At 41.5% G+C, this 276,858-nt stretch overlaps 11 protein-coding genes and 1 long non-coding RNA gene across 19 annotated transcripts; 1 reads left to right on the top strand and 11 right to left on the bottom strand.

Annotated features, from left to right (window-relative positions):
- Window positions 1-11,396: 11,396 nt before the first annotated feature.
- Window positions 11,397-15,157, bottom strand: ambp (alpha-1-microglobulin/bikunin precursor). Its single transcript, XM_085793737.1, has 10 exons — window positions 14,988-15,157; window positions 14,142-14,284; window positions 13,801-13,874; window positions 13,580-13,696; window positions 13,255-13,356; window positions 13,055-13,113; window positions 12,855-12,945; window positions 12,585-12,752; window positions 11,778-11,951; window positions 11,397-11,579 (listed from the first exon to the last, which is right to left on the bottom strand). The coding sequence occupies exons 1-10, from the start codon at window positions 15,102-15,104 to the stop codon at window positions 11,554-11,556; spliced, it is 1,071 nt and encodes a 356-aa protein (XP_085649863.1). The 5' UTR covers window positions 15,105-15,157; the 3' UTR covers window positions 11,397-11,553.
- A 1,320-nt stretch (window positions 15,158-16,477) lies between these two features.
- On the bottom strand, window positions 16,478-18,610 carry LOC146977475 (protein AMBP-like). 2 transcript variants are annotated; one of them, XM_085793738.1, is made up of 7 exons: window positions 18,339-18,610; window positions 17,793-17,938; window positions 17,599-17,675; window positions 17,313-17,432; window positions 17,114-17,215; window positions 16,801-16,850; window positions 16,478-16,679 (listed from the first exon to the last, which is right to left on the bottom strand). In XM_085793738.1, the coding sequence occupies exons 1-7, from the start codon at window positions 18,459-18,461 to the stop codon at window positions 16,635-16,637; spliced, it is 663 nt and encodes a 220-aa protein (XP_085649864.1). In that variant the 5' UTR covers window positions 18,462-18,610; the 3' UTR covers window positions 16,478-16,634. The 2 variants fall into 2 exon arrangements, with proteins under 2 accessions (XP_085649864.1, XP_085649865.1); XM_085793739.1 differs by having other exon boundaries at window positions 16,478-16,697; window positions 18,339-18,608.
- An 843-nt stretch (window positions 18,611-19,453) lies between these two features.
- ptgdsa (prostaglandin D2 synthase a) lies at window positions 19,454-22,593 on the bottom strand. 2 transcript variants are annotated; one of them, XM_085793741.1, is made up of 7 exons: window positions 22,428-22,593; window positions 20,996-21,135; window positions 20,821-20,897; window positions 20,160-20,270; window positions 19,956-20,057; window positions 19,802-19,859; window positions 19,454-19,725 (listed from the first exon to the last, which is right to left on the bottom strand). In XM_085793741.1, the coding sequence occupies exons 1-6, from the start codon at window positions 22,518-22,520 to the stop codon at window positions 19,837-19,839; spliced, it is 546 nt and encodes a 181-aa protein (XP_085649867.1). In that variant the 5' UTR covers window positions 22,521-22,593; the 3' UTR covers window positions 19,454-19,725; window positions 19,802-19,836. The 2 variants fall into 2 exon arrangements, with proteins under 2 accessions (XP_085649867.1, XP_085649866.1); XM_085793740.1 differs by having other exon boundaries at window positions 19,454-19,859.
- Window positions 22,594-25,420: 2,827 nt separating this feature from the next.
- On the bottom strand, window positions 25,421-40,345 carry slc27a4 (solute carrier family 27 member 4). Its single transcript, XM_085793746.1, has 13 exons — window positions 40,185-40,345; window positions 37,262-37,472; window positions 36,734-36,917; window positions 35,120-35,278; window positions 33,384-33,453; window positions 33,095-33,186; window positions 32,343-32,452; window positions 31,873-32,082; window positions 31,447-31,573; window positions 30,606-30,743; window positions 30,348-30,512; window positions 29,524-29,670; window positions 25,421-28,725 (listed from the first exon to the last, which is right to left on the bottom strand). Exons 1-13 carry the CDS (start codon window positions 40,343-40,345, stop codon window positions 28,568-28,570), a joined length of 1,932 nt encoding a protein of 643 aa, XP_085649872.1. The 3' UTR covers window positions 25,421-28,567.
- On the bottom strand, window positions 40,194-50,665 carry swi5 (SWI5 homologous recombination repair protein). Its single transcript, XM_085793747.1, has 6 exons — window positions 50,479-50,665; window positions 49,726-49,774; window positions 49,523-49,626; window positions 49,142-49,236; window positions 44,922-45,013; window positions 40,194-40,346 (listed from the first exon to the last, which is right to left on the bottom strand). Exons 1-5 carry the CDS (start codon window positions 50,574-50,576, stop codon window positions 44,949-44,951), a joined length of 411 nt encoding a protein of 136 aa, XP_085649873.1. The 5' UTR covers window positions 50,577-50,665; the 3' UTR covers window positions 40,194-40,346; window positions 44,922-44,948.
- A 6,256-nt stretch (window positions 50,666-56,921) lies between these two features.
- Window positions 56,922-85,268, bottom strand: LOC146977471 (protein FAM163B-like). The gene is made up of 4 exons (XM_085793736.1): window positions 84,722-85,268; window positions 84,094-84,688; window positions 63,172-63,287; window positions 56,922-59,601 (listed from the first exon to the last, which is right to left on the bottom strand). Exons 3-4 carry the CDS (start codon window positions 63,262-63,264, stop codon window positions 59,164-59,166), a joined length of 531 nt encoding a protein of 176 aa, XP_085649862.1. The 5' UTR covers window positions 63,265-63,287; window positions 84,094-84,688; window positions 84,722-85,268; the 3' UTR covers window positions 56,922-59,163.
- Window positions 85,269-88,585: 3,317 nt separating this feature from the next.
- On the bottom strand, window positions 88,586-96,736 carry LOC146977470 (uncharacterized). The gene is made up of 4 exons (XR_015037286.1): window positions 96,656-96,736; window positions 89,557-89,643; window positions 89,103-89,225; window positions 88,586-88,706 (listed from the first exon to the last, which is right to left on the bottom strand). It is a non-coding gene; the product is annotated as an uncharacterized LOC146977470 (long non-coding RNA).
- On the top strand, window positions 92,235-109,781 carry dbh (dopamine beta-hydroxylase (dopamine beta-monooxygenase)). Its single transcript, XM_085793756.1, has 12 exons — window positions 92,235-93,016; window positions 96,920-97,066; window positions 98,752-99,009; window positions 99,455-99,631; window positions 102,143-102,245; window positions 103,328-103,494; window positions 103,657-103,800; window positions 105,311-105,349; window positions 105,787-105,846; window positions 106,072-106,199; window positions 106,593-106,752; window positions 108,941-109,781. The coding sequence occupies exons 1-12, from the start codon at window positions 92,648-92,650 to the stop codon at window positions 109,052-109,054; spliced, it is 1,866 nt and encodes a 621-aa protein (XP_085649882.1). The 5' UTR covers window positions 92,235-92,647; the 3' UTR covers window positions 109,055-109,781.
- A 594-nt stretch (window positions 109,782-110,375) lies between these two features.
- On the bottom strand, window positions 110,376-150,999 carry sardh (sarcosine dehydrogenase). 2 transcript variants are annotated; one of them, XM_085793754.1, is made up of 22 exons: window positions 150,831-150,999; window positions 147,620-147,810; window positions 147,286-147,422; window positions 146,461-146,639; window positions 144,887-145,066; window positions 143,650-143,773; window positions 143,455-143,555; window positions 140,379-140,483; window positions 137,090-137,219; window positions 135,570-135,656; window positions 130,444-130,534; window positions 130,086-130,227; window positions 126,075-126,158; window positions 125,684-125,797; window positions 125,126-125,264; window positions 123,131-123,244; window positions 122,203-122,350; window positions 118,704-118,797; window positions 116,028-116,190; window positions 115,635-115,803; window positions 114,695-114,830; window positions 110,376-112,275 (listed from the first exon to the last, which is right to left on the bottom strand). In XM_085793754.1, the coding sequence occupies exons 2-22, from the start codon at window positions 147,802-147,804 to the stop codon at window positions 112,147-112,149; spliced, it is 2,751 nt and encodes a 916-aa protein (XP_085649880.1). In that variant the 5' UTR covers window positions 147,805-147,810; window positions 150,831-150,999; the 3' UTR covers window positions 110,376-112,146. The 2 variants fall into 2 exon arrangements, with proteins under 2 accessions (XP_085649880.1, XP_085649881.1); XM_085793755.1 differs by lacking the exon at window positions 150,831-150,999 and adding an exon at window positions 150,169-150,306.
- Window positions 151,000-153,294: 2,295 nt separating this feature from the next.
- On the bottom strand, window positions 153,295-162,986 carry cercam (cerebral endothelial cell adhesion molecule). Its single transcript, XM_085793735.1, has 12 exons — window positions 162,425-162,986; window positions 161,191-161,301; window positions 160,101-160,218; window positions 159,792-159,926; window positions 159,494-159,698; window positions 159,062-159,181; window positions 158,835-158,911; window positions 158,425-158,531; window positions 157,873-158,005; window positions 157,298-157,425; window positions 156,513-156,716; window positions 153,295-154,157 (listed from the first exon to the last, which is right to left on the bottom strand). Exons 1-12 carry the CDS (start codon window positions 162,625-162,627, stop codon window positions 153,926-153,928), a joined length of 1,773 nt encoding a protein of 590 aa, XP_085649861.1. The 5' UTR covers window positions 162,628-162,986; the 3' UTR covers window positions 153,295-153,925.
- Window positions 162,987-177,034: 14,048 nt separating this feature from the next.
- urm1 (ubiquitin related modifier 1) lies at window positions 177,035-187,413 on the bottom strand. Its single transcript, XM_085793734.1, has 5 exons — window positions 187,330-187,413; window positions 185,296-185,366; window positions 180,005-180,086; window positions 177,995-178,043; window positions 177,035-177,391 (listed from the first exon to the last, which is right to left on the bottom strand). Exons 1-5 carry the CDS (start codon window positions 187,362-187,364, stop codon window positions 177,323-177,325), a joined length of 306 nt encoding a protein of 101 aa, XP_085649860.1. The 5' UTR covers window positions 187,365-187,413; the 3' UTR covers window positions 177,035-177,322.
- Window positions 187,414-191,614: 4,201 nt separating this feature from the next.
- On the bottom strand, window positions 191,615-253,097 carry sh2d3ca (SH2 domain containing 3Ca). Of its 5 annotated transcripts, XM_085793730.1 has the most exons (17): window positions 253,080-253,097; window positions 246,614-246,730; window positions 245,310-245,567; window positions 244,101-244,575; window positions 239,834-239,873; window positions 205,733-205,861; window positions 203,295-203,444; window positions 202,215-202,492; window positions 201,973-202,050; window positions 200,613-200,740; window positions 200,110-200,482; window positions 197,408-197,537; window positions 197,161-197,276; window positions 196,451-196,622; window positions 196,246-196,357; window positions 195,069-195,275; window positions 191,615-194,038 (listed from the first exon to the last, which is right to left on the bottom strand). In XM_085793730.1, exons 2-17 carry the CDS (start codon window positions 246,630-246,632, stop codon window positions 193,863-193,865), a joined length of 2,841 nt encoding a protein of 946 aa, XP_085649856.1. In that variant the 5' UTR covers window positions 246,633-246,730; window positions 253,080-253,097; the 3' UTR covers window positions 191,615-193,862. The 5 variants fall into 5 exon arrangements, with proteins under 5 accessions (XP_085649856.1, XP_085649855.1, XP_085649857.1 ...); XM_085793729.1 differs by lacking the exon at window positions 253,080-253,097 and having other exon boundaries at window positions 246,614-246,787; XM_085793731.1 differs by lacking the exons at window positions 201,973-202,050; window positions 253,080-253,097 and having other exon boundaries at window positions 246,614-246,787.
- Between the last annotated feature and the right edge of the window lie 23,761 nt (window positions 253,098-276,858).

Below are 276,858 nucleotides of genomic sequence, written 5' to 3'. Positions count from 1 at the left end.
TATAGCTAAACAGTGTTTACAATAGTTATTATGATGTGTCACCAGCGAACAGCGGCCCTGACATGTACTCCGAGCTCTCACCTGTTCGATGAATTTTCCACGATGTTCATACCCTGCCTCAGGCCTTGCTCAATAATCTCATAATTTCGCTTAGCTCTGTTGTATGATGTTATGTGTTTTTAAATTTGTGTGTTATGTGTTTTAAATTTGCGTTTCTTTCTCAGCCTCACAGAAGCCTAACAAACTTTGAAGACACTCATATTGTCCTCTTTAAATTTGATATGGCGAACTTGTCAGTCCAAAATTCACTCAGTTTTTAGCTTTGTTTTTGCTCTCCTTCACCTCCAGAAAATGACTCTTTATGTTTGAAATGCTCTGTTGTATTCAGCCGCTATAGTCTGGGCTATTGTCAACAGCTATAACTGTGTCTGTTTGCTGCTTGGTGAAGGGCATGTAGTGTTCAGGGTCCAGTTGGGTCTTTATGAGCCTTTGTGCTGAAAACTGCGTCCCTGCTGTAGGTGCAAATGACAGTAAAGTAAAGAGCTAAAAACACTTATTTGATCTAATTTTAAAATATCATTGCATTAAATGTGGAATTACTCAGTTATGGTGATTTGCTTTCTATATGATTAGCCTCTCAGCTGATCATAGTCAACATCCACTGCTTCTTTTCACTTTGTCATGAAATGCTGCATGAACACGAACTGCAAAAAGTTCAAACTGTTTGAGCGTGAAATGAGGTAAACCTGCTGAACTAACACTGAATTCCCCTACGTTTCCCACAGTTCCCTTTAGGCCTTCGCTTTGATGACATCATCTTTAGGTGACCTGACTGAGCGAAACGAAAGGGGACAAAAACAGCAACAACAACAACAACAGTGTCCTCTAGAGAAGCACTCTGCACTTCTTCCTGTTTCACTCATGTGATTAAAAATGATTGAATCTTTATTGTGACATATAACCGGTTCAGTCAGTAACTAGTAATACCAAAAGTAACAAGCGAGAGTGAAATTGAAACGAAACAACCTGATATAATGTTTTATTTCTTCGTTCAGTAGCGAATCAGACATGTTTTTTTTGTAAATTCAAGTTGCCTGTAGCACTTAGGTTTGTTGCAGCACGTTTTCCTCTGTCTGCCAGGAGTCACTATTGATTAGTGTCCATGGCCACATCCCTAAAGTCTCATTTCCTACTTTATCAGCACATTTTCTGTGCACTCATCCTCCTTGACTGACTCAGATTCTGTCTTCTGCTTCTTCAGGTTGCAGTCACTTCACAGACCGAAGCACAAAATCATTTAAAGCACAAATGTAGTGAGAGTCAGTGATGCTGGTGGATGACAAGGAGCGATGAAATCCTGCTGATACTGCACTTTCCCCTCTGAAAACAAAAACATGTCTGTCGCTAAACACGACCAGTGAACACCCCCCCACCCCACCTCCCCCAAAGTCTGCCTCTGAGTAAGAAGGGGAGTAAAAGAAATAAAGTGAGAGAGGGACAGAGAGAGAGAGAGAGAGACAGGTGGTCGGGCCGTCTTTTCCTTGCCCTCCGCTCCTTTTTGAACTTTTCTTCCATTCTTCCAGTTCATTCTGTGCTTCTTTCCATAGCGCTAGTGACAAGGCGCTCCATTCACTGCCTCATTCTTCCACCCCTCCCTCCCTCCTCCCTCCATCTCCCTCACACACCCCGACCCCATCCCCTCCCTCCCTCCCTCCCTCCCTCCCGGCTCCTTTGTCTAGCTTGCGGGGGCCTGCTTTAGCTGCTATTCACCAGCCAGACGGACCGCCATTGACTGGGACCCCCCCCTACCACCCCACCCCACCCCACCCCACACACACACACACACACACACACACTACAGGCTCCCTACTCTATCCCACCTCCCCCTCCCTAACATCCCTCCCTCCACAAAACACCCTCACACACACATATGCACACAGCAACCTGGCCATTCCCCACCCTATGCCCTGTATCAGGCAGCTGCTATGCTAATAGGGAGGAAGGGATGGATGGAGGGAGGGAGGGATGAGGAGGAAAGACAGAGCAGCCAGCCTATAGTGAAGGAACAGAGGGAGGGGAGAGCAGGGAGAGTGACCCCGCTCCTCCATCTCCATAGCCATGCCAGAGCAGCAGTAGACCTCCTGTTACACAAAGGGAGTTCCCCCCCCGACCCCCTCCTCCTCCTCCCCTTTCTCACCCCTCTCCCTCCTCCCTCCACCCCTCTGTTCCCCTCTTTCTCATTCAAATCCATTTTATACCCCAGTGGTAAAGGGAGCTGTAAGTGCAGTATGTAAAGTAACCTTACTCCTGCCCCGCGGGCGTAACCATTCAGGGCTCAATACACAGAGAACAGCCTGTGTGAGTGTGTGTGTGTGTGTGTGTTTCCATTCGCCTGCTTTGTTTAGGACTGCAGCCCATACCTCCACACACACACACACACACACACACACACACACACACACACACACACACACACACATGCACACACAACTGACACCTGTCCTTGAGCGGAGTTGCATCTCACGTCATCGACAACCAGTATTAGACATAGATGCTTCACACACACCAACCAAAGCAATTAATAATCAAGTATAACCAGTTGCCAGTTTATTAGCTTCACTTAGCTGCAGAGCGTTTTTAATGCAACAGCCCTGCAATAAATGCAACATCATAAAAGTTACGACATTTAATGAGAGTGTTTTAGAGAAGTGTTGGTTCAACTTCATGGTCATAGATGGACACTTCAGTTGTGAGGAGGTGGATGAGACTTTTTATGGCCAAGAAGACTCAACTTCTTCTCAGCTTGCAAACAACATAACCCATGCAGTCCAACAAAAACATGTAAGACATGATGTAAAGGACAACCATAAAATCAAATGATCATAACCACACCATTGAACTTGATAATCATCATTATCATCATCAATCATTATTGATCATTAACTTAAGAGAGCCCATACACAGGTGTTGTGTCTTTGTAGTTTTGCATAACAGTGACGGCTGTAATTGGCTGTTTCTACATCTTATTTACTGACATTATATTGATTCAGATTTTTCTCCTTTTTAGTTTATTTTTTATGTTCATCTTCTTGAAAACCAAATTGTATGTTGGTTTTATAAAAGATTTGGTTTAGAACATATGGTACTTAGCTGTTGACTGTAATGTGATGCACCATGCGCATGGTTGAGTGTTGGTATGTTTATGTCAGCAGCTTTTTTCCTGGTAGCATGTGTGGACATCTTTTTTGGTGTGTTTTTTGGGGGTTGGGAGTATGTTGGTAGGAAGGCATTTCTTTCTCTCTCTCTCTCTGTCCCTCCTGTTCTGTTATTTACCCCTGTGCAGTGTGACCTTGTGCCCCCTCGGGGAGGCACGTCCCATTTGACATCTGCCTGTTTGCAGGGGGTGGGGGTGGGGGTGGGGGCACAAGGGGTGGGGTGCCCATATGGAGATTCAACACCCCGACCTCACCCACCCCAGACCCAGCTACCCCTGGCCCTGAGACACACACACACACACACACACACTACTCTAACACCACAGCCTGCAGCCTTTGTTCCGCCATGTGTGTGTATGTGTGAGTGTGATGCCATGCCATTCCAACACACAGACCTGCTGTAAGCCAGGTGGTGAGAGGGCGAATTGAGGGTTGTGTTTGGATGGATGGATGGATGGATGGATGGATGGATGGATGGATGGATGGATGGATGGATGGATGGATGGATGGATGGATGGATAGATAGATAGATAGATAGATAGATAGATAGATAGATAGATAGATAGATAGATAGATAGATAGATAGATAGATAGATAGATAGATAGATAGATAGATAGATAGATAGATAGATAGATAGATAGATAGATAGATAGAGACAACACAGACGCACAGACACACACACAGACACACATACTCATGGGTCTTATGGGGCCACTGTGTCATGACCTGGCCCAGCTGGACCCTCTGGACGACTCAGGGAATTGGGCTGTGTGTGTGTGTGTGTGTGTGTGTGTGTGTGTGTGTGTGAGAGAGATAGAGGCCATATTTGGGACAAATGCTGCTCACGTTTCTGATAACATGATAATAATTTTCCCTAAATCTAAATGGCATGGTAACAATCCTAATCACTCACGTTTGACGGATCATCCCACCCATCCATCCATACCTAAACCCTGCTGTCCTTATGTGTTGCATGATAGGCTGTACCAATTACCCAGTATGGATTATCCTCCCACACAATGATTCAGTGTTGCTGGACGCACAATGCGCAGGCTGGCCACAGGGCTGGATCTAGGCTAACAAGCTCGGTGGAGTTTAAATTGCTCAGTGTAACACTGACAAAAACTGTCGGTGATACTGCACTCTCTGACAGCACTTTCTTTGTCAAGGCCCGCTGCCTTTGTCTGACACGCTGCTCACGATAATACCTCTTGTTAACACACTCACACACAGACACTCACACACACACACACACTCACACATACATACACACTGCTGCAGGGACCCAGTGGAATAGGAGTGGAGGCCTGGAGGAGAAAGAGGGATGGAGCATTGGGGGATGAGGAGCTCCTGCTGAATCGGGGAGCGGTTAGGGGAGGAGGAGGAGGAGAGGTGATCTGGTGGAAGGAAACATCGCTCAAACACAAGGAAGAGTCCGAGTCCTATAGATTTCTCTTTAAACCTTTCTTACTGTAATAGAGTTTTTCTTGCAGGAGTTTGATTGCAATGTCAATGCAAATACCGATTCTGTTTGATTTGTCCTTTACTCCCAGTGTTTTATAAAAAGAGCTACTCCTCAGCTGTAGTCAGATGGAAGTGCTCTGTGATTGATAAAATGTCATTAGTCTCAGAGTCCTCGTAACTTTTTTTTCTCTTCAAGACAAAGTTAAAGCCTTTCTGTTTATCCCCCCCTCCCCTCCTTTTTTTTTTGCACATGTTAATGATGTCCATTTTGTCCATCAATGTCCATAGTTTACAGAGGTCAAGAGAGCACATGTTTCGGCTCACCGTCTCACTCAGACCTCTGCTCCAGCAGTTAACCAGCTCCACACAACAGGGGAAAAAAAGCCTCCTCACACTAAAGTCTGTGTACGAACACAAAGTGGTCACACAATAGTCTGGCTGAGGGTTTGAGGAATTCACACTCGTCGGGGGTTAATGATCGTCGGCCATTGGTTTGGAGCCCATTAAGCCATTGATCTGGCTGTGTCTTTTATACCACCTGGGGAAAGGAATGTGCTGGGTCTCCTATTGTGTCTGTCTGTCTGCGAGTGTCACTGAGTGGTCATATATACCCTCTGTGTGTGTGTGTGTGTGTGTGTATGTGTGTGTGAGTCAAAGAGAGGTCAGTTAAAGAAGAATGAGCCGGAGCATCGCACACTGTGCAGAGAGACAGTGGAGGGTTGAATATTTCTTGAGGTCACTTGGTCAAGGGTCATGTGGTCTGGATTGGCAAAGTTTAAGACATACACAGGAAAACATTTATGACCACACACACTCGCTGCATATAAACACATTCTGATAAACCCTGCACACTCTGACATCACTGAAAACACACACACACACACACACACACACACACATAGGGAGGTAGATAAATGATAATGCAGAGCTCAGCACCTTTAGCGGCTACGTGAGGCGCATACATACACACCACACACACAAAGGGAAGAAAGGGGCTTCATTCATAGCTGCTTCTATTAGGTGGCTGGATTTATTGCCTCCTCCTCTCCTATCCTCCATCCTTCTTTAAAAACAATAAAACTTCTCCACAGGTGGAAAACAACTAATTACTAACAGCTTTTTTTCACATACTTGAACCAAGCATTCTCCATTCATTACAGTCATTCTTGTGTTATATAAAAGTACCACTTGTAAACTTTATAACAGCTTTTTACGAGTTCACATTCATAGTGTGAGAAAGCTATTGATAATCAACCATCCAGTGAAATAATGAGTTATCAAATGGTCGTGTGTCATAGTTTGTGGTTTTTAATCAGGGCCGGCCCTAGGATTTTGGTGGCCCTAAACAAGATTTTTGTTTGTGGCCCACTCTAAGTGCAAACACCAAATCACTGGTTAAAACTGAATACAGACGTGTTTATGCCCTCTGAGGTTTGAGGCCATTTTCTCGACTTTTACATATTTTCTTAAATTTATCTTTTTAAGATACTTGCAGATGTAACAATACTATACAACAGTAACAATACTCAAGTGTTTTATGTCTAAATATTAGAACCTCCGCTGTAAGCACACTGAGGCCAATTTGTCCTAGAACACTGTATAAAGAAATAATTTAGGCCAAATGCTGGAAATTTGAGGTCTGCTTTTTGAAAAATTTCAAATCCCTTGTGAAAACACACCTTCAGTCATGAGAATGAACTGTTTTGGTGCTTGAAATAGGATATGAATACAGTAATAGAAAAGTGTAGCAAATGTGAGATAAAAGAAGCTGAATATTGACTTCACATTACATATGAAGCTCATAGCGTGCACGTGCAGACCTCAGGATGTTTAAATGACTTGATGAACCCCGCTACCTTTCTGATCATGTGGCCCCCCACCTAACGGCTGTGGCCCTAAACAACCGCATAGAGTGTTTATGCCAGGGGCCGGCCCTGTTTTTAATGTTACCAAGCTGCTAATCGGTGGATGTGGAAATGCTGGGGCCTTCCTCACGATGAGTTAAAGATAAAGGAACATTAAGTTTTTCCACAGGAGTATGAACAGCTGCCAAATTCACTTTCTTTTATAACGTATTTATCAACCTCATATACATAAGAAAACTGTTTTTGTTCTGTTTGTTTTGTTGTCTGGATTTTTCATAGTAAATATCTCCTTATAGTCCAAGTGTCTATGTTTAGTCCATACATGCCTGTATTTATTTATTTATTTGCCTCTGAAAAAGTGCTATCATTACTGTAAATGGACAGTTGTTTTACAACAAAAATTACAACAGTAAATGTGTAGAAACTGATTCCATGAAAATAAATACTATAATACTATAAATTCTGTACTCCTCATTATTGATTCGATAAGTTTATAAGTCTATAAGGAAGTCCATGTAGCTTGGTAGCGAAGGAGCATAATTTAGTGAGATAGACTGATGCTGAAAATGACAAATAAATCACAGAGGTAAACAATTAATAACTTCATAATGAAATAAGTGTTGAGTAATTAGAAGCTGTCAACATTATGCTGTCCCATTTACATTTTAGGTTTACCTTGTACTTTCACACAGCGAAACAACATTTTTTGTATAATACCCCAGACTTCTTTCCAAGCCTGAAGTTCTTTGCAGATTTTCTCTGTTTTTGCAGCAAACGTCAGTTTGTCCAGATTTCAGACTTGCTGAAAAGACCCAGATGACACAGCTGGGGTTTAAGGGGAGGGGGCTCGTGAGGTTTTTAAATGTTGGGGGCCTGCCAGTTGGTCAGCCATGTAATCAGAGTTGAACTTGAAGAAGGAAAGAAAGTGATGTCCAGCACAAGATGAGAGAGAGAGTAATGTGTGTCTTTGTGTGTGTGTGTGTGTGTGTGTGTGTGTGAGGAGGGGGTCCTGTGTTGGCAGGACAATAGTCAGTGGCAGCAGTAGCAGCAGCAGCTGACCAGAGAATCCCGTCTTCTTTTGTCATCCTGCATAATGACGTCTCCACCACACACACTGTCTCTCCCTTACACCCTTACACCCTTCCTCCCTCCCTCCCTTCCTCCCTCCTACCTCACCCCATCTCTGTTCATCACCCCTTACTGATTTTGATGAAGGGACTTCTGCATTTCTCAGCTTACCTCTCTCATCCCTCTCTCTGCCTCTTTCCTTTCCTCTCTTTCATTTTGTAAATCACACCACTGTGGCTTCCGTGCATTTTTCTGTCCGCCCTGCTCTTCGGACTCACATATTCTCTCTGTAAATCATTTGTTGTATACATGTGTCTTTGTGCGTCTGTGTTTGAACAAGCATGTGGGTTTGTATATATGTTTTCCAGCACTTTGCTCCTAAAGAATGTAACCTCTACCACACTCTCCAAACTCAGTAAATATCTCACTACAGGCCATATGTTCATTGTGTGTACGTCCAGCTCCCATCTGTGTGCAACCTGTGTGTATTGACATCTGCTTCTTTTTGTTCAGTGAAAGAGATGTCAGTTTACTCATGAGGCTCTCTGGGCAGACACAATATCATTTACTAAAAGTATTAAAGGTAAAAGTACTACATGAAAATATCCTGTATGTATGAGATGTATGTCAGTGCATTCATAGTAGGCTAGTAGTAGTTTTGTTGGTCAAGATCAAGCAGGTTTGAACTACTAATCCAGTGGTCAGCACCTGGAGGGTCCAGCTCCTCTGAGGGATCATGGGATATATCTGAGTGGTTGTGAGATGATTAAAAGAGAAATTATAACATTATGAACAAGTATTGAAATGATCCATCGAAGAGGTTAATAAGGGAAATCAGTTTTTATTTAAGAGCGCAACTTACTATTGTGTTGGTTTAATTATTGCACACTACATAATAGAAAAATAAAATGTCCTTCTATATCACCCCTCTAGCAGGTAACCTGGGCCAGACTACCAGTCAGGAGCCTGGGTATAAGCTGGAGGAGGCGGCTTGCTCAGGGCCAGTCGGCAGGGCACGAGAGTCGGCCGTGTGGATTTTGACATTGTGGCCAGAGTAACTCTCTGTCTTTTGGGTTGTTTGCTGGATGTTGTTTTTTTTATGGTAACATTGTCATGTGGTTTTTCTAGCTTGTGGCTGACAGTCATGAGTTGATTTTCCTGTGTCCTATTATAATAAAAACAACAGTCTTCTCATATTTGCTACTGCTGATTCAAACAATCCAAATGTATGGGCTGAGCTGACCCCGAGCAAGTATTACTGTAAAATAGTTGGTGAAGCTCCGGCCTCGGTTGGATCCTGCTTACTTCAGCTTTGTACGGACAGTAGAGGGAGTGTTGTGAGACAGGGAGGAGTGGGACCTCATTTCATGCTAATTGTCTTGAATCATAAAATAAAACCCTCTCTTCTGTTCCCTCTTCCCCTTTCCTTTAAACTTGTTAGTCAAGTTACACAGAAGGAAAAAAAAAAAAAAAAAATGCTTTCAATGCACCATACGCTGTCATCGATCTCACTGCATTTAGTGCAATGAAAATGAGTAATACTGACCAACACAGATGATCAGTCAGCAAGAAAAACACACATGCTGGCAAACATCTACTCAGAGAGACAATGTTTGTTGTCAAGTCGAGGTGATGAACCCACTGAAGTGTGGTGGGAATTTTCCTGTCAAATGTGCGGTTAACTCAGCCTCTCTATGCAAAGGTACTGGAAAGTTTTGTGCATGACCAATTGAAGTTATCGCTTCCTCTCTCTCTTCGTGGGAACCTTTGCTAAAACTTTTTTTCCTCCTCTCTCACTCTCTTTTTTCTCCTGAGGGCAAACGGAGGGGTCCCACTATGTCAATAAGCTGCTCAAAGTGAATGTGAGTGCTAAAAACACCTCTGATGTCTCCGATTATCCGTGTATGCATGAGTGTGTATGTGTATGAGTGTGTATGAGTGTGTGTGTGTGTGTGTGTGTGTGTGTGTGTGTTTGCACTTGTTTGGTAGCTCTCCTCCCTGCAGCACCAGGTGATATGGCCTGGTACGGAAGGTCACCGCTGTGATGTCACTTCCCTTTCCTCTCCGGATATTCCCAGCATTCTACTGCCAGCAGCCGGGAACTCTGGGAACTAAGAGCAGGAAGCCTGGCTCCTTCGCAGGAGAGAGAGAGTAAGAGTGTGTGTGTGTGTGTGTGTGTGTGTGTGAGAGAGAGAGAGAGAAAAAAGTGTGGAGGTTATGTGGTGATTTTTCAGCACTGAATGACTCATTTGCTGTAGAAAAACAAACAGCGAGGAGACAGTTACAATAGATGGTGAAGCCGTAATGACACAGGAATGAGGGACCTTCTGTTGTGTACTGTTTGTGTCTTTACTGTAGAAATATGTGTGAAATTGTGTCAAATACGTGACATGAAATCCCCTTATATGGAGAAATATCGCCCCCAACTGGTTATGCCTACACATAGGAAATCAATAGAATACAGAGAAAGCAGGGAACTGTTCACAATGTGGAAAAATAATAACTGCACACTGACTGAATATATGTAAATGAAAAGTTGTATTTCAGCTGAGTTTCTTCTAAAAAAAAGTTTTTAAATGGGAAACTATACAGCTGTGGCCCTAAGAGCTCAGTGCACAGCAACATAAAAAACACACACGAAGAGACAAACACAAAAAAGATTAACCTGCAAATGCATAAATGCACTGTAACTTCTGGGTCCAACACTTTTTTGTGTCCTCAAAAAAAACATATGTTACATTGTGAGGGTTTCCCACCCAGATTTGTTTGCATTTTTGTCTTTGCATGGTGTTTTCTTTTGTTGCCCTGTGTCGAGCTCTCAGGGCCACCATAAGAAAAAATGTTCCTTTGCCATGCAAACACCTTAATTAACACAATACACATTGCTTTTAGACCTTTACTTTAGGACAATTGTAAAACCAGTGCAATGTAGCATCTTCAGCAACAAACACAACTGAGTACAGTTACAGTTTAGGTCTGTATTCATTCTGTATAAACTTGGCCACGAGATCTGGCTCCACAAATAGTCCTAAAAAGAACAAAAAGCAACACTTGGTGTCCTTCTAATATCTTTAATGCCTCACTGTTACAGGCAACTCACACAAACCAGTTTCGACGGTCAGTCTTCGGTTTGTGTGAGTTGCCTGTACCAGTGAGGCATTAAAGATATTAGAAGGACACCGAGTGTTGCTGGCTTTTTGTTCTTTTTAAATTGTTTGTTAGCCAAGCACCTCCAGACTTTTTTTTTCTTCTTTTGAGTGTGCGTGCTCTTCCCTCTTCTTTGATCCACAAATAGTCCTGTCATATTCTTTCTATGTTTGAATGTATAAACACATTTCAACTGCTTTACGTGACCGCATTTTCTGGCAAACAAAACATTAGTGTAACCCATGAACCCATATGAAATATAAGGGTAATAAACCCTTATATGTTGCTTAAACATGCAGGTGTTCTTTTCCAATAAAGACAATTTGACTGATCCAAACAGGTTAGCCCTGCTGGAAAATCCAACTGGTAGCTCACCAGCTTGAGCCGGAGAGGCGGGTCAACTCTTATCGGTTTTCTTTTACATTCAGACAGCCCTCAGTGATTCACTTTAATAAAGATTGAGTGTCAGTCTATAACAAGATCATAGGGACAGTGTATAGCTGGTATTTTTTAATGTGAACATGACTTCTTCTTTTTTTAATCCTCTGAGCCTATCAATAGAATTACGATTTCCTGAACAACCACGTCAGCAGTAGCACATTAACAAACCAGCAATGAATAATAAAAAACACAGGCCAGAGTTATGACTTGTTTTATTGCTGAACTGTTGTGATGTAACATCTCATGTTCTGAGATGAAATCATGTTTTTTTTTTTTTTATTGTGCTCCTTCTGTCATGTTGGTTCATGCTGCACTGGTGTAAAATGAGTTTAGACGAGCAGCCCAGTGTCACTCAGTTTGCGTGCAGGAGATCTCCGTCTGTGAAAGAGCAAAGGGAAAGTAAATCATTTGTGGGTGGAGGCAGTTTAACCAAGTTTTCTCTGTGGTGTCAGGAGTTATGTCAGTGTGTTGGTCTCTCTTGCTCAAACCGATGCTGTGGGTTTTTTTCATGGGCCGGGCTGTCGAGACGTGTCTGTGTTTGCGTTCTGCTTGTGCTGCTGTTCTCTGTCGTCTCACCATCTTTAACCACGCCGCAGTACTCCTCACACTCAGCCTTGGTGTAGAACTTGTTGGAGTTGGTCTGGCAGAAGCCCTGTTTGTAGGGGACGCACCGGCCGATGGTGGAGTCGAAGGCCCAGATAGAGGGCTGACCTGTGCAGGGCTCGGCCGCCATTGGGAGACGGCACACAGCTGGAGAGACACAGACAGAGACACAGACACAGACAGAGACACAGACACAGACACAGACACAGACACAGACACAGACAGAGCAGCGCTGATGTTTTGCATGTTTAATAAACACATATTTTTCTTCCACCCCACACATGAGTATCATGACATGCAGTGTTTTTTGATGTATGTATATATAGATGGGTAATGTATGTCTGCATATAAATGTGGCTAGGGTATGTATATAGTTGCAAAAATAGAAGTTCACAGATAATATAAAAAATGTTGCAGGCCGTAGCCATTATTTTCATTTATGCTATGCTATTCTGTTCTCTTCTTTTTCGTTTTTGCTTTGATACATGTTATCTAATTTGTGAAACGATTTCTTGGAAAAAGGGGTAAAGAACATTAGTTCCCTTCTTTCTGCCCCCTTTCATTTAGGAGTTATTATTAATATTAATATTATTATTTTGTATTGAACGGTTTTATTTTCTTTGTTTCAATGAATGAAACAACTAAACTAAACTAAACTAAACTAAACTAAACTAAACTAAACTAAACTAAACTAAACTAAACTAAACCAAACATGTCATATTGATGTTCGACCAATTTCCCAATTATCCTAGGAATTGTATTTTGTGTTTCAGTCCTCACCCTCTGTGCGACATTTCTGCAGACAGTCTCTCTCAGTCTCATAGTTGTTCTGGTTGCCCATGCAGCCTCCGTACTTAAACTGCTGACAGCTCATTGAGGAGGCGTTGTAGTAGTAACGCTGGTGCAACCCGAAGCATGGTCCGGAGTCTGGAGCTGCTTCACAGGCCTCTGCAGAGGGGAGGTGGGGTATAAAACAAAGTTTCATTTACAACATCAGAATCAACCCATGAATATGAAACACATACATGTGTCGTTAGTGGGTCTTCCTACCGGTATCATTGAATTCAGTAGGGAAATTTAGCATCCCAGATCCCGCTTCCTCTGCATCCATCAGGGCAGGCACCACGTCTCTCCTCACCCGCTGCATCGCACAGACTCAGTCAGAGATATGAAGCCACACGTTCTCCTTGATATTGTCATTTCAAATTTTAAAACTATTTTATTTAAGATGAGTTAAGCATTTTCAGTACCTGAGGCTCAGGCTGAGCTGCTGGTGGTTGCTCCACCTCCTCTCCGGGAACACACTCACCTGCACAGAAATCCAGAGAAAACAGTGTGACTCTTTTGACTTCCTCAGTCGTCTTAATGAGTCATCCAGTGTTTCACCTCTTTCAAACATCACCTTAATGTTTTATACAGAGAGGGGCGTACTGGTGTATGCGTATTGTACCTTTATCCTGCTTGATGAAAATAGTGTCATTGCCCATTCCTTCTTGTGCGACCAGTGTTTTGAAGTCCTCCAGCAGAGAGGCTCTCACAGACATAGTGCGACCTGAGGAGGACATTGTTTTAAAATATCATCAGTCAGAAATAAAGTTTCTTATTTATTTTCATATTGTCCCTCTTACAATAAATCAGGGCAGTTAAAAAGTTATAATGACAACTGAAAAATGCTGGTTGGATTTTGTTTTGTATTTTATTCAGCAGATCATCAGTCAATATTGTTCTTCAGAATAAAACAACAGAAAAAAAATCTATGCAAAGTGTCTACTCACTGTAAAGCTTCATTGAGGTGCTCTTCTCCCCTGATGACTTCTGTTTGCTCATTATCATTATTGCATACTCGTCGTAGTTTGTGTGAACCACGTAGGAGTCCACTTCTGACCCGTACTCTGTGGGAAGGAGAGCACAGGGACAGTGAAGGAGTCGCAGCAGCAGCAGCAGCAGCAGGAAGACGAGCTGCATCATCAGTACCAGCACACAGAGGGATACGTACTCGAAAGGTAGAGGAACCGTCCTGGGATGTCAGTCATTTCATATTCCCCAGAGTACTCCTTACAGGTTCCACGTCTGCACACACACACACACTTTTAGGTTTTGTATAATGTATCAGGCTAAAGCTCAACTAAATCAGTGTAAAATATGAGATGTGATCATGCTCAACTTGTATTTTACAGATTGTTTGATTGATGAGAGGTTGTGATGTAATCTACTGATAGTATTTTAGATCGGTCTGTGCACACAAAATTCTATTTAGCAATAATTGCATGGATGTTTTTTATGTCTACAGCCTTGAAAAAACTCTGTGTCTTCATCGTACTCCGACTTCTTACAAACCTGAGTCCAGTTTTGGTCGCTGTCAGTTTATCTTCGCTGGTGCTTTTCTCCAGAACCAGTTTACCAATGGCCATCTCGCCTTTGTGACGCTGCATATAGGGACATGTACTCGCCAAGGCAACATCATACCAAGTTCCCAAAAACTGGAAGAGAAACCAGTGGTGTCCAGTCACCTAACATGACTCACATAAGACCTACTCAAATATGTGTTGCTTGTTCAGTATAACACACTCTCTCTCTCTCTCTCTCTCTCTCTCTCTCTCTCTCTCTCTCTCTCACACACACACACACACACACACACACACACACACACACACACACACACACACACACACACACACACACACACACACACACACACACAATATTGTGAAATGTTAAGAAATGTTTTGCACGGCTGAGAACAAAGCATATTCAGTTGAAATTGAATAATTGTGAATTATGAGCATAAATAACATTAATAAAAAAAATATATTAAAAAAATCTAGAGATGCTGAAATATTTTTGCAATATTTTTTTTCCCTTTTTCTTTTATTTCCTTTCGTTTACTGCACTGCTAACAGCACTGTTCAATTTACATTAGATATAGGGGAAAAATGTAATAGTGACACACAAGACAAAATCTTACATGTATTAATTAACTTAGTGTATTATGAATTGCTTAGGCTACTTACTTTACTTATTTTTGACTTTTACTTACACTATGACTGAAACTGATTTGTTCTGACTTATTCCAAACAAACACCAGTTGTATCTTATTCCTGCACAACTGTCAGTCTAACGACATAAGTGTCAGATTACTACACATGAAAACAAAGTGTATGAGTGCAGGACTGCATGACTCACCCGGTCCAGCTCAAAGTTCTCCTGTGTGGGGTAGAGAGGTTCTGGGAGCACAGGGAGCCCCTCGATGGTCCAGGTCCATCCCAGGACCAGCAGTGGAACCAGAATCACTTTCTGCATCCTATCAACCTGTCTGCTCACGCGTCTCTGAGGGGACCTGAGTCTGAGACACTGAACCCCCGGGAGAGGGTTTCACCCCACTCAGCTCTTCAAAGGTGGAGCAGGACATTGACCTGCCGCCCCTGCATGTACACACTCCCACAGAGGAAAAAACAAACAAGTAAAAGAGCAAAGTTCTGCTTGTCTGTGTCTCTCTCTCTGTGCTCTGGCTTGTCTGGGCAGCTGACCACTGACACATTGGACTTCAGAGGTTCGGAAACATCAATAAATCAATACCTGGCTCAATCTGACATACAAATGAGTAACAAATGGCTGGCCTTGATATTTTCATCCTGTGTGAACTGAAGTTTACATTGCAAATGTCTTCTGCAAGATGGGACCTTTGATAAGAAAATATCCTGTCAGAGTTTTATCTCCACAGCAGGTCCCCATCTCAACCCAGTTCTACTCTTAGGAACTCCAGCCCCCATAATGCTTTAGGAAATGTAAACAAGAGGTGAAATGGGTAAAGCGTGGGTTACAATTTGAGCCCTGTTTTATTGAACATGCTGTTTTATGTCTGTGATTCCTGTTTGTAATACACCCACAGATGTAAACACTCTTACTGAAAGTCTTTGATACTTAAGAAAATCTAAATGTAATGACCACTGAGCAAGTTCTGAAGGTAGGAGACACAGCTTATTTTAGAGCTTCTGCTAGTCAGTTTGTATTTAGTATAACATTGTTAACTTTCTAACTAGTGGACCAAAAATGATAAATACTATCATTTATTTTAGTATTATGACTTACGTTTAGAGATAATCAGTAATCACTAAACAGTCACTGACACAAGGTCAGAAAATATCAACACATCATCCAGCAGACAAACTGGTTCCTAAAAAGCAAAAATTATGAAAGGACATCTGATTGTACCTTGCATACCTTTTCTATTTTTTTTTTAAATGAATTTATAAATTACAAAATTAAATGACATTCCATGATCGGAAAATGTGAAACATGTCTCAGTACTATTTTCAAATATTGCAGTATACGTGTTTTACAATAGCCTACTCTGGAACTGAAAGGTCAAATGCACTCAAACAATCACTTCAATACAGATTCATTTGGACTTACGAAGCATTTCATGAATATGAAAAAAAAACACATTACACACAATCAACACTGAGTAAACAATTATTTTCTCCAATGAATGTATGACAACACGACTGTTTAATGATCGCTCACCTTGTACAGTGTCACAGTAAGTTAACATTTTCCAAACATTTCGCATTTTATCATTATATATATGGTAAAACAGGAGAAAAAATATATATGTATCATATGTTTTTGTTTACATTTTGCATCTGTGTGTACATCTAATAATCGTGTCCACACCTTGTATAAGTTTACAGATGTGCACCACTACCATATATGATCTGTTGGAGTCTGAGTCAGTATTAAGCAAAAATATATTTCAAATAAAAGTAAATGTATATTAGAATTTATGTAACGTTGGTCTTCTAATAAAGGGCCATTTGTACTCTCATGGGGTCAGATGTTTCCAGAGTCCACAGCTGGGTCCACATTTCTCCTCAGCTACATAGGAACAGCAATCTGAATCATAGAAATACAAGACGCAGACAGCTGGTGAATGCTCATTCTTGTTACAGACACAGATCTGTGGCTTCAGTATGCAATAGTCATTTCAGGTATGTACCTGAGGCTGATCAGTGGGCTCTTTCTCTGGAACTCCTGGAACACACTCGCCTGGGAGGATGGTGAGATGGAAAGGGGGGGAGGAGTTGTGTTTTTCATGATGAACATTTCTGAGAAACAATCCCTGTTTCAAACTAAATACATTCTTTAATGCAATCTCACCCTCACACCACAACTGAATGCAGCTTTTGTTATATAATTGCTTCATCTATGCTTTTCCTGCTATGACAAGTTCGAATATGTGGGTTGGGAAAAAAAAACAGCCTGCTGGGAAAAAACTAAATAAGAGCAAGAGAGAATAACATTGATTGTACCTTTGTTCTGATTCATGATGATTTCACCTTCACTCAGTCCAAGCTGAGTCACCAGGTTTTTGTATTTGTCCAGCACCGCAGGAGTCACATCCACTGTTCGACCTGAAGAGGACAGAATTTATAATCACACAGAAAATACAACATTTCATCTCTTATCAATTATTACTTCATCATCATAGATTCGAGGAGTGTCACCCACTGTAAAGCTTGGCTGTGGTCGATTCTGTTCCCGCTGGTTTCTCTACGCCCAGGAGAAGCATCATAGCATACTCATCGTAGTTGGTCTGAACCACATAGGAATCAACGTCTGCTCCAAACCCTGCAGAAAGGAAAGTGTTGGCCATGTGTTGCATGACAAATCTGTAATTACACATCAGTGGTAGATATAAAGGCTGAGAGGAAAATAAGAAATACTTGAACATTACTAAAACCTTGTTAGTGAGGTGTTAAGTGTATGAACAGAATATACAATCAGAGTAACATACTGGCAAGATGATGGAAGAATCGTCCTGGAGTGAAGGTCAAAGCGTGATCTGTGGACTTCTGCTCACAGGAGTCATTTCTACATCCACACACACACAGACACACACACACACAGATACACACATGTATGGCACAAGTTACAGTGGTTTTAACATGTCAGAAGGTGTGTGTGTGCTGACATGGGTGCGAGTCTGACCTGTAACGGGTGGACGTCATGGTGAAGTTGGTCTGAGCAGCAACATGTTGCAGGTCCAGTGAACTAATGACGGGGTTACCACTCTTACGCTTCATGTAGTGAGGACAGTTAGAAACCACGGCGATTTCATACCACCGTCCCATGAACTGCAAAGATGCATTCAGATTATTACAGCATGTTAGAAATAAGAAGAATGCATCAGCATATGATAGGCCAGTCTGTTAAGAACAGTGCTATTGTCTAGAAGTCTAATCCAATTTATTACAACAAAATAATGAAATTTGAGAGGAAATATGTTTGAAGAAGATTAAAGGGGCCCAAACAGAAGAATGTTTTGACTTGTTAAATAATGCATAATATAATTTTTAGTTCAAATTTTGAAATATGAAGAGAGAAAAGTGGCAAAAAGTGGTTAGGAAAGAAATAACAGTTAGTTTAAATAAAATAAGTTACAATTTACAGTAAGTCAACAAGGAAGGAAGGAAGGAAGACCAAAAAAGAGTGTTTTTTGTCTCACAAATGGATGAAATAATGTGAGCCACTCACCCGGTCCAGATCAAAGTTCTCCTGCGTGAGTTTGAGAGTTTCTGGGAGCACGTGGACCCCGTGGAGGGTCCAGGCCGAGCCCAGGACCAGCAGAGAAACCAGACTCACTGCTCGCTGCATCATGCTCTGTCTGCTGCTTCCGGGTCAAATTTGCACAACAACAAAGTTCCGTTCACTTAAAACACGTTTGTTTTTTCATCTGCTTGTGTGTGTGTGCGGCACAACAGCATGTGCAGGGGTTGTGTGTTTGTTGGTTCAAATGATCAACAGTGAGCCGCTGGACTTCAGAATCTGTGGCTAAAGCAAACAAACGATCAATACAGAATTCAGCAGCTGATAGTCAGCAGGCAAAAGGCTGAACGGCCTCATCAGCTGAGTCAGTTCTTCTAGAAAGGTTTGCTCTCAATCAGTGAGACAAGGGAGAAAATCTGTCAAAAACAGATTTACAGAGTATTGTTGTTGTCTCACAGGTTGTATGATATTTGGTTACACAGTCGGCTACCTAGTACTGTGTGTGTGCATGTGTGTGTGTGCAAACACTGTTCTGAACTCTTCAACTGCAGAAACACACAGATGTGTGGTGAACTCTGCCACCTGGTGTTCATTAGTGAACAGGTCTCACTCTCACTTACATAATAACAAGAACGACATGATGATAATAATAATTTATTCTTTTTTTTCCTAGTAACCTCTAAGTAGTCATGATGCCATTTTCAGAGTTGTGACTATCATGTTATTGGACTATAATAATTGATGTGTTAATATTTACCTTTTGAAAATGTACAATAGCCTACTTGATTAAATGTAGCTACCCGTGATTACATTTCACCAAAATGTGATTCACATTTAGACTCTGAAAAAGTCAAATAATCTCCAATAATAAATATAAAGTCAGCTAATGGTGGATGAAGTATAACTATCTAAATTCACTCAATATAAAAAATTTAAAAAAATCTGCCTGAAAATATAAAATATTTTATTTAAAAAAAATAGTCCAAAAAGGCAAAAAGAAATAAATAGATAAATAAAAAACAAAACAAAACAGCTGCAACTATGAAACATCTTTTGTTTGATAAATATGTGGTGAGTGAGTAAAACACAAAGGAAAAGCAGTGTAATCATGGCAAGGCTGATTTTATTTATATGTAAATTTTATTTATCTAACCATGTTAACACAGCAGGACAATGAAAATGAAGTGAAAAGTTACATAAAAGTGGATGGTTTCTCATTCAAAATTTACCTCATAACAGTATTTGGTATTTTTCATATTTATGTAGCTTGAATAGAAATATATGTTTTGCAGAGAGAAAGTCCTTTGCAGTAAATGCGGGGAAACACACAGAGCTAGAGCAGCACATCAGAACACACTGACATCCATCTGGGAACCTACAAGGACAAAACAGACACACATTCAAACTACAGATGAGTCACACACCCCTGAATCTGTCACTAATAAATCTGCCTTGGTTTTCATTCCTGTAGAAATTGACCCACCTATTATCCAGATGAAGGGCAGTTCTCTGTTGGACAGGAGAAATATGTAAATTAAAATTAGGAAACGTCTTGTTCATTATATTATCTCTACTACATAATAGTGTATTTGTGTCCCAGTTTACCTGCTGGAGGCGGAGTCAGAATAGACTCTCTGGAGAAGCCCCGGGACAAGGCGAAGGCCTTAAACTTCTGAATGACCTCATTCCTGACTCTTTGAGAGCGACCTGCAAATAAGAGGCACATGAACAGGACTGATATGAGTGTGTGTGCAGCTAAAATACAAGTCTGCGTACATATAGGTGTATGTGTGTGTGTCTGTATCTCACCATAAAGTGCCACCTGTGTGTACTCTCTGTGAAACACCTTGTGTTTGAGAACCAGAGCGTAGTCAGTGTAGTTTGTCTCCACCACTGTGATGTCCTTCACCATGTTGTGGCCTGATAGAAAAAACAACACAGACATACTGAGGAAATACCGTCTGTGAATGAAAATGAAAAAATCCCCAAATTTGCAATACCTAAATATTTATAATTTGCAAAAAATGCTGCACAAAATGAAGTAACAGAAAAAAAACATAAAGAGAAACATATTAAATACATTTATAGGAAAATAACATGTTTGTATGAATTTTGTGTAAAAAGAGAGACAACTCAGAGAAAACTAACTTTGTTTTAGCTTTACCTCTGCTTTTACACCCCACACACAGCATGTAACAAAATGTATCATTACTTTCAGTCACATGACTTCATCAGGCATTATGACACGATTCACATCTCTGGCTGTTTCCTCGAATTGACCACAGAGTCATTCAGAATTTCAGCCGCTGCCAGTCAAATATTTACAATGTAAACACTGTGAGTGGAGTCACAAAACATACTGAATATGGGTCTGTCTGTCTCTCATCCTCACCGTTTCTGTGGGTGAAATCAGGAAAAAAAAATTCACCTCTTGGGAAATCTGCTGAGTCAGGTCAGAGGTGGGACTTACGTGAGCTGAAGTAGGTGAACTGTCCCGGGACGTTGGTCTTCTCATACTGGTACAGTTTGCTCAGACAGCCCAGAGGTCTGAGGCACACAGAGGAAACATATAGTTGTAGTGTGTGTGTACAAATGGACTATTCTGCCTGGACTGTGCTCACACACACACAGTCACACACACTCACGTGGCGTCGAACATTGTCAGGTTGACATTGCCGTTAGTCAGTGGGGTGATGATGCCCATGGAGGCCTTCACTTTGTCTCTGTAGGGGACGAAGCTCGGAGATTCATAGGCCAGGCCCACACGGTACCACCGCCCTGCAAACTAAACACACACACAAACACACATTTACAGATTGAAAGTCTTTCAGTGTTTCACCCCATATTTGACTCTTACCAGCAGCTATCAGCCACTGGTTACACCACTCAAACCCACTGACTATTGAAAACCTAAATCTTTCAAAAATATACAGTTTCACTTCCAAAAACAGCTAAGGTTTCTCTGGAACAGTGATTAATGTGCAGGGACTATTTCCAGCTGTGGATTTGTTGTTCTGCTGAATATTTAAGGAAGCATGACCATGTATGTCGGATCTATTTGAAATAAACTTCTCCTCCCATGTTCGTCATAATGAAGGAAAATGTTACTCACTGCATTGGTGTTCAGTTTCTGAATGAAAACTAAAAATCTATGACTCAGACACATAAGTAAGGATCAATTCATTATTGTTTGTACTTTTTTTTAAGTGAGATTGGTTGATGGTAAAAATGTCGTACTTAATGGAACAGCTGTTTCATGCATTTTTAGAGCTCCAGTGGGAAAATAACAGAGCTGTGCTGGTACCATGTTGCAAATACAGGCTGTAAACCACAGAATTTCCTCATATCTATACATAGATCCCATGAAACACAGACAAGAGGGACTGGAGATGTTGGTCGGACATCCCTGAATTTCATGAACACTTTTCATGGGCACTTCTTGTTGGCTGCTGCATGTCCTAACAGCTCATAGCCAGAATTTCAGGTTAGGTCTCGTCCTCACACCTGATTGGATGGTTGTTAAATCTGGACCAAAACCTCATCATAAGAATTTATGAAAAAGTCTCTGGGATGAATCCAGTCGCCTATCAAATCACCCACAGGAAGCAAGTGAGGATGTTCCTTATCAAGACATTTCTCATGGCACATCCGCCATGGGAAATGTCCGACTGACCTCTCTCAACCTCTGCTGTGTGACCAAAGCAGAAAAACAAGGACTCACAAATTTATTAATCATAACAGTTTGTGACTTGACTGTCAGCGCTGAGGCAGGACTTAAAGCCATACTTGTTTGTTTTGGGTCACCGACTGAGAAGCTGTTCTCAAACTGTGACTACACACACACACACACACACACACACACACACACACACACACACACACACACACACACACACACACACACACACACACACACACACACACACACACACACACACCAGTACACAGTGTTCCCTCACATATGGGATAAACCTAAACAACAAACAATGATACCCGAGCCCCTTCAAGGACATAACATACAATAATGTTTAAAAGCAAACATCATAAAGAGTGTGTGTGTGTGTGTGTCCATCTTACCCTCTGCAGGTTGAAATCCCTCTGCGGCTTCACGTCCGCCTGCGCCATCACCGCGCACAACATCACCATGACAACAGAGACCACCGTCCTCATGGCTGCGGATGGAGAAAAGGAAGACGGACTGAAAAGTTGAGAGAGGTTGTCTGGTCGGAGCCTGAAGTGAACTGTGGGTAGTCAACAGATTCTACAGGTACAGAGTGGCAAAGCCTGTGGCAATGTTTGTTTTTCTCCCCGATCCACCCACCTGCCTGTCGGCCAATCATGGCCGAGCATCAGGGAACAGTGGCCAAGTGTTGAAGATGTGTTGCTCCAAAACAAGCCAAACTTAGACTTCACTTCCCATAGGTAGAGGAAATATATCATGCATGTGGTTTATTAGCATCAGCTGAGGCTCATATGGTGCTCATATGGTGCTGACACCGGTTTCACAAGAACTCATCCCACAATGACACGTATACACAGAAAGAAGAAGCTTCAGACATCTGATATGACTCCTAATGCTTTTAAAGACCGTACCAGATAATGGCTGATGAATTATTCACATCATTTACTATGAAAATGTGAAGTATAAAGGCAACAAGGTCATAGAAAAAAGTACAAGTCCCTCAGGTGTGTACTAAAATAGTTTTTTTCCACCTGTGCTAACAGATACAGACATGTATGAGACACAGCAGCTTTCAGTTTCAGTCTTGGCTAAAGAACAAAACGCTGTTTATGATTATAATCATGTCTCAACATGAGATACCTCTGACTCATTTTCACAGTAAGTTCATTTTGAAACTTTTTGGGGGGGTTGGAATTTCAATATTACTGCATTGGTGAGAATCATGTTCTCATACAGAAAGTGATTTCTTTCCAAGAAACAACAACAAAAAAATATTACTCAAAACACAAGTTAACCATTAAAGCTCAACAATAATAAGAGATTAATTGTTTTTGTATTTCTGAGTGTTGCTGGGGAGATTGCTCAAATTGGGACCGTGACCTGTGATGGATGTTGTGGGCTGTGCAAATGTTAAAAATAGGCCAACAGTGAGGAGAGTGAATGAACATACAGTACGTACGATCGATGTTTAAAGTGGGTTTGGAAGGAGGTGTGTTTGCAGGATACAAGAACTCACAGTCGAGCCTCTCAGAGGTCGTTGTGGGATTAAATTTAACTTTGCTTTCCTGTAAATGCCAAGGTGTGAATGAATGATCTCAGATCTGAAAGTGAAACAGAACGAATTGAATAGCCTTAATTCATCTTGACATCACAAATACGTTTTGACCAGTCATATATACAGTTTCACCTAGAAATGATCTTACAGGAAGCTTAATATGAACCGCTTAAAACCAGATTTGGAGCAACAATCAATCAGAGCCCAAGTGAACAATTTAAATAGTTTTTTATTAATAATGATTTTTCCATTTGCAGCGCTGCTTTTATCTCATTTTCTTGAAATGCATGATGTATACAGCTAACCTTCAGTGGACAAAGAGGACATCAGTGTGTGTGTGTCTCACACACACACAGCACACCTCACAGACCTCCCCTACACACTCTGCACAAGCTAAGAGCCGCCGCCTGTGCAATGAGACAATAAAATAATAATTTTAACAAAAAAAACTTTCACACACACACTTGCACACACACATAGGCAGACACGCACAAACTTGTTTCCTTCTCTAGCACAGTTTGATGTTCCTGAGGACCACGACCGGGAGAAAAAGACAAACAAAAAGTGCCATTAAAGAAAAAAGAAAGAAGCAAAAGCAAAAGCAAAAACAAAAAAAACAGAGCGAGAAACATCAATCTGAAACATGAAGGACAGACCACAGGCATATACACACACAAGTCTTCAGTCAGGGTTTGTGATCTGCAGCTTGCCTGGTGGGTAATGATCCTCATACAGTTGGACCATCTTTGATCATAAGTTTACATTTACACTCAGAGACTGTAGTTACCTTGACTGATCTCTGGATGAGCTGCTGACGGTCCGATGCCCATGAGGCTTTCTCACTAAATTGTTCACTTTGGAGCTTTAACTGAATAAACGTATACATCAATCAATTTTCCATTTCAGTGTATTAGGTGAAGGCATTACACTGATTTCATATTTTGAATCAAGAACGTAATGGTGAATTGATTTGATCAGGTTATTATAAAACTTTAAAATCTGTTATTAATTTGGTGATAATTGGAAAACAATCCACATTTTTAAATGCATGATACAGTTTCATTAAAACCACTACATCTCTAGCTACAGTACCTTAGGTCAACAGTAATACAAGGACTGCGTGATACAACAAATGCATGGACCATTTGACTCCCTTTGAATCCCCACTATTGGCGAGGGCACAGCGCCCCCCTCTGGTCAAACAGCTGACAGAAAACCTCTCAGGCCTTAAACAGGGAAATGGTTCCTAGTCAATATCTGAAACCAATTTCATCCAGAGAAGGTAGATACCTGGCTGGTTCCTTGTGCAAAGATTTTTTTAAAAATTTAAATAAAATTAAAAAGAAAAAAAAAAAACATTAAGAAAAAATCTTTCATTTGATTGTCTTCCACTCATGCATGAATCCCCTTTTTATACCAAAAATCACAAAGCTAGAATTTCACACAAAGAAAAACAAGAGCAAACACATAAAGCTGAGAAACAATCAAAGTATAATTAACAGTTCTCCAAAAATAATAATTTAAACTCATTAAAAAAAAAATAGTGAGAACGGAAACATCTTATTCAGAGTGCTCTTTGTGGGACTGTTCAGTCACGCGCCCCCTGGTGGTCGGGTCAACAAGTGTTTAACCCTCAGTCAGAAGCATCATCAACAGCCAATTTGTGTTCCCTTAGATACGTAAATCACACTTTACAAAATCATCATCATTGGTCACTCTTTTCAGACATTCATGAGAACATTTCACACTCATCATTAAAGAACAAAAAAACATGTGAGGAGAGACAGAGACTCTCTGAAGACCTAAGAGGAATCTCAATTTCTGTCAAACGGCTTTCTTTTTTGGTCTTATTCCCAAAACAGGGGAACGACAAGTGAGAGCGACGTTGATGAACACTGTCGGCAGACCGCAGTCATCAAGGTCGACTGTGTCAGTGAGTGCAAAGTGTTGGAAAGCCGTTGAAACATATTGAGAACCAGTCTGCTGAAATCAAAGCTAAAGCATTGCCACAAAAAAAAAACAACCCAAACAAACAGGAAGTCATGTACATTACAGCCAGTCTGCAGTTATTGGCATCAACTTGCCGACTGGCTGTACTGTAGGTGATTTAAGATGTGGTCAGTTACAAAGGTCAGGAAGCAAAAAAAAAAAAAAAAACACAGGGTAATGGCAGACTACACACAACACACATTGACAAAAGATACTTGAAAACAGTTTTGAGTGTGTAGGTGGAGCTCGATGTTACCAAACCTCCTGAACAATCTCAAGAATTGACAGAAATAAAAATCCCTCCAATATGTAAAATCAAAACATTGAATGAACTCCAATTAGGAAATATTTGAATGGTATTCAACTGTTGTTTTTTTTTCTTCATTTTTCTTTTCTTTTCTTTTTTTTTTTTTTACCATTGTCTGAATCAACATGACCACAGACACGGTAGAGAATGAGGCTCGGAGCCTGACAGACAGAGGCAGGATCAAACAGAAGTGCCTGCTTGAGGGGGGAAGGAGGGCCACAGTCAGACAGAGTGAAGACAGAGGAAAGAGGGAGGAGATGGATGAATGCAAAAAAAGGATTGGAGTGGTTGGCAGACAGACGATAAAGGCTTTAAAATAAAGGTGCCGAGCAAATGGAAACTTGGGCCAGTGATATCTTAAAGACGGCCCAAGGAACGAATGCAGAACAAATAAAGACGGCTAGAAGACAAGTTAAGGTTACAGTCAGGGCTGAGACATCCGAGGGGGAAAGGGGAGGTGAGGAGGAGGAGGAGGATGAAGTCCTCAAAAGATTCTGTGACAGCAGCCTCGCAGTCTCAGCGAGACGTCAACACAAACTCATCCTGCGCCGGGCGGGATGAAGACGTCAGTCGCTTAGGCTGCCTCCGTCTCATAGGAGATGATTTTCAGAGTGAGATCTGAGCTCCTGGGATTTGAGTCGGCGTTGCGCGGCTGCTCTGACAGCAAACTTGGGACACAGGAAAAGAAAAGATATATTGTGGTAGAGAGAAGCTGAATGAGAAGAGCGAAGGTAGAGGTCCGACACAGGGAACCATACGAGACAATACGTGTGGGCCAGGGCCTGTGAATCTGGGAGGTGAACTCACAGTAAGGCACAGTGCTCTGCTTGTGGTTGACGATGCTCATTCATGCTGCTACAACCTCTGATGACAGCTACTGCACACGACGGACAAGACATCGATGACAAAGCGCATTTTCTCTTCTTCTTCTGCTCCGTTTCGATGCATCCTCTCCGTTACAGTGTCCTTTACTACCCTGCCTTTGAATCTTTGGATCGTTCGGCTCTCCTGAATCTGGCAGAACATCCCTCTTTTAGCACCAGAGTATTGTTTTTAAAAACACAGGTCCTCGCTGATGAGGCGATTGGGTGCTCCTCTCTCTTCAGTCAAGTTCCTCCTCATATGTTTCAGAAGAATACACACACACACACACACACACACACACCTTACAAAAACAAATCTACCTCGTAGGACAAAACCTGCACAATAGAGCCACGTGACCTCACCGCACGTCAGCTCCGTACATGAACAGTGCTGTGTATGGAAATAGCCCCATGTATTAAGCCCAGGGTTGAATCATTCGGAGCACTTTACTTATGTTCCAGCAGCTGATGTAAAATGCATTCGGCAGCTTAACTCATGAGGACTCCAAGAGCTACTGAAGCACAGATTTGGATTTGTATAAAGCAGAGAAAAAAAACCCCTGATACATTTGTACTACAACAAAAGAGAAAGCTTTTACAACAATATAAATTACTAAAACTTTCATATCTTCTTAAATATGTAAACAAACACTACAACTTAAATATATCTGGTGTAATACAGACATATTTAAATACAAAGCTTTGTTTTGTATCAGCTCACTTGTTGTGTGGCTGATTATTGCACTGCGAACTCTGGAGCCCTATTGCACTTAAGTAAAACTTTCAGCTTCAACCACTGGTCTAATTTAACTTCTGTAACCACTGGTTACATGTCAAAGACTCTCCAAGATGCTTCACAGCTTTAAATCTCTCCGCATCCTTCCTTCATTTTCATTGCGAGCTCTGTAGAGCAAGGATGGGAATGAAGACAAGGAGACCAGAGAGGTCGAGGAAAGACTTTGATGAAGTTAACTTGGAACGAGAGGAGAGTTGTAGGTGTCTAGCGGGTTTGTCACTCCTGGCTAACTGTGCAGGTGAGGTCGACGACAGAGGCTCCAAGTCTTTCACAGAACAAATTTGCTCACATAACAATCACGACAGTTTAGGTCCTCACAGGTCCTTCCTCTGTGCCACACGTTGTATGCACTGAATCCATGTTCCTCTTTATCATCCATCCAGTTCGTGGTTATCTGTAGTTTCAAGTTTGTGCATTCTGGATGCCAGGCAGCCTGTTGTCCTCATGCCCCCCCCCTCCCCTTCCCGAAGCGGTGTCCCCCCAGCAAAAAAAACAAAGAAACATCAGATTTGATGGACCGTGATGGACAGGCGGGGGGTGTGTCTGAGGGCTTTGTGCACTGGGATTGTGTGGCTATGAAGAGTGGATTCAAGTTACCGAATAGACCTGGTTACTGGGTTTGTGCCTCTCTCTGTGTTTGCTGAGGTAGCGAGAGGAGTTGCTGTGGAGATTTCAGGAGGGATGGATGGAGTGGTGCTGTATGTGTGTGTGTGTGTGTGTGTGTGTGTGTGTGTGCCGTGCATAAGTCTGTTTTTAGAGATCAAGGAGCAAAGTCGGTTTGGGAATATAACATGTATGTGTGTGTATGTGTTGGCATTTGACTGCACGGAATGTGTATGGCTATTACTTTATACTGTTTGTATTGTATTGTATTGTATTGTGTTGAGTTGTATTCTTGTGTACATGGGGACAAGGTTCTGCGCTCTGCTATCCTGCTCACAAAATATTGTCTTCTGTTCTGTATTTGTACATGTGTGTGTGTATGCGTGTGCGTACATATGTAAATGTAGTGGTCAGCCTTGTCATCACAATTTGTGTTTCCCTGACAGTATGGAGCGGTACGTCTCCTCGTCCAGCTGAACAAAGCGCGCTCTGCTGGAATCCAGGAAGTAGAGTCTGTCTGAGACTGCGCTGGGGTCAAAGCCATCCCTACGCAAATCCGTCTTCTGAAACTTAAATGTTCCTGTGAAAGAGACAAGCATAGAAATCATGTAAATATTTCAATTGGTCTGTCAATGCCTCTTAGTTTTTTTTTTAGTCCTACTGCTTTTAGAAAAAATACCAAAACACAGCTACTAAATTACATTTCTCCTGCAGAGAAGTTCTAATGATGATTTTGAAGTTGTGACCATTCAAATGTTAACTGAATTGAAGGTAAACATTTGATTTCTCCAATTTTGTTTCAAAAATGCAAGTTTTGTAAATTTGCTACTTCTTGTGCTTTAAGTCAAAGTGATAAGAAGCTTTTGCTGGATTGGAGAGTCAAGCAGAACGCAACGAAATGTTTGATAAGAAGAATTTCAAAAAGTAATACAACTCTCACTTTCTGCTTATTTAAGCTTTAACCAAAATCGTGGAGAAAATAAAACAGTGACAGGAAGTTGATATAAGACTGTGTATGTTGTCTGAATTACCACTCTTAGATCTTTGTATTAGAAATTTGCCTTGGGGAAAACAAAGGGTATCATTGATTCTCCATGGGCACAGAATAGTATTAAATAATTTCGCACAACACTTTAATTGTTAACAGGAGGCGAATGTTGAAAATACTCCACTTGGAAGTGTTTTTCGATGTTTTTACAATTGATTGTTAATCCAGAATCAGTGATGCATGCTTCAGCTTGCTTCTTCACAGACTCAGGTGAGTGTTTTGAGATTTAAGGCCTGGCTGGAAAGACCAAATGTCTCAAACTGCATTGTAATAAGAACTATAATTAGTCTTGCTTTATTTATCATGTTTTACATAAAAAGCACATTGTACCTGTCTTGTTGACCTCTGGAAGGAAGCGAAGGAACACAGGTCTGGCGTACGGAGGCAGAGCCTTCTCCATGTCCTTCACAAACTTCTCCAGGTCAGTGGAGTGAGATGGATCAGCGATGGCTGCCATTCCAGCTTTACCCTCTGCTCCTGTGCACACACAAACAGGAAAATCTGGTTTAATTCTGCAGACCACTGAGGATTCAGGTCAGACAAAGGCTATAAACGCTGATAAGTACTGTGCAAGTGGCTAGATGGGTAATGTGGCAGTATGTATGACTTGTGTTGTCTTTGTTATTTGTCACTGGGCATGGGTGACCAAACTACTTCCTTTCATTAGGGATTAATAAAGTCATCTAATCTAATCACAGTGGCTAGAAAGTGGCATCTGTGTCTTGTCATTTGTGTCACACAGTCTGCAGAGCCTCAGCTACAGCTCTGCTTTATATGTAGTGACATTCACATTGGTAGAAATCATTAAATGTCACAATAGGTCAAGAGCATGCTAAGATACTGCAGCTGTACAAACTATAAAGCATGGTTCTTGTCTTGTCCATCCATTCATCTCTTGTACATACTGCAGTAAAAACTGTTTGTGAACTTATTTGTGTCCCCTCCTGTATGCTTTTTTTTTTTTTTTAATCTGTGATTTATCTTTGATTTTCAAGACGGCTTTTGATATATATTATACAAATATTAAGACTCAGTTGATAAACTGCCATACATAAAAGAAAGGGAGTAGCAGGGATCCAATTGAAGTGCATTTCAAGTGTGAGTGTGAAGTGGGAAAAAAGAACACAAATGGAGAAATGACTTGAAGATGTTACCTGGTACTTCCACCCCATACACGACTACATCTTTCATGTCTAGCAGCCTGCTGAGTGTCCCCTCCACCTCGGTCGTGGAGACGTTCTCTCCTTTCCAGCGGAAAGTGTCTCCTGTTCGGTCCTTGAAGTACATGTGGCCGTTCTCATCCATGATCAACACATCGCCTGTGAAGGAGGCAAAGATCATATTCGTTTGCTACAGCACTTCAGCAGAGAATGTGAATACCTGTGTGTGTGCGTGAAGAGTGTGTGTCTAACCAGAGAGATAGGCAGTGTCTCCCTTCTTGAAGACACTCTGAGCAATCTTCTTGCTGGTTGCTGATTGGTTGACATAGCCATCAAACCTCCTAAGAGGGTCATTCTGAATGATCCTGCCGACTAGCTGGCCAGGCTCGCCTAGAACAAGTGAGAAAGTGAAACAAAGACAGAGACACAAGGAGTGAGAGAGAGGTGTGAAAGACCAAAGGGATTATGAATGTATAAATAGCATTCAAATTGCCATTTCCACTCTACAAAGTGCATTATTTGAGCTCCACCAGAGGTTTCTGAGAGGAATGTCAATAGGCTCTTTTACACAGCCTATTCAAGGAGGGAATGTTGCACCATTATTCTGCCTTGCTGTTTTGTATGAAAAGGTACAAACACAGAACAGTGGGCATTGTTCCTCCACCTTTATGATGGCGGCGGTGGAGGTAGTCCCACAGCCAAATTAACGTCTGCTTTGAGTGGGCATGGCCAGACAGGATGACATCATACATCACACCTGAAGTTGGAATGCTTGCATGCATGCCATCTAAAACCGTACAGCGAGGCAGCATTACGTCGGCTTTGTGTGGTGCAGCATATACAAGTCAAGAAACAAGGGTTCTTCTTAACAGCAATACAGTGGAATTTGTTTATAATAGGAGCTAAAGAATTGCAACCATTACACAGACAAAGTTGTGCGATATATTTTGGAGTGGATGGTTTGGGCAGAATGCGTCGCTTTTCATGTTCAACAATCATAGGATGTGGATGGGAATATATGAAGAGGTGTGCTCTCCTTGTGTTTTGTTTCAACTTATCTGTAGTTTAGTATGTGTGTGTACAGTAAACATACCAGGTTTACAGGGAATGCAGACGCCATCAGGTCCTCTAATGAGCTCCATGGTCTCCTCATCAACCCTCACCAGTCTGATGGGGTAGATGAAGGGTAGAATCTGACTGTTGAAGCCACATGCTCCAACCTGAAGGACAGACAAAAATGTCAGTGTGTGTAGAGAGGAAGACAGAAGGCAGACCCGTATTAAGCGGCCAAAAAAACAGCAGGGGCTTTGTGCTGTGTTGTATCAATGAGAAACTCGAAATACTGATAAAAACAACACATTTCAAGAAAATCAGAGTGCTTAACTTAAGGAGGATTGTCCTCCTTAAGTCTTCGATAACACTGTGAAGTTCTCTCAGGTGAGAAGACTTGAGTGAGTGCTGATAGACTAAGGATTTATATGAAGTCTGGTCAGACGTGTTTGCAGGGACACATTCCCACCTTGTTATCGAAGTTGCCCAGGCTGCAGTTGCACTCTGTTGCTCCGTAGAACTCTGCGATCTGTGGGATATTGAAGCGGTTCATGAACTCCTCCCATATGGACTGACGAAGGCCATTACCGAGTGCCATGCGCACCCGGTGTTGCTTCTCTGTGTCCCGGACCGGCTGGTTCAGTAGGTATCTGCAGATCTCACCAATGTACTGCACAATCTGGAGGACAGTGGTAAGAAAAAACAAAAGGTCTAGTAATGAGACATAACAGGGACGAAAAATGACTTAATACCGATTTAATACCACGCTCAAAAGAATGAAAAAGGGATTCCAAGAATTTGGCTGGGAAGCCACATAAAATCTTGTGATTCGTTTTATAAGCAGTGACAGGGAAAAAAGTTCAGCAACACTGAGAGTCTGTGGTGTGCTACCCGATAACTAAGTCTGAGGCAGGGGATGGTAATTTACACTATGCTTACCGTGCAGTTGTATTTGAAACAGTCGTCCCAGAAACGCGAGGCAGAGAACTTCTTTCTGATGACTACAGTCATGCCATGTATTATACACTGGCCCACTCCCACAATGTTTCCTGTGGACAGAGAAATATGAGCTGTCAAGGTCAGAGTAACAGTCACAACATGGTAATGTACAAAGACTTATCATTTAAAAACAACATGCAACTTCTCTTTTTCATTAAAACAATAAACAAATATTTCGCATTGTCAGTCTGTGTAACTTTATCCCCTAATCATGTGATGACACGCCAAGTGAAAATGCATCAATGAAATACAAAAACATAACAAAAACTAAATGAAAATGTGCATATTATAGCTGTAAAGGTGCGGTCAAACTGTTGTATGAACTGTACTCCTAATTTTTCCACTTGTACAAATTGTTTGTACAGATCTGTGCAACAAAAAAACATCTGTACTGACACCCTGCAAAGGAAGTGGTCTAGTGTAGTTTGCAATGACTACTCTGCTAGGTGGAGCTAAACGGCTCTCATAGCCAAGTGCACTCTACGTACAAAATCAACAGTTGCTTGAATTTAGTTAGAGAACGAGTGTGACTAAGACAACAAACAATACAGGGTTTTAGAGCTTCATTTTTAATGTGCAACAAGAAACTAAACCGAGCAAAAAAAACAAGTTAACCACAGAACACACACACACACCTACAGGTTTGGGAAACACCGTCAATATTAACTTTAAACACACAGCTATTGCTTTACCTGCAGAGTGGTAGAGTGGAAGGCAATCGTACAGCACATCATCTGGTGTCATCCTAAAGCCATAATATACCAAAGCTGCCATACGGTAGTACCTGAAAACCAGGGTTGGGTCGGACAGGGAGGGAAGAGAAAGTCAAGTAATTCAGAAGAAAGCCAGAGCATTTTATGTCATTTCTTTCCCATTCTCTTCTAACAGTATTTGTACTCCACATGAAAGCTGTATGGATCAACAAAGAGAGCAGCTGCAATTCCTGTGTATCTGTTAGTGAGCTGCACGGCTCCTTCCTACCTGCTGTGCACCACAATAGCAGCTTTAGGCATCCCAGTGGTTCCTGACGTGTAGATGTAGAATAGGCGATCTGAAACACAGCAAAGTAAGAGTGAGATAACATACATGTAAGAAACAATATGAGCTATGGCTGGTTTTAGTACATGAAAACGAATACTCAATCATGTTTCAATCTGTAGTTTCAATTCATGCTTTTCAAATAAACATCTTGCTGAACGCTTACTACTGATTAACTGCAGGAGCTTGGCTGTGATCTGTAATTAGAGGCCTATTTACACTTTTAGTGCTCATTTGGACAGAGTTTCAGCACTGAACGATGAAGAACAATCCCCTTTTTAAGACTCAAAATTAGACCACCTGGTCCCCCTCTTTTCTACAGTAAGCAAAGTGTTCTAGTGTTAGAAGAGAGATGTGCTGCTTTTAGCTGTATTCAAATTGCCCTCACTGCAATGGATGATTCCTGGTATCACCGCAGACAACTTTATGTTCGGATTTTGTGGATTTTATCTGTACAACCACTGTTATGCAGCTCCACTGTTATGCAGCTCCTCAGTGCAGCAGCACTTGACATTCACTCTACACAGCATGCTCTATAGTCATCTCTGAATGTGACTTGACTGGTCTAGTCCCAATGCCTTTGTTGTCAATCTGTCAGAGACACAGTGTCAAGTGTGAACATGGTCAAAGGTCATAAAGCTTTTATTGTTGCACCTGTCTGTGCTGCGGTTATGTGGTGATTAAGTGACATTAGCAGCAGTGAATGAGCCGGTAGGACTGGCTGAACTGTTCTGAACCAGACTTAAGTCTGTGGCTGTGTGGACACAATCAAAACATGAAATTCTGAGAAATGTAGCTAACAACAACAAAAACATACAAAGTATTCTGTCTGCCCACATTTTCCTCCTCTGAACTGGGGTGTAAAGATAGAGGATGTCCACTGTGTGGTTTCTTTTTCACATGATCAAATTAACTATAAGAGATGGTTCTGTGTTTTGTGGTCATGAATATCATTAAAAGCAGTGGAGCAATTTGGTGATTATATTCTGGACATTTCAGCTTATTTTTTGGTTCAGTTTTGTGATTTCATTGTGAGTCACTGCTGGGGCCAAAAACTATTACTCACCACTTGTCAGCTGTTGTCACTATCAGCAAATGGAAAGATTACTTTTTGAAATTGCTTTGTGGCTTTGCTTACAGTAGGTGTTGAATTTTTTGCCATAAAAATAAGCTGTTGGTTATTTTCTCAGTTGGTTTGGCTCATTTCTCTAAACAGAAATTTCATTCTCAAAACTCTAAGATAATTTGGCAAAACAATGATACAGTTCAGCACAACACCATAGATCACTTACAAAAGCACATCTCTCTGAAATGAGGCTGACATGTTTTAGAGAGAACAACCATTAGACTGAGAATCAACAATCAGTTTAGATCAACAAGATCTATTCTCTTGGAAATTGTGCTAACTGCAGGCTACCTGTACTAAATCATTTACAAAGAAATACGAAGACATTTGCAATGTGATGAAATGAGTGAGAAATATATTTCTGTTGTGAACATTTGCCATGTGGTTTGGAGGTTTGTCCATGTTGTTTTGAGAATGTAATTTCTGTTTCGAAAAATGAGCCAAACCAACGGAGAAAAACTGTAACTCACGGAAAAATATAAGTATAAAATGGTATAATAATTCCCTGGAAACTCCCGATCTTTGGTTATGAAAGCTGGACACAGCTTCTTACCTGTGAAGCAGCGTTGCGGCCGGCTGGGCAGGTGAGATGGGGCACCTTCCAGCAGGGGCTCTAGGCACTCGGTTCCCTGTGGGACCCGTTTGGGGTCCCAGTCTCCAGAACAGAACATCTTCACTGTCTTGCCCATTGAACTGTGCACCTCAGAAACAGCTACAAGAGGGAGACAAACACATAAATGCTAATTAGATTTATTTCAGCATCCCCAACTGCAGGAAACACCTTTGTACAAAGAAGGTGACAAAACAGAAGCAAGTATCAACATGTATCAGAGAATGACACGGAAAGACGGGAAGTAGCAAATTAAAGCAGTTCTCATATTTTTCCCCTGGAAAAAAACCTGACTCTGTATCTTAATTTAAAAGCCTTCTGTCCTGCCGGCTCAGTAATAATGCTACCGGCTTGACTTTGGCCTGCTCAGTAGCCAGGAGGCTGCGTTTCCAATTACTTAAAGGCATAAAGCACATGACAGGTCCGGGATCCAATACAAAGACTGCTCCATCAATCCCAGGATGACCAGCTCAAAACTCATTCACTCTTTATAGCTGTTGAGATCAGGGCTTTTCAGATTGGGCAGGGACTCAAAGAGTGTCATGGGGAGATTGAAACAGAGCCATCATTTATGTTTGACTATTCTACTGAGTTGCTGAATTTTCATACCATTAGTGCCTCCAAAGTCTAAGCAACAGAGCGAATATTCAATAATACACCGCAGGTTAGTAAGAAATCAATTCTACTTGCTTCTCTACAACTACTTCAAAGATTACGGTATGTTACCACTTATTACAAGGAGAACACCCATCATAGCAATTTTCCACCACACTCCTGTGCAAAAATATCAAACAAATGAGATCATTAAACAATTTTTTGATCTTAGAAGATTAAAATTATAGTTCATGTCAACCAATTGTTTACATATGGTAACCTGACTTTGAGCTGATCCTGTTTTTGATTTTCTTTGTGATATGACGTTTACTTGGAACATGAACAACCTGGTTCGACAACCTGGTTGTGACTCAGCAGGGTTTCGCAGCAGTTTTACATTAGCTTTGTTGTTTTAGTTTTTGTTCTAAGCTTCAAACTAAAAAGGGATTTATAATGTTTTGAAAATCTCCATCAGTATCTGGAAGAATATTACACGGTACGTATCTGTCTCAACACTGTAGGTCAACCTATCCGTCCTTACGTGCCTCTTATCTGTTTCAGTCTATCATTTATCAGTCAATCTTCTCTCTTCAGACCTTGAACACCATAGATTGATGATCTAGACATTTCTCCACTTTCCCTCTTCAATACCTCTTCCGCTCTTCCTACTCTCATCTATCAGCCATTTAAAGCTCCACTGACCGATATTAGAAGACATGTTCTTCAAAACCCATCTATCTTTTATGACCTCTGTTGCTTTCGCCGGCGCCACGCTATTCTCTCATCACAGAAGCAGAACAACACTCGTCAGCATGAGGCAATGTCCTACAGACTGTAACGCCCTCTGAGACAGACTTCAGACTATGTTGCCACCATAACAAACAAAATATGTCACATATCCTTTGGATAATTCTCTAATCTCTAACTCCACCATCCCCCTTCTCCGATCTCTCTTGCTCTCACCGTCAGTCAGCTCTGAGCCAAACACCACAGCCTTGGCATTGGAGATGGTGACACAGTGGACCAAGGCCTCCAGCCTCAGATTGAAGTTGATGAGAGCGGCCTCTACTCCGATTTTGGCCATGCCCAGCCAGAGGCCCACGTACTGGGACCTGTTCTCCATGAAAAGAGCCACCACATCACCATCCTGAAGACAGAAACAACAGACAGAGGGGCTCATCAGACTGACTGCCATTAACACACATTTCATTTTATTAATTTCAATTCCAAGACATGTAATGCCTCCCTCTGGGTGGAAAAAAATGCTTCACTGAGTTTTTAACAGTAAAAGAAACCAATTCTGCTTTAGCATAGTTTGTTAACTTAAGTTCTACTTGAACAGACCATTAAAAAAAATTCAGTAATCTCTGAAACAAATTTCAACCACTGAAATAGTGGTTACATTTGATTTTTAGAATTTAATCAAAAGCAGATATGCAATAAAGACATTCTTCAAAAAGCATTTTGAGGAAAATGTAAAAAGAGGCGTACCTGGAACCCCCGTTCCAGCAGCAGGTTAGCCACTCTGTTGGAGTACTCGTCCAACTGTCGGAAGGTCCACCTTTCCCCAGTCCCCTCGAAGATCAGTGCTGTTTTGTCCCCATGACGGCTCACTGTTTCAGCAAAGATCTTTGGGATTGTGTTCTTCTCTCTGAGGTGGCGTCTGACATTCATCTTCACCCGCAGTAACACAACTGCCGCACTGAGGAAGCAAGAAAAAAAAAAAAAAACATTATACAGAGAAATCAGCAGGTTAAAGCAACATTTCCTGGAAGTATTCCAAAAGATAATTTTCCCATTCATTGTTCAAGCAAATACACCTCACCTAAATGGCCATCACACTGGAGTTTATTTCAATGTGTCGTAAGTGTCTTCAGTATTAATTTGATGCATTTACAAGTTATCTTTTTTGACAACTCTCCCTTTGGTAATTTAAAAGATAGGATGAGATTTGAGACTCAGCTGCCAGAAAGTATTATAGTCATGTGTCCATGACTCTTGCACTTGGCAACAAAACAAAGCCGATGAACATTATTGTGACATTTCCAATACTAATTCTTTAAGAATCTCAATTATGATTTTAAGTCTGTGGTATAAAATGATGGAAAACAATAACTTTCTCTGCACAAAGGAGGGTGAGAAATGAATCATAAAACATGAAATGTCCTTCAGATGATGGTCAGTTGTATCATGAGGTGTACATAACATGAAGCATTGTACTTTGAGGCTCATACAGCTGACCGACTGTCTTATACACTACTACTCCAAATAAATCTGTGAAAAATGTAGCAACCTAAACATAAAACATTATGAACAGACATGACTAGTTGAGTGCAAGGGACAAAGTCTGCATCTCATTGACTACTTTTCTTTCATGGTTCAAAGGTACAGGTACTGAACAATTACAGCAATGCCATAAAAATCTATTGAGCCAAGTTACTTCGTGGCAACACTGTAACAGTGATTATCTTTTATCATTATAAAATGTCATGTTGGTCCAGATAACCATGATTTATTGTTGTGCTATTGTTCCTTTTATTTCATTTTACGCTTGACCATAAAAAAAGCTGTTTGCTGATCTACCTAATGCACCATAGGGTCGACTCTACATGAAGCGAAATCAATTTATTTTATAAATCACATTTTAAATCATGCCGATCTATTGTTAGCAATGTGTAAATAAACCCATAACTAAACAAACATAATTAAATGCTGCAGTTTATACAGAAAACTGCACTGCACAAACAAAAAATCAGTTTTCAACCAATTCCAACCACCATAGATGCTTTACACCTTATTACACTAGCGGCCAGTTACTATCAATGGCAAGTGTGTACACTAGAGGTTACTTTAAGCTTTAACAGTGTAAATACTTGAACCTTGTCACAGATCACTACACAATAAGAATTTATGAGTCATTGAGGAAACAAGTTCTATACAGTAAATCTTTAACCTTAGGCAACAACAGACACTGCCAGTACCTTGGCAAACAAGTACTACTACTACTATTGTTAACTACTATAATTGTATAGTGTAAGGTATTCAAATCTTGGCAGGTAGCTGTCAGTTTCGTCCTTCAAACAACTGAGAAAGCAGGGACACTTTTGCATATAATGGGTTGGAGAAAAGCACAAATCATAGCTGGTTAAGTAACTTTGGCTCGTTTCTCATTGAGAGGTCATAAAAGGCTGTCTTTTACAATTTCCTGTTTTACCATGAGTGGAGCCATTGAGGTAAAAGGGAAGTTAACCACAAACCAATTACCATGGCAACCTCCAACTGTAAATATTGGTTTTAGGTAGGACAGTTAAAAGAACTGTTCCTTCCTATACCCTCTCTGCTGTCTTTGTTTAAAATATTTAACGATACCTGCTATGTCACAGAGTTGTGAAACATGCACGACAGGAATTTGCAGCAGGTAGATAAGGCTGGTTATAAGACTAAACCTGAAAAGACTCAGGTCGTAGATGGTCGGCTCATGAAAGCAGCGATCCAAGATGTTGACCTACATTTCTGCAAGGTTAGAGGTGTGAAAACACTTCTGATGCACAAGGTGCAAGTGAACTGACTACAGACAAAATTATTATTACCGGAACAATCAAACGTCAGATGATGCATCATTGCAACTAACTTCATGATTATGTAATGAGACACACACTTTGAAGTTATGTTATCAGTTTGTAGTTTGTAAGGGAGTTTGATCTGTGCTGTTTTTTTTTTTTTAATTATTAACTAAGAAAGCATTTTTGTCTTTACGCCTGTATCATTGTTTCATCATATGATTTCACTGAGTGGTGATGAATTATCTTTCTGATTTGTAGCCTTGTTGTTATACTCTAATGTGTTTGTAGGCGGTTTAACCAAAGACCTACAAAGACTTTCTAACTATATATGGCAGAATTACTGGATTGTAAATCAAATTATTTTAACAGATGTCCCATCATACTGAATTAACATTGTAGGAATCATAGCCTGTGGTTTTTACTTAAGCTACATTATGACACAGTACATTTTTATATCGTGCTATGAAACTATGACTATGAGTTATCTCTTTTACTGCTCACAAAATCTGGATGTTAATATCTGCAAAGCGAAAGCCGAAAATCAGCACTTTACTCTCGTAGTAATTGTGTCACTTGAGATTCATAGTTCTAGGGTGCAGAGCCAAAGCAACTGAAAATTTGTCTTTGTCAAAATACCTACAGACTGCACTTTATCTCAGCTGACACTTCCTGTGACAGCAGACAGTTTAAACAAGACATCAGTGGTTGAAATGCAGAATAAAATAAAAGAGCATTAATCACTGACAGTAATTCTGCATGTTTTAAAGAGCATGAGGATGAAAATGATTCAAATTCCACGACTCTTCTGGGTTTGATTGTTCATCATCAACACGCAAAATCTCCATGCTTACTGTAAGTCTCTGCCAACTGTCCTGGCGAAAATCTGCAGGAAGCTCCATCCTCCACTTCCCAGGTAGAAGATCGAGATGGCCGGGAGGACCTGGTACCACGGCAAGCCCACCAGCAGCCTCAACACGAACAGCAGGACTGTGCAACACGCTAGACGCATCATCCTGAAAGAATGCACACACATATAAATAGACAGAGATAGTGGGCCACAAGCTGCAGACCATTGCCAGTATTCACAAACATTTCATGCCGAGCATCAGTTCAGTGGGAGAAAGGTTACACGTGGTTTAAACAAGCACAAGTGTTCTTGAATCTGCATCTCCACAGCGGTATTCCACCCCAACCACTTAACAATGTTATCTACTTTGATTTTGTTTACACATCCTGTGCCCATTTCTGTCCAGTGACTCAGCTCTAGCAGACTGAATTTGTAGTCAATGACAAAAGGGTCTTTACGAAATACCTTATTAGAATTACATAGATTTACAGTATGTAATGCTGCACATAGCATAGGATTGCAGTTCATCTTTTTTTCCCTCACATGTGCAGAGCTCATAAAACCAAGAAAACTCCCTTCCTACTTCCTTGCAGATGAATTAAGATCAAGGCTAAAGAGACCCTGGGGGGACCCTAACTCAAAGCAAAACGGTCTTTTCGTGACAGCTGAGAGCAACGGAGGGCAGCATGTGTTGACATTGGTGTCCAGTGCCACCTGATATCTAGGAAGATGATCCCAAAGCAGTAAAAGATAGCTTTACTCTGCTTATTATCAATTCATTAGTCTACTTGGAATAACACTGGGGGATTATATACGGAACAACAACTGGGCCTTCTTTTTTTGACGCCTTAAGAGTGAAGATGCCGACAAGATATTTGTCGCTGTGCTTCCCTGCGTATGGCTGTAATGATGATGGCTGATGGCTTTATCGTGCCAATTCAATCACTGTGCTGCTATTTAAAACGGAGAACGACGCACGGTGTGGATGATTAAATTACTCTTAATGTCCAAAAGGATCGACATGACGGGATTTGCCGCATGTCAGAGGAAAGAAATGCAGTGGGGAGGCACTAACCACTTCACAGTTGGAGGAAGAAGAAAAAAAGCCTCATCATTCGCTGTTGCTACACCCGGAAATTTAAAAGGCGCGTAGCATCATATTGCGGTAGCGGATGGGGGGAGAGCAGAGAGAGGCTCAACCCACCGTTTTTTTTTCTTCATTAAACAGCTTCAGCCGTGCCATGTGCGTTTACAGACAGGGGCCTTCAATCGCAAACCGGCTGGACAATATTTCTCGGGCTAAACCTGATGTAGCCTATAGGTTATCATGGTAACAGGCGCGCCGGGGAAGCAGGATGCGCAGCGTATTGCGCGCATCGGCTTAGCAAGGAAGCGGATGGACAGTGTGACAGCAAACCCCCTCCCTCTCTCTCTCTCTGTGTGTGTTAGCGATGAAGAGACATGCTGAATACGCCATCCACATCCACATAAGTTACCCTTCACGGACAGAGAGCTGCCAGATATTTAGGTGTCACGCTGCCGCTCGTGTCCCGTTACACGGCTGTGCGCTCACAAGGTTGACAAAGGACGAGAAAGTCATTGCCGGGGCTCTCTCCCTTTCTCCGGGCAGATAATAACCTGACCCATCCGTGAAGTTGAACATCACGGGGGTGGATGGGTGGTGGTGGTGGTGGTGGTGGTGGGGGCGCACACAGTCAGCTTGGGGCTGTGGCTGGTCGGGATGACATTTTTCGTTTGTTTTATTCCCCCGTTTTTGCGTACATACCTTGCACTTCGCTCACACCGTCACAGCATGTAGGTGCGCAGAAAATCCCCTGACGTGAAACTCGTTGTGTTGCGATTCCACCTTGATCGGCTTACAGGCTAGCCTGGTCACCCCCTCCGCTCCTCGCCGCCGCTCGCTCCGGGTTTCACAGAGAGAGGCTCACAGAAAACGCACGCAGACACAGACAGACACACACACACCGGGATCCCCTCCTGTTGTTAATACCACAACGAGCTGCTGCTGCTGCCGCCGCCGCCGCTGACTGCTCCTCCTCTGCTCCGGGAGTCAAATTCGCGTGGCTGTGCGCGTCGACTTTGACCCCGCGATCATCATCCGTTCATTGTCACAATCGCTGGTTTAATTTCTGGGTTCATTGTAGCCGATAACCTCGCTAGCAAGCGTAATTCAAATGACCTTATAATTTTCTTAGCTGCGCCCGCCCACCACCGTCAGCAGCGTGCCGTCAGTGTATCAGGAATAAGCGCTGACGGACGGGAGGTCGGAGCCAATAGAAAGCTGCGTTGTTTCTTTCTTTTTTCTCTCTACACGTCTCATCCGGCTAGGGGCGGGGTTTGCGGCATTGGTGAAGAGGAAATGCGGCGCGGCCCTGCCTGTGCAAGCTCAACAGACAAGCGAGGCCAAGCATGCACACAGGCAGCAGACTCTCCCCGGTATAGTGACAAGGCCCTGATGCGGAACCGTGTGGCGTGAAACGAGCCCTGCCTCTTGCCCAGAGAGTCCGCCTCACCACGTCCATTCATTACTCCGCGTCTCAGCCACAAGATTTAAATAGCCATCTGTCAACGGGGAGAGCCGGGGATTGGAGAAAAAAAAAAGGACACGGTATCATGCTAATCATACCATAGCCAGGACTTTATCAGTTATCACCATGTGGGCTTAGATCTTACAATAAAAAGTAAAACCTGGGAGGCAGGCAGGCACAAGCCCCGTGGTTTTCAGTGCAGCCCCGAACACACCAGCTGATTTAGGTGGCTGTAGGGGTGGTGGTTGGTTTTTGTCTCATGAAAACCTGCAGTATTGTGTTTGTACTCACAAAGTTGACGAGCAATAAATGTGAAAACACAGCAGATGGAGCCTACATAAATATCTAGACAGCACACAGTACTGAAAGATGATTAGTATTGTGCCAAATCTTGGATCTTGGATATAATGCAATGCTTCAGTTTGGACATTTTTTTGTGTAAAGCCAAGAGTCTCCATGCATTACACAGTAATAAAACAGAATAACTTTGGCCTATTTTAAGATGGCACAAGCTGGGTGACATCTTACCCAGTATTCATTACAGCAATGTGACACGTTGTGAACCACATTGCATTGTGCAAATGGTCCATTATTACAAATGGCTGTAAGGTCACTACTACAGGTCAACAGAGGTTATTTCCACAGTGGGCTGGAACTGAAATGAATGGAGACACATTTATTTTTTGTGCTCTTGACCCCATCTGCAAGAATACCAAAGACGTATCATATAAAAGTGAACAGCTTAATCAGGCTTTATCATCTAGTGATGTGTTGTACCTATAATAAGTGATAAGCAATACAAAGATCAAGATAAGAAAATAAGCTTTGACCTGCCAATGTGAGATTAAAGGGCACAAACACTTTTTTAAAATCATAAACTCTAAAGATTATTACACGAAGAGGACACTGACACACAAATAGCACACACAAGTCATACAGCGTCGTCAGAGCCATGCAGCTAGTCAGTCGCTATCTGTCTGAGAAGGCGCACTATCAGCCCCTCTCAGACAGATAAAACCGCACCCAGCATATTATGGCACTTGTTTGTATTCTCTCGCTCTGAGTATTTCAGGCAAATAGGAAAGCGTTGGAGACTTGACTTTTTAAAAATCAAATTAAAGAAGTACAGATGGGTGACAAACATAAAGTGTCAAAGTAAAGTGTTGTTCCACCTTAATCCTCTAGAACAGCTTCATTTCCTTGTTTTAGACATCTCTGAAATTTACTGGGGGGATGAAGAAGACTGCTTGAAGCATCAAGGCTTTCAAGCCAACTGTGTTGAAAGGGTTAACCTGGGACAAGTAGAAGTCTCACCATGCATTGTCTTTTACAGAATTATGAACTATTAGGCTATTATCAAAATATTTCTGTAACGGAAACAAGAAATGTCCCATGTCAACTCAAAGCTAATCCGTCACTTACAGTATTCATAATTGCTAAACTATGTAGTCAGCCTGTTTCCTGTAGGGAAGGATCTGCATGTTATTATTGCATTAATTTTTCAAGTCCCTGACCATTTCCTCTAATTTGTCACCAAGCTGTAAGTTACCAACAATTTCTTTTTTGGTGAACCTTTGGATGTTTCCCCTGGAAACAGTAGACAGTAACTGGAGACAGTAATGCACCCCACCCTCCCTTAGGATTTTTTTTTTTTTTTAAAGAACTGGATGACACTAGGATGACCTGCTGGGCAATGTTGCCACACCAGTGTGTTGCAATATGGGTTGCATTTAACAGACAGGCCTGTAATAAAAGTCGCAACTAATCTTAACAGTTCCACATAAAAGCATTTTTATTAACTGTTTGTAAGGATTAAAGTGCAGGTGTATGAGGATGCATGTTGATATTTCATAGTGGCCTTCGAAATGGAAACACATAGTGGTGGTGTATTATATGTTGTTGTGAGTATACACAGCATATTACATTAATGCTAAAAGCATTTTACACCTCAAGGACCAGTATGTATCCCTGCTTTTAAACAACATCATAACACCAACATATCATGTTGCCATTAATTCAATCTCTCTGTAAAGAGGTGAAACCAGAATCACAAACAAAACAGTAGGCAAACCTGTGCCTGAAGGAGGAAGCTCAGATCAACAGCCCAAACTCATCCTCAAATCAAAAGTCTTTTGTCTTTTCTTTTTCACTTTATGCCCCTCTCCACATGGTCTTATAGGAGCCATTCTTACCACTGTATTTTCATTATGCTTTCTCTCTCAGTCATCTAGCTCCAGACCAAAGTGGCTGTAGAGATCTCTGGTGGTGGTCCCCCTCAGAGCAGCTGCAAGGCACAGAAAAGTGGGGGTTAGGCCCTTCAGCAGATTACATGGTGAAGTTCTTCATCTTCTTTTCAAACAATCGTCAAAACACTGAACAGACCAAGACCACATGATAGTGCAAAAGACCCATTTTAAACATAAGGCCTGTACTTACTCAAAAGCATAGAAGTATTGGAATTCAGTCAAAACAGACCTCTTATCTCACCCCATCTTTAAACTTATTTTCATTGCAGCTTAAAATACAAAATTAGTTTCTTCCAAACATTTTCGTTTACCCTGTTAAAGCATGATTTAGTGTGAATAATCTAATATATCAGGCGAATTAGCCTCGCCAGCTAGACCTCTGCCTTCTTTGATTCATGCAGAACCAAGCTATGCAGAGTTGTGCTTGGCTGACACTGATACAAAGACCATCTGATCTCATCTTTGTTGTGCACTGTACTGGGAAAATTTTGCTAGGACAGAAAATTATTATATTTGTCCTTAATTAGATCAACTGAATAATGATGTACTGTATAGTCTGTGAAAGTGAGAACATAAAAAGGCTGATAAAATATCACCACCGAGAGAGGAGGAAGCAACTGTGTTCTTTAGCACTAACAACTTCATTTCTTTCCACCTACTCTTCACTCTCTCCATCATACTCCCCCCCCAACCCCCCGGCTGTGTGACTAGTCTTGACTAGCTCAGCAGATAAGTCAGCCAATTGTTTTGCTTTTAACGTATGTAAATTATATTTGAGCAGTGAGGGTGTGTACATACAGTGCTGTTGAAACAAGGGGCTTTGCGGGCCTGAAGCTACAGAGAGGTTCACTGTTTTGATATCAGTCGACTGCGCAGGGCAGGACTCAAGACTCTGTGAGTTTAGGTTGCAGCGCTCTGAATGAAAGTTCCCTCTCAAAACTGTCTGTTTACCCTTAACTGACAATTTCATAGAAATTTCAGTTTGGAAAAGTACCATCAATGAACAGTGTGTGATTATTTACTAAATGTGAAAAAAGGTTTAGACTTACTATAAACTGTAACATCTGTCAGGAAAAATTAATCATGAACAACCTTCAACTCTCTAGGTACAAACACTTCCACTTTTCTATCATCATATCACTGTTCACAAAGTATGTTTTTCTTTTCATCTGTGAGATCAAACATATAAGAATTCTGTTGTGTGTAAATTTTTTATGGGTGGCACTAAAGAGCTTTAACCTTTGAATGTAAATAATTGACCTCCTGTATAAGCAGTATGAGGACAGTTCTAAGGGACAATGACCTTAACCCTGACCAACAGACGGACAGACAGACGGACATGGTGAGAGACAAAGGGACGGTTGTCTTTAAAGGGTACTGCAGGGCATCTCCACTTGTCCCCGGTCTCATTCTACAGCCTGCCCACTGATCTCCTCCCTCTCAGTATAACAGCATACAGTACAACAGCAACGCAGTGTTTAAGTGTAGACTCTTTGTTAAAGTGTGTGCTTCTGTGTGTTTGAGAGAAAGTGCGAGAGAAAGAGAACAGGAAGGGGGTAACAGAGGCTGATAGCATGTGTTTGTATGTGACACTGTGTACATGTGTAAGTGTATGGATGTGTCTGCATGATAGACAGAGATTGCAATTGTGTGTGTGCGTGCGTGTGTGAGTGTGTGTGTGTATGTGATGTGAAAGACTGTCATTGTGTCAGAGGGGAAACGCCATCTCCATTCACTAAGAGGTCATTATCATCCTGACTCCACTGAACTGAGAGAGAATTTAAAGAGATAGCCAGCTTTTAACGTGTAAGATTTAAAATTGGAGCATACACTTTTTTTTCTCCTACATAAATTACTGCAGAAACGGAAAATATGTCACAATAAAGTGTCTCTGTTAGTCCTTTGTCACATATTCTGCAAAGATGAGTGGACTAAATCGGAGGGATGTGCAGATTTTAACGTCGCACACACAAACACATACAGTGCTGTGAAAAAGTATTCTGATTTCTTACTTTTTGCATATTTGTCACACTTTTTTAAGATCATCAAACAAATGTTATTTTTAGACAAAGATAACCTAAATAAACATAAAATGCAGTTTTTAAATGATGATTTCATTTCATTAGTTGATGAAGGCTCTCACTGTGGTTCCCAAAGTCCCAAAGCTTAAGAAATGGCTTTGTAACACTTTCCAGACTTACAGATGTCAATGATTTTGTTTTTTCATCTTTTTAAACATTTCTTTAGATCGCGGCATGATGTACTGCTGTTTGAGATCTCTTGGCCTCCTTCACTTCACTCAAACAGGTTCTTTTGAAGTGATTTCTTGATTCAACAGGTCTGGCAGTGATCAGGCCTGGCTGTGGACAGTGAAATTAAACTCTACTTTCAAAAAAATTAGGTTTATCACAGTTAGTTCATGATTTAAGTTTAACAAGGGGGGAATTACTTTTTCACATAGGGCCAGGTAGGTTTGGATTGCTTTATTCCCTTAAAAAATGAAATCATTATTTAAAAACTGTATTTTATATTTACGTGGGTTATCTTTGTCTAATATTTAAATTTGTTTGATGATCTTAAACATAAAGTGTGACAAATATGCAAAAAGTAAGAAATCCAGAAGGGGGCAAATACTGTTTCACAGCACTGTACATGCCAAAGTAGGTAAAAAGTCATGTTTGTTATGAATCATGCACAGCCCATAATGTGACTTGGCTGTGATTCACTACAACTTTCCAAACAGTGTGAAAGGTGTCAACAATTTCTCAACCACATGCAGTTGCAGCACATGCACAAATAGACTTGAGAGATACACAGACTTACACCACTCATTCAGACTTGCAGCCTATTTCCTCATACCAGTGTGCCCCAATTGTACACTCATTACTTGCACAGTATGATGCAGTGTCACAGAAATTATGGTGAAAGCTGTAGGGAGAAGTTGAAATGCCAGCAAGGCTTTTGATCTCACTGAGAGCAGAAAGCGATGAGTTGACACTGGTCATTCAGGTACTGTACCACCAAATCTAATGCTGTTTCAACAACATTAACATTCATGTGATGTCAGATGATGTGTGAGAGCAGTGTTGGTCAATATTAACCAAGATATTAACACAGAAAACTATAGGATTTTCCGTGGCTGGCTTATTCAAGTTGGATGAGGTGGTATACTCTGTAACCTAGCTCTCTCAAGTAAGAAAGACTCTTCAACCAACTGCATTGTTCTCTAACGTGTTAATCTAATGGGATTTAATAGTTTACAAGCAGTTAAATGTAATCTAAATGCAGACGTAATCAGGGTTGCAGGGTTAAATACTGTCTAAAGTTAAATAGGAGACTGGCCTTGACTTTGCTTTAGCCTTAAGAGGCAAACAGATATATTGCAATGTTGCCCTCTGGTGGCAGGCTGTATAACTCATGTTTTCACTAAATGCAATGGTTGCAATCAGATGACAGTTTTTTCAGATTTTTCTTTAGATTATACTTTTTTTGTTTTGTTTTGTTTACAGCATATTGTATACACACCAAATGCCATGATCTGTTATACTTTGACCACAATGTCTGTGGTGGTTGTGTTAAATCTGGTGCTGCCTTTTTGATTCAAGGGTGAGTTTGGTTGATTACACGTGTGTATTGTGTGTTTTCCTCAGTCAAAATCACACTTGACAAAGTCATATTGTTGTGTGTATCGTCTAGTATGTTCAGAGTTCACACTGCCTGATAATATGTGAGCCAAGAAGTGTAAACATGAGTCACACAGCTCATTCAGCTGACTGTTTTGGTTAGCCAGACATCTTTTGGTTTGGAGAATTTGCAAACACTTAACTGAAAATGTCAAGTCATAACGGTTACTGGACTTCATTTGTCATAGCTACAAAAAAGGTCCTAGCTCACAGAGAAACAGCAAAATCCCTTTCCAGAATCCATTGAACCTGTGATACTTTTCACTGCAGTGGAGGTTAGTACAATTTGAATTGGTCTGAATCAGAATAAGAAAGACTTAATTAATCCCCAAAGGGAAATTCATTACAACACCACCAAGTGTATAGAAGTGTGCAGTGTGTCTAATATATAAAATTAGATGTTAAACATTCTTAATTTTCTTTCTGAAGTCTTATCATGGCCTTTGCAAGCCTACTATTATTGGCACCTTTACATTATCTTACCAATACGGCCCAGTAGTGACTGTCCGATGTCTTTAATGTCGTTGTATTCATGCAGCATGTCAATATGATGTTCCAATTCCTCCACTCTGCACCCCCTGGAGAAACACACGCACACAACTGGTGTCACACAAAAGATTACATGTTCACTCAAACAGAGATTCCCACACAAATGAATAAATATCTTAAAAAGAGGCAAATCAGACTAATTCTAACGATTCTGTTTCAGGGTACAATTTATGAGGATCATCACTATCTCACGTCCCTTAATCCGAAACCAAGCTATTAACAATCAGTACTACATGCCTAACATCAACATGCAGTATTCAAAATGAACTTCAAAAACAGAAATACAGCAAGGCAAACATATGCAGCTGTACTCACTCAGCCTCCAGCTGTGCTATCTCTGCGTTCAGCTGTTCTCTTCTCCTCTCCAGCTCTGCCACCTCCTCAGCAGGACTAACTTTAGCATTCTTGGTTACTTGAATCTGTGAGGTACAAAACAGGGAACCATGATAGCGGAGCACATTAGTGCATTAAATACAGAACTTATGTAAGTGTTTCAGACAGAGAGGGGGCATACTTACAGGTGATTTGAAGTTGGAGTGCACTCTCTTAAACTTTGAGAATGGGGTTCTATGAAGGAAGAGAAACTACTGTTAAAGACGAGGTATGCTTGATGAGAAAATGCATTTAAAGCTTATGATTACATTAACTCTCCAGAAATAAATCACAACTGCCAGCAATAACAACAACACCTTCACTGTCTGTGTATTTGTACCATAGACTAGGTTTGTACAAGGACAACAACGTGTTTACAACAAGACTTCCCACAACATCCCACAAGTGAAGTTTCCATCTCCATCAGTTTTCCAGCTCTGGCTGATGATTATCAAACTAAGGATTACTCAGACACTGATAAGCGGTTTATTAATTTGTAGTAATACAGTATCTTGAGGGAAAATTCAATTTGACAAGCTCTTCAAAACGTTTTACAGAACAACCAAACAGCATATTTGACTAATGTAAGCTCTTAAGAGGTGAATGGGAAGATAAGACACTTTAGTTACACTAACAACAACATGTAACGTTACTGCATTATCCATGTAGCCTATCTAACAATTCTGTCTTCAAAGGTCTTTCTCTCATTATTAAAAAGTGATGGGTCTTGTCTTAATAACTTAGTAAAATGAAGGGACAGAGGACTACTCCATGTCACACATGTTTTAAAGCGACAAACTTAATGAAATGACACTAAATAACATTAAAGTTATCCTGGCGTTAGCTAGCTCGAAAAGCTAACGATGTGGGGCTAACGTTAACGTCAACAATTCATTCACCTCTTCAGTGCTCCCTTCTTCGCGTCGTTTGCCTCCGGTGTTGAAACTGAACAACTATTTGCACTGTCGTGTGTTTCAACTGGCTGTTCCGTGTTCATAATTCCTCAAAGGTTGTGAAAATGTGCGTGTTTAAGTCAAGAGAAACGGCATACAAACAGGAAGAGGAGTAGGAAGTTTGCAGTTCGCGGCTGACCCATACTGAAATTTGATTGGTTCTTGGGCCAAAGAGGCGGAGCTTGGAGTAGTTTGGTTACCCCGGTAACAACTGTGTGACAAAGATGAATGAGACTTGTTCACTGCTTTTACTTTGGTAGTTCTGGGAGATTTTGTAGTTCATCCCCATTCACCATAAACAACCTACAATTGTAGTTTTATTTTTTTAATTATTTTTTTTATGTAAACGCAATGCTTTGGCTGAAGAAGAATGTATTTGCTTTGATTGCTCCTAGGCCTACAAAGGCATGCAAAACTCAAACTGCAGTGTGAAATTTCAGCTCACAAATTCCTACAGCAATTCATTTTGTTTGATTACAACATCATCTGCCTTTGGGTTGGGTTACTGACTACCAACTATTCTATTCCCATTCGGCCTAAACTTTGGTTTGCAAGATTCTCAGCATTGCCACAGTCATTTAGCCTAGCCTACTTATCAGTTTTAAATTTGCATATCAGCTCTCCCATTGTTTCAAAGTTTTGCTTTTAGCTTTATTCCACTCCTTAAAAAGAACAAAAAAAAACCCAATTCTCTGCTCTTCTCTCAGCTTTCAGATTTCAAGTTTTGGCATTTTAGCTGTTTTAGCAGTTTCCTTCAGCTGTCAACAATCACATGCATTTCCTTTTGGAAAAGCAATTTCCACTCTTCTATAAATTAGGCTACATCTAGTTAATTAATTTGCCGCCCTGTTAATGGCACAGTGCTGCACTGTGTGTCATTGAGGGCATCTCATCCAATAGTAAATTAGAGCTGCAATGGACTTATTGTTTTGATGATCATAGCCTATAATGTCAACGTAAAACATGTCCATCACAGTATCCCACAATCTTCAACCAAAGAACCACCGTTGTTTTTAATAAATAAATAACCAAATTTATATATTATCAGGTCATCAGAGTGGTGGTTGCATGCCAGCCTTCATATTGAGCACCAGATGGTGACATTGTACCGCTCATGTTGACTCCTTTATTTCTGTCCTCATCACATCACTCCCTCAATTCCCTCTCACATCACTTACATGGACTCTCTCCCTTTCACTCTCTCTGTCTGAAACAACCCACACACTTCTTGACTGAGGAGAATATTGCATAATCATAGAGCGATGCTGTGACATCTATTCTGCTCTAATCTAAACCGAGTGTGGACTGCTCACCAATCAAGCCGCCTCTCAGGCTGATTCAAAGCCACCAGCCCTCTAAATCTGAATCTAAATTGGTGATGGATTAGCAAAGCAAAAGGTCATGTTCAATCCACAAAAGCACATGCACAAACAGACACACACACGTACACGCTTTTCCACTGCATATTGTGGCCAGAGTCTTTCCGGTGCAGTTCACTGGGCAAGAACCAAAGGAAGAAGAGGAGCATGGCAAAAAGATTTAGCTCTTAAAACAGAGTGAGAGATGGAAAGTATATGAGTGGGAGAGAGAGACAGGTTCATGGAGACAAGGAGAGGGTGAGCCAGGAAGAGAAAGGCACACAAAATGTGTATCTAGGAGAGTTGATGTTGGGGTGTGGAGGACATAAAATCAAGTCCATTCTTGCTTTATGTCCTCAGGATTCATTGTTTATTTATTAGTTGTTATACAGAAACAGAGAGGGTGGGGAATGAAAAATTCAGACAGGAGGCATGGCCTTTTCTCCTTTTAGAAATCGAACGATTACACACACTGGGCGGTAATGGCTCCTGCCCGCAATCGTGTGTGAGAGACAGATTTGTAGGGAGTTCTCCCTATCTCTGACACAGCAATAAGTCTGCGTGTTATCACATATTCTGAATGCCCGCTGTATACAGTATCCCTGGGCGTAGTTAATTAGGGCCACAAAGTCATGCATCTCATTTGTTCCTGCAGTAATGACAAGGAAGTCACAGCAATGGTAACATCTGCTGTTATTGTTAATGTGAGATGGGGAACAGTGTCTCCTTGTGATGCTGGTTTCACTTGTGGCTATGTCTGAGGAAATTGCTCCTACCAGCTTTTCAGAGTTCTGACTGTCTGTGTTTATATCAGAGAGTCTGGGTAATGTCCGTGTTGGTTGTGAGAGGTCTCAGGAATGCTCCGTATGTCCTGTAGAGACAAGCCTCATTACAGAAATCTGCGGTCTTACTTTTTATTTCTTCTCATTGAAGATTATCAGAAGTTATCAGTTGCACTCAATAGTGGGTGGCAGCATTATTTGATGCTCATAGACTCATAGTTGTCTTTTTCACAAAGGACACTTGTCATACAGTGAAAAAATCACCGGTGTTTTTGTGTAGCCTTGTATTTCCAAAGGCATAGTACATTTGCATTGTGTTTTTTCTTAGAAACCATAGGTTTTGTATTGTGTCCTAGAGTCTCATCTGTAGTCTCATCTAAAACAATACATGACTTAATGTTACATTTACTTCCTACTTTTCCTAAAATTCGATGAGTTGAGAGATGAGTTAAAAATATGACTCATTATGTGCAGAAGTTAAACACTTGTAGCACAGTGTTCAGGGACAAAACACGTGTCAATATAGGCCTACAGTAACATGCCATTGTAACACAAATTGTTTTAGGTCATTTTGCAAACAAATGTCATTCTAACACATTATGTTTTAGCCAATGTAATACAAACAAATGTGTAATTTCAACACATTATTTGCAGATCATGTGTAGCTGAAAATTACCAGAAATTACTACTTAAAAGTGTTGATATTACCAAGAATTTATTCTAAAATAAAATCTAAAAATTAAAGGGAAAAACATTGTAAAAAATGGTAGCTATTTAACCAGCAATCACATGTTGGCAGGGCACAGAGCAATGCATGGGTGCATAGAGCAGAGCAAAAATGTTTTAAAACTGAATTTCATTAACTCAGCTTCCTTCCAGCCTACTGAGTGAGAAAGGCTGTGAGGTGGGGTTGAAAGTTCAGGAGATTCACAGTGAGCTGACCTAGAGTTAAGTTTTGCTTTTGCTTTGCTCAAGAATGAAAGTCAGCTCTTCTTTATTTCTTTGGACTTGTAACAAACTTGTAACAAACTTGTGCCGATTTCAACTAGGCCTTTGTAAATACTGTTGTGCATAGAAAAGCAGTACTGGAGGCCAGTAGGCAGTGATAAATGTGAGTGTAAGGAGAATCTGAGCAGGAGGAGAACAACAACATGGGAACGAGTGGAAGAAACAGAAGGACAGAAGGCTGAAACAGCAGGACAATAAGAGGGAAGGAGGAGAAGGGGTAGGGAGCTTTGGTTCGTAATATTAGTTGGAAAGCCCCCCTATATATCATGTCCATAATTCATGGAATCTCAGCTGCTCCTGGGCTGCATCTAAATTCCACTGCTGGGGAATTATGGCCAAGACCCATAAAACACGCACACACACACACACACACACACACACACACACACACACACTGGAAATAAAGGGGAAGAGAGAGAGTGTGCGTAAGAGATGCAGTGGACAGAGTGAGAGTGAGCTCACTGCTACAGGGTGAGGGGCAGATGAGGAGGATGATTCAAAGCATGTCATAAAACATCAATACACCTCTAAAGGCCACGCTACGAGCTCTGCTTACACTGGAGGCGATTATGCCTCTAAATAATTCATTTAGCCTGTGCAAGTGCTTATTCACACAAACACAGGACAAACACTTAATCCAAACAAGCACACAAAAACACACACCCGTACACGTCACCAAAAGCCAACACACGATGAATATCTCTGTACTTCACACAATGCTCACGGGAGAGGCCGTTCAGACCAGTTTCTATTAAAGTCAGAAACGCTGAGATGGACAGTGTTTGTCATGATGCTCACATATCTCCTGCTTCACAACAAAACTTCAACCAAAACACAACTGGTGGATGGTGGACCTCTTTCCCATCAGCAGGCGTATTTATCTCCATCCTACTGATGCCTTCACTGTCCTAAAGAGCTATAGGCTAGCGGTTTATCCACGCTTCCAGTCTCTAGAGGTTCAACTACACCAGGCATGGGCAAACTATTCCACAAATGGCATACATACAATCCATACAAACAGCAGCACACCAGACCTGACTCGTTTAATCAACTGATCTCAGTCTTCAGTCAGTTGATTGGTCAAACTGTGCGCTCTTGATTGGTTGCAACAAAACACCTGCAGCCACACAGCCCTTTGTGGAATTGTTTGCCCATGCCTGCATGTGCTACACACATGCTGGACCAGAAAATGAGATGAAAGGTTATCACATTGTAGATTTTATTTAGAATTTATAGTGCAAACAACAAACATAAACATAGTACAAAAAGGCATCATTACCGAACCCTTTATTATGTTTCCTGCAAGTTATGTTCCAGTGGGCTATTGCCTCGAGTGGTCCGAGTCTTATTACATGTAAATTATAGTGACTATAAAGAGAACAAATAAATACATTTCGTGCCAATTTGTCTTGTGGGTGGAATGCTAGTGTGACAGTAATTCCCTGTTACAGTACTTGCAATTCATGTAGAAATAAGTGGGAGTTTGAATATATCCACATCAAAGGGAATCCATCATAATCTGAAAGGTTTTTTTTTGTGTGTGTGTGTGTCTGAAGCATTGCTGTTGTATTAATGCCATCACAAAATGGCTATTCATGCCTCTGCCAGGGAGGCCTCGGTTTGATATCAGCTCCTCTACGCCTCCATCTGTCTGTGTGTTCTGGGGTATGTGCTATTTCTCATTCATTAGCTCTGACTCATCCTTCTAATAACCACCTCTGTTTCCTTTCTGAAATAGTTTTCTGTTGTTTTTCTATTGTATGATTAGTCGCCTTGCCTCTCTGACTCACTCCGTTTATCGTCAGGATAAAGCTTCCTGTTTTCGCCTCTTAGCCTTCCTGCACGGGTGACTTTCCATTGTGGCGATCATCTTCCTTGCCTCTGCCAGAGGGGTTTATCATCACACTTAAGCGTCCCATTCTTGTTTCTTTCACCCTTTCCCATTCAAACAAGTCTGCTATCATGACTCTCACCATATTGCCTCCGGGCCGAGTGAATCTGGGTGCAAAAAGACTTCATCGCTCAGTATAGACTTCTCAGTTGTCTCGTGTTAACATTTCAGTCTGTCTGATGTTTGACTTGACACCTAAAAAAACATTAGTGGGCTCACAAACATATTTTACACCAGTGAGTGCTTAGAGAATACAACTCGCGGATACTGCAATAACAGTCATTTTCCTCTCTGAGTTGAAATGATGAACAGATGTTGTCTTATTAGTTTCATGAACATCAAATAGCCAACATATGCATCAAACGAAGCAGAATTATACTGCTCTTTCAGTCCAGGGTGAGAAGAATTCATCTTTCTTGCAAAGATATATCCAGACAAACTGTGATCAGAGAAACTAATGATCTAAATCTTCTGATCCTGTAGTCTGAGCAAAAAATAAGTCTCATATCTTTTCTACAGGGTTGCTCACAGGAAGCCGGTGCAGCTCTGCTATTTGTGGTTTGGCGTGTCGGACCAAGCACATATTTCTGCTATCTGATGTTTACCACGCGTTTAGCAGTTCACTAAATAAGATAATCCAGGATGATGCAGCGTGCTTTTAGTTGAACCCACTGTTCCAACATTTGGCAGCCAGCAGATATAGTATGCTCTTGTGAAGTCCTTCTCAGGGAACAACAGCTTCTATTACAGAAAAATCGTCAGCCCCTCAAAACTAGATCTAAATCTTTCATCCTGAGGCTTCACTTTATACAACCTCAATTCTAAGAAAGTTGGAACGCTGCGTAAAATGTAAAAAAACAAAAAAAACCCAGAATGCAATAATATGCACATTTCATAAACCCACATTTTATTCACAACATAATATAAACCACAGTCTCCCAAGTATAGACTTTCTACATAGGGCCCACGTGTAAAATCTACCTGTAGACTTTCTACATAGAGCCCATGTGTAAAATCTACATGTAGACTTTCTACATAGGGCCCACGTGTATAGGCCTACGTGTAGACTTACATACATAGAGAGCCTCTGTGTGTGGATTCTACATGTAGACCCTTGTTAAAAGAAGTGAGGATGCTACAATGATAAACATGAACTGGTCCAAATTTTGAGCTGTGTTGCTGCCATCAAATAAAAATATCTTATTTGTAATTGGGGTTTCATAAACATTTCAAACATCTTTAAATCTCTAAATGACTTGAATTAAATGACTAACATCCCACCTGGCTGAATAATCAACTTGAACTTAGAGATACGTCAATTTTAACATCAACAACAAAACAGATCAAAAGGATTTTCACACCATTTTATTAGCAACAATGTGTCTGTTAGTTATACATTAGAAACAAGGACAGAAACATTTCTGCTGTACTGTACTGAGTCTGAAAAAACAGCTGGATCATAAAATAAAGCAAGTAATTCAAATACTTTAAGGTAAAAGCAACACTGCATTTGAATATACACTTGTAGTAATAATTATAATAATAGTAATAATGATAATAATATATTTCTCTCATAATTCTTTATGGCACTAAATTTCCTGTGCAACTGTCACATAGTTTCAGTTTCAAAAATAAGGAAAGCATAGCATCGACAACTATTTCTAGTGTATCTGCAGGAAAGAAGCACATGTCACAGGAGGAAAAACATAAAACAAGTCAGTTACTGTTTCACCCCTTGGGAACATAAATGTGTGATTTCTGATAAAATCAAGAGAGGGATAGAAAAAGAAAGAGAGAGAGAGAAAGAGAGAGAGAGGGGCACAACAGCATTTACCATCCATTTTGAAGGGAGGGGGGGAGGAAGGGGCGGCGTCCAAGAAGGACAATCCAATCAGCTTCAAACTCCTCACACGGCCGCCAGTAAATAATTTCATTCATCAAATGTGTGTCCTGTGTCCATAAAACTGAGCCGCCGCTCCTCCAGTCAGGATATCATCCCTGCAGCCAGGCTGCTCAGCCAGGCGCAGAAAAATAAAAACAAATCCCATGAAGGAGCTCGGCGGGTACCTCGGAGCGAGAGCAAATATTCCTCAGTCCAACGAGTCGAGAGAACAGAGAGAGAGAGAGACTTGCGGTGTAACGCTATGGCCTGTTAAATATTTATAGATGTGTCTTTAAAGGTGGATTAATCTTTAGCCCATGAATCCATATCACATCAATATCGTATCAACAAATCAGAGACAACACAAGGAATGCAATGAAGAGTCCACAAACTGAAACCTCAGTGAAGAACTATAACAAAGATCACATTTGTAAAGATAAAAGTGTTGCCGTAAAAACTTTTTGCCTCTCATAGCCACCTAGAGCTTGAGCCTGTGTTACAGCATTAAATCAGTAAAATAAACATTTACAACATTGTCGCAAACCCAATTTGAGTTTGTCATATCAATGTTTTGAGTCATTCTTTGCATTAACATGAATTCAGGGTAAAGTGGCACACATGGAAACTTTACCTCACAATTCAACCGTCACGATAAATGTTTAAGATGTTATTGCAACCCACCACTGGGTTCAGTATACTTCGGGGGGGTAATAGATTGTGTTTAATTGTATGGAATAAGAACTCTAGTATAACAACTGATCAAGTTATACACACACGCACACATGCATGCAAGCACGCTCACACATATGCACACAAATGCAAGAACACAGCCCCCCCCCTTTGGCACCTCGCCTGCCCTGCCTGCAAGAGCACAGAGGTCTTTCTCTGCACAAGTGTAGAGAATACTGTATGTACACTGTGTGTTGTCAGCAGGTGCTCAGGGAAACCAGCGTTTCGTCAAATTGGAGTCCTCCATGAAAGGATGTGGAAAACCAGCAGGGATTTTTTACATCTTCTGTAAGCCCTTTATGTCTTAAAATATTATGTTCTAAGTTAAGTCTATCTAAAATGTCTGTGGGTGGCAGCTAAACATAACATCCCCATTCGTTCTCTAGTCTTTCCACTGGTGCGGAGTGACATTTTATAATCTCTATAATCTGTGGGTGGAGGAACAGACAGATCATCCCGTCATCATAGGAGAGGGAAACACTGGACGTCTCCTAATCATATTTTGTTTGTAGCAGCTATGGCAGAGAGAAAATCCCTGCCGATTATGTCATTTTGACATGGCGGGAATCTGTCTGTCTTTCAGGCCATTGGTAGAAGAGTCCAGGGGAAGAAGGGCTACACAAATTTTATCAAATCTTAAAACAATTTCCATTGCTGTTGTTTAAAAAAAGAACTATTCAAAACAAGTTCATGTTATTGATAATTTAACAGTTTCTTTAAATACATTTAATTCTATATTCGCCCAAGTGTAAGATCCTGGACCTGAGCATAGTACCTTTGAGAATGCTGTCCTGAGAGCCATCTGTGTCCTCCATTCTGCAAGAGGTGACCAGAAGAATGAGGCCAGACTATGTCAAACAACACTAGACTGGACTAAACTGGTCAAGATGACATAAACAAAGTCTGGCTCAAGCCCAGTCCAGCCTTGGCCCTTCAAGTCCATTTAAACAGAGACTTACACCAAGTTCCAGCCTGGCCCAGCTAAACATCAGTGCTGATGCTACAGCTGCGTGTGAACATGTCCCTCATGGTGACCGACCGGGCGAGGTTTGGTTTGCGATAGTTTGAAATGTTCACAGGCACTGGCAGGTCCAGATCCTGCTGCTGGACGCTGCGGTAGCTGATCCGGTCACCTCCGTTCCTCAACCCATCTGGTTGGTGATGGATCTGCGGCTGAGGGGGCTGGAGGTAGAAAGGCAGCTCATAATGTGTACAGGATGGACAGAAGGTCTGTGATCGTGTCAGTTTCCTGGCCAAAGGTGGGGTGGAGAAAAGGGCGGGGCCATTTGGGATGGAGGAGGCGGCGGCCGTCGCCGCCACAATGTTGTGATTGGAGTGGACCGGCGGGAGGCGGGACGTAACGGCAAAGTCTGGCTCCTCCTCCTCCGACTCGGACTCTTCCTTCTTACAGCAATAATACTGAAAGTGAGAGAGGGATTAGATAAAACAAAATAGGCCATATTACTGTAATGTATCTGCACATTTGTTAACAATGTCACATTACCACAACTGTCATATGTGTCATCTTAGAAAAGATGCAAATCCTCAACAAACACTGTGCAGACTCTTCAGCTGTGAGGTTGCTATTTCTAGTCAACAAAACGTGGCTTTCAAATTCATTGTTCGGCATCCTGCCAACTTATATGAAGCCATAATTGGTGGATAATGTTTGATTTTACCGTGAAATATAAGAATCCTAAGAACTGTAATCTGCTCTAAGTGGAACGGATTGTATATAATTTCCCCTCCAGCAAAGTTACCTTGGTTTTCAGTTGATCTTGGCAACTGGATTGTATTTATGTTGCACAATTATATGAAGCACTTTACAGTTTGCCTTTGATTTACATCACTCTCTATTCACTCATGCACCATGGAAACCGAGATACCATGAATACACCTGGCCCTTACCATCAGCAGCATTCAAGGACACTTCAGCAGCAGGACTGAATCACCAGCTCTGCGATTAGTGGATGAACTGAGCCACAGCTCCTGTTACAGTCAGCTTTAAAATGAAGATCATATTTTCAAATGTCTCAGGCCTCATTCAGTGTTTATACTTTTGCAACACTCTCACAGCCAGATAGATTTATAAGATATAAGATATAGGGCACACATTTCACTATAGACCATTATCGTTGTAATATGCTTTTTAAGCCATATTAATGTTAAACCAAATGGCCCTTTGCATTGACCCAACTGAGAATCAACACCACCTCTTGTTCACTATCCCCTCTTTTGAGTTAGTAACACCATAATAGCATCAATATGTCCCATTAATTCAGTTGGGATGAATAAAATATACCAGTCAATTATGTAATATTTGCTATGAAATGCATTTGACTTGATTTGAAGCTTTTTAAAAATACGCTCGGGAGATTTTTACACTATGAGTTTGGGCAGGAATTTGGACTTCTTTGATGAGATTATTATTACGCTCCCTAAAGGAAAATATGTATTTTTCATGTCCCTGCACTGATAGAAACTGATGCAATTCTGGGCAGCTGGTTGGTGAGAACTGAAAACCTAACAAAAAAAATACTAGTGTGTTTAACAATTCTTTTCTATACCTTGACAGCCAGTGTTAAAACTGATATCGTCAACAGTACACACCCTACTCAGTCCCACAGATGTGAAAATGCATTTTAGTATTTAAAATGTGTGATGGCAGCAGTCTATTTTAGCTGTACTGCCGAAAGCCTCTGGCTCTGACACAAGGGCAGTGGATGGTGGTCAGTTGGTGCAGATGCTGAGTGGTGGGAAATGATTGTGATTTGAAGGGTTCATGTGTGTGTGTGTGTGTGTGTGTGTGTGTGTGTGTGGTGGGTTGGGGTTTCTAGATTGTTGTAATTACAGCTTGTACAGCTGCACATGATGAAGCAGATTTGGTGTGGAGGTTAAAGCAAAGATTTACATCTTGGGAAATAACATTGACGAGTATAACACGATTGAAACCAAGCCATGAGGTGAAAAAAAAAAAAAAAAGATGTGGCCAACAGTTTTTGTGGGAGAGACAAAATGCTTTGCTTTATAAAATTGTCTCATAATTCAAATTTGCCTAACACCTTTTTGTAATGTGCTGCCAGACATCCAGAAACTTAGAGGTCAAATAACCATCCATAAAACAGAGCATTGTGGTTTTAACACTAATTAGCGAGCTTTAAAAGGTGCTGATAGGTGGATGTATTCACCATTTTCCTGAGCCAAGTTATCTTTTATTTGCGTTGCATGTTTTTTTGCAAAGCCAAGGTAGCCCAAAATCCACATGACAGATCAATTTTCTCATCTAACTTTCCATCAGAAAGTGAATATGCATCATATCAAAATATCCAACCGCTCCATTAATACATTTACAAAAATGTTATATGTGTAGGTTGAGCTGTCACTCAGTCTGTTGCATACTCATTGTGCCAGAAAGACTGTTCATGTCCCACTGCTGTCAGCTGCAGCGAGAGGGGATTAGTCCAGTGTAACATACAGTATATCATGTAAAAGAGAAACAAATCCACATGTTGGAACAGAAATCCACACACTGAAGCAATGCTCCCTGGTGGTGTTATTAGAGTGATGTTTCAACATAACCAGAGCTTGTCAAGCATAGAAGCAAAGAAGTTCTTGTCTCATTCTGTTTTCATTTTATTCTGACACAAACACAGAGCACCTGGCTAAGATCAAATATCTGAAAATAATAAAGACGGACAGTGAGATGACCTTATTAAAATCGAACACAATAGGATTTCCTCAGTAGGAGATGAAACATGAGTGTATCACAACTAATGTGAGATGAGGATCAAAGAGAGGATTAGCTAAACTTTACAAATTTGTAGAGCAGGCCCAGCTTCAGACTGGAGACACACTGAGGCAGACGTGCTGATGAAACACATGTTCAGTTTTTGCTCTCTGGTGTGAGGAGAAAAATATTGGAACATAATTTTACAAGTAAGTGGCTTTTATCCCCCACACTGCTATACTGTAGTAAAATTTTCTATTCTATCAGCTGTAGAACAGATGATTCACCTGATGTTCCAGCTGTGATCCGTTCATAATTTAATGGCCAGAGGGACTGTGTCCCGAAGACCGGGATCAAGAACTGTTGACACAGAGCGAGTTTTTACTTACATAAATAAATGATGCTTACGGCATGGCTCCACGGATAGCGATGCCCATTATCTGGATGGTCAGTCCACCACTGTATTCCAGACTGAAGTATCTCAAAAACTCACCAGGAAATTGGGTTCATTCCTGTTGCCCCCAGAATAAATTGTAATAACTTAATTTCTACAGTCCTCAGCCAGGACCAGAAATCACTTAGTACAATACCTTGATGCATTGTCATTGTGAGCATCGTATCACCAGTCAAATTTAGTTATAATGTTTCACCACATGGGACACGTATAGCATCATCATGTTGCTATCCGTAAAGCACTTTTGGTTTGCAGCCAAATGCTGATGAACGCTGGCCATATTAACTTTGACATTTCACCTACAAATGGCACCGTGGGATGTGATTGATTTAAATGACCACAACTCAATCGTTAAGAGACTGGCTCCAAATTTGCCCTCGTGCAAAGCCCTAATACTCTTGAACAGGCTTTACAAGTCCTCCAAAATCCACTACTGCGGAATCAGCACGACCGTCTATCACTGAATTAGGGTGAGATTCTGAATACAGTAGCAGAGTGAACAGGATGAGACAGTTTCTATTAAGATAACAGATTTTTTTTTAGGATTGTGCAGCCTTGGTAACTGCACAGACACAGAAAGCTGCTCTGGCCAGAAATTAAAATGTTTGGATAAAAGAAATATTTTATTATCCTTAGTAACTGAAAGACACAAACAGTTTCACAGATTATAAAAAGCAGCTGTGCAACACAATGCATGGACTGTCGGCAGAGAGCTACACTCAAGGTTATCGCTTACCTGCAGCTCTGAAAAACTGAAAGAGAAAAAGCGATGAGTGTAACAGAGCCTGAATGCAGCACGGGGCCTCACCTGCAGCCTGCAGTAGCACAGTACTGCGATGATAAGCAGTAATATAACTGTAGCTAGGATTCCACCAGTGATGACCACTGTCCCGGCTGTCATTCGAATGGCTCTCCATCAACACCCTGCAGAGAACAAGAGGAGGGAAAGGATGACAGGATGGGGACAGAGAGAGAAAGAGAGAGGAAAAGAGCAGAGGATGGTAGGGAGTGAGTGAAAGGAGAAGTGAAGAAGGAGAAAGCACACAATTCATCAGTACAGTGGCTTCATTAAGTAGATTATAACTGTGTGTCATCTCAGTGGTGCTTATTGAATTATCCAGCAGTTAGGAGACACATAATCGAATCATCCCACAAGCGCTGTTCATAATATAGACGGGATCTCAGACTGGGACACATAGAGAGAAAAGAGGTGTGAGAAATCAGTGTTCGACAATAAAGATGAGATGCAGAGCTGACAGGAGGGGTAAGAGGTAAATGGATGGTGGGAGTGAAGACAGCTGAAAGGAGAGGCCATGCAGGCGATGGAAACAAAGAGGGGATGAACAGAGAAGTGACATGAAGCGAACAGGAGAAAAAAGGGCGTTGAGATGAACTGAGCAATATGGATAGCGAGCGATTTGATGAATGGATATGACATGGAGAGACAAATTGATGGAGGAGATGGAGACGGTGATGTGACGCCGATATGTAAGAGGTGAACCCTAAACAGAGGGTGCATGGAATTGGAGAGGAGCTGATGAGAGAAAGGAGGGATAATGACGGGATGATGACAGAGGTAAACAGGGTGATTTGGTGGCTGAGAAGATAAGTAAAGCTTAAAAAGAACGAGGAAGGGAAGAAAGACAAGCAATTTTCCTCATATTAAGATCTGGGAAATCTTCATGCAAAACACATGGTTGAATGACAGGTCAAAGTAGATATTTTTATGCACGCCCCCAGGATTCACAAATGTCTAATCTGTGAGGATTTTGCTCAAGCTGGCTTCTTAAAATCTCCTAAAAATAAATCTTAGGTCTGTGGTGAAAAGCTCTGAATTAATGTAGCTGAGCCCGTTTGGTGTCAGAGCGGTGATTTATGTCGCAATATACTGTACCTCTGATTTCGCATATAATGCAGAAGTGCATACAATAGAACAATGTATACCCAGACACGCGGTTGAAATTTAATGGGCAGATGTGTGACAGGTGCTGGAGAGAAACCCTCAGTCTGTGGTTATGTATTTTGTACCTGATTCATCAGCTGCCAGGAACGCTGCCAATATGGGATCAATGCATCGATGTATCAAGTCAAGTGAATGTTTGGGGTCACTCCTGGGAGGGTTTTCAAAGTCACAATGAAACAGCATTTTGAGAGCAGTGCTTCCTTAATCAGATTCATCTCCTGATGAAACAGGGATCATTCAAGAGTCTAGACCGAGGGGATGCGAGATGAAGGAGAGGGAAAACAAACAATCTTTTAAGACAGGACGCATTGCTGTGTAAGGTACAGTACAGTGCGAAGCTGACAGAGAGAGGTTGTGACCTTTATTGCATTATTCAGCTGAAAACAGCAAGGTGGACAACTGTGGGTGACCTCTGCACTCTGACCTCAGATCAGAGGTCACAGCAAAGACAAATGGAGACGATGAACCTGTGCTTTGAGCTCATTTTCATCGAGCTCTGCAGAATCACAGTGTAGATCTACATTCATTGTGATCTACAGTTACACTCATTTTGTGTTAATCAGATTGTAGTATTTCTTTTTGTTAACTACTTATATGCAGAGCAATGCACCGTACACTGTTCATTTGCATTTATATGTAATTTATTCCAGGTAGTGTAGTGTTCAGCATGCTTCCCTGAGCCATTACCTTTCTTATCAGTCAGAATGCATACCAGAAATTATTTCCTCAGTTCAGGTCCCTGATTATTTGTTTCAGTTTGAACACTGGGGAATCTTTAGCAGACAGTGGCTTCACGTGTCAGATAAAAGAGTGAGGGTGAAAGCTGCAGTCCATCATGAGAACATTCTCAGCAGTATGACTGACTTGAAGCTGAACTGACCTCATTCCAAGTTTAGCAGATCAATGCTTTGCTTTAATTACCTCTTTTCAGTCTCTACAGCGGCTGGATTACCATAAGATGCCTTGAGCCTCGACGCTTTAAATATTCATTTTACTGTGGCGAGTAATGTACATTAATCACAAAACATTTGTCGTTCAAATTGTCACAAGTAAGTCCATTTCTTATAAAGCAGAAGAGTGTGTGAACTCAGCGGACTCTACTATGTCATGAATCCTGTGTAGACCCAGCACTGCACTGACCTCACAGTTCAGTATATAGTCAGGCATAGTGATAACTGGGTGTGTTCACACAATACATGAGTGTAGCATCACATGATAGTCTGCAGCATGTGGACAGAGAACACAGTCCTGCATAAGTCCAAGCACGTTTTCCAGCCTGGTCACACAGTTAATGACACTACTACTGCAAGAACTGCACTGTGCACAAGTTTCCCATTACTGAAGTTATTGTTATTCTCAAAGTCACTGGAGCAAAAATATTGCAAATCCATAGTGTCAAAATAGTTCTGCATTTTCTTGCCTTTCAAATTTCATATTATGTTTACAATAACAACTGCTGGAACTGGGGTTTTGAAGTGCTCTGATTGTCTTTCACGCCTCTCATTTAATTTCATATGACCTCCATTTTAGTAGAAATATACATATTATGACATATTCTAAGAAATGAAATTACATTCATTTTGAACTGGCATTAATAAACCAAATCAGCAATTAACATGCAACACACCCATCAAAACCAGAGTATGCTGCAAATATTCTCCCCAATCCAACAACCCAGCATAGTTTATCCTGTTGGGCCTTCTTGTGGTGGTAACTTCCACAGTTTATCTCAGAACAGTTGTAAGCAAACAATGATTTGGAAAAAGAAATACAAAGGTAGTCACTCCGTTTCCAGGCTAGGTAACATCCTTACATATTTGGGCCAAACCCTGCAGATATGACACAGATGTGGGTACAGACCTTTTTCCCTTCATTACATCCACAATCTGGAAGTGTCATAGGACAATGCAATCACACTGCATTGTGGATAATTGCCTGAAACCAAAAATAGGCCAGCAGGCTTGTTGCTAAGCTATGACTCAATGGTGCAAGGCATTATCAGCACCAAGCACACAGCAGCAGTATGGGCTCGCGTTGTCAAGATCGAAGTCAACTGTGACATGGACACACCCTAAAATAGAACTACTGGGAATAAAAAAAAAAGAAATGAAATTAAAAGCCCAGACTGCCAAGGTCATCACACAAAATATGGAGCATTCTGCTGGATGTAAATGTCATCTTATTTCCTGCTGATCAGCTACACAATTTACAGTGACGTTCCAGTTTCCGGCTCCACACCTCATATAGACAAAGCTCTCCAACAGCATCCATCAGTCTAGTCACATGCACTTCACTGCAACACTGAGTGTGCACTATTTACTACATGACTGACAGCTCTGACCTTCTCACCCGGAAACCCCCCCCCCCATCTAAACCATGTTGAATTCCTTTGTGGGTAACTTGTCTAAACTATATTAGCTTTCATGGTGATCAGCCTCTCCAGAGATGCTCTATACAGTTAGAATGGATCAGTCCGTCTCTACAGTAGCCATCTGCCCTGTCTACAACACAAGGCAGCTTCTCTTCCCTCAAGCTGTAATACAGCTGGACTCTAATCCAATCTACAGGCCACACAGTCCACCAACCAAATCAATATGAAGGAACAACAAGAACAGAGCGTTTTGGCCTTAAAGGCGTTGAGTTACACTGAATGGCAGAAATGTGGTGACTCTTATCTGGGACGTTTCTGATGTCAGGAAAAGAGCAAAATAGAAGAGTGAAGTTTGAAATCTGACGCATTCATGTAGATGAAGCTGAGAGTTATGGACGTAACACACACACTGCAGGCCTCTAATCAAGTTTTTGCTTAGTTAGTTAGATCTTTATTAAATATTCATCAGCTGTCTATTGATAATGATGAGCCTAAAGGTACAATAAATAATAAATTCAATTAAAAATTATCAGTGGATCAAATAACTCGGTGTTATGCGGAATAGCTCACAAGCACTGACAGAGACACATCACCCTCAGTAACGCTGCAGTTCCCCTCAGCTCCATGGGGAGTTTTAGTGTATTTCAGCTTTGGCTTTGTGGCCCACAACTTCACTGTTTTGATTCACTCTCATCAGCGTTGTTCCCAACCGCAGCAGGCAGCTGTTTTCAGTCAAAAAGCTTTGATAAAACCTACTGTGCACTGTACCACTGCTGCATAAAACAGCTGGTGAGCACGGTGGAACATTAGGCGGCTAAAAAGCCAGCAATTTGTCCTGCCCCCCTACAAAAGGGGCTGAAAGAAGAGTGAATGTTGGTAACACAACTCTCCATATTAATGCTAATAGCACTCTTGTGTGTGCTGGACGTGTGAATACAGAGCTGTTTGCTGAAAATGTTTAAAAAAGTGATAATACTGTGTGTCAGTGTTGTGTTTAAAGCTTGATCAAATGACCCATGTAATCAAAAAGAATCAATTTGTTACTTTAAGAAAATTTTTAAGTTTAACAGCACAGTGTAAATGTGAGAAATGTTAAATAAATAAAAAAGACCCCAAAGTTAAATTATGGAACTGAACATGCTTCAAAAAAGTTCAGGATACCTTATAAAAAAAGTAAAGTATGTTAGAAGAGCCTACGAATATACGCTATAACATGAGACCAGGTGGAAAATGCCTGAAGTGCACCATTAACCTTGGCTGTAGATTTATATCATAAAACAGTGCAGCCTGACAGTCTGCTGATAACAAAACTCTATTCAAACCAACTCTTTAGAGTGGTCTTTTTCCTATTTGCAGTTGCTGGAGCAGCAACAATTATTCATTCCACTGTATATGGTCATATAACATCTGGATTATGACCAAAAAAGCTAGAGGACTCGGGAAAAGTTATAAAATGTTTTTCAAGCAGATGTAGGCTACTACTGTTTCAGCACCATGTACCCAAAGAGACTTCACATTTACATGCTCCTAAAACACATGCGTCAGGGTTCTTAGTTAACCCTATAAGGTTATGGTCTGTGTCCTGTTTTATTGTGAATTCCCTATGTCTTGTCTTAGAGTGTCTTAGTGTCACAACCTCTGTCATTCTGAGTTAGTTCTTGTTTTATTCTAAAGTTTCTTGTGTTGTCTTCGTGTCTTCTCCCACTTGTGATTTCCTGACGTGTCTCAGCTGTGTTGATTGTACCACCTGTGTCTCGTTGTGTACTTAACCTCAGTGTTCTCCCTTTGTCTCCGTTGGATCGTCTGTGTTCTATAACCTGCATGCCTGTGTTTTGTCCTGCATTTCACCCCCTGTTACTTCTAAGTGTACCTGAGTTTCCTGCTTATTTTTACCCATAAGGTAATAAATACTCTGTGTCGCACCGCACCGTGCCTGTGTCTGCATTTGGGTCTTGTCTTGTAAAGGAAAACAATAATGTTTTGAATCAAGAATATATTGCTCTGGGTCAGAGCCGGCCCAAGGCATAAGTGAACTAAGCACCTGCTTGGGGCCCCGTGACTATTGGGGGGGCCCAAAAGGCAAGTAACTTTTTTTAATTGTAGTGCGTAACTTTTGTCGATCCTTAGAGAGACACTGCGTAATTACAAAAAACGTATTAAATTATTGTTGCATTTCAAATTGTTGTTGCACTTTTCTGTTGCAGTAGCCTATATTTAAAACGAAAAATTTAAAAAAGAAGATGATGTGTTTACAGTAAATGCAGTGTCTGTTGGTTTATTTTGTTACTTTTAGTCGACCTACAGTATAGGTGACATTCAGTATCCCAGTACTACATCAATTTGAAGATGAAATGTAAATCAACCCCAGGCTGCACTTTTAGCTGAATTTGGTGCCTTCAGAATAAAAACCATAGATAAAATAGGTAAAAACCTGCTAGGATATGATGATTCGTAATGACAGAGTAAAAAATGAAATTATTGGCAGTAATAGAGGGGGCACCAAAATAAAGATTTAGCTTAGGGCCCCATGGAGGCTTGGGCCGGCCCTGCTCTGGGTTGTTAATAGCAGAGTCCCAATTGGTCACTGTATTACTGTATTATATAGTCTGATGAAATGTCTAAGTATTGCATTGCTCACCAAACCACACAGAGACTCAATTAAGACCTGATATTAAAATGTATCTTGCATCTACACTGCATGTAGGTATGATATGAACTTGATTACATTCACCCCAATTGAGATCCAATCAATCTAAGTCACATCATCTCCTCTTTTGCTCAGTTCCACCATTCACACTGTTCTCCACCATTTGCGTTAATTACTCGGTTGCTATGTATAAATTGCTAAATTTCACTTGTATGTTTATGCTAGACAAAATTATGATCGTCTTGAATGACTTCTTTGTGTGTTTTCTGACTAATAGTTGTTAGCTTTGGAATAGTCACACAATTTCCTCAGTTGTTGTTGTATATGTGGATTGACAACACAACAATTGCATCTACACCCGTGTTCAGCATGGTCACAATGTGTGCCCGGCCACCTCCTGAGGTGGTTTGGCCGATCCGATCACCATCTGTCCTCAAAGCGCCATCCAACCGCAATCTGATTGGCCAAAACACATTTCAATGCCAGGTGTAAATGTAAGAACCTTGACAACCTTACAAACACTATAAAGCACACAAGCAATTACACAGGAAAAGTCATCGCTCATTGTGAACACACACGGTGTCTTCTCACGTACAGTGCACATACACACACATGGACATGTACATGCAGCATTAGTCATTGTGCAGGGTAGGCTGGCGGTGTGTATCTCCTGGGGCTCCCTTAATCAGATCAGTGTGTGAGGGATGTGTTGCAGCAAGGCGACGAAGAGTGTTAATTATTTAACACACACACATATACACATACACATGCACATGCACGCACACACACGTAAACACACAACTTCATTGTGAAATAGAACTGGAGAAAGCCAAACTTGTCTGCTCAGCTCCTTTTGCTGGTATTCGTCCACAGAAATGACAAGTGGGTTCGGGGCGAAAGAAGAACAGTGGCGGGCACACACACACACACACACACATACACACATACACCCACACACAAACACACACAAGCGCTCACATGCAATAATTTTAGTACTTGCTAACATGCTCAGACAGTGGGGCTTTGGAATAAATTGCCATGCTGCGATGAAACATGGCAGGGATCACAGCAGAGGTCTTGCTAGGAATAATGGCTGTTGACAGGCTTTCAGTTCAATGGGGGAGAAGTACACAGTAGGTGGTGGATTCGAGTCATACACAGGAGACAATAACATGCCCTGAGAACAATGGGACAAGCTCTATTACAACTGTAGCCTCTAAAGAGTGATTTCACCACACACACAGGCTCCAAACACACATGTTTTGAGCCATAAACAAAGACAGTGTAGCAGACAAGACTAGCCGAACTGTTCCAAAAAAAATCTGACAATAATAATCATAACAGTAATACAATAACCCATGCTTCATCAAGTGTTCTGTCCTTGATTAGCCTTTGTCGACCCTATAATGAACTCCAAAATCAGAGAGTATTCAACTAGTCTTTACTGAAATAATTAACACCTTACATAACATCCACCTACAGTGCGTTTCGTTCTATCAGAGGAAATTAAAATTAATTCAAATCTTCATTATGCAACATTAATCACATCTACAGTACCCTCACTTAAATACTGATGCGGGATAGTGTGCGCGCATCATGGAGATAATGAGGCGTCACCGTGATCCGCTTTATCCACTTTGTTCATTGTTTCTTTGGTGCGCTACTGTGTCTCGCTGTGACAGGTCTTTCATACGACGTGTTTGACTGCAGAGGAAAAGTTCAACAGTTTGGGGAATTCACTATCTTGCTGAGAGTGAGATGGGAAGATCGATACCACATTTATGTCTCATGCACAGCCAGACATTCGCAGCCCCTGCAAGCTGTGACTCGCCAGCTGTGTAGCAGTTTCAGCTCCTTCTTATCATCGGCTACACAACTGTTTGTGTCATATTTTATTTCAATGCAATGAACGTCTTCCTGTCTCTCTGCCTCTCTTTGGTGGTCTCTGCAATCAAAGTTCATGATACATTCATGAAAATGTGGAAATATACACCCCAAGAATCCCACCTCTTCCACACTGCTGGACTGAAATACGCCTAGTTTTACATGTATATGAGCTTACAAATTCCTGCTTAGGCCTTGTCACAATATTATCCTGTATGGCTGCTTTGACCCTGACTGTGGCATCACTTGATTCTCCCCCTGAGCCCATTAGCTCGCCCTGTTCCAGCATAAAATTTCACTACACGCACAAAATTACCTCCGCTGCTGTTTCTTTGTGTCTCTGCACCCACCTCCGAGAATAATGGCGACACACAGCTAGCCCCAGGCAAAGCTCTCCAACCTCATCCCCGGCATTGAAAGGCATTGACCAACTTAGCTCCTCACACAACTCTGACCTTGAATCGGGCACCAGGGCAATTCTACAGGCTGTCAGTGGAGAGAGAGAGAGAGAAAGAGAGTGAGAGAGTCTGGGGTTGTGGGTGAAGAAAAGATAAACTGGTTTTAGCCATGACCGGAACCAGGAATAGGTTTTATCTGTCTCATGAGCCCTCACATTGCTTAGGCAATGTCTCTGTAATTAGTGCCCCTCTGTGAACAATATATCATAAAAATGGCTCTTGGCTAGTATGAATATAGCACCATGAGGACATTTGAAAAAAACTTAACGGTGACCCAGGGGTCTTCATTTAATTATACAGCTCACTAAATGTCTCTCATCCATCTGAATGACCTTGCTTAGTTGTTCTTCCAGTTCATAACGCATGCTGATGTAAGGAGCACATCTGGAACTTCGAAAATATTTTGCACGCACTGGAAGCAGCAAAGCTCAAAAAAGCTTCTTCTTTTAAATATCCACTCCATACTGAGCCTTTCATTTTCAGCTCCAATTAAGTTTAAGCAATATTTGAGGAATTCTATAGGGCTATAATGTAAAATTTCTGGAAGAAAACACTTTGACAGGATCTTTTTTTTTCTTCTAAAATGCAACTTTAAACATTCATGCAGGTAGAATAATTGTATTCCTGTTACAATGGTTCAATGGTGAAAACTACAAACTTCTCATTCGATCAAGAGGCACAGCTTTCAATGTGGGAAATCTCTGATGAAAGTAAACTACTGTCAGTTCTATCAAAGCCATAAACACCACCTTAAATCCACCTTCATATACCTCTGAACTATAAATCGAGTTTCTGATTGATGCACATTGGCATTCGCATGCACAATCAATATAAGTTTACTGTACTCCATGGAGAGAGCTCTAATATTTTGTACTGAAGTGCAACAGATCATGGATTGTTACTTAATGTAAGAGACCACATTAAGACATTATGACTATATAAGTCACATCAGTGCTCAGGTAAAGGACTCTCATCCTGTCAGTGTTAAAAGAAGCAGTGGTGCAGTGTCACATCCAAACAATGTAAAAGCCCGACTTTCCTGCTTCTTCCAATTTTGAATTGTAGATGAAAAGAATTAAACAAAATGATCTTTCATTTTCCAATCATCTCAAAAATAATTGCATATAATCACAGTTTGTCAGTCTGCCACTGTACTTCCTGGTCCTCCCCTCCGCCATGCCATGCTCTACCCTCTGCTGTGCAAATAATACCACTAGCTGTGCATGACAGGCTATAATCTTGGCACAAGTACAAGCTGAGTTTGGCTCAGAGATATTACTCTTCTTTGAACTTTACAATTGATGGACTGAAGAGCATTTCTTAGCCCTGAAACCTAGTGATGCAAGTGGTAAAAAAAAAAAAAAAAGGTCCCCAGTTCACTGCAGCTCTTGTCATGAAACTACTTGGACTTAAAGGGAAAGTTCAGAATTTTTTTCCCCTTAAATATCAACACTTAATTTCATGGAGCACATTGGATTTAAACACTTAAAAGAGCCAAATAGGTTTATGGGAATCTGAATCCGAAGAAAACCCTGTTTTACCCCGTATGCCTGTCTAATGTATACAGTATCTCACTGACTCGCCTCTGCCACCGATTCAACATGCTCAATCAGCCTCTGATGAGGCATGACTGGTGCCAGCAGTGCTGAACACACACAGGCACGAGGATATAGCTCAGAGGTAGCGGGTGGATGGATCAATGTCAGCTTGGTTTGACAAGCGCCAACTGCAAGCAGCACATTCAGTAAAAAACAACAACCTCTGTTTACCTGTGAATATACTGTAGACAGAGTGTTGCAATGCACATCTCTCTCCAATATACAGTACAAGGAATAGTTGAGCTGCATATTTGTGTGGTAGTGTTTGAGTGTGTGATTGTACTTTTTACCTGAACAGAGAGGGCAATGTTTGGTGACGCAGAGCAAACTATTTATTCCAATACTCGCACACGCTGGCACACAAATTCACGCAAATTCATTGTAATAACATAAACAGGAGTTACTGTTTCTGCTTAGTGCTGCATAAATACAGGAGACAAGAGCGGAGCTACAACTCGATAAAGTGTCGGGGCCCTCGCAGAAATAAAACTGCTGTTCATGACAGAGCGTCGGTCTGTTGAGAGATATTTATGCAAACTCTCCGTGCACCGTTCCCTCTGTGTTCTTTCATATTGAATAATAACAATAACGATAATGAAAGCAGCGAAACCAAATCTCAGCACATTTCGCTCACCTTCGGCAATGCATAATCTCTGTGTGTGTTTGTGTGCGAGCAGCTGAGTCTATTCCAACTCCGAACGGCATAACTCGATCCGATAACACATGACGCTGCCTGGAACTGGTTCACTCTTGGTTTATAAGTTCAGTGTCAGTCACGTCTGCTCCTGAGAAATTACGCAGACAGTCTGTTGTGACACTCCAGCTCCGTGAGAACCCCCTGGTGTGAAAATGTTAGCCATGTAAACACACCAAGCAAGCAGATAATACTGGGCTGAGTCTCCCGCTATGACAACTTAATATATTATTGCAAAAACACTCAAAAGTATAATCATATGTGAGGACACACCACCCCACACACACACAGACACACAGACAACCCTTGCCTCTGGCTAGATGGTCTGCTCAGGATAATACACTGCCCTCAAATAAATGTAATTCTTTTTCCTCTTCCTGAATTAGATAAGACACCATTAAATTACATTTGCTCCTTGACACTTGACAATGAGATCTTTCCAATTTTAGACTTTTTCCTTACTCTGCCTTCTCTCCCCAAGCAACAGCACGGTATCTATAATTTTAGCTCCGGGTAACGGGTTAGTTTAGTTAGCATAGCATAAGCATCTCCTTGTGACTCAAATAGGCTGCCAACAGCCATAAAGAAGGCTGTATGATGTTATTTGGCAGCTGTGACAGGTGTAACCTAACATCCCAGCCATGTCACATATGTCAGAATGATTCTATGAGGTTACATCTAATAAAGTGGAAATAAAATGCTGTATGTTTCACAAAGAATTACACTAAATGTCAGTGATTCCACTCCTTTTGTACCTTTTCTATTGTATCAAACACCTCTGCCGGCCTCCACATCCCTTGGTTCTCTCTCTACACCGGATTCATCACTGCTTCCTCTCTCAGAGTTTGGAGTCAGTCAACTCGGAAAAGCAGCTACCCGCAGGAGGGCCATTCACAGTTCACAGGTAATGTTAGCTTTCATATCCTATCTTGTTTGCTGCTGTGTGTGCAAACCTCCTGCTGAGAACAGCTGCCATGCGTGGTCACCCCCGGTGTGCGATCGGCTGTCAACTTGTCAGACAAAAACGCAGGTCCATAGAACCAGTATTTATGTATGAAAATATAATTTTTGTGGCAATGCTGCACTTTGAAGTCGAACTGATGGTGTAGAGACACTCCTAAGACTCTTGACGGATGTGGCAAAAGTTCAACTATACTGAATTCATTTTCATGGTTCTCTGTTCTTTGAAAATCAAGAGAAAAGTGCATCCATCTTTGTCGCCTGTGTGTGTATGTGTGAGAGAAGAGAGGAGGATGCAGACTGTGTGAACGTAGAGTCCTGGGCACTTGTTAAGTCAAGGACATGTAACCTGATCGTTCATAACATCCTCACACTGGATAATGGATATTTCATCTGATATTTAATCTAAATCTGTGCATTAAAACGCAGCAAACAGAACCTGAGAGATAAGTACTTAGAGTTTGCAAAGGCACACAGAGACACACACACACACACATATGGCCAGAAGCCACAGTAAATGTAGTGAAACAAGAGGTGGTGTAGTGAAGGTCAGGTCATATTATGGTATCATAACTTGGTTATCACAGTGCTCACTGCTACTTAACCCCAGCTGCTACAGTTGATGCACACATCTGACAAAGCATATGGTTTGTAAGCAGGAGAAGAGAAGAGAAGAGAAGAGAAGAGAAGAGAAGAGAAGAGAAGAGAAGAGAAGAGAAGAGAAGAGAAGAGAAGAGAAGAGAAGAGATTTGATTTTTAAAACCAAACTTTAATTATCAGTCCCTACTATGTCACAAAACTCTATCAAATTCAATCACACAATTGCGACAGAGAAAAACAGGACATAATCAACTGAGCAAATGACAACAACAGAAAAAAGACTCAGAAACTCAGGACTAGTGAGTCCTCCTGGACCGAACACAAAACCCCATTTACAGCCCAGGTCTTCACAAAACCCTCTATTTGGTCCGTCAGCTTGTAGAAGCTGAACTCCACCCTGAGCCGAGAGAAGAGGAGAGAAGAGGAGAGAAGAGAAGAGAAGAGAAGAGAAGAGAAGAGAAGAGAAGAGAAGAGAAGAGAAGAGAAGAGAAGAGAAGAGAAGAGAAGAGAAGAGAAGAGAAGAGAAGAGATTTGATTTTTAAAACCAAACTTTAATTATCAGTCCCTACTATGTCACAAAACTCTATCAAATTCAATCACACAATTGCGACAGAGAAAAACAGGACATAATCAACTGAGCAAATGACGACAACAGAAAAAAGACTCAGAAACTCAGGACTAGTGAGTCCTCCTGGACCGAACACAAAACCCCATTTACAGCCCAGGTCTTCACAAAACCCTCTATTTGGTCCGTCAGCTTGTAGAAGCTGAACTCCACCCTGAGCCGAGAGAAGAGGAGAGAAGAGAAGAGAAGAGAAGAGAAGAGAAGAGAAGAGAAGAGAAGAGAAGAGAAGAGAAGAGAAGAGAAGAGAAGAGAAGAGAAGAGAAGAGAAGTCCCTTGGCAGCAGTTTTCTGTTTGTTAGCATCATAACATTTAATTAGAATCAAGTATTTACAGTATAGGTTGAATTCCCTTGCAGTTGCTTATGTCTATATGTGTGTGTGTGTGTGTGTGTGTGTGTCTTCCTGCAAGAGCACCTGTGCTGCTCTGCTGCTCTCCTTCATCTTTTCTTCAGCCCTGCCCATGGCACATTGCCAATCCCATCGCTCACTTTCTTTGGTCATCTCTCCCCTTCTATTTGTTCTCAGCTCCACCTGCTCTATCGCTGTCTCTTTCCATGCAGCCCGTCTCTTGTCTGTTTAGCCTCTCCTTCCATTTCCGTCGCTGTCTTTGTCTGCCCCTCTTGCTTTCCACCACTCTCGCTCCATGTGTGTCTGCTCAGCTGATGCACACCGCCTTAGGGAGCGTAGGCAGGGCCTCTGTTTTAAACATCACTTTCAACAACAGCAGCAGCAGCAGCAGCAGCAGCAGCAGCAGCAGCAGTCGTGCCACTCACAAGCAAAGACAGCGCCTCTGACATGGAGATGGATAGATCCTGCTGCGTGTCACTCTGCATATTCAAAGCGGAGTTTCTCAAGCAAACATGCTATTTACAAGAAGTTACTCAGCAGCAGAAGAATCTCAAGGGAGTTGGAAGTTACACACACTGATGAAATCATCACACAGTTGAAGCATACAGCAATTCGCACTGTGGGAGATGATACCCGCTGATACAATATGCATACACAAAATACCATTAACTACGATGAATACTTTGCATTCTAGGAAGGTTTTTCTGTACTTTTCCCTCGATATTGGATGGAACCAAATCTGAGGATAGCCTCTCTCAACTTACTCTGTCTCTATCCAAGAACCTGCCCTAACGCCCAGTGTCAGCACTATGTCAATGATACCAGATGGAGGGCATAAAGCTCACTCAGTGTAAAGTGCACTTCACACTTTCCCCTTGTGCTCCCCATTCAAATACTCAGATTCAAATGATTGGTTACCCTGCAAAGTGATGGTGGCCTCCGAGGACAAACACATTCACAGACTAACCGTTATCTGATAACAATAACTTTGACTGATTAATACTATCGTTTTTTTTTGGGGGGGGGGGTTCACACAAAGTTACATAGGAGGTCTTACAGTATGTGCCAGTTACACAGCACAGTCCCCGTGAAGGAAGACAAACATACACGGACATAGATGTGCATCACCTGTAACAATGGCCCTGCTAAAAAAAAAAAAAAGGACGACACTGCGGTCCCCAGCCGGTTCAACTGCAGCTCCACAGAGCAGCTGTCAGAAGAGACTCTCTAATGGTGTTTGGCTGCAACATTGGAAGATCTAGCTCAGCTGTAGCACTGTGTGTGTTTTACAACAGCAAAAAAACAAACAAAAAAACAATCGATGAACCTCTGCGCAAAAAGAAAAAGAGTGCAGAAATGGGGCAGATGTTTGCTTGCTCTTTGTTGTTTCTTTGACTTCAATTTGTGCCAACAAAATGTGAATATTGTTTATTTTTTCCGCCAGAAGGGCTTTGGAGAGCTCTTACGTGCTGTCGTTACATGCTACACTAATAAACATGACAAAGTTGTTCTTTAGTCTGTAAATGCCACATTTATAGTAGTGACGTGTTAATTCATATTGTGATGATTGTCTACTTTCAACACGTTGTGTGTTGGTGGTTGTGTGTTTGCAACCAATAGCCTATTTTATTCTTGAAAAAAAAACTTGACAAAAGCCAGTATAAAACAACGTATAAAATGCCTCTCACTGGGCATATAGCATCATCATATTTTGAGGTGGCACCTGGGGTGGCCAATCAGATTTCAGGGGTGGCCCTGGCCACCCAAGGCCACTCCCTGAACACGCCACTGGTTAGGCGTGATGTTAAAGCATCACTAAAGGCTCTTGTGCTTCAACAGAAGTGCTTGTCAGATGGTCGAACAGCATCCAAAATCCCTTTCCAACACGGGATTGGAAAGGGCTGCATCCGACATTTTCTATAACTTTCCAAACCAGCTACACCCACTTCATGCTGTGTCTGGTGTGGTATGAACCTTTCTCTCATATTCTGTACTTTCTTATGTTTCTGCCACTTATTGTACAATTAAGTAAAACACTTTGAAAGTCTTCCAAAAGAGAAAATGTGTGCCTATATGAAAATCACATCACCCTCTTCTCTCTGTATGACTGCAGATTTTCACTCTACCAAGGAGCTCATAACAATTATAATAAACATTTCTGTTTACTAGTGTGCTTGGAGGACACGATGTACAGTATGAGCTGGTTCTTTTTGAGCAAATGCTGCTTACAGGGCTCAGAAAATGGAGTTGATTTTTACCTAAACATACATGTCAGATGTCATTTGAAGTTGAAGAGCGACCAGAAACCGGGGCATTAACCAAAAAAAAAAAAAAAAAAGCCATAACATGTTGTTTTAAAACATGTTTTTTCATATTACTACGTTAAAAATAAGTACTTGGTTCTTTTTTAATTTTTACCAGCTCTCTGTGCAGCAGTTAGTATTGCCAATCAGTAAACTTGTTGAGATGTGAAATCATGCACAGTGAACAGCTCAGTGCTTTAGTGTTTGTCACACCTAAATTGTGCATTTGGACTTGCCGAGACAGTTTTGAAAAATCATCCTCACTGTTGTGTTCATGAGCTCGTGTCTTGGCAGGGAAAAACGGCACACACCTACCTAGACTCAGTTTTGCTCAGCCTTAATCACATAATTTGTCTTTTTCTTAAAAGGACACACACATACAAATGTGTATCATGCATACTGTGCTGCACATCCCCTGTATATGTGGCACAATTACAGCAAAAAATCCTTGCAGGACAAATTTTGTGAGCAGTGAGTGACAGGAAGAGATAATCATAGAGCGAGAGAAACACTGAGATGTCAGATGCAGGATATTTTCAGTATTGTGCTTGACAGTTATCTGTTTGTATTTGCCTCGAAAGGTCAAAGGTCAACGCAGGAGCTGCAGTAGACATATGATTAAAGTTTGGGAAACAAGAAAGAAGGTAGGTAAGGCAGCAGAGATGACTGGGATGGAAAGAAATAGCATGAAGGAGAATGGTGGTAGTCAGCAGAGGAGGAAAAAAACAGAGGGCGGGAAAAGGCACTAAAAAAGGAAAGGAAAAATGTAGAAATAAGTGACCAACAAAGACGAAGAGAAGGCAGCAGAGGGCAGCTTTGAGAGGCTGGATGTATACATGTCTTTGATGAAATGTGGAGATAATTGAAGGTAATGTGTTAAAAGCTCAAGGCTGATGGTTGCCTGGTTGTTAACGCTAATGGTCAGTGCTCAAGAGGCAGTGTGTGTAAAAGTACAAACAGGTCCTCAGTTACCATAGTGACGGGGCTATTACAGACTGACATTTTACCATTGCCTTTTCTGTTGTTTGAGTGGGTGGTTTATGCTTATAAGTTCTGGTCTGATTGTACTTGAACAAACTTTTTTTTCCCCAGCTCACTCACCGTATGCTAATCTCTAAGCTGATAAAAATTGAGGCTCAGTGCAGTCGGGCAGAATTGCAGAGATGCATAATAAGATTAGACACATCGCAACAAGTGGAATTTATGAATGAGAATATCACGTGCATGCTTACTTTTGTTTGCAGAGTACGCCACGACCTTGCTGAGCTATTGTGTTCTTAAATTCTTTTTGCTTCATCACTTTCCAAAAGGAGTGTGTTGACGTTTGCAGCTTTTCAGGCTCAGATTTAACATTATGCAGCTAAACGTGTAGATCCTATACTGAGCTTTGAAAAAAGGCTCTGGACCATAAAGTTTGTAATGTGAAAGCCCCTGAGCATCTTCGAAATAGGCTACACTCACAGACGTAATTTGTACATTTAGTCTCAGCAGTGTGCCATCTGCCTTTATATTTAGTGTGTGATATATGCAGCATGCTGCAGGCCATGTAGACCGACACGTTAGCTATGCAAAGCTTAAATGGGAAATCCTACATTTTCACAACATTAAATTGACTTTTGTGGCCTCAGTTGTTATTCCTACTTAGTAAGAATAGTGGGACAGAGGGTAAAAGTAGTGATTGGGTTATAAGGTAAAAAAAAAAAGTTAACAAGGGTTCATTATCATCATTAAAATGATTGTCCACAAAATGTAATCACCTGTCATTTTTTTGTGGTGCCACTTCTAGGATCAATTAGCTCTGTATTACAATGTAAGCTCACCACTATGGGTGATTTAAGGTGTTTTCGCCACTTCCACCTTTTATTCACGTGTTTTATTTCACTCATTTATGGGAGGTTTGTTTCCTATTTTTATTACTGTAGCTTGGCCTATGCTGCGTTCAGGCAAAGTCAGCCGAATGAGAACATGAAGAAAAACACCATTAAATCCAAACTTGGGTGTATTCATGCATTATTCCAAGGTGGTTAAACCCTGCGTTAACCTTGTAGTTAGACCTAAATTAGCTACTTTTGTTGCGCAGTCTATTTCTAGCAGCTTGTTGCCAAGTGAATGCAGATATGCAGGTCCTATGAAATTAGCTGAATTAGTTGGATTAGTGTGAAACTGCATTTTGTTTTGATGTGACTGCTAAACATTCCGCCAATTACAATTACCACCTACAATCTACAATAGATAGTCGGAAGCTGGATGTGGATGCTAGTAATTACCGTTTACATGATATGACATGAATGCAACATAATTGTGAAGAGACTTGATCACAACAATTGAGTTTTTGAGTAAAACTGTTAATAACTGTAGGGATGATGGCCAAAACCAATGAAAACGTGACTTTTACTGTGAGTAAAAACAGCAACATAATTCTACTTCAATTACACAGAAAATCAAGGCTCCTGTTCCCCATATAACTGATACAATTATTGGTACTATTCATATCATACATGCATGACAATTCATTCAGGAAGGACACACACAGAGGAACAGCAGCTTTTCTTCTGCTGCTGTTTCTCCTCAGCCTCTTCCTGTTCTCCTCCCCCGCCTCCCTTCTACTCCTTGGAATGAGCTTCAGCTTTTTACAATCACTCATTGGGATGAGGCCAGCTGACCCAACGCCTTGCGCGCACTTGTGTGTCTGTGTGTGTGTGTGTGTGTGTGTGCATGAGCGTGGGTGCTGGTCATCACGAGCGTGATGTGTGAGCACGTCAGGGTGTAGATGCGAGGAGAGAGGAGAGCGTGGTGCCGAGGGGGAGGGGAGGAGAGCCGGGTGGAGGAAGGGAGGAACGGGTGGTGACTGTTTAACATGATCACTGAGCAGCCATATTCCCTTCCCCCAGTCTCAATCCATCCATTTCACCTCTCCTCTCTCCTCTTTATCTCAACCATAGTGGATTTATTTCAATTTCCCCTCCTAGTAGTGCATTTTAAAAGGTAATTAAGCTGATAGGTGAGTACACTTTCAATGGCCTGAAAAAAGAAGAATTGGCTATCTGTGGTCACTCTTGACTATTCTACCAGTGTTTAAACCTTCCCTCCTCCTCTGCCTCTTCTTCTCCATCCCTCTCTCCCTGTTTTATATGCACTCCTCTCTCCACACCTTTCTTCAGCACCCATCTGTCTTTGAGATTTGCTTTTCCATCCTACTCATCTGCTTGTCCTTCAACTCCCTCTCTCCCCCTCCTCCTCCTCCTCTTCTCTCTCCTACTGTAATGACTTGAGAGGCTGGTGGAGCAGCGGCAGCAGCAGACAACTAACACACAGTCACTCATAGTCACGCTGCGAGGGGGGACTTGAGTGTGTGTTTTTGTGTGCAAGTGTGTGCATGCAGGAGTATGACTGATCTCCCAGGGGGCCAAGGTTGTTACAAGGGTCAGTGAGGAAGTCACCATGGGAACACAAGCCCCTCCTTGTCTTTCATTGTTGTCGGCCCTCTAAAAGCTCTGTATGTGTGTCTATTTTTATTTTCCTTTCAGACCACAACATGAATTTAGTCTCTTTTGTCATTCTTTATACTCGCCTTAGACTAGGGATTGTGATATGATATGATATTTGATATGATAACGGCATTGACATCTTAATTGATTTCACTGTACCTCAATGAACAGCATGGAGAGCAGAAGCCTCCTAGGTATCAATCTAAGTACCATCAGTTCCTCTTTCCCTCTGGCATGTTAAGAAAAAATCTCCTTTAAGCTTCTTAGAAAAGTGATGGACCTCTCTGTCACTCTGCTGGAGGGATGAACACCACCCTTCAAGGAGAAAATCAATAACTTGATGTTTTGATGGTGAAGAGCTTCAAAATATCCAGCATATATTAGTTGGGTTGAGACATGATGACAACACTGTCAGTGACCCCTCAGGCCCTTAATATTTGTCCCTAATCATTTAATGTGCTTCCTTTTTAAATCTGAAGCCCATAGTGACAATGATTTGGGGATGCGATGAGATTTTCTTTCAAACTTTTCTGTGCAAAGGCAGAGGTGAAGAGAGAAGGGCATTTACATGTGATAATCACAATGCCAAATTACTTCCAGTACTTCTGGTGATAAACACAGTGGAGCTAAATGACCATTATTCCACCATGGATAGTTTAAGCACACAATAATACAACAGAGTCTGAAATGTAGACTGTCAAAAAGCACAAAGGAGTTCTGATATGCTAACAGGTGGAGATGCTGTGTTGCTTTGAATAAACTAGTTATTTGCCAGTGTGTGCAATTTTGCCAAAAAAAAAAGGTTGACTCCTCCACTATAATACCATAACACCTCTGCTAGATAGACGGGAGGTTTATGACTATTATATTCCCACTCACTTCTGTAACAATTCAATCTTCCTGGTTACACTTGTGGGCTAAATTTTCAGGTGGTTAGCTGTTACTTCATTCATCCATAACAGTGTTTCCAAAACACCAAGTTAGGGCGGTGGGTTGCATCCTTTGTGTTCCTTGCCTAAAATAATTTTTGCCATTTTAACCGCCTTTGGGGAATATTTTTAATGTTCCACAGCCTTAATGCTGTTCGAGATGCATTTCCATCCTGCCTAAAAATATCTGGAGCGAACAGTTTGGATGCGACCATGGCTAACAGTTGGTGACAGTAGCTGTGGCTCACAAGCCATACTGTTTTGCCAGCATGTGGCAAGCCAGCCAGTCAGCCAGCCATACTGTCTGTCATACAAAAGCACTGAACCTCTCACTCACCTTTGCCAATCTCTTTTTCATCTCTCTTTCTTGCCTGTTTCTATTATTCAACCTGCCTATCCATCTCTGTATGCCGAACATGTCTTAAGGCTTTTGGAAACACACTCTGTTACATGTATGAATGTTGGGAAAATGGACTATGATCAATTATACATGTTCTGGGCAAAATAGGGGGAAGGAAAACAACCATGTGTGGCTCTGTCCATGGTGCTGAACTGAGAAACTATCTATCTATCTATCTATCTATCTATCTATCTATCTATCTATCTATCTATCTATCTATCTATCTATCTATCTATCTATCTATCTATCTATCTATGCCTGTCAGCCTAACAAGCAGCCAATAACCAACTTCTCAGTCTACTGTTAGCCACAGCATGACTTGACAAGCAGACGCATCTCTTTTGCTGCTATTTAAGCCAATAGCCTGTAGCCTGTATATTATAAAAACACAATATAATGACAAATGCATGCAGTAGTAGTACACAAACCTACATTTTGTTTTTAAAGAGTGTGGGATCTTTACCTTCAGAGATAAGAGGAATTCGCCGGGTCACATCTAAGGTAGTGGTGGCTCCTCGGAGCTCAGGTCCCGACCTCTGCTGGTTTCGGTTGGTGTCGACCTCAGTAAATGAGAGCAACGACAAAGAAAAAAAAAAGTCCCCAGTGTCGGTAAAGTAATCAGCAAACGGCAGGGTATGTGGAAGTAGAGAGGGAGGGGGGGGGTCAGAATAAACTCCCCAGAGCCTGATCCTCTTTAGTTGTTAATTGAAAAGAAAGAAGGAAAAAAAGAAAACGGCAGATGCGCCCCTTTGCAAAGATGTCCACGGAAACAGATCTATTTTTGCTTCTGGGCTACTTTTTCCCGACACACTCTTCTCAACCGAATGCAAAACATGTTTCTGTCAAATTCCGGACTCGCAGAAAGAGGAAGAAAATACTCCAAATGAGTCCAAAACGAGCCGCTCACTTAGAATAATGGCAATAATATCTCTGGAAGATTGTGTTTGAAGGAGCAGGCGTCCAGCCGCGCACACGCACCGGTCCATCCACCGCTTGTCTGGAGTTGTTTGAACAGTAGAGACTGGTTAACCAAACGCTGTCCGCAAAATAAAACACTCCTACGCAAACATCATCATCATCATCACCACCACTACCACCATCATCATCAACATCATCATCGTCAGCCTCGGCAGCATGTGTGTTGAAGGGGAAGGAGGAGGAGGAAGAGGAGGAGGAGACGGGATGATAGAAAATCTCGACATCTCCATTTCAACAAGCGGTTTTTTCCCACCGTCCAGAGGAGGTCGAGGTCAGGTGAATGTTTGCAGGGCTGCTCTGGGATCCGCGGTCAATCTACGCTGTTCTTTTACTTATTTGCACGCTTCCTTTTTTTCCTATTCTCTCTATCAGTCTACTTATCTATCTCCTCCCTCTCCCGCATGCTCCTCTTCGTTGCATGCCATGTTTGGCGGAAAATGCAAAGCTGGTCAGTGGCTCTGTATGGAGCTGACAAAGTGTCTGCAGCTGCAAAAAACAAAACAAAAAAAAACAGGCTACTATAAGGCTATATAGGCTCTTTGACGCACGGATGTTGGACCTCTGTATAATTAGCCGATTCCTGCATAGAGACGTCCGGCACCGCGCGCGGAGACGAGTCCAATGCGATTTTTTTTTTTTAAAGATCCAGAGGTGGCTCTTAGTGCCTGCAGACCCAGTGAGTAAATGCAGCCTGGAGTGTGCAGCCTGGGAGATGGCGCTTTAGTCACAGACCCAGATTGGCCATGGGTGCTATAAGAGAGAGAGTGGAGGGGGGGAGGAATGGGGAAGGAAAGATGCTCAATGAGGATGTGGTTGGAAAACTTAATTACAGAGATGTGCATGCATATACACAGCTACACAGTGTAGGCATAGTCATCATTAGCCCGCAAGTTGAACAGAAGCTGTGCATGGAGTCAAGAGGCAGAGGGAGGAGGAGAGAGAGTGTGTGTGCGTCTATGTGTGTTTGTGTGTGTCCTCAGACAAACTCTGCAAATGTCACCAACAACCATCACACAGCTCACTGTAGCTGAAACCTGAAAGTCACCCCTCACTGTGTGTCCTCCTCCTAATACGCCAGAAACCACAAGCGGCTGCAGCATTTAGAGCGGATTCATTAAACTTCCCACTTACACAGCAGTTAATCAGCCGAGCTATATGCATATGTGACAGCCAACTCTATAAAGATAATTAAAAGAATTACACCTGTCCTCCGCCTGGGGTCAGCCAAGGAGGAAAAAACAAACTGGCCCTCTGTCTGGGACAAAACGTCCATTAAATTCCATTAGAGCAAGGGACACATCTGTCCCCTGGAGGATCATTTTTCTGTCTTTGTAGCTCCCTCTGTCTCCTGTCCTTTCACTCTGCCCCTGTCACTCTGCATCCTGACTACAGGACATATTAGGAATCCAACCATGGACGTGAATGGATGTTTTCCAACTTGTTACCCTCAGTGATGTGATCCATGTGCTTTCTGTGTGTCTGTGTGCCACAGTGCTCTCTTCTTGTCAGCATCTGAATCTGCACTGTTTCACCACTTGTTTTTCCTTCCTCTGACTCTCTGCATCTCTCTCTCCAAGTTCTTCACTTATCGTCCTCTCTAATTATCCAGTCAAGCCTTACAACTACCGTACTCGCTTCTCCTATTAAGATCAGACCGCTAAGAGTAGCAGTGTGAGTTTTTATTGCATTCATTATTCAAACTCACAGAAGTGGAGATTAAGGCACTTGGAGAGTGTGTGGTGTTAAAATATTTATATAAGCGGAGAATGAGATGGTTGGATTGATCATGTCAAGGTGAGCTCTGCTTTTATCCACTCCTCGTTTTTGTGTGTGTTTGTGTGTGCACATGCAGAGTAGATCCAGCCGACCTCCTGTTCACAGCAAGATTCACTGGCAGAATTTGAGTTAAAATTTTACAGGTCAATTTATTGCAATTGAGTACTATCATTTTGTCAAGGCTGGATTATCAAACAGCAAAAGTGGTGGGCAGTGTCTTGCAGCTCCTCCCACCTAGGTTAACTGTATGTCATTTGGATTAGTTGGGTTGAATATTGGCATTAATGACTATAAAGTGAATATAAGAAAAAAGAAATAACAGTCTTCATCTTAATTCGTAAGCAATTACAGATATCCTTGACCCTGGAGTTATTTCTTTAGTCTGATATAACCAGCCCTGGTGATTATGTCAGCTATAATGTTAGCAAACGTTAGACATTGGTGTATTACTGACATTACTTCAGTCATTTGCACAACATTACCATTATCCTGTCAATGTAAGTGGCAGAAACGGCTGCCGCTCGGCGAATGTTACATAGGTTTGTTGATGTACAAAGTCATCTAAGACAGATCTTGCATTTTCATGAAGTACATACTGGTTTCCATCTATATCCAGCTTCAAATTTCAATTTAAATCAAATTAATCCTTTAAGCAAATGTACGGAGCTGGTTCTTCCACAGTTGGTGGGGCTAATAAATCAGTCTGGTCCAAAATGACATGGTGGAACAAGGTGATCTAATTAAAAATCCGGAGAGATCCAGTATAACAACAGATCAAACAGCAAACAAAAACACAAAAACAGTGTAAGAAATAAGGCCTTATATGCAACACTGTATGATGTATAGGAGTCCTGTGTTAAAATCCCGACAATTTATGTTTCTAAATAAAAGTGTGATTTGTCAAATTGTGCAAACTAACTGTGCTACTTCTATTTTTGCAAGAAATTACTGATATTGGCACTGGCATATCTGTTTACTTAACTGAACGCAAAGGTAGCATGGTACACACACAGAGGCCAGGTGGCGGGTAGTGGGACTTCAATAGAGACCTGAGAGGAAATGTTATCCCTTGGGTCTCCTATCAGGTTAATCCAGACATCATAAAATAACCGAACACAGTGACACACTGTGCTGATAAGCTATGGATCATTCGGAGCACAATTTCCTAACTACTGTATCCATGCATACTTGTGCCAAACTGAAAGCAATGCATGATGATTTGGGGGGGCAATATCTGGCTTGTTCTAGGCAGGATAATGTCACATACACCCCCCAGGCTTCTTGCATAAACACACCCACAGACATGATTACAGAATGGCTCTCTATTCTCTCCTTAAATCTGCTCTTCCCCTCCCATCCCCCATGCCACCCCCTTCTCTCTCTCTGTCTCTCTCTTTTTCCCTCCGGATCACCGCTGACTTTACAGCGTCTCGTCTCGTTTGTGTTTGCTGACACATCAGGAGCAGCGGCGGAAAGATAAGTGTGCATGTAAGAGAAATGAGAAGGCAGGAAGAGAGCGGGTGATCAGCAGTAACAGACAGCGTGACAGAAGGGGAGACAGACTTGTAAAAGAGGCGGTGTAGGCCTATGTGATGGTGTAAAGATAAAAAGAAACAATTATTAAACTCACAAAAATTATATATACAGCCAGTAAAATTATACTGAACCCCCAGAGGCAGCTAGTGGAACTTTATACAACCCAAACTAAGAGTTCAGGATCCCTCATATCCACTACATCACACATTCGAAAGACTCCTATTAGGACGGAGATTCAGGATCCCTACAGCAACTAAAAATATTTCCTTTGTACCATCATCCATTATTCTGCTAAATCAATCAGGATCAGGTGATTTTTACACTATGTATTTTAACCCCTCCCACCCCCCCTCATTGAACCATTGATATTTGGGAGCTATTTATTTAGTAGTTTACTTTTTCAAAGCTGTCTTTTGCACATTTCTATGCTACATGCCTGTCTGTTAATCTGCGGCGTTTAAAGTTCTTGTATGTTGTATGTGCTGTGTAGTTTTGACTGAGTGTTATATGTCTTTTTTTATGAGGCCAGAGATGAATTTCCACAACAGTGGTCAATAAAGATTTTCAATTTTCAATTATTGTACATATGCAGAGACACCATAGACACAGAGACGAGATTATAGGGACTCACGTGGTTGCCAGAGACAGTGGAAGGACAGGCAGATCTCTGTTTGCCTCAGGGACTCTTTATTACATTAACCAACACCATACCAGTCCATGGCTTTCTGCTCTGCTCACTCTCTGTTTTCTGCTCACATCCCAACCTTTTCTCTTTAGGAGCCTTTTCTGGAAACAGGATTCAACAGTTTGACGTCATGTGCAAAATTTAATCCAACACACACAGAATTTCTGCTTTCACCCTGCAGCTCATTTAATCACGAGCTTTCCTTGAACCTCACTGAATCATTCCTACAGTATATGAGAAGAGACGTGCAGAGCTAATGTACAAATGAGGTGGCACTTCCTATAAATTGCGTGATGGATGTGGTCAGAAAATGTACTTTATTGGGCCGGCAACCACATTTCACAGAGTGGATAAGAACTGCGCTGCACACTTCTGCAGATTGGTGTGAAGTCGACTCAAATCACAAACTTCCTTTATCTTCATACAACTCATCTGTGCGGACTGACCTATCATTTTTTCAGATGTGTTTATGCTTCATGTCTTGTTACTTTCTTTACCGAGGAGAGGTGGGAGGGGTGGTGGCAAGTCTGCAGTCTGTGGGTTTTCATTCTGCTCCAAGACTCCCAACAGCTGATTAGCACCCATTCAGGTAGAGGAGAAGAACTCATCAGTGAAGGCACCTGCAGGGACGATCAGTGGTAATTAAACCTGCAGAGTGTTGGCTCCCCGTAGTGCTTATCCATCTTAGATCTTTATATTATGATGTCTTTATTCTGCTTTGTTGACTTTAACCATGTATTTAATTTTATCTGGTTTATGTAAAGCACTCTATGACATTAGTTTTGAGAGGTGCCACTGTAGCATATGAAAATTATTTTTTTATTGTCAGATACACTGGAGAATTGTATCACTTGTATTAATGTTGTCTATAATGCAGATAAGAAAATTGTCTTTTTGCAATTAAAAACTAAATCGGATGTTAAAAATTGTGGTCAGTGTTTAGTGGCTCACCCCATAGAGTGCTTTCCTCTTGGGCTTGGTCCAAGCGGCAGTGGCTCTGGTTTTACTCCGACTTGTGGCTTTTTACTGCATGACATCCTGAAAAGCCCCCCAAAATATTAAAAAAGCAGAAAGAAAAAAAATTGTTGTCAAGGTGACTCTGTCTTTACATCCATCCTATTGAAATACGACCCAAAGTTCAGTCTCTTAACCTCTCACCAAAACATCCCTGCTAATCACCAGAAAAGGATATTGTGTTATGTTTCTGATGCAGGTAATTCTAGGTAAATATTGGTCAAAGTGTAAACAACTATAGATAGTAAGTAAGTGCAAAATTACTTGGTAGTGTGGTTGTGTGACTGCTAAAAAAATTGTGATTAAACAAACTTGAAAAATCACATTATGTTGTCCATTTGTGTATTTCTGTTGGCTGACCAAGCACATCGGCTCCATCAAAGCTGAACAAAACTGCACTCTAATCTGTGTATCTGCCAGTAACTCAAGTGGCAAATCAAGAAACACATGCTTGACTATAGCGGCGTTCACACCGAACGCGATAGACGCGAATGGAGCGGCAACTCTACATTGAAAATCAATGTAAATGGCGCGATGACACGCGATTCAGGCGGAGGCGGCGCGAATGGAGCGTCTGGAGCGATGAGACGCGGCGCGAATGAAGCGGCGCGTTTGAAGCGTCTAGAGCGGCGCGAATAAAGTTGAAAATATTGAACTTTTCAGGCGGCATCGCGCCGTGACATCCAATCAGCGACGAGTTCAAGCCGACGACGTCACTTCTCTGTACGGTTGTTTACACTCAGAACAACATGAAGGAGAAGCTGATTGTATTTGAGCTGTGTGTGGGCACCGCTGCCGTCTTCTACACAGAGTGAACAAAAAAAAAAAAAACACACACACACACACACACACACACAGTGAACCCAGACACGACGGCGGGTGGTTTTCTGGTGTTTCTGAGACTTGTACAGCAGTAGTACAGTGCAGCAAAGGTGGTGATATCAGCCACGATTGACGTGGAAAGGGAGCAGGTTGAGATCACCGGTTTTCAAATGAACGGGCGGAGCGTCTAGCGCGAATGACGCGATGGACGCGAATGATCCAAAATGACCAAGCGGTGCGAATGAAGCGTCTGGCGCGATTATATTCGCGTCTATCGCGTTCGGTGTGAACGCCGCTTATGTCTGCCATTCTGGCTTCAATAGCAATGAATTGAGCAAGTGTCAATACATTGGAAATGCTATGAGACTATTTCTATACATGGCAAAAACTGTTTACATTACCAGCTGGTGGAGGGCAGGTAGGAGAGGTGTTTTCATTTACATTGCCTGGTCGGACCTCTCCTCAGCACTGTGGACAAACTGGTTGATTGATGGTTCACTCTTTCCTGTTACCTTCGTTGCACAGGTGAGGCTGGAAACATTTGCAGGGTTAGTTGTTCATACAGTTGGAAGACAGTCATGTTGGAGGTATATACAGTACAGAAAAGTCAGAGTGAAGTAACATCTTTGTGGATATGCAGGACCTTTAAACGAGATATTTTGGAATATGTGCTGAAAGTTACATGAAGATTGATACCACATTCAAATCTGCCCAGTAAATATGAGGCTATATAGCCAGGAGATGGTTATCTTAGGTTTGTATAAAGAGCAGAAATGGGTTGAAATAGGAAGTCTGGCTCTGCCCCAAGGTGGCAAAATTCAGCTACCATGCTACCATACTGTACCTTAAATCTCTATACATAAACAGAAAAAAAGGGTGATACATGCACGGCTATTTGCTGTAAGTCGCTGCAAGGAAGTGACTTCCTGAAACAAGAAAGAGGCCTGGCTCCAGCTTAATTTTTAACTGACATATTTTCCCTGCATTTCTAAAAAAAAAAAAAACTGACTGCTCTCTTTAATACTTTTGAACAAAAAAAAAAACAGAGCTGCTATTGACTTGGCTGGCACAGAACCATGTCCCCATTGACAATCCCTCCGCATTCCCTTCCAAACTTTGATTAACTGTCAAATGAGTATGTAGACAGTGGGGAAAGGCCAGGGAGCAGTATTTCAATTCTCTTTTGATATCTGTCCCAAATCCATTTTGTCTTCTCACCTGTTTGATACCGATTGCAAACACACACAGACTGACACAAACACACACACACACTTCCACCAGGGCTGTGCTAACCTTTTAAACCACCATGAATGTGTCCCTCTTGCTTTTGAAACCCATAATTGACAGTTTGATTAGGTCTCCTGTAGCCTTAGGCGGTGGCTTAAGGAAAGGGCCTAATGCATTAATGCCTTGTTTACACCTCCGCAAGAGCTTCCTCCCCCCGAAATTCACTTTGAATCAAATACCCAAAAAGCAAGATGAGAAGTATAGTGCTTGGAACACTTGTTGTCAGGAAATGTACAAGAAAAATGTATGATGCATGTTCACCAGAGCAAAAAAAGACAGAGATGGAGCAAACAATAAAGTTTAGTTAGACGAAACTGATTGTGATAATGTCCATGGTTGAATTTGGATCAATTAGGGGCTGGCAGATGTGCAGAATCATGGTTGACCCCAGGGCTTAAAGAATACAATCCAATTTTCCTCAACAAATGTAATACCATTAGGCTGGATAAAAACAGACAACTCAGAAGGGAGGAGTCTCTTAAAAGCCAGTTGGGGGGGGATAAGACAGAGAGACAGAGCAGTTGCTCAGAGGAAAGAGACAATACCCACAAGGATTTGGAAACATAGAAGCCTAAAGACTGTAAAGTTAGTGCTACTCAGACGAAAGTCAAACTTTTCAGAAAATGAGGGCCTGAGAGGATAGAAAACACGGGAAGCAAGAATAAACAACCTCACCTGATCGCTGCAAGGGAGATATTGAGTCTACTGTGGCCAAAAAGGAGAGTAGCTGACAAGGCAAACGACACCTCTGAGTTTGGAGAGTTGCAGCTCAAACTGAGCAACAGCGCTGTGAGAAAAACTTTCCTCACAACTTTTTGGACTTAACTCCAAACCAACTCAAAACAAGTGAAGCTTAGAAAAAAGAGAGAATTTGTCCACCATCTACTGTGAAGCTGACTGAGCTCTGTCATTGGTGGTGATGAGGATCTTCAATAGGAACCTTCGCCTCCAGGATGTCACCGTCATGTACTTCACTGCGCTGGCTGCTCTGATGGTCATCTTGGTGGCTTCGTACCAGGCACCCACCAATGCCGTAGATGTGTCCAGCCTTAAATCAAACCCCTCTAACCCTCTCCCGCATCTCCCCATGCCCTTCCGTGTGCCCCTTGACCCACGCGGCGAGCTCCAGCTGGCCTGGAACATCAGCTACGCCAACCAGGAGATTTACATGGCACTGAAGGTGGCTGAGCTCAGGTACGGCGTTGTCCTGGGGATGTCTGACCGGGGGGAGCTGACCAATGCTGACCTGGTGGTGCTATGGGACTCTGGGACTAAGAGCTACTTTGGGGTAAGTAAGGATGGGATGTGTTGTTTTCTATCATTTGTCCTTTAATTGGCTGTACTTTAAACACTTTATGTTGTGTTTATTTAAGTTCAGACTGACATGACTATAAAAAGATAGAGATGTCAAGCCAGTTAGAAAAAAAACCCACTTTTTAAAAAATAATTCTTCAATATGCACCTGTCAATTTCATAATTTGCACAGGGATTAGATGAAAGCCTTAATCAAGTGGAGGTCTCCCTCTTTCTTATGTTCCTCATCTGTCTGTGGTCCCCGGGGCGTGAGATTGGTGTTTTTGCACGAGGAGCCAGCGGACGACTTGTTTCATGATCAGACAGTCACAAAGGATGTTATCGGCCCCCGCTAATTGGAAATCACTCAAATTGCACTAATAGCTAAAGTTCATCAGGGAATCATTAACAGATATTAGCATATCAAAATTGAATCCTGTGCTGATTGAGATGTGCAAAATGCCTCGTTTTCATTTAGCCACAAACACCTTTTTAATAAATTTAACTCCAATTCATTTTTCTGAAAATTGTTGATATTTTTTTTCACTTTTCTGGGTTAAAAAACATTTATCTCTCTAGTAAAATCCCATTTACCTTCCTTTCAATTAGCATTTCTGTCCATTGTTTTAGTATCTTGATTGAGTTTGTGTGGAAATATTAATTAGAAACAGTAAGCACAGTGAATACTAATTCATTCTGTTCTTGTTCTGATTCTTTGTGTTTGGAAAACAAACTTGGTGATAAAATCTGTATTGGCTGCATTTCTAAACATATAATACAGCAGCTGTTGGTACATTGGAACCTTTAGGAATGTATTTCTACATGTTAGCTTCTGTGTGTGTGTTGGTTTAAGTTGAGGGACAAGGTGAATGACAGGTTACGAGTTAAATAATGGAGACAGGCTTTTTTTCTGTTCAACTTGCTCTTCATTAATCTAACAAGGCATAAGATATCACTCGCTTATTTTTTCTATTTCTCCACAATGCAGATTAATCACTTATGTTATGTGTATTTGCTCTGCTGAAATTTCTTATACTGTATTTACTTAGTTTTTTTTCCATCAGACCTAAGAAACCTAACACCTAAGAGATAATAATTTCCACTTATCTCATATCTGCAGGTACCACATATTATGGAGATACTGTAGAGGCAGACTTGGATTTTTTGCGCTGACTAGTTATTGAGAGAGACATCATGTGTTCTTGGCTTCCTGTAGCAGATCTGTCACCATGGTGATGTGAATAAATGGTATAAATTGCATTACTATTCCTTTTAAAGCTAACTAATAGCCTTGGGATATAAAAGGCTTCTTCTTTTTTAATAAAACTAGGCAGAATGGGCAGTCTAAGTTTTATTGACTTGTTCAGAAGAGATAAAACACAGGAAAGAAATATCCACTGTGATTCAATCTGAGGTCAAGGGAGCAAGAAGGGCTGCAGGGGCGCACACACACACACACACACACACACACACACACACACACACACACACACACCCTCTTGCCTTCCCCTTGCATCCTTCCTTTACGAGTCTCTCGGAGCGACTGACTGGCTGGCTGGTTGGTTGGCTGACTGACTGACTGACTGACTGGCTCAGTGGATGGATGCCTCTCTGCCCTCCTGGCTTTTTCTTTACGCTGCTCCAACAATAAACGCCGCGTGGCCGTGACGCAAGGCGGAGTGAGGAGTGGAGAGGCTCCTCGCTTGGTACTGAATTTGAATAACACCACGGGGTGATAAATGTCCATTGTAAGTAATGAATTAAGTAATGAATCTCCACTGTCCTCTATGTCACACACACACACACACACACACACACACACACACACACACACACACACACACGGCTTGCTTACCAATAGTTCAGTAAGAATCTAAACATATGGGGTGAATCCTTAGGCCGCGTTCAGACTGCCAGCCAAAATCCGATTTTTAGCCCATCCAGATTGGAACTGGATGGCTCTTTAAAGTGGGTTTTGGAGGAGCATCAAAAGAAACTCTCAGTTAATAAATTGTAATTGAATTTGATGCAAATATTTTTATGAGCAAAACCCTGCAGAACGGTTGCTTTGACCAGCCCCATTCATTTCTACTCAATTTCAGGCTTGTTTCCCTTTAGTTACCCAAATCCCAGTGTACCACATCTCTGCTAGCATCATAATGTAGCACTCACATCACTGTGAAGTATTTTCTTGTTAAATTGATCTCCCTCCTGCTATCCAACCCTCCTTCTCCCCTTGTTCCATCTGTTTCTTCTCCCTCAGGGGGGCTAAATTACCAGCAGAGGAAAGGTCACTGTGCGCTCTCTTTCTCACTCTCTTGACACACCCAAACACACACACACACACACACACACACACACACACACACACACACACACACACACACACACACACACACACACACACACACACACACACACACACACACACACACACACACACACACACACACACACACACACACACACAGCTTTACAAAAAGACAGGCATGTTTCAGATGCTATGTAGTCCAGGCTCTCCTAAAATCCATTTTTTAACATCAATGTTTTCAAACCAGATACCTTGAATCCTTGACTTTGCCATGATAAAATCGAAATAAATATATGTTTGTAAGTTTTTATTTTGATTTCTCACTTTATTTCTTTTTGGTTAGACTACAGATATTTAGAGATACGCAATACCTATACTTTAATAAAAGATGAGACATGCAGGCACCTTCAAGAATTTCCTAAATGGACAAAGCAGTGCCTGTCGGGAAACACAACTCAAGCTCAGGATTTGGACAATAAATATTAACATGGTGCAGTAGTTACAGGATGTTACATGTGTTTTTCAAATCTCAAAACAATAATCACATCAAACAGTGAGCTGTTGGGTCACAATCATTTCCCCAGGAAACAGTATGGTATGATTATAGAGTTTGGCAGAAACTAAAGTGAGGCTTCAAGGGCAAGTAAAGTTATGCTATGAAAGTCCCTCTTTGTGTTACTATCCTTCGAAGGTGTTTTTTTTAAATAAATCAAATAGTCACGATACAACTCCACTGAGGTCATAGTGACACAGTCAGTGTATTCTCCACGCATGCATAACACATATAATATATAGTGTACACTGCCCACTGTTTTTAACATTATATAAATACACTATATGTGTTTTGTAAAATTGTTGACTTCAAAATCTTTGTAGTTTGTGCAGAACAGTTATATAAGCGGGGCAGAGAGGGAGACAAAAATAAAGAGAGAGATCTCAGGTGCTATTCTGGACAGATATGAATGTGAGAAACATAACAGAAACGGATAGACTGAGCTCTTGCAAAGCCTCCTGGCAGAGCATCATCTATACTGGGTTGCGATGGTTTCACAACACCCACCACCACACTAATTTTTTTCTATTAACTGGATCGCAAACCACAGTCAAACAAACCAATACTACAACTTATAAATCTGTGTTCATTATAAAAAAAAAACAAATAGTAACATTGTTTTTGCCGTTATCGGTGACATTTTTTGTCCAGTAACATTTAACCACAAAGCTGTCTTTTGTGTCTCAATAACCTTAAAAGCTTCTACTAAAATCTACTGATCACTTTTTTCCCTACAGAATAATTCTTACACAAAAAGATAAAATATGCACCTCACTCTCAGTTTGGTTTGCAAGGGGCACTGAGGTTTACAACCAGCTCTGCTACACCCACTGACGCCCTCCGTACTGCACCTATAGTTTTGAAATAATGAGCTTTTCCCCCTTCATTTCCACAAACATCATGTCCATCCACACTCTAATACCGTCCCACCTGAAATCATGACTGTATGTGAAACAGAACAACATGCTCCTCTAACATATCTACTTGGTGTTCATTAGGCTACTTGTGAGCATAATGTGTGACTTTTCCTTTAGGATGCCTGGAGTGACAGTGAGGGTCACGTCTCGTTGGACAGCCAGCAGGACTATGAGCTGATTGAAGCCAAACAGAAACCTGATGGGTTCTACCTGCTCTTCAAAAGACCATTCAGCACCTGTGATCCTCGAGACTACCTCATTGAGGTGTGTGGAGACTTGTTTCACTGTGTCTGTGTGTGTGTGTGTCTGTGTGTGCATAAGGGAGGAGACTATGTAAGTACTGACTGTATCAGTGGTTTGGCTTCTGTCTCCTGCTGTTTCTAAGTTTTGCTAACTAGGCTTACACTTAGCTAACATTAGCATTAGCAGCTGTTTACTTACCAGTGTAGGTGAAACGTCGCTGGTTCAGCATCAAACTTCAGTTCATTCCTTCACTCACGTCGTGAGAAGTGTCCAGAGGTGAAAACTCTTGTCTCTAATAGGTCTTTTCCTCGGCTTAAGTTAGTACGCTAACCAGCTAGCCTCTGTCTTGCTAGTTACTGAAAGTAATGTAACTAAAAGGGCGAAGCTCTGGCAAAGCCACAAACACTCCCATTCACTTCCGGCAACAATTTTTTTGGCGGGAGAGTACCACGCACAAAAAATGACGTAGGTATGAATACCCAAATTGCATATTAGCATATCAAAATTGAATCCTGTGCTGATTGAGATGTGCAAAATGCCTCGTTTTTATTTAGCCACAAACACCTTTTTAATAAATTTAACTCCAATTAATTTTTCTGAAAATTGTTGATATTTTTTTCACTTTTCTGGGTTAAAAAACATTTATCTCTCTAGTAAAATCCCATTTACCTTCCTTTCAATTAGCATTTCTGTCCATTGTTTTAGTATCTTGATTGAGTTTGTGTGGAAATATTAATTAGAAACAGTAAGCACAGTGAATACTAATTCATTCTGTTCTTGTGATTCTAAATCCAATAAAAATTCATTTAGATTACGAAGAATGCTATTTCTATTGTTATTTATCTGTTATTCTCCATTTATTTATTTATTTATTATTTCCACATTTCTCGCTTTTTGTATTTCTGGTGGGCTGAACATCAGCCTAAAGTGGGATTGATTAGGCTACAGTCAGCGAAAAAGAAAGTCAAATAATGTCAGCAAGTTAGTCTGACGATGAAAAAATTCTCTGTTCTGTTGATGCTGGAATCCTGGAGTCCTAAAGATGAAGTTCATAGCGTTAGTAGGCTACCTAATTGTTGATTTTAACTGACTTTGTTTCTCTTTCTGCTTATTAATTTGTCTCTGTATTGCCAAGATCTCTAAAGGATATGCACATTTCATTTCTTGCATATGGCCTCTAACTTAAAATTAAAAAACACTGAGAGAAAAAAACCCGTCTCTCAGCCTGAACTGACTGAACTTGACAGTTAACAGGTGGCGAGGAGAAGATTGGGATACGGTGGGAAAGATGCTTGCCTGTCTATATAGCCCAAAGAGGGACATAGTGTATTAGCACTCTAAGTGTGTAAGTGAGAGAGCACATGTGCAAGTGGGAAGGTGTGTGTTTTTATTGCTTAATGTGATGTGTTGGTTTTAGGTGTGGACATGAAATGCTTAGAAAGTTCCCACTGAAGCATTCATTATCCTGATTATGGTTTCCATGGTACCACATTTGACTGCTAAGTTGCAGACACAAAGCCAGTGAACATCGCTATGACAACATAATGAAAAGTTCCCTGTGTTTGCCTTAGTAGTGATTTCAGCCCAATAATAGAGACTATTGATGTGAAATACACAGTCATGCTCTTGATGCTCTGTTTTGCAGCCATTATATACGTATATAATGGCCAAATATCTTTTCATTCCTTGTTGCTGTGATTGATCAGGAGGGAACCGTGCACATCATCTATGGCTACTTGGATCAACCGCTTGCCTCTTTGGAGCAGCTGAACCTGTCCCGGATCCATACAGGGATACAGAGGGTGCTGATGCTACGCCCTGACATGCCATCACCCACCCTGCCTCCAGATGTGGAGACGCTGGATGTTGTGGCGCCAAATGTCATCATACCGAATCAAGAGACCACCTACTGGTGCTACATCCAGAAGCTGCCTGAAAATATGCCCAAGAACCACATTGTCATGGTGTGAACGCCTCTAAAAATAGAAACACTTAACATCGAGTTTACTTACACCGAGTGGAGTGGGTGTTTTAGACAGACATCCCCCACAGGCAGCTATTACTGCTTCTTGTTTGCCAGCTGGGCCAAACACAACATGGGCTGTAATGTCATGGTTAGAAAGGAGAAACATAAATCAAGAGAAATGGAATACACACACAACAGACACATTACCTCACATCCTTATTTTTTCCCACTCAACATTAACATGATGAAATGCAGATGCCATAATGATGTTTCACAGTATCTTGTACATAATAATTTGACAGCTTTAATTTTTACTGACTTATGTATCCAATTCCAAGTTAGTAAAATTGCTAGTTTTTTGGGGGGAAAAAAATCTAAAACAACATCTCTTTCTCTTTTTTCACTTGTTTATCTCTCTCTCACTGTGTGTGTGTGTCTGTCAGTATGAATCAGTGATAACTCCAGGTAACGAGGCCATCGTGCATCACATAGAGGTGTTTGAATGTTCCCCGGATGTCCACAATGTTCCAGACTACAGCGGCCCCTGTGATGAGAAGATGAAGCCGGGCAAGCTCAACTTCTGCCGTCATGTGCTAGCTGCATGGGCTATGGGTGCCGAGGTATGATAGGTCACAAAATTTAAGACTCAAACAAGTTAAATCATGACATTAAAGGGGCACCCACACAAATACAAACACATAGTCAAGTTTTTTAACAAACAAAGAAGGTGTCTAATTGAAAGCGAGAGTTGGAATAAGGCCTCATTTTGGTCCAGTGCTTGAATCTATTATAAGAGATAAACAAAAACTCCTACGAGAGTAATATCCAAGCTTGAACTGCGAGCAGAAAACCTCACAAAGATGATCCCACACGCAGCACAAGTCTATTAAGAGCTCGGAGACAGTCTGTGTGTGGGCGGCAAATATTCCCAAACTTGCTCACATGGACACCAAGGTACACACATGAACATGAATGAATTCACACAGGCATGCACACTGGTGAGGTAACAATGCACAAAAGGTTTCATCACAGCTGTGTTCTTTCTGCTGCTTTCTGACAGCTAGAAACTTAACCAACTGAAACTTTGTAAAAAATGTGAGACATTTCGAGTGCACGATAGCATGTAGGCTACCCCGGGATCGCTTCAGAAATCAGGGTCATTGGGTTTACAGCATAGAAATGTATTTTTCACTACTTTGACTAATGTTTTTGGTTAAAATAAGTTCATCACTACGGTTTACAAAGACGTACACAGCTTTAAAAAGTCACCTGACATCCTCCTTGGCACCTATCATAATGACTACAGCTGTTTGACAACAAAACTAAAACTATGGAGTCCTAGTCTTTCAGGGAAGTAAAGTTTCCAACGAGTATGTTGCGGTTGCAAGCTGCCTCAGAGTTGCACCTGTTTCCTCCTTGTGAACAAGTCAGCCAACTAGTCATTCGGTCAGTCATCTATCAGGTATTAAATCACCCAACTTACATGCTATGGCTACCATCCAGCTGGCTGACCAAGCAAGCAGGCAGTCCGCTGCTCACATAAAGCAAAGAGGACAGGGAATCGTGAGCCTGTCACCATATTTCTATGCTCTGCTCCCCACTGTATCACAGCCAGCATGGCCCCACTCTGATTGGATTATCTGCCAGCCAAACAAAAACAAGCAGGATGCCTTCTGTGAGCTGTGAGCTGTGAAGACAAGATTAGGTGGGAAATATTCAGGCCTCTTTCATCACCTCTTAATAGTGTTGTTTCATTCTCCCCGGCACCGCGTCAGAAGGGAAACGTGACTGTGCAAAAACACAAAACAAGAGAGCGCAAGGGAGAATAAAAGTAGAGGAAGTCTGTAAGAGGAAAATGAAACAGTAATGTACGACACTGTCACATGGGGCAGCACCAGAGGAGAAGAAGCACATGTGTGTGTCTTTGGATTTCACTGTTACACATTGGAGCATGATTGAATAAAACGGTTTCTTCCTTCCATTACAAACTGTATCAGCAGAAGTGGCTTAAGGTTGGCACTCTCCGAAACAGATAAAGACGCAGATGATGAATCAGGTTTGAATCAAGATTTCTTGATGAGAGCATGGAGTTTGATGCCCAGGGGGAAAGAGGTGAGAATTATTTTCTTGCTGTGATAGGAGGAGAAAGAAAATATACCTCACGTGTTCACAAGCGGCATCCCAGAGGGGGCGTCCATATGAGGATACAACCTTCCTCCGTCTAGGAATAATCGATAGACATGTTTTAAAGCCTGTTCACAGATCCCCCAAAAGGCCTCAAAAAAAAAAAAAAGACTGTGAAAGTTCCCGGCAAGGAACACGGTCGATGCAAGGACTGAAAAACTATGATCAGTTTTCTGTGTCGTGATCATTCTGTATCTGTTGCAGTTTTAAATTCTGTGGGTGGTTTGGAGCTCTTGAGTTGGCATCTTGATATTTTTAGAGCTACGCTACTTATTATCTCTGCAGATTGGGCAGGAAGGTGAGACATGATAAGACACGATGTAATAATTATTTCTTAGATGCACCACTTTGATTAAAGATCACATCTTAAAGAGGCTTGAAGTTGATCACAGAAGTCTGCCATTGGTATTTTAAGACATCCTACTTTCTCTTCTGAAAGTTTTAGAAACACCTGTCAAGACTTAAAAGAGGACAGAGTGTCTCTTCCACTCTCTTAACTGGTGCATGTTGGCTCAGGGTGACCTTTTTTTGTCGTGCTCTAACAACGTCTGCCTTGAACAGAATGAGAAAATGAGCAGGGATGTAAAAAAAAAATCTCCATCCTAAACATTTGAGACACTTTAATGTGTTTTGCCTTTGGACAGTCGCCCTTTAAAGTGCCTTCAAAGTTGTGATTATACTTTGGGCCCTTTCACTAAAACACTGTCAAAGTCCATAAGTGGCCTCCCCACTCTGAAACGTATGACTTATCTAATACAGCACCATCAGAAAATAACAGCAAAGCACAAGCTGTGCATATTGTGAGGATATTAAATCTAAAAAAGGCTTTTACTCAACATCCAAAAATCATCAGTGCGATATGTGAAGAGTCTTTGCTACAACTTCAAAGCAGCGCTGCATAAATGAGAGGAATAATGAATTGTGTGTGTGTCTGTGTTTGCTTGCAGGCCTTTTACTATCCTCCTGCTGCAGGCCTACCTATGGGTGGACCAGGATCATCAAGGTTCCTTCGTCTGGAGGTCCATTACCACAACCCTCTCCTTATATCTGGTACATAGAGTACATATGTAACCACACACACACCACGCACTAGGTTCAGATCACTCTCTTTTATACACACACACACACACACACACACACACACACACACACACACACACACACACACAGAAGCAGCAGATTGTCTGTATCTTGCTCTAGGAGCCCAAGGCTTATCTTCAACAGAGCGATTCATTTAAAATTTTCCAGATATACCTTTTGATCTAGCCTGCAAAAGTCACTACAGACTTTGCTTTTCTTATCCCGAGCTGACCTTACAATACGCACATTGCCTAAATTTCCATCTTCTAATTCTTTGCACATCTCTCTGGTTTTTGGAGTTGTTTTCTGTTAAGATTTTATATATCCTCTTATGTCTTCCTTCAAAGTTTCCTGTGGTTGAACAGAGATAGTACTATACTATACTATACTATACTATAAGGCTTTGAAACAACTTAACATCCTAACTCTTAAAAGTCAAGCATAAATGACAGTAACACTGGTGTGCTCAATGATTGATTTGAGTTTTTGTAAGTATTTTTCAAGAATTTAATGTCTCCATTAGAGAGGGAACAACAGACAGATGAGGATGACATGCCGCAAAGGTCACCACTTGGACTCATTAACTGGGAAATAATGAATTAAACCCTTAGGCTATGAGGTCATCTTCTTGGATTGAACTTTTGAACCTAAACTTCTCCTCTGAATATTTTAGGAATATTTCCAGTCTACAGTGATGTTTTCCCCCTAGTAGGCTTAAAAACTGTAATGCTGTCTGTGCTGGTCTATGCAAGATAAATGCCAGATGATTCAAAAAGTGGCATAATGTGTGCTGACCAGGACCAGATGGAGAGCACATACTACAAACTCATAACACCTGGGAATTTCTTTCTGCGTGCTTATAATCCTCTCTCCTCTCCTTCTACTGTAATTATTCCATCAAAAATCTTAAATTTGTTGCAGCAGGCGACAAACAGCACCCAAAATAAACTCTGTGGCCTGGTTTAATGAAAAAACAATTCTGGCTCTCACATGTGTTTAATGATCTTTTAGTAACAGACTGTCTGTCATGTATTTTAAAATGTGCAATGCAGGCCATCGTGACTCGTCAGGGATACGGTTACATTACACCCCCAGCCTGAGGCGGTACGATGCAGGGATAATGGAGTTGGGCCTTGTTTACACTCCAATCATGGCTGTCCCACCCAAACAACAAATCTTCTACCTCAGCGGGCACTGCACCTCCAAGTGTACCCAGACTGTATGTATACGCAAATCTTATGTGGTTCAATTGTTAAGAATAGGCAGACATGTCCACAATGCGCCGCACATTTCAAGTTCTTCATCTCTTTAGCACAAAAGTCTTGGTTGGACTATGACCTAAAAAGAAAAGTTGTTTTCTCTGTCTGTTTTGTTGATCCAGGCTTTGCCTCCAGGAGGAATCTATATATTTGCGTCCCAGCTGCACACCCACCTGGCCGGGCGTGGGGTGAGGACAGTTTTGGTGAGGGGAGGCAAAGAGCTGGAGGTGGTACAGGAGGACCAGCACTTCAGTACACACTACCAGGTGAGGGCTCATGTTACCCACAGGAACTGTTTACTTGTAGGCAACTGTATTACATGGGATAAGAGTGAGTTTTACCTTGCATCACCCTGAGCTGGCTGTGGGAACATGTTGCTGCTTCTACCACACATTTCAAAATAAAAGCCTTTCACTTTTAATTACGTCTTATTACAGTCTTTCATTTTGCATAGGCTGACCTACAGTGTATTATATACATGAGTTGAATATTACATGGCAATGTTTGATGGTCAGAGGAGTACTTGTTACTGACAAATGTGTTTTGTATTATTCATGACTGGGCAAAGAGACTAGCACTGTAGTTGTAGGCAAAATGAAGCGGTACTTCACAATGCCCTGAAAAGAACTGCAGCATTTTCCTCTAATTATCAACACATTTAACAAGCTGAAATAATAATGTGGGCCCATTGTTGCCTGTCAAAGACACACATCTTTAAAAACAGCTAAATCTTTCATTTCCTTTAAAAAGGCAAAATAATTTCCGACAGCAGCTCAGCGCTTCTGTTTTTAACAAATGTTTCTCAAATAGGAGCAAGTAATGGATTTACAATACACATGTGGTCAGACCGATGCTTATTCAGTCAGTGTAGTTTGGGCTCTTTGGTTATAAATGCAGAGGGGAATTCAAAGGAAAAGAACAACTTTAGTCCTATATATGACCTTTCACAAGTGACTAAACACTCAAATAGCCAGGCTACAACTTCACCTCAGTTTGCTGACCTGCCTGTGTTTTACAGACATTTATACTAAGGCAGATACAAAGAAATGAGAACTGAATTGAGGCCACAAGGCAACAAAGCAAAGACCCTCCTGTCCATCACCATCTAATCTGACAAACAACAACATTACTGTCATTGAGAGACAGCTGCTGACATCTGTTGTGTTTTATTTATGTGCAATATCCTGAGGCAGGTACATGCAAAAGCACACACGGACACACACAGACACACACACACACACACACACACACAGAGGAGAAGGACATCTGCTAGACTGCCTGATAAGATCTCCAGCTGCTGTTGATGTCAGACTACTGTGAGTGTACCTGAGTGCTGTTGTTGGAAACCCTGCAGCCTCATTAGGGCCTATGAAGACTTTATCAGACCGTTCCCAGCAAAGCTAATAGGCCTTTTCACACACTGAGCTAATGAAGGCTGGCCCCAAGGAAAGCATCAAGAGCAACTGGTGTTTTATCTTGCTGCGTGTGAAATAAATGTGTTTTACACAAAGTGTTCAATTATGCACACAATTAAGATGGAAGTACAAATGCTGTGGAGAAACACGCTCTATCTGGGAGTGAATTCAGACTTATGAGAGTTGGGAAGAACAAATTGCTGTCAGCAGGTTGTCATCACATCACAGATTACAGCTTCAGGTGAAGTCTTTTCATGTCTAAATGTAGCCTGTGTGAAGGAGAGCCCAGGAATCCTAAAAATGAACATCAGATATATTTTCATTTCAATGCACTGTTTGTTTGTTGTATTCTTTCTTCCAGACGATCCGAGTTCTACATAAAATGGTGAATGTTTTACCTGTAAGTATAAAGTCGACGAATGTGCCTGCGTTAGAAACTATCAAAGGCAGTGACTATTTGATGGTTTCATTTTCCACTGAGCAGATTTTACCTTCATACAAGAATGGAAGTTTTACTATTCTGCAAGCTCAGCCAGCTACACCTGAACAGTAGGGCCCCAGATGTATTTTTTCCCCTCCCCTTTACATCCAGAGTATTGAATTGGGTACTTTGCTGCTGAATAAGGTGCTTAAATGGTGTGAAAATAGGGACAGGCGGTGAAATCAGTGCTGTGGTAGGATATTCCCCCGAGAAGAGTCAGGACAAAACCACAGCAGCTGAGCAACTTTCTGTTAATAACAGAAGATGTTAGATAATGAATTTTCTTAAACTATCTTCAGCTTCTTTGTTAATCTTACATTACGGTTACAACTGCTGATGTGTTTGTGCTCCTGCAGGGTGATGCCCTTATAACAAAGTGTACTTTTAACACAGAAGATAGGACCAAGCCTACGGTGGTGAGTAGCACACTATCAATATACAGGACTATTTTTAAGTTCACCTTGAACACTGTCTACAACAGAATAACCTGGAGTACTGCTCTTTTTAAAAGAATTATTTTTCCTCTCTTTTTCACCCTCCACCTTTAAACTCACCATATTTTCTGCATTCCCATAATCCCTCTGACCCCCGTCTCTCACCCATCCTTTCCCACCTCACACCAAATCTCCTTGTTTCCTCAGGGAGGTTTTGGCATCATGGAGGAAATGTGTGTCAACTACATTCATTACTACCCTCGGACACAGCTGGAGCTCTGCAAAAGCCATGTTGACCCAGGATACCTGCAGAAATACTTCAATTTCATTAACAGGTAGCACACACACAAATAACTCTCTCTCTCCCTCTTTCTCTTTCTCTCTCTTGTCCTAAAACATTTTACTTGTTCCTCTTGTCCTTCATTTTCTCTCTTCATTTAGCATCTTCCTCTCCATCTCTTGTGTGACTAAGCGATTTTTCTTTTCCACATTCATCCCTTCCCCCTCTCTTCTACACTCTCAAGGACCAAAGTGGTGATTGCTTCTTTTAATCTCAAGAACCAGATGCTATGTCCTTTTTAAAGTGAAACTGTATCGTCCTAACGCCATTTCTTGATTTGGTCTTTTTTTCCAATCTGTTTCTCCTTTCTCAATCTCTCTCTGCTTCTTCTCTTATATCGACTTTCCTTCAACCTGCCTCTCCTCACTCCATCTCATCCTCCCTCCAGGTTCCAGGGAAATGATCAGTGTGTGTGCGGTGAGGTTAGTGTGACGGAGCGGTATTCTCAGCTACAGTGGGACACGTTTACTGGAGAAGTGTTGGACTCCCTTTATAACACGGCCCCCATCTCCATGCACTGCAACCAGTCGACAGCACGACTCTTTCCTGTGAGTCCTCAAACACTCACACACAAAACCACGGGCTGCCAAGCCACCAATTAAACCAGTTCAAACGCGGACATCAGTTGGACAGGAGTCAGAGAAGCTGAACAGACATCTTTTTTAACTTGTTATATAAACACACTCACACACAGGATGTTAGGATCAGAGCAAATAAATTAAATAGAGCTCAAAACTATGTCTGTGCCTTGATCGAGATTGCCAGTAAAAAGCCTCCTCCTTGATGTGTAGCATTAGTTGGGCAACTACATACACACAAAGGACAATACAGCTATTACACACATCCCAGTGTTTTGATAAATACATCAAGAGCATAATTACAGGAGACATGTTACAGAACTAATGTTAGAAGATAGGAAACATATGTACTTTAGAGGATCCAGCCAATAGAATTGATTTTGTGTGTTGTGAGGATTCAGTTTAATTTGTTCATTTCATTAAAGCTGCTGACAACATGATGTTCAATCTTTATTATCTCTATATAACTTATAAATTCATTACTTAAGCACACATGCACAGTCAAAGGAGCTGTTTTTAAGTTTTGCTATTGCTACATAGCTACAACATTAGCTTTAGCACCTGTTTACTTGACAGCCTTGGGAAAAGCACTTCAGACACTGTTGCTTTGACAACAGGACAAGATCATAATGCACCATTTAGTTACGCCCTTAAGATCAATGCAACAGTGATTCATTAATCAGAAATGGATGAGAATCTAACCATGTGAGCTAGCTGTTAGCTTCAGTAGAGGAAAAGAAGTGGGTAAACCACTGTTAATGCTAATTAATAATATGTAGCGTTAGCGAAACTAAAGGAGAAAAAAAACACTGAAAGCTATTACTTGTTAAGAGTGTAAACACCATGATTCACAGTAAACTGCCAACATTAACAAACAAACAAAAAAATGTGATGTATTTTTCTGAATAACCAAACCACTGAGAAAAAACACTAGACTAAAAGAGTCTAAAATATGTCTTGTTTTGTCAGACAACATGTGTCTTAATGTGGGAACCCATCACTTCAGAAAATAGGTTTTCGAGGCCTTTAAGCTCAGCATCAGTGGGTGGCCTTTAAATAAACTGAAATGCGTACCATTAATGGTGCCACCACTGGAGGGCATTTAAAAGACAACTGTTTTCAAGATATTTTAGGGGGAATCAATCATGCGTGAAATAAACTCAGAGTAATGCAGCAGCCCAGCTTGTAGTCAGGCTCTTACAGTTTTAGTCTTTGTTCTGTCAATACTTCCTATAAAGGGCAGCACCAACTGTTTGGCACTTGAAAACTTGATAAGAAAATGATGATGATGGGTAATGCAGAAACTGTAGACGCTGGACACTCGTGCACATAAAAGTCTGAGTTTTATAAGCAACAAAAGTAAGAAGCAAGAAAAACTGTGAAGTTCATAAAAGACAAAGTCAACAACAACTGAAAGCCAGAGTCACCACAGGAAGGCTCCTACTCCCACTGCAGAGAAGTGATGGCATTTTACTTCCATAGCCTCTTGCTCAGGTAAGTGTAGGGTGAGCTGGAGAAGTGCAATGAATATGCAATAAGAAATAAAACAACAGGAGTGTAAGTTGACATTTAATAAATGTAGCTATGCGTGCTCTCTCTCTCTCTCACAAACATACACAAAAAGTTATCTACAGTGGAACAATTTCATCTCTTCCTCTGACTCCAGCAGAGACCTGTTTTCATTTTCACTGGATATAAGCACATAATCTGCACCACCACCAATCACAAAAATTACATAAGAAGTCCAATAAATATGCTGTGCAACCTAAATACCACTGCACAATGTCAGCAAGCCTGCATTCTATTGTTGTTGTGACTGACTAAATGTGTGATTTACTGGCAAAACTGAAATGAAACAATAAAAACACAAAAAACTACAAATGTTGAGGAACAGGATCTTATAAAAGAAAGAAAGCAGCGTTTTCAGTCTTCAAGCTGGTTCTCGTAAATAAAGACCACAGAAAAAGTGTCCTTGAGTGCATTTTCTGAAGATTCACAATGTTTGATCCATTGTTCGGTGACAACTGTGTAATTACCTCTATAAAATGTGCTGTCTAAATATCAAGGACAGCTCCTGTTTTTTTGTCATTCTTTGAAATTTTTAGGACCCAACAACGCCTCACATGCCAAAAACACTGTATATATTTTGTTTTTCCAGGGAGAGTGGGAAAACCAGCCTCTGCCAGTGGTGGCCACCGTCCTTGAAAAGCCTCGCTACCCCTGTGAGGGAGGAGCGCCACCAACCAGCCGGCCCCTTACACCCCCAGTCTGAAGCATGGTGGTGGCCAAACTGAGCCTGGATAAAGAAGCTTCTGTTGTTTGTCAGAATTTTCTAGTTTCATCTTTATGTTTGGGGACAAATGACATCTTTTACTGGGGTTTCTCATGTCTGCTGCTTAGATAAAAAGATGCACTGCTGCTGTTATTTTCAGCAGAGGCAAGTTAATAAAAAGTCATTATCATGTCAATTTTCAGAGCAGTGGAGCGCGCCATTACTGTATTTCTAATGCCATACTTAATAATGCACAACACAGAAAAATAACAATGACAAGCAAATTGGTGAAATGGACAAAAGTGTTCTGAAGCTTTGATATCGGCCATTAGTATCTGTTGCGTTACTTCAAAGGTAAATCAATATGATTTTGCTTCTCCTTCATATTTGTGTTGTTTTGATCCCCAACATTGTTGTTAATGAGCAACTATTATTAAGATGTGATACACTGTTATTTGTTGAGTCATTGTAGTTTGTAATTAATGGTTCTATAATGAATGATTTAGGTGGCATTTATAGATAGATATATGAAAAGCTAATTTTAATTCATAAATTGTATTGTGTATCTGACAGCTCTAGTCTACACTCTTTGGCTCCATGCTGCTGTATGTTCTTGCATCATTTTTTGTGTGTTAAATAATAAATGTCACAAAATGTTGGCAGTTAAAAAGGCATTTATTAATACATGAATCACTTTGGACAGAATAAATGAGTCTAGCGTAATGTTACATTTATAATTTGACTGGTCATTACGTTCTCTCACTGACTGATCATTTCTGTTTTAGAAAATGTTAGACAACAATAACCAGGATGCACAATTGTACAGGAACCATATTTGAATTTTATATATATATATTTTTTACACTTCACCTGCTTTGTCATCAAGGCTTTTATTTTTTCACGTCATCACACTCTGGAAAGAGGAGAAGTTATATAAACTATATTATGAAATACCTTTGGGCTCATGGTGGTAGAAGACCTGTAGTGATAGTGTTTATCAGTCTGTTTCACATTTCCCATATAAATCTCGTTATTAACCTAAGCTACTCCTGAGAACAACAGTTTGAATGATTAATGGCCTTCTGGGCAGAATCAATGAATCATTCCGCATTAGTAAACATTCTGTGCTGAACGTGCAGCGACGCACATCTGAGGGGCAAGTAGTGGTTATACACACACAAATGCCTCCCTTTACCTCGACCCACTTTTTTTTGGCTGCTGCCGGCAGTGTGTGATGAGCTTTGGCTTTTTGGTTTGGGTTGAACAGCTCTAATGCAAGTTGATGTAAACACAAGTAGAAAATAGAAATAATAATCCATAATCAAATTATGCGTTGAGTGTCATTAAACATAAACTATGAAACTACATTTTGTATTTGCCTTGTAAACAGGACGAATTACCAAAACATCATAATGACTTTAGGTACACATAACGTACAGAATAAATCAGTTATTATTAGGTATTAAACCAGAGATTTCTCTTTGATTCTTTGATAGTCACCATTTTTTCTGTCGACACAAAGCAGGAGCTACCTAGCTAACTTAATAGCAGTATTTATATATACACACATACACACACAGTATACATGTAAAGGCACCAAAAAACTTCAAAAACAGACATTTAGCATGATTCATATTGATGATTTTACACAGTATTATTTCATAAGTCCTACAGTACACTCCCAGTATATTAATCTGCTACTCCACAGCAAGTTCATGAAGCTCACATTGTTTTCAACGCACTTCCTGCAGATTCTTCACATTTACTCGAGATGCGATAATGCCTGCTGAACTGCTTTACTGTGAAGCAGATGCACAAAATGTGTTGAGTTTGATTTAACGGCACAAGACGAAATGGGAGCTCTTAAGTGTAGAAACTGTAAGCAGATAGTCTGATTATGGAACAATGTATCGGTCAGAAAAGAAAAGAAAAAAAAACACAACGAAGCATTGAGTTTGCAAACGGTGGCAACAGCAGATTAAAAGTGCAGAGCGCAGCAACATGGGGACGGATCAGGAAACAGAGGGGTTGTATCTGTTAACAGCTGCTTTCTGATAACTCTTGTCTTATTCTGTCACTCTTCTTCCGCAGCGTTTTTGTCCCCGGCTGGTACACTGTGCCTCGGGGTGTTTCTTTCTTGCTTTCTCTCCAACTCTGATAAACACTCAGGCTGTCTGCCTCAGATTTAGATATGACACAAGAAAGTAAAACTCTAAGTCGTTATTATCAGCACAAACATCAGTCACTGTAATCTGACTTCAACTGCCCGAAGGGCGGCTGTGTAGAATACTTGTGTTCCCCAACAGAGCACGCTATGGCCTCATAGGATAAATAAGAAAAGAAATATTACATCACTACAGTTTTATAAACTATACTGCTTCTTGAGGACAAAATTAGTATTAACAACCTGAGTCTAATAACCAGTATGTTTTTATTAAAAAGGTCTACCTCTCTCTTGGCCTGAAGCACAGAAAGCCAATAGAAACTAATTGAAAATTTGTCTTTGAGCAACTTTTAGCCTTGTTGGCACAAAATAGCTGACTGATCTTCATTAATAAGATTACCATCACAGCTATAACCATGCTAGTGAGTCAGGTTCACCACTATGTTAGCGGTTTACTCTTAATTAAGACTTATCTACTGGGAATAATAAAACAGATTTATCTCTTGAATTTGTCTTCATAGTTAAACTACTCATGTTTGAGCATTCACAAGAGAACGTGGTTACTCTCCAGACTCCAGAGCAGGAATAAAAATGTGGAGTTGAGACCTTGAAGCACCCTCAACAGCAAAACATTTTCAGAACCGCTTTTCAAATCATGATACAGATTTTAGTCTCTCCATAAAAAGCTTAATTTTGATATGAGCATATTAAACATGACATCCACTCAAGTTCTCTATTAAATCAACTATATAATCTGCACCAAAATTCAAGCATTTGAAATACCTAGTAATTGGCAGAGAGGTAAAGACTGAACCAGATGCAACTGAATGTACAAAAGAAAGAAAGAAAGAAAACACAGTTGCACCTCTCTCAGCCTTATCCTCCTACCAGTGTGCCTTTGCTTCAGTTTTTACATTTGTGGTCCTTCTCAGTCGTAGATGCCCTTCACACGTTTATTCTCAGGATCAAATGGAGTTTTGAGGTGGGCCTTGGCTTTGTATGTCACTCCCATCCTCTCCATGGTAAACTCGCCGCTTTTTATGAAATCAGCACTCACCTGATAAGGAAAGGGAGAAAATAAAATAAAATGAAGAGGTAAAAAAAAACATAAGAGGTGAAGAAAAAAAAACAAAAGGGAGATAAGCAAGAAAAGCAGAGGGGAGGGTAAACATTTGGGGGGATGAGGAGAAGGTGGAAATTAAAAAGAGAGAGAAAACAAAATGACCCTTTAATTCACACCCCTTTTTTGTGTGCTCCCATTCCAAAATGGCACAGCAATCAAGAATGGACCATTTCACTGCACTCGTATTATAAGAGAAGTCAGAGAACTCAGCAGTTATAAAACACTGAAAGCAATTTATTCACTCATGAGTCAGTGTCAACTCCCTCGTAACACAGGGAGCTAATTTTCACTGACTGACTCCCTTTTCCCTCCCTGCAGCTCTCCCACTGAACTGTCACTCTGTCTCTCTTTCTCTCTCTCACACACACACACACACACACACACACACACACATACACACACACACACACACACACACACACTGTCCTCTTTCATCACCACTTAGCTTTTACTATTTCCATGTTGAAGGCTATAAAAGGAACAGCACTATGGTCAAAGACTGACAACCTTATGTGGGAACAAAGCTGCCGTCATTTCCACCTTAAACCGTCCGTAGCCGTATGACATGACAGAGGCGCAAACCAGCAAGGACACTTGACAACCTTGTCTCAGTACAAATGGACAAGCACTTTACACACGGCAATGATCTAAATCCAGTTAGGATCCAGATTTATTTGAATTTGGCTGGATGCCTCACAATCCTCTCAGTCCCTGATTTTTAAAAGGAAATCCTGCAGCATGCTGCTCGCTGTCATCAGGAGAGATACATATTGGTAGTAGGATTCATTCATTTGATATTACTGTAAACCCATTTGTTTCTCTGAAGGTCTTATTGCAATATGATGAAATATCAGTGTGCTTATTATTTAATCTAATAGAAAATCGGTTACAAATCACCAATGTCATTTGCTGTTCATACACTTACAGTACTTTAGATGTAACGTCCTGCTGTGCTTGAGACACCCTCTCGTACTTGTTGGGGATAATGCAGTCCATAATGCATGCAAGTCAAACTGATTTTCATTAACTGTCTTAAAAAAACGAATTAAATGTTTGTTTATTTCTCATTTGATTATTACCTGGGGCTCAAGTCACAGCGGGCTCCACTTTAGGAAGCCCTGCTTTAGATTTAGTCATCAAAGTGTAAAGGCAATGAATTAAAAATACACTTCGCAAGTTCTAATCCTGTGGCGCTGCATCCTCAGTTATCCCATAGTATAAGGCAAATATTTGTAAAAAAAAAAACAACAACTCAGGGGTGTTAAACGTAAATGTTGCCACTAGCCAATTAACTGTGGTTTTATCATATGAACCTGTATGTGCTTGTCAGTTTGTGGGTCACAACAGCAAGAAGAGCAACATTTAGTGAGAGTTAAGTCGAAACAAAGTTTTTGAACGACTGCATACAAAGTGTTTTAGGTCTAATTCATTCATTCAGTCATTTTAATCCTCCTCCTCCTCCTGATCTAATGATGCAGATGAGGGATGTGTGTATGGAGGTCAAAGTCGTCTACAGCTCTGTGTCACAGCTACTCATTTTCAGGAAATACAGTATACACCACTGATGCATGACAGAACTTGGTCTGGTAGCTGATGTAATCAGGGGATAAAAATTTTAATGGTGAACCCATTTCCTTGGTTACCACTGTACCACTGAGCTGAACTGAAATGCTGAACTGGAAAGAAAAAAGGGAACATAAGGAAGCTGTGTGAGAAAATGTAATCAGCAAATCCAGTGTGAAAACCAGAGACACACACAGACAGACGAGAGGAAAAGACAGAATTAAAGTGAGATCAAGCATACAGGAGGAGGAAGGGGGCTTGTTCATGCACACACACACACACAGAGCACATCCCCTGCAACCACTTCACTGATTTCAGCAATATTTCTTTGCGTGTCTCGCACAAGTGTCTGTATTAACGTTTGTGCATTTCCAATCTGAAGAGCTTGACAAAGCCAAGGACCAATCCACTTTGTTTTGTTGGTCATAATTCACTGATGGATATGAACAAACAAGAGTGCGCACACAAACACTTGTCTAATGTGTGTCTGTTCAGCACCCACACAGGTCTGAGCATAGAAAGATCATAGAAAGATCGTTCCATTTTTCAGAATTAAAAACATGTCCTCGTCTTTAAGAGCACACCTCAGACCAATAACTTTGTGTCTCTTGCTGCTTCTCTCCTTCTGTCTGATGTTGCACCATCTGTTACGCTGTGTGCATCTGTATCATTATCAGGAGAGCAACACACAGAGACACTGATGTCTGATTGATGTATCTACAAGGCTCACAGTGCTGAACCCTGCTGGGTAAAACTTGCTCTCAGCAAACAAAACAAAAGTGTACATTACCACGCCTCCGTCGGGGTTGCGGATGTAGCCATAACCGATAGTTTTGTCAATGAAGAAGCCATAGTCAGAGCGCCGCAGGTGACCAACAGGAACTCCGTTGCGGAAAATGGCCTCCAGACCGAACATTGGTACTTTCCTTTGAAAAGGGAGACAGAAGGGACAATCTAATTACACTCATTATATGCATGCAATATATCAAAAACATTGCTATCATCTCCTTCACATAACAATGATTTCATGATCCTAAAATTGCTGTTTGCAATTCAATAATCATAAATCTTTGAGAAATTGAGAAAAAAAACATTTTAATGAACATATGGCTTCATAAACCCAAGGTTAATAGTATCCTCTCAGTTCATTTGAGGATTTAATCCTCCATCTGACTGTCAAATATTAATAATCACCAAACCAAGAGAGTTATGGTTTTGTTAGATTTCCACAGTTACAGCTTGGAAATGATTACATTACATCTGAGAATCTAAATGAAGTATAATATCTTGAATGTTTTATGCGTTTCAGGAGGAAAATCAGACCAGAAAATAAAAAAATGTTTCTGAAAATTCAGTTTGTATTTGCCATTTAAAATTCATATATCTATTATCTAACAGGTAAAATGTCTAAAAGAAAAATCTAGTAATATTCTGTTAAGCTGCTTCTCCATCCTGTTACCCAGTAGATCTGGGGCTCCATATACTGTACACAGGGTCCTTCTTAAATCATTGTTACACCTACTCACTTTACCTTTGTCAGATACATTAATATTAAAGCTTCTGTTCTCTGAGCAAGACTTCAGTTTAGGTAGAAATCCATTTGTGGAAAAAAGTGACTTCGCCACAGGAAGTTTTATTTTTGAAAAACTGTTTTCTGAGTCGTATAAAATTTCCCATATTATTTGAATTTTCCGTCCAGCACACAATCTCACGACAGAGGCTTCACTGACTCGTCGATGGTGAAGCAGACGATTCGCCTCCTCAGCCCCTCCGCCTTCTGTTTCTCCAGCCTATCACGGCCCTGGAACGGGATGGCGCTCTTGAGTTTGCAGGTGAAGGCTAGCCCCGCCTCCAAGGGCGTGTCATCTGGGCGAAGGTCAGCGTGCCAATGCCTGTACCCTGCGACAAAGAGAGGAGGAGATAAACCGCAATAATGACTGAACACGGAGATATGAGCAAAAACCTTGCACTAAAATCTATGTGTAGTCTTTTCTTCAGCTTTTTGGTTAATGTGGGCACCCTTAGATTTGACATCCGCTATTATCTTGCATTAATATTACTGCAGAGCCAGGTTCATTTGTTTCATTCACTGGCTGCACTTCTGAGCTCTTTTTAAAAGTTACCTTTCTCTATGCTGAGCGAGTCGATGGCCCTGTAGCCTGAGTTGATGATGCCGTGCTTTGCACCGGCGGCCATGACAGCGTTGTAGACGGGAAGGCAGGAGTCTTTGGGAATGTGCAGCTCCCAGCCGAGCTCACCGACAAATGACAGACGCATAGCTCGAACCTGGATGAGAGAGGCAGCAGAGAGGAGCCTTAGAGAGCTCGGAGCAAAGGACCGAGCTACGACGACTCTGCTTGTGCACACTCGCACACAAACGTACACACTTCATTTTTCAAGGACCAGGTTTACTCGTCATGCATTTTAACACAAACAAGGAAAAGGGAGGGAGAGAAGCAAACAGCCAGAAAGCAACGGAAAAGAAATGAGAATGGAACAGATGCAAGGATAAGATAAGGCGCACAATGGGGGAGACAGGGAAATTGTAATCTCCTTTTTAGAAATGAATGTTGTGCCCCCAGTGTTTTCAGTCCTAAAAGAGATTACAAAAATGCTTCTGGAGGTTGAGAGGTGAAACTGATTAAAGGAGAGGAAGGAGGAAGCAAGGGGATGTAGAAAATACAACAGAAAAACCGTATGAAAAAAGAGGTAGAGAAAGACTGAGACATGTATCTCAAAAACTTGTCTCTCCACCAGAAAGTAAACAACAGAAAGTAGTCCGCTGTAAACCCCTGCTGCTGCTATGGAACAATTATCCACAACCACAGCCTCACTCTACCCCATGGTGGGAATCGATGAAAACGCAGGTGCACGGTGCATACAGTTTGATGTCATCTTGTTTTTGCAACGTTCTTCTTGATGATTTTTCCAACATGCACACCAGCTAAAGGATTCCACTGCTTCGCTCACAACCGGTATGTTGCGCATTAATATGGCCGACAGGTCAGCCAAGCATGACGGCAAGAGGAGGATTCACCATGTTGTGCAGCAACAGCTACAGCTACAAGCGCTGTCTGGTTTTTTAATTTCAAACCTTAAGACTAGGGTTTGAGATCATTTCTGTTGAATGAAATGTTATTGTTGTCCAATGTGTACTGTTGTCCAAATGTGTATTATTAACGTGGACACACATCACCTTGTTGTAGTCCAAATGTGTATTTATTATGTATGTATTTACGGACATTTAGCATGTGTTTGTGCCTACCCTATGTGGTACAATATTTTATTCCATTGTTGTTCTTTTTGAAGGTTGCCTTGTACAAACTGGCAAAGGGACAATCGATGAAAACTAGCTTTTAAAGCTAATTTGAGTGCATTTACATGTGTAAAATTATTATTGTTACATATGTGTTGTTTTTTTTTTACAATGTTTATTAATGTGCATTGTCCCTTTCAAATAAACTAAACTGAAGCTGAAATGAAAGTGTTTGTTCTATCTGTCCAAGTGTTATAGTCAAAGTAGGATGAGAATAACACCTGGGGCTGACAGGTACCAGAATGGATAGGATGCGAAAATATATCTGAAAGACAAGGGAACACTATGGAAAGTGAGGGGGCGAGAAGATATGGAAATGAGTGGAGAATGAGGAGGGAGAAAAAAAAAAAAAAACTCTCTCCAACAGTTTCCCCAGTGGGGCGCTGTGACAGCCAGGCCATCTGGCCAGCCAGGGATCACCCTGAGCCCCATATGTACACCATGAGACTCTGGGGAGAGCAGTACACGACGTAAGCCTGCGTTTGTCCACCGGATACACTGGTGACGAACTTGACAGACACAGGGGAACATACGAATACCTCATGCACACTGTCACCTGTGGATTTACCAGGTGAACATCAAACACAGCATGAGCAGAGGAATGCATATAAACATGGAATCGCAGGATCTAACACGCAGGCCGGCGCACTCGCTTATACTGGCGAGAGAGTGAGGGAGGGAGGGAGAGTCTAATGAGCTTTGAGGGGAGCAGAGGGCAGAGAGAGAGCTCTGTTCTCGCAGCAGTGCAGCCATTAAAATGTCACCCAGACAAGGCCGGCAACCAGCTGGAACGCAGCACAAGCGATTCTGACGCGCACACACACACACATGCACACACAAACACTCCTGCAGAGCTGCGAGAAGACGCTGACTGCAATCACTGGAGCGTTGCATAATTCATGCAAGAGCGACTAAAACCGAGCGAGTTATGTGTGTGTGCGGAGTGGACATGTGTGTTTGCTGCATGAGCTGGTTCTACATGCTCTTTTTGATCCCAGGCCAGAAACACCACAGAGGTCAACTCGCTGTATTCCTCGCACGTTATTGTTTGTGTTGGGGATAAATATATTATTCCCCCATTGCCTGTAAAACAGCACCACAATAAACTTTTTATTTTAAGTTGTGAGTTGCTGGACATCAGTGGGGGAAGAAATGGAGAGAGATAAAAGGCAGAAGGAGGTATAGACAGAGAAATGTGGGACAAACTTGACATCTAAGTCACAATGAAGCCTTGAGACACGCCATGTGTCCCACCCACAGTCTATGATCTCTGTTGACTGAACCTTTGAAACGATAAACCAGTCTCACTCAACAGTGTGTGATTTGCATAGAAATATTTCTTAATTAATTGCATTTTTTGATGTAACAAGCACCGACGGGGTTATTCTGAAGCTGACAAATGTTCCACATCCAATTACTGAAGAAATGAGTTGCACTAAGCAAGTGTGTGTGTGTGTGTGTGTGTGTATGTGTGCGTTCTCACCTGATGTCCTGCTGCATTGACAACTTGGTGGCTAGAGAAGGGGAAACTTTGGTTGCTCAGGTCTGCGTCCAACACTTCCTGCAGGACCTCTCGACTGCCCAGAGAGACAAAACACAGACACTGGGCCAGTTATTTACAATCAGGTCTATACAGTCGATGTGGTGTGTTTCTCACATCACAAGTAGGGCTTTTAAATGTAAATCTTAGCTATTTCAAGGGAAAATTACTTCACCAGGACTTGCTGTGAAAACGTACCATCTCTCCTTCTCCCACAAATACGTACACACACACACACACACACACTCTAAAATCAATATTACATAAAGATGAGTCAACAGAAAAAAAAAGAACTAAGTTTAGCTTACTTTGCTACTTGTATGTGTGTGAGTGGGCAGGTAGAGAATACAATGCGTTAGGCCTTTTCTGGGAGATATTTTTGCAACGGTGTGGCAGGGAGCCAGGGCTGGAGATATTTGGGGAAGGGCTCAGGTTACGTTTGTGTGTGCATCTGTGTGGGTGTCCTTCGTTTTTTTTTCTTTTCCCTAAAGCAATTGATGTGGCTGCAGAAATACGTATGTGTGTACGGCGGTATGGTCTTATATGTGAATAAAACATTTCTTGTACGTATGTATGCGCATGTTCAGGCATGCATATGGGGGATGATGCACAGGCTGATATTTTCTTCAGGCTGTCCTCCAGTTTCCATCCTCCCTCAAGCAAGGTTTTGTTCACTGAACTCCAGAGCCCAACAGCGAGGCCAATTAGCTACATATAATCAGTGAACGGCTCTATTTAGTGTGTGTGAGTGTGCGTGTGTGTGTGTTTTGCAACCATCAATTTGTTTCTCTGACTTGCCACTTAAATGTGGCTCTCAGTAATGGATCAGAGGATGAATACACACACACACACACACACTCAGACACTCATTCTTACAAGATATCGCATCATTGCATATATTATAAATAAGGTTCATAATATAGCAAGCAAAGCAAGGACCACTTTCACCCTTTAGAGAGAGAGAGAGAGAGAATGAGTGTGAGTGACTGTCAGTGACTCTCCCTCTCTACAGAATTTGAATGAGACATGTCTGGGAAGGAAAACACAGAGAAATGCATTTCAATAAATGCTGTAATTTTCTCTCTCCTCAAGCTTTAAAAGGATCCATTTGCCTCATAAGACCAAAACATTGGAGGACTGATTTTCTGCAGTTCCTCATATGTGGCAGAAACAATCAAGAGGAGCTGAGAATCATTAGAGTGCTGTGCAGTGGGACGTTGATCTCGTTTATATTATCCACACACACACACACACAAACAAGAAAACATTCACAGTCGCAAACACAGACAGAAGCTGAGTGCACTTTGGATGCTCAAGAAAACTCAATGAGCTCCATAATCAACATCCTTTTGTGGCTGCGTGTGTATTCATAATGAGACACACACACACGCACACACACAGGAGTACTGCTGCTAGTGACGCACTCACTTCTGGTTTGGCGTAAGCAATAAAGAAAGAAAGGATATTTAAAAAAAGGGGGGGGAAGAGGACCACTGAGATGAGGCGACTGAGTAAAAAGGGAGAGAGCAGAGCGAGAAAGAGGTGGATAAGATCGACAGAGACGTAAGGACTTGAGAGAAAAGAAAAAGTTAAGAGAGCGGAAGATGAGAAAAGCCTCAAGGAGAAGAAATCGACGCAGCCCACACAGAGAACAAGAGTGGCCGAACCCTGCTGCTGGTGAGAGGGAAGAACAAAGGCGGAGGGCGGTGAGGTGGGGAGAAGAGGAGGTGAGAGGGAAAGAAAAAGATAGATCAGGAGTTCAGAAAATAAGATTGGGAAGAGGTGAAGGTGGTCCTGCTCATGCTAAGAGTGAAGAAGAAAGGGAAACTGTGGGAAGAGAGAAGAAAGTGACAAAGCTTGGACTTCCCTCCAATGCTCGAATGTGAAATACCATTTTCACCTGAGCTACACATGGTTTCTAATCCCTGTGTAAAGAAATCAATGGATGGATGTTCTCACAGACACACACACAAAAAAAGGACTGTGACAGGTTACATAAATGTGATGGTTGAGTTACAGACATTTTCAGGGAATCTGAAAATGACAAATCTAGAGATAAATGGGCATAGAAAGCATTGGAAGAAGATAAAAACCAAAACGATGTCAAAGAAGTGAAGTAATAAATCTGAAAGTCTGGCATTTTACGACAGCCATTTTTTGAATGGCAACCATCTACAGTAGGCTTGTCCAGTCAAATGCTGAAATTATTACTTTTCGTACAATCAGATTAATCAACTACATAATCAACAGAAACATCATTGGCAAAAATGTTCACAATCAATCCATTAACATAATTTTTCAAGTCAAAATAACCAAAAATTCATTTGCTCAAGCTGGATTGTGAAGATTTGTTGCTTTTTCTGTTACTTTCTATTGTTTCTAATGTAGCCTGGTTCCAAAGGCACATGCAGCCACACACATGCAGCCATACATACTTTCACACATAAGCTCAGTGTTTGATGGCATTCATGTAGCAGCTTGCTGCCTCAGCTTAATCCCTGGTGGTCCCGTATACTTCCCTGAGACTGGATACAAATGCTATATATTTGCTAATCAGAGTATCTGACTTCTAGTTCTTCAAAGTCTCTGCAGTATTTACACTGGGGAATCAGCCTGACGGGATTCTACTGTATAGGATTACCTTTACCGGGAAAATTGATTGCATCAAGTGATACTCTAATATCGTGTGTAAACTGAGGCTGAGGAGAATATAGCTTCTGGTTAGATGTAACCTCTATCTACCCTGAGGTAATATTATGCAATAGTTATGCTACAGAAATTGCAAAAATATAACGTTGGATCCAGACTAGAGATCTGAATTTGGTCAATTCTGAATTGAACAAACCTGATCTGAACCACTAGGTTCAAAAGGAGAAACCTAGCACTAAGAACATACAGTAGGTGTATGTCTTTAATATAATGGCTGACATTCCCAGGTCCTGCCAGCTTCATCTATTTAACCCCCCTTCAAATGTTGAGAGTATGTCTGCTCTGGGAAATCTTTATCATCATCACTTACTAAGAGTGAAAAATGGATCTAAATTTAATTTAACTGCAGGATTCAAAGCGACATGAAACTGCCAATGGCGATATTAAAGCGCAGGATTAACCTTGAACCTCCCTGTTCATATCAGCAGTTTTCAGTCCACCTCTGCCCCTGCACCTCATACGCCTACGGCCAAGTATTTGAGAATAGCCACTTAACCTGCTCTCCTCGTATTGATCCAGCGGCTCCTCTTTTCACTTATCCCCACACCTCCCATGTCCAGGACGTGAATCATAACCCATCGTCAGGCCAATCAGTTACCTTCTCCTCCTCTCTTTGCCCTCAACTCACTCCTTTTGTCCCTTTCTCCCTTGGATCCATAAATCATAACAATGTTTCCATTAATTCTCATTCTCTCCTTCACTCCCCCTTCTTCTTTTCTTTTCTTTTCCCCACCTCTTTGGCCCCTGGATGCTGATCATCCCCATGTCCTCAGAGTGGTCTGTCAGCTGGCAGCGGAAACCTTGGTCCTGAAGAACCGTTCTGATGTGGTTCCAGTTGTGTTCTGCGACACCGCCTCCGATGGCCAGGTAGTATGCGTCACCTGGAATAAGGTGGGAGAGGAAAGAAACAGTAAAAGAGAGTGAGACAGAAAAACAGTCACAGATCAGACAAGTGACAGAAAACATAAAGTAGAAAAACAAATTGACAACAACAGATGGAGCATATGAACTGGAAAAACACACAAATGAAACGACGACAGAGGTTAAATGTTCTTTAAAGAGCAATCACTTCTCTGGAGCAGTGAATATAATGGAGAATGTAATGAAGACGAAGAGGCAGGGAGTCTGCTTATTTTTTGATAGGGCACAGCCAAGCAAAGCAACTTCTCTTTTCCATATTTCATCTGCTTCGTTGCAAATGTCTTGTGTTTCTTGTGTCAGTGTTTTTTTTTGTTGCTGTTGTGTTATGCAAATTAAAAATGATGAAAAAAATGAGCTGGTGGAGGGGAAAAGAGAAGTAGGTGAATCACTGATAGAGATTTCAAACAGATTGAATTGTGTATGATAGGGAACAATAGACTGAACAGATAATAGAGTGATAAATACAGCAGCACTGATAGGTAAACAGAACAATAGAACAATAAACAGAGCGGTGCAAAAACAACAGTAAATCCAAAAGAAGAAACAACAGAGTGGCAGGTAATATCCAACAGGAAATAAAACACAGAAGTTAAAAACAGTGACGGAATGACAAACAGAATAACGGATAATGTACAACCCAACAGATAAAACAGTAAAGCAGAAAAAATATGGAAACAGCACACACACACACACACCCATATAGTACACCCACACACATACACACACACTGTGTTTCTCACCATCAGATTCTGGTGCCAGGGGCAGGTTGGCAGCACCAGGCTCCAGTCTGCTCACTGTCAGGTCAGCCTCCGCCCCTCCTCTTTTATTCAGCATGCAGGTGTACACAGTGGAGCCTGAAACACACACATAAACAATTAATTCCCGCGGCATAATTTGTAGGGCGATTTGAAGTGCACAGGCTCTAGGAACCGCGTCGACAGAAATCTGGAAAATCTGAGGTCAGTCTTCTCTGTGTGTTTTATTTTCCCCTGCTCCACATGTGTGATACAGTTTAAATTCCTCGAATAACCTCAAATGTACCTACAGTACACCTCTTTCATAACTTTGTTATCTTTAAGGGGGAATCATTTTCAAACTCTGCCTTCAGGGACGACACGTGGCCCCGACCACATGCGACCCATGTCTTTTTGAGCAATAGTTACCAAGGAAACGCCTGAAATATGAACCTCATTAAAAAACTGTAATGACTGCTGAGAGCGTCACTTAACAAAGACATTCATAATGAATACATCCTAAAATAATTTACTAATGAATGAAGTCTGTACCTAATGACAAGAGACAAAATGATGACATGTCTGTCATCCATTGGCTGATGGCTGCCGTGACATGCTAATATGTGACTGTCCCTTAGTCATCTCTCATCTGACTGAATAATTGATGATACAGTTTCAATCTGTCAAAAGTATTAAAGAAAACGTTGTCTCAATGTGTCAACGAAGCATAAGTTTCCCCTCTGGGACATGAAATATTCTCTGATTAAGGACTGTAACTGCTGTATATCAACAACTGGGAATGAGAAGTAGAAGGAGCAGGACAAAAAGACAAAGAGCGAGGTCGGGTGATGCGTCATCTAATTTTTGAGAAGCTACTTCCCTGGAGCAGCTGGTGATCTCACACAAGAAATCAAGATCAAGAGACAACAGAATATTAATTTACCGATTTCCTGGGTGCTCTCTGTACAAGCTTAAAGGAGGATTTACCCAGTCAGAGCCTGTCTTAAAGGTCTGAGGGAGTATTTCTGCATTTGTGAAGTTTTTTGAGAGAGCTGCATGAGATCTGATTAATTGCCATAAGTGATGTCTCTTGAGTCAAGCTCTGTTGGGTCTGATGACAGGTTTTAATTTTGAAATAAAGAAAAAAAAAATCAGAGGCTGTGAAAATGGGAAGAAGTAAAACTTGCCGGACCCCTGCAGCTCATTCCTCCGTGGCCCCAAGTCCCCATAGAAATTCTGACACTCTTACATGAGTATGATTAACAATTGGTGGGGAGTTATTCAAGCAAATAAGTGTTACACTAGGTTTATAATTTGTTTAACAAGAGAAAGACTGAAAATCCATGGTCAAAACTGATGATGCAGAAGCTGAAGTATCCTGACTACCCACCATAGAGTCAAAGTTAAAAAAAAGTTAACTTAAAGCACTTTCATTGAGATAAGGTCTAAATTGAAGTATTCCCCAGCAATCCCAGGCAGTTCTTATTATACGTTTGTATGTCGCACATAAAACCAGCCATTTTTCCTATACCTGATTCGTCACTAAAACATATTGAAATCCTACACAAAAAAGCACAAATGCAAATGTCCAATGCAGCATTTTTCAGAGCTTGGTGGGATATTGGTGTCAAAAAAACAGTGATCTAATCTAAAGAATAACAACAAATCTAAAGAATAACAACAAATAAAGTGGGAATGTGAAGAAAGTGGAGGGGGAAAAAGTATCAAGAGCTCTTGAAGCTCTGTCCTACACATCTTGCTGGTTTTAAAAAAAGTTCAAAACGATTAGGGAGGAAGACTCCCCTGCTACCGCTTTCACCAGCACCTCTGAGGGACGATACACTTACAACTGTTTTTCTAATGTGCTGGCATCTCGTTTGGTCCCTCTGTCCATGTATCTGTCCTCTTCATTCTGTCAAAATGTTCCTCCCATCTGTGCGTGTCTAAGCAATAATGTGTGTGTGTGTTTGTGTGCATCAGTGGCAGAGTAGTCTGACTGACCTGGCTTCTTGTTGACATCAGCGGTGAACAGCCAATCGGCCGCCTTCTTGGCATCTGGTCCAGTGAGATAGAACTTTCCGAAGTAGGACATGTCAAACACAGCCACACCGTGTCTACACGAGAGGCACTCGCTCTTGATCTGAATTTAGTCCAAAACAGAAATCACAACACAGACATCCAATTAACAGAGACCTTGACGTTTCATAAAGACATTCACTTTCTGTTTTTGTCATCTCTAAAATGATTGTGTGTCTTTGGAGTTGGGCAGCATCCAGTGGAATTAAGATGAAAACAATGACAGTGTTTTGATGTCATGATTGGTCTTTCTCTCTTTGTGCTGTGTCCTCCAAGCTGTTGGTTTAGTTTGTTGTTGAGCCCAGTGTCCATTTCCCATGAGGACACATGCACCCATGCCTCATGGGCACCTACAAAGAGTGTTCGTACTCATCTGTTCACCCTAGATTATTAGGTATTTGGTTATTTGCATGCACTTTAATGAATGCTGTTCTACTCAGGAACACACACGGTCACACACACTTTTACTCTTGGGAGTCTTACCACGTCGTGATGTGGAGGGAAGTCAAAGGTGTACTCCTTCCCCAGCAGTTTATTGTATCTGTAGTCCACATTTTTCTTGATGTCATACGCTCCATAGTAATCATAGTCTTTAACCTTTACAAAACACCAGGAAACAAACGGTTAGAGGCTAATTAATCATTATTGTTTTTCAATTATACAGATAAAGCACTGCATTTGATGCTGTGTCAGTGTTGTTCATTATTGGCAGTCAACCAGCAGTTTCTATCTCGCTAGCCTATGTGAGAAAATTACCATTAATTGTTTATGTCTTACCAAATAACAATTGTCAGTATGTAAATGTATATAAATCATTTGCATACATGTGCTTGTGTACAGTGTGTGTGTGTCTTTGTGTAAATCTGTGTCTCACAGGAGCAGGTCCTTCTTTGTTGAACCAGCCAGGTCTCTCCCAGCCGTGTCTCTCCTGGAATACACAGCCCTGCTCCGTCAGCACCTACAACAAACACACGCACGCACACACACACAAAGAGGTCAAACCAGGACAGACATGAGGATATTTACTGTGTTTACTTTGGCACGAATCGTTATTCTTTTTTCATTCTATTCAAAGGCACACATTCACAAAATTCACACATTTCTATCACCATAAATTAATTCTCCTATTAGTGAAAAAATATGCTAACAGAGCAAACGCACAAATCTTGTTCAGGAGCTTCTTGATCCCAGTTTTTGTGTATTTATAGCAGCACTTATCGATTTCTTGTGGTTACTTGGGGGCAGCAGAACAAGCTGTAACTACAATATTGACATGACATCTCATTACACATCAAGGAGATACAGAGCAATGGCAGCACGTGTTTGGAGTTGTTCTGACCTCTTTTTCTTTTAGCTCTGTTTTGGTCTCTGCCATCCACTGAGTAACTTATCTGTCTCTTTATGGGCTAAATGCTCCACTAAGTTCACCATCAACTTGCTAAATAAGTGGTAGCTACAGTATATGGTATTTGGTGCTGGGCCGGTTGTGTCATCGCACATCAGTGTAAACAGCTGTCTGATGCAACAGCAAGGATGTTAGATAAAAAGCTGTGAGACTATGTAGTAAACCTGAACCAAAACAATGAACTGACACTAAAACAGCCCACAGAGCTGCAGAACTATACTGATTCTATGTGGTTGCGTCACTACACACAATTTTTTTTCACATTTCAGTCATTTGATACATTGTTGATATAAAAACAATGAATGGACAGTGCAGTTTAAAAGACGCTACAACACGATACAAGGAGCAACAATTTATCTTAATGCAACGGGAGGAACTGATAAGAAGTGTCAGTAAAACCCTCTTTTAGCTCAAAGTGTTGCAAACATAGTACACTTGTTAATTCTTGATCTTTTGAACAGTGTTGAAATAAGACATTTCAGTGCTCACCATCCTCCTTGTTAAAACTGACAGTCGCCCACAGTTGCTAGGTATGTTGTGCTATGCTCTCCTCCTAGCAGGCAGTTAGCTGTCTCTTGCCAAAACTTCCCACACTGAGCTATATTTACCATCAGTGCTACCGAGGTGGAGAAAATGTGTGAGCAGCAGTGTCAGAGATGGCCTGTTTGTGCTCTGAAATAAGCTTGTATTGCCTCCTAAAAGTAGACAGTCTCATTACTTGCACAGGGATAACTTCCTCGGCCAATGAAATCCCTTAAGTACCTCTTAGCCATAATACATGTCGTCATGATTGGGAGCCAAGTAGTATCGCGAACAAAAGCTCATTTGAAAAATAATAATTAGACTTTTCCAATGTTTTTCCCCTTCTCCGCTCTGCCACCCCTACATTTATCTGAGGCTCTCCAACAGCAGGAAGGCTGGTTGCTAGGTGATGGCCCTCGACAAGTGATTAGCTGGGCTCTAATGGGCTTGCAGCTGAGGGCTGGACGGAGCCAGCCGCTGCCGCACAGGGACCGTGCTCTCCTTCAACGGTCTGGCTACCTGAGACCAGCGTCAGTGCTCCAGTCGGCCAACATCAAATCTGGTGCTGTGATTACAATGACCGGCCGTAACTATGACGATGGCTGTGCCTGCACTTGTTATCGTGCAGATTATTAAGGACACACCACATCAAACAGTGTTAACTGATATGGGAAGGTGAATGTGATAACAACAGGTGCTGTTCTGCAGAGCTGACATGGGCAGTAGCAGTAGTGAGCTGCCAATGCGTGGTGTTACAGAGGGAAAAAAAGGTGCAAGTGTTATGACACATATCATACGTCAATGCCATGTTGCTCTTAAGACAGGTGGTGGAGCGCTATATACATCATAAATTGAGCTTTGCATTGTGTATAAATTATGCAAAGCTCATCCTTTATGTTTTATCACTTATTTTTTCCCCAAAATCTCACATTTTTATACATTTCTTGTATATTCCTGTTTTTCATACCTGTTGCACGTTATTCATGCACAGTATATCTGTAAGATCTTATATCAAACCAAACTCTCGCAGCTCTGTGTAACTTAAGTGTTTTTATATAATTTCCTGTTTGTTAGGATGTTTTTGCATTCTTGTCTCCTGTTCTCATAATTTTCTTAAATGTCTCCTCTATGAGGATGATGAGCTGCTGATTATGGGTCAAACTGCATAGTACCTCAAATGGTATTTAAAAAGTCTGTTTTGTTGTTTGTTGTCAATGTGATTTCAACTTGTTTACTGTAAGTAAAGGACCAAATTAGATAGCAGTTAATCCCAAAAAAAAAAAAAAAAGTGAGGTCACACTCCACAAACTGAAAAACATTTAAAAAGTTACCCTACCTTCATGCCTTTTGACTGCTCATTCAGTACAAAAAAGCCCTTTGGGAAAGCTGTTTAATTATGCACGAAAGGTGTCAGGGAAGCTAAATATAATGAGCTCTGAGAAAGCTGTATACATGAGCTACAAAATACACTGACAACACTACTAATGCAATTTGTGTAACAGTAATCTGTTCTGAAGAAATGCCTGCATGCGTGAGTGGGGGTAGAAATTGCAACAGTTAAAGGTAAATGAAGTCTGGAACAGGAAAGCATGGCTAAGTGGGTCATTAATGCATAAAATATGGTGGTGGGTTCCCATTAAGAGCTTGTGTCGGGCTAAGCAGAGAAAGAAAGGAAGCTGTGAAACGTCCAGGACCAGGCTCATTTATAGTATAGTGTGTCATTTATAGTCATGTTGGCAGGGATGACATTAATAAATACGTTACACTGCTAAAACCGTTTAAATTCTTTCCACATGGGTCTGAATTTGCTATTTGCCTCTGGTTTTGAGCGGGAGAACATGAGGAGAGAGATTGGGAGACAGACAGAAAAGTAATGAGGGTGACGGAGCTAAACTATACTGAGAGATAGGGTCAGTATTTCAGCATGGTGAAATAATGACAGCCAAGAAAGCACACAGAGCAAGATGTACTTTATTCATTGTCTTCTCTGTGCAGTCATGCACACAGATGTTCGAGGCTGAACAACCTGAGGTTTGGGCAGCATCGTTTAAATGCTGATTTGCTCAATCACCACATTATCGTCTCAATTAGCCAATCAGACAGTGAGGTTAAAGAGGCTAATAGAGGGATAGAAACAGCAGTACCTCTTTTTTTCCTCTCACACAGGAAGAAGGAGAGACACACACTAAATGTGAATAGGATGGAGGATGAATTGTGTTGGAATAATGTCAAAATGAGAGAATATTAGATGGGAGGAACATGAGAAAGAATGGCTGAAGGAGAGAGAAGTAAAGAATCTGACGGGCAGAAGGGAAAAAGGAATGAGTCATACAACCTTTAAAAATATAGGACATGATCAAAGACGACTGGTCGGGTTTTATGGCAGAGGAGTTGCTATGTGACTTAAAGAGGTGAACTGGTGTCACTTATGTTGGGAAACCTCATCAACGCAGGTCCAAGAAGTTTCCCATCAGTTATGACACAGCCAAAAGGTTTCCTTCTGTCTAAATCCTCAGAGATACGCAACACTGCCCACAGATTCTCTCTGAAAGCAAAAGCCCTGGCTTGCTTACCCACCTGTGTGCAGCCAAAGATAGGCTTTGCATTTATGAGATCCAGGAAGAAAGCATATATTTATATAGCCTTGTAACATTACCCACTGAACATACAAACACTATATATATTCAGGATGGGAAACATAACAGGAGCACCCATCACCTTTACACAATAACTCCACAAAGCATGTATGATGCATTCATCTATGCATTTGTGTTTTTACCAATTTTACTGTTTGGTATCATATACCTTAAATACTGTATAATACTGTATAAACCTGTGCTTATCCAACTTAGAATGACTCATCAAACCAGACTTGAAAGGCGTCTGACTAACTCACACAGGAAATACGGTGCATTAGAGAACTTTTTGAGAAACATCCCGTTCAACTGCCCGCCATACCTGATGGAAAGGGTCCTTCCTCATGTTTCGGCTGGCCAGCGGCTCATCAAAAGGGAACACCACAGAGTAGTTTTTAGCGTACGACTCATGGCTCCTCTCTCTGATCCAGCGTTTGTTGTCTGTCAGCGAGTTGTGGAAACGTCTGGGGGGGATTCAAAAGATTAATGATCATTAAAAGTCACAATCGTTCAGACTTCATTAAATCCTTATTATCATTCCGGTGACTGCTGCCCTTTGATAACATCAGAAGGTCAAAATCATGTTCGGCTTTTGTAGAGTTGCACCGGAGCTGTTAAAACTTCCTGTGGTAACTGCCACTGCTCATGTGTTTCCATACAGTCTTTGTGCATTAATGTACCTGATGTCGTATCCATACATATCCCTTTCAGGGCGGCCATGTATGATCCAGTGAGCCAGCTCTCTACCACACCCACCTCCAAGCATCATACCTGCCATGAAAAGAGCAAAGATGACACAGAAACCGTTATGAGCAGCACAACCAGCTCTTTACAGAAAACACTTGAAATACTACTGAGGAAACTAGATCTTTAATGTATTAAACATCAAGTCCAGCTTATTGAACACAAGTTTTTCCTTTTGAATCCGTCTTTATAAACAATTCTTAATTAAATATCTTAGCTTTAATCACTAAAGATGATTTCCACTATCGTTAAATGTCCATCCTAAATCTCCAGAGGTGACAGCACTATTTTAGACTGGTGAGGTTATAAAATACGTCATCTTGGGCAGAGACGTTCACATTTTATTAATTGAATGATTCAGCAATCAATTAAAAAGAAGCGACGAATTAAATAATAATGAAAATAATGGTTAGTAGCAGAATGAACACAGTTTTTAATCCGATTATCAGAGATTATTGGGTCCACTGCACAAGAGAAGAGAAGAGAAGAGAAGAGAAGAGAAGAGAAGAGAAGAGAAGAGAAGAGAAGAGAAGAGTTTTTGTCCTCTGCTACAGCCTCTACATGTCATAACCTACAGAGGATTGTTTTGACCTTTGTTCCATCATTTGACCCTCGCTCACAGCTGCCCCTGAGCAATCTGACCTCATCAGCTGCACCCAGCGGCCGCAGCGTTCTGTTTATTTCAACTCCACCGACCAACAAACACTGGCAATTCAATATTTCATCCGTTTGGTCCCAAAACTGCTGGCTTAATGAGCTGCTCCCTTTTAGCAACCCCCTTCTTGTGCTGTGTTGCTGGTAATTTGCATATATCATATGTCTGTGTGCGTGCGTGCGTGCCTGAGTTCCTGCGCGTGCACATGTACACACCCACCCTGCATGTGCTGCGAGCACAACATCAATATGCAGCTGCACGAGCAGGGTGTCCTTGCACCCCTCCTTCATCCCTCCATCTCCACCTCTCACAGCATCCCCTCTCCCTCCGTCTCTCAGCGCTTCACTCATCTTGCGGGCACTGTCACTCCGGGTCAAGCCTGGGTGGACGTTTGAATGGCGGGCGGCAAGGATGGATGGATGGATGGATGGGTGGATGGGTGGATGGGTGGATGCAGAGATGGAGAGATAGGGAGAGGAGGATGGCAAGGGGTGGGTGGAGGGGTGGTGAGCAAGATCTCCCACGATACTGTGGAGACAACCAGCAAGGCGAGGTGGCACTGATAAATGTCACCAAAGATAACCTTGCTGATGTGTGAGTGTGCGTCTTCGTGTGAGCCCTCATGCTTGTGTTTCCACTCATCATGTCACCCCCTCCTCTCCGACTTTGTACTTGCTATCGGTGTCTCACTCCATTATTGTTCATTTATGCTGCGCAAACATTTGTGGCTTTCTATGTCATTATTCTTCATTCCCTCTTCTCTCCTCTGTATTTCTCTCAGGTAGTCTTCAGATACCTGCTCTCCCTCTTCTCCGACATTTGTATTTACAGCGATGTCCCTGGCAATTTAAAAGATGCCTTTAAAAAAAAGGAGAGAAAACAAACACGCTTGTATTCACTCCTCTTTACCATAGCAACCCAGTAACCATGTATTTGGTGATTTGCATGTGAAAAGACATTTAGGCATCTAGATACGGTCTACATTTAGATGGTGCTAAATCTGGTTGAACTACAGTTACTGCCTTGTGGTTGTATGTCTCCAACTATCAGCCAGGTTGGAAAGGAAAGATTCCTGAGGTAGCACTGAATAATGGCCGGAGGTGTTTTTGCAGTTTTATCAGTTCACCCTCGAGTCTAAGCGAACGCTTGTGCCAGATTTAAAGAATTTCCTTAAGGCATTGCTGAGATATCGCGGTCACAAGAATGGAGTGTGAGGATATACTGACTGACACCTCAAAAACAGTTACAAATGTATGCTTTCTAGAGTCTCAGGTTCTGTTTAAAACTGCATTTTGGTAAATGCTCTTACCAACGCAATGTCTGCACATTTAGCCTGGAGCTGGAACTGCATTCAATTGTTGACAGGTTAGCTCTTGTTTGACCAAAGTTCAAACACACTGTCTGCTACCAACAAATGAATAAATGTATGTCCACCAAGCATGTACGTGCAGCATCTTGATTTCCTATCTCTCTCTCTCTCTCTCTCTGGAGCAGCTCCTCCACATCCTCTATTAAAGTGCAACTGTAACTAGATTGGGGAATGAAATCTTGTTGATTTTTGCTTCACTGACTATCCCCACAAAAAGCATCACACCAGTGAACCCGATGGTTTTCCCAGCCTTCATAGTAGGCAATTTACTGTGCCTCATAATGTTATAAAAAAAAAGGCTCAGCTAGCTTTAATACTTGAGAATGTGCTGAATATGGCTGTGCTTATGAAGAAGACGGTGGTGCAGCTGGGTTAAAGGACCCAGCAGTTAAAAGCAATTAAAGAGTTATTCATTGCTTGGTGGCACAAATGAACTCCACCAAGTGAAACAAAACAACTGGGGGCTTAAAAAGTTACAGTCAACTCAATGATGGATTTTTTTCTTAATGTGAATCGATTTTTTCCCTCTGGTTTATGAATTATCTTCCATTTCTTGCCTTGCCTTGAGCCATATAAGCTGCTGGGGTTCGTGTGTGTTTGTGCGATGAAATGAATTGGACAGACGACTTTTCCCATGCCAGAAGGGACATAGTGACAAGGGGAAGAGAGAGTGACAGGAGGAATTACGGAGGACACAGGGAAAAGCAAATATTCAAGCAGCTCCTTTGATAAAAGTTTCTATTGTGTATTTGCATGGAATGACGGTGTGTAAATCAGATATGTAAAAGGCATTGGACCACTGTTTTGCAGGGCTGGTGGAAAAATCCCTTATCATAAAAGGCACTGCTGCCATGTGTGGTATTATTGATGCTGGGCCCATTTCGATTAACTTAGTCCCAGCATGGCTTTAAAACATGATCTGGATGATGAGGGAGCAGCAAAATTTCCTCTACCTCCATACAGATAGGAATGTTTGTTTTTATTTGCATAGAAAGACTGTTTTAATTTAAAAGTGTGGCCATCATAATTTTTCTTTCAACATAATATCATCCATCGCAACATCCTAAAGTCCAATGTTATGTTTTCCATTACCCATTTGTCTGACAAACAATTCCAAAATCAAAGAACTATATGTTGATAGACTAACCACTTAATATGAGCCCTTTTTTAACTTGATTATGGATTAATGACTGACCTACAAACAGACAGGGAGAAGGTGCTGAAGAAGTGCATTGATGCAGCATTGATTTTTAAAAAATACCCAACATAGAAATGAGAATGACTACATTTCTGAAGCAAAAAAATCAAGGGTACCCCAGTGTTCATTACTTTACATATATATATCTGATTATGTGCTAGCATTGACTTTTATTTCACTGCTATGCAGATAATACCCAACTATACCTCTCACTCCCACCAGGTTCCTCCAGTGTCAGCCCAGTTTTCAGCTTGTTTATCATACATATCCACATGGCTGAAAAACACAACATTCAACTAAACCTTACTAAGACTGGTCATCAAGTATATTTTTTTTACCTTTAATTGATAGGATAGTTGACAGGGACAGGAAATGGGGAGGCAGAGAGAAGGGGAATGACATGCAGCAAAGGGCCACATGGTTCTGGATTGGAACCACTGAGCTACACGACGCCCCAAGACTGGCCATCTTGATCATCCTGACTAATAAATCTCTCTGCAAAAATATCAATGATGACTAGCAGTTATCCTATCCCACACACTCCACTTCTGGTTGCACTGCTTTGCACTTTATGACACCAACTGGCTCACTATGCCACCATCAGTAAGTACAGGCTGTGGTTACTGCTTTCCGCGACTAATGCAATCCCCTCCTAATGGGTGCTTTCCCATCTTCAGAGAAATCCTCACGGATGGTCCGGAATACAGCGGCAGATCTGATTTTTGATCAACCCAACAAAGGGCATGTCAGTCTGCTGCTGATTGACCTCCACTGTCTGTCCATGGCCATCCAAATCAAATTCAAGTCACTAATGCCTGTGCCCACAGACTGACATCAGAGTCTTCACCCATCTGGCTGTATTCAATCACCAGGGCTTGTGCTCCATTGTCTGGCATTTCTATACCTGCATACAAGGCAATCCGCTGAAGATGCAATTAAAGCAGGGCCTTCTCTCTTTTATTTTCAAGAATCTCAACAGCCCCTCCTCTCCCTAACACCTCTAACATCCTAAAATACCTAACTCATCTCATACTGACTGTGCACTTCTTTATATGATGTCCTTGTACTTTGTCTTATTGAACAGATTTAGTACTTACTCCACAGTCTGGAGTGTTGTCCCCTACTTGTACGTCTCTCTGGATAAAAGCACCTGCCAAGAGAGTGGATGTAAATGCCATGTGTCACTTAGGACTCCACCTCTCTGCAGCTCCAAAGCCGTTGTCAAACTGTAGAGCTCAACCCTGTAATCATTTGCTCTAATGCAGGAAAAAAAGCTTTCTTTCAAATGTTTGTTAATACTAATGGCGACTACTTTACCCTTTACACCCCCTCTTCCCATCCTTTTTTTTCAGATTGCTGCGATGCTCACGTCTGTCCCTGTCCAATGTCAGAGGTACGCTCATCTGTGAGGGGAGGCAGTGGAATGACTTGAGTTGTTGTTTGTACTTGCACGCATTTGTGTGCGTCCTCCGTGGACCGCAAAAGCACTCCATTATTCATTTGTACCTTGAGAGTATCCACAGAGATTGATGAAGGCTGGGTCAAAGTCTAAGAAAAACACTCTTCCGCCATTTCTCCTCGCTTGTTTCCATCCTGTTTATTTACTTTCTTTGAAAATTCCTCTGACCTCTCTACCTCCATCACTTCACCGTTTCCTCGAGGGACAGCTCTAAACCACGAAGGACTTAAGAGAATACAAAGTTCGACAGCCTCTAGATGTCTTTACACTCCATCTGATCATCAAGCACTCTTCGTTTCGCTCCCGTTCTATTCTTTTGTTTCTTCAAAAGTCCCTCTCTTCCTTTTGATCTTTCTGCCCCCCCCTCCCCACGACACTCACCAGCACTGTTGAAGCCACATCCCAGGAAGTAACCTCTGACCTCGGGCGCTTCTCCCATCAGCGGCTTATGGTCTGCTGTGAATGACTCTGAAAACAGACAGACAGAAACTTTATAAATAGTAGTGGGAACGAATGCAGGCTACACAAACTGACCACAGAGGTGAAACAATGTGCCTAATAATACTTGTCTTTTGTTTAAAAGCTCCAGTGACATTTATGTGTCCTCCATGTCCTTCAAGTCTTATAGTTAAGGGATACAGTTAACTCTTCAGAGAGGGACAAAGCCCAGCAAGCACATAAATATACAACAGAAGTGCTATAGTTGTCCCATTGAGCTGAACTTAAAGGGAGCGAGTCAAGGTCAAGCACTTTTGCAACGACCACTCACTTGAGGCTAAAAATACACAGATGTATCTTATGGTGCACATGAAGATGTTCATTCAAACGCCTGATGAAAACACAGAAAGAAAACATATCTAACATTTAACCATAATCCTCCTGACCCAATCTAATATTCTGAAGGAGGAAATTACCACTGAATCTTCGTACGTAGCATTTTCTGATTTTTCTATGCTCCATCTTCAACCCCAGGTCCTCACGGTTCTCATAATACCTGGATCATGGTATGAGAGCGCTTCTTTAATGCCACCTCCTCACCAAGGAAACAGTCAAGGGCTCAGTAAGCCGACTATAAAAATTCATCGCTCAGTGTGGTGTACTTATCATGTAAATACGTTTGAAATTAAACAAAAGCCGTACAGCAAACTTCCCAGGGGTGAGATGTACAGCGACGACGTCAGGACTCTTGATTTTCACCTCCTCCGAGTTCCATCTCCCTCTGAGCTCCCACTTTATTGATTTCTGACCTTTTTCTTATTTTTCCCAATGACAGTCTCTCTGCATTTCATCTCTCCTCCTTTATGTCTCCAATTATGTTGTCATCCATTGGTCTCACTCTCCCACTTAACTGTCTCCAGCTCCGCATTTCTGTTCATACTTTGCTCTTTCTTTGCCTTTCTCAGATTTCTATTTTCTGTCGTCCATCTGATCTGTCTAGATGTGTCAAAGTCTCTTTTTTTCAGGTGTCACTTGTTTCGGTTCATAAAATCAATCACTCATCATTCGTACTCCAAACAGCTCAGCTGCATCACAATATGATGATGAAAAATCCAATACCATACTGAAACTCTTCAAGCAGCACAGCTACGGACCAGCTCACTCAGCCAACATGGCGCCGTGATACCGCCTGAACAAGGAGCGAGGCTCGAGCTAATCAAACCAACTCCTCTACAAACATGAAGCATATCCTGCTGGTTTATGTATTCATGAGCGCGAGCGGTATGGGAACCGTGAATAAGATATTTCATAGATGATACATTTCACTTTCAAATTAGAGGAAGTGTCATGGAAGTTGCTTGTTCCCTGATGTAATGCATAATGTTAACAGACATTTTCAAGAAGGGGCTGCGGGGCTTTCACAACGCTTTTCTGTGGAATTGTTGTTATGTGCGTGCGTGTACCTGGTCCACAGACGGTGGACTTGATGCCAGTCTCCTCCAGCTTAGGGACTCTGTTGATTGCACCTTCAATATGCTGCATAAACACATCCCAGTCCAGGTCAAACAAACTGAAGGCAAACTTATCCGACACCTGGGGAAGAAAAACACAGAAAAGCACAACATTATTAATTCCTGTCACCTTGAAAGTAGAAATAAATGAAAAAGTTTTGTTTTTTTTGACACTGCCAAAAAAATTGCAGCCTCTTTTGGGGGGTGTTATTACAGATCATTTTGTTTTTCTTTTACACATTTTCTTACAAAAATACCAATTTTTAAACCCATATTCACGCCGATTTCATGTTTCCAAGAAAATGATGCATCGTGCTGCAAGAACACATCTTCATAAACAAGAAAAACACCTTCTGTTCCAATAATTAGAGGGAAATAATTGTGAGGAAAATGCAAATCAGTAACTACAAATGCACAGTATCTATGTAGACAATGGTGTGTTATTAATTTTTGGGCCAAAATGCTCAACTCTGGCTCTTTTGTTCATATTTCCCATTAAATTAATCCATGCCTTTTTTCAGCGTTCAATGCTGATGCACCAACTCACATTTACTGATGCACTCCTTTTTCTTTTTTCCTCCTCAATCATTGTTGATAACAATAGTAACTTCAGTCCAGGTTAAAATATGATAAAGTGCAGGTGCACAGTCCTGCCATAATATATTCTGTTAAGAGTCGGCTGAATCTACTCACTAGGGGAATCAGCATCTGACAAATCAGACCCTTCCCTTCCCTCTCCTTGCTCGAGCTTTAATTTGCTCCCATCTGGACTTCTGCAACTCCCTCCTTGTCAACCGGGCCAAAATGTGGCCTTTAGCTCCTACAACTCACAGCCCGCCTCTCCTTTTAAAGTCTCCCCTCCTACACTAATCTGGCTGACTCAGGGGTGCTCAAAATTGAAAAGTCCAGAACACCAGCTTGCGCTCGGTGATGCCATTTTAATCAGTCACGCGTTCATCCCTATATCCTGACACTGATCTGATCAGCTCTGCACTCAAAACTTGACTTCCCTCAACCCACAACTCCCACTTCCCACAAAGGAAGGCTTTTTGAAATCACTACGGACAACAGCATCAACTTACCGCCTAACATTGTAAATGTGTTAATATAAGATATTCTTTAAGCTAAAACTCTGAAGTTAGACAAAAGAGCAAAGGGCATATTGAAGGGAGCTCCTGTCGCTGTACAATGAACGTCAATGGTGACGCTTTCGGTTTTGATTAAGACTTGGGCGTCACATGGATGTGCGTGCTGACAGCAGCTGCTTTCATGTGAACAAAAATTCTGCATTATTACCGAGCACTGACACTCAAGACGAGTATCTGAAGAGCAGCGCTCTTTGTCCTAGACATCACACTTCTCTCAATCCCTCCCTCCAAAGCCATCGATCCTGCTCATCTTCACTCAGTAGGCATCCTCTATTCTCTCCCCCGTCTCCCTGCTAATTCTCCTTTCTGTATCTCCTCTCTTTCTTCCTCCATCCGCCTCAAGACATCAAAGCAACGCTCAGCTGCAGAACGAGAACAAAAGGAGCTGCTTTTGCACAAAGAAATCCTCTAAAATGTAAAACCACTGAGGAGTCTGTAGACAGGAAGGCAGCCAGACGAACGACAGAGTCATGAAGTCACTCAGAGGCAAGAAGATATTATCAGTGTCCTGCAAAAACCTGAGTCTCCTTTTATAGAAACTGAGACTGAAAATACTCTTAATTATTTACATTGAATTAACATCTATTTTGGTCTCCAGCCTTTATTAGGCTTACATGACTTTAATATCTGTACTTGGCAATCCTCCCTTTCATTTCTTTTTGCATTTCTATAGCTCATTCTCACACATGAACAGGGAGACCCGATAGTGATCTTTACCTGTGAATAGTCTGGGATCACAGTGCTTTGGAAGAGAACAGATTTGAAGGCATAAATGGATGAAATGAAAGCCTGCCACCAAGCCAGTCAGCCCTGCTAATAAACTGCTCTTTTGAATGGTTTTGAGAGGAAGTATATATCCATTAGCACCAAGACCACCTGATGAGTCAAAGCCTTTTAGAAGGGATGAATCTCCAAAGTCAACCACCCCTTAAAGAGTCAGTCTGTGCATGACAGATCTGCCCATAGAGTTGTGTTTTTTTTTATTGCTGTCAAAGAATAGTTTGCATAATATCTTTTCAACACCATTTGTTATTTAAGCCTTTTACAGGCATGCCTTGGTTTAAATGTTCCAATAAAAGCAATTTCCCCTGTGTGTTGGCCCATGCAGGGCCTACAGCAGTTTTGCCATTATGTTCATCAGTCTATGTTGTAAGAAGGTAATAACATAAGTAATTAATTTCATCACAGATGACAACACTATATGTTTTTTTTATAACTTACCTTGTTCTAAAAATCAAATTGACAGGGAAAACAAACTTTTCTAACATGTCATTATTTAATTGTGTATTTACAGCAATAGAAGAACTTTAACTATTTTACTTCAGTAATTAAGTCTATCACAGTTTTTCAAGTATTTTTGGGCCTTTATGTTTTTAATTGATAGGATAGTCAGAGAGATACAGGAAATGGGGATACATACTGTAGAGGGGGAATGACACGCAGCAAAGGGCTATAAGGGAATTTGAACCGGGGCCGGCTGCAACTAGGACTATAGCCTCTTTACAGTATATGGGGTGCCTGCTCAACCCAGTGAGCAATACCACACCCCTTCAATCAGGAATATTTTTTGATCAAGCCAGACTACCTGCACACATGTGGACCCACCATGATCTGTTGTGGGTTTACTGTCGGACAGTGTAGGCAGAGCAAAACACACACACTGATCCTAGAGATTTACAGTTTACTTACACAAAATTGAGTAATTCTGAATTATGACATTGCACTTGTGTAAAAGGAGCTCAATACTTCCATCAGCCTAAACACACACACTGGTTTATGAGTCCTGTTATGAATATAGTTTGACCTCCAAGCTAATGCAGCAATAAGTAATGAAGAACCAAGGAGAGAAACAGTGGGTAAATCAGAGATGAGGTCACGCTGAGAGAGAGAATGAGAAGTACTGTATATAAACAAGATTAAAGTTTATTCAGCTTCCTAATTGAAGTATTTGATTTTATGTCAAACAAGACAGACATTACGTCATGTCTCTCACTCACTCAAGCAAACGGAACGGTCGATATGCAAGGTTTCAGAGTGACAAAGCTATTGACAGAGAATAAGATGGTTAATCATTAGACGATATTCAAACTTACCTCATCCCAGAAGACCGGGTTCTGTTCATAGCCCCCCACCGACAGGGCGTCACCTTGGAGGCGCAGGTACACTGATGCATCGTGGTCCCTGACATTTGGCATGTTCTGCAAACAGTAAGGACGGAGTGAGTGAACTCAAAATAACATGCAATGAAAAGGGTTGGGGTAAATCCTTGAGATGTATTCTGTAGCCGTGGACAGGAGACAAGGAAATGTGTCATTTATCAAGATTTCTTTTCTTTAAAAAACAGATCGCTGTATATTCTCGCTTTATAACTCACATTGTCATATAGTATTTGCTGCGTCTTGTTAGTTAACACAGCAGAAGTGTCTACAGTGGGGAAGATAACATCCTACACTACATGACCTTAACAGACCATAGCATTTCTTTACATATGGTATCACAGCAACTGACAAAGCATGAAATCGTGTTTCAAAAACACAGCAGAGAGAAACATCCATCCTGTTCCGCCCCAGTAACTAACCTTGTTCAAGTGTCTAATGAATAGTTACACTTAAAATATGTTCTGTCATTTGTATTCATTCATTGTCATGAGAGCGTTTCATTCCAAAGTCAATTAGCTCTCTGTGTACAAAACCAAAATACCAGTGAACAAGCTGACATTTGGAGAAGGACTTGCTACATTTAGTAAAAGCCAACCTGCTCCTTTCCTCTCTGCTGTGTGCGGCGTGCAGCCAGTCACTTTACTCCATGTGATCAATACTGAGTGCTGCAACGCACTGTTCTTCATCTTCTCACACAGATGAAAACAAACAGCAGTTACTATCAGTGAGCTGTTGTTTTTTTTTTTTTTACTTAAAGGCACCACAGCCTTTTAGGGCAAAAAGTACATTTATGCACACACAGATCTGAGGTCAGCTTTGATGTTTGACCTGAAGTTTTCAAACCCTGGTAGGAGCAGATTTCCTCACGGCGTCTGAGTGTGTGAGTGTGTCATTTTGTGTGTGGGCTGATGTCAGTGTACATGATGTAGCAGTAATGCTGGTTAAGCTGCTCTGAAACCACATAACACAGCGAAGCTCTGACAGCCCGTCTAAAAGCACCAGCCTGTGGAGGATGAGCACAGTTATGCATGTGTACACTAACTTAATCTAACACACACACACACACGCAAGACTGACAGTCACACAGTTACAGTGGATCATTATCACAGGCAATGTCAGACATATGTTAAGTCTGCACACAGAGCCCTCCCCCAAACACACACACACACACACACACACACACACACACACACACTCGGAACAATCATATGTACATACAAAACAATCCCCTTTTCTCCGACACCAACAAACACACACCATTCCAACACGCTTTAACGCTCTCTGTTATTTAACTTTATATCACAGTGCCCCCTGTTGGTCATATAAACCTAATACATACTGATGAAGGAATTTCTGTCTCCATGGGGAAATTGAATGAACAATAAAAATCTAAATTGCCAGTCCATGCAGATGCCTGAATGAATAATAAATTGTAAATTATGCAAATTAGCCATACAACTGAATACATTATTGTCTGATTTGCTGGCAAAACATAAAAGCAGCATGACAACAGGTAAAAACAAGTGACACAAAAACATATGCGGCAGATGCCACAAAAACAAAAGCCTGGAGCACAGCACAGTAGAGTAAACACACAGTAAGAATACTTAAGATAAAGAATGAAACATTAAAAAAAAATAAGATAAGATACATGAAGGTAGAGCAGAATTTGTGGCACAGTTGAAACAATGCTGATTGCACTTGAAATAAAAGACATCTTTTTGTTTGCCAAAGGTTCCCCTTTATCGCCTCCAGTGTCTCAAACAGAGAAAAGAAAGGGTGAAAGACTTTGCCTCGCCTTGCCGTCTTTCTAAGCTCACTTTTTTCCTCAGGCAATTCTCAGGTATTTTGCTGCAAAATAAACTACAAACTACTCTAACCGGCTTCTTCCTCAGCCTGCCATGACTAACAATGAAGAGGATTATTAAAACACACCCAATCTGTGTTATAGTGCACAACATCTTATATTGATTGACTTATTTGGAAACTGAAGAAGATGCATTTACATTAGATTCATGCATTTGACAGATGCTTTCAGCCAAAGCGACTTACAAATGAAGGACAACACTAAAGACTCAGTAATTTTTCTCCAGGTCTCCTACTGCCATATGTATAATAGGGGGTAAGAAGGGTTTGTACTCCAATGCTGCATATCCTAAAACAGTTGTCACAAGGTTATAATAATAACATTATTCAAACAGATTCAAACAGCTTACAGCCTGCTTGAAAGTTTATAACTTGTTAGGAAAACCATCCTGCTTTATATAATAACAACTAAATTTGACTACACCTTTTTTTAAGTACCTAAAGTTAAAGGGATAGTTCACTCAAAATTGAAATTTCTCATTATCTACTCACCCTCATGTCAACTAAGTGCTGGGAGAAGTTTCAGAGTCCTCCATGCCTTCTCTGAGTTACAGCGGGGCTCCTTGCAGCACTGCATGTCCTAACAGTTGCAAATGGGTACCACTTTTCTTCATAACAAAAAGACACACCAAAAAACATCCAAATACCTCCATAGTGCTCATATGTACTGTAATGTCCGTCTTGTATTGAAGCCCCGAAATACAAGACGGACATTACATACGAGCAGCATGGAGGTATTTGGATGTTTTTTGGTGTGTCTTTTTGTTACGAAGACAGTTGGTATCCATTTGCAACCGTTATATGGACATGCAGTGCTACGCCGAGACCTCCTGTAACTCAGAGAAGCCACGGATAACTCTGAAACTTCTCCCAGCCCTGAGGGTGAGTAGATAATGAGTGCAATTTGAATTTTGGGTGAACTATTCTTTTAAATTTAGCAACTGATCATGAGAACTGAAAACAGAAACAGATGGAAAACAGATTATAGCTACCTCTAAAGTGTCTTATATCAACAACAACATAAGAATTGTTGGACTCAAAATCAGCATGCCATCAGGGCCTACATAACCGTGTGCCAACGACTGATTTTAGTTTTAGTGTAACATGTGTTTAACCACAGTCAGGCTGCAGGTGGTGGTCCTACCTGTATGCCTTCAATTCTCTCCGTCACCACGTAGGCGTGATGCATGGCTATGAGAGGAACCTTGACTCCGGCCATCTCCCCCAGCTTGGTGGCCCACACACCTGCACAGAACACACACACAGACAAAAAGTGCAAAAGCTATTACAGTCTTTTCTTCACTTGCCGTGCTAGTGAGATCATTCAGTTAACGCTCACCTGCACAGTTCACCACACAAGGCGTCTCAATGGTCCCATGAGGGGTCTCCACCGCCTTCACCCTCTTCACCCCGAGGTCGTCTGCCCGCACTTGGATACCGGTCACAGGGCAGTTCTCGATCACCTGATTCCAGGAGGACAGCTACGAGTTAGTCACGAGCAATATGGGGATACTGTTTGTATGTGCTGATCCACCCCTGTATGTAACACACAGAGGAGTAGCATGGCTAATCAGTGTCATCATATTTGTAATATCTGCCCTCTGAGCATGTAATACAATTTCTATTTCCTGTGTTTCCTTGTGTTCTCCAGTGCTGCTGTGAAGAAGGTGTGTCACAATTTGACAATTATTTACCATATTTCATATTCCTATTTTCATCAATCTTTACAGATACAATAAACTGATGTAAAATTCTAGACAATGCTACAGTATAAACATGTAAATCAGTTTCACATTTCAGCTGGATGCTGCATTGTGAGGCGAATTAAGCAATTGCAGGAGACTGTTTTGGAAAAAGAATAATAATACATATACTAAAACAAAAATGTGATGAATTATTTGAGTTTATGATGATAAAACAGCAGACTGGACCTTACTTTTGTATAAAAATGCCCTGCAACAGCACTGATCATCATAAGCACACAGAACACAGACGGAGGAAATGTGACAGTGTGTTGCATTTACTGACTGCCGTTAAAGCTCTGGTCTGTTTGGAGCAGCAATTAATGTTTAGCCGTTCACAAGGTTATGGCACGGCTATCTATTAGGTTCCATTGTTCAGATAAGGTGCCTTTAAGTGTGCTATTTTTACAGTGTTATGTCATACACACACACAAACACAGTCTACAAACTGGTCAAAGATGATTTCAACCTGCTGTAACAATGGCTATTGGGCTGAAAACCTTTTGAAAACCCCTCAAACTCCCAAACTTGTTCCAGTAGGAAAAAAGACAACTGACTACATGACATTTGACAACTGGAAGTAAAGTGCAACGCAAATCAAAACCTCCACTGTCTAGGCTTTTAGGTGCAATTAAATGTTGTATTTTAGTTTTCTCTGGATAGTAAATCATTCTGATGTCCTCAAAATTATATATGCTATAACTTCTGAAGGGCAAGTGATCTTTATGTGGTTTACCAGACTGCACGGACAAATGTGGAAAGCCACTGTAATATATAACTTTCATATTCATGGTCCAAAAAAAAAAACAAGACAACTGTACAAATACACTTTACCGTGGCTCCCCTGGCAGATGCAGCTCTGGACAGGGTGGTGCAGGTGCCTGCTGGGTCCATGGTGCCGTCCTTTGGTACATACAGGGTTCCGTACAGATCATCAACGTTCATCAGAGGATACAGATCCTTGGTTTCCGCAGGTGACAGCACATGGGATTCGATACCGTAAACTTTGCCCAGCTAGGGAAAAAAAGGATATGATATATTTTATGTTTTTTGTCTCATCTGACAACCATTTATTTATCGGAACTTGTAACCACCTTTGTTTTGTACTGAATATAAACACATTTAAACACACCTTTCTCTCTTGTGACCCTGGAAAAGCAACTTTGTTGTGCTGAGTGACAGCCACAATGACAGCGTATCAAGCTCTGAGGATTGTCGATTAAAATGTTTTGACTGCTTTTTCATGGCTGGTTTGGTTTTACATGGTGCCTTAGCCGAGTGAACTTTGATTTTTTTGAAACACAAAAAAATTTAAGTAAACAGAGCATTTTCCCCCTCATGAGCCAACTCCCCCTGTTGAGCAATTAAAAAGCAAAATATCAACTTTGCATTTAAAAGCCCTGTGGAGTCAAAAGAGTAGATATGAAGCTGTTTCACCCCCATTAACATGCAATTCTTAAAAAACATGTTTATTTACTCCACATGGGCAGCCTGTGGTGAGCGCACATTAGGTCTCAGTCAGGTAGTGTATTATAGTAAACAATGGGTTATTGTAAAACCTGAGATTACACGCACCAGCCAATAAATGTGATGCATCGCTTGCACATTAACTTCTTTTTGGGACTCCAGCTTTCTTTTGTGGAGCATTTGGGATTACAGAGAAAAAGCTAAGATTGTTTCGGCACAAATAAGCACAAATTAATTTACATAAAAAAATATTTACCCAGCTGTGGGATCAGACTTATTCAAATTCCACTAACTTCATTCTTTTGAATACACCAATAAACTTGGATGTATAATGATCTTGAAATAATGTGCATCTTTTACAACGACACACCAGGGTACCCAGTGACACCTGCTATGTTGCTATGGAGACTATTTAAAGCTAGAGCGGCACATCTCATGACAGTTAATTACATAGTTAATCAACTTCTGCTCAATGCAGGAACAAACCACATTTCTCTACATCAGCTGCATGTTGAAAAACATCTAGCAACAATGCCTGTCTGTCATGATGTAGCTTGGCATTCACGAATGTCAGCCAGTTCAACAGCTGCTCCATATAAACTGAGCATTCATTATCTCTTTGATGAAGATTTTGCTTTAAATGTCTATTTCAAATGAATAACCTTGCTAACAAAGACTATTTTCACGGACATTAGTTAATATTGCAACAGAAAATGAATTTATTCCAATCATTAAAGTTTGTTTGAAAGTGAAAACTGTATTTATACAATGAACAGCTGCATTTTGTGTCTTCATACTTCTACAATGTGTACCATTTATACAGAAATCCACCACAGCACTCAACAAATTTTGTGTCCCATGATACTTCTTAATGTTTACCCAACATGGCAGCCATCCTTTCCTCGTGATGGCCAAAAAACAAAGCCCTTCTCTATTCTTACCGACATGAGGCGCTTGTACTCGTCCAGCCTCTGCTTGTTGGAGGCGATGAAGAGTCCTCCATTCTGGATCCAGCCTGTGTGGAGACCCGTCTCCTCCTCCAGGTCTTTGCTGATCACATTCCTGGTGTGGGCCAGGAGTTCCACCTCAACATCACTGGGACGGAGCTGCCACAGCAACCCTGGTGGAGGGACAGACAAAAATACATGTCCACTATGTCAACATACATGCAGGTGAACATACAAACGTACAACTGTAATCTCATTATCTACAAAGACCTAATCTACACATGAGGTACAGACCAAGGGAAAGTTGATAAGAACAGAGCTATAGAGTTGGAGTGGAAAGTGTACAGAGGATTTTGAACCATGCCATTAATGTAGAAGAAAAACTACTATACAGGTGCATCTCAATAAATTAGAATATTTTAGTATTTTTTAGTTTATTTATGTCAGTAGGTGAATTCAAAAAGTGAAACTCATACATTATATAGATTCATTACACACAGAATGAAACATTTCATGTCTTCGTTTATTTAATTTCTTTAAATTGTTATGATTACCGCTCACATTAAATGAAGACTTAAAATTCAGTGTCTCAAAAAATGTGAATATCAGAAAAGACCAATGCATTTTTAATATGAAAATGTTTGTGTTCTAAAAGGTATGTCCATCTAAATGCAGTCAATACTTGGTTGGGGCTATTTGACTTGAACTGCTGGAAATGGACTTTTCCATGATATTCTAATTTATTGAGATGAACCTCCCAAATTCAGCATGTACTTGAACAGGTTAATACACTCTCCTTTCACTTGTTTGTTTTGTTACCTGCAGTGTGCCAGGTGGTGCCAGCAGTCAGTCTGTCTCTCTCCAGCAGAACTACGTTGGTCATACCCATTTTAGCCAGGTGGTAGATGGTCTGACAGCCCAGACTCCCTCCGCCGATCACTACGGCGTCGGCCGACCTAAGGCAGGTGGCAGACGACTACACGTGAGCTGAGAATGTGACTTTCAAAATGGACGAGGACATTTAAGACTCAAAACAGCACAGAAACCGTGTGTTAAAACAGGGAATGGATGTTCATTTTAAATTGCAAACGCTTGTCACACAGCAGATACTGTAGTACGGTGAGCACTCCTTCCATCCATCCACTAACCTAACCTGGGCAACGGTTTAGTGGGTCCAGAGGTGGCTCCGTCCTCCTGTTTGAGCGTCTTCTCATAGGGGACATTTTTTTCCTTGGTGTGCTCTGAGCTGTAGCACCGAGTACTCGTCCGGCACAAAGGAGAGACAGGAGGCCGCACTGCCACCGCCAGCCGCCGAACTGCGCTCCCTAGGAAGGCCATGGTCCCCTGTGGACATTCAGAGAGGACACAAAGCGACAGTGTGACGTTATAGAATAATATGTTGATTGTCTAGTACAAAAATAGGCAAGGTCTCGGAAGAGGATCACAAAAATGCAACTAGTTTTTAATGCATTTCGAAAAACCTTTGTCCAAAGTTCTCACAATATGACAATGAGATTATATTTATGGAAAAAATGTTGAAGTGAGACAATACTTGCAGTAGGACCACTTGAAGTGAAACTCAACAATAAAGCAAGACCAAGTGCAAGGGGATCAGTTAAAGAAGTGCACAGTAGGGGAAGTGCTATTTGGGGATTTTAGAGGGGTTAAGAGAGGAGGTGGTCTCAGAAAGGATAAGTCTTGAAGGGATTCTTATAGATAAAGAGCCACACCACTCAGCTCTGATGGCATTTAGTGGCTTGTTCCATCCACCTACAAACATTTGGCCGACAATGACCCATACAGAGGCTGAGAAGCCGGTGACTGAGTTCAAGTAGATGGGTGCTGATTCAGAAGTAACTTTATACGTAGGTGAGCAATGGTAACATGACTCTGATTTGCCATGGGTATAGGCTACAATCAATGGACATTATACTGTATACGCACAATATACAGCATCTGCTTGCTCTGGTTGCAGAAGATGCTTTTGTTACTCGTCTTTGTGGGGGCTTTTCAAGCCCTTATTAGATTTAGATAGTTGAGAGAGACAGTAAATGGGGAGGCGGAGAGAGGGGGAATGACATGCAGGAAAGGACCACCAGATGCGGGATTCGAACCGGGGCCGCCTGTAGCGAGGACTGTGGCCTCTACACATGTGGCGCCTGCTCTACCTGATACTTTTGTTACTCTTGCTCACTGGCGTTTAATACCATCACACCAAACGGAATTGCATATTATTTTATATACAAAACGGTCAGAAGGCTCAGGTAAAGGAGATGGTTCCAGATGTTATTTGACTCCAGTAGTTCACCTGAAATGGTCTTTGACTTCTCCAACTAATGTTACAGATCTGCTTGTCATTGCAATCTGGACTCCTGAAAGGTGATGATCAGCAAAAAAAAACAAAATTCCTATGTGGAGATCAAGGTTCACATTTGCACATTATCACTAAAAAAGTTAGTTAGACTGCAAAGGTAGCATGGTCACTGAATGACCTATGTTGCTTTTGGAGGGAAAATCACTGCTGGGTTTAATATTACCTTCATCACATGACTGATGTTTGCTGATGGATAAAAACTGTCCAAGATCAGGCGATCTAATCACGTGCATTAGTCCCAGTAATGAACAACCCTGACATTACACATTACGAGTTTTCTATCAATCAATATTTTTTGATCTTCATCTTACTCTGCATTTGTATTATTACTGTATGCAGCATATTACAGAGAGTACAACACCCCTCAAAAACACAAATGCAGCATGAAGCATGAGACCAGATCATTCATAAAGTCTGACTATAAAGTACATACAGTAGAAAGTGCCTGTTCCATTTCTGGGATTTACCACTATTCTATCACTATTGAGATACTAAGTATCTAGGTATAATCCTGCAGAGGTTTAAATGGTTCTCAATGAGTTATCCAAGCTCTATGTTGTTATCTTTCCATGCACATACCGTACATTGCACCACTACCTTAATCTACACACTGACAGTGCAACAGTTTTCTTCCAGGTGAGAGTTATGACTCGATCTTGACATCTAGTGCAACTTTCTCTTACGAAGTGATCATATTCCCCCAAATATAATGTATGAATGTTTCTTGACAGCCTTCACTACAGTTAGATTTCATTGCAAATCACACTGAAATATTCATCGGCTAGCCTGCATATTGGAACAGAAAAAATGATTGTAAAGTTCTTCCACCTACACCAAGTGCTTATTCGTCATCATTTGCCCTTAGGCCTTAAATTGACACATTGTCGGTGAAACATATGGAGAAAACCTCTGCCAACTTCATGTGAAGGAGTGTAGCAAATTCAAAGCTTAAATGCAACAATAATGTAGTGTTTTTAGTAACACGTGACACCGCTTGGTCCTACTGTAAAGTTTCCACAGCTTGTCCTCAACACAACCCAGTATCACTTTACTGTGCGTAAGAAGAAAAAAAAACTAACACGCATAACGGGACATTTGATGCGTGCACTTGAACGCGCCACGTATGAAAAAAACAGAAAGCCCAGCAGCCAGAAGCGGCTGCAGCAGCCCGGCAGAAAAGTAACGTGGCATTAAACGCCGCATGTGATCTCTCACACAAACAAAAGCACTGAATGCAAATCACCGTAACCGAACCTGCAACGTAGACTAACAGACATGCACTAACCGCTGCTTCAAAGCGCTTCACTCTCCACAGTAAATGCACTTACACTTCCGTTTGTTACAGCCCGTCCAGAGCACCGCTCGATGCAAAATCTGAAGAGATGAGGGGGGGAAACAAAGTTTGCAGTGAGGGGATTGCAGTCGCGCGAAAATGGCCGAATACTTTTGTACGTCAGAGAAGAGGGTGAGCCGGTGGTACAAAGTGTGTGACGGGCGGTGCAGTAGGAGCTGTCAGAAGGGCCGGGGTGCGCTGTAAGTTGTAGTTCCTGTCTTCACCCCTCCCCACCCGGCGAAGCAGTCGACCAAGTATAGTGTAGACATGCATGTGAGCAAATGCTGAAGAGGGATAATTTGTTACCAGCTCTAGAAATGAGGTCACTCAAGTGAGGTCACTGCAACAACACATAGGAGTTCAAACCCACTGCAGGATGTTTCTGTCTTTTCATCCATCAAACTGCACCAATGAATCAGCACTGTAAATAAATCAATAAGAATACTAAAAATTAATATCACCCATTTATCAGCAATACGAAACATATGCATAACCTATGGAGTTCAAACTTGCACCAGCTTCGCTCTTTATGGACATGAAAAGTCCAAGGATCAGGGTTCAGTGCATTATATTGGGTTGTACTTGTTAACCAATGATATGCACCTTTTTATTGCTTTAATAATCTAGTTGAAAGGGTGTAAGGCAATGAAGACTCACCTGTTCCCACTTTCACCGGCACCTCTCAGAGACCATATACTGGCCCTGAGAACTGGGATATTTTGTAAAAGTGCAGAGGCGTGGTCTGTTTTCCGTGTGTATCTATTTGTTCTGTCAATATTTTTCTTCCATCTGTGTACATGCGTGTGTGTGTGTGTGTGTGTGTGTGTGTGTGTGTGTGTGTGTGTGTGTGTGTGTGTGTGTGTGTGTGTATGTACTATGTGTGTGAAAGAGGGAGAGAAAGTGTATGTGTGTGCATGTGTTGGGGGATGTCAGGGTGGCAGCTGCAGGAACTGCTCAAGTCCTCAAGGTCCAGTGACTAATCCAAGCAGAAGTGGAACATCAGCTCAACACTGAACATCATGAATGCAGAGTTGTATGTGAGGCATGTGATAGATAGTTGTGTTTATTTTGCAGTGGGGGGGTGAACGCAGAGAAAACCTTTTATAACACTGCCTCCATAACCTATAATTATGAAACCTTATGCTCCGAGCCATATGCAGTTTCCCTGCCTGCTGAGCTGACCAACCCCACCTCCAAACCAGCAGCCAATACGCTGCTGAGTTCAGGGTCCCTCCTGTGACAGAGGGTTCGCTCCAGTTCATACAGCTTTGAACAGGACATGAGCTGAATGAAGGAGCTGAAGCCCCAATCCCCCAGTCTTATGTAGGCAATGTGTGTGTGTGTGTGTGTGTGTGTGTGTGTGTTCTGCTCTAAGTCATAAATTGAGAACATATTCTGCAGCAACCTTTGAACTTTGTTGTCTGCTTTTAATAATGTTTTAAATACATATGCCTACGCTTATGAAAACAACAAGCCTATATGTATATAGTAATGCACATGGGTAACATGTTGTGAGTTATCTTGGTCAATCAGACAGGGTGTTCCACAGAGAAAAAAGGTCACTCAAACCGGATGGATCACTGCTTGCACAGACAGCTGTGGTACGCTCAGGGCTAAATGTGTGCACTTACACACAGCCAAGTGTGTGTGTGTGTGGAAACAGAAAAAATAATTAACATACACTAGTTGTTTATTTAAGAAAGGGAGGAACACACTCGTACCATTGCATTTGAATTGAAGTAGCTAGGTAACCATTAATATTGAAGCTGCTTGCAAATGCCACGTCACAGAACTAACAAAAGAATTCAATACAAAGGACCCGGTTTGAATTACACTCAACTCACTGAGACTGACACATTTTTAAAGGGAGGAATTAGTAGGAGTAGGAATAGGTATTAGAACAGGTCATTAAACTGTCTCATATACACAAACCTGCTTTTAGCTTTAACTGCTGTGTCTTTACACCCAACAGATATCTGCTGTTTCACAAAAGTGAAATACAGTTCATACAGCTGGATTAGTTGGTAAAACTAAGTATGGAAATCTCCAACTGATTCCAAAGACCTTTACAATTTCAAGGGAAATAGCGCCCTCTTGTGGTCGGTGTTGGACAGTACAACATGTGGTAGTACTTTCTTTCCCCTGAAATGACTGTTTTAATTTATTGACCACAGTAAGTTTGACTTGTTAATTAACACAATCCATAGCCACATTCTTACAATGAAAATGTGTAAAAACTCATCTTTATTAACATCTGCAAAGTTTGCTCCACAGTCATCCATCCTAACATCCTGTTTTATAACATCTAAGAACAGATTTATTGCTCAGAGAGAGAGAGAAAGAAAGAGAAAGAGAGAGGCCTTTGCTGGAAAAGCCATTGCACTTTGCCTGTTGCACATCATGTTGTGTGACTCATCTGTCAACCACAAAATCGAAAGAGACTCAAAAATCCAATAAATTAAGATATATGCAGGAAATGCAACACACATAATGACAGGAAATTAATAAATGAGATCACACCATTATCCATGCAAAGACATATGACATAAACTTAATGAACATAGAGAGTAACTGGGTCATTATGATTTAAATCAATGGGGGACATGTGAGAATTACATCACTAGCATTGCAAAATTGTTGACACATTCCTCAATTCAGTGTGATCCTAGTGATGCTTTAAGTCAGGGGATTTAACACAGATCATCTATAACTGGAGATAATACTTTGACATGCTGCACTGGTTTTTATGCTGTAGACATGAATATATAGTATATAGTTTTAGTTTTTTTGTGTGTAAACAAAGACATGGTCCAGGTATGACACCGTCTCTGACCATGAAGTTCAATTTATGTGTCAAAATATGAAATGCGCAAACATTCAAATAGAGCCACTGAAAGGAGGTCCAATAAGTCAATATTATTTCAGTAATTATTTGAAATTTAAAAAAAAATTGATAATTGTTCATGTTTGTTTAAACATTCAATGTGTTAGTTTCATTAACACAATACTTCCTGCATATAGTCTGGTAACTATCAAACAGTCTGACACTGTCCCTAGAAACCATGAGGTACATCAACTGAAACTCCTAATGAAGGGAAATAATGGATTGATCTGGTTTTGCATTATGTAGAACTCTCTCTTAACAGTCCCAATGGAAGACATGCACCAATGGAAAAAAAAGTGTAGACAAACAGATACACCAACATGACATCAATAACAGTATCAGACTTGTGTCCAGACTTGCCAGGAGTTGTGAGCAGTGCAGCTACTGGGGCCTCAGTCTGCAAGTGAAGCCACGTTCCCTTTGTAATAAGCATCATGCAGTCATCAGAAACACACAAGCATACATTCAAACAAAACGTTCTGGACATCAATCATACAAACTGTGTAAACTCTCAAGATTGTTGTTGTTGTTGTTTGAAGCTACAAAAGTTGTTAAAAATCTAAAAAGGTGGATTGTTCTTGAGAAAAATCTGTTGTGCAAGTTGAAGCAACTGAATTGCTAAGGCACACACACACAAGTATAAAAACAACCATTTTTACATGGTGACAAACACAGTCCCCAGAAAAGAAAAAAAAAATCACCTTGTGCCGTATATTTCATCCATGTACTGTATATCGAGACTGAGCATGTCAGTGGTGAGACACAAGTGGACATAGTCTCAGAAATAGTTCCACGTCTCAGCACCTGTCTCTCTCTGACCTCGTGGCCTCTTGACCGGCAGGCTCTCCGCAGCTGCGTCAGCTCAGCACTAAAGTTCATCCTTGTAGGTCGCCGACAGCATCTCCGGTGGCGGCGACCCCTTCAGGGTTTTGTGTGAACCTCTCCAATCGGTGCGTACCGCGTCGTCGTCCCACAGGGTGGACGTTTCCGTGTCACTCACCCACTTGTCTTCGCCGGCGTAGTGACACGGCTGGACCAGGAGGGGGCGTGTGCTGAAGGCTTGTAGGTTTCTATTGGGGAAGTGGGACATGTAGTCCTCACTATGGAGAGAAAACAGCAGGAAGGGATCACATAGTGAGACTTTAAAACACCTAATATGTCAGAATAACAATTTGATCATAAGAAAAAAACACACCAGCAGTTAAATATTAGCACAGTCTTTAGCAATATCTCCTACAATTCAGTTGTATTCACATAATATCTGTTATTTTCGACCTAATTTGAAGTATATCCATTTCACAGAGGCTGATTTTCAGTTACTCTTAACATGAAGGGCGACAGCAGGACCAATGTGTGGTGTGCGGTCGTTGTGCATTCTTAGCGGACCAGTCAAGCATATCAAATTAGAATCACAGAGGTGAGAGAGGGAGAGAGAGAGGGGATAGAGAAAGTGGGTTGGCGTTAAGCCAGTTTTCCACACATGATGAAACACACACACACACACACTGCCAGGCCTTCTGGTTTGCAGGCCCTTCAGCCAAAGGTCCATTTCATCTCTTACAGTCAGCACATCACATGTATCTCATTTACTCTGCTAGCTCATCACTGCGGGTTGATGAGAGAGGTCGTCTGGTCAGGGATGTTATGGGCAGAACTAGGTTCATTAACATGCAGCCATTAGATCGTGAGACACAGTTGGAAGGAGAAATGTTTCTAAGGTGTCAGATCGAAAGCAAACTATGACATCTTTATAAAAAACCACAAACAGTAAATGCAAATTACATACTCTTAAGCATGATTGTGTGATAGGGAAGCATTAGTGGAGGACAGCAAAGATGGTGGACTTAAATGCCTAAAATTTCCCTGTGTCTCTACCCATGCTAGCAGGTCAATGTTGTTTTTTAGCTAATATACTAACATGATGAAAGCCAACATTAACATGCTAATGTGACTGAATGAAGTGTCCGTGACTTCCGCCACAGACACTTCACTCCCACACTCTCTGTTAACACTGAAATAATAGAAAGGGTGGAATCATACAAATACCTCGGCACAATAATGGACTACAAACTCACATTCCAACTACACAGTGAACATCTTTTTTCTAAATGTCAGCAACGTCTCTTTTTTCTCCGTAAACTTCGCAAACTCCAGGTTCATCAAACAATACTCTCTGCTTTCTATAAATGTTTCATCGAATCCATCCTCACTTTCAACATCACAGCCTGGTTTGGTTCACTCAGCATCACCCAACGAAACAGTCTAAACAAAATAGTCAAACTCAGTAATAAAATCATAGGTCAGGAACAGGAGCCACTCATCAACATCTACAACACTCAGGTCAAGAAAAAAGGCACACAGATCGCCACAGACACAACACACACACTACACAGCAACTACAGCCTACTACCATCAGCACGCAGATACAGGTCACTCCCACTCCGGACAAAGAGAGCATCATCCAGTTTCATCCCCACTTCAATCCGACTTCTAAACACTTAACTCCCACCAGAACTTTTTCCCTTTTTAATTAACCTGTTTTTAACTCATTTTTATACTTGTATGTGTCCTTTGTTTTTAACCTTTGCTGCGAGTACTTGTACTATGTGTGGTTGTAGGAATGTGTATTATTATTGTGTTGGGTATGGCTGTGGTATGTATGGGTGGATTGTTGTTTTTGCACCTGCACTTTTGATGTCCTTCCGCAACGAAGTTCCTAACGGAATAATAAAGTACTTTTGAGTTTGAGTTTGAGTTTGAGTATATATGTTCACTGTGCTCACTGTCTTAGTTTAGCCTGTTAGCATGCTACATTAGCTGAGTATCACTAAACAGAAATGTTGTTAGTTATGCAGCTGGATCCAATTGAAACACTGTATTAAAGGACAAAAACTTAAAACCTCATGGTGGCACTTCAATGTCAAAAGAAATCTTTTTTTAAGTTCACCACAAGTCTGCTACAGACACATCTGAGCCCACTGTTCCTTTCTGTCTGGCGACCACACAGTGCCCTAAAAAAAAGTCACAGTCCACAATCCCACATCGCCCCAAAAAACCTAGACAACCAATCCCAGAGAGAGATGCTGCCATAAAACCTGTAGGCCTGTACCATCAAGAGACAAAGCTTAAAAAGCAGTATAATATCCACCTGACAAGATGAGAGATTATGGCCCAACTGAATTTCTTTTCAGAGAAACTCTTTTGTAAAACCACAGACTAAATATATAGCATGCACACAAGTTTAGGCAGCTATAAGGAAGAATGCCTGCAGCGCTTTTGAGGTATATTTCTGTCTGGAAGAATGCCGAGAGACTAGTTTTAACATTAGAAGTCACTTTGTGTGAATGTGATTGACGAGAAACCAACCCACTTTACTATCACAAAAACTACTCATTAAGATCAAAGATGAAAACAAGGAGAATATGAAAAAAGGAGCACATGGCCTCAGTACATACTTGGGATGTTTGTCATACATGATGGGAAGGAACTCATCCACAGGCAGCATTTTAGAAAGAGGCTCAGCATTGAGCAGTTTCTGGGCTCCCTGCAGGGAGATGGCGTAAGACAGAGTCCAGTACGAGTAGCCCGCTACCACCAAGTTGCGCACATTTTCCACCGGCTCCTCGTCTCCAGGATTCACCTGCTTCCTGCCGAAGTATCTGCGGCATCGTGAAATGAGAAAAAAGAAAAAGAAGAGGATGAAGAAAAAAGTCCAAGACATATCAAGAGCTGAAATCTGTTGCTTTTCTTTGCGGCCAAGAGCAGCAACAACTGTATTGCGTTATTTGTTCTGCATATGTATCCAACCATTTCCAGAGAGAGTTGTGGAAACCAAAATGAAGAACAACAACAAAAAAAAATCCTAGTCTGGTCCTGCTCGCCGATAAATACTTTCAAAAATATTTTACCACGTGTCACCATGAAAGTTAGTTTCCATGTGCTTTACAACCTGAATCACCAGGAAACCGACTCAGAAACACAGAGCAGCATTGGTATGCAGACACACACGGGGGAATATTTACACCCTGTTCAGCTCTGTTTGAATAAACTGCAAGTGATGTGTGCTGCATTCCTGAATGTGGATTTTTTTTTTTTTCTTCTGCCCCCTTTTCCTCCACACGCAAACACACAACATACTTTTTTGGAGCATACTCTACAGACTGAACTTCTCCTGCCTCATCCATAACCTTAACTTAACCTCAGTCCCAACAGGAAGCACAGGAGGAAAACTTTGTCTTACATGAGGTCCCAATCCAGCTCCACCTGCTCCACCTCCTCCATCAGCCTGAGGACTCGTCGTTTGAAGTTGGACTGGAAACGAACGTCATCTTCAAAGACGAGTGCTTTATCCATCTGCTCATCCACCATCTGGGGAGAGGAGGGAAAAAAACATTGTGTTTCCCATCAGGCTTCATATAAGGTCTAATTTCCAAGATTTTAAAACCTTGAATGCGGCTGAAACTTTTCAAATCAAATCTCTAAGTCATCTTTTTTAACAGCAAAGGAAAAAAAAGACAAAACACACAAGCAAGAAAATACTAGCTAAGAAGATAAAAGATAAAAGTTGTTTGGATTTCAGACTATGAGGCATGTTTGTTCCATCTGTGACTAATTAAAGCTATACAAGTGATTAATTGCAGCGAAAGAAATAGAAAAAGTAACTCATGAGGCATCTGGATGAGTTTAGAAATGATAAACAGGTTTCATTCAAAAACAAACAATCCTTCTATAACCCACCTTTTGATCATATTGCTCAATACAAACCAGTATGAGTCATACCATCATAGACCTCTTTGTATAAATTGATGTCCTCACCTCCTTCCAGATGTAGAAGTGGCTGAGGAAGCAGCCCACCTCTCCTTTAGTCAGGGTGCGTCCAGAGAACGGGTCGTAGTAGCCTGGTAGCAGGTCAACACCCAGGATCTTAATGTCACTGCTGTTCAGTGCACTATACACACACACACACACACACAAACACACACACAGGTACAGGTATTACATTCCAATAATTCCACAGATATCCTCACTGCTCGCCGTCATCTGCTGCCTGCACTGTGTTTCCCACATGTGCAATATACCCAGCCATAAAAATAGATTTTTTCAGTCATAACTGTCTTTTTTCAGATTTGCTCAAAATGGGATTATAACTGAAGCATGAACCTACAGTAAAAGCAAGAATCATGAGCTGGTATTTCAGTATGTTCCTGTGGAGAATTTTCAGATATACGTATATCAGATATTCTCTGATCTACATTTTTACTCGGTATCTGATATCTTTTGTATTGATTTTCCCTTTTTTAAAAGAAACAAACACTTAAAATACATTTTCCACCTGAGTGTTGTCACTGTATTGAGTGCCACACTTACTTTCCATCCACAGCATCCACCACCTTGACGTCGATCTCCAGCTCATTCAGAGAGAACAACATCCGGTCTCTGCGGTCGGGACGGCGTCGCAGATTTATCAGATAAATCTGGAACCAGGAGGAAAATTAATATTCAACTCTGTCATAGCTGTCATGCACACTGTTAAACTCCAACTGAGACTTTTCCACATTATATTTTAAACTACGGTCACCCAGGGACAACTTTTCAATAACTACATACTTCACAATCACACCGGATAATGCTTAAAAAAAAGCCTGAAAAGGCTCAATTTCTAAAGAGCAAATGTGTATAAACATTTAATTAAACTCAATAAAATGGATTTTACAACTGTATCATTCAAGAACTGATGGATGTTTTTTTCTTTGATGCCGACACAAAAATCTTTTTACCTCGTCAAAGCCCATGAGGTCTCTCTGTTTGGCGAACATGTAGACGAAACGCGAGGGACGCATTGGAGGGCCGTCAACTTTTTGAGTTGAGAGTTGAAAGAGAAGAACACAAATCAATAAAAAGTAGCCGATAAGACGAAGATTAACAACTAACTGCTAACTGCTTTTTACGTGTTATTTCAGTGTGCGTATCAGTTTGTTAATAAAACTATGAAGTCAGGTCTTACTCATGGACTCAAGGTTGGCGTGAACAAAGTTGAGGCGATCATCTTCCAGGGTGTGGTGAGGCTTGGCCGGGACGTTCAGGTAACCATAGCGCTCCTTGTTACACAAGTACATTTGTATCTCTAAAAAGGAATTAATCAATAAAAGAATGAATGAACATGAGAAAAGTGAGTTTGGGTAGACTTTGCTTGAGTAAAATTGTCTTTTTTTTAATGTTTTTAGCTTTTACACCTTTTTTGATTGATAGGACAGTTGGAGAGACAGACAAAAAACAGGGAGACAGAGAGGGGGAATCAAACCGGGCGGCTGCAGTGACGACTATAACCTCTGTATATGGGGCGCCTTCTCAACCCAGTGAGCTATACAACTCCCCTAAAACTGTCTCTTAGTGTATGTGATGACAAAAACATGCCGACAATCCAGCTGTGCCAAACCTGCAGCCCGACAGGAGAAGGCGAACACGATGATGTCGTCGTAGGGCCATGAGTAATCCTCGTGAGGAGGGTAGAAAGCCAGATTCTTCATGCCCTCCTTCCTTAAATCCAGCATCACTGTGGAGTGGACCATGGGGACTGGGAAACATCCCAGTCTGTGACGGTGACGGGTGGGGAAATACTCTGCTGTCCGACGATAATACCCCTAAAGAAGTCCACACACACACACACACACATATATATAAGGAGGTGACACTTTGCATTAGTGTAACCTTCCTACAGGTGACTGATCACTCACCTGCGGAGTGATACCGCACCAATAGTTGGAGTACGCTCCTGCAGAGTCTAACATGGGAGCAATGACTGACTTGTTCTCTGCTATCAGCAGGTTGAGTGTGTCTGGGTTGGTGAGGATATTGTCTGTGTCAGCATACTGAAACAGAGAGAGGCAGAGAACAGAAGAGCAATTGTACTATCTTGTCTCCCTGCAACAATGGATGAAATAACAGCAACAAAGAAAGAACATATTTCAACAGATGAATAAAGGCAGGTACTGATATGCAACTTTTTTTTTCTGCTGTCACAAGTTGGATTCATTATAATGTACCAGGATGTAGTCGGCCCAGCGCTTCCTGGCAAAGTTCAGTGCCGCCTGCTTCAGCTTCATCACATACTCATATCTGGTGTTGGGCCAGTGCTTGGGACCCAGCTCGCCTGCATAGAACCTGACACAGAAACAACACACACCACATATACTGTTATGGTATATCCTTATCTCGTATCTCATCATTTTTAAGGCAGTCTTAAACAAAATAACTTTATAAAATAAATAATACAGCAAAACTATTTGTTCAAAACTAAGAAATAAGTATAATCCATCCATCCATCCACTCACATTCAGGCACTAAGGGCAATTTAGAGTCCCCAATCAACCTAATGTACATGTTTTTTTTGGCCTGAGGAAGCTAGAGAACCTGGGGAGAAGTTACCCACGCAGAAACAGGAAGAACATACAAACTCTACCCAGAAAGGCTCCAGACCCAGAAATCAAACCCAAAGCCTTCTTGCTAAGAAATAAATATCAAAACACAAAAAACTGAATGTGAATCTGTTGGAGGGTGGAAAACCAAATAAATTCCACTTATATGTACTATATACACACAGCTTAGGTTATAGAGGTAGACTGACTGTGAGGTCAGCAGAGTTCATATTATTTGACATGTATGCACAAATAATTTCCACTAACGGCCTCCTCTGCTCAGACAGATGGCCTCATAGAGAGACATGTACGAACGAGCAGAGGCGTGCCGCATCATTCTTCATTCGACTCCACTCACAGGTGAGCTGCAGCCTAAGATGCTACAAAGGCGTACTGACACATTTTCATTCTGCAAAGAACAAAAGATAAAAATGAGTAAGATCAAAGCTTCAAGTGCAGCTTTGAGCCGAGCCATTAGCAGCAGGCTTGATTCATTTCATTACTACTGCTATGACACTTCAGGGAAGCTTTGACTGTGATCCTGCTAAAATGAAACAGAGCTTACTCCCTTTCTTTCCCCTCATATTAATGCACCCACTGAAGTGTCCTGGGTGAGATTTGCTTGTTCTACACATGGATCAGGACAGGATCAGTGTTAAACCAAACCAGACTACAAAAGTTCTGTACCGTAGTTTGATACACTCGCGTCTGGACTTACGTGGGCTGCTCCATCGGTCTCCACTCAACGTAATGGTAAAATTTCTGCACCACGGTCAGCCACTCTTTCAGTATGGCCGTGGTGTTATCAGAGTTGTGATCCGTGGCAGCCCTAAGGAGAGAGGACACAGATGGTGCAAATGAATGTATGTTTCCAGATATGATGAAGATGAGACAGAGTGAATTTGTTTTAACTGAATATCGACATAAATACTTATGATGCACAATCTGTTCCCTTTATGTGACAGTTAAAAGAGCTACCACTATGAGCAGCGCTAAAGGGCAAGAGGCACTGGTCAGTGAGGTGTTTTCAGAGCCTTGATCAGGATTTCACACATATTTGAAAAACTTTCAATAATCCCACTGCTACTTCAGAGCTCCAATACCAGCTCCAGTAAATTTGTGAAAATCAGGGTTAGTAAACATGAAACAATACCAAAACTTTTGCCAATTCTTTTGTAACACAGTAGGCGCCAAGTGTGTTGCTGTGATTTAGACCATTCTAAGCCTAAGTGCAAATCAATCATGAACCTCCCTATGGTTTATACGGAGCCTGTGTGTTTAAGCATTGTAACTTACCGTGCATTTCATTTTCTGAATTAGCTGAAAACATCTGATCTCATTCATAAACTACCTGTCGACCAATTAGTTGTCAGCAAAGTTACTTTATCGTTGCCATTAACAATGTGATGTAAAGCTTCATTGTACCACAAAGTATGATATAGGGCAGGCCTATCACACTTTTAATAGCTCATAAGTATATTCTGTCAGTGTAAGGTAACCATGGAACAGTTTATCTTTCTTTTTAGAACAAAATCTTTAACTTACTAAACAAATAGGCTACATGGGAGTTACTTGAAGTACTCAGGGCATATGCAGCTTTTTATGATCATTAGTGTGAGACATAGTTTATTCAAATCATCATTGGGGAGGAACATTAGATCAGAACAAACTCCAAATTCATGCAATACACAGAAGGAAATGACTGTGGCGGAGTGAAAGGCAGCCTGGATTGACTGAGACTGAGAGGCTCACAAGGAAGAGGGGGAGATAGAGGAGGGGAGAAGGAGGAGGAGGAGGGGGAGATCTCTGCTGCTCGCTTTCACAAACTCATTTAAATGCCATTGACCTTTTGAACGGCTGCTATAGACGGATACAAAAAAAAAAAAAGAACAGAGGAGAGCCCCATGCAGCCATGCAGTGTCCATGCAGGAGAAACAACAACAAAAACCCACCACACAGAGATGCGATCTTTGGGGTAGTTGAGTCTCTCCAGAGCTCCGAGGTAGTAGGGCAGGGAGTGAGCAGCGTTGCGGGCTATGATCGCGATTACCACGGTGGGAGGCTGCATTTTCGACTCCTCCGGATACTTCTCCTCCGAAAAGTAACTCTGTGCCCGGGTAACAAAGGCCGTTAAGACTAGAAAGTGGAGTAACATGGTGGAGGGAGGCTGAGAGGATCCGGCTCAGTAAATCCAACCAGGGGCTTCAGCAGCGCAGCACGTAGCCGCTGGACGCGTCAGCACTCCAAGAAGAAAAAAAAAAGGGCTTTCCCTAAATTTTTTCAACCCCCTCCAACTTTAACTTATTCTACAAGCTCCTTCGATTTTTTTTCTCTCTCCAAGAAAAAATCCAAATCCCCGGTCCTAGAGAGGGTTGCAGTTACAACTTCCGCTTTAGGCTCATATGGCTCAGGAAAAGTGTGATAACGTTATCCCTGAAAGATGAAGGCGTGATTTGGCCACAGTCTGGCTCTTCATAAATCTCAGAGGATGGCGGTGACATATCCTGGTGGAAAATGGGGAAACTATGACGTTAAGCAGCTGACATGCACTGGCCCACTCAACAAACCCCATAAGGAATTTGTTTCTTTATTCCCCCAGACAAAAAAAGTGTGGGAACATGCTCAAATTTGTCAGAAATGTTATATATATTTTTAGTGCTTTACATTTTTAGCTAATAGGTAAATAATAAACTTAGAAACCACAGTAGTATTTCCATTTATAAGCATATCAAGCATTGGAATATCGCACATACATTAAATAATTAACAGATAACACACAAAGTTAAAATGCAGTAGGTATAGTATGGCAGCATGGAGGATGCAGTGTAGGCTATGCAGGCCTACATGGCAGTTTGTGGTGTTTATTCTGGCAGCAGTTTCAGAGGTTCACCAGCAGAGGGAGGGTTTGATCCAAGAGAAGGCCCATAAAAAGCATATGGCTTATATAATTACAATTATATGGGCAAGGAGGAGCTCAGCCTCGGAGGAGGACGTAGGCTAAAGAGGCTGACATTTCTCAGAAAGCACAGATTTGGCTTAGAAACGATGATAATGGGTATGAGACCACCTCAGAGCGGGGATGTAGCGTGGATTATGCTCAGCTGTATTTATTTGAGAGCTATATTTGCTTTGCAGTTTTAAATTTGACATGCAAAACATATAATACTATCATAAAATACAATGTTCTGATAGGGAAAATGCTGGTTCCCATTTACCACAGAGACAGACTTAAAAAAGAGTTTAGAAGCTGTAACCATAATAGCTTTATTTGTATTTCTCCGTTAATTTATTCAGACTTATTTAGGTATTTATTAATCAAGGGCCATGAATAGGAGTTTCCAGTCGATAAAATTGTGCTTGGCTCAGTATGTCAAAGAAGCTATTGTTTGTTCTTTTTGAGTGAAGTAAATTTTGCTGATAATATTCATAGACAGTCAATTTTAATGAAAGAGTTCAAGTGTAATTGCTACTTTTACTCAAGTAAACTATCAAAATACTCCCTCCACTGTTTCCTCACACCTTTCACTCACAGGATATAAAGTTGGTGTTGTGAACACCACAGGGTCAGGAAATCTCCTCCAGGAGGTGATGAGTGGTGAACACAAAGTGATCAGGGAGATGAGGAATTCCTAATAATCAATAAGACTGATGTTCAGGCTTCAGGGCCCTGTTAATGAAGCATTTTTGGAATTCCTCACACTGAAGTGAGGATGACTCCAGAGATGGAAGTGGGGGGTGGATCACTGTGAAACCACATTGGAAGATTTCTTGTATTAGATCTGTAAAAAAAAAATATATATTGTAATTTTTTATCTTGTCATTTGATCTCTGTTGTTATTACAGCCTTTTAGCTTTGACCGGTCTGTTGATAAGGGGAGTTACGGGTTTTGTTGCTGTTGCAGCCCCATTGTGAAGAAGGAGCTAAGAAGACAGAGATTAGTTCCTCAGTGTGTAAAAGGGTCAAAGATGCTCCTTGGGTGCGGAGGGTGCCACAGTGGGAGAAGCAGACAGTTCACTGCTGAGTAACCCCAATCCTTAAACAGGGGCATTGTCCTTCATGTGTGTTGGGTCACTTACTGGTGGGACAACACCAACAGTCACAAACTGATTGAGTGCGACAGTGGAGATGGCCGAGGGTCTCTCCTGATGAGGTCATAACTGGGAGATAAGTAGCCTTACGTACCCGGTCTCTGTTTGCCTCTGTGTCTCTGAGTGTGCTGGAACAAAAAAAGTGTTCACTTAAGATTTCTGCCACCTTGACCCTCAGCTCATCCCGGGAGCCCAATTTGAGAAACTCCTCCAACAGCTGTTGTCAGGGCTGTTTTCAAAAGAAATAAACTCAAGATCTCAGTCCATTGTAGGTCATTTCAGGAGGTTTAGTAAATCATCCTCGACCAGTTTGTAGAGAACGTGCATGTGTCTTGGTTGTGTCTCTCAGCTCTGTGCTGTTTATCTCTTAAATGTAATACTTTGCTTGTGTTAACATCTTAATTAGACAGAAATGATACCATTAATCTAATTATAGAAGCAGTGTCAAATCTATCTTGTCTCAGTCACAGAAGTCCACCCTCATACTGCACACACACAGACGCACACATGCACAGGCACAGGCACAGTGTTAGATTTCACTGTATTAAATATGCAGAGCAGAAGAAATCAAATCATTCAAATACTCATTTCGAATAAAAAGACTGGAAATGGATGGATATTACTTCCCATGCTCAATCTGCTCAGAACTCAAGTGAAAATTCAAGATCAGGCATTTAGGTCGGCCAGAGAGAAAGTGTGAAAAGAGCAAAAAAGAGGAATGATGGGAACAGCGGGAAGAGAATAGTGAAGAAAGGAGAAATCATGAGAGGCATAGACGTGGGTGGAAAATAATAAGCAAAATGGTATATAATGAATTTAGGCGCTTTTGGCGGTTTCTGTGAATAAACTAAAGCAGTCATCGCTAACAATAGCGGCCGTGGGTTAAAGGCACGGTTTGTGTGGACAGGTCAGGGGGGTTGAGGGTCAAATCTCTCCTATTCATGACACCCCAAGTGTTTCCACAGTCACACTCAAACACACGCTCGGACACACGCATATATATGTACGTCAGGGGCACTTTCCCAGCGTTGGTGGCTGAGGCAGATCTGGGAGAGTTCAACCTCGGGTGCACTAACTTTTCACAGCGAGGTCAAGGGTGGAGATGGCGTTTGTGTGTGGGGGTGTGTGAAAGAGAGACAGAGGGTATAGGAGGAAAGAGAGAGAAAGGATAGGGGGGGAGAGAGGGAAGACAAAAAGAAAATCGGTATTGTTTTTGACCAGATTGCACGGCCATGTATGTGCAGTGTGGCTCCACTTGACTCAGTTAAATGCTCAGCTCACCCAAAATGAAAAGGCAAAAAAACAAAACATCATCTTATCTCATGTATCTTTATTATGCAAACACACACATAGTTTTTCTATGATTTTCCAAATTTTAGGAAACAAACCTTTAGATTTGAGTTTCTGTGGTGAGCAGGAATCTACAAATTCAAACAAATATAACCAAAAATACCAGCGTGTAAATATGTTTTCTGGGGTAACTGACCCCTTAAAGCTCAGTGGGGGGTCTATCGTGGGCCCACTACTCATCCATGTCACACTCTCTGTCCCATACACACCCAGAAACAAATCCACATCCTAGCCCACCAGGCTGTCACCATGCCACCCATCCCTCTTTCATCTTTTCTTTGGCCCCCGGTCCGAACGCTATAGTTAGCGTGAGAGAGTGAGTGGCTGTAGGTTAGGACGTGTCAGAGCCAAAGTGTTTCTGTCTTTGTGTTTGTGTGTTGGGACCGGGGCTGGTATAGGGCGGCAGAGAGTCGTGACATTCTCACAAGCTTCCGGGACCTTTATTGCTGTGGCAATAATCAATAGCGTTCCCACAGAGACGTCTTTTGGCTGGGCAGGTCAATACCTGTCACTCAGGGTCTGAGCCGTGGCACATACCCTCTTACTCAGCAGCTACAACAGCTTCACTCTGTCTGCTCCGCTCCTCCCATGTCATCCTATGTGTATCACAGGAGTGTAATGTTTCCACAATTTCAGTAGTTGTGTGTTTTATGTGTTTTATTTGCACTTGTGTCCTGTATTACTTGTTTGTTTGTTTTTGCGTGTGTGTCTATGTGCACGCTGTGTTACTGAGCCTGTGAGAAAATCCAGTGACAGCAGTTTATGATGATTCTCATCACCAATAATTATTCATGATAGCACAATGCTATTCAATATGTAATGAGATAAAACAGAGACACAACAGATCTCCACATCTAAAAGGCTGGAATAAGCGAATGTTTGGCATTTTTCTCTTGATGAATGACTTCAACGATTAGTCCATTATCAGCATGTTACCAATTAATTTTCTGTCAGCCCTCTAACTGATTAATCTTTTCAGCACTAATCTCCACTTGTGGTTACTTGTGTTTTATTGTAAACCGAATGATTCCTATATTAATCTGCTGGGTTGGAAAACTCCTGAGGCTACAGCTGATCATTCCAATCACTCCAAAAAAAAAACAAAAAAAAACAAAAACAAAATATATATATATATATAAATATATATATACCTGTCAGTCACAGTCTGTTTCCTCTGTGTAAATATGACTCAAATGCTTAACTTTACAGATAACATGGTAACACTGATATGAAGAGGGAAAGTAGTGCAACCAACAGCAGTAGGGATGAATTGATAGTCAGGCCAGTGAGCTCGGTGTTTGCTTTTCTTTCTTTCTTTTTTTTTTTTTTGAGTCAAGCACTTAAACAGAATTGCTTCAGTAAAAAATAACCTGTGTACATCAAGTCCGGTCTTTACACCACACCAGCTCTTAGTCAGCACAAAGAATCTGATGCTTAGACTAAACGCTCAGGCAATGGTGGGAATAATGAGATTATGAGGTCAGTGATACAGGTGTGATTACATTATCTGCTCTTATGAATATGAAACATATCATCATCAAAACATTTAGATTTTTCAAACTCTGATATGATCTTTTTTAATATAGATATATTGCAAAACAATATATTTTTTCAGCATATGATGAATTTTATAATGACAGTTGAGGTTTTGAATGGGGATATCTCCAGATAACGACATGTTAGGAAGTTTTCCCTGGTTCTGTCTGCAGCTGGTGCAGCTTTCTAGTGTTGAGGGAAGATTTAGGAATGCCAGCTTGTTTTAACTTTTAAAAACTAAGATATTTGAAACCCTACACGTTTTTTTTCTCTCTCTCTCTCTTCAAAGCTGGATTTGCTTCTGTATCTTTTAGTCTTGCAAACACTGAGCCACCCTGACAATCTACAGGATATTTGTGAACACCCCTTGTGCCCCATGATCTCTACAAAGTAATGGTGAGATTAGTGTAGACTTCTCTGCTTCTCATCGTCTCTGTTACTCCCTGGATGACGCTGTCCGTCGCCCCGTTGCCAAGCAACAGCGCAGCCACTGTCAAAGAATTCTGGGGGATGTTTAGGCAGCGGCATGCTTGGGGGGAAGGAGTGTATGTGTGTGTGTGTGTGTGAGTGTGTGTGTGATGGTGGCAGAGGAGGAGTAAGAAGGTGAGCAGAGTGAGTAGAGAGGGGCAGAACACACTCAGTTGTTCATCTGTAAGAAAATGTTCCTTTAATCTTTTAATCACAGCCATTATGCTAGTGGTGATTCCTCAAAATCTATTTCCCAGCCGAGCCTTTCATCAGTGCCACAACTTTTTTCACACCGAATCTATCCTCCACGCTCACACAAATTATGTGTGTTCGTTTTCTTTGGTTTCAGTCCAACAGCATTTCAGGAAATCTTCCAGCTTGTTTCACTTTACATTAGAATAACTAAAGATGTGAGATATGTCTTCTCATTGAACCTCGACAGCCTCATAAAAGATCTCACTCCTGAGAAATATTACAGTTGGGTAACAAGGAATTTGCAAAATCGGAAAAAAAAAAAAAAAAGACCAAAAAACCCCACCAGGTTCACACAGAACTGAATTATGTATAAAAGGTAAAACGGTCTCTCTTATGCATCATGGCCTTAGGACTGGTCCAGCAGTCCTGTGCCTCCCTGTGTTTGGTTTCCTGTCTGTCTCCTTGAACTGTCCCTTGCTTGTACATCATATATTTCCTGCTTATCTCTAACAGTTGCTCCTCTTAAATATTTCAAGCGGTCAATACAGATGAGCCAACTGCTTTAATGCTCACTAGATGAAATTAGTGTACCGCTGCTTCTTCGAAAAGACCTTTTTAGAAAATACAGTGCTTTAGCAGGGAAGTACACGGAGAGAGGAATTGTGTTTGTCCACTGAGCCTGTTCAGAAACTCTCCTCTCAATTTACCTCTTTGTCCGTTTGACTCCATGCTCTGTCTTGCTTTAACATCCCTTCCCACTATAAATTTCAATGACATTCCCTGCCACAGCGTTGCCTCTCTCTGTAACCTCTCCGCTCAGCTCTGCATCCTCTGTAGCCGTGCCCTAGCAGCAGGGAGGAGATGCCTTCACCAGAGGAGGTTTATTTTAAGGATTCCCCTGTTCCCTTTGTCCTCTCTCTCCTCTCCATCTCTCGGTGGCATGGTTTCATAGCCCACCCTGCCGACTGGGCCTCCCTCTCCCCTGCCAGGCCTTTTAGCCAGCGGGTTAAACATTGATTTGTGAATGGAGGGAAGCACAGTGGCCCCTGCGTGGAGTGCAGCGGTTCCCTACTGTTTCTGTGTGTACACACACACACCCCTACTATACACCACCAAGGCTAACAGCCAACATGAAAGCTACTGAGCTAAAAGGCTTTAATTCAACAACGGAAGATAGTCAACAGTGTTGCACTTTGTGTGTGTGTGTGTGTGTGTGTGTGTGTGTGTGTGTGTGTTGCCAGTTATCCTGTAAAAGCTGGAGTGGATTTTTTTAAAAACAGTTTTCACAATCATCTCAGAATGAAAGGAACATTTAGAAGGGATAAACTTTCCTTTTACTGCTACTCAATCTAAAATAATGTGAAACCAAAAAGTTGAACAATCTCCTGATTTGAGGATGTTTGTTGTCCACAAATTCAAAAGATGTGCATTACTTGTTGAGTTCTTCTCACCCATGGGTTCGTTCCTATGCTGCAGGTGTCTGTATTAATAACAGGTTATGAGGTAAAGTCATCTTTGCACTGCAGCACTCGCCCACAGTTTGAAGTGCATCTATATGACTGTGAGTGAGAGATGTCAAGGTGAGAGTGAAAGTGGGCCCTCTTGACTTCTTACTGAGTTTCCCGCCTCTTGGAAGAGTCAGGGCATTAAAAGGCAATGAGAGAGAGAGAGAGGGAGTGAGAGAGAGAGGAGGAGGAGATGGAGGGGTTTGCTTTTCACCACTCAAAAAAAGAGCAATGAATGAGTGACTGGCTGAATGAATGAGAGGCGGGCTGAGGCTGAGAGGGGCTCTGGCCCTGTGGATCAGGAGAGGTTAACTCGGCTTCTTCAGAGGGATGAAAAGGGAAAAAACGGATTGAGCTTTAAAGAGGAGGACCCCCTGCGCCCGGGGCGGGATCAGTCAGGATGATTTATTAGAGAGAGAGAGAGAGAGAGAGAGAGAGAGAGAGAGAGAGAGAGAGAGAGAGAGAGAGGAGGAGGAGGTGGCGTTTGTAAGCATCAAAAAGCTGCAGCGCAAACGCAGCATTCACAAGTGCTGATATGCACGACATGAGGATGGGTTTGACTCCGATCCCTGTTCCGAGAGAGAGAGAAAGAGAGAGAGAGAGAGAGAGAGAGAGAAAGAGAGAGAGAGATTCTTCTCTTGCATCTTCTATTTGTTGAATTACAGCCACATATTGGACCGTTCACGCAAAACGCATGAACATGAAATCGTGCCAACTCTCTTGATAGGATTTTTTCCACATGTGCTTAAAATTCAGTTCTAGCCCATTGGCACACACACACACACACACACACACACACACACACACACACACACACACACACACACACACACACACACACACACACACAGAGAGAGAATTCTTACTATTCTGATTTACTATTCTTACTATTCTGATTTAATGCTTGTAAAAACACAAAAACAAAAACAAAAAAACCTAATCTGATCTCATTAGTCACAGTGTCCATAATTTAACCAGGTGCGCCCAGGGCCAAAAGATTTAACCTTGACATTTTATAAAATAAACAGAAGAGCACCTGCACAAATGCAACATAATGGGAATTTATGGTGTGACAGGACATGTGCAATGCTTTCCTCGGCCTATGGAAGAAAAAACGCTCTTTGACTTTGTATTGCATCTTTATGTGAGGATCGTGCCATCCAACGTCGAGATGTAGCGTCATTTAAAGTATAGGACAACACGTTCTCTGTCGCCCCATCAATCGTCTGTCACATGAGCATCATATAATCCTCTCATTTTCTGTCACACCGGACAAACACTTGCCCACAGAGGCCTACAGTAGGCTGCCCTTTCTGCAGCAGAATGGCTGCACATGGCGCTGAAGGCACCGCTTTATGTCCAAGTGCCTGGTTACAGCGTTGCACTAGTTTGCTCACACAAGAGAGGGGGCACAAGAGAAACACTAAACGTCATGCAGTGCGGTCAGAGAGTAAACAGTGTCGGGATTGTAATCTCTTTTTGGGTAGAAAATAGGGCTGTTGTGTCTTTAAGAGGGGCTGCTGGTCCCTCATCGCAGCTGCTGGCGAGTGTGTGTATGTGTGTGTGCGTATATGCGTGCGTATCCGTGTGTGTGTGTGTGTGTGTGTGTGTGTGTGTGTGTGTGTGTGTGTGTGTGTGTGTGTGTGTGTGTGTGTGTGTGTGTGTGTGTGACATAGAGGACAGCGGAGATTCATTACTTAAGCAGTACAATGGACATTTATCACCCCGTGGTGTTATTCAAATTCAGTACCAAGCGAGGAGCCTCTCCACTCCTCACTCCGCCTTGCGTCGCGGCCGCGCGGCGTTTATTGTTGGAGCAGCGTAAAGAAAAAGCCAGGAGGGCAGAGAGGCATCCATCCACTGAGCCAGTCAGTCAGTCAGCCAACCAACCAACCAACCAACCAGCCAGCCAGTCAGTCGCTCCGAGAGACTCGTAAAGGAAGGATGCAACGGGAAGGCAAGAGGAGCGTCTGTCCGGAGTGTTGGGAAGCCCGCTGCCCTGCTGCTGCTGCTGCTGCTGCTGCTCAGCCTCCCCTTCTTTTTTGTCACCATCCGACGCTGCTCGCTGGGGGGCATTTGGACGGAGCAGAGCGATCCGAGAGAACGCACGACGTGGGAAACGAACCAAGGACGCACCAACGGGAACTAAGAACTATGAGGGCTTTTCAGTTATTTTTTCGGTTTCATCGCCAGCTATTAAACACCACAGCCGCTCCAAGTGTTTCTCTTCCAAATAGGACGAGATTTTTTCTTTCTTTTTTTAATTTAACATCCGTGGAGAGGCATTGTGCTTCTTGAGGCACCAGAACTGAATAGTCTTTTCCTTAAATCGATGACAGAACACAGGTGCAGAAATGGCGTTTTTTTTATTTTTTTTTTTTTAATTATCATTCCTGCCGTCCTCATCACGGACTTTAAATCAAAGAAAGTCAAGTTGAGCTGTTTGATTCTCACCTTTTTTCGTCTCCCACCTTTCTGAGAGACTTCTAAAGTAAGACTCTGGCGAATCAAAGGAGATGACATTTTACTTTAAGATGCAATGGCCATTCAGCCATCTTAAGGCCCCAGAGATGTGGACAGACTTGGGGTTAACTTTACAACTAGCAACCAGTGTAAAGACGGTGGAGAGATAACGGGTGGTGGAAGGGGAGGTGAGGGATAGGGTGTGTGTTGTAGAAAAAGTCAAAAAGTGATCGTGAATGCCTCCTTTACATTATCACAGAATTGCAAGAAAAAAAGGGCACAGAGTGTGTTGTAATGTGGTGATCAGTGGGGGTGAGTGTCTATCTCATATTTAATAAGTGTGAGTGGAAGAAAGTTGCACTTACGTGTTGTGTTTAAATGTTTTTTGGGGGGAGATTTGGTGCAACAGCTCAGTGTTGCAAATGCACAGTGAGGAACAAGGAAATGCGAATCCAAGAGGCAATGCTGAGCTCCGAGGTTGTCAAAAATAATGCACAGTGCTGCAACTCCCCATCTGTGGAGGAAAAAAAGAGGAAAGAACACAGTATTCAGTATCAGACACAAGCAATACTGTCAGTAAAGGGCCATTTAGGCAGGCTGTAGCAGGTGCACCCATAGGGCCTGTGCATTAACTGCCTGTGTGCACCCTTGTGATTTAAATAATCAGATTTTTTTTTTTGTCATTTCTTCTTTTCATCCCCGGTCGAGGATGTAAGCTGCAGAGTCTCTCGCGATTGATTGTCCAAACGCAATTCTTGAGTAAACTCGAATTAAACCACAAGAATTGTGTATGGACATCTGTTGCTGCAGACTCACATTCATCACTGCTGCCTTTGGCCAAACGCCACATCCAGAGTGTGTGGGGCCTCCAGAAACCACAAAGGAGGCTATAGGAAGGCCTGTAGTCCCGTTTTGTTTTGTAACTGTCTCAGTTCAGGTAAGATGCACATCACAGTTTGCATGTTATGTAAGAAAGAAGAGAAGAAGAAAAAAGAAAAAAGAATTACGCGGGACTGGGCCAATAAAGTGGAGGAAACCTTAACTCTGCCTCATGTAATGTGTTTTTCGGGGGGTGTTGCGTTGTGGTTGGCCCGATTGGTATTTACACTTTGTCGAAGATCTAATGAAGACTGTTTGTTTTAAATGGCAAATATCGACGGGGAGCATTGATGTATCGACTGTGTTTGGCAAACAGTAGAAAGCAGTAAGCTGAAAGCTGACATGCAGCACAGATGAGCACATCAGCTAAAAAAAACTGGAGCATATCAGCAGATACATGGAGTCATGGGTGAGGAGTAGCTAAACACTTTAATGAACGAGACAGATTAAATAAAGGTGGTAGTGGGTTTTTGTTTAAATCTTAAAATTAGGAGGTAGATAGTTTCTTATATTACCTAATAATTTTGCATTAAACTGAGATTATATTTAGAGTCCATTAAAGCTAGAAGCCCACAGAGCATCCTGCAGCAGAGCACTTAGCCACACACATATTAGCTCAACCGTATTGTAGGTCTGTCTATTGGCTCTGAAACCAAATCAAAGCCAGGTTAATAAATGTGAAGGTGTTACAGTGAAATAGAAAGAGAAAACCAAAACAAAGAGGGGAGCAGAGGCCTGCTCATGGATGCTGCCACATTTCTGGAGCCAAACAGCGTCACTAATAAATCACGTGGAACTATTTTCGTTTTTGTGTGCCCAAGACATGTTTTATTGTTATTTTTCATTGTTTAATCGTAATTTAAAATTAATTTCTATTTTCTTTTAATGGTTTAAAATCATTTAAATTATTATTTCCATTCACAGCATACATCAAGACTAATATGAATCTAAAGGTACATATTAAAAAAAATAAAAGTCAAGTTTTTACCACTTCAGGTTCAGAGCAAAAATAGCTAAATATTTGACCTTTTCTAATTTCAAATAGCCTACAGTTTAACAAATGTGTTCATTTTGTTTTCTGTTAGAGATTCATGAATTAGTGCCAAACACCACACACACACACACACACACACAAACACACGACGTGTGTGTATGTGTGTTGTTGTTGAACATTAAAGGCTAACCTTTCTTAATTCCAGGGGATTAGAGCATCGTGTTTACTCTTGTGCAGAAATACCTCTGTGTCCATTAGACTGCAATAGGCTCTTTTAAACTGTATTTTATTTATTATTATTATTTACAGAATATTATTAGCTTTTTATTTTATTTTATTTTTTTTTACTTTAAGTTAAAAGTAAAAGTACGTTCAGCATAAATACATGGTCTATGCACCTTTTGGCTAAATACCTGCAGTAATTTCCATACAAAATAACAATATATGTTAGGTAATAATCATCTTGTGTTGTGTTAATGTCGGATCATTATGGTGACGATAGATCATATAATTCCTCTAAATAAGAGCCTTTTTAATAACAGCATGAGAATTAATCTCAGGTTTCACCCGTTCGTTCAGGTTGAGCTGTACATTTCCTCTATTCTATAACATAGCATATAACAGTGAGCCCCAGCACTACAGTCACTGCAGGGGAGTGCAACAGCAAAACACCATGGGCAGCAAATTTGGCAACAGTTGCTTCAAAGCAACTGGAACAAGCAGCCAGGTGTTCATTTAGATAAATATTCCCAGAATAGGCAGATACGTCCATTTAATAACGATTTAAATTGTGTCAGCACGACGAAAATTCATAGGAGAATATATACTGTAGGCTACGTCCGTTAAGACAGGGATACAGTTTTTTATATGATATGGATAAAGCAGTTTTACAGAAGCATCCTGTCAGGCTGATAGTTAAAAACACACTCAATCGATTCTATTATGTATAATCATAGTCTGGTGCTTTATTTTTATTGGCTGGTGTTTGCTTTATGGCTGGACATCACAGGAAGGTTGCTTTTTTTTTTATTCCCACCGTTGTAACCTGAGGTGTTCAGAGTGGTGATGATACAAGTGTGTGATGTGATGGTGAGATGAGTGTGTCCCACCAGCATCCTCACCTGCTGCATGTCTCTCCTGTTGAGCAGTCAGCCTGCCACTCAGCCACTCAGTCAGTCAGTGTGCAGCCTGCAGACAGTGGGAACTGTAACAGTGCACAGGTGATAGTCCGGCCCTGCAGAGCTGATCGGGGGAAACCGTCTAATAACTGGATGCACCTTACAGAAAACAATGAAACCTGACAGGGAATAAAACTTAATTTGCAAAAAAAATTATGGGAGAACTACAGAGTCTCGTGCAGCATAACGTATAAAGCTAAATTACACAAGATTTTCTGCTACACTTTAAACATGTGCAACATTTTACATTAACTTTGCAACCTATAGGTGAGCTGAATTAGACTAAATGTTTGGGAACAAAATGGCCTGTAAGAGGCACTAAGGCTAGACACACGTGCAGATGGATGTTGATCTCACACTCACACACACACACACACAGCCAGACAGACGTATAGCAGCTATGCTTGGCCTGCAGTAACTGACACAGTGCTACATTTTCTCCTCTCTAACCCCCTCGCAGCTTCATTAGCATTTCCTTTCTACCGGCCATTATCGGCCGGTTTCCCGTTGCAAATCGGACTCCACAACCGAGAAGGGTTTTAGGTCGCCCCGGGGCGTTCGGGGGAGGACAGCCCGGAGGCTAGACCTCGACCTCCCGCAGTGGTCCTGTAGTGCACATCCCCCTCCCCTCCACACACACATACATACGCATCTATACCCCCCTCCCTCACCCCTTCCTCCTCTTATGAATATTCCATCTGAGCGGGGCTATAGGACGGTAAAATCTCTCTAAACTCTCGACTAATCAGCCTAAAACTGCAGTGTGATCACAGAGCTGGGCTTAAATCGATCTGGTATAAGCTATCACCAGGAATTATCGAAGCGTGATGTAAAATCCTAATTGAGGAAAACGTTTGGCAATAGGCCTCTGTGTGTGGTACAGGGTGTATGCTGCTAAAGTGGGACTGTATGGCGACATTGTTTAAATTAAAGACTGGAGTAGAAATACATAATTTGTGATTTAAAAAAATGTAATTTGTAAAAAGACAGCATTTATATTATTCATAACATTGACGTGATATTTAATTTAAAAAATCCTAAATTGTTCTTTGTAATTACACTACTGCTCTTATGGTTAGAAATATTCCCTCTTGTCAGGAATGCAGGGGGAAATAAAAATGTAAAAAAAACAAAAACAAAACAACAACAACAACAAAACAACAAACAAAAATACAAGAAAAAAATAAAAATAAAACATTGACATTACCAGAAATTACAGACTAATTGTCAAATTACATAAGTTACATTATAATAATGTTTCAGGCACAGTTGTAATTTTTTCCCCAGCCTTTAATTTTCTTTTTGAATATCAGAAGCATTTGGAACAATTTAAAAAATAACTAAAAATTAAAAAAAAAAAAAAAAATTAAAAAACAGAAAAACTTTCATATTGTAACACTTTAACATTAGCAGGAAAAGACACATAAACATGGAATAAAATGTTCATAACAATTTAATAGGTGTAAGTAGCTAGAAGTACACTTGAGGTGTTCATTAATGTATCTGTCATCTATAGCTCCCATAAATGGTTACTGGTGTATAAACAAGTAATGAATATCAGTAATACAACACAGTTGTAATTGTATAAAATATGTATTCATATGAGATGATCATATTTTGGACAAATAAACACTTAAAATGCCATTATGTCTGCATACAGCTACTAGAATGAACAATTTATCCAATGTTTAAATGCAGCTGATGAATGCCAATCAGTGGTGGTTAAAGTGTTACCTTTTCTATAATATTCTCTTGACTCAAGATGAGGTGATTTTGGCCTTCACAGTCACACTGAAAGAGACTTTGCAGGTTGATGAAGGCATACACACTAACTGTAGGTATTTATACCAGCACCTATGAGCGGTCCAGTACAACCAGAGCTGCATATGAGCCTGACCAGTTTGATTTTCTTTTTTTAAATGTTGGTATTCATAAAAAAAGATGCACAGAATTCCTTTCTCGCAGCTTATGCATTTTTCCCAGTTACCATCTCTGAATTTCCACTCATTCCTGCGGACTAACATCAATCACCTCGGCCGTCACGGTGCAGGTTGACACGTTTCCCAGCGTCCAATGGGGCGGCGTGTTGTTGGGATGCGAGTGCGGGGGGGTAAAGAGTGAAGAGGGCATAGGATGCGGAGAACGGGCTGTTACAGAGATGTCAAGGATATGTTTGCCTTCCTTACTCATTTCCTATCCTCCATGAAGAGTAGAAATGAACACAACGTTGTCCTGGTCTTGCAGTTGGTAATCCAGCTCCCCCTAAGGTTTAGAAAACACACAAAAAAAGCTCAATATTCAAACATCTGCACAAGTCAAAGGAGAAATATGTGTGTTTACCAATACAAATATGCATATTACTCCTGTGCTCCCTTTGGGGTCCAATCAATAGCAAACTTCTCATTTCATTTACATCCTGTGTTGAGTCCTGTAATTGAATCAATGGATTCAAATTGAAGCATTCAGACTGTTTGTGCATGTAAATATGTGTTCACATATGAGACCCCAAGGACAAACTTGTCTTGCAGCTGCTTCCACGTTATATGAAACATTAACTGAGTCACAGGAAAACGAACAATCCTGGTATCTCGGCACACTCACAGGCTAACCTTCACACACAAGCACATTGGCTCTTCCTGATTTAAATGTCCTCATTGTACAGAGTTATGAGCTGAAGATATGAACACTGCTGTATGCATGAGCTTTAAACACTGAACACTGTTAAGGTGCATCTGTAAAAAGAGACAGGATGGATAGAGTAATAGAAAATATTACGTTTTGCACACAGCTAGAAAACACACACACACACACACACACACGCAACACACACACCATCTGACAGTGAACATGGCTCCCAGTGCTCACCATTAGTTCCCAGTCTGCATCATTGATGAGCACCAGAATCCCAGGTCTCCTGTGGGAAAACACACCGTTTTGAGTCAGACGCATTTCCCAAAGGCAAACACACGTACACACCGTCTCTTCACAGACCACAACACATACAAATCTCACACAAACGAACAGAAGTACTTATTTTGTACATATTAAGGGGGGGGGGGTCTTCAAACAATTATTCCCAAATTGTTTAGAAATAATGACAGTAAAATGAGCTTAAAAGCATGAGATTTTAAAATTTTCCCTCACAATGTAAATTGGTGAACTGTAGCATATTTTAAAAAAATACTTATTACTATGGTAATTCAATTCCTGCTAATTCTTACTAATGACAATAAAGTCTTTCTGGGGTGGAGGATGGAGACACAGGGATCATTTGCTTAAAGACACAACTTGACACACAACTGTAATCAAATAAATGTAAAAGAAAAAAAGGATGTGTGATAAATACACCTGAATACCACTAGAGAAAATAATGTAATAATATGCTTAAATAACTCAGTAAAAATACATACAGATATTTTATATAATACTGTATATATTTATTTATTTATAGCAAACTGTACTCTTGAGAAAATAAGAAAGCAAATCCAGCGTTTTAATTTTCAACACTTCACAGCATAAAATTAATAGACGACCAGTTTGAAGCTTCAGAACAAATACTGGTAATTTCATGCTAATAAATGTATTAGTGTAAATGACTGTATGTGTGTTTTTCTGTGTGTTATGTTCATGTTACAGCACATATAGCGTCATACATTTCTGTTAATGTTATGTAATTTAAACTGCTTCGTCTGCACATATCTATCCACCACTCGTATTACCAATCCCAATCTCCCAGATTGTTTTCTGACTAACACATAATGAACATGATGATTATTTCTCTTTAAATTAAAATGGCTGGGGTAAAAGAGAAGAGAGAAAACACACTGTCACTGGATATTAATGGGGCCCCAAAAATAACACAGACATGAAGCTTAAAAAAAAAAAAAAAAAAAAAAAAAAAAAAATCACCCTTCAGGAGAGGATAATGGGGATAATGGGGGAGGGTAACAATAGGCACCTTTGGGTGCAGTTTTCTTAACAGATGTTAGTGTATGTGTGTGTTTTTTTGTCTGGAAGCCACAGAGTTAGTAATGTTAGTAATGTGGATGGTGAGATACACTGATGCCTCTCATAGAGCTCACACTGGCTCCATGACGTCAAGGAGAAAGGGCAATGAGAGGAACCTGTGAGAACAAATGTGTCTGAATGAACGAACACACACGCACGCACGCACGCACACAGGACTGTGTTGACTGTGAGAAAGGACAAAAGAAAGGAGAAATGGTAAATATTGTAAACTAACCACAGGGAGAACCCAGAGAGATTTTTTTTTAAAGATAATGAAGAAACAGCTTGATGATGATTTGTTCAAAAAACAAAAACAACAAAAAAAACTGGAGTAGGCTGCCAACATAGAGTACACACAAACACACACATCTAATCTATAAGGTTTATAGGTAGCCCCGCTTTTCCTTCATTCATTGGTTAGGTGGTGCTATAAATAGTCCTGCACAAAGGCAGCTGTAAAAGTCAGCCAGTCCTATAAGACTGCTGTGAGCCCTGGACCCAAAGAGACATACACTAACACACAAGCTCCCATGCACACACACACACACAGGTAATCATCTTACTGAAACCTATAACCTGAAGGCTGGACTGTTTGTTCCTCTGCGTTTCAGCCGTTTTAACCAGCAGGAGAACGGCTTCAGAAAGACTCAGTCTGATTCAGCGTCGTGTTCTGACTGCTCAGTCCACTGGAAGCTGCACTTATGATCAAATATTATAGTCACATATGGCAGTTATGGGTTCGCTCCAGCCGCAGTGCGTTGTGTAGTGTATGTGTGTGTGTGTGTGTGTGTGTGTGTAACGTATCCTTTTGGCTTATATTGTCGTGCACAGATCAAGTGTGTGTCAAGTGCACACGCACACACTCACACTGAGTCTCCTTGGACAAAGAGTTCAGGCCGTTCCTTCAGCAGGTTCCGTTGGATCCAGACCAGCAGCTGCTTCATGTCCCCTACCAAACACACCCACACACACACACACACACACAAAGGCCATACACAGGCAGACAACAGAGGTCACAGGTTAGGGGTTAAGGGTCAAGGTGCAGGGATCCAGCCCCCTGGTCGATGTGACGCGACAGAGGCACCAGGCGGGACCAGGCTGTGTATACATGTGTGTGAGACGGAGTCACGGTGCATGTATATTTATGAGTGTATGTGTATGTTTGGCGGGGGGACACTGGAAATGGGGGGAGGGTTGACTGATGTCAATGGCCGAGAGCGACATTGTTCACCTTGGTTGGAGAGAAATAAAATTAATGATTTGTGTGTATAAATCTGAAAAACAACCCAACAGAATGAAAAACAAAGACAATCTCCAGCTGGATGTGTGATTTCAAATGTTACAACGGAGAAAAAACAACAACAAAATATTCAGGTTTGCATTTTCTAAAAGCACATACCCCTTAAAAAAATACATAAACACAATTCTATTTCTCTCTAGCCTCACACGTATTGTGGAAATCTTCAAAGCAGGACTAATGGAGCAAACAGCATTTCCTTTTTCAGAACGATCATTTTCTTTGTTAGAGTCGAACATTTAACGCACCGAGCTTGAATCTCAGCGATGCTTGAATTTTCTATGAGTCTGACCTCTTGAACAATCAGATTGACCTTGTCTCAACAATAGGTTGAGCCTCGCTCAGACCGACTGACAGCCACAAAGGCAGCCACAATGAGAGGTTTTAGGATAAATCCCCACTAAACAACTAACAATGAATATATTAGAGTTATGGCCATCGCTGACAATAAGATTCAAGGTGTTTTTAAAGCCTTCGAGTGTTTGTAGGTGTGTGTGTGTTTGTGTTTGTGATGATTGTGAGGTAAATGCAGTGAAAATAAAACACAGAAATATGAGATGTTCTTGCAATGTGTGTGTATATGATCACGGTTGTGCGTGTGTTTAATGTACATGTGCGAGGTGACTGCAGTCACTGCTGGTATAGCCATATCTCAAACACACACACACGCACACACCATCAGAATGAACAGCACTGGCCTCCATCCCCAGTTTACACAGGACTGAAAAAACAGAGGGGATGAGGTAGAGAAATGTGGAAGGCGAGAGTGAATAAATAGAGGAGAGGAAGAGCAAATAGTGGAGCCGGAGGAAAAGAGAGCGGCGGCGGCAGCAGATGGAGCAGATACGGGGGGAAGAGGACGACAGTGAGTCATCCCGAGCCAGGTGTAGGAGAGCGGCGAGGCTGTGGCAGGTAGGCATCCGTCCCACCGCTCAGGGATTCACCAGTTCAGCTGGATCAGAGGCAGCGCTAATATCACAGCACGACACGACACAACACGGGGCCTCCGCTTTGACCTGACAACATACATTTGGAAAAAAAACGCAGGAGGAAAAAAAAAATGTTGCACTGGATTTACTTAAATTTTGCTTTGCGTTTCAATCGGCTATTCAGTTATATACAGAATATTGAAAATAAGGAGACAGTCTGGTGTGAAAATTTTTTAAAAGAATTCACCACTTCAGATTATGAAAATACACTGAGAGGTGTATCAAAGGACTACGTGTGATTTTAAATTGAAAACTGGACTGACACAGGATGAGAATAAAACATTATCTGAGAAGGAGTCATTCCTCCATAAAAATTACCCACAATCCAGCTCTCTAATCCATCTACAAGATACAAAAAAAACCCAAAAACTCATAACAATTTGCTAACAAAACAAGAAAAAGATGAAATATTGCAATTTCTAAAAAGCACCTGGTCACCGTGAGGGCAACATGCTACATGAACAATATGTGATACATAGTGTGTGTGTGTGTGTGTGTGTGTGTGTGTCCATTTGCTCATGCACCTCCAATCCTGCATGGATGGTGTCCAGGTTAATTGCAGTGCTGTCGGCCAGCTCACTATTGTAATGATAGTGCTAGTTTTCTATGGTTCCAGGCCTCCATATAAAAAAAAAAGACAAATACCTCCCTTTGCAACACACTCACACACACACACTCACACACACACACAGAGTCCTAGGCAGTGAATATTGACCTGCACCTCTGCGGGGCTAAAAACAGAACTAATCACTACAGCAGTCATAACTCCTTCTTTGTGGTGACTCCTTTCTTTGTTCTCGCCTTTGACTATTGGTATTTTTCTCCACCATTACCCCTTATTCGCTCTTTCATCCTCTTGTCCATTTACTTTTTCATTTGTTCTCTCCGTCTCACACACACACACACACACACACACACACACACACTCTCGCCCTCTTTCTCATTCTCTCGTAAAACCTGCTCTCCTACCCCCCTTCATCTCCCTCCACCTTTTGCCTTCTCTTTTAAGTTCTCCTCTCTAAACACACACATACACACACAAACACGGTTAAAAGTTGCAGGTAGACAATAAACAGGTTGTGTTAGCTCAATACACAGGTTGGTACTAACTCAAACTTTCATCAATTAGACGTTTTATAACAGAAACACACATCAGCTGCTGCCTCCTTAATGGCCGTCTTGTAAAAGGTTACAAAGGTCCCACGATTTTAAAATCACCCGCTGTCGGAAAGACAAAAGTCTGGCTTACGCAGCAATCAGCCACAGCATTAAACAGGCAACTGGTTTTAATGTTGGGGCAGATCAGTGTGTAAATGGACTGTATAAAAGATGACAGTCAACGTAAAGAGGCGAGGAGTTAGAGAGAGGAACGTCGGCATGGAGGGAGTGAGAGGTGAAGCTTTTAGATTAGCGCTTTGCCGTCCAGGTAGAGAGTAAAGGGGAGTAGGGGGGGTGGGGGGAGAGAAAATGAGGGAACGAAACAGACAAGAGAGAGGGGGAAAATGCGTCACAGGCTCCAAGTGCATCCTGGGATAGCTGCGTTGCGTGGGTGGGAAAGGAGAAATGGAGGGAGGGGGAGAGAAAAGGCGCCATTTTGACGCCGATTTAAAACCGTCTCCGCTTTTCTTTTGTGCGTGCAGTTCTTTTTCTTCTTTCTTTTTTCCAACACCCTTTCTTCTCCTTTCACTTTTCTGTCTTGGTGCAGTTATGACGGTCATGTGAGGGGGTGGGGGCCGTGGGTGTGTATGTATGTGAGAGCTATCCATCTTTCTGCTGATACGAGGGGCAAAAAAAAACAAACTGTGTGATCCTTAGACCACGGGGGTTTTGTTGTGTGTATGAGCGAGTTAGATAAAGAAGAAGAGAGAGAGAGAGAGAGAGGGAGAGAGAAAGAGGGAGAGAAAGAGTGGGGGTGGGGTCTTTCAGTCGAGGGTCATCAATCACTGGCTGGGGTCAAAGAGAAATACGAAGGATTCAGAACCAATTATATCTGCCTTCACTGCACCCCCTCTGTGTGTGTAGTGTGTACGCACACACACACATATGATCATGACAAGCAAATACAGCCAGGAACTGTTACGTCAGAGTGTGTGTGTGTGTGTGTGTGTCGCGGTGATGTTCACATGATCAGGTTTGTGCACTACATGGCAAAATCACAATCAGGTTTTCTAGTGTAGTGCTCACCCATGCATGCTCTCTCACACACACACACACACACACACAGAGACAGGTCCGCTTGTGCACCAAGGTCATATCTGGCCTGACATTCCCTGTTCTGGTCAACTTTTGTCTTTTTGTTGTCGTGGTAACATCAGCACCATGGATGAACACCCTTTGTTTCGTCAAATACCAAAGACACATATTTCTCCCGTGTGTTCTTTCACTCTCCATAACACACACCCACACACCCACACACACACTCGTATATATAAAATCACAGGACACTTTAACCTCCATGCAGCTGTGATTCGGTCGAAACTTTCCTCTGTGACCCGGGTGCTGAACTGGGTTCGGGGGAGAAAATCTGTCTACAGGCAGGTTCTTCCTCCCCTGCTCCATGCTGAGTTAGTGACCCGTGTTGGAGCCAGTCTGAATCCCCTTGGCAAAATAAAAATCTAATCAATCTGGATCCTGAGGTGGGAAACTTTTTTTTTTTTTTTATGAATCGAGAAATGAACTCACGCCTGAAGAGACGGCTGAAATGATCTCAGACCGACTTAAGTCACCTCAGCTGCTCTCTTTCAACTCACAGAGGCTAAATAAACTTCCCTTTAAACAACCCCCTTATTTCCCAGCTTCATATACGTCAGCATTAACAGCGGGCAGCGTTCAGAGGCAGAACATGCAGCCACACAATGTTAAAGAGGAGGATGGAAGGAGAGGAAGAGAAGAAATAGGTGATGGGAAGACAAGGGCTTAGATTAGAAGACTGGTTGATGACATGCAAAGGAAAATAGCTACAACATACAGCAACAACATCATCATTTGTGCTAGCTGCATGGAAAGGGTATGGTGCTTTATCAGTCCAGTATAAGATACACAACAACAACACATTCAAAAGACTCATAAAATACTGTATTAATGAAGATAAATCTGAAGTTATTTGATATTATTATTGTGTAAATTATTCATTGTTTCCTTATGAAGCAACACATATAACATGTTTATATGCTACACTACAATAGTGTGAATACAATGCTTGATACAGATTGAATTATATGTCCACAAATCCTCATCTGACTTCATTTCTATTGTGCGTACTTCAGAAGTTAATTGCTAGAGGCCTAATAAAGCTGCAAAAGTAAAATGTGACACTATTATGAGCTAAAAGAGAAAAATGTTTTGCACCTCTACTGTTTTTTAGATTACAGCCATGTAGAGTTTAGTTTACTCTGCTGCAAATCACTTCCAAAGCATTAAGCACTAAACATTAATAACAACAAAGTTCTTGCACATCGACGGGTTTCGTGATGTATAACTCATAATAACAGTGAGGTTCATCTACGGTTTGAATTTGATTGCAGAATTAAATTGACAAACCAGTCATTGAGGATTCACTGTGTTGTCTTTACATTTTAGACAATGAAAACAACAATAGGCAAAGATGTACTTTATGAACAGGTTTGTGCAGTAGAAAGTTGTTTTACAGCCAAGATGTATTTGGGTGTCTTAGCAACCATGAAAAACTACCACAAAATAGCAATGTGTGTCACTTGTTGTAAACAGACTGACGCTTGTAAAAACACTGGACTAATTAGAACATCTAAACACGTCCCTCTAAAATCATTAAGGACATTTTAGCTCCATGATGTCATGTCTTAACACATGGCTATAGTTATGAAAAGGACCGAAAGGTGTCAGGTGATACTCACAAGGTTGTGATTGGCTTGGAAGAGTCACATGATGCTCCTTCACGCCGTTAAAAAGCAGCTCCGCTCCTCCTCTACACAAAGAAACAGTTCAATAGATTACTAAGACATCTAGAGTCAGAATACCTACATGAATGAACACAAAATGCTGTTGCTGTTTTAATACTGTTAACTAAGTCACTAAGTCCAACATCAGTTGACCATCACTTCTTTGTGTCCCCACCATCAGGAGAAACAACATTTAATAAACACACACATCAATTTAATTGTCCTAAAACAGGTTGCTGGATTAAATATATAAAACCCATTTATCTGTAGTTCCCATTACTCTGAGCCTGAGGCCGTGTGGTGAGACAGAGTGAACTTTTGTGTCTCTGGATCAGGAAACTATATCCTTGAGCAAACTGATTACGTAACAAATCAAAATCTGAGTCAAACTTGTTTGTGGTGTCAGCTGGTCACTCTGACTCTGTACAAGTTTTGGAAATGTGATGCTTTGCAAGATATAGCTAAAACTGTCAAAAGTTGTTGTTATGCCAACTGCACCATCCCAGCTATGCATTTTATTTCTAAATTATAACAGAGCATTAGACATTATAGGATTTTTGCATCAATGTGATGACGTTCTTTCATTTTAATCTGCTGAATTAGTGAAAAACAGACATCCCAGGCTCAGGCTGGTTATCTTAGTCATCAGTTTCTCTATTGATTTTATAGAGAGACTTCAGTCAATAGACCTGTAATTTCTTAATTCTTTTTTCCTGGAAAGTTTCCTGGAAATAACTGAAGCTGAAAGTGGTGGGAACTATACAGGATGGGTGGTACCAGTGCAGCTTGTTGCTATGAATTATATCGGTTGACATATTTGTAAAGTGGGGGTGATTAACAGTGAACAAGAACTTTAAAGTGACTATGTGGAAAATAAAGACAAGAGGGTTCCTGAAGAATTGATTCAGTTGTTGATGACTGGAAAAAAGATCGGCGAACCATTTTAAGTCAGGGTTATGTGAATTAATTGAGAACTGACATCTATGTTCCTGTTTTTTGTTGAATCTTATGCTGGCCTGTTGACAAAATTACACATTTTAGCATGTTGAATGAACAGACCTGCTGTGCACTGAATGAACAGCAAGTGATTGGTATTAATTATAATTAAGTGGACATGTGCTAGAAGATCATGTCTCTTCAACAGACCAGTAGATTAAACTTTATTATTGTCATTGCACAACTACAACGAAATTGGTCGCAATCCCTACATCACAGAGGTGCAGAAGCCTAACTAGAATAAAAAATAGATTAAATACTCTAAAATTATTTTTTATCACAAACACAACAACATAGGCTACTGCACATTACTGGTAGTTTAAGCAGCATTCAGGGCAGCAATGGTTCCTGGGTAAATGTAATGTACAACATTGCTCCTTTACAGAGCAAAATGTTAAACATTATAATATGTTAAGGTGAAATGCCTTGAAAATGACCTCACTCATAAGTCATTCGGAGTCTTACTTAGGTGATTCTACAGATTCAATTTAAAGGCTTTAAGTTGTTTAGTTAGTTAGTTTAGGTTTATTTGCTTTCAAGTCAAAAGTAAGTGGCCTCTCACAGGAGCAAAGTTCAAGTCAGGTTTCTACTCTTCTCTACTGACTTCATGTCAACTGACGATGCTCCACAGGCTGCACAGAGCATCAGCCTGAACACACCGACAGTCAGTCAGCTGCCGGCTGTGCTCCTGAATCAGCGTCCTCCCTCCTCATATGCTAAACATGTGAACGCAGCTCCACCGGCTCTGTTCACTCTCCTCCTCCTCCTCCTCCTCCTCCTCCTCAGCGCAGAGACACGCAGCGACCACACGGTGTTGGTTCATAAACAAACTCCCGACTCGCTGCTTTCTACGCTGATTTCAGGTCTTTTAAAACGGACGGAGCTGCAATAAATCACTGTACGGGTCGGGCAGTGTTTCGTTTCGCCACGACTGTTAACAAGACGCGTATAAACACACGGCAAATTGTTGTAGAGCGTTTTAAATTCGCTTACCCAAACTCCAGTTGAATCGCTATAGGCGCTGCCATATTGTCGGCACATGCAGGAAGTGGCGGTACGGGAAGTCGGAAGTGACGTTTAGGGACGTTTGCTTAAAAGGACACTCGACAAATGACGATGTAGCCTAAACTGAACACATTTATTTTTGAAATAGATTAAATCATCTTAATCTAATATATATGTATATATTTTTTAATAATATAAATGTTTTCAATTGATAATTTTTACATTTCTAAATGAAAACCTCCTCCACTCCACTTGTGAGGCCATATTTCTAGTTTCTGCCAAAGTGAAGGAATCATATTGCAGCCAGTTAAATTATAGGCTACACAGAAAGAGAGATGGAGAAAATAATTATTTGTAGACTTGCCTACATTGTACAACTCCATCTATAACAAAGAAAAGAGAAATTATACACAGCCATGAATGTATGGAATGATGCCAAGAGCTTAACAATTGTGTTGGATATCTGTCTTTAGTGTTTTTAATGCCCTAAATATAACTGTTTAGTCACTCTGATCTCTGACTCTCTAATCTAATGCATTGTGTGAAATTAAATGCTGTTAATATGAGCAGCTAAAGAGCTTCACAGAACCATTCAGTGTTACATTTTACTTTTATTTTATATAGCTACATTAAACAGTTTCCAGGCTTTGGGCACACGTTTTTGAACTTGAACATTGAACATTGAACATTGACTGAGCTCTGTTCTGCACACACGTTAGACTGTTTGTTGCATATTGCTGGGAAATGATTAGGCCTATTATTAAGCCAGAATTATTTTGGATATATATTGTTTAATGTTTTGATTTGCATGCTTTGCTCCTTCCTCCTTTTTGGCCTAGGTAAAATTATCTGATGCACTTGTTCCTGAGCCAAAATCTCTGCAATTAGCATGCCATATGGTGGTGCCTTCATTTATGGACTGATATCCCCTTGAACTTGACTTTATTTTGTAAAATCATTACATTAGAAAATCATTACTACCTACAACACTCCCTGCTTCACACACACTCTCTCATTCGCTCTCATTCTCTCTGTGCATATGCATGTGTGCATGTGTTCGAGTTGTGTCCGTCAACATGAAAAGTGTGCGCAGGCATGACATGAGTGTGTGAATGCACATCTGTCTCCCTCTGTCCCTCTCTCCCTCCTTACATACGTCCTCAATCATACTGGTGACAGTTCCAGTCCCAGTATACAGGGGCTGGGGAGGACGAGGTGGGGGTGGGAGGGGGTCAGCGAGAGGTTTGAATTGCAAATCCGTCGCCTTCTGTTGGCGTCCAAGCCTTAGCAGGCCCTTCCCTGTCTTCATTCATGTGTTAATGAGGAGTCAGTGCAGGGGCAGATAGACAGATCGACCAGGGGCCAGGCGGGGGTGAGGAGGCAGGCGGGAAAACGAGGGTGACGGTCGACGCAGTTTGTTGCAAGTTCTGAAAGATAATGAAGACATGATGCGTACAGTAACTGGCTGCATGTCTCTCGTCCCAGCTGGGATGAGGTGTATCCTCACAGTCAGTGGGTGAGGCAGAAGGTGAGGTGTGGGAGGGAGCTTTATGGCCACGAGTTTCATGGGTATAGAGTGAGTTATCCAGGAATGATCACACCATCACTGGGTGTCACAGCACATTTGCTAAGCCGCCCTGAGGCTCACACACTGTTGTTATGAATGGTATATGTTACAGTCCTGTTGTATTCTGATGAACATCTTGTGCTTTCTGCATCACAGTAAAATTTGGTTACTGTACACAAATGGCAATTCACATCTTCATTATGGCTTCATTTGTTTCACATTTGATTTTGAACCAGGATGCATTTACATTTAGAGGTATTTTAATAGTCTGATTATGAAAATAATGTGAAATAGATGTTAACTTCAATCACTATGGGAATCTAATGCTCATAATGTTGTGTTTTTAATATCAGGAAGCACAATATCCCATGTGAATAATCAGCCAACATATACATACTGTTTAAATTACATTTTTTCTGGTTGTGACTCAGTGAAAACCTCCCATACCCAATACATGTGGTCAAACATTTCTGTTTCTTCACTAGTCTATTGTGTTTATCCTATGAGAGACTATTTGTATCTTACTCAAAATTTAGTCATGTTCACCTGAGCCTCTCGTACTCTAACTTGAATTAGTTTAATGTGATTTTTAAACATTTCTTGAGATGAAGAAATCCCACAGCCCAGCAAATGTACAGCCCCCACTCCCATGAACCGAGTTTACACCCCAACACCCATATCTGGCTGTAGATGGACGTCAAAAGTCAGTGCTACACTGCCAGGAACCGGCTATAGAGCAGCCTAGGTCACACATGATCAGATGACAATGACCAACACAATGGATTAGCTATAAAAGAGCTGGGGGGAGAGATTAGGGGTGAATTGATGACGGTTGGTTGGCTGGCTGGCTGGCAGGCAAGCAGGCAGGCAGGCAGGCAGGCCTGGGAGATCTTGGGTCTGTTTCAATAAGGAACATAAAGAGCTGAAATTAACATGTACCATGATACCAAGCAGAGAGAATCCTCTTAGAGATTACATCCATAACATGTTACGCCTATGGAACTGTATGGAAAGGGGAGACAAAGAGCAGAGCGAATGATAATTTTCTATTGTAGATTATGAGGGGATCCCTTTCTGTTCTGTTCTGTCTGATTCCTTTGTGCGCTCCTCTGTTTTGTCCTTTTCTGCTCTACACCACAGTTGATGTCACAAATGCTGTATTTCTTCCACTTTCTGCTTCTCCCAGGAAAATTATCACCTGGAATCAACTTGCAACGCCTCCTTCAGCATAACAGCTACTGTACCAGGCCAGGCCGCACCACCGCCTCCCTCCTGAAAGGACCGAGCAGCAAGAGCAACAGCAGCACTCCTGCAACATCTGTACTGTGGCACACACACAGACACACACTCACATGTTGACAGAAACACACACTGATACACAAACATGCACAAGCACACAGAGAAACACACACTCTCACACATGCATGGATACACACACTCATACACACACAGTCCATCTGTCTTTGTCTCCCTCCCACTGCCATCACCATGGGTCTGTCTACAAAACAATGTGTGATGCTTCGCACAATACGCATGCTTCGTGCACTCCTACTGTGCGTTTTCTGTGAAACAGGAGCAACACACTTACAGATTTTTCCATGCATTACAAATATTTTAAAAACAGACTAAACAGAGTACTTCAAGTGCACAGGAGGCTGCACAGAATGTGATCCAAGAGATGTGAATTGGGGAGGATGTTGGTGTATGTGGAGGAAGTCCAGAAACCACTGGAAGTCAGGAAGTGCTGCTCTGCACAGTCACCTCAACAGGACCAGGAACCAAGATGCTCTTAACTGCAATTGGCTGGAGGAAGGCCTGTAAACTGTAAATTATAGGAGGGTCAGCTCAGCTGTAGTTGTAGAAATGCTGCTGCCTACTGGCTACTATTGTGTATTACAAAATAGCCACTTACTACAGATGAGTCTTTTTTAAGTCTCAGGACTCAAAAGACCTAAAACAGTTGTTGCTCAGCCTCTTTGGTGGAACTGGCGGTGATGGCGATGTATGTGAATGTGTGAAGGTATATGGCAGTGCAGTGCAGCTCACCATCACCTTCATCTTCTCCTGTGCCAATAAGAGATACAAAGGGAAAACTCCCCTCATTGTTAATTAAATATTTTAAAACAGAGTTATGTGTAGTTTAAGAATTTGAATCATTTTCTCAAATTCATGGGCACTGTAGCTTTAAGAAATTAGATTTTTTTTTGAATACAGAATTTATCTAAATAAAATGACTTTTCATGTTAGAATAGGGAAAGTATCTGGGTCAAGGTCCCCTGACCGAAAGTTTGTCTATTAAAATACTGAAACTGAGGTAAATCACCGCCAGTGCGGTTATATATATTGCAATTATTTTACTTTTTTTTTTTGACCAAACAAATAACCACACAAGAAAATAAAAGACAGATTAGTTGATGGTGAAAATAAATGATTGTTACGGAAAAATATTACTCTTAACCTGGGTAAATAAGTATTTGATACTGACTTCAGCCACAGATTTGATTCTCCAGTAAGAACTTGTGTCAGTACGTGTCAGTGTACTGTATATGGGACTGACTCCAAACCAGTACAGTGTGGCTCATTGATGAGTTCATTATAGTTTGGAGTTTGATGATTGTAAAATATTAATCAGATTTTTCTCAGTAAGGTTTTATATTACACCGATAACGTCCCATACATTTTGGTTTGAATAAAGAATCAAAGTCATTGAGACAAGCAAATCATTTTATTAAAAAAAAGAAGAAAAAAAAGTGAATTGCTATGTACAGTACGTAAAAAAAACATGAGATCCAACCTAAATCATTTCTTATCTTTTTGTTTTTCAAGTTCATCTCATACAGTCCTGTTACACATAACAGGAGAATGGACACACGGTCAGAGCATTCCTGTACAGCATTCAACAGACAACAAATAAAAACATTACATCATTGTCACCTTTTCATCATCAGGGTTCGCAGATATCAAACCTAAACCAGCAGGCATCCTCTTGGTCTCAAAACACACACAGTCAACATTTGTCCCTTGTGTGTGTTTGTACGTCTTCTTGTTTTACAATTACAGATTCATTGTTTTTTGCTGACTATAGACTGCCCCCTGTTGGACTACAGAGGGAACTGACACACGACGACTCACCTTGTGAACTTTGATCTGCACAGCTCACTCAAATATACCTCAGACCAGAAAGTGGGACGATCAAACATCCTTATAAGGATATCTGATACTCATAAGGTAGAATGATATTTGTTTAGACCTATCTGACCGATATCTGACATGACTTTCATTCATATACAGGTCATCAGTTTGGATAGGAAAAAGTCTGGAATAAAGCATAGACATTTCAAAAAGAAAATGACACAAGGGAGGGAAAAGTGAAAAACTGAATAATATTTCTAGGACTAAATGTTCATTTTAGGGGTCTCAGCCCTTAGTTGAAATGATTGCATAGTCCTGAGAGTTGGCTCCACCCCTCTCAGGCCCACATACCGTAAATACACCACTGGACAGTCAGTCGACCAGGATGTAATCCCTTTGCAATAAAATTATTCTGATTATTTGAAGTCAACACAAGAAAAAAAACAAAAACAAAAAAACTCATTGTCTGTAGCAGGGCTGTGATCTACACATCCTTCACTGACTCATTCATTAAACTTTTCAGACTGAAAATAAAAAAAGACACATGTCAGAATTTCTCCATCTGTTGAGCTTCATTAAAGATAATCCACAGAGAAGAAATATCTCCACCGAATCATTTCTCAATTTTGACTCATCTTGATATTCAAATAATCATCTTAAAGCAACATTTGACTTGGTGCAACATTTGCATGCATCAAGGATTTTCTTTTTTTTTCTGTTAGTCTATAAACTACAGCTCCAGACTGCTGGAACCGGAGCCATGATGAAGCATGTTCGTAAATGCTTCTACACTAAGTGAAACATTGCTTTAATTTAACTAGATTTAAAGAGTGTACACCCCTCTGTCTCTAAATGCTTGCGTTTAGCTATGTTTTGTGCACGAGACACACAATATCAAATGTGTTAGTTGAACTACAACAGAGGGAGGCTTGCTTAGTCCTCTTAATGTTTTTAACTTCTTTGCAAAGCCCTCTTACTGAAGTTGCAGCATTACTTTTGCAAATGTTTCATTTCTGATACATTTATTAATGCATGCCTGATACATTTTTAATGGGATTCAATGGGTCTGCTTGATACATATTTAATGAGGTTTTATGAACACGGTTTCCTCAGAATGAGCGCTGACGGATTCTTGTGTGATACTTTGGTGAAGCAATGTCCATAATGCTCTGATATCCTTTAATCATACCAAATAAATAAGACAAAAAAAAGCTTGAATGACACAGAAAATGAAGGAATGTAAACATACATACAGACACACACTCACTCAGTCACACAGACTAAACATCAATATACTGTATGAGCTATGTAAGTTATTGTTGTTTTTTCTGCTACAGTGTGTGACAGCAGTTGTTTGAAACAAGAGAGTGTCTGTGTTTTATTGGAGCAAAGCCAGACTCTGCAGCTCTGTTTGGCCCTCGGGCCACACCGTACACATGTTACTCTTGGTACCAAGCAGAGGAGCGGGCCGTCCGTCTCCCCCATACTCTTTACTACTTAGCTTGTCTTCTGTTTGTTGCCATTTAAATATTTTAGCGCCAAGTGGGGGAAGTCCACAGGGGGGAACAGGAGGAACCCCATGCCTTATTTGGAGTTCACAGTCAGTGCAACACATGTTTTAAGTGAGTAACCCTCTTCTCAGTGCTCTTTTAGCTGCCTCTTCAGTCACTCTCACCCCTCCCAGTGTTCACATTGGTTCTACATCATCCTTGGCGATGCAAAACAAGACCATGATACCACTATGAGTGGTGAGTGCAGATGGGGGGGGGGGGTGTTTTTTCTTTTTTTTTTTTTTTTCAATGGCGGGTGTTCAGGGCAGGTGCTATAGCTCACTGTGACGCACTGGAGGCTCTAGCTTGTGTGATAGGGCAGTAAGAACCTTGTCAAACTTCTCGTAGCGCTCTGATTGGCTGCCCTCGGAGCCGCGGCTGCCCCACAACAGACGCATCTGAAACTCCGTCTGGAAGATCTCGTGTATTTCTGCCCGCTCCTGGAATCCTGAGGGGAGGAGAGGAGAGGAGAGGAGAGGAGAGGAGAGGAGAGGTTACTTTATGTAGATTACATTCATAACAATCACGGTGAAATAGAGCTGTAAGTGTAAGTGATTAAAAACATGAATGAAATAAACCAACTTAAAATGTACAAATGTTGTTAGACTTGACAAAATTATACTTGGACTAAGCAACATTTTTATTGTGCTTCAGATCAAATATAACTGCATTTAACCACATTTCACTTTGTATTAAAAGTAACTATATCTATAAAAAAAGAATAAAGATCAAACCATAAACAACATATTACAAGTACCTTAAACTAAGTAGCCACATTTGCCATTTCCTCTGTTTACGCCCACTTTTTAAATCAGACTTTTCATATATGACTCTGTTCTATATGCTGAACCTCAATAGAGGTGGTTGAAAGCTTTGATAACATTAGTAAGTAGACCATTGAGATGGGATTATTAGTCACACAGGTAAAGAATGAACCTCAATACTGTGCTCAATCTGACTATTCATTCTGCTCATTTGCTCATTGCACAGAGGCTACACAGAAATATGCCACTGTGCCTTCTTCATTAGTCGGTGCAATTCTCCCCAATGCTTAATAAAAAAAATGGAAACTCTTCAGCTCCACTCTATACATCCACTAAAGCCTCCTCAGCTGAAGCAGCCCTAATAACTGTATGAAGTATGCGTCTTAGTTGTGGATTAAAAAAGTGTTGATGAAAGGAGCAGACTGAGGTCAGGCTGATCGATGGCCACATATAACAGAAAACAGATTTGAATTGACAGTTGCTGAAAGACTGTTCAATAAAGCAGTAATGGCCTCAAACTGAGAACCAATACAGAACTGTTAGGGATCAATACAGTCAACACAGTAACCACACATGAACGATCATTACAGCAAATCTGTGATGCCGTGACCCTGATGCTGTACACATGCGTCCTCGTTAACATCGATACGTTAACGGCATGAGATGTAACACACGTTGGCACGGCAACAAGAAGCGGCGAGAACGTGGACTTACCCTGCAGTTTGGTCTCCACGTTGGTTTTGTAGATTCCCCCGTGGTGTGCGATGGTACGGGCCGCCTCTAGGTGGTACATGACCACGTCCACTCCCACCTCGGCGCTCTCCCACGCCTCCAGCGACTCCCCGAGAGCCAGGCCTCGCTCCAGCAGGGACAGGACGGGGATGATGTGGGGGAAGGAGGTGTTAGACAGAGCGCTAGATTCTGTAGGTGAAGGAAGAAACACACACAAACACACATTTTGGAGTGAAACATGCATTGCCAACACACACCAACTACTTACAGCGGGGAAAATAAGTATTGAACGTGTCAACATTTTTATCAAAAAAAAAAAAAAAAATCTAATAGAGCTATTGACATGAAATTTTCACCAGATGTCGGCAACAACCCAAGTACAGTAATGCACACGTACAAAGAAATCCAAATACTTATGTCCATAAATTAAGTAATGTGTAATAAAGTGAAATGATGCAGGGAATAAGTATTGAACACACGAAGAAAAGGAGGCGCAAAAAGGTACGGAAAGCTAAGAAAGCAGCTGGAGTCTGTCACTGTTTAGAAAGTAATCCTGTCCCCTATCAGTGCAAAGTTATATCAGCTGGTTTAGTCCAGTTGACGCCTATAAAAAGCTTTCTCATCACCAAGGTGTCACATAAGAGGCATCTCATGATGGGGAAAAGCAAAGAGCTCTCTCAAGACCCTCAGAAACTTATGTTGCAGAACAAACTGATTGAGATAAGAAACAAACGCACACCGTAATTCTTGTACCGGTGCTGGCAATGGAATATGTAAGGAAGGAAAGAGAAACATGGCGTTTCTCTGTCCTTCCTTGCAGAACATATTGATGGAATCAGTTACAGACGTATCTGAATGCATCGTTTTATCCGTTAGTGCCGTTATCCGGAACTAAAAAGAACAACATTTTACTATAAACTGGCCACGACCAGGTGCTCCTCACAAGATTTCCGAGTCAAAAGAAAACTAAGAAGAGCTACCTAAGAGCCAAAGATCACTGACAGAGAGCTTTATAGAGACCTGCAATTAGCAGGTAGTTATATAAAAACAAAACAATGAGTAATGCATTTAACCACCATGGCCTCTATGCATGCTCACCATGTAAATACTTATTTTCCCCGCTGTATATACTTATGATTACTGCTCACTAGAATCTCACCTTTGCCATCGTTCATATTCTTCATAAAAGGTTTGAGTTTCTTCTCGTATAAAATAGCGCCCTCTGTATGTCTCTGCCGTAACGTCACCCACGTCTGCTCCAGGCGGGAAATCTAACACAATTAAAGATTAAAAAAACACATTTTAAGAATACAGCTGAGTTTTTGTGCTCATGATAGTGACTTGGTATCGTATCTGCCTCTTACCTGCGGCAGCTCCAGAGCTCTCATCACGGCAGCGAAGCCAAACATGTTGCCCAGGTTGCTCTTCAGCTCGGCCGCCAACTGGATGGTCTTATGGAGCAGAGCCGCCCTCTCCTCCGTGCTTCCTGTGCAGCCTAACAGGTCCACCGCCATCATGATAGACATGGTGTAGAACCTAAGAGAGGAAGAGGAGCACGCAATTCAGTAAAACTCAATAAAAGGTTCATTACAGCAGTTGACAGGGAAAATGGGAATGTTGAGTCAAAGCCGCTCTGGAAACTCACACTGTGACAGAGCTTCTAGATGCTGATGAAATATAGATTATTTCAAGTACTCTGTTGAATAATTTTACAAAAAGGTTCTTTGGAAACTTTAGCAAAGTTAAGAAAGAAAGTTGTAATGCACAGTTTGATTCCTCACATTTAGTTTTTATTAAGTTGGCTTCAGTAACATGCTGAGAGCATGTTGAGAAGTATCTATCACTGTGTATACCCAACCAGAGGAGGGGAAAAAAAGGAGGTGAAACTGAGGATGAGAAGAAGAGGAACGATGATGAGAGATTTAGGGGGTGGAGATAAAGAACTGCAGAGTGAAGAGAGGAGATGAGAGGGCGGACAGAAGCTGAAGTGCAGTGGTGATCAATATTTGAATTAATGAAGGAGGTCGTTGTGTGATGCACAGAGGAAGACAGTGAGAAACAAATGTGTTGGTACCTCTCCAGTAGGTCAAGTCTCAGCTGGTGTCCATGTGGAAGTGTCAGTAACTCCAGCCCTGAAGACACTCCCATCATTCTTTGCGTCTCTGCAGTTACACCCAGTATTCTAGCCACCTGGTCCAAGAATCAGAAACATTAATTATACATGAGCTGTGTGTCTGTTTGCCTGCCTATGATTATGCACAACTTTGTATGCATGTATGAACACATATATATATACAGTAAGTGTGCTTTTCCGTGCGTACCCTGCAGTCCACCATGGTGATGTGTTTGGCTGCGGTCCTGGCGTCCACCTCAGCCAGCAGCTCTTTGACTCTCTTCAGCACCGACATCTCCAGAGGCTTATTCTCAGCTGGCATAAGGCAAGACTCGTACCTGCACAAGAGCGATTACGCCGCATTAGAAAACTAGGACAGGATAGGAGCACCGGCGAGGGCTACAGCTACAGCAACAAGAGCATTGTAAAGATAAACGGGTTGCAACAGATATCTTAGTATCCTTGCAGGCTCGTACATACAGTGGTCCCCCCAGTGCTTAGGTTCAAAGATCATGTAAACAGAACATAAAGAAGGTTTTGTTGAAAGGTAGAAAAATAAACTTGTCGGTGCTGCTACTGTTAGATACTGTGCAGTGGCATTTATGATATGCAATTTATACTTATGTGCCAACTTCTTATATGAAGTCGGTAAATCTAAAATCTGTAGAGCTGTGCTGATGAATGAGTCAGTTGTAAATCAGTCCCACAGCTCCTTAACAGGGGGGCTTAAGGTTATTTGTTCATTTAATGAAAACTAGTATCATAAAGCTGAGGATATACCAGTGACACTATATTTACATCTGAATTACTAAGGGTCAGAGTGGCCATCAGCACCACAGGGACAAACCCTAAACCATGTTTTGTCACATCACCTGGGAGAACAAGATGTTTTTCACTATTTTCATTTTAAGGAGATAATCTGATTTCAGTCCACCTTCAAGAGCAAAAATAATGAAGAAATAACCAAATTTCCAGGTTTTCAAACTGCAGGATAATTTCATATTTGGTCATATGTTGTTCAGAACTAAATGTCTGTGCTATAATTTTGAGTTTTGCACAGTTGGAAACTTTTCAAAAACGTTTTATAAACCAAAGAATTCATATACTGATCCGTAAAACAGATGAATCAATAATTAAAATGATCATTAGGGGTCAGTGGTTGACTGTCTATAAAAAAACAAACAAACTAAAGTTTTACTGAGCCTGTCCCTGACAGCAAGCTGACCTGTCCTCTGGGTGGAAGCTTGGCTGCATGTGTTGTCAGGGACTGGACTGTCTGGCCAATAACAAACCATCCATGTGTCCTAATTATGTTGTTTTCTCTTCAACTAACCAGTCCCCGGTTCACATTGATGCCTAAAACATGAGCAGCCCTTACTGCCTTAACTGCCAGTCTCTCCAGTGTTGGCACAGTAACCCCCCAGCACCAAAAATCCACAGGGGGACTCTCTTGATGTCCAAAACTGCTGCTCGCTCCATCTCTGCCGCACGTACCATTGCTGTTCTACAAGCCTCGGACACTGTGTCCTCCCCCGGCGCCGCAGGCCTTGTAAAATACAGTATCTGCTGTGACTATGACCACAGTATAAAGTCTGCCTGCCCTCCAGCCCTTTCCCACAGGACCGTCAGCCGTTTACTCAAGTCTGTCTCCCAGTGTCTGCTCACTCATGCTGTAGCCGTGCTGCAGCGCCTGGACAAAATTGCCTCACTCTCGTTTTAGTGCCCTTTGTGACAAAATGTCAGCAGATGTATTGACCTTTCCACACAGCAACTTTACATCCTAATAGAATATGACTCTGTGTACAGAGACTTGGGATAGACAGGTACCTACATTAGGAAACACTGGTAAACTACAGGTTGAATAAATCTCCTTTGTTTGTATGCATCTTTCACATCCCATTGCAGATATTGTTTTTCCTACACTTCACCAATTCATTTATACAGCCTGCTTTACTTTATGAATCACAAAACACCCTGCGGCTTCATCCACCCTCTGAATTTTAACAAGTATGCTTTATGATTTTCTTTTCTTTGTCTGTCGTGTGTGTTTTGTCTAACCTGAACACTTCACAGTGACTGCTTACTTTCTTGGAAAACAGACTGCCTTGGAAAACAGACTTTCAAAACGTGACCACTGTAATCTTTTTCATTCTATGTAATATTTAAAGCAGAAGTAAGTGATCCGGTCGTTTTGGCTAACTTCTTGTGAGCCGATGGAGTTAGCAGTCCCCGCCCTCGTCCCTACGTCACCACATTCATGCGCATCCCTTGGCTGCACACACAGAGAGGACCGCCCCTTTATGCCGTTCTCTCTCCTCATTGGATAAAGGTTGTAGGATACAAGGAAAGTTTTCTCCTCGGCTTACAGCAGAGCAGAGGGACTGACAGCAGTGTTTCCCATTAATTAGTCTCGTTAGGGCCCGCCACAGTCTCTCACAGAAAAAAAAAAAAAGCGAGGCGACAGTTTGAGAGGCTGACTGGCGGAGATGAGAGCTGGTGAAACGGTAGCATGGTTATTTAAAACACCATCTCTGATCTCTGATCTCTGCCTGCACATAGATACACAGACAGGGGCGCACGCTAAATGCGCTATATCGCGCTAATTGCTCAGCTGCGGCGCTATATCATATATATAAACACTCTATATAAGTGATTGCTGTCGGAAGATATAACTATTTAAGACTTATATTAACACAAATATTCCGCTTACTTCTGCTTTAACTCAACGGGGGGAATAGAGTCATGCATTGTTGGTGCAAATAACAGGCTGCTGTGTACCAGTTACTGCAGGTTTCTTACTGTATGGTTTGTGTATATGTCAAACTCCAAAAGCTGTTTCGGTGTTGTGTGTCCTGTTCATCTAGACTGAGTGTCTTTTGGAAACATAATGTGGAATTTTGTGTCTCGTACCTGGATGGTCTGAATGAAGACGTCGTTTCCACCTGTGGAGCAGAGAACATCCCTTCTCCTTCCTCCCTCGCTCCCTCCTCCCTCCCTTCCTCGACTCGCAACCGCTCCACGTAGCTCTTGGCGGGGGGCTTGGGGGGGCCAGCGGGGCAAGGTCTGAGGTCACAGTAGCTCCCTGCTGTTTCTGAGGAATGTGATTGGTAGCCGGGATGGTGGGCGGGCGAGGAGTGTGCTGAATGAGAGGTATGCGCCGGATGCTCTGGAGGGTTGTTAGTGGCGGAGGGGCTGAGCTGGGGGTCGCTGGAACGACGCATCGCAGGGGAGGGTGGGACGACAGCCAGAACCCGCCCGCTGGAGTGGGCTCTCTGCCTGGTGACTGGAAAAAAAGAGAGGAGTCTTACAATCCGCCTCCGGAAGATGTGTCTGTGAAATTGAGGGGCGTGCATTTATTCTCTATTCATGCATCTGAGCTTGTGTGTGTGTGTGTGTGTGTCGCTGTCACTTACTAGCACTATACGCGGGAGACAGCGGGGTTTCCCCAACAGGTGACAAGGGGCAGCGGTACTCCTGAATCTGGTCCATGCTCATTGCACAGTTCCGCATTGCGTCTTTGTGGTGGTGGATTGTCGACGGGCTGCAAACACAGCATTTTTTAAAGATGTTAAAAATCTTTGTGTGTGAACTTAAAGCTGTCACGGTGCTGAGGGGAACCACACACAGTGCAAAAGTGCAAATCAGGACGTCACGTTGATCAGTTTCAGGTGACAGGAATGGTGCGGTGAAGAATGTTAATGTTTATTACATCAGGGTGAGAGGAGGGAGAGTGGTAATTCTTCTACGTCAGGATGCACATATATTATATATCAGGTTATTTATGGATTAAAATGGGTTTAAGGCTTAAAAAGAAAGAGCCAAAAACACATGCACAATGTGAGAACATCCAGAAAATAACAAGCCTCATTAACAAAATGTATTGGTGAAAATATATTTCTCCACACATCTTAAAGGGATAGTTCAATATTTTGGCAAATTGGCCCATTGCCATAATCCTTATACTCTTCGTTAATTTGTTACCTTTAATTGTTGGTGTAAGATATTTATAGAACAGCGGAGCAGAGCCGTGCGCAGAGCTACGCTACAGAGGCTAATGGAATTTCTTGGTTCATGCAAGACCGCCGATGCGTGTTTCCGTCCGGAGCAGTTTTTCGGCAAGCAGCAGTCTCTGAATTTGCCTCAAAAACAACTCTGTCTCGTAACGTTTTGTTATTATCTCATAGTGTGGTGAATGTGCAGGTCACAACTTGTCCACCAGAGCGTTTTGGAGTTGTTGGATTGTGTATTTGATGAGTTTGATGAGGGAAACCAAGAAATCCCATTAGCCTCCGTAGCGTAGCTCTGAGCAGCTTGCGGCTCTGCTCCGCCGTTCTCAAAATAGCTTGCACCGACAATTAAAAGGACCGAACCTGCTGCTATGACTATAGGGATTATGGCAATGGGCCAATTTGCCAAAATGTTGAACTATCCCTTTAAGTACAGTGTGTTAGTACCACCGATTTTGTCCCATGGAATACAAGATTAAAGAACTTAAAAAACTCCCTAAGAGGATAAACATTTATTTCCACTGTACACAACATATTTTGTATATTTGTAGTTTGTAGTTTCATACAGCCTCGTTTTGTTTGAAAGTTGAGTGAGCCGGTGCAGAGGAGGTCACGAGAAACAAGTTGCTCTGAACGCACTAACAGGACTTTATTACTAAGGGAGGTGCTACTGGTGTCTGTGGAGTGAGGGGACTGTGGGGACGTGGGAGGTACGTTCACTAGTTTAGTGCTCAAACACAACACTGGTGTCACACAAACACACAACCTGCTGTTGGGCACAGGTTCCGGCTCTGGTTCTGGAGGTGCCACTGGTGTCTCAACTGGGCTGGGACTCTCTGAGTCACTGATCGTATGTATGACATAAAGCAAGAATGAAACAAAGGCAAACATGATATGAAAACTCAGGAAAAAAAGAGAACGGTCAGGATTTCATTATTGGCTGCTCAGATGGGGAGCTGCATCTGAAGGACACACAATAACGTTACACTTCTTTTCGTCCCGGCTCACCTGTGAGGAATCATCTTCTCTGTCGTCAGCCCGTCGGTCATGGTGACGCTCCTCCTCTTGATGTACGCTCCTCTCTGACTGGACGGTGAGTAGGCGGAGCCCTGCTTGCTGCTGGCCAGTGCGAAGGTGGCCTCCAGGTAGCGCAGGGGGAGGGTCCTGCTGACCGGACAGTAGATGTGGACACCGCTGGACTGAGAGACTGGTTTGCGCTGGCCTATGTAGAACCGCACAAGCTCCTGGACCGAGTCGAAACTGTCCGTCTCCAGCATGTACTGCACCTGAGGGTGAAGAGAGACAGCATTTAAAATACCAACTGTGGGGGTTTTATATACCTACTGTAATTAACTTGTACCATAAAAACTAGTGGATTTTATCGGAGGGGAGAAAATCAGAGCACGTGTTTTCGTTTGAAGCTCGATAACTCTACAGGGGAGGTCTCCCCTCCGTCTCCCCCCTATGTTTTGTATCAAGTGGTTACAGATCTCTTTCAAAAAGCTGCTGGTCCTCTGTTATTTGCACAGTGCTTAAAACCAGTTTACACAGTGCAGAAATATCAATCGCCTGCTTCAAACTCGTGATAGAATGAAACAGAATCAGCAGGCTGAATGGAAACTAAGGTTTGGAGGTGGACAGAATGGAAAGGCACAGCTGGCCAACAAGGCACACTGCCTCCTCCATCATTACAGACAACCTTTCTCATGGAGGATGAAGGTCCAGTTGCTGAAGGTGTTAAACGCCTTGTCAAAATGCATTTCATTCAAGTGCAGTGAGGGTCTGAACTAAGATAAGAGAAAGAGGCTTAAAGCCTGACGGACAGGATGAGTGGTTGAAACACTGGGGGTGGTTGATTCATTTAATCTTTTAGCATTAGACAAACCAATATCAAAATATTCTCCATTGCCCTTTATAGCTCTAGAATATAAAGTAAATGCGCAGCACCACATGATCTATGTTAAAATTACAGCATAAGAACAAATGGAGCGAATAGAGCGAACAGTTTGAAAGGCAGAGCACATCAAAACTCATAGTTAAGAGGAGCTGAGAGCTGAGACAGACTGTCAGTAAAAGCTGAATACAAACCTTGGTCTCATTGGATTTGACCAAGACTTTGCTGATCTTGAAGTGCAGCACCTCGTTATCCCACCGACAGGTCAGGACGTAGTCGCCCACGCTGGTCAGAGAGTCACGCACCAGGAAATCTCCATTACGTACAACCAGAGTCTCTGACACCTGACAGAGGAGGAGGGAAAAAAAGTATATGTTTTTAAATTAGTAAAAAGGGAGACATGAAAATCTTCAATCCTAAAGGGCTGGAAGCAAAGTTGGCTCACTGAAGCGGGAGCATGTGTGTGAACATTTTGTTACTGACACTCTGACTGTTTAATAATTGAATGGAGAGAATCATGATTATTTATGACAATGCCTTAGGACAGTTTGTGTTGCTGAACAAACACAAACTACGTCTCTCGCTGCCAAACTGTCTCTGTTATGCACAGTTTGAATTGGCAATGACGGTTAAAATGTCAGCCACGACGGCCGGGATGACTTTCTGAGGACACGTTTTTATTGAGTTCAGCACTTCTGTAAAAAGTTATTATTTTGAAATTATCGACAAAAACAAGCGTCCCAGAAATGCAATCTGCCGCTGATGGTCAACGGGACAGCTTCAGGCTGTAGATCTTGCTGATGCCAAACATTGTGGTTTCTGTGAAGAGATCACACATATTGACCCGGTGGCCATAACATATTTCAAACTGAGCGGTTTTTCCTTTAGAAAAATCTACATGAAGGTAGCAACACTTTAAACTCACCCATCACAGGGCATGAAGTATGCAGCACAGAGAGTCAATGACCAGCAGGAGGCAGTATATACACACATGAAAACAAGTGCAGGACCCTCTTCTTTTTTTTTTCTTTTTTTTTTTTAGTTTTTGTGGGATTTTATTTATTTATTTAATCCCTCATTGCTCTTAAGAATGAATCATGTTTTTCATGGCAATTTGGAACAAAGTAAATAAAAACAATGTGACTCCAGAAAACTCCCGCTTCTCTGCACACACATCCTAAAAGTCTTAACTTTAAAAGGGAAGAACAACGGAACAGGATGAAGACAATGAGCAGGAAGGAAGGATGGGATTTAGGGACACTAATGTACAGTATCCGCCAACAGGGTGTGTGTGTCTGTGTGTGTGTGTGTGTGTGTGTGAGAACCAGTCATTAAGTGTTGTTTTGGAAACCGGAGCGTTCAGGGTTTCCCCAACTTTACACTGGGGCAAATCTATGAATACATGAATATTTTATGTAAATTAAAAGGAGGAGAAACTCACAGATGGCTGATTTGAATCTGGGTGTGTGTGTGTGTGTGTGTGTGTTTGTTGGAGGGATGGAGAGACGGGGAACAGAGGTTGATCGGTAGACAGAGGCTGTGTCTATTTACAAGTACACCCTCCACATGTGCACGCAGTGTGTGTGTGTGGGCGCAGGTCTCTTGTTGTGTGTGTCTCCATGTCTTAGTCACCAGCTGTGAAATCCAATTGCGTACATCAGCAACACGTGCAGCTGTCTGTTTGGCAGAGTTTCCCTCCTTCTGAACGCTAAAGCAATTTCTACTGAGCTGTGACAGATGATGGGATTCATTAATCAGTGTCATTCTGTGTGTAAAGCATTTAAACTGTGCTTTCAAAGCCAGAGATTTTGGCCAAGTAATCGCTCAACTAATACTATTGGTTGACAACCGCGTCAGCCCACACAGAAATACTATTATGTTTGGACTTTTATCTCAATTAGTTCTGTTTTTTATTTTATTTTTTTTATCTATTATGATTTGAAATAGAAAATGCAGCAGCAATACATCATTTTCAGAATGCAATTATTTATATAGTTTCATTTGAAGCTTTTCTGTCATCTTCAGTGGGTTTCTCAAGAACAAGACATGAAATTTGGGTTATTTTTAGGTGTGAAAATCAGCTGTTTTAGATGGAGCACAATAATCTTGGTTTGGTTTAATCAAAACACACAATGTAAAACCAACTCATCATCATCATCATCATCACTTCCCTGGGCTCCAATGTCTTTAATTGACTTGTTTTGTTGAAATCTCCAAAGATACTTCATTTAAAATATGATTAAGCTTTCTCCCATAATCCTTTGACATTAATGACTTCAACAATTAATCATCAACTACTGATTATATCAGAAGGGATTCATTTTCTGTAGATCAACTAATAATGTCTGTGTTTTTTGAGGACTTTCATAAAGTTGTCTGCAAAAGGCTTTCTGCATGCAAGTCTGATTGTGTGTGTGTGTGTGTGTGTGTGTGTGTCCATTGCGACACACTGACTGTACACAGGCTGTGTTTTACCTCAAGGGTTTATTGCCTTGGAAAGTATGCGTGTATCCATCTGTTCCTAAACATCCACTGAGGACTTCCAATGTCACGATTGGCACAATCTGCTCCACTGTGCATGTGTGCTGTTTATACAGTGTTCCATACAGTGTGTGTGTGTGTGTGTGTGTACCTCTCTGGGTATGTGTCCATGGTACCAGCCATGGCTCCTGATGTCAGCAGGGCTCAGTTTCAGCTCCTCCTCCAGCTCCTTGCGAAGTTTCTCGGGAGGAGACTCCAGCAGGTACTTCTCCTTGGAGAACTGCAGCAAGTAAACAAGCAGAGGAAAACAAGACATCAGTGGGAGCGGATTTACACCACAGTGTCACGAAATGTAGCTGCTACAGCGTCTTCACATGGAAACAGACCATAGATAAGATGCACACTCCATATTCATCTTTTATTTATTCGGGTAAATCCCGTGGATAATAGGATCTGAGCTCCAGAGAGGATTTGAGAACTTAAATATATATAGAAACGCACATTTTACAGTACAAGAAGCAGTTTAATAGAAGTAGAATAATGAGGTAAAATACATGTGTGATGGTTGGTGTCATTTGCACAGATACACACACATGCGCAGAGATATACACCTGTGTTACAGAAGGCATCACCGCAGGGGAGCAACAGCATTGTGTGCAGCCCTCCACACTCACTCAGGCACACACACACACACACACACACTCACATACTCAGATACAAGAGCCAATCCAATCGACCCTGACCTGATTACTAAGACGTAGAAATCATCATGAGTAAGCTCTTATTGTTCTCATGAACTGTGGAGACCCAGCTTTAGCATTTGATTGTGGTCACTCAGGATGGCTCATAATAACACACACTCTCACACAATTCGTACACTCAACACGCACAAGCAAACGGATCAGATTTCAGATTTGAAAGCATCGCATTTCTTTTTGCACAAAGAATGGCACTCGGGGGCTGTGAAACATGAAAATAAATGCCTATTTACCTACAAATACTGCACAATCCAGTGTGTGTGTGATGATTAAAACCCCATCAGTCAAGTTTCTTGGCAGATATCAGCACCTAGTTCGACTGAATCCATAATAACAATATGAAAAGTGAATAAAAACCATTAACTGCTTTTACATTGACTTCAGTATCCCGGTTTTGTGTTTGAGCATGTAAGAACCATATCCCGAATTTGATCAAAATCGGGATAACCATCAAAACCAGGATACTGAAGTCCATGTAAACACAATCAATGATATATAAATGTTTGAAAATCTGAATTTGTTGTATGTTAAGAACTCTATATTCTCCCAAAGTGAGTTTGTGTTTATGTATCAGATGTACTCGAGTACTATTTGCTTAGGTAAGGAAAGGAATTCCCACACGGGGACTTGGATGTTATGTGGAGACGCTAGAACAACCGGTGATTGTGGAAAGATTGAGTTCAGATAGATGATCTTAGATGAGGCAAAAAGAGGACACACAGGCACGCACGCACACACAAATATACACAAAATACAGAAATCCACACAGGAATAAACAGAGAAAGGAAATCATCTTGACTCTGCCAATATGAAGAGAAATGAGACCGGAGACCAAAATAAACAGTAAACAGCCTTGTCGCTAAGGCCAGCCTGTCGTTCCTCCTAATATTTTCCTTCAATCTCTCTCTCTTTCTCTCTCTCTCTCTGTTTAGCTCAGGCTGTTTTTACTCGGTCGCACTCTTTTCCCTCTTGCCCACAGTTCATCTCCCTCTCTCCCTCCATCATCCCTCACAATTATAAAGTTTCAGTAAGTCATCAGACTGTTGTTGAATTAGTGCCACAGACAGACAGACAGATAGAGGGAGGGAGGGAGATAGAGAAAGAGGAGAGGAGATGGTGTGAAAAAGCATGGGAAACTGTGATGATCCCTGTTTGCAGAGTGCGTTCCCACCTGCCAGCTTTTGCGTGTGTATGTGTGTTTGTGTTTGTGTGTGTGTGTGATATGAGGAGACTACAAGAGCCAAACAATCGATCTTATCATCTCCAGGTCACTGCAAGATGAAATTATTAACTTCCTCCTCTCCCTGCTCCTCTCCTCTCCTCTCCTCTCCCCTTCTCTTCTCTTCTCCAATCCCCTGGGGAGGATGGGAGGAATATCGCCATGGAGGCTCACTCTCCCAGATTAGATTTGAGGTGTGTGAGTGTACGCGTGTGTGTGTGTGTGCGAAGGGGAGAAGAGGCCAATAAAAGAGCAGAGGGGTCAAGTGTGCAGTTATTGCTTTTCCTTGTCTCCGTGGAAACCTAGCAGAGGCCGGCCTGCCACTGAACCGATGCTCAACAATGAACTTGGTGTGTACGTGTGTGTGTGGGGTGTGTGTGTGTGTGTGTGTGTGTATGAAGGGTTATGGGGCAAATTGAAATGTCAGTGGGGCTCTATTTATGATACGGTTCAAGAAATAGACTGACATCAGAGGGGACACACTGACAGAGAGACGGAAATACAGACACACAATAAAAAGTGCTTTGACAAGGACAAACAACGACACGCAAAGATCTGCTTTGTTATATCCTAACATGTAAAGGGCATAAACAGTGTCAATCTTACACACACACATACACATACACTGGTGGCCATCTATCTGAATCCATCCCAAGTACAGACTAGAGTATGAGGCTATTTGTACAGCTTTGTTGTGCTGTTTCACTGTTGGGAAACATCTTTCTCTCACAGCCCTCAACATAAGTAGCTACAGACACTGTGTAAGTGTGTGTATGTGTGTGCGACAAGGGAAAACGAGGATGAAGTAAAGACTCAAGAGCTCAGGAGTGAAGAGGGTGAAGGATAGAAAATATTTCCAGTGGTGACAAAAAGGGGGGAGACGCATAGTGGAGGAAGTACAATGGGAGACGTTTACAAAGACCCAGATATTACCACTCTGGTTACAATGAGCAGGTCTGTGCCACTGTTATGCCCTCGCTATGCTGAGTCCTTGGTTGGCATAGCAACATATCATCATATTTGTTGGGCTGTGTACAGTGTTGTTGCCATCTTTCAACAACTACAGGGACAATAACTCCACTTACTGTGTACTACTATTACTACTACTTCTACTACTGCTGCTGCGGTTCTTATTCACAGTGATTCTGCTGCTACTATTAGATCTATTTATAATAACCAAATGACTGTATAGGATTTACTTATATTAGGCACAAATATAAGCTTTATTGCGTACGTACATCATTGTTAGCACTACTACTGCCACAGTCTCTATTACTACAATCAGCTGCTCTCTACTGCTACAATGAGTAGTCTAAGTATGCATCTACGTATCTACTCTTTCAATAACCATTATGATCATAATAGCTACTGCTGTTACTACTACAACTGTAATATCAGTGTTACCGCAAATACGATTTGTACTATCAGCACTAGTATACCCCAGGCAAATGCAAGACTACTAATACTTATATGGCTAGTAGTATCATCTAATCACAGTCATTTCTATAACTTCTATTATTACCACCACTACCACTGCTGTTATTATGGGTAGTGTTACTCCTACATAGATTGCATTCATGCTTTTCATCATCTTGTCGACCTCTTCTATTTTCACTCTCTTATATAAAGGGCTCATTCATATAACGCTTAAAAGAGTTCCACATATATAAAGTTTATTACTACTACAAATAGGATTTCGGCTGGTCTACCGTTGGTGATAGTATTACCCTGCCATCTATAACTTCTATTGCCCTTATATTTAGTTTTACGATTCTCTCCATTTCTCCTTGTGCAGCTACTTCTGCCGTTATTACTGTAACTGTAACCTTTTGCTATTTATACTATTCTTCATATGCATAAGCACTGGCAGAGAAAACACTAACATAGAAGTACAGATGTGAGCTGGCTCCACTTGTTACTTTATTGTATATTTCATGTCAGTGTACAAGCATAGACTCATATTTCATTGGAGAGACGTGCATGTCGACAGCGCGGATTCATCAACACAACAGTCATGTAGAGCAGCATAAAAAAAACCCCATCAGATCAAAACAAAGAAACCAACAGTTTTACGAAATCGACAGACAGATAGACAGACAGACAGACAGACAGCGGAGGAGCAGCAGAAGCAGCTCAAGACAGACAAAACAAAACAACCAGAATACATAAAGACAAGACATCAGACATTCAGGAAGGCACAGACGCAGACAGACAGACAGACAAGAGAAACTCATTAATGTAGACAGAGAGGCAGACGCGCAGGAAGACAGGTAGCCCATTAGCAGATGAGAGAGTTTAGGCAATTTAGCAGCTGATGCAGGACTTTGCTTTCCCAGGGGGGTGAAGAGAGGAAAAGAGATTGGTGTGTGTGTGTGTGTGTGTGGGTGTGCACTCACCCATGTAGTGCATATGTCTGATTTCCAAATGGGTAGCACTATTAATGGATGGAGCTCTATTTTAGGTGAGGGCTGAGTCGGGGAGAAAGTAAAGTAACACCAGGCTACCAAAGCAGAGAGCCTGTTTAAGATCAAGGTGCGTTTAGATGTTTCCACTCTAACAGGGGAGTCGTATATAGTTTGAATGGATACATGATGGGAGTCAGGAAACACGCTATAGACGCTGGAGGTGGTGTGTGTGTGTGAGTGTGTGAATATGAGTTATAGATAACAGCACAGTGTGATCCATCACCTAATTTACACCAACATGCACTCGGGCTCCTTCCCCTCGCAGCGAGCCAATTAGGCGGATTCGTCTCATGACATCACCGCACCCCTCCCTCCCCGGGTGAAAATTGACACTGCTATCACCCAGCATCAGAGAGAGAAAAAAACGGACCACCCAACAGGAAAATAAATGAAAGGGATGATAATGGGGAGAAATTCTCAATATATGCACATATTTATACATATATAATACACTCACACTCACAACAACTAGCTTGTTGTTGACTGTGTGAGATTCTTGATTTTGTCTTGTTGTCTGCTCTATGCTGAATTGGTTACCCCTCTGTTGTTTTTACTTTGTCCAGTTTGCATGCTTGTATATTCTTTTCAGCACAACTTTGAAAGCAGAGTTAACAATTGCACAACACAGTTAATGAACACGATTATTCAATCAGACAATGTCAGTGATCCTCCATTTAGGATTTAACTTTGAGTTCCGTAATTGTTTAACAGCAGAAACATCCTCATCAATGCATGCGGAGGAAATATTATTTCTTAAGGCCAGGTATTCAAAATGCACAACACAGAAAGGTAGAAGTGTTAACTGTGGCACAAATCAGCGTGTTGTTGTTTGCTTTTGAACTAGTTTGTTTGCTAATTCTTGCAGAAGGAGCACAAAGCCAAGTACCTTGAGCGGTGTAAAAGGGATGTGACTAAAAACAAACAACTCCAAGAGCGACGGTGTGAATGAGAAATGAAATGGAAGATAATTGCTGACAAGTATGAAAACCTGCAGGGAAAACAGACAGAAGTCTCCGTCATTTACCAGCACGGATGCAAAGTGAAAGAAACAGGGAGAGAGAGAGAGAGAGAGAACGCATTCCAATGAAAACAAAACAAAAAAAAAAGAGAGGAATGCATTCTAAACAGACTGCAGCACTCAGATCTAAGCTCATGTCAGAATGCACCTTCTTTCTTTTTCAGCTCGTGGGCTAGCCTCTAACCCCGTTGTCATGGTAACACCCTGAGTGGTGGTGGTGGTGGCAGTGGGGGTAGGAAAAGGGGCTGGGTTGAGGGTGGGGGCCTGGTTGGAGTGTGTATGTGTGTGTGTGTCTGAGGTGAGGGGTCCAATTGTTGAGGAAACCTCGCTATCCCTTGATCTGGCTTCTCTTTCGCCTCCTCTCTGCCCCCCCCCCTTCAACTCTATGTCTCCTCTCTTTTGGGGGAGATAGAGAGCAGGATTATTGCACACAGGCCCTCGAATCCTCCTATCTCCCATTACACACCCACGCACACACAGGCATGCACACATTATAGGGGTTTGTATATACGTACGAGGGCCAATATCACCCCTCTCCAGAATGCTGTAATCCCTCTGCGCCCTCCAGCCTGGTTTCCACTGTTATATTCACACAGGTTCACACGGGTATAATGGGCTTTTAGGCACATGTAAAACGATACGAGCAGTAGAGGGAGTGTTGGTAACATTAAACTTTTTATATTTACACCCCTGATTTTTTTTCCTCAGAAAGGTGAGCCTAGCTTTGAGTCCGAGCTAATGAAAGTGCTCTTTTCATTGCATTTTTCATTTGGCGTGTCCAATAATGGTCTGTATGTGTGTTCGGGCCACACGGTGGAGTGTTGGAACTTGTGCTTTTGAATGATTAAGTGCCAAAGGTGCATTAGTGAGTCGGTCTAACAATTACGCTGAGGCAAAATGCCAAAGACAGGAGGAATTGGTGCAGATAGAGGCTAAAATGGGGTGCATGTCTTTAAGTTATTACACCGGCATTCTTAGTAAAATTCTGCTCAGGTCCTAAGAAATTGCAGGTCATGGTTTTGAACTGTTTTTGGATTCAGGCTGAACTCAACCTCTGGCCGAGCTTCTGCAGCGAACTCCGTTTAAGAAGTCTGGCAATGCCCCCGATTTAATACCACATGACCTTTTGATGGAACAAGGGCCATTTTATGGTAAACTGATTTAGCACTTTTCCACCTTTGAAGAAAAGTGTTTACAAATCACATCTCTTCCACACACACATTCAACACTTTTTAGAGTCAGATATCAACAGCAAAGCAAACATTCAACTTCTTAAAGAGGCATTTTTCTTTTAGTTATTAGTAGTGGGTGATGCTGCTACAACATGCAAGGTGAGGTTGACATGACAACACACTGCAGAGGTTGTTACTTGGCTGATTCTTTTCAACCCTCAGTCGTATGATTGTGAAGTTAAGTTACCACATAAACACACTGTACATGAGATTAAGGCCACGCTTGTTCCATCTGCTTCTATATGTATTAATTCAACTTTATTTATCTTTGACAAACTGAGATTTGAAGGTAATTATTGCAAACATTTGAAACAATAATAATCAGAGACCTGTTAAAGTAATTAAAGACTCATTAAAGGAGCCGCCCTTGACTGATTTTATAACCCTCATGCATATTCATATAAACATAGCTTCTATCTAATCCTTCACATCCCCCATTGCTGTAGATGAATAGGAAGGTGAAAAAGAAGAAAATCTGACACGTGATAAAATTATATCTGTGTGTGTAGATAAGAAGGAAACATAAGTGAACAACATACATGAAAATAACTGTGCTGATGTGTCATATGATCAGAGAGCATCAGACAAGCCGCTACTCCTTTTATACAATGACAGTGACGACATGTACAGAGACAGGGAGCGAATATGAGACTGATGACAGTGACCTTTTACCCCCCTCTCCCTCCCCTCTCCACACACACACACACACACACACACACACACACAAACACACACCGTATGGCATTCACCCTTTCAGGCAGCTGGATGCCTATATATTTATATAGAGACAGAAATACACACATACGCATTCACACACACAGTGATACAGTGCACTGGTGCGAGCTGTCAGTCAGTGTGGTGTCAGAGCAGAGACCCCCTGGATTGAGTGACAGCTGGTGGACAGGATATGACATCCACCTACACTCCCACTGAGACTGCACACAGCACAGTGCCTCTCCGCATCACACGGCTCCACTCTCTTTCCTGAAACTGCGCTCTTTCCCTCCTGCTGCACACTTTTTGCTTTCTGCATCAGCTCTGTCACTCTCTCTTTCTTCAGTTTTGGATGGGAATTTTTTGCAAAGTGTGCGTGTGTGTTGGGGGGGACAGGGGGGGGTCACTCTCATCGCTGTCAGATGAGAACACCCATGTGCGGAAGTCAAAGCAAATGCGAACGTGTGCGAAACAGTCATCTGCTGCACGGTGGCACAGCTTCTGGTGCACTTCAACGCATTAAGAATCAAGAAGGAGCTCTGTTTGGTTGGTAGCGTTTTAAAGCTGAGTAACTGTATGTATCTGCTGACACACAATTGTAATGGAATGACCTCCCATTGTGTCGCCTTATGTCAGCAGTGAAGTATGAATGGAGGTCACTACTATAAAATCAAAACAACAAAGTCCATAAATACACACAATGGCAAGAAAAAGTATGTGGCCTTTAGAATTTCCTAGTTTTCTGCATTAATTGCTTTGCTTTCCATTGCAGGCCTGAAGTTTGCCCCTCCACAACACTAATGGGAGAATCATTTGTGGATTGATGAAACTAAGATTTTATTTTATTTCATTTTTTTATATATATATATTTTGTACGTATGGTGTAAAAATGGCACTGCATACCAGCATGTTTGCTGCCTCAAGGCCTGGACAGTTTGCCATCATCAAGGGCAAAATGACTTCCAAAGTTTACCAAGGCATCCTACAGATGTCAGGGTGGCTGTCCACCAGCTGAAGCTTGGTAGAAGTTGTGTGATGCAGTAGGACAATGACCCTAAACACTGAAGTAAATCTACTACCTAGATCATCTAGAGTAGCTTCAAAAAAAAAGAAAATCCATCTTTGGGAGTGGCCCAGTCAGAGCCCAGGCCTGACTCCAATAGGGATACTGTGGAATGACCTCCAGAGAGCCGTTCACACCAGACATCCTGAGAACATGGCTCAGCTGAAGTAGTTCTGTAAGGACCAATGGTCCAAAATTCATCCTGAGTGTTGTGCAGTTCTGATCTGCAACTACAGGAAACGTTTGGTGGAGGTTATTGCTGCCAAAGGAGCATAAAACCAGTTATTAAATCCAAGGGTTCACTTACTTTTTCCACCTGCACTTGTGAATGTTTAATGGACATCTTCAATAAAGACATGAAATATTATAATTGTTTGTGAGGTATTAGATTAAGCACATTGTGTTTGTTTATACTTATGACTTAGATGTAGATTGGATCACATTAAACGGCCAATTAGTGCAGAAAACTAAAAGATTCCAAATCTTGATTCTTGCCACTGTATATAGTATATATATCTTTCTTCTCTATGGAGCTAACATTAAATACATTGTTGTTATAAAATGCATGTTTTTGCAACGTTTTCACCTCCTGTCCACACAAAGCTGGTGTTTTTGAGCACCACAAACATAGACAGTCCGGGGGTGTGTTGTAGTCTGGATGGGCGTCAATAGAGACCTTTATGAAACGATGATGTAGACGCCCACGGCTGCTCCCTGATTGGCTCTCATCAGCCTCGACTACCAGCGGTGAAAGCAACGCGGATAATGAAATAAAGACGGTCACTGATCTTGTTGTCTTTGCAAGCAGCTGTGGATGTGGCCAGTTCTCTCCGTCTTTCTCCGTCTGTCCTTATCTGACTCTGCCATTCATATTTTAATGTCTCTTCCTCTGTGACTCACCTGGTTTCCTGCTTTTTGTCTCTGGCTCAAAGACTTGTACAGTACTAAAGCATTTCCTCTTCCTGCCCCCTTCTCTCTAATCAACCTGGTGAAACATCTATCAGCACTTTGATGAGAGGACCATTACTGAGAGTGAAATACAACAAGAGTGTGTGTGTATGTGTGTGTCTGTGTGTATCAGTGTGCATGTCATCACGGCCAAAGATATATGCTGACAATTAGCTGCCTGAAGGGGTGAATGTCCTCTCTGTGTGTGACACTGCCGCCATTTGTGTTTGAGTGTGTCCTTATTATGTACGTATAGACAACGCTGGCGCTCTTGTGAAATGTATTGTATCTTTCCAGGTTCATTTGTGTTGTTTCTTTGGATCTGTTGAGTGTGTGTGTGTGCACATGACAGCGCTGTCAGTGGCGATGAGAAGGAAAACAAAGCAAAAAGTAACCTAGACATCACAGGGATGACAGAAAAAACATTTTCATCCTCACAAACACGAACACATTCGCACTCAGATATAAATACACACGACGTGCTGATGATACACGCGGAGACACACACTCGGGCACACACGCACACACACAAAGGAGCGGAGAAGACTTTAATGATGTTTGACTGTTAAGTACGACTCCAGACTGCACTCCTCTCCCTCGCCTCCTAACCCCACGGTTTCTCTGCTAAACAGGCCTGTAGGCTACACACTTCTGTCTCTCTCCCTCACTCTCTCTCTCTCTTATACACACACATACACACACACACAGACAGAAGAGTGAGGAGAGTAAACAACCATTTTCCCACAGCATCCACGCAGACAGAAACCCCACAAATGTAACACGCACGGCAAACACAAAAATAGCACGCACAAAAAGCCTGCACAAGGATACACACAAAAAGGTACAAACACACACCGTTACAAATGAGTGTGTGCGTAGGTAAAAATAGAGGTGAGAGCGTTCCATTATGCTCAGGGTGATGATAACATGTTTAGTCATTAAAGAAACAGACTGTAGTGTTGATGTCACCCAGATACTGATGAGAGATTACACAGATTCAATTAGGCATTTCTCTGGATGAAATGAGATAGCTTGCTTGAACCTAATTCAATTCAAATTACTTTAATACTTCTACTAATGACAGAGCAATGTAGTCGCACACATTGCGTTGCTGTAACTGGATACACATACAAATTTGATAAAGACATATTCACAGTTTAATTGCGAGGACTCGCCCAGTGAGGGTAGATAGATGACTAAGGGGTTGAGTCTTATCAAAGCTATTAAGCTTTTAAAGGCTTTGGAAATCTGTTTTGTTTGGGGTCGTATGAACACTTTGGGGCATTTCATATGAAAGACTTCCAAGTTGCAACGCCCTCTGGTGCATGAGTGAAATTTGAATCTAAGGTTGATGACAGATGTTTTGTTTAGCAATTTAAATTTGAAGAGGCACTTAAATGTCCTTACAAAGTAAAAAAAGAAAACTATTTGAAAAAGATATAATGACTGTTTTCTTCTTCTGCATGACAGGCATTAAATGGCTTTGTGTTGGAATAAAGACCAATAAAAAAAAAAATAACACAAAAAAGTGAATAAAAACTATGGCTCGTCTACTTTTGCAGGCTCTTTTTTTGTTTATATCACTAATAAATACTAACATAAAGCGTCGACAGCTTTAAGAAACACCAGAAAACTGTTCTTGGTTAACTTTTTTAAGAATAAGATTAGCTATTATGGTATGGTGTCATAATACAGTGTTTGACTGTAGACATCCGTTATCCACCACACACACACATAGTATACAAGCACACATGTCCGCACCCCACTCCCTTACTGTCGAGTCAGCGATGCCACACCTATAGATGCTGTTGCCATGGTAACGCCATAGTCTGCATGCCCCAGCTGGTGTTTCCCTAAGGAAAAATAAATGTATGTGTGTGTGTGTGTGTGGTGTGAGAGAGACAGGGATAGGTTAATGTGCCCCATGTGTGCTTTGCTCTGTCATGTGCAGTGAGGTGTACTGAAGAGGAAAACATGGCTGGTTGGGAGCAGTTATCATGGTATTGTGTTTTGTGTATGATTTTGTGTGTGTGTGTGTGTGTGTGTGTGTGTGTGGTTGTGTGATCTTTTTCCGTAGCACTCCTATATCAGTCATCAGTTTTCCCTATGGGCCAGTTGGGTGGTAGAGTAGTTCACCTCAGGACTCATTTAAAAACAAAAGGCACAGACGATACACACAACAAATGAATGGAGATAAAGAAACACAAAACCCTTTACATCCTTTACTCTGCCAAGAATCTAAAGCCAGAATGTGAACTCCGTCCAAATTAATCACAATCTGATAGTAAAAACCACAACAATAGCTGAAAACAAAGTCATGGAGCCCCACCAGAGTTTACAAGCGCGGCCCACTCAAAAACACAGCTTTTTGCCATTTTATTTGCAATGACTCATGCTTTAAATTTACACACATTACAGTGTGTGGTGACCTGGGTTCCTGCCAGCGTGGCTGAGAGGATTTGGGACAAGCACAACATTTAGCAGTCGTGTCTCCAGCTGTTCCGTTTTGTTGACTGGAGCATCACTCGGCACAGGAACTTCAACAGAAAACATTCAGCCAACACAGAACCAAGGGGTTTATAGACTTGTATGAATGTCTAACATAATTATGGTTCCGTCACAGGTCTGCCAATAGCTAACTCACCATTGTGCGATTATGTGGTATTGTGTCGTTTTCTGTCTATGTTGAATCACAGGAAAAAGCATGTTTGATATGAGAACATTAGACTGACAAAGACATGAACTCAACAACATTGTACGCAAATGGAAGAACACAAATAAAACAGGTACTACCCACACAGTACAACATCTGTAGCATTACTAGTCATAAAATCTTTTCAAATACTTCCTTTGTTTATCAAATTTCCTTCAGGACATTTGAACCTGACAATTGACAATCATCACAGCTACATGTTAAACCAGCCAGAAACCAAACCACAGAGGATAATTCAAACTCTGGTAGTGCCACACTACCGAGAGCCAAGTTGCATGGGGTACTCAGAAAGCATTAAGAAATGTTGATCTCAGTGTTTCTGGCTCTGCAACTGCATGTAGCTGGGTCCCTGTCATTGTTTCTTAAAGGCAGCAAACAGTGTGAGAAGTTTGACACTTTTCATGCACCATGTGACCAAACACCTAAACTGGGTGTGAGACCAACAAGCATCAATACACACAGTGGCTATCTTTCATTACTTGTGCACACTAAGTAATTATATTATAGAGTATATCTCTGGCACTGTCTTATATTCTGGAAACTTTTCCAAAAACAGTATAATGACTGCATTAACCTGGCCCGACCCTGCACATCTTTAACTGCTACTGGCTGGTCCGAGCTCAGATTAAGTTTTGCTGTTCAATCACTGCAATTCTGCCTCTCTGTGCCTCGCATCCTTCACCTCCCTCACCGCAGAGCAATTTATAGACCGCTATGATGTGTATACACACACGCACACGCACACGCCTGACTCATCATATGGCTTTCCTTTACCTCACTGCTTTATTTTTTCCCACTGCTTTTCATTCACTATCCAAACACCAAAGCTATTCTCTCCACCTCTTAGCTTTCCTCTTGACGTGTTGTCTTCTTTATTTGAGTGGTTACTCGTCATGTTCTCTGGTTTTCTCGTTCACCTCCTCAGCCTTTGACACATCCACCTGTTTTTTCCAGGTAGCGCTGAGAAGGTTTGAGATAAGATAAGAAAATGGGTGGAGGGAGGTGGGTTGTCTCATTTCCTCTTTTCTAACCAGCATCACAGCTGATCTGTCTGTCTTACCTCTTTACTCTCTTTCCTCATTTGTACTTGTTTACAACGCCGATTCATTACATCGCATTTTCACGTTCTCCGCCTCCATTCTTTTATCCCTAATCATCTCAGCCTCTCTTCTCTTCACTGTCAGTTCATCTCTCGCTCCATCCCTCCTCGCGCTCTAACCTGCCATCTCTCAACCACATATCATATCATTCCCCCACTGTGTGCACATTCCCTCACCGATCCACTCAGCCGTTCTGTCAGTGTGTAGTTGTTTGCGTGCGCCAGTGTGTGTTGACGCCGCACAACAGCAGAGGCATCACCTTGTTCCATCAGCAAAACGCTGATAGACAGACACAGCAGAGAGGCGGAGGAGAGGGAAGGAAATGGAAATTAAGCATTTACTCAAACACATGGTATATAAATGATTGTTTTTCTGTAGTTGTTAACTGAATAAGTATGTTATCTCTGTTTACAATACATACTGGCCTTCTCTCTGCTCTATTCATATAACAGCAGCTCAATCTGTCATCACATAATTGTCTGTTCCTATTGTTTTGAAATCGGCTCCATAAATAATCCCAGTATTCTACTATTATACATGTAGTCTCTTAACTGCCCTTCCTCAATCTTGGCTCCATTTCCCTCATGGTAAAGTTTTTTTTTTCTTCTTGTCTTTAATTGAAACTGGAGCTGTTGGTGTCCATGACACCCAGGACCAGCTGGGACAGCTGAAAGATGCTTTAGGGGGTTTATTCACTCGGCTGGAAATACATATCTAACGTTTCATTTTGGCAGCTCAGAGAGATGCTTGCGAGGGGGTTGAAAGTGAAAGTGTCATGACTGTCAGCAAACTGAAAAAGTACTATTTCTAAATATGACTTCATTGTGACTAACAGGGTAATTATGGTGTGTTAACTCAGTGTCCAGTCACAATAACACACCTTTTTTCAGCTTGATGTCAATATTTCTTTTAAAAAGACAGAATACTATCAACTACACACACACACGCACAATCCCTAAGGGCTGTGGCACTCGCTGTCATCCTCACCTCTCTGGGTTGAATCATTAATGGTTAATTTGTAGGCTTTTGGGGGTAAAAGGTCATCACCCTGATGGATGGAAGGTCTAAGGAGTCGTCAATACTTCAAAGCTTCCTCTGTATATACCTACATATAAGCTACAGCACGCTGCACACACCCACGCACACACATCCATTCCTTACTTGCCATTTCACTGCGAGCCACTACCATTACCATCCATACTAGTACCATCTATCTTGACAGTGACAGGTGTGAAGGGAAAACCACAAACCCACAATGCATTTCTCCCATGCAGTTAAACAGGATCGGGACAAAAAGGGAGGCAGCAGTTGAAGGACAGGCAGCAGAGAGAGGCAAAATGAGAGGTGGGGGTTGGTGAAGAGGGAGAAGAGGCCTCTGGTTGGTTAAAATTATAATAGTCATCTATCTCTCTCAATGGCCGATGATTTTAGGAGTGATGCTATAACAGGCAGCAGTGAGTATCTTCCATTGTTTGACCAAATGACAAACTGAGCAAATCGGACTGGGTCTTTGTTTTGATGATAACAATAAAATACCACTATAAAAGTTCAAATGTAGCAAATTGTATTGTCTACATTGAATTAAAATTGTACTGTGCATATAATATAGCATTAATTCTATTAATATTTTACTTGAACAAAGGCTGAGGCCTAAAATGCAGCCTTGTTACTATGGATACAAAGTCATATGGTGACACAGCATCTAATTAATTAATCAATGAGTGACAGCAGAGAATTAATCAGCTTTACTGGCTGTTACGCAGCCAAGAGACAGGATGTAAATACAAACAAGGCCGCTCTCAGACAAACACAATCATATCTTTTGATGTTTTTTTTGTTCCACTTTTCCTTTACACACAAAATTAATTCAACTGTGATATAGTCCCAATTTATGACCGAATATTCTGCACTGAAGAGCAAATTGCTAAGGTTCAACTTTAAGCTGTCAGTGAAAGTCAACTGGGACCAAGTCAGGATTCAATGGCCTCTGACAGCAAGTAGATTTTACCACCAACAGTCTATGCAGAGCCTGAGGAGGTGACTGTTTCCAAAATCTGCTGCAAGTCTGCAGTCTGCACACAAATACTTTGTGACTGCATGTGGAGTAGCTTAGCAAACCACTCTTTTTGGATGTTGTGTTTCCCAGAAGACATTTTAGGAAAGTTTTGGGAAATCCCTGAATCTTCTATGTTTTCTCTACTTGCTTAAACAAGAGTAACATGAGAATATAAACAGTATATCTTTTCTCATGTTACTCTTGCATAAGCAGTTATATCACTCCCGCCGATAGTTCGTTAGCTTGACTCAGAGCGATAGATATAACATTTAACATTTATTTAACATGTTATATCTATCGCTCTGGCTTGACTTAGCTATGGTAGTTAGCATCTGCCCAAAACTTAAAAGAAATTTACCTTCCAGCAATTCCAGCAGTTGTTGGAAGATGATGTGTGGACATAAATACTGTATGTCTTTCAGGTATCTGTGTGCTCTGATTTAAAGCAACATTATTTAGCCAGGGAAGGTTAGCTTAGCCTAGAAAAAGACTGGAGGCAACAGGACTTGAAGTTGCCAGAAAACAAGTAAAAAAAAAACCCTTTTCAATATGATTTCAGGATATTCTGGTCACAATTTTGAGAGACCCCCCAACAAGGTATTTTTCCACAATAAACACATTACAGATACAAAGTGTGCCATGTCTGAAATTCATGATGCAAACAGTTACTTTAGATGGAAAGTCACTGCAGGGAAGTGTATCATAAACAAGTTTATCTGTAGCTCGGTCACAGTGACATCCTACTCCCTGCTGTGTCAGTGCGCGCGCACACAAACACACACAGACAAATTTTGCCTAGTCACAGAACAAACAATGACCTATGGACAAGGCCTTGGAACCTGACACACAAACACAGCACATGCACAGGAAGAGATGATGATGATGATGATAACGCAGTTCAAGATGCAACCACAGAGGTGAAAATAAACACATGACAGAAAGGACATAGCAAGGAAGAGATAAGAGGAACTGAAAAAAAGATGTTATGAGAGAAATAGAGGCAAAAAGTTGCAGAGCAAGAGAGACTGAGAGAGAAGAGAAAGAAGAGCCCATACAGGATGTGATGGAAATGAGGAGCAGTTTGATCCCATAGACAGATGGACCACGGATGCATTTAAATCAGTTTTATATTCCTATTACAAGCACATACACACACACACACCCTTCCTCGGCACCTCTGATCATGCAGACCGGCAGAAAGAAGCACGCCCTAGAGCTGCGATGCCATTGGCCAGCAATGATGTCATCTCTTCCTGGAGGATGAGCAGCGAGCTGTACAATTGGCTGGCGGAGGCAGACTGTAGGAGAGCGGCGCTGAGGTATCAATTCCATTCATACGGAGGGAGCGATGGAGTGTGTGTGTGTGTATGCTTATGTTTGCTGCGTGTGTGTGTGTGTGTGTGCGACCACTCCCCATTGGGGCATACAGGCAGAGCTATTAGGGCCATGTCCATCATTCAGACACACAGACAGTACCTGCTGAGATGCTCCCTAATGGATGCTGTGTCTCACTCACACACACACACACACGCATGCACGCACCAACACACACACACGCACACACACACACAGAGGAATTTCGCTCAAATGCACACTATCAAATATGCAAGTAATCAAGCATGCACTCGCACAGTTGCACACACACAGCTGATGGGGGTTAGGAGGGCTGAGATGGGTGTTGTCTCTCTGTTGTTACTGGGCTGTTGTCATGGCGATGCAGATGGAGCTTTTACTGCTAGCTGGGACTCTCACTTTGCAACGAGCTATACACACACACACACACACATGCAGGCACCAACACACACTCTCTCTCTCACTCTCTTTTCACTGTCACCTACACATGCACACCTTTTGAGAGCAGCCTTGCCCTTGCAAGTGCTTTCAAGTAACAGAAAATGGGAATGAAACAGAAAAAGGGCCATGCTTTCATTGTCTTTGTGTGTGTGTGTGAAGGTGTGAGAGTAAACACTCCCATGAGAGACACTAGACACATTTCTCTAAAAGAAGCTCATGGGAAATTAGCCTGTGATAGCCTGTTACAAACTGCTGCGCCTTCACTCTCCTTCTTCTCTTCCTCCTTACATGTTTTACACTCCCCTCCCCCCTCTCACTACCCACACCTCCCACACCTCACCCCGGCACCCCCTTTTTTTAGAGTATGATGTCACTTTCAGGCTTGTAATTGCCAGCATAGCTAGTAGGGATTTCTTCCAAGACTTCACATGTGAACACAAGATGCAAACCAGCCCTGAATCTCAATTGTGCAGCACTGTAGCGGTGAGTTTATATGAAAAAATCCAGCAAAGCGCACTATAGATAGATAAAAATCCAAGATACCACACAGAGAGAGAGAGAGAGCAACCATGATAATGCAATTTGAGATGTCCTGATATCGAAAATAGTTGCCTTGCTGGAGGATGTTCTCCGCCTGGGCCTCGTCCATTATTCTTTTATATCTGGACACTTCCATTGGTAACTCATTACGCATGGACAGAACAACTGCTATCTGCTTTTCTATCGACACAGTGTCCTCATCTGCGTCTGTCTACTAAAACTAATCACTTCCACTAAAACCCAGTGACTATGTGCATGCATGAGTGATATCATGTTGCAGAACGCGAGCTGCGCGTCCACGCTGCATGAATTCTATCTTATTAGGAGAAGTGTTAATCTAATTTGAATTGAATTATGTCCAACAAAGCTATCAAATTTCACTCAATTAAATCTGTTCAGTGTCTAATCAGTATCTGTATCTGGTTCACATTAAAACCCCCAATCTGCTTCATTAATTAACCAAAAAACATTATCAGCACCTTTAGCAAAATGCCACTCGATCCGCCAAGTCCTCTCCATCTCTGTGTTCCACTTGTGCATCTGCGGTAGAGCCGAGGCAATTAGTCAGTGACCGAATTGACAGGAAATTGATGTTTTTAATAATCGATTAATAATTTAGGCTGCTGAAACAACAACTCATGCAAATGAAATGCTAATTGTCTGACAACTCGGAGACAAAACAATTCATCCATGTGAAAAAAAACAATCACCAGATTAAGATAGATTGCAAAGAAAAACGGGAGCATTTGTTGCTGCCCAGTCTGTGTGGACCCATGCTCACCCAAATGTGTAGGCATTTGCACATACATAAATGAACGTCTATGGGTGTGTGTGTTTGTGTGTGTGTGTGTGTGAGGGAGAGAAAGAGCATGAGCAAGTGTGTGTGTGTTCATTGCCATTCTCAGCTGCTCTCTGCAAATCACCCAGAGACGCTTTAACAGCCCCAGGTCTTTTCATAAAGGAAAATGATGCATTAAAAACTCCACAGAGGTCCAGGGCCTTCCGTAACTCAAACACACTTTACCCAGTGGGATTTATTAGAAATTACAACAAAAAGCAACACTGGCATGCATGGAGAGCTGGAAAATCTCAACCCGGAGATAAATGCTCCTATACAATCTCCCAGACATAATGCAAGACATTCAGCCCAAATAAATGAATGAATTATGGCAAAACAGAAATACAAAACACACCATCGCCAACACAATTCTCTAAAATCTAAGTGAGGGAGAAAGTGCAACTCATTGTGCATCATCTTGCACCAGAAGGCTCTACTTTTTTTTGTATCCAGACAATGGGCTTTAAAAGCATGAGAGAGCATGACTGCCTGCCCGTGCCTGGACAGCTATTTGTTTCATTTGGGAGAACTGGACCTTTAAAGCTGCAGCCGCCTGCCTTCCCAAAAGCCTCTGCGTGCTCTGGGGTCACGAGAGGTCAAAGATGAAGGGAGCAAACAATTGCCAACCTCCTGCTCAAAATCCCTTCACTATGCCACCCTCCCTCTCAGCTGCGTCTTTCCCAGCATATGTGAGCATAGTGTGTGTGTGTATGTGTGTGTGTGTGTGTGTGTGTGTGTGGATCCACAGGCTAGTGCGATTTCTTCAGCGAGAGACTGGTGGAGAGACTTCAGAGGACTGATTCACACACATATCACACACACACACACTGTTCACCCCTCTGTGTCAGCACAGAGGCACACACAGACACTTGACTTCATTCATCTTAAAACATTTCACATTAGAATCTGTGAATGAACGATCTCGCAGTAAAAGACGACTCCGAGCGAGGAGATGAGACTATTATTTTCACCATGGATCAATGGCGAACACAGAGGGACGTGGTACATAAACGGTGCTAAAACGGCAACTACATTCAGTGTGAAATTACACCTTTATGTGCAGTTATCAAGACCTCTTTCATTACTTGGGACCATCTACAGGTAATTTCTCTTCATTAAAAGCAGCGGCTCTGCTTTTCAGTGTCCATTCCTCCATTCATGTCCAAGAAAAAGAAAAAGAAGAAGCTTTTAACATTCGCAGCCCTGTGGAGACGTGGGCCGCTATTATTTGGTATAATTTAGCCAGTTCTCAATCCGCAGATTCAAACACGGCAAACCAGCTATTGGCCGTTTCGATCCAGTACACAGAACAAAGTACGGTTAAGTACAACACACTGTCGAATGTGATTGCAGAGTCTATAGAGGCAAAGGCGCTAAAAGATGAAAAATGTAAATATTCAGCAAAGTAATTGCCTTAAACCCGGCACCTTAAATGGCGAGAGAGAGGATCATAATTATAACACAGAGTTAAAGGCCACTTTCATCTCCAACCTGCAGGCAGATATTCTTCAGACTAATCTCCCTCCTCCACCAACCTCTGTTTAAACAATCCAGACTGTGATTAAATGCACAGTCGTGTTCGCCATAGGTTTATTCTCTTATGTCATGCCATTCTAAAGCTTTCCTCTATCATGTCAGGAGAGGGAGCAGATGATTACATGAAGCAGTGAGCTGGAAAGCTCCTTGATCCTGGCCTGCAGCTACAAACCATGATATGAAGAGACCAATTCGGGTTCTTGCATTTTTTTTCACTTGTTTGAGCGGCGAGCGCGTCATACACTTGAGTTTGCTGAACCATAAAGTGCCTGAAGACATCTTCCTACTTCCTACTGCCACATTTATTTATATTAGAGTATTTACAACTCTTTCTCTGTCCTCATCCCCTGATTGCTCTTAGGTCTAAAACGCTGATCGCATTCGGAGCCGAGCTTTTAATGTGTACAATTAACCTCGCGTACAAGTTAGCATTATTTGATAAGAGGCTCAATGAGCCATATGTCAACACATCTGTTAATCCACATTTTATCTCTTTAGGAGTCACGGCGCTCTTTCTGCCGTTTAGAGTAACCTGCCAAATAGTGACCCGCAGCTGAAGCACCACTTAAACTCTCAGTGTTTTCTCTGACCTCTTAAGCCAAGATGAAGATTAAAGGAGAGCCTGAGCACAATGTATCAGAGGGACAAAGCACTGCTGGAGAATGAGGTAGCAGAGGACTCTTTAGTATGCTGTTGCGGCAAACTCAATACTTCCTGTGACTGCTTCACAGTAAAAGCCTCTGAGCGAAGACTCTTTACGACTTTGGTGGCTTTTACTGTGAAGCGGCTGCTGAAGGCTCTGAGTGTAATCACTAGGTGTTACTGCAGCTTTTAAATGATGTCAGGTTTTCATCCATCTTTGGACAACTTTAATTCTCCTATTCAGTTGGTTCCGAAGGCGCCTTTAACATACTGAAATCCATATCTTGACATGTTTCTATACGCTTAGATGCATAGATATAACAAACCGCAGTGGAGCTGGGAACTTGGAAATGTGGAAGAAGATCTGCACCTCACACACACACACACACACACACACACACACACATAGTCATACACGCATGAAACGCACATAACTGAGACATACAAACACAGGCAGGCTTGTTCCTCATTACTGCCAAAAAACATCACAGCGCTCTAATGGGGATATGGACTCTGGAACAAGGCAATTTAAGCACGCGTGCACACACACAGACACTCACACACATATATGCACAGCTGCCCTTCACACTATGAGCCTGCAGGGTGTGACAGGCAGGCACGCCAAAAGAGGATTTGTGGTGAAAAGCTTTGGGGAGGAGGGCAAGAGGGAGCGAGAGATAGGAGGAGTGGAGAAGAGGGGATTACATGGTGAATATTTCAATACTAAAACATACCAATTGGCTTGGGCTCCTTTTCTGGCTCGGACAGACACACACAGACACAGACGCACACACACACACCCACATAAAGGCATTAACAGGGCCATATCTTCCAGAGCTAGCTTAGCACTGACTATACAGTGAGCGGGGTGATGGGTAGCGCTAATACAAAACCACTGGGACCCCCCAGGGAACTGACTGACAAGCTGATTGCTGGTTAACCTGCTGTGACTGACTGAGTGGACCAAAAAACCAGCCGAGCTCCTCTTCTGTCTTGTCAGGCTACATTATCTTAACGAAAGGGGAAAAAAATATATATCTGAAGAGAGCATATAACAGGAAATAGATCCAACATCTATCTGACATGCAAAAGGACAGGATGTGAATGTTTCTTTGTTACTGTAAAACTAATAACATCACAGCAGCGCTGCGTCGGGATATAAAAACATCATATAGAGGACAGAGGAAGAGCGTATAACGCCAGTGCTACCAGGTTCAATTTCTCTTATTAAACTGCGACTTGCTCTTGAGAATAAAGATAAAGCATACATGAGACGTACAGAGGGGACATCAGTGTAATAAAGCTGCCCAGTTTAATATGTATGATGTATTTGTCGTGCCATATCTTGGAAAAAGCCTCCTGCTGTGTGAATTTAATTGACTCCAACGATCTCTTTTATATAACCAGAGCTCAATATTTTCAGTTTTTATTTTCTAATCTTTTCATTTATTCATGTTTTTTTAATCTTTAACAACTACTTGAAAACTAAACTTTAAAAAAAATCGGTGTAAAATGTAAATATAAAACCCACACAGGTAAGTTTGAATTTCACACTGCAACAGCACGACTGAGAGAATGGTTGGTTCATCAACAACAACTTGTGATTTGCACTTATTCCCCATATGTACCAGCTTCCCTCATCTGCCATGCACTCCTTTGACTGTGGTCATCTTGCAGCATGACACACAACAATTCTTGGGTGCTGTGGGCATTTTTCTGTAGAAATTCAAAAACATAATTACTTTCCAAAGTCATTACGAGCTATCTCGGAGAATGTGTTTGCACAAACAGAAACTTGGTTCACGGTGTATGGGACTGCATGGCAGAGAGGTGCCATGTTGTGGGGTTATGGGGTCGACAGCAATGTTCCAGATACAGTTGGGCTGCAGGAACGCTAAAGGACAGAGGGACCGGCTGCTCGCTGGCATGATGGCCGCTACATGCTGGTCAGGTCAGCAGGGAATGAGACTACAGATTTGGAGTGGGAGACGCACACACACACACACACACTCACACACACACACACACACACACAAGCACAGAGAGAAAGAGAGAGAGAGAGAGTGAGAGAGGGAAGGAGAGGGAAAGTGGCTGGCAGGAAAAAGGATTAACTTCAAAAACAATCAAAGTCTAGTTCTGTGTATATTTGTGTCTGCGCATCTGTTTATGTATTTGTAGTGCGGTCTATTTGTGTGTGTGTGTGTCTATCTTTTCTAGGGGCTGACAGGGGAGAGATGGGTGGGGGTGCGGGGGTTACCACTGTAGGAGTCCAGTGGGCAGTTACATTGTCCCAGTTTTTACATGCTGGAAGCCCTGGGCATAATGCAGACACAATGGTTAAGCTGCGTGTCTGTAATATATGTGTGTGCGTGCATGCGTCTGTGTGTGTCTCTGCTCATAGTTAGCATACTGCAGTCTAGACCAGGGGATCAAGTGTAATCTCCCTCCACTGATACAGCTGATGAACAGAGGTCACACACCACTATCACCGCATCAACGTCGTCGCTGCATGTGAAACACTTGTGAAACACAACTGTGCTATTAATCGCTTAATTAATTAATCATAAAAACTATGTTTGACTATCAAATTGGCCCAAAATATGTAATTTTAACTTTGCATCACCCTCTTTGGCTGTAAAAACTTGTTACATGTGTTTGTTTCAGGTTCAAAAAAGGGAAAATATAATGGCCACATTTTTCTGTAGAGGAAGCAGATTTTCCTGCTGTGGTTACTGACCACTAATGAACACTCATGAAGCAAAAAAGCCAGCATGAACAAGACGGTCCGCAGTCATTAGTGGTGCGCAAAAACAGCAAAGAGATACACAGAGCTTAATTGCTCGCGTATAGCATTCTGAAAAACACTTGATGTTTTCAAATGTCCATTTCTGTTTTCACCGGAATAATAAAAAAAAAGACACCCACTGACACACGGCAGCCAGATGTTAACCTCTGGGTTTATCTCGGTGGGGGAGGCATCGTTATCATCCTGTTTTTATCATAGATAGATGACAAATCATTGAGGATTTATGCTGAGAAGTAAATAAAAGACACTTTAGTGATGAAAAATAAGTGACTGGCTCACACACACGCCAGTGAGCCGGCGAGTAATCCTCATTTATTCAGATAAAAGAAGATGCAAACACCGATCGCGGGTGTCTGAGAGAAAAGTAGTAAATATTGTAACTAATGATTATCCCCGAGAGGTAGGGAAAAAGCTGCCACATGACATTGAATGTGCAGAAACAACCAATGATTAAAGCATTACTTGCCTCGGGTAGCAGACAGTGTTTGGGTTACATGACACACAGTATTGTGCTCGTCAGGCTGTGTTTAATTAGAATGGATTGGGGGGAATCAATATTGGTCTGCAGACAAAAATCACAGTGTTTGTAAACAAAACAAGTTGCAGAGAATTAAGTAATTATTTATTATTATTCTTTTTTAACAACAGAAAGGCTCCCACTTAACTCCAACCATTCACTGAGTGCTAATTAATTTACCCCCCACTCACGCACACATCCTCTTACCACAACCACCACTACACAGGAACCCCATGACAGATTTAATTAAAATAACTTCATTAGTCGGAGCTTCGAAACACTTCACTCTAAACAAAAGCAGATGCCACTAAAAATAAATAAATAAATACATTCTAAAAAAAGAAAGAAATAAAGACACCCGTGAATCTTTCCCTCCATGGTCAGGCGCAACAACTAAAGTAATCCAAGATGAAAACAACGACTGTGTCAGCCAGTTGTCACACCGATGCAATGTCCTGCATCCAGAGACAAGGTGGGACACGCCAACACCTAACGCCAGGATTACTGCCCTGAAAACACAGCTAAACCACACACACACACACTAACACAAGTCTTTTAAAGTAAAGCCATAATTATAGCAACACAGTCTACTCGGCTACAAACAACGTGGCAGAGAGGAGAGGAAGAGAAGAGGAGAGGAAGAGAAGAGAAGAGAAGAGAAGAGAAGAGAAGAGAAGAGAAGAGAAGAGAAGAGAAGAGAAGAGAAGAGAAGAGAAGAGAAGAGAAGAGAAGAGAAGAGAAGAGAAGAGAATCTACTACAACCACTTGACAGTATCATAACCCCAGGCAATCACATCTCCTGGTTCCTCATAGTCTACTACTATTTCTCATCACAGCATCTCATCTATTAACCAATACTCTTTATGTACTCTCCGCTTTTATCCCTGCTGTCATGTGAAATCCTTGACACTATACCACTCTGAAGAGTCAAATGTTTGAAAGAAATCCTTTACAAACCAACTCTTGTCAGATGAAAGACACTACAGCACTTTGGTCCAGTGAAAACCAACCTGATTTCCTGAGGAGCCTGAAAAGTTGTCATTTACAAAAAAATCAACTCTCAAGCAGAACAGGACACAGAAAATAGACTATATCCAGAAGTAAACACATACAAAACATTTTTTGGATGTCATTCTCTCGCGGCTATAAGGTCGGATATTGGGTTTCAAGCACTGAGCCAGAATTAGACCAAAGTAAAACTGATACCGCGGGCTACTGTACGCGTCACTCTACTGTACCCTTTGCACACTTTCTCTCAATCTCACACACAAATGCACAAATCAGACACATATACGTATACCCCCTTTCTCTCCTTCTCATACACGCTCTCCTCCCTCTCTATCACTCTCTCCACGCTGTGATTTCACACAGTCCATCTGACACCCAAGTACTGTTCAGCATCTATGATATCATCAGTCTGCCAGCTCGCAGGCAGGCTGACATTACCGGCTGCCGGGACAGGAGAGGAGCCAACAGTGAGCACACCTCCTGCAAACACACACACATACACACACACAGGCATGAAACCTTACAAACAGACACACACGTGCACAGATAAATGCGCCAAATATAAGGGAACTTGGACGGTATATAAAAACAGAGCACGCATATGTCCTGTGATAACATACCGTGTACTGAAAGCACTTTGCTGCACAGCAGGAAGCACAGGCTGCGTGTTTCTGTAGTAACACATGGAAACAAACAGAAACACACACACAGATACACACACACACATATATACATGCTCACTCACCTGCACCTGCATGAAGGATCCCCGGTAGAAGCAGCATGCTGCAGCCGACAGGGCACTCCACAGACTACACCTCTCCGTCATGGTAGGTACACACCTTCCTCTGCTACCTTTCCTCAGACCTTCCCCCCCCCGATCCCTTCTTCTTTGCCTCTACTTCACCTCTCCCGCTTCTTCTCTTCCCTGTCCTCTTTCTCTCTCTCCCAGGGTGTCCGACTCTAAAACCCCAGCCCCTGGACTAAGCCTGTCCCACCCCTGCCTGCCTGCCTCTCTGCCTCTCTGCCTGGCTAACAACCCCTCAACATAGTGCCACCACTCCAGGACCGGGGCTATACGAGCTAAAACCAGCTAACACCACAGCTCACTGCTTCGCTGGTATAACCACATCAAGCTATTAAAGCTACGAGCGAGCCGCTAACAGCTGGTACTGATAACGGCGAGTGATGTTACAGCTCCTGACATCTCTCCGCTGCTTCTGCCCTGCGCCGGCTTCTGTCGCTTCTGCTCTCCCTCTCTCTCTCTCTCTCTCACTGCACTTGCTGCACTTCACGCGGCTGCTAGGGATTACCTCATTGCTTGCTGATGAAAGGAGTGTGGGTGGGGGGAGGGCGGACCAGAGGGAGAGAGAGAGAGAGAGAGAGAGAGGGTGGGAGGGATGGATGGATGGAGGGAGGGAGGGAGGGAGGGAGAGGAGGGAGGGGGTGAATGCTAGAAGGCACAAGCAGAGAGGAGTGCTGTCGAATTGCAGGCAGAAACCCCACCCACCCACCCACCCAAACCCAGCCACCCGACGACCCCCGCTCCAGCGCTGAGACAATGCTGACACGGGGGTGACGGAGGTGGAGGGTGGAGATGGAGGGAGGGAGGAGTGGGGGGGGCACGCAGGGTGGAAAACAGGAAACAAAGTGAGGAGAAGATGGGAGGAGGGAAAGAAAGGATAATTAAAAGATGAGATGATGAATGAAGAAGATGCAGGTACAAGGAGAGAAAGGAGGAGGGGGGAGGAGGAATGCAGCCTCCCAGAGGAATCTAAGCTTTTCTTTCACCAAGAAAGGAACCCAACAGAGATGCCCCCCATCACTCTCACACACACACATATGCATATTCACACCTTTTTTTATTCCACCTACATCTCGACACATTCACACACTACTCTACATTACTAGAGGTGGCAATGAATATGTGTGTGTGTCTGTAGCAGAATATAATGATGTGTCTCTAAAACAGCCATGCAGACTGCAGCTAGACAGCTCATTATAAGCTGAAACACACAGGCAGGTGTTTCAAGGATAACACGGTGTGATTTTCACCGGCCCATTTCACACACACACACACACACACACACACACACACATATATACGCACACATGCCGGCAGGGAGATGTCAGGAGGGGTGGGGCTCTGTCTCTGGAGGCCCAAGTGAGTGACATCATTGAGGACGCTTCACCATGGCAACACTGCGAGAGCCTTGACAGCATCCAAAATTCTGACACTGCATTTAGTTGGGCCTGCACCACTGCAGGGAAGCGGAACGCGCGCGCAAGAGAGAAAGAGAGAGACACATCGGCAGAGACGGAGAGAAGATGTGCAACACAGCGGGGGTCACACACAAGCTCTATGATCTTTGTTTTTTTTTTCTCCTTTTCTTACTTTGTCTTTGAGGTCATCTAACACACACATACAGGCACGCACACATACACAGCATCAGATGATGCCAGTAATCACTTTGCTAATCTGCCTCTTGAATGCATGCTAGTGGGTCAGAGGCAAGGAGTGAAAAAAAAAGGCGGACAGATAAGGAGCTACAAGACACAGGATGGATTCATTAACTGCAGCGTCTCCTCTTAATGTAATCTCAAACCATCCAGCGCTGGATTAGACAGATTACACAGTGGGGACACAAATAATCTCATAAGAGGGGCCCTGTGCTTTCCTTCTCTCCTCCCTTCCATCCTCTGTAATACCATGCCAAAACAATCACAACATACAGCATGTTACATCTGGCTGCGGTGCCACACACACGCTCAGAAGCTGTGGGGGGAAAAAAAACACAAAAAAACTCTTGACAATATGATGGATGCTGAGTTTAAAAACATAGATGGTCTGCCGTGCTCTGATTTTAGCATTGGAATTGCCAATGTTATGGGTGTAATTCCCACTCAGACAGGTCATAATGAAAACGTATTGCAGTGTAAGGTGCATTAGCTAAAAGGCGCTCCTTAAAATGATGCTCCTTAAAACAAAACACTTTCTACACTACACCTCCTAATCCCGTCTAAAGTGCGCACACACGTGAGAAGAGTCCTACTCCTCGCATTGTTTTGATGCCAAATGCATTGGGGGGAAGCTCCAGCTAGTGCTTCCGCGTGTCAATCTGCATCCTCACATGAATTAGCTCAAGTCAAACAGATATCAAATAGCTGCCATGGGGAGCTGTGATATTAAAGCAAAGCAACACATCCACCACAACTGAGTCACTGAGTCAGTGTTCTCTGAAAATATCTGACACAGAGAAAAAGATATTGCGCTATGACATAACACTCAGGGGTGGATATTCTGGTGCATGGGTAACATGCTCTTTTATCTTGCTAACTTTTCTCACGCAGCCAAGGAAAACTATGGGGTCACAATGAACCATACGTATTGAAAGACCAATGTTATGAATCTCATACAGACAATTTTCAATTTGTGAATTAGAGCTGACACACACAGTGCTATTAGTCAAATTCCTCTTTTCATTTGTTTACTGTGCATCTTGTAGTCTCTTGGCAAACGAAATGGACGGATTAAGTGAATTAGCTTTTGTGGCTCACCTGCAGAGCACCTTAGTCCGAACCACAGTGGCCAAGGTTTAAATCTGACCAATGGCTCCTTGCTGCACAACATCCCTCTCCTTTCCCCCACCCTGACAAATCCAGGGAGTTCCCACACCTGCCACCACGCTATTCCATCATAAAGATGAGGATTTATTTCTTAAATATCAAGGTTTTTAATCAATACCGTTATTCAGCGACAACCCTGGTCTGAATCCCACAAAAAAAGACACCAATGGCAACAATCCAGCAGCGCAACCAACCACACAATCCAAAATGTTCTTACTGCAGTTTATCAAGACAAACACAAGACACGAGTCCTCATAAGAAATCCAGTCTTGTGCGGCAACGTATTAAGAACCTTTTGTCGTTACATATGTTATCACGGAGATAAATGGTAACAGTTTATCGTATCATGCAGTGTTCTGTGGGATCTCATCAAGCTCTATCCTTCACTATTCCACATCATTTCACATCTTTTATTGTAATAGACTGAACCCTCCACAGACGCAGGCTGAAAGAAAAATGGATGCAACTTAGACCCACTCAGTGCCTTTGGGAAGACTAAAGAGAGTCTCACTCTTACTTTAGTGTCTTGTACACTTCATTACCCTCAATCCTCTTTCTTCTTTCTCTTCTCTTGCCTTGTCTGCACTTTGCTTCCACTATTGTTCCCCTTTAAATCCTTTTATTTATCTTTATTTTATTCTGTGAATCTACAACAAGTCCTTCTTGTCAGGACATGTGTACAGGTACTCGCTCTTCCATTTTTCTACACTTTCCCTTTCACGTCAGCTTTTTCTCACATCCATTCATTGGACCAATCCTTTTTCTCCTTTTAGCATTCCTGTATCCCAGTGCTCACTCTTCCTATGCTCTGTGGAATCCAACCCTTTTTATCACCGTGCACCTCCCTCATCTCTCCCTCCCTTCATCGTCTGTCCAGCCTCCTCCTGTCTGTGATTCCTGTCTTTACCCCTCTGTTCTCCTCTGTCCTTCCCTTCTCCTCCATGGCCATCCCTTCACCCCTCCCTCTAGTCCTCTATCTCTCCATCTCCTCCCCTGCTTGGAGGCGGTCTTCAGTTATATATTAATTAGTAAGCCCCATCCCGCAGGCTGATAGGGAGCACAATGGAGAATCCCTGCATGTGCCTGCAAGCATCCCACTAATGAAAGGAGTGTGTGTGTGCGTGAGACGCACAGACAGAAGGAGAGGGACTACAGATAGTGAGAGAGAGAGTGTGTGTGAGAGGGGAGAGAGGAGAATGTGTGTGTGTGCACGTGTGTGAAAGATGAAAAGAGGCGCGCCGAGGGCAGATCAAGATTATATGTGCACACACATATCATTATGAATGTCCATGTGTGCACACGTGCACGCCTAAAAACAAAGGCCTGGGCTCCGCTGGGGGTTAGGGGGGGTACAGCTAATGATGTGTGTGTGTGTCTGATTGTCATCAGTGTGTTTTCACAGGGCGGACCCTCCTCACAAACTGGTTAATCCGTATTGAACCATCAGATATGTGTTTCAAAGCCCGTTTGAAACATCAGGCTGCAGTAATGATGCAGGGAGGGGAAGAGAGAGGCCTGCTGGAAACGCTGCCACAAACATGTAGAAAAACATTCATTAGGTGTGAAATAGCACCATTAAAAATCTGCTGTCTTGCTTTAATTGCATTAAAATGACTAAATCCTACATAAACGTGTTGCTGTAGCAACGAGACACGTCTTTAGCGTGAATAAAGAAGTGTGTAATGCTGTCTTGGAGAGATCAATGTGTCATTGTTCTGCGTCTCGTGCGCTGCTTGGTGGTTTGAGCGCGCTGACCTTGAAGAAGGTAGACAAAATAACACAAGTGTCTGAGAATACAATAGCCCTGCAGGGCTTAATGAGACCCTCAGATGTGTTGATTCATACAATCGTTAGTGTTTGTGAAGCAAATGTGTCTTTTTTTACTGTCACTGTGTTGCTGAGGTTAGTTGTGACCACTGGTCCTCTTTGTTTCTGTATTTTGCATCCGTTTGAGACTCTTCCCTTTACTACATCAGATTTTTATGTACACTCCATAATTACAAAGAAAACAAGACAATGGCTCCTTTTAAGTTAAAGCCAAATTGCATAGAGCACATTTTTAATTGGCTTTGTTCATGGGGATGTTCCGGTCTGGCCAGTAAGTCCACCACTTGGTCTATAGACTGAAATGTGTGTGGAGAAGATGTTTCTGGTGGACGGCACAGTGAAACAGTGGGTTGCATTATAGCCTCAGGGTGCAAAGGTTCTGGGCCTGGTGCTGAGCGGAGGTTGTCTCTATATGTTAGCCCAGTGATGGACTGGTGACATGTCCAGAAGGAATACCCACCCTCAACCAATATCAGCTTGGCTCCAGCCCCCTGCAACCCAGTAAGAGCAGTACAGCTAATGTCATCTGCACATTAGCATTTAACTCTGTAAAATACCATAAGATACAAAGAGGGCAAACCCAGACAGCTGCTTGAAATAAGGGTGCGTCAGCTGCAGGGCACTGTATGGTGTCTTTGGTATTCTGTTCCCGTTTTCACCGTCAGGTCTTGCAGATGACTATGTGCCATAAATGGTGCAGTCTTTATCAGGGAGCTTTTTTTATATTTGGTGACCTATATGAACTAATTAACATTTGTGCAATAATCCAAGACATCCATGGCCTTTCCCAGAGTAAACATAGTTATGTGGTGTGTGTGGCTTTGTGTGTCAGCATGTGTCTGCAACTGTGTCTTTGTTGGTCTGTGCGCGCATCGCAGGAACAATAACTGAAGATTTTCCAGGGGTGTGTAACGGAGCACCAGCCCTGACAGTTTACACCCCCTCTCATTTACAGAGGCGCCACATTAATTCAAAATACTGTAACAGTCACACACACACGCACACCCCATACATGCACCCACAGGGCACCGACTTCATTTAATCAGGTGGCACAGAGACGTACAGATTTTGGAAATTCAAATCATTTGCATAATCAAACATGCGGTAACGCACAGATACACAGCTGAGTCCCCCCACACACAATAACGCGCGTGTACACACTTTTTTTTTTCCCAAAGCACCAGTGTGAGTCACGTGCCAGACGTATGTTAATATACCTCATATGACACCCCCCCCCCCCCCCTCTCCCTGCCCCTCCCATCAATCTAGCACCAAACCACTAAATAGGGCAGGAGACAAAGCCGGGCTGGGCCACAGGCAAAAAGCAGCACACACACACAGCCACAGACTGTACACAAAAAACACTGGTAAAACAAAATACAAGCTCACACTTCCACTTTTTTCATTAGTTACCTACAGTAGAGCCACAGTTTGGCCAGGCCTATCTTTCCCACCCAGCTGTAAACATTTCCAAAGCTGCTTTTTACATCTTTCAATGAAAGTCACAAAAACAAAAACAGTAAATATTGCTTGACCAGCCGTGCCTCCCCATGAAAAATAAATGATGATGGATATTTTATGATAAAGCCAAAAAGATGAAGAGCTTGTCCTGAATGCTTTGGGGCTTTTTCTTCCCGATTGCTTATTTTCTTTGAGCATATTCCAACCAGATTACTTTGTCTGCTTTTCTCTGTTTTTTTCTTCTTCCTATATTACGTGCCGTGCCGTGTGTGGGCGTATGTGTGCAATGTATGTGAAGCATGGACATGTGATAAACTGAGGGGAGAGTCACCGGCCTGGTCTGTCCCATTATAACAGTGAACACTGAGGCCAACTCCTGATTTAAACATCAGCTGTCATAAATGTTTCAGATAAATGGAAGGAGATGGAGGGCCTGCTGCTGGCTGCTTTGGGGGGGGGGGACGAGTGGGGCGGTGGTGGGAGGGGCTGTTGTGATGTGTGAGAGTGTGTGTGTGTGTGTGTGTGTGTGTGGGGGGGTATCTGGGTGACAAAACATGTCCAGGGATTTGAAAAAATAAGAAGATGAGATGGGGTTAAAAGCAGAAAACAGTGACCTTTTTTAAAATCTGAATGGTTTGTTTCTAGTGTCACATGCAAGAAATATGTTGAAAATCCATGTTAAGAGCTCTCAGTCACGCATATGTCAGCCTTATTCAAAATTGAAAAAGCAAGTCAGGTGACATCTTGCCAGTGTGACTAAGCCCCAGTTGTGGGAGAGTCTCCACCATAATAATAATACTATAATACTAATGTACTAATGTTCTTGTTTTATGATGAACATGGGCTACCTAGCCTGAGATAATGACAAGATCACTTACATTACAAAAAAGCCTATCAAGTAAAACATAAATATGCAGAGAAGAGAGATGCCACTTATCTAATGAGGTGTTTTTTCCTACTCAGCTATGTAATTGTTAAGTTGGTTAAACTAATGCTCAGCTGTAGTTCATAAATAGTTTTTCATGATTTCTTTTTACAACTGTTGTGCTTGTTAAACCAGCAGTAAAACAAATCTCCTCATTTATGAGAAATTAATGCAAGCGTAGTATTTACATGCTGTTAAAATCCTAACAGGGGAGGGAGAGGAGTGGGATTTCACTGTAGTCAATCTGTGGTGGCTAGGGGAAGCTGGATATATTTGTTTTACAAAGGGAAGGCAGCTCAGGGTCATAGGAGAAGGCTTTTACCCGCTCACCTGTGATGTATAATCAATAGAAAAACAGATCCCGAGAGCCCAACAGTTCACTTCAGTCTTTCCTTCCCTCTCTCTCACCTCTTCCTTCCCTCCTTCCTTTTTCAGCCTCACTTCCTTGCTTTCCCTTCCCAGTTTTGCTCTCGGTTTGAAGTCCAATATTTGAACTTATGCGTGTTTGTAGTTTACAGGATGCACGACTCCCTATCATCCATCTCCCAGGTCAGGATAGAAGCTTCACATGCTCTCTGATCTTTAAGGCGAACCTCGACTCAAGCATATGGCCCCACCTACTGGCTGCAGCACAGACTACCAGCCTGGCTGCACAGTGCTGACACGAGCATTGCCTCACTCCAAATTCAATTAGCTAAATGGCAGACCGAATTAGGCTAAATGCAGAGTGAGCCCGCTGAAATGAGAATAACTGTTGAGGACTAAGGGCTAATAATCAGCCGCAATTACATCTGAGCGCTCACGTTAGAAAAAAGTCTAATTCAATAATGTGGGAAGGAGAGGGAAAATTTCAAACTGCGTTGCTCATTTAAGCTGAAAACGACAATTCATATCTCTCGGCAAGTCAGGCATTGAATGTGTGTGCATGCATGTGTCACTGAGAGAAAGGAACACTGTGATAGGTGGGATTATTATGAGCCGAGAGAAACTGAGAAGTTGCCGTTTTTGTCTCATCATTGTCCTACCAGCAGTGTTCTCACATTCATCATCAATACCACTAGGGGATGGAGAGCTGTAGAGATTTAATCAAGCATCAGTACAGTCTATCGATTGACATTTAGCTTAAGTAGAGGAAAAGGTGAAAAATTTGTGGAGTTACTTTGTTTTTTTCTTGTTTTTTTAAGATAACCTGTGATCTTTAGCATCTAACATTTCACAGAGTTGGACGTACAGATACACTGAGAATAATTATTAGTAATAATCATATCTATTTGAAGCATTGGTGATCATTTCAGCTTTAATTGTGTCGATTTTGTTTCTATGAGTAGGGGAATCTTTAATTTCATGCACACACTGGATACTACCACATATTTTAGAGCAAACAACTTGACAGGAGGCAAAAAAAACAAAAAAAAACAAGATACAGATGCTCAAACATCTGGACTTACCTGGACATACACAGCCTGGCTTTCTGCTGGCTCCATGTGGCTGAAGGGAGAAAAACGAAGAGAGAGTAAGTGTAAAAAAAGAAGACAAAGTAGAGGAAATGTTAAGCATTGTCATAACAGGAAAAGGGCTGTAAACCTCTGTCAAAAGGTGTGTGTATCAACACACATAAACACACACTTGGCCTTTTGTGTTTGATCTGGTCTTGTAACAGGTGCAGACAAAAAAAAAAACATGCCTGTATTCCCATGACCCACTTTTGCAGCGGCCTCTCCAGTGAGTAAAAATGTAGTTGCAGCTTCATGGAAAATGGATAGATAACAAACCCCACTGAGCGTCTAAGGTTGCTGAATATGGAGCTGGCCTCTCAAATCTCTCGGGGACGATAACTCACCCTTTTACTCTCATGATGGATTCGGATCATGTGTCAAAAACCCTGCTGTGCTGTAGTCTTGGGAGCCATACTGTGGGTACTGCTGTGCGGCTTTGTGATACGGAGCGGGCGCGAGCAAAAGGGGGCAATTACACTCCCAGACAAGTTTTAAGATCAATCAGCACAGTTCCCAGTTGCATGATGGGTCTCATAAGGCCCAGAGCAACGCTGTTTTACACATGACCACAGAGAGGCCAGATCAAAGGCACACATCGTGGCATTGGGCTGGGGAATGTTAATGGGTCCCACGGCAGAGGAGCTCTACATTCCCCTCCCAAACTGCTCCTGTGCTGGATCTCACTAAAAAAAAAATTGTACAAATGTGAAATATTTGCCTACATCATTCACTCTGATAAGATCCGCATTTATTCAGAAGGAATGAGATGAAAGAATGTGACTTGAGCTGTGAATATAAAAACATACAGATCATGAATGAAGCATGAAAGCAAAACCACACCAAGTACACAGTCGATGTCAAGCGTTAGCTCTTAGCTGACTGAATTAATTTGAAATAGCTATGACTGTGTAAGCGGATTCAAAGTATTACTTTCACAAGCAATTACTATATGGTTTGTTTTCTGGATTAATTGATTAATTGTTTGGTCTTTAAAATGTAACAGGGGGAAATGTTTGGAGCTGTTTCCTGGAGCTCAAAGCAACATGTTTAAACAGCGTGTGTGTGTCCCCATCAATTATAGTCACAAAAGCCCCAAATAATCAATTAATCAACTATCACATCAGATATAAGAAAAGCAGGGAATAGCTAATGTTTGGTGTGTTTTTTTTTTGTTTTTTTTTGCTTGAAAGACCAATTTGAGCAGTTAATCAATTATCAAAAGAGCCAATCAATTTTGGCAATGAATTATAACAGATTCAGCTCATGCAACACAGCAACTCCACAGTTACAGTCAGTTTACTGGCATAGGAGAATAAAAGCATCAAAGCTGATTAATGTGCTAATGATTGAATGTTCATTTTATCTAATCTTCTCAACTCTAGCTCTGACTTTAGTCAACATTTGGGGGGTTCCTCTCCCTCCCCTTTGCAAATTAGCACCAAACACCTTGACTAGCCTTATACTCAGCTCCCTAAGAGACAGTGAGACCAAAGAACAAAACCCATAAGCTGAGCTGAGCTGAGCTGACAATCTGTAAATCACCATGACTGCATTTGATTCCTGAGCCAAAATCTTACCAGTCACCGAGAGCAGCGCCAACACTGTCTGACAACAACAAATGGACAAAAGCTTTTTCCAGAGGAGCAGGTGAAGAAGTGAGGCGCTGACACGTTGGACAGGAGAAGAGCAGGAGAAGAGGGATGGACAGACTGACAGAGGAGAGAGAGAGGACGAGAGGAGAGAGAGAGGGAACTCTTTGATGTGCACAGACTGGACTCGCAGCACACTACAGAACTCTATTTCCCACGGTCCCTGGGGCTGACCTAATGGGCTGATGTTGCACGCTCTCACACATGCCAGCCTGGTGGATGCCAGCACAGCTCCGGCCCTGTAAACCGGGCATGCACACACACACGCACGCACACATGCAGCTCAAATCCCCCACTGTAACACGATACGCGCACCCGGCTATCATGCATTGAATATTGTAAGGCTGGGAGACCTTGGCATGTCATGGGAAAGCAGCGAGAAAATGCAATCTGTTCGGCCGAGAGGAGGAGGAGGAGGAGGAGGAGGAGTGGGGGTGGGGGGCACCATCCAGGAGTTACCATTTCCCCTCAAACTCTTGCATAAAGTTCTCACTTTGTTTTCTGATACTTTGTTTTCACACACTGCCGCACAATAGGCAATAATAAAGCTCATTCCTGCCGGTCTCCTGCGTCTCAGAACAAATCCACGCAAAATGAGAAAAAAAAACATCAAACCCGCGGCAGCTTTCCACCAGCTTCTGATCAATGTTACCTGCTGTCTTTAAAAACACTCAGCGATAGGTGTTGTTTTCTCGCCTCGTATCCATCGCCAGAGACGAGTCCAGCGCGCGGCAGCAAACACACACCGCTAACTCATTTCAACAACTTTCAGTCGGCAGGTTTAGTGAAACCGCAGATCTACGCCCCCTGGCTGAGGAACCGAGTAGGCCTACGGCCGGTGAGGAGCATGTGTCTGCACTCTGCAGACCCGCAGGCTGCAGATCCAGGCCCAGGGCTGTTGTATAGGGGAGAAAGGTGATGATAATTCTAGGGGCCCAGCGCCCAGTGGGGCCCATAAAAAACCCCAGTAGTCTAATCTTTGTATGACTGACTGATTTATTCTGCGTAAGACCCTGACTATAGTACAACATCTTTCCAAGAATATTTGTCTTATTTCTTGTCCAAATGTCTCATTTCTAGTCAAAACCAATCATTTTCACTTAAATTCACAATAAATAGAAAAATCTGCCAGTGAAAGTAAGTTTTTTGTGCTTGTAATAAGGAAGAAAAACTTGCTCCACTATCAGATTTGTTCTACTTATTCCAAGTGAAAATATGCTTGAAAGAAGAAAAAAGTGTCTAAAAACAAGCTACTTTTAGATGTGTCTTATTTTAAGTATAATGAAATTTGTTTTGACTAGAAATTACATTTTGACTAGAAATAAGACAAATATTCTTGCTAAGATACTTGAGTTTTTGCAGTGTAATGCTGCATTAGCATCAAAACAAAGAAGGCTAAATAAAAAACGATAATACATACGTAGTCTAAGAAAAAAAAAGGAAAAGTTAGGGGGAGGGGCCCACTTTAGTATTCTGTAAGGGGGCCCAAAATTCCTAGCAACGGCCCTGTCCAGGCCCACAGTTCTAGGCCCCTTGTTGTACGTACCACACACACAATGATGCCTGTTAGCAACTCTGTGTTGTCAAGTTTAAATAAAATGGCCAGATTCATCTACCTATTATGCTACTGTAACATCTGACTGGACCCGGTTCGGGGCCTCGACCCTTTGTCCCAGAACTAGGGGCCTGAACCTGCAGTCTCCGGGTCTGCAGACTAGAGACATACTGGGTTATTACAGGTCCGGGGCACAAATGTGCTGCTGGGCCCCTGGTCCCAATTGTCTCTGAGCAACATGTACAGTTTTCATGTTGAAATAAATAACCAGGTTGTACAGCATAAATGAGAAAATGTAAGGATTCCAAATTAAGACGTACTTTAAAACACAAATATAAACAACTGATTCAAATTCCACTAAAATATCAAATAAGATATGATGGTAAAAGTAGCAGAAGTGCAAGTTTGACATTTGAGTAAAGACAGTAATTCTGCTCAGTGGGGTAAAGTGGTTAGAACTGTGTCGCCTCAGTGTTATAGGTTCAATTCCCAGGGCTGCCTGTGTGGATTCTCTCTGGCTTCTAAGACATGCACACACTAGGTCCATGGATGTGAATGTGAATGTGTGTGTGTGCCCTGTTCATCTCTATATGTCGGCCCTGTGGTGGACTGGCGACCTGTCCTCATCCTAGGTCACCTGGGACCCTGCAGCTCTACACACAGTGGATGGATGGGCCTTTTTCCCTGATCAATAAACTACAGTTATACAGCAGCAGCAACAACAACAACAACAACACTGTTAGCCCAGAGCGTTCAGGTGGGACATCTGAGCGTCTTTACTGTCTGACTGCATAAAAGCTGGCAATCATCAGTTCACAAATTTATGATTAATAACAAGCTTAGATATTTGTTTTCTTTATAGCCCTCATAAAGTGTCAGTAAAGCTTATATTGCTGCATTAGATAATATCCTACAAGGCACAACAAAAACACCTGTAAAACTGTAAAAGGAATCAGCCTTTGATTAAATAAATGCAACAAAATACATGCTATAATCTTTCAAAGTAAAAACTCACCAATAAATGCTGTCAGAGTTTTTGTTTCCTTCAGGGGCGAACTCCGCTGTTTTAGATACAAGCCCGGACTGTAGCCCATCATCCTCATAATCCTGGCTGAGTGGAGCTGATTCAGTTTTTTCGGGGTGCAAGTCTCCACCTGCCTGGGTGGTTTCTCTCTTGTCACAAGCCTCTGGTTGAAGTGCAGCGCTTGAGCCACCAGATGGCGGCACATCTTCACAGACATCCGAGGGTCCAGAGGGGACGTTTTGGGTGTTTGTGATAGTTGTCTCACCTGCAGGTTTGAGTTGTGCCTTGTCATCTTTCAGAGATTCTTGGTTGAGTCCTGTGTCATCTTTAACTGCAGCTTTATCCTTGGTTACTGTGGGTGCGACCGCTGCCACTCTCAGTAGCTCTCTGTCTCGGTCCCCTGCAGGTCTCTGGCTTTGACTTCTGCTGATGCTCTTGTCTTTACTCTTCTTACTGCTGCTGGGGGCTGATAGTGAACAAGACAAAATCAAAACTCATTCTCATGTTGCGACATTGATCACTTAAAGGAATAGTTCACCCAAAATTCAAATTTCACTCATTATCTACTCACCCTCATGTCGACTAAGGGCTGGGAGAATTTTCAGAGTCCTCCGTGGCTTCTCGGAGTTACGGGGGGGTCCGTGCAGCAGTATTTGTCCATATAATGGTTGTGAATGGTGCTCACTTTTCTTCGTCCAAAAAGATACACCAAAAACCATCGAAATACCTCCATACTGCTCGTCTGTAATGTCCCTCTTGTATTGAAGCCCCAACATGAGAAATTGTTCCGAAAAAAAAAAAAAAAGTATATGTTTTAAGCTTGTATGTAGCGGAAGCTCCCAGTGTCTCAGTTCACTGCTCTTCCTGTGTCAGTGCAAATCACGCGAGATTTGCACTGACACAGGAAGAATTTCTCATGTCGGGGCTTCAATACAAGAGGGACATTACAGACGAGCAGTATGGAGGTATTTGGATGTTTTTTGGTGTGTCTTTTTGGACGAAGTAAAGTGATATCCATTCACAACCTTTATATGGACAAATACTGCTGAGCGGACCCCCCCGTAACTCAGAGAAGGCATGGAGGACTCTGAAAATTCTCCCAGCCCTTAGTCGACATGAGGGTGAGTAGATAATGAGTGAAATTTGAATTTTGGGTGAACTATCACTTTAAATGTTAATCATAACTTCTGCTGCTTTTACCCTTCTGACTCTTCTCCCTCCTCTTCATCAGCAGCCGTGGCAGCGTGCCCATGTGCGTGTAGCTCTCACTGGAGCGGACGTAGCTGGCCGTGCGAGGACGCATGGCTTCCAGGTCGTCCACCGTTGTCTCAGTAACCGGAGACAGGATCTTTGAGGGGGAGGCAGCACAATCGCCACCATCTCCAGACTTTGATTTGTCAGATTTGTCACTGGAGCGGCGAAAGGAGAGGTTGGTGAGGCTGCCGAACCACTTGAAACCTTGAGAGGAGGACGGATTGAAAATAAGAAGGAATGTGAGAACATGACGTCTGAATCTTTTCCTCATTTGTCAGTTTTTCTATACATTTCAAACCACTCATTACCATTTCACAGCTGAAGAAAAGAAGTCACTGTGATGAAATAAGCAAGGTGTGAAAAAACTGAGAGTGATGAGCAGACAGTGTGGACACCTTGGCTTGTAAAATGCAAAATGGATGATCAAGTCCAAAAAGAGGAAGAGAAGAGAGTTAATTAAAGTTGCAAAACATCAGTGATGGTTCAAAGCCAGCCGTGAAGGGGTGACAAAACCCACTGACAGTTTTCTTAGAGCTCACTTCCCTGCAGGTCAACCAAGTGACTATTTGTGACCATTATCAGCCACACCCACTGGCTGACAATGGTCACAAATAGTCACTTGGTTGACCTGTATATACATTCATGTGATATGTGCATGCAAGTGTACTGTATGATAACACCAGTAGACATGAAAATACTGTCTTTTTTTCTTGACTTTGCATTATTTCTACACTGTTTTTAATTTAATTTAATTTATTGGTTTATTTGAGAGGGACAGTGCAACACTAATCAACAGAAAAACTGCTAGTCTAATAATCTGTAAACTCTAATCTGTTTTCCCTGGCCAGATGTTACAGGCAACCTGTTCTTTGAATGCAGAATAAATATACACACAACATGGTTATATAAACATAGAGTGTATGTCACTTAAGTCATATACAGTATTGAGATGAGATGAGATGAGATGATAAACCCTAAACAATACAGTAACTGCAGGTGGGTGAAACCGAACAGAACAAACAGCCTCTATTCAATGTCAACAAGTCTTATTTTTTAAAAAAAGAAAAAAAAAAAAAAAAGCGGGTTGTTTCTCATGTGTCATCACCTTCACAAAAATACTGCAAAGCTGTTATGACATTGTCTCCACTATAGGCTCTGGTGAACCAAACCTACTTACACTTCTCGCCATGTGTAAACAGACGAACATAGCGTGGCCACTCTACTCACACAAACAACACACAAATACTCACTCAGTTTCCGCATGCTCATGTTGTGGCAGCAGTGTGGCAAAAAGCGATCAGCTGCAGGTGGGTGACAGATGGATCATCTGAGAGAGGATGCAGTCGGGCAGGGTGGATAGGTTCTAGCTGTGGAAGAGAAACATGAGTAAGAACCACAGTTCCTCTCTGCGGGTGAGACACTGCACAGAATTCGCATATGGGAGGGAGAAGAAAACCGAGAGATGAGCGGTAGTGACAGAGGCAGGGCAGACACTTCCTGTGTGAAGCTCAGAGGACCAATGGTGAGGGGAAATGAAAAGACAAAATGAGATGAAATGGCATTGACAGGGGAAGATAAAAATATGATCTGGCCAGGATGAAAGAGTGCTGAGAGAATGAGTGAGTGAGTGGTCACGGAAACTAACAAGGGTGTAAACACAAGTGGTTCATCAAGGAGGAGGTAATAATAGGCTACAAGTCCAATGCAGCTAGTTTACATGGTTAATGTTTGATAAGGGAACTGATTCTCAATCTGCTGTGATGCTGTCAGAGCTTTCTGCTAATGAAGATTAGTTAAACCAAACTTCAAGAATTAAACCATATTTATCCAGTAACTGGGACAAGTTGCTGTTTGTATGAAAGCCTGTATATCTAAGCACATCTTGCAGTCAGTGCACCTAGAATTGACATTTGATTCATTTGAAATGAAAGGCAGCAGTATGGCATTTCTTCCTCCAAAAAGATGTAGCTACACCCATTTCAGATATTTTAGGTTTCTAACATATGAATCGGGAGTGAGAGTTTATCAGTCATTTGGTACTATCAAATGGAAACTTGCCAATCAGTTGCGTTTGATTACACTCTGTAGGAAGTCACAATATTTCAAAAGATCCCAAACATTTCAAGTTGTTATTTGGATGTAGGGAGGCTACATAAAATGGTGAAGAAGATCAAGTTGATGGGATATTACAACTTTACAAACCAGAGAGCCTTAGAGTTGATGTACTGACACAGAAGATACTGATCATGTCAGATACTGTGGGATATTTTTTCTAATCAAAAAGATACTTGAACGGATATGTGAAGCAAAAAAGGAAATTGCATCTTGAAAAATGAAACGCTTGAGACAGAGTAACTTCATAGAGGTTGTTTTTAATTCTGAGACTGCAAAATGATGTGGCTTTAGAACTGGAAGGTTAGCAGGGTAACAGGGTACGTATCTTATCTCCCATCAACACTTCTTGTAAACATGACCACAGTCCGTTGAGCAGTCTTAAACAGAGAGGTATACTTTGTCATTTGGTTTTTGTTTTTATTTTAAACTGTCAAATGGCAGGGACTTCCAAACAGCCTTATACTGGTTGTTTTATGTGGGAGGGGTTTTGGTTTCTTGTCATATTTCACATCCTATACATTATGCATTCATTCCAGGAAAGCCTCACAAATGTCACATCTTTTTTTTTTTTATTAAGTGAGAACTTCATACAGTAAGAGGCAAACAGTTAAACCACATAATTATCATTCATTTTTGCAGCTTACTTTATTTAATATACTATACTTTCTATACTTTCTATAGTATTTTGAATATTGCTTTAAAACAAATGGAACCCTTTTTCCTGTTCATTTATTTACGGAAATATCTTATTAATCTATCTTTTGAGACTATATAAGAATCTCCACGAATGCACAATTTTAGTTCTACATTTTACTCACATTGGTGGCCACGTTAGAGCAGTTGACAGATCTGAAAATACCTGACCTTATTTTGTCTCCAAAACATGATGTCATTTCATAATGTTCATGAAACATGCAGATGGTTGCTCTGAGCACCAAGCATCACACCAAGTGAGTCCTACTGTATTTATCCACTTTTAACTTTAATATTTGGTATGTCTACCAATTACAGCAGCACATCTCTCTGGCATGGTGTCAATATACTTCAACACTAAAATCATCCCATACCTTCTGCTACTCCAGTCAAAGGTTTCCCTTTGAACGTACAATAGATCTGTCCATTTGATGTTCCGACTCGCCCTGAATTTGAGGTCCAGACTTTGTAAATAATTTGACTTCTTCTGTGATGGGAACATGATTGTGTGACTTATGATGGCTCTATTCTATGGTTTATTGAGCATAACAATTATTAATGGCCAAGTGCTCTAATAATTTTTGCCAACACTGTATGTGTATTTGTTTCTTTAAAACATGCATCCTTGTTTAAAATGTCAGTTCAGACAACATCAGTCAGGCTGCTACGGTAGCGCACAAATGGATAATGATCATTCTACTATAGTAGCGTTAGTATATGCAAGTGTCTGTGGTGATCAGCGTGTGCCATTTCTGCGAGAATTCTCACTTCCTGTTGAGGCGTGTGGCTTCTGCAAAGACATATTTGTCTTCCTGTCAATATGTACCACACCAATAAGTGTAGTTTTGAAACTGTGAAAGCAGAAAACGGATTGAAATCTACTGCACAGCAACAAAATGAAACAGCAGCACATCTGAAACTGACGGTGGCCCAGAGAGCTCAATGCACTGCAAAACACATGCAAAAACAAAAAAATGCACTGCAATTACGGAAAACACCTTCTCAGCTTTACAGCTGCAACAAAACCACAAGAAATGTAAATAAATTAAAGAGCTGCAAATACAGTCTTAAACACAACGGAAGTGTTTTCAGTGAGTGGACACAAGCCAACCATGAAGGCATCATCTTAACCGTATAGCAGCCTTTTCCACCACATCATCCTCTCTCTGTCTTTCCTTTCTTCTCTCTTCCCCACTCCTGATATTAGAATTAAGGCAAAAATGGGATGCACTTATTATTCAATTATTTCAAAAGTCAAAAGGTGGATAATAAACAAGTCCCAGCCAGGTTCATCAGTTTTTAGTGTCAGGTTCTACTGTTTTAGTGTCTGGAAACTTGAACAAAATATGAATTTACAGCACGTGTCGAATTCACTAAGGTGTCCTGATTTCAGGGCCAACGCAGAAACAGAGAAACAGCTCCTTTATTAAAGGCATTTACTGAATCAGAGCATAAAACAATCACTTTAACATATTTGTCATCCTATTGTCAAAGGCAACAAGGGTCTGTTGTTCATTTCCTTGCCACAGTTCACTGCTCAGTTGTTTCATCAACACGTTTTCTGGTTTGATTGTGTCAACAAAACTGAAAAATCACTTTCAGCTCCTTAATCCAGGGACAAAAGGCTCTTTGAAAGCACACATGCATCCTCAGCCAAGAGGCTTTTCAGCGTACAAGCTGTTCCCTTCATGGGCCGCTGCTGTAAGTCTCAGTGTAAACTGACTCGGTAAACGTCTCAGCATCACAGAAAGAGCCACTGTGGTCACTTCATGTCATTTCTAGTTAACTGTCTACAGCCGCACTTCCACCCTCCTATCCCATATGCACTTGACAGATCACTGTAAATACTCACATATTTTAGCTATAGCTGATAAATTAGCCATGTACATTTCCAATTAGGAGTCATTAGGACTATTTTCATAATAGTTCAAGTTGAATTTGTTGCCTAATTGCTGACCTAATGGTTCATTTTATCCTATCATATATGCTGCTAATGATTTTTCTATCTTCTAATGCAGAATGTTTCAGTGTCTCACTCTCCCTATCAGAGACCTGTTCTCCTCAGGCACTCAGGTCAAAGTGAAACACTAAAATCCCCTGAGCACAGCCTGTAGACTGAACCCTGTGTTCATCACTGCTGCTCATCGCTTTGCAATATACTATGAGGGTATATTCAGTAATGTGTGAAAGGTGCCCAATGTAGAGTGGTAAACATTCACACATGAACGCGTGCAAGAACAGCCTGCGGTTACAGGCTGGGCTTTCATTTTAGTCTTTGTGTCCCTTTGTGTGTGTGTGTGTGTGTGCTGCTTTAATTTCACCTTGATGAAAAAACAAGCCTTCAATAATTCAGCTCTCCCCCTCCTAGAGTGATGACAAAATATCGGTCACTGTGACCCAAGGCCACAATGATACTCTGCACCCTGTGAGAAAAACTCACAGAAGTGAAACCTTCAGCAGACAAAAGCAGAAACACTGTGGTCCTGACTGAGGTCCCTCCCAGGTTTTGTTTGCATTTCATTTGATTTCATTTCGTCAACCTCATATGTAGTTTAGTAAAGTGTAAATATCGAGACAATTCCCATCTTTTTATATTTTTCTTATAAGTAATTATAACACCAAATACTACTGAACCATTTCACATTTGTGTACACAACACAACTGTGCAAGTTCAGTGTATTAACAGTTTTAGAGCTCATTGGTTATCTATGAATCGAAGAAATAGAGGAAGCAGAAGTTTGGTAATAAATATCTGATGGATGAAAAGTTAACGTCTATTAATATTTAAGACAGTTTAAGAACAGACAAACAGAGAAGTCCTACTGTACAGTATAGCATTTAAAATATATGATTGTCTGAGTCCTGCCACTGGTGAAATGCTTTTATTATACACACTGGTAATATAACACTGGTATATAAAAAAAAAGGTTTTCACAACCTGAAAGAAAAGTTTCAGATTATCTACTCTGTACTGTGCTGTGTGAAATAGAAACGTAATGTGCTGTATCTGCTGAGCAATGCAATGCAATGGGTGTATCCTGTTACAGTGCATTGACAAAGTCGACTATGCTAAATGCTGAATATCCTGTGTTCATTAGAACATGATTGGATGACCACACAGTGTAATCAGCTGCAGTGGCAGTACAAATATGCACATCTTATCAGTAAAATGTTCTTTAAGAAAAAAAAATTCTCATTATTATACAACTCTGGCTGCTTTGGGGATTTTTTTTTTTGCACTTTACTGATTAGTGTCTACTTATTCTTTTTAATAAACTACAGTCATCATTTGAGATGTATAGTTGTTCGATAAATGAAAAACTGAAACACAACAGGAGTAGAGAAAAGGTCAAGGCCAAAGAGCGTGTCAGAGCGGCTTGATACCTGAGCAGTGTGCACATATTTTTTTCTTTTGTGGCATAAAGCACTGAGAGGAAATGTTTACAGTTTTTTCCCCATGTTCCCTCCCTTCAGGTCAAATCTCCCCAACAGTTTGTCTTTGTTTATTCTAAGCTCTTTATGCGTGTTCTGTGGGCATGCAACCTCGTCTGTACACTTTATATCCCTCCTCCTCCGTGTCACGGCATCTCCTTTCCCTTTTAAGCATGCCTCTTATTATTGTATACTGTCCAATAAAAGAGGAATGCTGCAAAAAAAAAACAATAATCGTAAAATGAAGCGAAGGCGAGAGAGGAAAAGGTCAAGACGGCAGTGTTTCAGATTGTGTTGTCATCAGATTCTGGCACTTTGTATTGACCTGGCGTCTATTTGTCACAACACAAGGGAGGCTGAAGGCTGTTTGTCATCAAGGTGAAATTAAAGCAGCACGCACGTACAAGCACACACATTCACCCTGGCATGCGTCCTTTGCTGTATTTGTGAGGACCTTGTCTTGATGGTGAAGTTTCAAAAAGGCATGTAAAAAATGTAATTTGTTATGAAACAGTTGAGCCATGAAGATTTTATTATCTTTTGTGTTGAAAAAAGATGTTGTATGAAAAATGATGTATGTTAACATTATCAGTACAGTTATTTTACTTTGGTAATGTCAAGAGGGTGGCCTCAAATAACTTAGACCTCTCATACATAACGTTATGTAGCAACATCACCTCCAAAATGAAAACTTAAGGTCTGACGTAATGCAAATCAGGTACTATTGACTTTCTTCAAAGGGGAGTTGAATTACTCAGATATGGACATGTTACAGTAATTAAATGACTTTAAAGAGTTCTTCTTGGTTTATGTGTACACAGCAGATGGTATGTACAGTATGTGATATCTGCTTACACATTTCTGGACACCTTGTCTGACCTGACCTGTTTTCATATCTTTTCCAAAATTGATGTTTCCAGGAAGTTTGATGCTTAAAAAAACATGTCTGCCCAGATTTGCATTAGTTCGTATCAAATGTTTCATTTGTGATCCGGCTGCAACAGAGCAGCAAAAAACAACTCCTCCAGCAGTGTCTACAGCCCTACACAGCAAAAGTATATTAGCAGTGGTGGTGTGTGAGTACAACCATGGTTCACTGGTATGTGAGCAATCTGCTCCTGCAAACAAGTATTATTATATTCTCTGTGCATGTTTCCAGAATCCAGTGTACTTGTGTTGCACCATGGTGAATTTAAATACAGTAGCCTAGTTAAGAAGGTGTCATCCTGGGTTTCTGACTGTGGGGGGCGCCAGAGACAGTTACATCTCAGACAGACATCAGCCTTGTAAAGCAGTAAAAGAAAAAACTACAATACCGATACTACTGATTAAAATAACTATATATGGCTACAGCATATGTTCCATTTAAAATAATACATTTGACAAACCTGATAAAAACAACTTTTAAGTACTTTTTTTTTTTTTGAGGATTTAATTATTATAATATGAAACTTATGAGTAAACCTGACGTTCTACCTTTCCTCTGCAAGAATCCCAGAGTTGCTCCTTCTGGTTTGGGCAGTAGCATGTAGCACACATCTGTACAAAGGCATGGCCATTCATGATGGTCTGGTCCACTGGAATCCACTGGCATCATCCAGCTGTCACGGAAGGACTCTACAGCACACAACAGGAGGACAAGGGCACAGTTGAAGTTATAAAAAGATCAGTCTAACATCATGAAAGATTCATATCCTGATAACATATAGCTACATCCATTTTACATCAGCTTAATTTTACACATCTCAAAATTGTCCTACAAAACTGTGGAAATGATGAAATGCTATAGAGTACTTGGTGTACTTGATGTTTCAGTTATTTATTTCTATACCGGTAGTCACTGATTGCTTGTCATATCAGCAATTTCAGACTAAAGAATCGTTTCATCAACCATCAGGAACATTTTGCACTACCCTTTATTCAAATGGCTCTAAAGTATTACAAGACACCCTGTAAAATCAGCAGCATCTAGGCAGTTTGCTGTCTTGATGCTGATTTCCATGGCTACTAGGAGGGTCCCTTCCTTTATTTTGTGTTTTCTCTCATGGGACATGAGGTATGAAATGACTCTTCCACATGTGGGAGGGGAACCAACATCCATACCTGAAGGTTATTTGAATAAGCCATCATATTACCACACATCTCAAACAGATACGGCCACTCTCTTAGGAGAACAAGGCCTATCCATTCCACTTGTTATGTTGTATTGGTCTCCTACTTTCTGTTCTTGTGCGTGTTGTTTAATTAATTTTTTTTTTACATGTGTGAGTCTCCATGGTTTCAAATGTAAGCTAATTTAATACTTTTAGCCTATGTACACAGTCTCATCTCCCAGGAGGAAAGTCTTCTGCCTCACCTGTGCAGGATTGCTGTCTTTTTGGATAAAGCATTGGTTTTCCCCATCATCATGTTGTCAGCTCCTCTCTGCAGTTTCTTTGTAAGAGAGTCAAAACCACTACCTACAGCTTGGTGTTCAATAACATCTCAGAATGCCTGGCAGTTTCACAAAAATGATGATGGTTAGGATCTCCCCTACAATCAGGCGAATCACACTCTGTTGCCTGTTCTTTGTTTTCAAGCTCTCTCTGATGGTATTTTTGTCCAAGTGCCTGCTGTCCACAGCCCTAGCTGTGTCAAGGAGTTGGGGCAGCACTGGAGATTGAGGTAACAGCAGAAAATTAAATTGTTTGCATTCATGGCTTTTGCATAATCCTATTGCTTGAATTAATAATTGTCTGATTTGATTGCATGAATTGGTAGATTGATTTTGCATTTAAAAAAACATATCATAGCCTAGAATGTATTTAAATTTACTTAAAGCTTTTTATCAGCAAAGTAAGTTAAACTTGAATAGGCCCAATAGCACTGTTTTTACACCTGAATCTTATTTAACAACGTTCACATCCAAGGACTTGAATTTCTAACTAGGCCTACTATTCATTTTTACAAACACAGAAATTATTTGTTTAGGCCTATCTTTATAAACTCAAAATCTTCTTCAAAATCAAATAAATATATGGCATTGGTGATAAGAAAGTTAACTCATCTTTTCGCCGAGCGTAAGAACCTTGAAGAAACAGAAATTCGATTAATTTACTGAGTGACCGCAGACACACTGGGCCAAGGACGAAGCGCTGTGGCCATGATGTTTTCTGTTGTCAAATCAAAAATGGCGGGTGTCTCAACTTAACTATCGCCGACCAACGCGTAGTCTACATAGACAGGTAGACGCCTTTTTGTTTCAAGTAGGCCATGCTTCCTGCTCATGCTAAATTAGCACAGGTGACTGCTTTCTGCTGCTACAGTATTCAGTTTTTAGGTCTTGCTGCTGTGGTTAGTCGGCTACTCTCCCTCTGACCCCCTCTCCTCCTCTCACAGGTAACGGAATTATATCGGCCACGCTTGATTGACACCGGAAGTAGGAGTCTCAGCCATGCAGGTAGGCTAAGTGTAGCATAACACGTTTTAAAGTTCTGCTTTTGGTTTCATTGTATGTTGACTAAACTACACACTAGCAAATTAATACTCAGAAAGGGAGGACTGGCCCGTGTTATTTTTATATTGTTGAAATTTGTGTGGACTTTCACAATAAAAGTAGCCTATCCTGGGATTGGGGTTTTGAATGTAGCCTAATACTTTACAGTTCATTGGATCAAACAAGACATTAAACCATTAATTAGGCATAAAAGCTTTTGAAGTAATTATGTGCAGATTAATGTCAGTGGTTGTAATGATACATAGAAATGCATAGAGTTAATTTATCATCAACACTGTAGCACAGACTCTCCTAATCGGTCACAAAGTAGCTACACATGGGGGAATGAACTGTGTGTGACTGTGGGTATGTGGTTTGGATGTCATCCAGAGGGAGAAGATTAACAGAAGATGTGTGAGGATTAGTGAGTGACGACCATGTTTCTGTAGATGTTGGAGTTGTCTCCTAATAGCCTAACACATTCATTGAGTGAGTTTGTGCTGAATTTTTTTTTTTTTTTTTTTTTTTTTAAACCTAAGAAAAGCTCAGTTGGAATAGTTCCAGCTCTAAATTCCTGGCAGCATTATCTGAAAGCTGTACATAAATTATTTTAACCATGGACACTCAATAAAGAGATATATGGAAGGCACATGATGGAGACACAAGTATTTAATTGGCACTTGTTGACCCAGATTGCCTTGACTTCTGACCAGGACAGTTAGCCTATACAGATTATCTTTGATCTTTTATAACAGGCTTTAAAACTGATTGGCTTTATCAGGACAAAGATAACAGTTTACCAGCCACTGTTCCTTTTCTGTTTTACCAGACTTAGTCAAACTGAAAGTGATAGAAACATTTAGATTTTTGAAATAGCCTAACCTTTTTTCTATTAAAAAGCTGTTACAAGCATTACACTGCTGGATAATCTGCTCTTGTGTCGGGAGTGGGTAGACGAAAAGTTAATTAATTATAGGCTGAACAAAAGAAGTAAGGAAGGAACGTAAGATACTGTTATCAGGTGCTGCCTTCAGTGATCATGTCGTACACAATTAGAATAATGTAATGTTAATAACTAATAGGTGAATAGATTGTGCGAAGCAATTTAAATAAGCTTTAGTTTAAAATTAATGTGTTGTGTCCTCTGAATACAAACTGAATACAAAAAATCCAGAATATAATTAACAGTGTAGTGAATGTGGTTAATACAAAAGTGAGATATTAAGAGTGGTGTTTGATGTCCATTATCAGCTAAATGATAAGCGTGCACAATTGCATAGACAGACATATGGACACGCACGATTACCCAACAATCTGCTGTTGATCTGCCTCTATCAGTTTCTGTGTCATCCCCTCTGTGATTTAGGAGGGAAGTCAAGAGGCCAGCTTAGTAATAAGGAATACAGTGTGTGTGTGTGTGTGTGCGTGTGTGCGTGTGTGTGTCCAACTCTGTAATGAGTCCAGCTGAAGGTGACTCATCTGCACTAGGTGTTGCTCTCATAGTAACACTGTTCTTTGTTGGTGTTAAATCACGAGGAGTAAACACTCCTCAATGAAAAATGCAGTGTATTTGAAGTGAGCTCTGGTTATTATAAGCTACCACAGACACACACACACACACTGTGTCTCATTCAATGAAAAATTAGTAAATCTGTATGGATTTGCACGCTACAAAAAAAACTACACTGTGGGAAACTCAGATTTGATTGTAAGCACGCATGTAAGATCATGAAAGGCAACCATCGTAACAGCGCATAGTTCCCCGCCCATGAATATAAGGAGACTGACCACCATATAAGGAGATAGGTGCATTCTGTCCACCTGCGACCTGGCGCAAACAAGAATAGAGAGAAAGGGGGAAAAAAGAGAGATCAAAGTCATTTTGGGTGAACTGGGGTTAAGAAAAATCTTTTATTTTCTTCTGATAGAAGTGTTGTGACTGGGACAGATAAATTGAAGGCCTGGAAGGGGGTAACAAATGGAGTGAATAAAGTGTCCTCGGTTGAAAGAACCATTGAAGAAATAAAGCGAAAATAGTTCAACATTGGACACCAGATGGAAAAAAAACAAAAAAGCAAACATGCACAAACAGCCACAGGAGGGTGCTCTTCATAGGGGAACCGTATTAATTAAACTATGCCGATGAGTAGGCTACAGCAGGTAGGATGTGGCTGATGGATCGCTGGGATAAGCCGGTCAGCATTCTACTGCTGGAAAGTGGCTGTGGGCCGTGGCTAAAAACACACACATACACAGTTTACACACAAATTTGTTCTGCTCACGTTTCATGAATGAGACCCACTGTCCATGATTCTTTACAGTGTGTATTTCTTTGTATTATTGTATGCATTCTGAGTTGCATTCATATATCACACCATGTGTTAATGTGATAACAACAACATAATGTGAAAACAAGTGCAATTTTCTTGACTATGACAGTAGTGGGAGCTTCTGCAGGTCACAGCTCTACATTATATATATACATGCAGCACTAACTCTGTTCAGGGTCATCTCACTTCTACTTTTGGCACCTGAAGAAGTTCAGTGGAGCAGTTGAGGATTAAGTACTTAAGGGCATTTCAGTGAGAGTTGCTGAAGGATGGAGGAGCTCTTGCTTCCTTCCTTATGCCAAAAAAGATCCCTGCCTGATCTTCTGGCATCCTGAGGATTCAGTCCACATACACTTATCTCCTAAAATTATTAGGCTGGTACTACTTCTTTCTTTTAATTCAGATTGTTAGGAAACATATTCAACAGAATCCACAAGCAACACAGCACTATTATACATTAGGGTGCTTATAAAAAAAAAGACAATAAAGATGTCTTAGTGCTTTTCCATCATGTGATGTCAGTCTTCGACCACTAGAGGACTGCAAATAACTGAGGTCATGGAAGAAATCAATTCAAATTTGAGCGCTTGATTCAATTTTAAGCCACTCAAATTATATTTGTGTGCTCTTGAGCCAGTGTGAATGTATGACTGCCACTGAAGATGGAGCTGCATTGGCTGTGTAGTAGCGTTTTGGTCTCAGTCATGATATAAGATAAACTACAGAATGTGATTTATGAGATGAATTACGAGCACGGCAGAGCATTTATAATATCAACTCTGCTCACACACAGTTGCACCTTTTATGTGTTCACAAAAACATCAGAAATGGTTCAAATGAGTTTAAACCATGCAGTGGATGGTTAAACTGTAGAGAGAATGACTCTCTGTGAGGGCTAAATCTCAGGAGAGCTGGTTGAGTACAATAATAATTCTTTGACAGACACTCTTGAGCTCCAAAAGGATCTCTGTGATTACTGAGATTGGTCTCCCAAAGGGGAAGTTTTAAAGCAGATGGTACCCTGGCTGAGTGGAACCAGATGCAGGTCCTGTTTCTTGCCCTTGTCTGATGATGCTCTTGCATATCGAATGAGGAAAGATTATCAAAATCAGTCAAAACATGCAAGGACAAAAGAATAATCTGGATCAAATTCTGGGCGTGGGGTCACCATCACATGCTGTGTGCTTGATTTTAGCTTAAATCCCCGACCTCATCAGCAGAGACGAAACACGCAAGTTTGCAATGGTTTTTAACCCAAACTCACAGAGGTTTGCTAAAGCAGAGACTGACCGGACTTTCAAAAAGACGTTACGCAAACGACTAAAAAAGGGCAAAACACAGAGTAAAAACTCTGAATTGAATGAACAGTAGCATGGACAGTGGCCCAGAGAGAAACGCATGTACTGAAAATGTAGTGAAATAAATTAAAAATCTAAAAAAAATAATAAAATTCTCCATGGAATAGCGTTCTCTCTTATGTAATAGGATATTTCCTGGTGAAACATCCCAGGGGAAGGTCAGTCCACATACTGTAGATGTAGTAGAGAGAGGGCAGGCACATCATCACCATTTTCCAGGTAGTTCAGTTGTCCATTTTTGGGGTTAAACTGCAGCGTTAACATATTGTGTTTTCATTGGTTCATACCTGAAAATAACATGATTAGTAGTAGTGTTGGTATTATTCAAATATAATAGCATTAACAGCATTAGTTGTTGTCTAGCTCATCCTGAAAATCAGTCTGACAGTCTGATAGTGGGTTTGAAGCTCAGTGGTGTGGGGAGCCTCACATTAATATCATGATTTTATTATGGTTTTGTTTTATGTATGGTTTTATTATTTAGACTATAAAACCATAGCAACTGTTGTAGGAAAATGAATCAGTGTTTCTAAAAAACTGGGGCAGAGATAATAAGAAGGGTGGGGTGGGGGGGGAATTCTTGTCCCAAGAGAGAAATGATGACATTGAATTTACAGCTGCATGTTTCATACAGTGCCGAGCTGCTGTGCATCTTTGCAGTTACACAAGGAAGTTCTGTCAGAGCTATTTTAAAGACAGGAAACAAAACAGCTCTTTCACCGCCTTTATCACTGTATTTCTAATTTAATGAATTCCTGTTTTTATGGCCGGAAGCACTCCTGACGAGATCCCGGCAGAATCATCGCGCAGAGCTTCCCAGCTCCTTATCATTCAGCTCTCAGAGGAACCTGACAGATTAGCCCTCACGCAGACATGCAAACTCACCTCTGCGCATATGCAGGAGGAGGAAAGGAAGATGAAGAAGAGATGAGCAGAGGCTGCAACAAGGTACCATTAAGTGCAAGTGTAATCACGCCCGACTACAAAGACATGATACTTTTCACCCCAGTGGTGGTCACACCATAAATTACCATTGCCAAGGCCTAAAGAAGTGAATAGATATGTATTTTTTAAGACATCCCAGTGAAAGAAATCCCTTTTTAAATATTTAATTGTGTCTTATCCACTGCTTCTAATAGCTCACTTAATGCCCTACAAGGAAATATTTATAACATACTGCTCTCTAAAAGCAACCCCACAGGTCCCAGATAACCGTATTTAAGTACAAATCGAATTGCTCAGAATAATAAATGTTCAGCAGTATGTATGAGGACACTCATTGTGGGTATAAAATGAAAGTATTTCCTATTTTCTTTTCTTCCCCTCGCACACAAACACTCACAGCCTAATCAAAATCTGCTCTTATTCTCTCTGCATCCATTCTGCTGGCAGAGTTCTTGAACTATCTCAACAATATAACATATTTTCCCTTGTTAATGTTTAGTCAAGTGATGTTGTTCTGTCATTGAATTGAGATTTCTTTGTCCTGGTACAAGGCCTGTTTGAAATGAGGCTCATCTCCATCTCTATTTTTTGAATAGCTCCCCGATGAAATGTGTTAGAAAAGATCAGAACCATTTCAATGCTTCACAAAATGAAGATTTGAATGTCTACAATAGTACAACAACCAGGCAACTCCATCATGTAGTAAAACCAGCCAGCTCTAGAACAGCTGCTAATGGACCTTTTTATAGTGAGGCTGTTTTACCAGCTGCTGTTTCACTTACTCTCCTGGTTAACAGTAATAAGTGGCTTTTAATCAGTTTACTTAAAGAGTTCTGTGCCTTGCACTTCTCATTCTTATACAAATAAAAACCATTTAATCCATTTCCAAGATGTCACATATGCTGTAGTCACACCAGCGGTTTAACTCGCTAGCAGCATCATGGCAAATGATCAGTTAAAATATAGAACGTCTCTGGTTAAATATTTGTTTTGACATTTTTGAGATATGCCAGGAGCTAACAATGTACATTGATATTATTCTGTATAACAGGCCGACAAGAAACTTTAATTTCATTATTTTTGTGTGGTCCAGACCTTCAGAATCATTTATTATGATGCCTCTAACACACTCCATTTGTCTAATTATGATTATCTAGCTTGTATCCTGCACTATGACCCAGTTTCTGCCAAGCAGATCATAAATGTTTCATCTACTCTAATAAGCTACTCCATCATATGTTATTTTGTTAATGAACTTCCCTTTACTGTACATAACTGTGCATTTGGTTTTGTATAAAACCATCTGCATTTCGTCACTTTTGTATCTCTCTGTTGTCATCGACACACACATGCCTGTAAACGCAAAATCACATTGTTCAACCTTGAGTGTCCTTCTCCACAGCTGATTGAGAGGGTGAGACAGAAAGAGCGAGATTGAGGGAGATGGGGGAGGTGCAAAGTCATCAATTATTTATGGATGAAATCTAATAAGAGGCAGGAGTTTAGAGGGGCAGCGAGCGCACTGACAGATAGACAGTCTCTGTTTGCTGCGACGTCACAACTCATTATAATGTGAAAATTATGCCTGGATATCTGTTTGTATCCCTTAGTTTCAAATATATATGCAAGAACTGTGTGTGGAGCCTGTATTTTTAAGTGCATTTTAAGCAGATTGCTGTAATTATACTACATGATGCATCAGTCTGTTTATCCATAGGAGCACGTGTATGTGTGTGTATGTGTATGTGTGCATACATCTGAAAGAGCATTTGCATTGAATGGTGATGGTGAAACACTGCAGTGTCTAAAAGAAGCACGGCTCTATCAGTCTCTGCTCTGCTCCTTATTACTGCAAAATCAGATTTGCAATTCATGCAATTCAGTGTTATACATACATTATCTATGCTATATCTATCTTCATTGTCTTGTCTCTCCTCTGCTCCCAAATGTAACCCCAAAATCTGAAGACTTGGGATTTAATATTTTGGTTTTTACCCCAGTTGAAACTTGTGTGTTCTTTTGCAGTTATACAGTCCATTGATGCTGTTTTCTTCTACAGATTCTGTGTATTTTCAAGTTTCATCAGACGCGACTGTCAGACTTTGAAGTCACAAACACATACGTACCTGTCCAAGTGCACAAATACACTGTCTGAGACACGCTGAGATCCTTTTTGTTTGTTAGGTATGCAACAGTCCATATTTGCATACTTATCTGATTTGTGGGGTGATTTCAGGAGCTTTCCAGCACCTCATTAACAGTATTTTTATGTCTACTCATGTGTGAATGCACTGACAGCTCAAGTGGCGTTCATACAAAGCAAACTAAATGAATCCTCTTTCTCTAAAGCGCCGATAAATAGTCTTGTAATTGGCTCTTCAAAAGACTATTTTCTCTGTTCTATTGTCCTGTTTCTGTGATTAGACGCTCTATCTCAATTGTAACAAGGTTTCGCTCTGTGATATGACAGAAGTATATGACTATTACCAATTAAATGGTTTTTTCTTCTTCCAAGAATCTAAAACTAGTTCAACTGACTTGTGCAAAAAAAAGAAGATGAAACACATTTTTCTAGCTTTATTTTAAATAATTTAGTGTTACAGCTGATTTACTCCATTCAGGATGCTAATTAAGTGATGAACAATAAGTAGCCCGTTGAGCTAGAACTCACATCTCAAAACCAGGCAGATCATTTATTCAAATCTGCAATCACTAGAATGAGCTCAAATTTTGAGCCTAATATTTCATAACCTCCCCATTAGCCCACTGTGCCTCACTTGAACATACTTTGGCAGTGTTGATGAGATGCTAAGTTCCCAAGAGTGTTCAGTAGCATAGCTAATGAACAATAGGAGTTTAAATTGTGTATTGTTCACATGCACTACTTGACAGTGAGTGTGCTTGTAGTCATAAACCCACAGAGACCTGACACTGATGACAAGCAGAGTTAGCGATTAGCTAGTGGACCATTTGGCAAGTGATGAGCCAAATATTTTTCTCAGTTTTAAAACTTTAAAGAAGGGTGAATATTTGTCCTCCACTCCATGGGTGGACTCAAACACAACTCCAGTTGAATGTAATGTTGCTCTTTCTCTACTAGATTTTTCTGCAACTGCTTACAAGTTAGCCACAAAAAGCCGATGTCTTGGAGTTACATCCCGCCCCTCTGCTAGCTTCTGTTGCTCAACTAATGCGATGTTTTTTCCTCTCTCCCCCTGAGTGCCCATAATCCTCAGGTAGTGCAGCTTTAAATCAACATGTAACAAATGTTCACTTTCCCCCCAACAATATCTAGACATGCAAATAATTTACCACATAGGCAATATGTTTGCTGAGGTTTTGAGATGTCTGCTGAGACCTCTCCCTGTGCTCAGATTCAGAGATGATGAATGGAATTTTGTGCATATTTAGGGAAATCCAAAAAAACCAAAGACTTCAATTATGTTTGACAGAAAAAGGCTAAACCTCTCCTGAGTCATCATCTGGGATGTTGATTCTGCAAAAACATGTTGCTGTTATGTTTTTCTGATGTAATCTTTTAATGCCTGAAGCATCACAAATCACATCCACCTTGGGCTGGCAGCAGCATCTCATCACCATCTTCCCCCGCAGTATTAATGCAGGCATTGCAAACATCAAAGAAAGCTCAAAGACTCTTCAGGTCAGACCCTGGAAGAGTTTTATTAAGACCAGATTAAAACAACTTCATTAGTTAGAGAGCAGGAGGACATGAAAGAAGAGGACAGCCAATGATGCTAATGACATTTTACTTAAAGTGGAAACTTTCAATCAGGGAAAGTTCCAGGAGTTTTTAAACCTAAACTAGTGACTGTTGAAAAATTGGGTTTGGATTTTTTTGAGCACACTCAAAAGACAAGCATAGGCTACATCGAGTTGGTCTTAGCGCTGGAGCCTATCACCTATAAATGCATTTCTATTGACTGACAGTATGACTTCACTCTATAGCACTTTGAAAGGGATCATAGCGGTGCTGCAGTCTTCAGTCACCTTCAGAGTTATGGAAATCACAGCAGGACATGTGAGAGAAATAAGCTGACAGGGCTGTTTTGCTGCTCTGTTCCTCACAGGGGCTCTAGGGCAGAGTGGCTGGACAGGGTCTGAGTCTGGCTATATCAGCTATGAGAGTTGGGGAATTGCAGGCTCTTATAGTACATGTGAATGAACTGGCATCACAATGGCCCTCATTTATGAAACTTGCGTACACCAAAAAAATGGGTGTACACCAAATTCACCGCAAGGATCGGCATTTATTAATCTGAGCGTGAGCGTACTGTACGCACAAATCTCACGCCAGCTCTGACCAGGTGTACGCACATTTGGAACCAGCGTAGAACATCGAGTGCTGCTGTGTCAGAACGATTATTAAACCATAACGCAGGGATGTGGACCACATGTTGTTGTTGTTTATATTGATAAAAAGTTAAAAAGTAGCCAAAAAGGAGAAACGCTACAACCAAGTCCGTGTTGAAAATTTAACTCGACTTTTATTTTGAGCAACTGAGATGAATTAAAAACCACGACGTGACAGATGCTCGTTAATCAGCTGTGTGAACAGAAACAGTCAATGACAGACAGACCTGTTATTGTAGATCACACACACAAACTTCCAACATCTCCGGCTGCACCAGAGCATGACCGGACGGCTCCTCAGTCTCTCTCTCTGCCGGACACCGGAGGGGGGGGGGGGGGGGGGGGGGGGGGGGCTCGGGGCTCCGCTACCTGTCCATGTGCAGCTGATCTCCGCGGCGGAGTGTTTTTTTTTTTTTCCCCGTCACCGGGACCTGTCAGCAGAGGCGCTGTTTGTGAACAGGCAAGGCAGGCAACTGCTTGGGGCCCCGAGCCATTAGGGGGCCCCCGAGGGTCGGGGCTCGAGGGCAGTTTTATCGACAGAAATATCTCAAAATGCGCTACCCGCAGTGACCGCACCCCCCTCCCCGTATCGTCGTATAGCGTCGATTTGCAATTACATCTCAGTGGGAAACCCCCCTAACGGGGCCCCATGTCATTCCGCCGGACCTGATCCCAGCTAACGTCAACCTGTATGATGCACCTTATCACTGGGAGTTTCTAATGAAGCCGAGGGAAAAAGAAGAGTCCACCTGGGAGCAAGACGAGAAGAAAAAAGAGGCTGAAGTAAAAAAAGAATGCAAGACAGTGGTGGTAAGTGGAGCAGAGTGTAACGTGAACAGTAAATAACTGTTGAACAAATGCTAATAGTCTAACTGGGAGACACTTGAATAGCAGCTAATGTTAGCTTCAGACCAGTGGTGACCAGGCTACTTCACGTTTACGGTCAGTCAGTCAGTCAGTGGGACTGCACCTGACTGAGGGACTTGGTGCGGGCGGTTCTGGTGCTCCACTCGGTTACGGTCGTTAAGTGACAAAAAAAAAAAAAAAAAAGCAAGTTAACTTAACGTGGTCTCCTTGGCAGCAAGTAACAACACTATTAACTTGCTAGGTAGCAGGGTGACATAGTAAAGTTATGTTACAGTATTGAAGTGAGTAGCCTATTATTATAATAATAATATGAAAGTGTAAAAGTTAACAAGCTATTGGTGCTATGAAAGCTATGCCCAAGGAAAACATTTAAAAATCACTCTCTTATCTCTCCTCAGGATTATTATTTGATTTTCTGACAGCAGCAAAACAAAGGGACAAAGTGCCCCCTCCCAGTGCTGACAGTGAAAACTGTAAGTGTAGGCCTATATTGTCATAAAGAATCTTTAGAGGGCATGGTATATTATCAATTAAAGTAAAACTGTCTTTTGTTTTTTTGTCATATAGCCTATCAGTTGAACGTCCACCTCCAGTGAGACAGCAACACCTGCCCATCATGAAGACAACATGTCACCTGCTTACACCATAACTGGACATTTTGAATAAAAAAAGTTTAAATTTCATACATTTTTTGTTGGTGTTCGATTATTTATAAAATGACGGTGATAAACACTGGTTGGAGGGCCCCCTGGGGATTTTTGCTTAGGGCCCCAGCAGACTCTAAAATCGCCTCTGCCTGTCAGCGGGCCATCAGGCCGGTGTTTCACATCCCTCCATCAGCCGAACCATGCCAGTGGTGCTGATGGTCATAAAGTCGCGTTCGCAGCAGTAATATGCCTATGATTTCTCCTCAGTCACTTGTGTTTAAACTGCAGGAGCATTTCATTAGATCGCTGGGTTTCCTGACGTGGTCGGTGACACGTGTGTCTGCAGCCTCCATCCACCGGGATGACGCTTATCAATCACAAAATCTATCAATCAATCAATGTCCAGATATTTAATGTTGCCGCCCTCTCCCTGTTCAACGCGGTAACGCCAGTAAAGTCCCTCTTCTTGGCCGTCTTCCGTGTCTCCATGTCGTAAAAGGGGCAGGGCGACGCCTCTAAAGCAGGAATATATCGGGGCGTGACATTTAAATTACGCTCGTTTTCAGCCGCCGGATTTATCACCACCACGCCGGTTCTACGCCGAAATCAGCAGCGTACACACTTTTAGTAAATCACACGTGACACTTGGCTTACACTGATATTTACACCAGAATCTACACCAGATCCTGCGCAAGTTTGATAAATGAGGGCCAGTGAAACAGTCTAGCATCCTTATCTGACATTATCCTACAAAAGCCTTCACATCAGCACTCGTCTTTTTGTCTGTCAACTTTTCAGCTCACTAACGAGGAAGAGGTGTTATCTCGGCTTGGTGGTGTTTGAAAGATTGACTGTGGGCATGCAAAGCAACTGTTGTGTAAATGTAGTTCACGGGGAGGACCTATAGATTTGTTGATCATTTCTATATTATCCATACTGTACTGTAGGTTACACACAGGTGTCCAACAGAACATGGTGGAGACATGGGATGTGGATCAGAGTAGAACCACTTCAATTTTGGTGCAAACCCAGATTATTAACTATCATTAATAGAATTTTTCTCTCTCTAACCTCGTGTACATTGTTTTACATTGGGCTTTGAGGAGATCTGTCCTCTCTGAGTGCCCTTCTAGTTGCCCCTGTTGAATGTACACTCTTCTATAGAAGTATAGGTATCTACATAGATTGATTCCTTGTGAATTTAAGAATTATGCAGTATTTTGTGAGCCGTACATCTAAAATGTTACCTACAATGTCAGCAGATTACTTACATACATAATGTGAAGAGTTTATTTTCCCATCTGAGAAGATATGTTCAAGCCCACTACAGTTTATAGTCTTTGGGGATGTGCAATGAAGTTGATGAATCTCTCCACTGAAGCTTTTCCACACTGTGAAAATATAACCAGCAACAATAACAGCCTCTCCTCAGTGGCATGCCCTTTCTCTTTATCTCTTCGCGGTGTAATGCTCCAACAAATGTTAAAAGGTAGTGTAGTGTCAGGAGGGGAAGTGCAGTGAATAAAGTAAACAGCTGTCTGTGAGTCTGGAACACATCACAAACAGTTGTTTTGAAAGGTGATCTTTAAAAATGTTTTCTATGCCAAGGCATCTAGGCTTAGTGTTTGTGTTCATACTAAAAAATATCAAAATTCTATAATAAATTACCTTAAATTACCGGTTGTTACCATGTAAATATCACAGTTTGTCTTTTTTCACTGCTACAAAACCATCGACATTGACCCTGATCTGTGAATGACAGGGAGGGGGGGGGAGATCGGGATTACACCCTGACCTCTGTGTGCGTGTGTGTGTGTATGTGTTCCCATGATTTGCTGATGGCAGCAATACAGTACGTGACTGTGTTTGATCCCCCTGTAGTATGGAGGATCAGCAAAATAGCCTACATACGTGACATGTTTGATCATGCAAATCCACACATCCACACACTCACACACTTACACCAGGGAGCACAGTTGTGTTGCTGTGTTGTTGTTTAGTGTTGAGAAATTCTAATGGGAAATTTGAATATTTAGTAATTCCTCCTCCTTATTTAATGAATATATTTAGAGTAGCCTACAGAAAAATCTTTCACCCTATAATGAATGCCAGCTTCATACTGTCCTATTCATCAATATCCTGTGCCGGATATTGATGATAATAACAACAGTTAAAAAAAAAGAAGAAAAAAGTAGGGGATGGTACAGAGATAGCCAGCAAGAGTATTTTATAAATACATAATCTCTGCACATGCTTCTGCCCTTCTCTTAACCTCTCATCCTGATTTGCTTTAGAAAAGTCTTTTCTTGAGCCTTTTCCCAATTTGGCTATCACTTCAGAACAGGGAGCATTTGCAGTGCTGATAGTGGGGGCAGCTTTCTCTAATGATGCTCCAGCTGCATGCCTGCTAAACAGTGTGTGCAGCCCCAATAAGTGACTTGATGCACTACTTGATCTCGCTGTCATATTATGTCTGCCCACAAATCCATGTTCATTTGCAAACATGCATCATGAATAAATACGACCCATATTAAAATGAGCGCTTTGTTGTTTTTGCGCCTTACTTCAGCTACATTATTTCTGCAAGTCTGCAGAATTTTAACCAGTGTAAACACCTTTGACCAATCAAAACGCGCACTGGAGTACCTTACATCAGACAACATGTCTGCCATATATTATTAGCAGCCAGCCAGCATTTTGACCCTGTAGGGAAAATCTGAACATTATTCTTTTTCTCTGTAGGATTCATTTATTTTTAATGAATATATTGGCATGAAATCAATAGCACACACACACACACACACACACACACACACACACACACACACAGCTTTATCACTGATCCATCTGGGCTTCAATAAAATGAATCCTGCCATCACCCTGCTGTTCTGCTCCCAGCTCACAGGAGAAGAGAAGGGCAGAGGTAGCGGGGTCTCAGGTGTTTGGTTTCCTAGAAAAGCCTGCTGATCCTTCACTTCTCCTTGTCTCTCCCTCCCCAGGCACCCCACCCCCACCCCCATCTCCAGCTTCCTCCTCCTTTCTCTGCACTGCTCCCTTTGTTAACCCGAGGCCACGTTTCTCCCACAACACACAATCTCATTTCCACATGTACTGTATGCTATTTTTCTCTCCAATTTTCCCTCCTTTCACATGTGGAGTTTCCCCCACCTACCTGTAATTTTTCATTTCAAATTCAGTTACACTTCCTGCCCTTACTTCTCTATGAAAACATTATGGTACCTACTGTACATGGCAGAGAACACAAAACTAAATCAGGACAAAAATCCTTGAAAGAACTAGGTATACCGTTGCTACAGTGTGATCACCAAGAGCTGCGATGGAAAAGAACCCATTGTTGTGATTTCTACCACTTTCTGTGTAAGGCATGCTAGCCTCACGCTAAGTGGAGTAAACAATGTCAACAATGGAATTGTTTCCAGGGACACAAAAAATGTGACGGACTCGGCTAAAGACAATAGGTTATCTGAATCATGCGATATTGACATTAGAATAAAGCAAACGCACTCAACGTATTCCTTCACACCACTAAAAGGTAGCCATCTAGTCAAGAGCTGTTGCCATATGATTGAACAGATACAGATATAGCCTATGCCCAAACCGGGTCCATCGCTTTTTTGTGTCCACAGAAACACTTTTGTTTTGTTTTGAGTTTTGCAATGCATGAGTTGTCAAATTGATCAAGATGTTTTCTGAATTTGTGTTTGCCTGCATTTTCTGAAGTTGCAAGGGTTGAACTCTCAGGGCCACTATGTAGAGTGTCTAGTTACTGTACAGTAGTGCTGTCGAGTGTGTGTGTGGTTCCCAACCTTTTTTGGCTCGTGACCCCATTTTGACATCACACATTTCACGTGCACATGTGATCTTTTTATATGCTGCATTTTATTTGAACTCAATCTATATTTGAGAAAGTGAAGTATAGAATACATTTGTCTAATTATTATTCTTTTTAAATTTGTGATTAAGAACACCACACACAATCTTAGTTAAAAGAATATTTTTTATCAGTAATTTTTTTTTTATCAAGTTGTAGACATTTCAGGTGACCCCATTTGAATTCCAAGGATGGAAAATACTGATTTATGCTGTTCGGTAATGCTAGCGTTGGCTAAAGCTACTAATAGCTCCTTCAAGCTAAAATAGGCTATAATAACTTCATGGTGGGTGTAAACAACATCACAATACAATTACGTAAAGAGATGCAGCTTGAGTCCCTTTCACTCACATGGGACAAATAAATCAGAAGATTAAATGAAGCCAAATCAAATTCACAGATCAGTGGACCGTCTTGTTTTATTTGGCTGGAGTGACAGCTCTGATTCATATTCAATATTATTTGTCTATTTGTCAGCATATACCGTGTTGACGCCTTGTGAAGAAAGAAAGGGGGATTTTTAACTCGGTTATTATTCCTACTTAAACTTCCTTATGTCTCGCTGAATCTTGTTTCTCACATTTTTGCAATTTTCCGTACGTATTCTCTCTCTCTCTTGAGGAATGTTAACATGAGTCGTCTCACACACAAAACACCCTGCAGTCTGCAGCACTGAGTAATTTCTCTCCCTCTTCCTTCTAACTTGCTCCTTTATATCAATTATTGTTTATTGCACTGCGACACAACAGCCTGACAAGACAAATCCCTGCAAGTACTCAAAGATTGAGCGGCTCGCCTCGTACGAGAGAACACTTGGGAATAGGTGATCTTCTTCGTGATTTTAAGATTTTGCTCAGAACAGAACGGTGCATTTTTTATCTTTGCTTGAATTTTTTTTCTTTTCTTCTTTTCCTTTTCATTCCCAAAGGATTGTGACGGGTTAAAAGAAATCGCCTGGAACGATAACCATTACTAAAATATCCCTAGGAAACACACAAACACATGTACAAAGGCGCACATGCACACAACCCACACACAACCTCCATTTGAGTATAATGAGCAGGCACAGACAAGTTGTTGGCTGTCTTGTTAGCCTCTCACTTCACACTCCATCAGCGCTTCCCTTCACAATGTCAAAAATAACCAAACACAATCTTGAGCTATGATGAATAATATCCATTGTGCTGTTATTGAATCCTATCAGGAAAAAAACTTAAAAACTGGAAAAAATGCAGAGTGACTCTTGGGTTGAATAGCCCCTTTTCCACACAGCTATTTGATTTTTCAAACACAGGTGAAATGTGCAAGTAAATATTACATACATAGCTATGTTGTTATTGTGTGGAGCCATCATTAATGTTGTCTGCTGCGTCTGTACTTTGCTTTCTACGACAAGTCAGATCCTCTGCTGTGAAAGACACTTGAATGAATCTCGTTCATCTGGGAACAATAAAGGAAGAAAATACCTTTGAACCTAGTAAAGCTATCAAGATTGGATGGACAGATAGTTAACAGGGAGGAAGAGAAAAAAAGACGGTGATGCTCATAAAGCACAAGCATCTGGTGCAAATAGGAAAAAAAATCCTTGCCACCCCCTATCATTTTTATAAAATGATCTTTCTTTCACCTCTAGTGAAAGGCTTGTGTCACAAACTGTGTTTTGCTTCGCAAATAAAATGATTTTTGTAATTCTAGGCTGGACACATGGTTCTCAGTCAAAGATGGACAAAAGCTATAGTAACTGAAGCGAGTATTGTTTTAACTAGAGCTCCTTTTCCACAGGTCAAAAACCCACTTAGCCTCATTAACATCAAGTGTCTAATTGGTATTCACACCCAGGTCAAATAACTCTACAGTACACCCAGGTTTTTATCGGCTTAGGCTCCTATTGCCACCTAGCACTGTGCTGTTAAACCAGAAACACAATTGCTACACTGCAACTTGAGGAAAAAGTGAGCGCAGCCCCAAAATAAGTTTTTAAAACATACAATTGCCGATCAAAGCATCTCACATGCAGTCTCCAACACTTTTACAGGAGCATTAATGCAGGGATGAGACACAGCTCACTCTCTCAGTTATTTCTGCAGGTTGTCTACAAATGCATCCAATTGACATGGCTCTTTGTAGATAAAGTCTGAACAGAAAGACGGAATTGACTGGCAGTGCAGAAGCTGTGAGTTGGCATTAAAGGTACAACCTGCTTATACCTGCTAATTTGTTTTTAAAATGGGTTTAAATTTTATAATAACATTAGTATTTTCTATTTTCTGTTTCCAAGTCAGATAAACACAATTTACGGTCAGGTCTCAATCCCATTAAGTCTTGTAAGGTTTGTTTTCTAGGTTATATTTTATGGAGAACTCAAATGTTATTGTTTTCCAGGGTGTGTAATAGTACAGGGCATGTCACTCTAATTTGGAGATGATAGCATGTTCCCAGTGCCATCTATCTGTCTGTCTATGCTCCTCACAACTTTGTAGTTGACAGAGAATGCAATAACCTTTATTGTGTGCACTAATTGGAGACTGCGTTATTGCATATTTTTAGGCGGTGTAATGTATGATTCTGTCTCTTTCTGCAGCATATTGTATTGTTCTGGAGGCAGTGTTGCATTGTGTATTTTATATTTAATAGATTAATGGATTGATTGATCCCAACTTGTGCTAAATTCAGAGTGGATATAGCCAGCATTAGACACCTCAGGCTGTTGCCCAGCGCTCAGTATTGAGCGCATGATTCCATACCAACACTGCATACCACATTGGATGGATTCACTGTGCTCCTCTCATCTTATGTAATAAATATAAGAGTGTAAACCTGTTTGTAGCAGCTTCCCTTCCTCGGGGGGTCAGCCCAGGTTCAGGTGAAGGTTACAGATAAGCTGCTTCTCTGCTCGTCTCGGATCAGTTTTTCAATTTGGCCACAGATGGGTGACCTCACCCGAGACCACCGTTTCTGAGGAAAGCTCAGCCTACCATTGGCTCCCAACCCAATTAGTGTGAGTGCATTGATTGGAGTCAATTATGTGGGCCGTCCCTAGTGACCTCCCATTCCTTGGGGCTAAAGATCAATAAACATGATCATTGATTACTTACATATAATGAGCATGGATTTATTAGCAGCTCTCAGCAGGAGTTACGAAAAACAATTACAGAACTCTTACAGTACATCCTTCACATTTGAACTACCGTATTATACTTTAAATATTGATATGTTTTCACCATTCAGATTTATTTTTAATAAATTAAAACACCAGCCTAAGGGATAAAAGATCATGTGCTACTTGACACAACAAAGCTCTATGTATTTGAAGAGTGTAGTGGATGTTTTGACTGTCATCGACTAACTGATTTATAATGAGACAACGAGCACCCGGGGTGAGGTGGCTTACCACATCAGATAAGCAATGTCCTGAGGGAAACCTCATGCCCCGGTTATTATTGCCCTAATTTTTGCTTTTCGGATGAAGTTTTAAATTAATCTTGATTGTTGAACATTTATGCCATGATATTTTTATGGTTGGCTCATACTGCATAGCATGGTGGACAAAGAGTTCACTGAATATTACGCTCGGAAGTTGTTCTTCTCTCACACATACACTCGCAGTCACAGACATGGTGGTCCATCTCAGTAAATAGTTAGAGGAACAGGTGGTTGGGTTCTTATTGCTTTACCCAAAACTCTATAAATACTTTCACTGCATTGTTAGCGTTAATATGTTCCCCTTACTTGTAATTTATCTCACTGTTAATCAACGTCATTGTGTTCTGCAAGAGGAAATGCCAAGGCCTATTTTATGCAGCCTATTTACTGAGGCCTACTCTCTACTATGCCAAGCATGGCAGAACTAAAGTAGTTGTTTGCGTGAAGAAATTGAATGGTCTCACTTACAGAACCAAACACCCGCTCCTCTTAACTGTTTTTTTTTTTCTCTTTGAGCCCTCACACATATCTGACCACTGACATGTACTCCACAAACAACAGTGGTTAGCATGACAGAAATACCGAAACATCTTGACCTCATTGCTCACATGTTTCTTTTCTTTAGCTGAGCAACAACTGTCAGCACCAACGCACTATGGCATTGTTGACAAGTGTGTGCTTGTGTGTGTGTGTGTGTGCATAATAGACTGCTAAGAAATAAGATCTCATTCGCCATATTTGCAGTAGAGGGAGCGTAAATGAAGGTTCTGTTGTACCAGCAGAAAAATGTTGGAGACCACACAGGAAGGAGCTCACAGCTGAGGGACTGGCATCTGACACAATACGTGGAGTCCACCTTTCACTTCTTACATTATCAATGCACTTCATTCTCTTTTTTTGTTTAGCAGCATGGATAATTTCATGACCATGCATCAGCCATTATTCTGAAATTGCACTAGGAGGAATAAAAGGAAGACGGAGGCACGAACAAAAGGTGAGTGTGAGACTGAGAAAGGAAGGAATAATGAGATGAGGAGAGACAGATCAAAAGGTGTAAGAGGGTTATAAAAAGAGAAGGAGCACATGTCTGTGGGGAAAGGAATGCGTGCCCTAAAACCCGATGCAGAATAGAGAAATAAATGAATGTAAGAGTTGAAGAGGAGGAAAAACAGACGAGAAGGAGGGTGGCAAAGAGAGATTGTTGAAAATCTGACAGTGAGGGAGAATCAAGGAGATGAGGTGACAGATCTCTGAGTGTCTGAGAAAGAGAAATTCTTCAGCAGGTGTGACTCTAGCCTCAGCCTGCAGATCAGAGGCAGATGACTAAACACACACACATACACACCAACTTTACATACAACTGTGACATATTTTCTTCTAGAAAGCTGTCTTCATTTTTTCCTTCTTTTGTCTTCGATCTCTCTCTCTCTCTCGAGCAAACAAACACATTTACATGTTAAACCACCTGAATAAGACTCCACACACATGCTGCTTGTTAAAAAAGGAAAAAAAAAATCATTTTCTTGTTTTTTTTATTTTAATAAATCAAATTTCACAAGCTACAGTCTGACATGCTTTACTAATATCTCATACACACACTGATATGCTAAAGAGAAACTAATGAGAGTTGATCACTGATTACAGAACATTTTTACACAAAATTAAAAACATTTTCCTTTCAATATCACAATGAGGACAGGTTTGGATTTTTTTTTATCAACCTTCTTTGTGATTGATGAGCATGTTTTGAATCAAACTATTGCATTATCTACATTTGAACTACAACTGCTTTTTATATGTCTCTAGTTTCGGGTGTAAATCACAAGTGGGCTGAGCTGCTAACGCCATTGACAGAGTACACAGACCAAGACCAAAATGATCTGACTCGTGAGACATCTGTTCACAATGTGGAGATTCTTTATTTATCAAAATGTCTTTCCCCACTATTAATCCATCTAGCGGTTCAGTTCATATCGGTCCTTTTTGTCAGGCCATGAGGAGAATGGTTCCTTATGTGCCATATTTAATCATATTTCTTTCATTGTAGGAGTGAAGATGTTACTATTCAATTCAATTTCAAACTTTCACTCAAAGCAGCCAAAGGTCCCCCTGCATTTGAAACCATAAACTATTCCCCAGCAGAGAGGAAATTATCTTGAGTGACAGGGTAATGAAAAGCAGTAAGAAGATTTCAGCGGTATTTGTGGGAGTGTGTTTGTTTACACACCTCCCTGCATGCATTAAGTATATCCAAGAGGCAAGTGTGTGTGTGTGTGGAGGGGAAAAAAGCAAATATTTTGTTGCATGATTTCAGCTAAGCATTTTCATACATGCGTATTTAAACTGTGGTTACTCCATCCATCTACTGATATACAGGCACACGCACACATGCTGTATTTCCCTATGCTGTGTGTTTGTTCTCGAGGGAGGAGCAGACAGCTGCCTCTCTAAAACTGAACTGTAATTAACACCTTTAAACCCAACATGCCGGACTCATAAATAAAAGAGGCAGATTAAGGGACTGGGACACATTAAAAGTGGATTAACCGCAAAGATGTAAATATCCTGCGCTCATTTTCATCATGGTATCCAGAATCCAGAGCCTGAGCCATCATTAGGGAGATGGGAGGGCAGAAGCGTAAATGCAAATGTTTTTGAGTGAGACGGTTGGAAACAAGCAGAGAGTTAATATGAAAGAGGAAAGGAGTTGAGTAAAGAGCGGGTGTTACAAACAGAGATGTGTCAATCACACATAACTCCTTTGAATCTAAGCCCGAGGGATTTACATTGCTCTTACTGTAATATCCCACTGTAAAATACACACTCATACACACACAGCAGTTATCAGACATCAGAAATGTGCGCATACACACACGGTTGAGATAATGCTTGGCAAGAATCAACAGCAACTCTAAGTTCAGGGATAGTAATTGGATGTTAATGTGTTAGTTTTGCACTTCTTTTAAGTAGCAGCGTCAATATGGTTACTCTGCACGGTGCTAGTTTGTACATAATGTCTATTATCATATGTACAGAATTTTTAGTTCTAGGGATCTGGTTGCTATCATGATGACACAGCACTGTAGTACTGATCACTAGTAGTGATGTTAGTCTTACATTCTTAACAATATGTTTTACACTCAAAACTAAAATGACTTTGAATTGAATTGTTCCTTTCACAGTGTCATCACTTTACCATTGTGATGTATTATTGTGAGATCATTGTTTAAATGTGGCAAAGACAATATTATTTTAGGAAGTTAAATCTTGATTAGTGCTTCATGTACAGTTTTGCAAATCGAGCATTATTTATATGAAGCTGAATCTGCAAAGTAGCTGGTGGTCTAAAGATGAATACAGTGGCGGTCAAAGTGCAATCCACCCCTTTACTTCCCTTTTTATTTGGATGTGTGGTCGACACAGTGTTGCTTCACATATCCTCTTCATGATTCTTGTTCTGACACACTACACCATACTGAACAAACATGATGGTACCAATATAAATGTAAATGTTCTGCCAAACCATTGGCTCCTATACAGCTGGTATCAAATATATGGCTTGAATTTTTATACTGAACAGGGAACATTTCTGTTTAGAGAATAAGCAGCAGGATAAAGATATCAACACACACAGAGGTTTATGAGGTGCAGCGTTTGAGTACTTTTGCCCGTAAAGTGCACACTGCAGCCACAAACTATTTACGTCTGAGTCATTTGTTTGTATTTGCTGAAACTACTGAAGTTTGAATGCAAACAGTACAACACATCAGAGACAAACATAGATCTTAACAGCATTCGTAAAATAAAGCTTTAAAACTGTCAGTACATTTTATGTCACGCAGTATTTGACCTTTTGCACAGTTTTAAACGTAGGTAGAGAAAAAAAACCTTATAGTTTTCAAACTAACTTTTAAGGAGAAAAAAACGTTTTGAATGATGAAATTAGG

Source organism: Trachurus japonicus, chromosome 12, assembly GCF_045865225.1.
Source record: "Trachurus japonicus isolate A0001 chromosome 12, Traja_1.0".
Lineage (NCBI taxonomy): Eukaryota > Metazoa > Chordata > Actinopteri > Carangiformes > Carangidae > Trachurus > Trachurus japonicus.
The sequence above is the reverse complement of the archived record's forward strand: the minus strand, read 5'-3'. Positions and strand labels throughout refer to the sequence as shown.

Coding starts and splice junctions, on each gene's coding strand:
- ambp (XM_085793737.1), bottom strand. CDS start 15,104: ATGCAGAAAGTGATTCTGGTTCCACTGCTGGTCCTGGGATGGACCTGG. Junction 13,697..13,800: donor ACGGTTCCTCTACCTTTCGA/GTACGTATCCCT, acceptor TCCTTCCCACAG/AGTACGGGTCAGAAGTGGAC. Junction 13,357..13,579: donor CACCTCAATGAAGCTTTACA/GTGAGTAGACAC, acceptor TGTCCTCCTCAG/GTCGCACTATGTCTGTGAGA.
- LOC146977475 (XM_085793738.1), bottom strand. CDS start 18,461: ATGATGCAGCGAGCAGTGAGTCTGGTTTCTCTGCTGGTCCTGGGCTCG. Junction 17,939..18,338: donor AGAACTTTGATCTGGACCGG/GTGAGTGGCTCA, acceptor GCATCTTTGCAG/TTCATGGGACGGTGGTATGA. Junction 17,216..17,312: donor GACCACAGCCAAGCTTTACA/GTGGGTGACACT, acceptor TGTCCTCTTCAG/GTCGAACAGTGGATGTGACT.
- ptgdsa (XM_085793740.1), bottom strand. CDS start 22,520: ATGAGGACGGTGGTCTCTGTTGTCATGGTGATGTTGTGCGCGGTGATG. Junction 20,898..20,995: donor CTGACAATGTTCGACGCCAC/GTGAGTGTGTGT, acceptor TGTGTGCCTCAG/ACCTCTGGGCTGTCTGAGCA. Junction 19,860..19,955: donor TCTGACTCCGCCTCCAGCAG/GTAAACTGGGAC, acceptor CCTGTCCAACAG/AGAACTGCCCTTCATCTGGA.
- slc27a4 (XM_085793746.1), bottom strand. CDS start 40,345: ATGATGCGTCTAGCGTGTTGCACAGTCCTGCTGTTCGTGTTGAGGCTG. Junction 33,454..35,119: donor GCCGCAACGCTGCTTCACAG/GTAAGAAGCTGT, acceptor GCTGTGTTTCAG/ATCGCCTATTCTACATCTAC. Junction 29,671..30,347: donor GTATGGGGTGGAAGTACCAG/GTAACATCTTCA, acceptor GTGTGTGCACAG/GAGCAGAGGGTAAAGCTGGA.
- swi5 (XM_085793747.1), bottom strand. CDS start 50,576: ATGAACACGGAACAGCCAGTTGAAACACACGACAGTGCAAATAGTTGT. Junction 49,237..49,522: donor ATAGCACAGCTGGAGGCTGA/GTGAGTACAGCT, acceptor GTGTTTCTCCAG/GGGGTGCAGAGTGGAGGAAT. Junction 45,014..49,141: donor GTCACTACTGGGCCGTATTG/GTAAGATAATGT, acceptor TGTGCCTTGCAG/CTGCTCTGAGGGGGACCACC.
- LOC146977471 (XM_085793736.1), bottom strand. CDS start 63,264: ATGACAGCCGGGACAGTGGTCATCACTGGTGGAATCCTAGCTACAGTT. Junction 59,602..63,171: donor TGTGCTACTGCAGGCTGCAG/GTGAGGCCCCGT, acceptor TCTCACTTTCAG/TATTATTGCTGTAAGAAGGA.
- dbh (XM_085793756.1), top strand. CDS start 92,648: ATGAGGATCTTCAATAGGAACCTTCGCCTCCAGGATGTCACCGTCATG. Junction 105,847..106,071: donor ATAGGACCAAGCCTACGGTG/GTGAGTAGCACA, acceptor TTGTTTCCTCAG/GGAGGTTTTGGCATCATGGA. Junction 106,753..108,940: donor CGACAGCACGACTCTTTCCT/GTGAGTCCTCAA, acceptor TTGTTTTTCCAG/GGAGAGTGGGAAAACCAGCC.
- sardh (XM_085793754.1), bottom strand. CDS start 147,804: ATGGCCTTCCTAGGGAGCGCAGTTCGGCGGCTGGCGGTGGCAGTGCGG. Junction 126,159..130,085: donor GGAAGGACCCTTTCCATCAG/GTATGGCGGGCA, acceptor TGTTTGTTGTAG/GTGCTGACGGAGCAGGGCTG. Junction 118,798..122,202: donor AGCATCCAGGGGCCAAAGAG/GTGGGGAAAAGA, acceptor CTCTCTGGGCAG/TCGAGAGGTCCTGCAGGAAG.
- cercam (XM_085793735.1), bottom strand. CDS start 162,627: ATGTTACTCCACTTTCTAGTCTTAACGGCCTTTGTTACCCGGGCACAG. Junction 160,219..161,190: donor AGACCGATGGAGCAGCCCAC/GTAAGTCCAGAC, acceptor TTTCTGTGTCAG/GTTCTATGCAGGCGAGCTGG. Junction 157,426..157,872: donor ACTTCTACATCTGGAAGGAG/GTGAGGACATCA, acceptor TCCTCTCCCCAG/ATGGTGGATGAGCAGATGGA.
- urm1 (XM_085793734.1), bottom strand. CDS start 187,364: ATGGCAGCGCCTATAGCGATTCAACTGGAGTTTGG. Junction 178,044..180,004: donor TTTGTCCAAGGAGACTCAGT/GTGAGTGTGTGC, acceptor GTTTTCCCACAG/GAGACCTGGGATTCTGGTGC. Junction 177,392..177,994: donor ATGCAGACTGGGAACTAATG/GTGAGCACTGGG, acceptor TCTAAACCTTAG/GGGGAGCTGGATTACCAACT.
- sh2d3ca (XM_085793730.1), bottom strand. Junction 196,358..196,450: donor GAGCTCTGGAGCTGCCGCAG/GTAAGAGGCAGA, acceptor TAATTGTGTTAG/ATTTCCCGCCTGGAGCAGAC. Junction 195,276..196,245: donor GAATATGAACGATGGCAAAG/GTGAGATTCTAG, acceptor CTTCACCTACAG/AATCTAGCGCTCTGTCTAAC.